The following is a 241,872-nucleotide window of genomic DNA, read 5'->3' as shown; positions in this document are numbered from 1 at the left end:
GGGAGTCCAGAACAAGGGAGCATAACCTTAAAATTAGAGCCAGGCCGTCAGGGGTGATGTCAGGAAGCACTTCTTCACACAAAGGGTGGTGGAAATCTGGAACTCTCCCCAAAAATACTGTTGAGGCTGGGGGTCAATTGAAAATTTCAAAACTGAGATTGATAGATTTTTGTTAGGCAAGGGTGTTAAAGGGTCCAGAACCAAGATGGAGTTAAGATCCAGCTCAGCCATGATCTCACTGAATGGTGGAACAGGCTCGAGGTGCTGTGTGGCCCACTCCTGTTCCTAAAGGATGGACTATGGTAGATAGAAACAAACTGTGATTAAGGGGCTGAAAACAAGTGGACATTGAAATGAGATTAAATGTAAGAAATTTAGGACAGCGAGCAGGAGAATTTTTTTTTTTTTTTTACAGAGAATGTGAGGCTGTGAAATGGACGACCAGAATTAGTGATTGAAGCAGAGATGAAGTCAACTTTTAAGAATAGAATGGATAGGTGGTGGGAGGAAAGGGGAACAAAGGGATATGGGAACAGAGCGAGCACGTGGGATTAGGACGATTGTTCCTGTGGAGGTTAAACACCAACATGTTGCATCGAATGTCCTGCTTCCATGGCCCTGAATTTGCGGTCGGAGGCTTCCACCAGGGAAATGCCTCCGATCCGCCAAGAAGATTCGCACCTACCTGGGGGCCTCGGGATCCACGGCGACTCACGCTCCTGGGCCTCTCAGGGTACACGCGAGTAGAGGCCCATGTACCCCAGGGGCGCAGGCGGTTCGCAAGCGCCCCTGGGATCACGTGGCCTGGCCCAACGAATGAAAGAAAGGGGGAATCCCCATTCATGCTTATGGAGGTTCCGTATGTAGGATGTAGAAAAATCTTGCAATAGAGGTGTAATCAGAAATAAATGGACGTTGAGTAAAGAAGGAGATATTAGGAGGGGTTGGTCGAAGAGATAGACTTTAAGGCGGGTCTTGGTGGTGGACAGGCGGAGGGGCGGAGGAAATTCCAGTGAGGGGCTTGGCTGGCTGAAGGCACGGCTGCCAATAGTGGAGCGAAGGGTGCACAAAAGGCCAGTGTCGAAGGAATGGGGAGTTGGGGGGAGTTTGTGGGGGGGGGTGTGGGGGGGGGAGTTTGTGGGGGGGGGGAGTTTGTGGGGGGGGGGAGTTTGTGGGGGGGGGAGTTTGTGGAGGGGGGTGGGTGTGGGGGGGGAGTTTGTGGGGTGGGGGGGGGTGGGTGGGTGTTGGGGGGAGTGGGGGTGGGGGTGGGGGGGTGTGGGGTGGGGGGGGGCCTTGTTTTTAGGGCTGGAGCCACCACACTGCACTGTCAGCCTAGGTTATGTCCTCATATTAAGGTGTCTCAGGGGAAAAAGTGCTAACAACACATGCGGCACGGTGGCATAGTGGTTAGCACTGTTGCCTCACAGCGCCAGGGACCCGGGTTCGAATCCGGCCTCGGGTGACTGTCTGTGTGGAGTTTGCACATTCTCCCCGTGTTTGCGTGGGTTTCCTCCCGGGTGCTCTGGTTTCCTCCCACAGTCCAAAGATGTGCGGGTTAGGATGATTGGTTATGATAAATTGACCCTTAGTGTTAGGGGGATTAAATACGTGGGGTTACGGGGATAGGGTGGGATATGTGTCGGTGTAGGGGTTACGGGGATCGGGTGGGATATGTGTCGGTGCAGGCTCGATGGGCCGAAATGGCCTCTATCTGCACTGTGGGGACTCTGTGATTGTGTGAACAACCCATTAACGTTCCAAGGTGCTTCACAGGAGCGATTATCAAACAAAATTTCACACCGAGCCACCTAAGGAGATATCGGGGCAGGTGACCAAAAGCTTGGTCAAAGAAGTTTTAAGGAGGTTCTTAAAGGAGACGGACGACTGTTAATCTCCAACAACACTTTTGAAAATCTTTTTTGAGTTTAAAATATCTGCTGCAATAGTAGAGCACCTACAAAGCAAAATGCTGTGCCAACATACACTTCAGGAAACAATTGTACACCATGGGTAAAAACACCCAGCGGGGTGGTACTGAGCCATACAACAACAACAACTTGCATTTTGTATAGCACCTTTAACATAGTAAAACGTCCCAAGGTGCTCCACAGGAGCGTTAGCAAACAAAAATTTGCCAACGAGCCACATAAGGGATATTAGGACAGGAAAGAGATAGGTTTTAAGGAACATCTTGGAGGAGGGAGAGAGTTAGAGAGGCGGAGAGGTTTATGGGAGGGATTTCCAGAGCTTGCAGACCAGGAAGATCCTTTCACCAGTCCCTTCGCCAATTTGTCAGGGCAGCAATGGGCACACTATGATTGGCTTCAGTGACCCGAACCAGGGAGTGAAAAAAATCATCAAGGGTTCCTGCTCCTGATCACTACCCAGTAAAGCTGGATGGAAAGTGTGTATGTGTGGATGGATATCAGGTCAATATAGGATTGGGCTCACTGGGACATCTTCCTGTGTAGCAACACCCACCTTCTGGGCTCACACTCCAAGGATGATCACTTGGATGAGGTATTGGAGGGCCACTGGCACTAAAGGAGCTGTACTCCCACATAAGGCACCACCTTCAGGAGAAGAGGGGTAATGCGAGAAAATGAAAATATATATATATTATTCTGTGGCAATGCTGGCACTTTAATGGCTAAAGGGATGGACTGTAAAACTTGCTTCTACGCTCAAGCCTCCCAATTTTCCTCCACACTTAATGGAACAATGCATGGCTTCTACTTGCCAGCTTCACACACTTACCACCTTTTTTTTTTATTCTCAGGATGTGGGCAAGGCCAGCATTTATTGCCCATCCCTAATTGCCCTTGAGAAGATGGTGGTGAGCCGCCTCCTTGAGTACAACTGAGGGGCTTAGTAGGAAGGAGTCACAGATCAGGTAAGGATGGCAGATTTCCTCCCCTCCAGGACATTAGTGAACCAGACAATCTGGTAGTTTCATGGTCACCATTACTTTTTTTTAAATTCCAGATTTATTTAATTATAATTGAATTTAAATTAGTGGGATTTGAACTCATATCTCTGGATCATGAGTCCAGTAACATAACCACTATGCTACTGTACCCCCTGCAAGATTGTGTTGTGCAGCACACTGGTGTTCCAATGTGCTGAGTCACTGCCTTGCAAGAGAAGGAGACAGAAATCCACTAAACTGATGTGCGTGCTCTTGATCTGGACATCTCGTCTTAATACTGTGAACATCTAGTCGGATTTGATACAAGTCGTTAAAAAAAATGAGTTTCTCTGTCCATTCAGCCAGACAACTGAGCCTGGGGTGGAACCTGTGACTGGAGCAATGTTTTAGCTACACCAGTACTGGGGTATTTGCCAGACATTGCAGCATTTAATCATAGTGTTTAAAACTGGGTGATTATAATGCAAGGTTCTGTACATTGTGTGAATAAAGAAAACAGACCAGAGGGAACATTTGGCAAAGCAATTCCCTGAGAAGCCGTGACCTTACTGAGAAAACAAGGAGTGATCGATATGCAATTAGACTAGAGAAACTCGGGTGTAGGTGGGTTAATAAAGGGGGATGAGTTCTGTACATAAACAGAGAACACAGGGGAGTTAAAGACTCGGGGAAGGATTTTAAAAAAAAAAAGCTATTTCACAACTTCAAGATGTTACAAAGTACTTAACAGCCAATGAAGTACTTTTGAAGCATAATCACTATTGTAATAAGAACATAATTAGGAGCAGGAGTAGGCCATTCGGCCCCTCGAGCCTGCTCCGCCATTCAAAGAGATCATGGCTGATCCGATTTTGTCCTCAACTCCACTTTCCTGCCCGCTCCCCATAACCCTTGACTCCCCTGTTGCTCAAAAATCTCTATCTCAGCCTTGAATATATTCAATGACTCAGCTTCCACAGCTCTCCGGGGTAGAGAATTCCAAAGATTCACGACCCTCTGAGAGAAGAAATTCCTCCTCATCTCCGTCTTAAATGGGTGACCCCTTGTTCTGAGACTATGCCCCTTCGTTCTAGATTCCCTGACGAGGGGAAACATTCAGCATCTACCCTGTCAAACCGCCTTAGAATCTTATATGTTTCAATAAGATCCCCTCTCATTCTTCTAAATTTCAATGAGGATAGGCCGCACCTGCTCAACCTTTCCTCATAAGACAACCCTTCCATCCCAGGAATCAACCTCGTGAACCTTCTCTGAACTGCCTCCAGTGCAAGTATATCCCTCCTTAAATAAGGAGACCTGTAGTGTATGTGCCTTTAAGTCAGAACTACTTTTTACAGCTCCTGTATACTGTAGTACCGGCAGTGACCACACCGGTATATAAGCTGTGCGCATGCCTCTGTACCCCCAGTCTAGAGATTACCCTCCTCCAGTAAAGACCTGTTATTTGTTAATGTACAGCATCCATGTGATTATTTATCCACTGAACCACGGATCTAACAGTGGCGACGAGTGTCAATTCGAATCTACCTGCAACATAAAAAATAAAAAAAATAGTCGAGGCCAGGAACACGGGCGTCGACCACGAGCAACCGCCCAGCAGTCAGGCAGAGATCCAACTTCGCTGGGGAGGCTGTGGAGAGCCGGGCTTGGTTCCCCAGCCACAACGAGCAGTAAGAGACCGACGACAGGTCCAGAGCAGACCCTTCCCGAGCAGCGGCGGCTGGAGCCGACTGACGGCAGAGAGAGAGCTGAGCAGCGTCGACGGGGTAAGAAAGAGGGTGAAGAGAGCAGGGCGCAGCCGTGGGGTTGATCACCGAGCGGCATCGAGGAAAAATACTGCAAACCGGAGAGAGAGAGGGTAAGAAACAGCCGGGTTCTAGATGGAGCGGCGTCGACAAATATCAAGAGAAGAACGCGCAGAGCACAGCCAGGGATCACGGGCTGATCAGGGTCCGCGGGGCGAAGCAAGGGGAGACGCCATTGAGCCGCGGAGAAGCAGGGAGAGCGCGGGAGACGCCATTGAGCCGCAGAGAAGCAGGGAGAGCGCGGGAGGCGCCATTGAGCCGCGGAGAAGAAGGAAGAGCGCGGGAGACGCCATTTTGAGAAGCCGCAGCGGAGAAGAAGGGCGAGCACGGGAAGGAAGGAAAGCGCGGGAGACGCCATTTTGTGCCAGCGGAGAAGGGGATGCGCGGGAGGCGCCATTGGTGATAGTTAACGCACAACCAAGGATGCTGAAGAGTGGCAGTATCTCTACGTTCGACAATGAAGTCGAAGATTGGGCGACATATGTGGAACGTATTGAGGTGTACTGCAGGGCAAATGAAGTGCCAGATGCTAATAAAGCACTGGTTCTGTTAAATTCCATGGGTGCAAAAACTTATGGGTTACTGCGAAATCTAATAACCCCAGAGAAGCCGGTAAACAAGAATTTTGAAAGCATAGTAGAAATCCTACAGGACCACTTAAACCCCACACTGCTGCTGATAGCAGAACGATTTAAGTTCCATAAAAGGAACCAACACAAAGACGAAAGCAATGCTGAGTACCTAACGGAGCTGCGCAAGCTATCGAAATACTGCCAGTTTGGAGCGGGACTAGCAGACATGTTAAGGGACAATTTTGTGTGTGGGCTACAAAGTGAAGGAACCCAGAAACAGCTTCTATCAGAAAAGGACCTTACGCTGGACAAAGCTTTCAGTATGGCAGCATCACACGAAGCAGCCGCAAGGGGCGCTGCAGAGATACAACGGAGACCGCAAGAATATGGCACCAACGAAATGACCTATGGAACAGGGAAGTGCTATCGCTGCGGCAGAACAACACATGACCAGAAAGATTGTTGGTTCAAGGACCAAGTGTGCAGACAGTGTGGGAAAGCAGGACACATAGCAAGAGTCTGCAGGTCTGGGAAGAAAACCAACAGTAGGAAATCTCCACAGCAGAAGTACAAAAAGGTACACCAGGTGATGGACAGTGGTTCAGACGAACAGAAAAGTGACACAGACTCTGGAAGCAAGGAGCTGGGTTGTCTGAAACTACATAATGTAACCGAAATGGAGGATCACCAGACTATCTGGGTTACACTCAAGATAGACGGAGTCCAAGTGGAAATGGAATTGGACACAGGGTCAGCTCTAACAGTCATAAATCAAAGAGACTACAAGCGGCTATTTTCACACATACCCTTGAAAGCTACAGAGATTGTCTTGAAGACGTATACGGGGCAAAAAGTCTACCCCAAAGGAAAAATAAGGGTGAAAGTGACATATAAAGGCCAGGAAATACCTAAAATGGATAAATATGTATTGCCAAATGGAGGACCACCACTGCTAGGACGTGAATGGATCCGGAAGATACAATTAGATTGGCATTCTATACAGGCACTGAAGGTTGAGGCCAAAAAGGATGACGACATCACACCTGGACGACTGTCAAAAATGCTAACTGATGCAAAAGAAGTGTTCCAGGAGGGACTAGGAACACTAAAAGGAATAACAGCAACAATTAAAATAGAGGAAAATGCAAGCCCAAAGTTTCTGAAGGCCAGACCAGTGCCTTATGCGATCAGACCAGCTGTTGAAGCAGAGCTGGAAGGGTTGGAACGTTCAGGAGTACTGTCCAAAGTGGACTGGAGCGAGTGGGCTACACCCATCGTTCCTGTAATGAAGAGGTCGTTGAGTAATACGCCTGGGGAACCAAAGAAGGTCCGCATCTGTGGGGATTTTAAGGTGGCAGTGAACCCAGTCCTTCACACGGTGCAATATCCGCTTCCACGAATTGAAGATATTTTCGCCTCGCTATCTGGTGGTAAACGCTTCACCAAAATTGATCTAGCCCAGGCGTACTAGCAAATGGAGGTAGAAGAAGCTTCAAAACATTACCTTACGATCAACACTCATAAAGGTCTCTATCAATACAACCGGCTGGTGTTTGGAGTAGCCTCGGCTCCGGCTATCTGGCAAAGGGCGATGGATCAGGTCCTGCAAGGGATTCCAGGGACCCAGTGTTATTTGGACGACATCTTGGTCACGGGCGAAAATGACGGTGATCACCTCGCTAACTTGGAGAAGGTGCTCACCAGATTAAAGGAGTATGGGCTATGAGCTAATCACCACAAATGCGAGTTTTTCCAGAAACAGATCTCGTATTGCGGCCACGTCATCGATGAAGAGGGGTTACATAAGTCCCCTGACAAGATTGAGGCAGTAGTCAAGGCTCCAGCACCGGAAAATGTGTCACAACTGAGGTCGTTCCTCGGGCTGGTAAACTATTACCACAAGTTCTTACCAAATTTGTCTACGGTATTACACCCACTGAACACCCTACTGCAAACAGGGGTACCATGGAAGTGGGATGACGAACGTAGACGAGCTTTCCAGAAGTGTAAAGAATTGATCACATCAAAAGAGATGTTGGCCCATTTCAACCCAGCACTACCAATTCGTTTGGCATGTGATGCATCACCCTACGGCATTGGAGTGGTGCTGTCGCACAAATTCCCAGACGGGTTGGAGAGGCCAGTAGCCTTTGCGTCTCGGTCACTAACCGCAGCCGAGCGCAACTACGCCCAGATTGACAGGGAAGCCCTCAGCCTAGTATGGGGAGTAAAAAAATTCAACCACTATCTGCATGGGCAGAAGTTCACCTTGCTGACTGACCACCAACCACTTGTCTCCATATTTAATCCTAAGAAGGGCGTGCCAGTAATGACTGCACAGCGGTTACAAAGATGGTCCCTGTTTCTAGGGGCGAATCAATATGAAATAGAATATAAAGGCACGAAACAGCATGGGAATGCTGATGGGCTATCGCGCCTGCCACTGCCTACTGTGGAGGAAGCACCAGCAGTGGACCCTATCGAGATATTTTATTCGTCGATAATCGAACGATTGCCAGTAACAAACGCGGATATAGAGAAGGAGACCTGCAATGATCCGACGCTGTCACGTGTATATGAATTGATGGTGAGGGGATGGCAAACACATGGCGACTCACTGTTGCCAGCATTCTCATCCAGAAGAGAACAGCTGTCAGTATGCCAGGGGACAGTGATGTGTGGATCCAGAGTGGTGATTCCACCCAAGTTAAGGGAGAGAGTGCTAAATGAGCTACATGAAGGTCATCTGGGGGGAGTGAAAATGAAAAGCCTTGCTAGGGCTTATGTGTGGTGGCCAGGAATCGATCAACAAATCGAAGACCTAACTAAGAGCTGCTTAGGATGCCAGAAGGTCCAAAATGCACCACCACATGCCCCTCTACACCCATGGGGGTGGCCCTCCTCTCCATGGCAACGGGTGCACATTGATTTTGCTGGTCCATTCATGGACTCAATGTTCTTAATAGCAGTGGATGCTCATTCAAAGTGGCCTGAGGTGATAAAGATGTCTTCAACCACTACAGAGAAAACGATTGCAGTCCTACGGACCATATTTGCCAGAAACGGTTTGCCAGAGCAGATCTGCTCTGATAATGGACCACAGTTTGTGTCCGACGAGTTCCAAAAATTCATGAAAAGAAATGGGGTAAGGTATTACACATCCACCCCGTATCACCCAGCCACCAATGGATTGGCTGAGAGGTTCGTACAAACCTTTAAGAAGGCGATAAAGGCCATGTGCGACGAGGAAATTCCACTACAGCATAAGATGGACAATGTCTTATTAGCCTACCGAAACGCGACACATGCAGTTACCAACCAGACCCCGGCCATGATGTTCTTTAACCGAAGGTTGAGATCTCGTCTGGACTTGCTCAGACCAAATGTGCGAAGAAATGTTGAGGACAAACAATTCCAGCACATCAATGAGAAGCCGACAAGGAGCTTCAATGTAGGGCAACCAGTCTTGGCCCGTGACTATCGAACAGAGAAGTGGCAACCCGGAACGATATGTACAAGGCAGGGGCCATTAATGTACACAGTGGATGTCGGGGAGAACATTGTGAGACGCCACGTCGATCAGATCTTAGCGTCACAGGAACGCGTCAACCCCATGTCTCGAGTACCTGGGGATGAACCCGACATAACGGTAGCATCTACCTCAGACCCAGTAGCAGTGGAACCCGATGAACTACCCGATGAAAAGGGGTCAGAATCGCCTCTGCACCAAGAACAAGAACCTCTGGAAAGGCGCTATCCCGAAAGGGTCAGGAAGCCGCCCCAAAGACTGAATCTATAAATGGACTTTTGTTATTTAATGTACATGTAAAAATGTAATTGTTATTTGAATATTAAGGAGGTATTATTAATCTAAAAGGGGAGGAATTGTAGTGTATGTGCCTTTAAGTCAGAACTACTTTTTACAGCTCCTGTATACTGTAGTACCAGCAGTGACCACACCGGTATATAAGCTGTGCGCATGCCTCTGTACCCCAGTCTAGAGATTACCCTCCTCCAGTAAAGACCTGTTATTTGTTAATGTACAGCATCCGTGTGATTATTTATCCACTGAACCACGGATCTAACAAGACCAAAACTGTACGCAGTACTCTAGGTGTGGTCTCACCAGCGCCCTATACAGTTGTAGCAGGACTTCCCTACTTTTATACTCTATCCCCCTTGAAATAAAGGCCAACATTCCATTTGCCTTCCTAATTACTTGCTGTACCTGCATGTTAACTTTTTGTGTTTCATGTACGAGGACACCCAAATCCCTCTGTACCGCCGCATTCTGTAATCTTTCTCCATTTAAATCATATTTTTCTTTTCTATTCTTCCTACCAAAGTGGATAACTTCACATTTTCCCACATTATACTCCATTTGTCAAATTCTTGCCCACTCGCTTAACCTATCTATATCCCTTTGCAGACTCTGTGTGTCCTCCTCACAACTTGCTCTCCCACCTATCTTTGTATCATCTGCAAATTTGGCTACAAAATACTCGCTTCCTTCATCCAAGTCATTAATAAAGATTGAAAATAGTTGAGGCCCCAGCACTGATCCCTGTGGCACCTCACCAGTTACAGATTGCCATCCTGAAAATGACCCATTTATCCTGACTCTCTGTTTTCTGTTGGTTAGCCAATCCTCTATCCAACCTAATATATTACCCCCAACACCATGAGCGCTTATCTTATGCAGTAACCTTTTATGTGGCACCTTGTCGAATGTAATGTAGGAAACTCGGCAGTCAATCTGCCCACAGCAAGGTCCCACAAACAACTATGTGATCATGACCAGGTAATCTGTTTAGTGATGTTGGCTGAAGGATAAATATTGGGAGAACTCCCCTGCGCTTCTTTGAAAGAGTGCCATTGGATCTTTTATACCCACCTGAGAGGGCAGACGAGGCCTCAGTTTAATTTCTTATCCAAAAGACAGCACCTCCAACAGTGCAGCCTTCCCTCAGTACTGCACTGAAGTGTCAGCCTAGATTTTGTGCTCAAGTCCCTGGAGTGGGAGGCTGAGCTGAAGAAGGAGATATTAGAAGGTCAAAGAGATAGGTTTTAAGTAGGCGGACAGGCAGAGTGGTGTAGGAAATTCCTTGAAGTGGGACTTGAACCCATAACCTTCTGATTCAAGAGGCGCGAGTGCTACGAACTGAGCCACAACTGACACCTAAAACGAGGGAAATAAGACCTCCAATATATTATTCTCTATTTACGTTGTTTGATCACTGGACACCTGTTTGGCCCAAGAGTCCAATGACCTGGGATCGATGAAGGAGGCCCAGAATTTCTTTGTGCAGCCGGGGCTTGTGCAAGCGCCGCAGAGCGTTTCCTTTGCACAGACCAAAGAGGAAGCCACAACCTTTTTAGAAGAATTCTTTCAACCTTTGCAGGTAGCACGGAAACTGCCTACATCTCACAATGTGGATAGGCCTCCAAGGTCTCTTGTAGCGAGACTCCACCCTCCTTCTGCTGTGATTCACCAGCCGAGGCCAGAGTGCCTGCCACTTCCCCCTTCCCCGAAATGTAAATCAACCCCAAGGCGAGAAACATCAGCTGGGGTCAGCGGCACGTCTCCGCGATGAGCGCAAGTCCTGGCCTGCCAGAGGTGCGTCCCAAAATCCGCAAAAAATCTAGGCTTGAACATATTCAGGCTGTTAGACTGAGAAGGGAATCACAATCAAGATGGAGCCTGTATTTACCATATGGGCACACGCCCACACATTCCAGCAAGGTTCGCTGAATAGCGATCAGGATCAGGCACCCAAGCTGATTCCTTTTCCCTCTCCAGTCCAGGGTCACTGACACCAATTGTCGGGCTTCACTGATACATCAGCTGGCAGCAGCTAATTCAGCAAAGGCTGCAAATTGAACCTATCATTATTCAAAAAAATTGTTTGTGTTTCAGAAGTACCCTACGTTTCTCTGCTTCCTACTGTCTGGGTCACACGAACTGTTTTCAGGTTTCTGCTGGTGCTGCTTTGAACCAGCTATTACAACAAAGTGCAAGAGTGAATCATCGAATCCTACAACACAGAAGGAGGCCATTCGGCCCATCGTGCCTGTGCCGGCTCTTTGAAAGAGCTCTCCAATTAGTCCCACTCCCTCCCCGCTCTTTCCCCATGGCCCTGCAAATTTTTCCTTTTCAAGTATTTATCCAATTCCCTTTTGAAAGTTACTACTGAATCTGTTTCCACCGCCCTGTCAGGCAGCGCATTCCAGATCGCAACAACTCATTATGTAAAACCAATAAAATCCTCCTTATCGCCGGTTCATTCGCCTTTTAAAGCTTTACCTTTCTTTAATTTGTTTTCTCAAATGGAACACTGAAGTTATCTCGCTGCATAAAAAAAAAAATCCCCTCATCACCCCTCTGGTTCTTTTCCCAATGATCTTAAATCTTTCTCCTTTGTTCATCGACCCTCCTGCCACTGTAAGCAGTTTCTCCCTACCTACTTTATCAAAACCCTTCATGAATTTGAACATCTCTGTTAAATCTCCCCTGGACCTCCTCTGCTTCCAAGAGATCAAGCCCAGTTTCTCTAGTCTCTCCACATAACTGAAGTCCCTCCACCCTTATGCCATTCTAGTAAATCTCCTCTGCACCCTCTCCATGCCTGATGGTTTACTGTCCAGCAGATTTCCCATCCTCTGCGGGGAAATGTTTATCTTCTGCCCAAGACCCTCCACAGCCACCTGGCTGGGATTATAAACTCAGAAGTGTGAGAATCAAATTTACGTTGCATTACTCTTATGCTGTGCGCAAATGTGCTGTGTCTCTGTTATGTCCTAGACCTATAAGTGATTCATTCTATGATTCCAGTTTAACACTTTTCAACAGTATCAGCTGTGGCTCAGTAGGTAGCACTCTTGCCTCGGAGTCAGAAGGTTGTGGGTTCATGTCCCCACTCCAGGGACTTGAGCACAAAAATCTAGGCTGACACTCCAGTGCAGTGCTGAGGGAGTGCTACACTGTTGGAGGTGCCGTCTTTTGGATGAGATGTTAAATCGAGGCCCCGCCTGCTCTCTCAGGTGGATATAAAAGATCCCATGGCACTATTTTGACGAAGAGCAGGGGAGTTATTCCCGGTGTTCTGGCTATTATTTATCCCTCAATCAACATCACTAAAACAGATTATCTAGTCATTATCACATTGCTGTTTGTTGGAGCTTGCTGTGCGCAAATTGGCTGCTACATTACAACAGTGACTACACTTCAAAAGCGGGAAGGGGATTAGTGCCAATTAACTGCTTGTTAACAGGTAGTTAACAGGCAGTTTTTAGCCTAATCCCTATTTTTATTCCTGAAGTGTGGGATTCCCGAGGGCTCCAAACCACGCCAAGTTAGCGAGGCGGGCCGTTGGGCTAAAGGACTTGGAGGGTTCGAGATGTCCAGTGTTCAGGTGAGTGATGGGTGCATGAGTGAAGAGGTAAGTGTGTTTGGTGTGTGTAAAGTGTTTAAAGAAGTTTTACTTACCTTTACAGCCTTCCTTCCTTCAGGTCTCGGGAGTCCCTCATCTCACCGGCACAGAAAGCAGAATGGCCGCAAGCTGTCAAAAGTTGCAGCATTCAGCTTTCTGTTCTGGAGAGATCTCTAAATCAGCCTGAGAGGAAGGAATTAACTTAGTGTACAGATTGTCAGTGTTTGACAGCTTCAAAGAGCTGTCAAACGCTGATATTTCATCTGTCAAAAGTTCTTGACAGATGAAATGTCAGTCTGTGACATCACCTGTTGCCGGGTGGCCCTTAATTGGCCTGCTGAGCCCGCTGGGGGTGGGGTCTCAACAAGGTCAATCAAGTGAAAATCGCGTGGGTTGGCCACAACTCGATGGAGGCGGGACTACAACCCTGAAAGTTGTAGTCCCGCCTCCTACACGCCTCCACAATCAAAGTCCAGCCCTATGCCTCTATCTATAAAGCCCAGTATCCCGTTAGCTTTTTTAACTCCTTTCTCAACTTGCCCTGCCACCTTCAATGATTTGCGACCTTCCTAATTTGTCTAACACAGTGGGGGTAACTTTCAACCTTGGTGGGGATGGAAAATTGACAGTAGCGGATTGTCCAATATAGAAAAATCTTACGGGGGTGTAATGGGTCAATCCAATCGTGCCAGTTTTTTGCCCCCCACCACACTGCAGTTCATATTTACTCCCAGTGTCAATTTACATATAACTACTTGCAATTATATAGCACCTTTCATGAACTTAGGACATCACAAAGTGCTTTACAGCTAATTAAGTCATTTTGAAGTGTAGTCACTGTTGTAATGTAGGAAATGCGGCAGCCAAATTTGCGCACGGCAAGCTCCCACAAACAACAGCGTGATATAGAAACATAGAAGATAGGAGCAGGAGTAGGCCATTCGGCCCCTCGAGCCTGCTCCGCCATTCAATGCGATCATTGCTGATCATCCAAATTCAGTACCTTGTCCCTGCCTTCTCCCCATATCCCTTGATCCCTTTAGCCTTAAGAAATATATCCAACTCCTTCTGGAATATATTTAATGAATTGGCCTCTACTGCCTTCTGTGGTAGAGAATTCCACAGGTTCACCACTCTCTGGGTGAAGAAACTCCTCCTCATCTCTGTCCTAAATGGCTTACCCCTTATCCTTAGACTGTGACCCCTGGTTCTGGACTCCCCGACCATCGGGAACATCGGTGACAATGACCAGATAATCTGTGTTTTAGTGATGTTGATTGAGGGATAAATATTGGCCAGGACACCAGGGAGAATTCCCCTGGCTCTTCTTCAAAATAGTGGCTATGGGACCTTTTACATCCACCTGAGAGGGCAGACGGGGCCTTGGTTTATCATCTCATATGAAAGACGTTAGTGCAGCACTCCCTCAGTGTCAGCCTGGAGTAAGACTATGAACCCACAACCTTCTGACTTGAAGGCAAGAATGCCACCCACTGAGCCACCGCTGACATAACACAGTTACCCACTGAGCTATCACAGCAGAGATGTTCAGATACCCCTTTCATAGTTTGTCCGAAGTGCAGCAGATAATATTTCAATCTCTCGGTACCAGATTGTCTTTCCCTGATAGATTAATGTGCTTGTAGGAGGGTTAGAAAAGGGAAACAAAGCTGAATTAAAAAAATATATTCAATTTATACGTTAAACTAACATTGATGTTTGTTTATGTTTTCTTTGTGAATAACACATCCTTTAGGAGAGGATGGGGGGGAGGATTATGGGATTATTAGTCCTTTATCCGTCACACGAGACTCTTAGGCTGCGAATTTAATGGAGGAGGCGGGTTGGTGGCGGGAGAGCTGATTTCCTGGTTCCGGTTCCGCTCCCGGCTGCAGCCGCTCTGTAAACGTGATTTTCCCTTGATTGGCCTTGTTAAGCCCGCCCTGCAGGCTTTCTGACTAATTAACAGGAAGCGGGTCTGAGGACTTCATTTGATGACGCATCATTAGCCGGTTTCCTTAAAGGGACCACGTTCACAGTTGTTCTGTCAGTGTTTGACAGCATTGAGGTACTGCAAACACTGACAAGCACTGCACAAAGGTGAATGCTTGTACCCAGGCTCACCAATGACTCCCTCCATATGCTTACGAAGAGAGTCACAGCACGCAGGGAGGTTCTCTTCCCTGCCAAGGGTGGAAGAGACCTCCCCAGGGCACCAACTTACCTTGCACCTCCACCCAACGCTCTCCAACTACTTTATCACTTCCCCATCTCACTAGCCACCCCTCACACTCACCCTCATCCTACTGCAAACATACCAACTAACAACACACAAGGGTAGGCACCTGAGAGGTTTAGCCAATATCCATGTGAAGTTTCTGGTAATGTGTTGTCATACAGTGAAATCTCTTTTTCCAAAAGTGCCCCTTATTGGACAGATCTGAGTGCACCTTGAGAAGTGTCTTACTGAGTTCCAGTGATTGTTCAGTTATAACTTCCTCCCCTCCCCCTCCCCCTCCCCTCCCCTCCCCTCCCCTCCCCTCCCCCCCCCCCACCCACTATAGTGATGAGTGTGTGTGCATGGAATGGCTTGGACATTAAAGGGATGCTTCATGGTGTTGGTGTGGGATGGTGTCAACCTGGCGCATCATGTGGCAGCCAGGGTTTACAGCGTCAAGTGAAGAAAATCTGGCCATGGTGATGCCATCACTGGCCATCCGGGCAGCAATGTTGTCAGGGGTTGATGCCCTGTGTCCTGTGCAGCATCAGGTGATGGCGGCGAAGGTTGGTGATGTTGTTGGTGTGCCTGGTGATGTTGGTGTTGGGGCTGATCGTGGAAGAATTCAGAGGACCAAGATCTGATTTTTTCAAGGGCACCGGTGTTGCTGGAATAGATGGCAGCTGCAGGTGAGATGACAGAAGCGATCTGTCACTGGTGAGAGAGGTTCTCCTAATGAGGTGGCACTGGACATACAGTTCACAGAATCACAGAATCACAGAAACCCCACAGTGCAGATAGAGGCCATTTCGGCCCATCGAGCCTGCACCGACACATATCCCACCCGATCCCCGTAACCCCTACACCAACACATATCCCACCCTATCCCCGTAACCCCACGTATTTAATCCCCCTAACATTAAGGGTCAATTTATCATAGCCAATCAACCTAACCCGCACATCTTTGGACTGTGGGAGGAAACCGGAGCACCCGGAGAAAACCCACGCAAACACGGGGAGAATGTGCAAACTCCACACAGACAGTCACCCGAGGCCGGATTCGAACCCGGGTCCCTGGCGCTGTGAGGCAACAGTGCTAACCACTATGCCACTGTGCTGCCCCACGGTGGCATAGTGGTTAGCACTGTTGCCTCAAGTTGGATTTAAAAACTTGTAAGCTAAAGAAATCTGTATATGTATTAAAAATGCAATAAGCAACAGTTTCTGTGCTCTGAAACTCACCATCTACAACATGGCATCCTTGACAACATTTCTGCCGCTGTCAGGTTTACAGAAACATCAGGGCAGACTCAAAACACGAACAGCAGGTAACCCGTGGGGGAGAACGTAAAATTAGAAGCCTCAAAATAGTCTTAAATTGGCTCTTAATTAGCCATTTAACAATCTGAATTTTATCCCCCGCTGCTTGGTGTCGGGTCAGTTCTCCGCTGACAACCCGACACCTGGGAGACTCGCGTGGAGGCGGGTTGACAGCGGGTTTCCTGCCCGGTCTATCTTTGCTATTTTGACAGCGGACCCACCTTCAAACCCTCCCCCTCAGCGCTATTAAATTCATGGCCTTAGTAACTGCTGGGTGTAAACATGAACATAAGGTCATCCCTAAATGAGAATGCTTGTCAGCTCAGAGTCATCAGAAACTAATGAAAGGCAGGGATTAGGAAGTACAGAACTCTGCAAGCTCTCCCACTCCATAATCTGTTGGATGATGACCGGCTGCTGTCCCAGTGACCGGACTTTCTTCCATTTCTGTGACAATTTCAACTTTTCATCATTTTAGAACTTCATCATTAACTCACAAACTGATCATAAATGTGGTGGCTTTATTCGATGTTGGCAGTAAGCAACATGGAGCTGCGCTTAAATCACTGGGCATTCTGGGGGCTAGAGGAGCGAAGGTAGTACATGGGAGAACGTCAATGGGGCAGAAGTACAAAGTAATATACAGGCTGGGGTGTGTCACACACAGGGGAACAGATGGGCTGGGTGGGGTATGTCACAAGGATCAGTGCTGGGACCACTGTTGCGGAGTCAGGGGACAAGTAGCAGAATGGATTGCTGGCTGGCTTCAAGACAGAAAGCAGAGAGTAGGAGTAAAGGGTAGTTATTCACAGTGGCAGAAGGTGGGTAGTGGTGTTCCACAAGGATCAGTGCTGGGTCCACTGTTGTTCACAATTTATATTAACGATTTAGACTTTGGAATCAAAAACACAATTTCTAAATTTGCGGATGAGACAAATTTTGGGGGTAGTCAATACTGAGGAGGACGGCAACAAATTACAGGAGGACATTAATAAACTTGCAGAATGGGCATATAATTGGCAAATAAGTGTGAGGTATTACATTTTAGTAGGAAGAATAGGGAGGTCACTTATTACTTGGAGGGTTTGATTCTGGGTGGGGTAGAGGAGCAAAGGAATCTCGGAGTACAAATACACAAATCACTAAAAGTAGCGACACAGGTTAACAAGGCCATAAACAAGCAAACCAAGCACTCGGGTTTATTTCTAGAGGGATAGAGTTGAAAAGTAGTGAAGTTGTTAAACCTGTATCGAAGCTTGGTTAGACCACACTTGGAGTACTGCGTACAATTCTGGTCGCCATATTATAAAAAGGATATAGAGGCACTGGAGAGGGTGCAGAGAAGATTTACATGGATGATTCCAGAAATGCGAGGGTATAACTATCAGGAAAGGATGAACAGGCTGGGTCTCTTTTCTCTTGAAAAAAGAAGGCTGAGGGGTGACCTTATGGAGGTCTTTAAAATTATGAAAGGTTTTGATAGAGTGGATACAGAGAGAGTGGTGAGAATATGGGACTTGCTAAAATGGAGTGGTTGAGGCGAATAGTATAGATGCATTTAAGGGGAGGCTAGACAAGCACATGAGGGAGAAGGGAATAGAGGGGTATGCTGATAGAGTTAGATGAGGAAAGACGGGAGGAGGCTCGAGTGGAGCATAAACGCCGGCATGGACTGGTTTGGGCCGAATGGCCTGTTTGTGTGCTGTATATCCTATGTAATACATGGGCTAGGTGGGGTGTGTCACAGGGTGACAGACAAACTGGAGTTCAGGTTACATTAAGATATGTTAATGCTTGAAACCTAATAATATGCAAATGTGTGTACATGTGTCAGCCATGGCTCAGTGGGTCGCACCCTTGCCTCGGAGTCAGAAGGTTGTGGGTTCAAGTCCCCCTCCACAGACTTGAGCACAAAAATCTCAGCTGACACTCCTGTGCAGCGCTGAGGGAGTGCTGCACTGTCGGAGGTGCCGTCTTTCAGATGAGACATTAAACCGAGGCCCTGTCTGGTCTCTCAGGTGGACATAAAAGATCCCATGGCACTATTTCAAAGAAGAGCAGGGGAGTTATCCCCAGTGTCCAGGCCATTATTTATCCTTCAATCAACATCATCAAAACAGATTATCTGGTCATTATCACATTGCTCAAATTGGCTGCTGTGTTTCCTACATTACAACAGTGACGACACTTCAAAAAAGCGCTTCATTGACTGTAAAGCACATTGGGACATCTGGTGGTCATGAAAGGCGCTATAGAAATGCAAGTTTTTTGCTTTTTATATAAATTTTTACAGGGTTTGTGGGGAAGGGTGCTTTATTTCACTTTCAAGGAGATTTTTCATAGGAAAAAAGTGTGTATCAAGTGAAATATGTTTTATATAGTTTCGTTATTAGTGAGGAATCACAGATAAGTAACTGTCCCTCTCGAAATACGTTGATTTAAGCGCCAAAGTAGTTCTGTTACTTTGCTATGCTGCAACATTATGAGTAGCTGGAGAGTCCAATTCACAAGCGACTGACATGAATCTTGTCATTCATGTACTTATGAAGTAATACTGGGCGGCCTGCTGGTGGCGCTGTCCAGGGAGAGTATAAATACTCGGGCATGGGCCCAGCTTGCTCAGGACATTCTTTAACAGGAACTAGTGAAGGACACAACTAGATCTCCATGTTGTAAAACAGTTGATTAAAGCCTTGTTTAATACTCAGACCAAGTGCCTCGTAGTTTTCTTACATCAGACTGTCCTTATCGCAGATAGTGCGGGCGTCAATCACAGGACCAGATGATGAAGCCCGGGCAGCATTAGTTCTTTACTCCCTTCTCCCTCCTCTCTATCAGCCATTCTCTCTTCAGCCTCTTTGGCTCCCTGATGCAGCACATCCCCCCAATGTGGACTGTCATCAGCCACATCTTCCCAGCTTGTGGTATTGATGTTAAAACATTTCAAGTCCCTCCCTGCAAACGTCTGTAAGCCTGGTTGGACCAGCAGCCTTGAAGCATCTGCAAGTTCTCCATGCAGAAGATCCCTTGATCTTCCATCCAATATAGATGATCAAGCCACCAAACTCTATTTGAGAATAGTTATTAGACTTGGTAACTTAAGCTTCCTCAAGTCTTCTCTCTTCTTAGGCGGTCCCTCGGAACCGAGGATGACTTGCTTCCACATTAAAAATGAGTTCGCAGGTGACTGATGACTCCAATGCGGGACCTACAGTCTCTGTCACAGGTAGGGCAGACAGTGGTTGAAGGGGCGGGTGGGTGGGGTGCATGGGTTGACGTGCGCTCCTTGCGCTTGGCTTCCGCTTGCTCCCGGCGAAGAGACTCGAGGTGTTTGGTGCCTTCCCGGATGCTTCTCCTCCACTTTGTGCGGTCTTGGGCCAGGGATTCCCAGGTGTCGGTGGGGATGTTAAACTTTTTCATGGAGGCTTTGAGGGTGTCCTTGAAGCATTTCCTCTGCCCACCTGGGGCTCTCTTGCCATGCCAGAGCTCCGAGTAGAGCGCTAGTTTTGGGAGTCTCATATCGGGCATGCGGACAATGTGACCCGTCCATCAGAGCTGATCGAGCGTGGTCAAAGCTTCGATGCTGGGGATGTTGGCCTGAGCAAGAACACTGACGCTGGTGCACCTATCCTGCCAATGGATTTGCAGGATCTTGCAGAGGCAGCGTCGGTGGTACCTCTCCAGTGCTTTGAGGTGCCTGCTGTACATGGTCCATGTCTCTGAGGCATACAGCAGGGCGGGTATCACTGCTGCTCTGTAAACCATGAGCTTAGTGCCGGGTTTGAGGTCCTGGTCTTCAAACATTCTCTTCCTTAGGTGACCGAAGGCTGCACTGGCACACTGAAGGCGGTGTTGGACTTCGTCATTGACGTCTGCCCTTGTTGACAGTAGGCTCCCGAGGTATGGAAAGTGGTCCACGCTGTCCAAGGCCTTGCCGTGGATTTTGATAATCGGGGGGCAGTATTTTGTGGCGGGGGAAGGTTAGTAGAGGACCTTTGTCTTACGGATGTTTAGTGTAAGGCCCATGCTCTCGTACGCTTCAGTGAAGGTGTTGACGATGGTTAGGAGTTCGACCTCCAAGTGGGCGCAGACGCAAGCGTTGTCTGCATACTGTAATTCGATGACAGAGGATGGGACGACCTAGGATCTGGACTGGAGGCAACAGAGGTTGAACAGTTTCCCTTTTGTTCTGTAAATGAGCTCCACTCCAGCGGGGTGCTTACTGAGGGTGAGATGGTGCTTTGCAGCAAGGAAGATCGAGAAGAGCGTTGGTGTGATGACACAGCCTTGCTTGACCCTGGTTCGTACGTGAATTGGGTCTGTGGTGGAACCGTTGGTCAGGATCACGGCTTGCATGTCGTTGTGAAGCAGGCGGAGGATCGTGACAAAATTTTGAGGGCAGCCGAATTTGAGGAGGACACTCCATAATCCCTCACGGTTGACAGTGTCGAAGGCCTTTGTGAGATCAAAGAAGGCCATGTACAGCGGTTGGTGCTGTTCCCTGCATTTCTCTTGTAATTGATGTGCGGTGAAGATCATGTCCATTGTGCCCCTTAGTGGGCGGAATCCGCATTGCGACTCTGGGAGGAGCTCTTCGGCCACTGGGAGAAGGCGATTGAGGAGGATTCTTGCGATGACTTTCCCTGTGGCAGACAGCAGGGGAACTCCTCTGTAATTACCGCAATCGGACTTGTCACCTTTCTTGAAGATGGTCACAATTACGGCGTCTCTGAGATCCCCTGGCATGCTCTCCTCCTTCCAGATAAGAGAAATGAGTTCATGAATTCGCGCCAGTAGTGCTTCTCCGCCATGCTTTAATGCCTCGGCGGGGATTCCATCTGCTCCTGAGGCCTTGTTGTTCTTCAGTTGTCGGATGGCCTTTTCAACCTCATGCCGGGCTGGGGTTGTGCTGAGATGGTGGTAGGTAGCATACTGCGGGATGGAGTTGAAGACACTCGCGTCGAAGACAGAGTCGTGGTTAAGGAGATCTTCGAAGTGCTCCTTCCAGCGGGCACTGACTGCTTCCCTGTGCTTGATGAGTACCTCTCCATTCTTGGCCCGCAGTGGGGAAGGGCCTTGGGTGCTTGGGCCGTAGATGGTCTTGACTGCACTAAAGAATCCACGCACGTCATTGTTGTCGGCTAGCTGCTGGATCTCCTGCGCTTTCTCCACCCACCATCTGTTCTTTAGGTCGCGAGGTTGTTGTTGGACCTCGGCCTTCAGGCTTCTGTAGAGCTGCTTTCTTGCTCTCGAGCTTTGTTGCTGTTTCCAGATCAGGAATGCCTTGCGCTTGCGGCTTATTAGCTCCTGGATCACCTGGTCATTCTCGTCGAACCAGTCTTAGTGTTTCCTGGTCGAGTGAACAAGCGTCTCTTCACAGGTGCTGATTATGGAGGCCTTGAGTGCAGACCAGGCGCTGTGGGCACTCTGTGCCTCTGCATCACTGGGAGTCAACAGGTTTGTTGTGAGACGCATGCTGAATAGGACTTTCTTAGCGGGGTCTTTGAGTGCTCCAGCGTTAATTTTCCTGCGGCATTGTTTCTGTTGCCGCCGTTGTTTTGGGGCTACATTGATGGAAAGACAGCGGGCAGGATTTTGATTCTGGAGGCGTGTAGGAGGCGGGACTACAACTTTTGGGGTTGTAGTCCCGCCTCCATCGAGTTGTGGCCAACCCACGTGATTTTCACTTGATTGACCTTGTTGAGCCCACCCAGCGGGCTCAGCAGGCCAATTAAGGGCCACCCGGCAACAGGTGACGTCACAGATTGACATTTCATCTGTCAAGAACTTTTGACAGATGAAATATCAGCGTTTGACAGCTCTTTGAAGCTGTCAAACACGGACAATCTGTACACTAAGTTAATTCCTTCCTCTCAGTATGATTTAGAGATCTCTCCAGAACAGAAAGCTGAATGCTGCAACTTTTGACAGCTCGCGGCCATTCTGCTTTCTGTGCCGGTGAGATGAGGGACTCCCGAGACCTGAAGGAAGGAAGGCTGTAAAGTTAAGTAAAACTTCTTTAAACTCTTTACACACACCAAACACACTTACCTCTTCACTCATGCACCCATAACTCACCTGAACACCGGACATCTCGAACCCTCCAAGTCCTTCAGCCCGACGGCCCGCCTCGCTAACTTGGCGTGGTTTGGAGCTGTCGGGAATCCCACACTTCAGGAATAAAAATAGGGATTAGGCTAAAAACTACCTGTTAACAGGCAGTTAATTGGCACTAATCCCCTTCCCGCCTCGGGGAGGCGGCTCCCAGCACAGGTCGGGTAACCGCCTCCTTTGAAACTGGCATGGAGGTGGGTTGGGGGCGGGATGGGTTCGTGCCCCCCCCGATTTTGAGATTTTAACCCCCCACACGCCTCCAATCCCGCCTCCACGGCCCAATGAAAATCCTGCCCAGTGTGTGTGGAAAGAGTCTTCTCCCGTGCCTGCTGTAGGTGGCCATGTAGAAGTGTGCTCAGAACACACGGTTGGTAGACCCATACCTTGGTGCTCAATGTGAATTTCCTATTATTCCACACACACTCAGTCAATTGGCCGAGTGTGGTAGCCGCCTCCCGAATGCGAGAGTTTAGCTCGTCACCTGGAGAGACGTTATCTGATATGGTTGATCCTAGGCAGCAGGCTTGCCGACAACTTCTACCGCTGTGTTAGCTATTGAAACTTCTGGTGCGGTTGGCGCACCTTGTGCCATGATCACTGTCTTCTTTAGACTCACCGTGAGTCCAGATTCATCACCAGCTAGCAGAAAGCTACTGCAGAGCTGCTCAGGTTTCACTTCACTGTGTAAGATGAGCACTGCATTGTCAGCGAAAAGAAGTTCTCAACATGTTTGATGTTACTTTTTTGCTCTTGGCCGTGCAATATTAAAGAGTTTTCCATCTGATCCTGTATGGAGTAATGCACCCTCAAGACAAGCATAACGAAGCATAAATAGTGTACTTGAAAGAGCAGTGTGTTATAGTGAGGGTAATAATGTGAGTTCCCTATTAGTGAAGCACTCATAAACAGTGTGTGTTATGTTGGATCCAGCCTAGATTTCCCAATTCCACTTTTGAAAATCTCTGAAACCTGTCTAAAACCCACACGTGGGCAATTACTTTCACACAGGCAATGGCAGGACGCTGCTTGGCACTGCACAGAGCATGTCCAGTCTAAATAAGAAACAGTTTGCTCGGAATAGTAAATGTAAGAAGCTATTCAGTGCACTCAATGCTGCAGGAGGAGCTCATGAATTATTGAGTTGTGAAAGAGTAGGATTAGTTTTCCCTCTGATGTAATCATTTAACGACAGTGCACTCTGATAATGGCACAATTCATTTCAGGTTTTTTTCTTATCCTCTCCCAGGTTTTATTTTGAATTCTCATCGGTTTAAGTAATGGCCTTTCATGTGGAAACTAAGTGCACCACATTCTAGGGCCTTTCATAATTTACTTGGGATGTCACATCTTCAATAAAGGCCAGGCAGGATCTTCCTGACGCTGTGTTGGCTGCTCTTTGTCCTTCAAGTGATCCTCAAGCTTACACTAGGGAAAAATCCATTATTTTATCTAATCATAGAATGACACAGCACAGAAGGAGGCCATTCGGCCCATCGTGCCCGTGCCAGCTCTTTGAAAGAGCTATCCAATTAGTCCCACACCCCCTGCTCTTTCCCCATAGCCCTGCACATTTTTCCCCTTCAAGTATTTATCCAATTCCCTTTTGAAAGTTACTATTGAATCTGCTTCCACCGCCCTTTCAGGCAGCGCATTCCAGATCATAACAACTCGCTGCGTGAAAAACATTTCTCCTCGTCTTCCCTCTGGTTCTTTTGCCAATTATCTTAAATCTGTGTCCTCTGGTTACCGACCCTTCTGCCATTGGAAACAATTTCTCCTATTGACTTTATCAAAACCCTTCATGATTTTGAACACCTCTATCAAATCTCCCCTTAACCTTCTCCTCTCTAAGGAGAACAACCCCAGTCGGATCTATCTGTTTAGACATCAATTGTCGGCAGTAATTTTCTAACCTCCCAGTCCCTGGAAATATTTGTTAAGATATTAAGATGACTTCAAATCAATTAGAAAGGCAGTTGGAATGGGGGAGGTATAGTGAGAGAACGCTAGCTGAGTACAGTTGTTAGGCAGTGTCGATAGTCTCATGATTGCTGTTTGTGCAAAGCATTCATAAATCTTTCCAGTGCTTTAAAAAAAAAGGTGTGGCCTCCACTTAAAACCTTCCTTGGAGACACTGTAGAGATTAGGGATTCTGCATTGGGAACTAAGACACAAACTTTGGAGCCTCTGTCTATTTTCTGTTTGAATGCTTTAAGCTGTCAGCTTAAGGAGGATTGGAGTTGCTCATCTTTAAGTTCTTAGACATCTGATCAACATAACAAACATTTCATTTACTGTAGCATCGCATGTGAACTTTGTCAAACGGAAACTGTTGTACTATGGAATCGTCACAAAAGTCAGCTTTAGTGGAGCCTAGCCTGCTGGTATGGTATTAAAAGCTCCAAGGGCAGATCATTGGCAACAGTGAGATTAGGAAAATAAAACCGTCGATAGATTGCAAACTCATTTAAATGAAGCTAACTTAAAATAATTAGGCACACATACACCCTTCTGCCCCCACACCCAGGACTGACTGAACTAAACCCACTGAACAGAAAGACACAGTCTCAGTTTAATACAGCAAATTTAAGATCATACAAACTCCTTTCAAATACTGGCCCCCTTGTGTCCTAGTGAGCAAAATCCTAGGGTGATGCCAGAATTTTCAATTAAAAATGGTGTATTCTGGTCAATTTTAGAACATTATTAAACTTCACAGCTTTTTTTTTACTTAACCAGATTTTTAATTTCAAAAAACACTTTTAAATGAGGTTGATCTCTACAGAACTTTGAATCAGACATTCAGGATTATAATGGGACATAACACACCATTGACAAATGTGACCGTTTAAGTTTCATATATCGACTACTTAACTTGCTGTGAGCACATTCATATAAACACTGCTTGTGCCAACAAACACTCAGTTTAATTGTAACATTTATTTTAGGTGTCAGCCGTGACTCACCTCTGAGTCAGAAGGCTGTGAGTTTAAGTCTCACTCCAGAGAGTTGAGTCCATAATCTAGGCTGGGCGGGCTCAACAAGGTCAATCAAGTCAAAATCGTGTAGAGGGGCTACAACTCGATGGAGGCGGGACTACAACCCCGAAAGTTGTAGTCCCGCCTCCTCAATGAAAATCCAGCCCACTGTCTTTCAGATAAGGCCTCTCAGATGAGTGTAAAAGATCCCTTGGCACTTTTTGAAGAAGAACAGGGGAGCTCTCCCGATGCAAGCCTCCCATACACCTGAAATGGGGTCTTCTCCTGGCCAATATTTATCCCTTAACCAACATCACTAAAAAAAAGATTATCTGGTCATTATCACATTGCTGTACGTGGGACCTTCCCGGGTGCAAATTAGCTGCCGCGTTTCTCTATATTACAATAGTGACTACACTTCAAAAAAGTACATTGGCTGTGAACTGTTTTGGGATGTCCTGAAGTCCTGAAATGCGCCGCATAAATGAAAGTTTTTATTTTCTCCTTTATAAGTTTACACTATTACTCAATGCCAGAACAATGCCAAATTAACTTATGGCTGTTCTGATGCAGTGCTGCCAACCTCCCAAACCTCTGACCTCTACCACCTAGAAGGACAAGGGCAGCAGGCGCATGGGAACACCACCACCTCCAAGTTCCCCTCCAAGTTGCACACCATCCTGACTTGGAAATATATCGGCCGTCCCTTCATCGTGGTTGGGTCAAAATCCTGGAACTCCCTCCCTAACAGCACTGTGGGAGTACCTTCACCACACAGACTGCAGCAGTTCAAGAAGGCGGCTCACCACCACCTTCTCAAGGGTAATTAGGGATGGGCAATAAATGCTGGCCTTGCCAGCGACGCCCACATCCTATGAATGAATAAAAAAAAAGGTCAGATGTTGCCTGTGCATTGCCCAGCTTTTTTTGAATAACATTTCTAGTGAAGCATTTTAGAGCATTTGGTACCAGGGATGTTTGGTGTTGAGCTGTGTTTTGGTGCACTAATGATTGGGAAGGACAGTGATGTGCCTCAATTATTCCGAGACTCGAAGTTAGCAGAACAAAAGTAAGGCTTTTATTAACTCAGAACATAACACGTAAAATAGAGAGATGTCTTCCTTCAGGAGGCTGATGCCCGACTGAACTTAGATTACAAAGGAGCCAGGTATGGGCGGAGCCCTGCACACAACCAGTTCCAGCACATTCCAATACATAATACATGAGGACTGGGGGAAGGGAAAAGACACAGAAAGCAGGCAGTTACAAGACACAGAAAACAGGCAGTGATGAATGGAATATATTTCATCACATTCACCCCTTCTATAGATTTAGTCTGTTCGGGGGTTTGATAGTCCTCTGCGACCGACGTGGCTGTTGTGGTGCCGCGGGTGTCGGCTGGGTGTCCCCGGTAGCCTCCTGGGTCTCTGCCGGGGGTGCCGCCGGGGTTGTTGAAGGGGTAGTTGGTGGGGGTGCCGTTGGTCGATGTTCTTCCGGGGGTGATGAAAGAATAGTGGGTGGGTAAGGGTTGCTGTGATCGTCGTCGCTGCTATTGCCGTGGTTGTTGTCGATGCCGGCTGGGGCGACGTCTTTTATGGACACGGTGTCCTCCCTTCCGTCGGCAATATGCGTATTGGGGGTTGGCGTGGAGTAGGTGTACTGGCTCCACGAGAGGGTCCGTCTTGTGGCCCCTCACATGCCTTCGCACGAGTACCGGACCTGGGGTGGAGAGCCATGACGGCATGGATACGCCTGAGGTGGATTTCCGAGGAAAGACAAACATTCGTTCATGAGGCGTGGCATTAGTGGCCGTACACAATAGCGACCGTATCGAATGGAGCACATCCGAGAGGACTTCCTGCCAGCGGGAGATAGGGAGGCCCTTGGTCCTTAGAGCTAGAGTGACTGCTTTCCACACTGTCCCGTTCTCTCGCTCCACCTGGCCGTTACCCCGGGGGTTGTAGCTGGTGGTACGGCTCGTGGCGATCCCCTTGGACAGCATGTACTGGCGTAGCTCTTCACTCATGAAGGACGCCCCCCTATCCGTGTGGATATAGCTCGGCATACCGAACAGGCAGAACAGGCTGTTGAGGCATTTAATGACCGTGGCGCTGGTCATGTCTGGGCAGGGGAAGGCGAATGGGAAACGGGAGTATTCGTCCACAATGTTCAGGAAGTAAACATTGCGGTCGACAGACGGGAGGGGGCCCTTGAAATCTAAGCTGAGCCGCTCGAAGGGCCGTGTAGCTTTGATTAAGTGGGCTCTATCTGGGCGGTAGAACCGAGGCTTGCACTCAGCGCAAGTGCGGCAGTTCCTGGTCAGAGACCGAACTTCCTCAATCGAGTAGGGTAAGTTACGGGACTTTATGAAGTGGAACAGCCGCGTGACCCCTGGGTGGCAGAGGTCGTTGTGGAGGGTCTGTAGCCGATCCTCGGTGGCGCTGGCACACATCCCTCGTGAGAGGGCGTCAGGGGATTCGTTAAGGGCCCCTGGCCGGTAAATGATGTCGTACTCGAAAGTGGAGAGCTCGATCCGCCACCTAAGAATCTTATCATTTTTAATCTTCCCCCTCTGTTTATTGTTGAACATAAACGCTACCGACCGCTGGTCGGTAAGTAGGGTGAAGCGTTTGCCGGCTAGGTAGTGGCGCCAGTGGCGCACTGCCTCCACGATGGCTTGGGCCTCCTTTTCCACGGAGGAGTGTCTGATCTCGGGGCCTTGGAGGGTCCTCGAGAAGAAAGCTACGGGCCGCCCCGCCTGGTTGAGGGTGGCCGCCAAGGCGAAGTCGGACGCATCACTTTCCACTTGAAATGGAGTGTTCTCGTCCACTGCCTGTAGCGTGGCCCGCTCAATATCCTGCTTAATGCTTTTGAAGGCGGCGTGGGCCTCAGCAGAGAGCGGAAAAGAGGATGCTTTCAAGAGGGGGCGGGCTTTGTCGGAGTAGTTGGGGACCCATTGGGAATAGTAAGAAAATAACCCCAGGCACCTTTTCAGGGCTTTGGGAGTGTTGGGCAGGGGCAGCTCCCGTAGGGGGCGCAATCGGTCGGGGTCTGGTCCGATTTCCCCATTCTCCACCACGCTGCCCAGTATGCAGAGGCGCGTGGTGTTGAAAACGCACTTGTCCTCGTTATAGGTGAGGTTGAGTTTTTGTGCGGTTTTCAGGAACCTCTCGAGGTTCGAGTCGTGATCCTGCTGGTTGTGACCGCAGATGGTGACGTTGTCGAGGTAGGGGAAGGTTGCCTGCAAGTGGTGGTCATCGACCATGCGATCCATCTCCCTCTGAAAGACCGAGACCCCGTTCGTCACCCCAAAGGGGACTCTGAGGAATTGGTAGAGGCGTCCGTTCGCCTCGAAGGCGGTGTACGGGCGGTCCTCTGGTCTGATAGGGAGCTGGTGGTACGCTGACTTGAGGTCGATGGTGGAGAACACCCGGTATTGGGCGATTTGGTTCACCATTTCTGATATGCGGGGTAGCGGGTAGGCGTCTAGTAGGGTGTACCTGTTGATCGTTTGACTATAGTCGATCACCATCCGTTTCTTCTCGCTACCCCTTACCACTACCACTTGGGCGCGCCACGGGCTGTTGCTGTGTTCAATAATGCGCTCTTTCAGGAGCCTGTCTACCTCGGTCGCGATAAACCGCCTGTCCTCCCAGCTGTACCTCCTGCTTTTGGTCGCTATTGGCCGGCAGTTAGGGGTAAGGTTCGCGAATAGCGAAGGCGGCTTTACCTTCAGGGTAGCCAGACCGCACACTGTGAGGGGCGGCTGGGACCCACCGTACTTGAGCGTGATGCTTTGGTGGTTGCACTGGAAATCCAAACCCAAGATCACGCTCGCACATAGATTCTTCATGATTAATACTTTAAAATTATCATACACAGTTCCGTTAACGCACAATTGTACCGTGCAGTAACCCAGAATGGTCGATGTCTGGGTTTTATCGGCCATAGAGATGGTACCCTGAGCAGGGACCACCTTTAGGGAGAGTTGTTGTGCCAGTTCAGGGTGGATAAAACTCTCCGTGCTTCCACTGTCAATTAAGCATTTAACCCGGCACCCGTTTACCTCGATGTCCACCATTGATTTGGATAGCGGATGCGGCCTGGTCTGGTCCACTGTGACCGATGCCACTGTAGGGCCCTGATCAAGACAAGATGGCGTCCACGCTGTCTGCTCATAAGATGGCGGACCCCACGAGGTCGGGCAAGATGGCGTCCAAGATGGCCGCTCCCATGGCGCACACGCGGCGGTGGCGGGTTTTCCGGCGGTTGGTTTTCCGGCGGGGTTCCCTCTGCACACCTTCCCGAAGTGCCCCTTCTTACCGCACTTAAAGCAGGTGGTGCCGTTCGCCGGGCACAGGTTTCTGGTGTGCTTTGGCTGCCCGCAGAAGTAGCAGTTGGGTCCTTGACGCGTCGCGGCTGTCGTAGGGCTTCTGGGGGGAGAGCTGGGCCCCGCCGGTGTCGGGCTGCCGGGCGGGGAAGATGCCTTCCAAGATGGCGGCGCCCTCGGCGCACACGTGGCGGCGTGGGCGGCGCGGGCTGAAGAGTAGGCGTCCGAGTTTCTCTGGGCCATCTCCAGGGACCGCGCGGTGTCCGCAGCCTGTTTCAGGTCCAACTCCGTTTTTTCCAGCAGTCTTTGCCGGATGTGAGTGGAGCTGAGGCCTGTGATAAAGGCATCGCGAACAAACTCGTCGGTGTACACTGCGGCTTTTACATCTCGGCACTTACAGTCCTTGCCAAGCTTTTTCAGGATGCTTAGGAACTCCTCCACCGATTCCCCAGGTCGCTGTGCGCGAGTAGCGAGTAGATGCCTAGCATACACCTCATTCGTAGGCTGCTGGTAATGCGCCTTTAAGGTGTTGCAGGCGGCCAGGTACGTATCGGCGTCTTGGATGAGGGGGTAAACCCGGTGGCTTACCCAATTCCGTAGCATTCCGAGTCTCATCTTCGCAGTGTCCGTAGCGTCTTTGACGGCTGCGGAATTGTCCAGGAAGAATTCCATACAGTCAAACCAGTGTCCGAAGCGTGCTGATGCGTCCGGAGCATGTTGATCCAAATCCAAACGTTCGGGTTTCAGGAGTTGATCCATAGTGTTGAAAATTGAGTTAATAAAATTGATGTGCCTCAACTATTCCGAGACTCGAAGTTAGCAGAACAAAAGTAAGGCTTTTATTAACTCAGAACATAACACGTAAAATAGAGAGATGTCTTCCTTCAGGAGGCTGATGCCCGACTGAACTTAGATTACAAAGGAGCCAGGTATGGGCGGAGCCCTGCACACAACCAGTTCCAGCACATTCCAATACATAATACATGAGGACTGGGGGAAGGGAAAAGACACAGAAAGCAGGCAGTTACAAGACACAGAAAACAGGCAGTGATGAATGGAATATATTTCATCACAGACAGTGTGGCTCACACATCATTTCTCCTCCCGCCCTACTCAATACTAAGCTGACTACAAGAATGCAACTGCCAACCAGGCTCTGTGGAGTCTGGCGCTGGCAGTGCTAGCTGTGCCAGGCCTGGCACCAGCTCCAAGCACCATTACACCTCCGACTGCAGGAAGGGGGCAACAGGTAATGCAAGATTGTAGCAAGATTCCTTGGTGCAACCGATTAGCTGTTGTAATCCAAACTCCCAACACACAGCCTTCACCCAATTTACACTGGGTCTTTTAATTTCAAATGTTTAATTTGCTTAATTAACAAAGTTATTATGAATGATGGGTCATGAAAAGCTGAGATCAACTTTAAAGCAGTCAGGTTGGAATAGCCCCACCATAAAGCTGCAATGGTTGAAACAGGTTGTCAGTAGGAATTATGGCCATCTGAGTTTCCTTCTTTAACAGGAAACAATCTGACAGCTTGTTGACTGGGATTTCACAACTCACTCTCCCCCTTGCTCCCTGCCCGTCCCCCTTAGGACCTTAGTCTATTCCTCCCTTTCCATCCCTACCTTTAAGTTCCTCTCTGCTCCCCATTCCTTCTCTCCACTCTTATTCTTCTTCTTTTCCCTTTTTTCCCCATCCCTCCTTCATCACATTCCCTTCTCTCCCTCGCTCTCTCTGACTGTCTTCCCCCCATTCCCACGTCCTTGGTCTCATGGGTCACTTATGTAACTGCAAACACTGGGGAAATGAGAGAGAGATTTATGATTAAAAAGAGTGCGATGGATTGGAACTCCAGTTAAGAATGTAAGCACTAGGAGCAGGAGTCGGCCATTTGGCCCCTTGAGCCTGCTCCGCCATTCAATAAGATCATGGCTGATCTTCAACCTCAACTCCACTTTCCCATCCTATCCCCATTTGAATATATGAACCTGTGGTTGTTTTTCAGTGTGAGTTAATTAAATTATGTGACATTTTTGAATTAAATGAGCGAAGTTTAACAGTTCTTTCTGCTCTCTCTGTTTTCCATCACTGTTTCATTTTCCCCATGGCACCTCCCCAGCATTTCTCTCTCCATATGGCCTTTGCCCCGGATTATCTCCCCATTTCAGCAGCAAAATATTCCCCCTCCCTCCCTCTCAAATGTCAACAAAACATTGGCATGGAAGTAGCCTGCAGATCCTCCCTCAAAGTCTGGGATCTGCTCGCGCCCTCACCCCAGCTCCCCTCTAGCCAGAGCCTTTTGTTTGTTTTGGCAGTGGAATGTTGTTAACACAGGGGAAAACATTGCAACAAAAAAAAAATCCCAGGACAGCTGGTCCCAGTGAGATTTGCCAAGTTGTGAAGCCCCGATCTCTGAGCACAGCCCCTGGCCTGGAAAGATGCTGAGGTTCCTCTAGTTTGGTGAACGAGATTTAACGTGAAGCTGTGAGCATGTGCCCCACGGGCAGGCCAGGCTGACGGCGTTGCCCCGCACGCCGGCCCATTCATTTATTAATTAATCCTTAATCAATACTGCAACTTCTATTTATTTCCGATTGTAAGTGATCTGTGCCCGTGGTTCCAGTCAGTTATACCTAACCATTTAAACAGGGTGTAACCATGAAAATCTCAAATCGATGATGTCCACCCGAAAAATTACAGAGAGGTGCAAGAACTATAGAGTAGTGAGAATGGGGGACTTCAACTATCCTAATATAGGCTGGGACAGTAATAATGTAAAGGGCAGAGAGGAGGAAGAATTTCTGAAGTGTGTTCAGGAGAACTTTCTTGCTCAGTATGTTTCCGGCCCAACGAGGAAGGAGGCATTGCTGGATCTGGTTCTGGGGAATGAGGTGGGTCAAGTGGAGCAAGTGTCAGTAGGGGAACATTTAGGGAACAGTGATCGCAGTATCAGAAGGTTTAGATTAGCTATGGAAAAGGACAGGGAGCAATCTAGAGTAAAAATACTTAATTGGAGGAAGGCCAATTTCAGTGGGTTGAGCATGGATCTGGCGCGGGTGAATTGGAATCAAAGATTGGCAGACAAAACTGTAATCAAACAATGGGCTGCCTTTAAAGAGGAGATGGTTTGGGTACAGTCGAGGTATATTGCCACGATAGGGAAAGGTAGGGCAACGAAAGCCACAGCTCCCTGGATGACGAAAGAGATAGAGAGTAAGATGAAGCAGAAAAAGGGGGCATGTGACAGATGTCAGGTTGCGAATACAAGTGAGAACCAGGCTGAATATAGAAAGTTCAGAGGGGAAGTGAAAGAAGAAATAAGAGGGGCAAAGAGAGTGTGAGAATAGATTGGCAGCTAACATAAAAGGGAATACAAATGTCTTCTATAGGCATATAAATATTAAATGGGTAGTAAGAGGAGGGGCTGATTAGGGACCAAAATGGAGACCTATGCATGGAGCCAGAGGGCATGGCTGAGATACTAAATGAGTACTTTGCATCTGACTTTACCAAGGAAGAAGAGGATGTAGTTGAGATACTGGATGGGATAAAAATTGATAAAGAGTAGGTACTAGAAAGGCTGGCTGTACTTAAAGTAGCTAAGTCACCAGGAACGGATGAGATGCATCCTAGGATGCTGAGGGAAGTAAAGGTGGAAATTGTGGAATTACTGGCCATAATCTTCCAATCCTCCTTGGAATCGAGGGTGGTGCCAGAGGACTGGAGAATTGCGAATGTTACATCCTTGTTCAAAAAAGGGTGTAAAGATAAACCCAACTACAGGCCAATTAGTTTAACCTCGGTAGTGGGGAAGCTTTTAGAAACGATAATCCGGAACAAAATTAACAGTCACTTGGACAAATGTGGATTAATTAAGGGAAGCCAGCACGGATTTGTTAAAGGCAAATCGTATTTAACCAACTTGATTGAGTTTTTTGATGAGGTAACAGAGAGGGGTGAAATTAGGGAACACTTCTACACACAAGGTGGTAGAAGTTTGGAACTCTCTTCTGCAAACAGCAATTGATGCCAAATCAATTGTTAATTTTAAATCTGAGATTGATAGATTTTTGTTATCCAAAGGTATTAAGGGATATGGAGTTAGGTCACAGATCAGCCATGATCTCATTGAATGGCGGAACGGGCTCAAGGTGCTGATTGGCCTCCTCCTGTTCCTATGTTCCTCATTTTATCAATAAACCTCCAATGCAGCACCTTATCAAATAACATTTCAAAATGAATATAAACATCCACTGTATTTCCTTTAATAATACACTCTGTTATTTCCTCAAAGAACTATTAAATTTGTCAGACATACCTTGCTTTTTACAAATCCATGCTGGCTGTCCATAATTAACCCGCATCTTTCTCAATGAGCATTAATTTTGTACCATATTATGACTTATCCACTACCCATGTTAGGCATATGTTCTGATGAAGGGCCCCAGACCTGAAATGTTAACTCTGTTTCTCTCTCCACGGATGCTGCCTGGCCTGCTGAGTATTTCCAGCATTTTCTGTTGTTGTTACCCATGTTAGGCTGATTGGTCCAAAGTTACTTGGTTTATCCCTTAGTCCCCTGAAGACAACAAATAGCAGCAAGGATATTCATTTTAGCATTCTGAGACAACAGTGTCTTCCATTTCCACCTCACGCATGCCTTGCTTCTGAACACTGCTCAAACCCACGTGATAGCAGGCTCAATGAGATCGGTGAAGCCTCTGTCAATCGACCCGTGCGTCTGTCCATAAAGGAGAACATGGAGCCCAAGGCCTCTGTGGCGGCACTCTGAGCATTCATGAGCCATGACTTTGCACGGGGGGGGGGGGGTGGGGGCGCCCTGCTGCAGCTGCTCCCTGGAGTTACCACATGCGCTACGGCAGACTGCAGTGCATCGCATCATCAAACCTGACTGGTCCACACTAGCTGTCATCTGCTGAAGGTTAATTGGTGTGGTATCCAACGGCTGCAGCAATCTTTCACGTTCGCAAAGCATCATTCTGATAAAACAAGTCGGAATCCCTGTCCTTATCAGCTGAGGTGGGACAGCAGCTTGCCCTCCAACAGCAGGCCTCAGTACCACCTTCTCCTGCTCACTGATGCTTTACATAGAATTACACAGAAATTACAATACGGAAACAGTCCATTCGACCTGCCAAGTCCACGTTGGTGTTTATGCTCCACATGGGCAATTCCTTCCTTTACCAATACTACCAATAACAGATAACTGGTCATCCAATCAGCTGAAAAAAGACTGAAGGGTGACCTAAAAGAGGTTTTTAAGATTATGAATGGGGTTTGGTAGAGTAGACATAGAGATGTTTCCACCTGTGGGGAGTCCGAAACTAGGGGCCATAAATATAAGATAGTTACTAATAAATCCAGTCAGGAATTCAGGAGAAACTTCTTTACCTAACGAGTGGTTAAAATGTGGAACTTGCTAACCACATGGAGTAGTTGAGGTGAATAGCCTTTAAGGGGAAGCTGGATGAGCATCTGAAGGAGAAAGGAATAGAAGGATATGCTGATAGGGTTAGATGAAGAGGGGTGGGAGGAGACTTGTATGGACCATAAACTCCAGCATAAACCAGATGGGCCGAATGGCCTGCTTCTGTGCTGTAAATTTTATGTAATTCTTATTTTTGTTTGTGGGATCTGGCTGTGCGAAAATTGTTCATAATGTTCGTCAGCACAAGTCACAGTATGCACTGTACTTGAAGTGCTTTGAGATGTTTCCTATAAATGTAGACTATGCAGATACAAATCTATCTTCTTTAAAAGAGAACCACATACAGAATGACCTACTAAAATTGAGAGACTTGTTTGATCTGGAAAGATGCCAACCGCAAGTATATAATTGGTGCCAAAACCGCTTCATACATAACGTGCATATCAGTAATAATGTTGTAATATGAAATGTAGCAATTGGTGCCAGAACCGCTTTATATATACCGTGCATATCAGTAATGTAGCATGCAATTGAAAAAAAGCACAGCCATTGAGAAACTGCGGAGCTAAAAACTGACTCAGCGCTTCATATGCTCAAGTGTGGCAGCAGGCACACAGGGCGCAAGCGCACGGAGGCGTTCGCTTCCGGGTTTGCAGACGCGGAGCGCGAGAGGGGGGACCGGGGCCCGGGAGCGCACGTCAATCAACCAGTCCCCGGGAGCGCACGTCAATCAACCAGTCCCCGGTGCCGCGGACGTCAACATACAATACATGCTCGGCATTTTTTACACCGCCTGCTTCTTCACAGCCATCGGAGCGGGTGGCCATCATGCAAAGGGTAAAGAGATCCAGGCGGAGGAGATGGCTTGGTACAGGTCAGTTTGCATTGCATTGCATTTGGGTGGGGGGCTTTAAAAAGGGAACTCGGCTTCCACCCTCTTTGCAGTTTGCACTCTTTGAAAGTTATGCTTCGACGTGGTCAAAATAAAAAGCAAATGCTTCTGCAGTTTTTGACGCGTCTTCCCCAAGTTTCCATACGAATTACAGGGCTGACGTGCACTGACTACCATACTACACGTATCCATCCAATGCCTGACCTGCGGGTTGTTTCTCTCTGGAAAAACTTAACAATGCAGTTAAGTTAAGCATTGGTCTGCTTGGGTAAGCAAAGCACTCTTGGGTTGTAACTCTTGACATTTCTGCTGGTAAATACACAACAGAGGAGTGTGGAATTCAGTAGTTTCACTGTTGAAAGGATTGGTGTGAAAGCGATGTTATCCCCAAGCAAATGTAAGAAATCACACAACACCATCCCCAAGCAAAGTTGCAGGAAGAGGGTGAGCTAGCTTCCTGGTATTGCAAGTGGAGATTCTTGCTGCAGTGTAGTTACAAATATACCAGCCATCATCTGGCATCTTGGCCAAGTGCTTTATGTTCTTCATTATATGGGTGCTTCCTGTATGCAAATTGGCTGCCGTGTTTCCTACATTACAACAGTGACTACACTTCAAAAGTACTTTGTGCAAGCGGAGGAGATGTAACACCTGCCCTTATACCTCCCCCTTCCCACTGTCCAGGGCCCCAAACACCTCTTCCAGGTGAAACAGCGATTTACTTGTACTTCTTGCAATCTAGTATACTGTATTCGCTGCTCACAATGTGGTCTCCTCTACATTGGGGAGACCAAACGCAGATTGGGTGACCGCTTTGCGGAACACCTCCGTTCAGTCCGTAAGGGTGACCCCAAGCTTCCGGTCGCCTGTCATTTTAATTCACTGCCCCATTCCCACTCGGACCTCACCGTAAGCTCGAAGAACAGCACCTCATCTTCCGATTAGGCACTTTACAGCCCTCCGGACTCGATCTCGAGTTCAACAATTTCAGATCATAACCTCGGCCCCTATTACATTTTTACTTATATTTTTATCCACACCTTTTTGGCCTTTTTCCCCCCCCCCCCCCTCTTTTTTTCTCTCTCCCACCCCCCCCTTTTTTTTCTCTCTCCCACATGGCAGCTGTCTCCCATTCTGCCAGCGCATTTCACACCTAATCTAGAGCTGTCTTTTGTCTCAACTAGTCCTATCACCATCTCGTCTCGTTTTGAATACCTCTTAATGTCTCTTCTCTTTTGTTCTCTCCCAGCCCGGCCTTTTAATCTGTTTCATTTCCTGTGCACTTCCAGTCTTGACAAAGGGTTTTGACCCGAAACGTTGACTCTATTTTCTCTCCACGGATGTTGCCTGGCCCGCTGAGTTTTTCCAGCATTTTCTGTTGTTATTTCAAAAAGTACTTCATTGGCTGTAAAGCGCTTTGAGATGTCCGTAGGTCATGGAAGGGGCTATTTAAATGGAAGTTTTTTTCTTTTCTTTCATATGTGAACCTCGAGTGTGTTAGTTGGCCATTAAACTCGTAAAACCATAGGAACAGGAGTAGGCCATTCAGCCCCTTGAGCCTGTTCCACCATTCAGTGAGATCATGGCTGATCTGTATCTTAACACCATCCACCTGCCATGGCTCCATACCCTTTTATAACCTTGTCTAGCAAAAGAATCTATCGATCGCAGATTTAAAATGATAAAGAGCTATGCATCTACTTTTTTGGGGGGAGAGTTCCACCCTTTGTGTGAATGTGTGTTTCCTAACTTCTCTCCTGAATGGCCTGGCTCTGATTTTAAGGTTATGTCCCCTTGTCTGAGACTCCCCTCACCAGCAGAAAAAGTTTCTCTCTCCCCTATTCCTTTCAAAATTGTAAACACCTAAAACAAATCACCCCTTAACCTTCTATATTCCAGGGAATACAAGCCTAGTTTATGTAATCTCTCATAATCTAACCTTGGAGCCTTGGTAACATTCTTGTGAATCTGAGCTGCACTCCTTCCAAGGCCAATATATCCTTTCTAAGGAGCGGTGCCCAGAACTATACACAGTACTCCAGATGTGGTCTAATCAGGCCTTTGTATAGCTGTTGCATAACACTTCCTCCCCTTTATATTCTAGCCCTCTAATTATAAAGGCTAAAGTTCCATTAGCCTTATTGATTATTTTATTATAGAATCTTACAGCACAGAAGGAGGCCAGTCGGCCCATTGTGCCTATGTTGGCTCTTTGAAAGAGCTATTCAATTAGTCAGCTGTGGCTCAGTGGGCAGCACACTCTCGCCTCGGAGTCAGCGACTTGAGCACAAAATCTAGGTTGACACTCCAGTGCAGTACCGAGGGAGCGCTCCACTTTCGGTAGTGCCACTTTTCGAATGAGACGTTAAACCGAAGCCCCCGTCTACTCTCGGGTGAACTTAAAAGATGGAATATTCGAAGAATGGGGAGTCCTCCCCGGTGTCCAGCCCAATGTTTATCCCTCAACCAACATCACTAACAAAAAACAGATTATCTGGTCATTATCACATTGCTGTTTGTGGGGCCTTACTCTGTGCAAAATTGGCTGCCGCGTTTCCTATATTCCAACAGTGACTACACTTCAAAATACCTCATTGGCTATAAAGCGCTTTGGGACGTCCTGAGGTTATGAAAGGCGCTGTATAAATGCAAGTGGAAGCTACATCATTAAATAAATTTAAAACACAAATAGACAGTTTCTTAGAAGTAAAGGGAATTAGGGGTTACGGGGAGCGGGCAGGAAATTGGACATGAGTCTAGGTTCAGATCGGTCATGGCCCTGTGGGTAACGGAGCGGGCCCAGGGGCCGTGTAGCCTGGTTCTGCTCCTACTACTTCTGTTCTAATTATGTGTTAGATTTCAGGAGGTGGTTCTATTCCTGTTCCTGGCTGGGGTGGAGATCACCTTTTACAGATGGTAAGTACTGTAGAAAATATAGGGACAGTGATCTCCTGGACGAGTTTCGATCGCCTAGATGGGTCGGAGAGGAATTTCCCAGATTTTTTTCTCCCAAATTGGCCATTGGGTTTTTTATCTGGTTTTTCGCCTCTCCCAGGAGATCACATGTGCAGCGGTAAAAGTTAGAGAGGATCAGGGGTGACAGGTTACATCCCTTCAGCCTCCTTAGGAAATATAGGCGCTGCTGGGCCTTCTTCACCAGAGAGGAGGTATTGAGGGAACCAGGAGAGGTCTTCCGTGATGTGGACTCCGAGGAACCTAAAGCTGTCCACCCTTTCCACCACAGCCCCATGGATGTGGATGGGGGTGTGACTTCCGCCTTTAGACTTCCTGAAGTCCACAATGATTTCCTTGGTTTTCTTGATGTTAAGGGCCAGGTTGTTATTGGCGCACCACTTCACGAGATGCTGGACCTCCTCCCTGTAGGCTGACTCATCGTTGTTGGTGATCTGGCCTACCACTGTGGTATCATCCGCAAACTTGATGATGGTGTTGGAACCATGAACAGCCACACAGTCGTGGGTGAAGAGGGAGTAGAGGAGGGGGCTCAGCACACAACCTTGTGGGGCCCCTGTGTTCAGAGTCAGGGGGGGGGGAGGTGTGGTTACCTAATTTGACAGACTGGGGTCTGTTTGTTAGGAAGTCTAGGGTCCAGTTGCAGAGGGAAGTGTTCAGGCCAAGAGTGTGGAGTTTGGTGGCCAGCTTGTTGGGGACGATAGTGTTGAATGCTGAGCTGTAGTCTATGAACAGCATTCTGATGTAGGTCTCTTTACCATCTAAGTGATTCAGTGCAGAGTGTAGAGCAGTTGTGATTGCATCCTCCGTTGATCTGTTTGCACGATAGGCAAACTGGTGTTGGTCAAGAGAGGCGGGAACACTGGCTTTGATGTGGGCTAAGACCAGTCTCTCGAAACACTTCATTATGATGGGTGTGAGTGTGACAGGTCGATAGTCATTCAGACACGTCACAGCCGTTTGCTTTGGCACAGGAATAATGGTAGCGGTCTTGAAGCATGTAGGGACTACTGCCTGGGCCAATGACAGATTGAAGATGGCGGTGAAGACATCAGCCAGCTGATCAGCACATTCCTTGAGTACCCGTCCAGGGATGCTATCCGGTCCAGCAGCCTTTCGTGTGTTCACTCCGCGTAGAACACCCCTTACGTCGGAGGTCGACAGAGTGAGCACCTGGTCTTCCGGGGGTGGCAAGGCTTTGGTAGCCGGCTCCCTGTTGTCCCTGTCAAAGCGAGCGTAGAAGTTGTTAAGCTCCTCCGGAAGGGAGGCATCGCTAACCGGGGGGCTGGTGTTTTTACTCTTGTAGTCAGTGATGGACTGGATGCCTTGCCACATGCGCCGGGGGTCCGAGTTGTTGTGGAAATGATCCTCAATCCGCAGTGTCTGTTTCCTTTTGGCAGTCCTGATACCCTTTTTTAGGTTGGTCCTAGCTGCACTGTAAGCCGCCGCGTCGCCAGATTTAAATGCTGCGTCGCGTGCTTTCAACAGCGAGCGGACCTCCCCGTTCATCCAGGGTTTCTGGTTGGGGTATGTCCTGATATTTTTATGGGTTGTGACGACCTCGACCCAACTGTTGATGTAGAATAGCACTGTGGATGCGTATTCCTCGATGTCATTATGGGAAAACATGCTCCAATCAGTGCGTTTGAAGCAATCCTGAAGCTCCGAGACTGCCCCCTCTGGCCATACTTTCACTGATCTCACTGATGTTTTCACTCTTTTGATGAGCGGTTTGTATGCCGGGGCTAGAAACAGGGAGAGGTGGTCAGACTTCCCAAGGTGGGGGCAGGGAATGGCCTTATAAGCATCTACAATGCTCGTGTAGACTTGATCCAGTGTGTTCTCCCCTCTTGTGGGGCAGGAAACATTACATAGAAACATAGAAGATAGGAACAGGAGTAGGCCATTCGGCCCTTCGAGCCTGCTCCGCCATTCAATGAGATCATGGCTGATCATCCAAACCCTAGCACCCGGTCCCTACACCGACAGCCATCCCACCCAAGCCCTATCCCCGTAACCCCACGTATTTAATCCCCCCTAACACTAAGGGCCAATTTTTATCATGGCCAATCAATCTAACCCGCACATCTTTGGACTGTAGGAGGAAACCGGAGCACCCGGAGAAAACCCACGCAAACACGGGGAGAATGTGCAAACTCCACACAGACAGTCACCTGAAGCCGGATTTGAACCCGGGTCCCTGGCGCTGTGAGGCAACAGTGCTAACCACTATGCCACCGTGGAATTTCGGGAGTACAGATTTTAGGTTTATGTGATTGAAGTCGCCCGCGACGATAAAAGCTACGTCTGGGTGCGCAGTTTGTTGCTCGCTGATGGCCCTGTAGAGGTCTTTCAGTGCTAGTTTGGCATTAGCGTGTGGTGGGATGTAGACCGCAGTGATGATAACAGCCGTGAATTCCCGAGGCAGGTAGAAGGGTCTGCACCTTACCATGAGGAATTCCAAATCAGCCGAACAGGATCTATTGATTATGACCGTGTTAGTGCACCAGGCATTGTTAGTGTAAATGCACAAACCGCCTCCCTTGCTCTTACCGGAGTCTGCAGTTCTGTCGGCGCGGAAGACCGTGCGTCCTTCTAGTTGGATGGTGGTGTCAGGGATGCCGTTGTTCAACCAGGTCTCTCTGAAGATCATGGCGCAGCATTCCTTTGTCCTTTTCTGTGAGTAGAGATCAAGTTTGATCTCATCCATTTTATTTTCCAGTGACCTGACGTTGGCCAGGAAAATACTTGGGAGGGAGGGTTTGTGTGGGGCCCTCTTCAGCCTATTTTGGATTCCGGCCCTCTTGCCCCGCTTCTGCTTGCGTTCTCTACGCGGTCTGCGCCGACATCCGGCTGGGGGAGAACGCCACGCTGGTCCCGGGGGTCGGGCGATGTCGGGAGGCAGATCGACGGCGCCGAGTGTGAGCCGCATGCAGTCGGCCCTGATATCGAGGAGCGTCTGCCGGCTGTACAGTAGGTTTGCCCTCAATTCCTGTATTAGCAGAGTCCAGAAGAGACTCAGAAAGAGTGATAGTAGATTTGAGGTTAGGATCAGATCAGCCATGATCTTATTGAATGGCGGAGCAGGCTCGAGGGGCCGATTGGCCTACTCCTGCTCCTATTTCTTATGTTCTTAAGTCTTTCTTTTAGTCACATTCTGGCTCTTTCCCCATAGCTCTGCAAATTTTTCCTTTACAAGCATATATCGAATTCCCTTTTGAAAGTTATTATTGAATTTTTTTATACCACTTTTTAGACAGGGCATTCCAGATCACAACAACTATTAAGGACATTACAATTAAGTCTGATTCTGATCTCACCCAATATCGATATACATGAATTTGCTAGCACAACTCACTTGATGGTGATCAGGAGTGGCAACCTAGGCTGATTTGTTATTTTCTTTACGCTCTCATCCCTCCCCTCCCCTCCCATCATTCACCCAGGGATGCTGATTCAATGGCAAGACTCGCTGGCTGAATTTGAACCTGGGATCTTTCCATTCACTAGGGGGCTTCAAGGGGATATAGACAGGCTAAGTGAGTGGGCAAGAACATGGCAAATGAAATATAATGTGGAGAAATGTGAAGTTATCCACTTTGGTAGAAAAAATAGAAAAGCAGAGTATTTTTTAAATGGTGAGAGATTGGGACATGTTGGTGTTCAGAGGGACCTAGGTGTCCTTGTAGACGAATCACTGAAAGTTAACATGCAGGTGCAGTAAGCAATTAGGAAAGCAAATGGTATGTTGGCTTTTATTAGAAGAGGATTTGAGTATAAGAGTAAAGACGTCTTGCTGCAATTATATCGGGCCCTGGTGAGGCCACACCTGGAGTATTGTGTATAGTTTTGGTCCCCTTATCGAAGGAAAGATATACTTACCATAGAGGGAGTGCAACGAAGGTTCACCAGACTGATTCCTGGGATGGGGGATTGTCCTAATGAGGAGAGATTGAGTAGACTAGGCCTATATTCTCTGGAGTTTAGAAGAATGAGAGGTGATCTCATTGAAACATACAAAATTCTTACAGGACTTGACAGGGTAGAAGCTGGGAAGATGTTTCCCCTGGCTGGGGAGTCTAGAACAAGGGGTCACAGTCTCAGAATAAGGGCTCGGCCATTTAGGACTGATGAGAAATTTCTTCACTCAGAGGGTGGTGAATCTTTGGAATTCTCTACCCCAGAGGGCTGTGGAGGCTCTGGTTGAGTACATTCAAGACAGAGATCAGTAGATTTTTGGATATTAAGGAAATCAAGGGATATGGGGATAGTGCAGGAAAGTGGAGATGAGGTAGAAGATCAGCCATGATCTTATTGAATGGCGGATCAGGTTCGAAGGGCCAAATGGCCTCCTCCTGGTTCCTATTTCTTATGTTCTTATGCACTATGCCTCAGTGCTGCGCCATGCAGTGCATTTATCCACTGAATCATTTAGAATAAATTAACCATTGTCAAGAGCCATAGTTACTTCATCTCGGGACCCCCCCAGGAACTTGGTGTTACTCAGCTGCATTGCGCTAAGAGGATTACACCAAAACGGTCTGGTTCAGCGACTCTGGTATTTGGTCGGTCACAAGTCCAGGCAAGGGCATTCCACAAACAAACAATTGCGCTCCAACAGCCCACAAGTGTAACTTGTCTCCGTTAGTAGCTGTTCACCTGAGTTGTGGATTCAAACCCCACTACAGACTTGAGCACATATTTAAGACTGATGCTCCAGTGCAGTATTGCAGGAGTGCTGTATTGTAAGTGATGCCATCAAGAGATGAGTCATAGAAACATATGTAATACCCACTGGAAATGTTATGTACGCTAAGTATGGTTATCAATCTTTAACTTAGACACTGTATTATCATTGTTATAAATCCCTGGGTTAAAGTTGCCCATGTGAAGGTACGGCAAGAACTTTTAAGGACACAATGTGACTAAGAGCAGACTTTCCATAATTCTGCACCAGTACAGGTAGACTACCCTTTATCCGGACTTCAGAAAACCGAAACCCTCTAAAAACCGAAGGTTTTTTCGGTCAGCGTAAGTCGTGCGCACGACATGACCAGAGTGGCGCACGACTTACAGGCCTAGCCGGATAAGGGATAGTGTAGCATTTTTCCGCACTTCTGAAAACTGAAATCGCTCAGCGTAAGTGTACCAGCCTTTATCCGCACATCCGAAACCAGAAAACCTCTGAAAGCCGAAAGTGGAGCAAAGCATGACTTCTGAAAACCGAAATGCGCACGACCACGACCCCCGCCGACCCCCACCCCCGACACCCCGGCCGAACCCGACCCCCCCGCCGTACCCCACCCCCGCCGAACCCCACCCAATTTCGGATAAGAGATAGTGTACCATCCTTTATCCGCACATCCGAAACCAGAAAACCTCTGAAAGCCGAAAGTGGTGCAAAGCATGACCCGACGCTGCCGATGCTTGACCCACGCAGGTGTTATGCTGCTCTCTTAGATATTTGCTGCTCTCTTAGATATTTGCTGCTCTCTTAGATATTTGCTGCTCTCTTAGATATTTGCAGCTCTCTTAGATATTTGCTGGCTTTTAACAATTTGTGAAAATGCTAAAAAGAGCTGCAGATACCCCAATGGGTAACAGTGAGAAGCAGAGAAGGAAGCATCGCTCATTATCGATATCGCAGAAAGTGGAGTTATTGCAGAAGCTTGATCGTGGTGTGTCTGTGCGACATCTTACTGAAGAATATGGTGTGGGAAGTACCACCGTATATGACTTAAAGAAACAGAAAGACAAGTTGTTGAAATTTTACACTGACAGTGATGACCATAAACTAATGAAAATTAGGAAAACATTGCATAGGGCAAAAAATGAAGATCTTGACCGTGTGCTGATTGAGTGGATTCAACAACGCAGAGGTGAACGTGTGCCACTGACTGGTTTGATGGTCATGAAGCAAGCTAGAATATACCATGAAGAACTGAACATTGAAGTTGAGTGTGAATATTCAGAAGGTTGGCTGCATAAATTTAAGAAGCGTCATGGTATAAGATATCTGAAAATCTGTGGTGAAAAAGCTTCTGCTGATCATGAAGCAGCTGAAAATTACATAGATGAGTTTGCAAAAATAATATCGGATGAAAACCTCGGTCCTGAACAAATTTACAATGCTGATGAAACAGCTCTGTTCTGGCGCTACGTTCCTAGAAAAACATTAGCAACGGCTGATGAGAGTGCACCAGCAGGTTTTAAGGATGCTAAGGACAGGTTGACTGTTCTTGGGTGTGCCAATGCTGCAGGCACACACAAGTTAAAGTTGGTAGTGATTGGAAAAAGCCAACATCCGAGATGTTTGAAAGGTGTATGCAATTTACCTGTGCATTATTATGCGAGCAGGAAAGCATGGGTAACCAGAGGAATATTTTCTCACTGGTTCAATAACCACTTCGTACCAGCGACACGAGCTCATTGCAGGCAAGTTGGACTGGAAGAAAACTGCAAAATTTTATTGTTCCTGGACAACTGCTCCGCACATCCCCCTCCTGAACTTCTTGTGAAAAGTTATGTTTTCGGCATTAACTTTCCCCCTAATGTGACATCTTTAATACAGCCTTGTGACCAAGGAATTTTACGCTTCATGAAGAGCAAGTATAAAGACGTTTTTTTGAACTCTATGCTTGATGCAATCAACAGAGGCGAAGGAATCCAAAGCTTCCTGAAAGAATTCAATGTTAAGGATGCCATTTATGCAGTTGCTAATGCTTGGAACGATGTTGACAAACCAACATTAACAAATGCTTGGCACAGACTTTGGCCTTCAACGATGTTTCATGAAGATGGACCTGCAGATGACGAGTTTGAAGGATTTCCTGTCAGTCAGGAGAAAATGATGATATCAAACCTCCTCACTTACGCCAAAGGTTTATCATCCGAAAGTGTAAATACGTTAGAGGAAGCTGACATCGAAGAAGTGCTGAACATTGACAATGATGCACCTGTTGTGAATTCATTGAGTGATGGGGAAATTGCTGAAATGGTGTTAAATAAAGACAAGCATGAGGACAGTAGTGATGATGATGATGACATTGTGAACACAGGTGAAAAAATCCCCATAGACGATATGGTGACAACGTGTGATCAGTTAATTGCTGGCCTTGAAAAACGTGCATTTATCAGTGAGCAAGAGATTATGCAAGTTTACTCAATTAAAGAGAGACTGCTTAGACAGAAACCAATGTTAATGAGACAGATGACACTGGAAGAAGTCTTTAAAAAGGCCGTCTGTCGTAGTCATGCTTCATCACTTGAGAATCCTGTTCCTGGCCCATCTTCAGATGTCCAACTCCAACCTGATGACAATGATGACAACACTGATGTACCATCTTCTCCAAGATCCTCAAGCCAGATGTAATGTACCTTTATTGCATGTTTATGTACAGGTATTTAGCTTAGTTTGTACCTGTACATGTTTGAAGTTTTACTGAATGTTTTCCTTACAAATAAACTGTACTACAGTATTTATCCCTGTAACTACAGTATTTATAGTCGTTATTTTCGGATAAGGGATAGTGTATCCTTTATCCGCACTCCCGAAAACCGAATTACCTCTGAAAACCGAAGTGTTTTCGCGCACCTTCCGAAATCCGAAATTTTCCTAAAACCGAAACACGGCTGGTCCCGAGGTTTTCGGATAAAGGATAGTCTACCTGTATCAACTGTTGCAGACAGTGAGGCTGCGCAGTCTCCAGGCAGAAACCCCAGGAGGAAGGGGTGGAGTCGGGGTTTTCGAGCAGGGAAAAGGAGCGACTGGAAGAGAAGAGGGCAGGAGCTCTGAAAAGAGGGCTCAGGAGGCAAATGGCTGCCGCATCCCATCCCGGGCTTCCAAACTCGGCCGCCGCCCTTCGTATTAGTAGCTCTGCATCCAGAACTCAAAGTGGGATTCAGTGATCGTGAAGAGAATTCAACGAAGGGGTTCGGAGTCGTAAGTCTTGCAGACATTATACATACCATGAGCTCCAACTTAAGCGCGCCAACGAAAGAGTGCACTCGAATTTGGACACAGGGACAGATTCTCCTTTGAATCCATGTAAATGGAGAATGTATGTTTATTATGTCTAGATTCATTCTAATGTATGCAAATGTCTAATTTAGTTCATTGATCCGTAATCTTATACTGTCTGACGTTAAAACTATAAAGTAAGATAATTAGAATTAAGCCATTGTAGTAGTGATCTCCTTACTGGACTATAGAATACTGTCTACAACAGAGACCACATCTCACATATATCTAGAGAACCGTGAAGGGGTTACACATAGAAGATAGGAACAGGATTAGGCCATTTGGCCCCTCGAGCCTGCTCCGCCATTTAATGAGATCATGGCTGATCATCCAAATTCAGTACCCTGTCCCTGCCTTCTCCCCATATCCCTTGATCCCTTTAGCCTTAAGAAATATATCCAACTCCTTCTTGAATATATTTAATGAATTGGCCTCAACTGCCTTCTATGGTAGAGAATTCCACAGGTTCACCACGCTCTGGGTGAAGAAATTCCTCCTCATCTCAGTCCTAAATGGCTTACCCCTTATCCTTAGACTGTGACCCCTGGTTCTGGACTCCCCCGCCATCGGAAACATCCTTCCTGCATCTAGTCTGTCTAGTCCTGTTAGAATTTTATAAGTTTCAATGAGATCCCCTCTCATTCTTCTAAACTCTAGCGAATATAAGCCTAATCAACCCAATCTCTCTTCATACGTCATTCCTGCCATCCCAGGTATTAGTCTGGTGAATCGTCGCTCCATGGCAAGAACATCCATCCTCAGATAAGGCGACCAAAACTGCATTAAAACCAAGGTTCAAGTGGGTATAATACATCTGATGGCACCATTCAAAGTAGGGCAAGAGGTTCTCCATGTCCAGGCCGATGGTCCTCCACTAACCAACGCCCCCCCAAAAACAGAAAAAGTTAGGATAGTTGCCTGAAGGTGTCAAAAAGGTTAGAATCATAGAATGGTTATAGCACGGAAGAAGGCCATTCGGCCCGTCGAGCCCGTGCCGGCTCTCTGCAAGAGCACCTCAGCTAGTCCCGCTCCCCCGCCCTTTCCCCGTAGCCCTGCAAATGTTTTTCTTTCAGGTATTTATCTGCCTCCCTTTTTGAAAGCTGTGATTGAATCCGCCTCCACTACCCTTTCAGGCAGTGCATTCCAGATCCTAACCACTCGCTGCCTAATAAAGTTTTTTCTTATGCCGCCTTTGATTCTTTAGTCAATCACCTTTAAATCTGTGTCCTCTGGTTCTCGACCCCTCTGCTAATGGGAACAGTTTCTCTCTATCTACTCTGTCCAGACCCCTCATGAATTTGAACACCTCTGTCAAATCTCCTCTCAATCTCCTCTGCTCTAAGGAGAACAACTCCAGTCTATCCACGTAACTGAAGTCCCTCATCCCTGGAATCATTCCCGTAAATCTTTTTTGCACCCTCTCTAAGGCCTTCACATCATTCCTAAAGTGTGGGGCCCAGAATTGGACACAATACTCCAGTTGAGGCCGAACCAGTGTTTTATACAGGTTCATCATAATTTCCACACTTTTGTGCTCTATACCTCTATTCATGAAGCCCAGGATCCCGTAAGCTTTTTTAACCGCTTTCTCAACCTGCCCTGCCACCTTCAACGATTTGTGCACACGTACCCCCAGGTCCCTCTGTTCATGCACCCCCTTTAGGATTGTACCCTTTATAGTTTACATTTCCTCTTCTCATTCTTTCTTTCTACCAAACTGTATCACATCGCATTTTTCTGCAATAAATTTGTTTTAAGGAGACTTTTGTAGACAAGAGGAGAGGTAATAAGGTGAAAGGGTTTAGCACTGCAGCGTGTGGGACCAAGGTTGTCACTGAAGGTAGAGCAGAGGGGAATACAAATGAGTTTTGGTCCAGCTGGAGGTCGTTGGGAGGGGTTACTCATTATAACTATCTGGGGTTTCTCTTCATTTTGTAAGATCATCTTCCAACATTCGATGGAATCTGGAACAGTACCCATGGATTGGAGGGTAGCTAATGTTACCCCACTATTCAAAAAAGGTGGTGGAGAGAAAACGGGGAATTACAGACCGGTAAGCCTGACATCGGTAGTGGGGAAAATGCTAGAGTCCATTATAAAAGATGTAATAGCAGAGCACTTGGAAAACAGTGACAGGATCAGACAAAGTCAACATGGATTTACAAAAGGTAAATCGTGCTCGACTAATCTACTGAAATTTTTTGAGGATGTGACTGGTAAAATAGATAAGGGAGAACCAGTGGATGTGGTGTATTTGGACTTTCAGAAGGCTTTCGATAAGGTCCCGCATAAGAGATTAGCGTGCAAAGTTAAGGCACATGGGACTGGAGGCAAGGTATTGACTTGGATAGAGAACTGGTTGGCAGATGGAAAGCAAAGAGTTGGAATAAACGGGTCTTTTTCCGAGTGGCAGGCAGTGACTAGTGGGGTACTGCAGGGATCGGTCCTTGGACCCCAGCTATTCACAATATATATTAATGATCTAGACAAGGGAACTAGATGTAATATCTCCAAATTTGCAGACAACACAAAGCTGGGTGGGCGTGTGCTGTGAGGAGGATGCCAAGAAACTCCAGGATGATTTGGACAGGTTGGGTGATTGGGCAAAAGCATGGCAGATGCAATATAACGTGGATAAATGTGAGGTTATCCACTTTGGTGGCAAAAAAAGGAAGGCAGATTATTATCTGAATGGCAATAGATTGGGAGAAGGGGAAGTGCAATGAGACCTGGGTGTCCTTGTGCACCAGTCGCTGAAGGTAAGCATGCAGGTGCAGCAGGCGGTTAAGAAGGCAAATGGTATGTTGGCCTTCGTAGCAAGAGGGTTCGAGTACAGGAACAAGGATGTCTTGCTACAGTTATACAGGGCCTTGGTGAGACCACACCTTGAGTATTGTGTGCAGTTTTGGTCGCCATATCTGAGGAAGGATGTTCTTGCCATGGAAGGAGTTCAGCGATGATTCACCAGGCTGATACCTGGGATGGCAGGAATGACATATGAGGAGAGATTGGGTCGATTGGGCTTGTACTCGCTGGAGTTTAGAAGAATGAGAGGGGATCTCATTGAAACTTATAAAATTCTGACAGGACTAGACAGACTAGATGCAGGAAGGATGTTCCCGATGGTCGGGGAGTCCAGAACCAGGGGCCACAGTCTAAGGATAAGGGGTAGGCCATTTAGGACAGAAATGAGGAGGAATTTCTTCACCCAGAGAGTGGTGAACCTGTGGAATTCTCTACCACAGAAGGCAGTAGAGGCCAATTCATTAAATATATTCAAGAAGGATTTGGATACATTTCTTAAGGCTAAAGGGATCAAGGGGTATGGGGAGAAAGCAGGGACCGGGTACTGAACTTGGATGATCAGCCATGATCGCATTGAATGGCGGAGCAGGCTCGAGGGGCCGAATGGCCTACTCCTGCTCCTATCTTCTATGTTTCTATAAAAAAGAGTTTCCTGTAGTGACCAATGATTACTTGCTGTGTTACTGTTTAGAATTTCTATTTACAGTATTCAGTAGGGGCAAGATAATGATAATTGGAACAAATTTTGTCTTTACAGTATGTGACATTTGATCAAGTGAAATTGGATGAGGAACTCAGACCTTGGTAATGTGACTTCCCCTCCCCGCCATAAGAACGTGTATATTTTCACGGTCCCTTTGGGTTTTGTGGTTCTTTAGGGTTTGACTGGAGAATTAGTACAGACTGACTATCAAAAAGTCTCCGACAAATGGATGTGATTTTTTTCTCCTCCCTCCCCCCCCCCCCTCACAGAGAGCGAGTTAAGGAAATGTTTTATCATGCCTACAACAACTACTTGGAGAACGCATTCCCGTATGACGAGCTACGACCATTGACTTGTGATGGTCAAGATACGTGGGGAAGGTAGGTTGTAGCTGACTTTCGAGCTTTCTTCATTTTCCAGCAAAAACAGGGGCTGCAATTTTCCCATCAATAAACGGGTGGGTTTGGAGCGTGGGGGCGGTTAAGTTGTTAAAAATGTGAATCCTGACCTGATCCCCGCCTCCAACCCGCCCACTTCCGGGTTTGCCAGAGGCAGGACAGGGTGGGTCGGTTTGGGGGGGGGGGGGGGGGTGTGGCGGGCAGCCAACCCGCTGCCAGGGGGCACTACCTCAATTTAAATGTAATGAGGCTGGAAGCCTCTTATTTTCCCCTCCCATTTTGCGTTTTACTGCCTGTGGACGGGTTTCTCACAATTCGTGAATTCCCGGCAGTGAAACAGAGACGGGGTCTGCTGCACCCAGGAGGCAAGTGGCTTTATACCTACCTCCGGGATCCAGGGCCCCCGACCATACCCAACCCCGTGATTGGAGACCCCCCTCACAAGGCTTTCAATCGCCTTCCCAGGCCGCCTCCCTCCCTGCCCCCAACGATGAGGATGAGGCCGGCTACAATCCTCCGCCCCGCCCCCGATCCCTGGCCAATTGCCCCCCCCCCCCCACCCCCACCGCGATCTCCGGTTTCCCTACACCCCCGCGATCCCCCATCGCCCGCTGATCTTTTCGTCTCCCCCCGATTGCAGACCCCCCCTCCCGCCGATTCCGACCCGCCTCCCGTGATCCCTCCTCTGGACCAGCCCCCTCGCTTCTGAGGCCTACCTGCCCGCAGCCAGCCAGCCTCTCAAGCTGGTAACCGAGGTCTCGCATTCAAATTGGGCCCTGCCGGTAAAATCGGCCTGGCCTGCGGGAAACCCGACATCCTGGGTATATTGCCCACTGAAATTTCATCTGTCAAGACGTTTTGACAGATGAAATATCAGCGTTTCACAGCTGTTTGAAGCTGTCAAACACTGACAGTCTTACTTCTAACCTGAGTCCTTCTCCACAGACTCAGTTAGAAATCTCTCCTGCACAGAAAGCTGAAGGCTGTCACTTTTGACAGTTCGCAGCCATTCTGCTTTCTGTGCCGGTGAGATGAGGGACTCTCGAACCTAAAGGAAGGAAGGCTGAAAAGGTAAGAAAAGGTAATTTACACTTCTTTAATCACTTTAGACACACCAAACACACTTACCTTTGCACTCATGCACACATCACTCACCTGAACACCGACATCTCGACCCCTCCAAGCCCTTCAACCCGACGGCCCGACTCCTCTAACTTGGCATGGTTTGGAGCCGTCGGGAATCCCACAGATCAAGCTTAAAAATAGGGATTAGGCTAAAAACTGCCTGTTAACTACCTGTTAACAGGCAGTTAATTGGCACTAATCTCTTCCCGCCTCGGGGAGGCGGGTCCCAGTGCGTGGCTTTGAAATTGGCATGGAGGCGGGATGGGGTCGAGACCCCCGATTTCGGGAATTTAACCTCCTGCACGCCTCCAATCCCGACTCCATGGCACACTGATAATCGAGCCCAAGGTGTCCAGAAAAGATAGGGAAGGAAAAGAGGGAGGTGGGGTGGTAGTACTGATTAGGGAAGACATTGTAGTGTTGGAAAGAGAGGATGTCCTTGAGGGGGCAAGGACTGAATCTATTTGGTTAGAGTTGAGAAGCAAAAAGGGTATGATCACGCTATTCTATAGGTGTGGTAAACCACTGTTTGTATTCCTGTTTGTCCTGTTTGTATTCCACTGTGTACATGCCTGGACATGCCTCGGCTGACTCCTCCCACAGGTCCTAGTATAAAGGTGACTGCTCCCCAGCCCTTGTATCCTGGACCGGTCGACCACTCGAGGCAGACCTCCATTCTGTTGTTAATAAAAGCCTTTGGTTACTCTTCTAACTCTCAGTCTTTTATGAGTAATTGATAGCGCATCAATTTTATTAACAACATTTTTATAATGGAGAAGATCCTCACACCAGCATGCCTAGACTTAGATCATCGGGAGGCGGACTCATCCACCAAGTTTACTCACTGGCTTAAGTGTTTCGAAAAATTCCTGACCGCCTCCGAAGCAATCAAATCGGACGAGGACAAACTGGATGTCCTGACCTCCAAAGTGAACCACCGAGTGTACTCGGTCATCCAAGACGCGACCTCGTACGCAGATGCTATCAAGCTCCTCAAGGACCAGTACACGCGCCCAGTGAACGAAGTGTACGCCAGGCACCTCCTGGGGAGTCGTAAACAACAACCTGGGGAATCGACCGTGGAATACCTTCAGGCACTGTCTGTGCTTGGCCGGGCCTGTGGTTGTAAGGATGTAAAGGCCGCCGTGTACACAGAGGAACTTATCCGGGACGCTTTTGTAGCGGGCCACAGATCCAATTACACACGACAGCGACTGTTGGAGCAGAGCAACCTCGACCTCAACAAGGCCTCTGAACTCGCACTATCGTTGGATGCAGCCTACCAGGGCATGGATGCCTACTCCTCTGCACCGTGGACGCCGCGGGGAATGACAGCCTGGGACACGGTAGGACCGCCTCATAGCGCCGTGCCACCCCAGCCACACCCCAGCAATGGCCCAACTACCGCAGCAGTGTCCCAAGGCCAGACAGCAGTGCCCCAAGGCCAGAAATGCTACTTCTGTGGCCAGGCAAAACACCCCAGAGCGCGCTGCCCGGCGAAAAACGCGATCTGCTCGGGCTGCGGGAAGAAGGGACACTACGCTAGCGTCTGCAGGGCCAAAGCCACCCCGAACCCCAGCAGCGCCGCGTGTGGGCCATGCGGGCCGCCATTTTGGACCTCCCCGGCCGTGTGCGAATCACCGGTACAGCAGCCATTTTGGACGCCTCCAGCCACATGGGGATCATGGACGCCGCCATCTTGGACGACAGCCGGGACGCAGCAGGCCCCCGACACCGCCTCATCTGATACCCGCAGCGACACACCGACCCCTACGCTGGCATCCGTTACACTGGACCAAGCGAGACCGCACCAACTGGCCAGTTCCACAATGGACATTAAGGTAAATGGTCACGATGCAATCTGCCTTTTTGACTCTGGGAGCACGGAGAGCTTCATCCACCCCGACACGGTGCGGCGTTGCTCTCTCCCAGTCCTGCCTGCGCAACAGCGGATTTCTATGGCCTCCGAGTCCCAGTCGGCGGACATCAGCGGCTACTGCGTGGTGACACTCGTAGTAGACGGGACCGTGTACGATCATTTTAAACTTCTGGTCCTGCCTGACCTCTGCGCTGCCGTCCTGCTGGGGTTAGATTTTCAGTGCCACCTTAAAAGTGTTACGATGGCGTACGGTGGACCCCTACCCCCACTCACAGTCCGCAGCCAGCAGCTTCCAAATTGCCCGCCGCGCACCAGGTGCAACCTCTCCACACTCAGTCACCCCCCCACCACTGTTTGCTAACCTCACCCCCGACTGTAAGCCCATCGCCACAAAGAGCAGGCGATACAGTGCCGGGGACAGGGTTTTCATTAAAACCGAAGTGGAGCGGCTCCTGAAAGAAGGGATTATTGAGGGCAGCACCAGCCCCTGGCGAGCCCAGGTTGTGGTCGTTAAGACCAGCGAGAAGCAGCGCCTGGTCATCGACTACAGCCAGACAATAAATCGCTACACCCTGCTGGACGCCTACCCACTCCCCCGTATAGCTGATATGGTCAACCAGATCGCGCAGTACCGCGTCTTCTCGACCATTGACCTGAAATCAGCGTACCACCAGCTCCCCATCCGCCCTGAGGACCGCCAGTACACTGCCTTTGAGGCAAACGGCCGCCTCTATCACTTCCTTAGGGTTCCCTTTGGCGTCACCAACGGGGTCTCCATCTTCCAAAGGGAGATGGACCGGATGGTAGATCAAAATGCGTTGCAGGCCACTTTCCCATATCTGGACAATGTGACCATCTGCGGCCGTGACTTGCAGGACCATGACGCAAACCTCGAAAAATTCCTCCGCACCGCCCAACTCCTAAACCTGACATATAACAAGGAGAAGTGCATATTCCGCACAAACCGCCTCGCCATCCTTGGCTGTGTTGTGGAACACGGAGTCATCGGCCCCGACCCCGACCGGATGCGTCCCCTTATGGAACTTCCACTGCCCCACTGCCTCAAGGCCCTGAAGAGGTGCCTAGGGTTTTTCTCCTATTACGCCCAGTGGGTCCCCTACTATGCGGACAAGGCCCGTCCGCTGATCAAGTCCACCTCTTTTCCCTTGACGGCAGAGGCCCGCTTAGCCTTCCACCGTATCAAGGAGGACATTGCCAAAGCCACCATGCACGCAGTGGACGAATCCATCCCCTTCCAGGTGGAAAGCGACGCGTCCGACTTTGCCCTGGCCGCTACCCTCAATCAGGCGGGGAGACCCGTGGCCTTCTTTTCACGAACCCTCCAAGGCCCGGAGACCAGACACTCCGCTGTTGAGAAGGAGGCCCAGGTGATTGTGGAGGCTGTGCGTCATTGGAGGCACTACCTGGACGGAAAACGATTTACCCTGCTCACTGACCAGCGTTCAGTTGCTTTTATGTTTAACAACAAGCAGAGGGGCAAAATCAAAAATGACAAGATCTTGAGGTGGAGAATCGAACTTTCCACCTACAACTACGAGATCTTGTACCGGCCCGGGAAGCTAAATGAACCCCCGGATGCGCTATCGCGTGGCACCTGCGCCAGCGCGCAGATCGATAGACTACGGGTCCTCCACAATGACCTCTGCCACCCGGGGGTCACCAGGTTCTTCCACCTCATCAAGGCCCGCAACCTGCCTTACTCTATTGAGGAGGTCAGGACCATGACCAGGAACTGCCAAGTCTGCGCTGAGTGCAAACCACACTTTTATAGACCAGACAGGGCCCACCTGATAAAAGCCACTCGCCCCTTCGAGCGCCTGAGCGTTGATTTTAAAGGGCCTCTCCCCTCCTCCGACCGCAATGTGTACTTCCTCAATATTATTGATGAGTACTCCCGTTTCCCGTTCGCCTTCCCCTGCCCAGACATGACCAGTGCCACGGTCATTAAATGTCTGAACAACCTCTTCACCCTGTTCGGCTTCCCCAGCTATATCCATAGCGACCGGGGCTCATCGTTTATGAGCGACGAACTCCGTCAGTACCTGCTAACTAGGGGTATTGCCACAAGCAGGACCACCAGTTACAACCCCCGGGGGAACGGACAGGTGGAAAGAGAAAATGCGACAGTTTGGAAGGCCGTCCTGCTAGCCTTAAAGTCTAGGGGCCTTCCAACCTCCCGCTGGCAGGATGTGCTCCCCGATGCGCTCCACTCTATTCGGTCACTGCTCTGCACTGCCACTAACGCCACCCCTCATGAGAAAATGTTTGTCTTCCCAAGGAAGTCCACATCAGGGACGTCGCTACCGCCATGGCTGACGTCCCCAGGGCCGGTCCTACTGAGAAGACACGTGAGGACCCGTAAAACGGACCCCCTGGTCGAGAGGGTCGACCTCCTCCACGCCAACCCCCAGTATGCTTACATCGCATACCCGGACGGGCGGGAGGACACAGTCTCCATAAGAGACCTTGCACCCTCGGGGACCACAGTAACCCACTACCCACTACCACCCCCCCCCCCACGATCCGATATCCAGCCCCAGCAGACGGCAGGCCTGGGCCCCGCGACCCGCTCGACATCTACGAGGACGACACGCCTGTGCCACAGCCTACGCTGGACTCGACGCCGGAAGCTTCACTACCCCTGCCGTCGCCACGCCGATCACAGCGGCAGACAAGACCTCCGGAGAGACTCCAATACACTAACTTTTAATACACTTCACCCCGCCGGACTCAATTTTAAACAAGGGGTGAATGTGGTAAACCACTGTTTGTATTCCTGTTTGTCCTGTTTGTATTCCACTGTGTACATGCCTGGACATGCCTCGGCTGACTCCTCCCACAGGTCCTAGTATAAAGGTGACTGCTCCCCAGCCCTTGTATCCTGGACCGGTCGACCACTCGAGGCAGACCTCCATTCTGTTGTTAATAAAAGCCTTTGGTTACTCTTCTAACTCTCGGTCTTTTATGAGTAATTGATAGCGCATCAGAAATTGGCATGGAGGCGGGATGGGGTCGAGACCCCCGATTTCGGGAATTTAACCTCCTGCACGCCTCCAATCCCGACTCCATGGCACACTGATAATCGAGCCCAAGGTGTCCAGAAAAGATAGGGAAGGAAAAGAGGGAGGTGGGGTGGTAGTACTGATTCGGGAAGACATTGTAGTGTTGGAAAGAGAGGATGTCCTTGAGGGGGCAAGGACTGAATCTATTTGGTTAGAGTTGAGAAGCAAAAAGGGTATGATCACGCTATTCTATAGGCCTCCAAATAGTGAGAGAGAGAGAGGAGCAAATCTGCAGGGAAATCACAGAGATGTGCAAGAACTATAGAGTGGTGATATTGGACTTTAATTACCCAAATATTGATTGGAATAATGTTTGAGTAAAGGGAAAGGAGGGGGAGGATTTTCTGAAATCTGTTCAGGAGAACTTCCTTGACCAGTATGTTCTCGTTCCAACTAAGAAGGAGGCATTGCTGGATCTGGTGCTGGGGAATGAGGTGGGCCAAGTGTCTGTGGGAGAACACTTGGGTACGAGTGATCATCGTATCATAAAGTTTAGATTAGTAATGGAGAAGAGCAAGGAACAATCTAAAAGTAGAATTTCTAAATTGGAAGAGGGCTAACTTCAATGGGATGAGAGAGGATCTAGCCAGGATAAACTGGAACCAAAGATTGACAGGAAAAACTGTAACGGAACATTGGGTGACCTTTAAGAAGGAGTTTCAGGTACAGGCTAGGTACATTCCAACAAGAGGGAAAGGTAGGGGAACCAAAGCCAGGGCTCCTTGGATGACAAAGGAGATAGAGAATATGATGAAACAAAAAAAGAGGGTATATGATGCATGTCAGGTGAATTGTTCAAGTGAGAACCAGGCCAATTACACTAAGTTGAGGGAAGTGAACAGGAAAATAAGACTGGCAAAGAGAGAATATGAGAATAGAATGGCAGTTAACATAAAAGCGAACCCAAAAATCTTCTACCGGCATGTAAATAGTAAGCGGGTAGTAAGAGGCATGGTGGGGCCTATTAGGGACAAAGAAGGTGATATAAATCAAATCAAATCAACTTTTATTGTCATTGTTAGTGCACAAGTGCAGTACAACGAAATGTAGGCTTGTGGCTCCTGAGAGTGTACATTTAGATTAAGACATTTAAACATTCAACATACATTTGGCTTGTAATACATTAACATAACCATAATAAAGTGCATTGGCAGATGTGCAGGCTTTAGAGTTTATTTGTGGAGTTCAGTAGGATGACAGCCCTGGGAAAGAAGCTGTTCCTAAATCTGGTCGTACGGGTGCGAATGCATCTGTAGCGTCTCCCAGATGGCAGGAGGGCGAACAGACTGTGGCTGGGGTGGGTAGGGTCTTTGATGATGGACCGTGACCTCCGTAAACAGCGTTTCTGGTATATGTGCTCTATGGTCGGTAGCCGGGTGCCGGTAATGCGTTGGGCAGTTTTGACTACCCGCTGCAGGGCTTTCCGGTCATAGTAGCTACAGCTGCCATACCATACTGTGATACAGTTCGTCAGGATGCTCTCTATTGTGCAGCGGTAAAAGTTAGAGAGGATCAGGGGTGACAGGTTACATCCCTTCAGCCTCCTTAGGAAATATCGGCGCTGCTGGGCCTTCTTCACCAGAGAGGAGGTATTGAGGGACCAGGAGAGGTCTTCCGTGATGTGGACTCCGAGGAACTTAAAGCTGTCCACCCTTTCCACCACAGCCCCATTGATGTGGATGGGGGTGTGACTTCCGCCTTTAGACTTACTGAAGTCCACAATGATTTCTTTGGTTTTCTTGATGTTCAGGGCCAGGTTGTTATCGGCGCACCACTTCACGAGATGCTGGACCTCCTCCCTGTAGGCTGACTCATCGTTATTGGTGATCTGGCCTACTACCGTGGTATCATCCGCAAACTTGATGATGGTGTTGGAACCGTGAACAGCCACACAGTCGTGGGTGAAGAGGGAGTAGAGGAGAGGGAGTATATGCTTAGAGGCACTGAGCAAGGCTAGAATACTTAATGAGTACTGGAAAGGCTAGATATGCTTAGAGTGGATAAGTCGCCTGGTCCGGATGGTTTGCATCCCAGGTTGCTAAGGGAATTGGGGGAGGAGATGGCTTGCCATAATCTTCCAATCGTAGTTAGATACACGGAGGTGCCAGAGGATTGGAAAGTGGCAAATGTGACCCCCTTGTTCAAGCAAAGATGTACGGACAATCCTAGTAACTACAGGCCGGTCAGTTTAACATCAATAGTGGGTAAAGCTTTAGAAACAATAATTAGGGAAAAAATTAACAGGCACTTGGAGAGGTTTAAGTTAATTAAGGAGAGTCAGCATGGATTTGTAAAAGACAGATCGTGTTTGACTAATCTAATTGAATGTTTTGATGAGGTAACAGAGAAGGTTGATGAAGGGAATGCAGTGGATGTTGTCTACATGGACTTTCAGAAAACGTTTGACAAAGTACCACATAAAAGGCTGGTTAACAAAATTGAGGCTCATGGAATAGGAGGGTCAGTGTCAGCTTGGGTAAGAAATTGGCTTAACGACAGAAAACAGCGAGCTGTGGTAAATGGTTGTTTTTCAGACTGGAGGATGGTAGACAGTGGTGTTCCCCAAGGGTCAGTGTTAGGACCACTGCTTTTTTTGATATATATAAATGACTTGGATATTGGAATACAGAGTAAAATTTCAAAATTTGCCGATGATACCAAACTTGGGGGTGTGGCAAACAGTGAGGAGGATACCAATCGACTGCAACAGGACATAGAAAGGCTAGCCGAATGGGCAGACAAGTGGCAGATGGAATTTAATACAGAGAAGTGTGAGGTGATGCATTTTGGCAGAAGGGATAGGGAGAGACAGTATAGACTTAACGTTCTAAAGAGTGTGCAGGGACAGAGGGACCTGGGGGTTCATGTGCATAGACCTTTGAAGGTGGCAAGACATATTGAGAGAGGATGGAATATCACGGCGCTATTGCGCCGCAATGCTGCAGGCATTCCTCCCCTTATTAAAGGGGAGGGGCCTTACGCAGCGCAACCCGGGGCCCAGATGGGCCACCAGGGATCGGAGTGCCGGCAAAAGAGCGCAGCACTTGAGATGTGTTGGCCTCACGGAGCGCAGCCGGCACTCCGCGGGGGGTGGGGGGGGGCTGCTGAGAAGGCCAGGGACGGCAATGGGGGCAGGTGCTGGCAGGTGGCCAGCAACAAAAATGGCCGCCTGGCACCTTGCCTTTAATTAGCGCTGCCCCGGCCGCAGGTAGGCCCCCCTGACCCCGTCGGACATAGCATCCAGCGGTAAGTCAGGGGGCGCTACCGAAGATCGCGGCCGGGGTGCCGCGCATGGTGATGATGTCATCACCGGCGGCGCAGCGCCGTGGGGCACTAATGATTACTGCTGCCGCTAACCTCCCGCTGAATTTCATGGGAGGCGTTGGCGGCGCTGCACCCAGGCGCTAGTTGCTTTGCGCCCCGTTAGCGCCCTCTTAAGGCGCTAACTGGAGGCGCAAAGCAGCCGAATTTTTCCCCCTTGGGATCTTGGGCTTCATAAATAGAGGCATTGAGTACAAAAGCAGGGAAGTTATGCTGAACCTTTATAAAGCGCTGGTTAGACCACAACTAGAGTACTGTGTCCAGTTCTGGGCACCACACTCTAGGAAGAATGTGAAGGTCCTTGAGAGGGTGCAGAGGAGATTTACCGGAATGGTTCCAGGGATGAGGGATTTTAGCTACAAGGTTAGTTTGGAGAAGCTGGGGTTGTTCTCCTTGGAGTAAAGGAGGTTGAGGGTGTAAAGTCCGCGCCTCAATAATACACGGACTTCGGGAGAACAGTTTAACAGGTACTTTACTGAACAGGAGGGCAACGTCAGACTGAAATACAGAAGCCTGCTAGGGCCTTTTATACAGGGGTGGTCACCGCCAGTACTGCAGTCTAAAACCAGTTCTTCCCTTAAAGGTACATACACAACAATTCCTCCCCTTTTAGATAAACAGTACATAACATTCATTTAACAACTAAATAATAACTAATTACAACTTTCTGGATATTATATACATCAACTGAAATAATCATTTATAAGTTCAGTCTTTGAGGAGGCTTCCTGATCCTGACTGGATAGTGCCTTTCTCGAGTATCCTGTTCTTGCGGCGAAGCTGATTCTGGTTCATGGTCACTGGTTGGTTCGTCGGCTTCCAATACCACTGCTTCTGAGGTAGACGCAATCTGTACTTCAGGTTGATTACCAGGTGCACCTTCTCGTGGCACGGTTTTGGCTTGTTCCTGTGACTCTAGAATCTGGTCAGCATGGCGTCTCACGATGCTCTCTCCAATGTCCACTGTGTACATATCGTTCCTGGCTGCCATTTTTCTGTTCGGTAGTCGCGGGCCAAGACTGGTTGCCCTATCTTGAAGCTCCTGGTTGGCTTCTCATTTATGTGCTGGAATTGCTTATCCTCAACATCTCGTCTTATGTTTGGTTTGAGCAAATCCAGGCGACATCTTAGCCTTCGGTTGAAGAACAGTACGGCTGGAGCTTGGTTGGTTACTGCATGTGTCACATTCCGGTAAGCAAACAAGAAACTATGCACCTTGTGTTGTAGTGGTATGTCGTCATTATACATTGCCTTTATGGCCTTTTTAAAGGTCTGAACAAACCTCTCAGCCAATCCATTTGTGGCTGGATGATATGGGGCAGATGTGTAATGTTTCACCCCATTATTCTTCAGGAACCTCCGGAAATCCTCAGACACAAACTGTGGCCCATTGTCGGAGCAAATCTGTTCTGGCAACCCATTCCTGGCGAAGATGGTCCTTAGGACTGCAATAGTTTTCTCCGTGGTGGTGGAGGACATTTTAATGACCTCTGGCCATTTCGAATGGGCGTCCACAGCGATTAGAAACATTGAGTCCATAAATGGACCAGCAAAATCAATGTGTACCCGTTGCCATGGAGATGAGGGCCACTCCCATGGATGTAGCGGGGCCTGTGGTGGAGCGTATTGGACCTTCTGGCATCCTGTGCATCTCTTGGTCATATCCTCGATTTCTTTATCGATTCCCGGCCACCACATTTGCCTTGCAGTACACTTCAATTCTTTCCACATACGTGGTCCAGTCTTCTACCTCGTTGTCGAAAGCAGTGATACTGCCACTTTTCGGCATCTTGGGTGATTTAAAATGGCGCCTCCCACGCTTTTTCTCCTTCCCCAATGGAATAAAATGGCGCCTCCCGCGCTTTTCCTTCTTCCCCAACGGGATAAAATGGCGCCTCCTGCGCTTTTCCTTCTTCCCCTTTCTGCCGCGCTGCTCCTAGCGTTCTACAGGGTAATGGCGGCGACCCGCGGCTTCGGCGCGTCTCGCTTTCCTTCCCCCCCCCCCCCCCGTTTATTTCCTCTCTGCTGCCCGGTTCTTGAGCACCGACCGCGCCCTGTGCGCTCCACCCTCTCATTTTCTTTTCCCGGTGACGCTGTGCGGCCCGTTTTGTAGAGCCGCTCGATCGAGCTTGAGCCCGCCGCAGTCCGGAAGGGTCAGCGCACTACCTGCTACCAGCACGATTTGCTGGAACACCTTAACTGGGGAGCCAAGCACAGCTCTCCACAGTCTCTCCCGCAATTCTCCGAACACCGATGAATTCTTTGGGCGGTTGCCCGCAGTCGACGCCCGTTGCTCAGACTACGACCTCCAAGAAACCTCCTCTCGGCGAGATCCCCGTGAGATGATGCCACACTGCAGGTGAGTTCGAACTTACTCGTCGCCACTGTAAAGTCCGTGCCTCAATAATACACGAACTTCGGGAGAACAGTTTAACAGGTACTTTACTGAACAGGAGGGCAACGTCAGACTGAAATACAGAAGCCTGCTAGGGCCTTTTATACAGGGGTGGTCACCGCCGGTACTGCAGTCTAAAACCAGTTCTTCCCTTAAAGGTACATACACAACAGAGGGGAGATTTGATAGAGGTGTACAAGATTATGACGGTTTTGGATAAGGTAGCCAGAGAAGGACTGTTCCCATTAGCTGATGGTACAAGGACTAGGGGTCACAGATTTAAGGTTTTGGGCAAGAGATACAGGGGGGAATGTGAGGAAGAACTTTTTTACGCAGCGAGTGGTGAGGACCTGGAACTTGCTGCTGACGAGGGTGGTAGAAGCGGACACACTCAATGATTTCAAGAGGAGACTGGATAGGCACTTGAGGGAAATAAACCTGCAGGGCTACGGGGATAGAGCGGGGGAATGGGACTGACTGGGTTGCTCTACAGGGAGCCGGCACGGACTCGATGGGCCGAATGGCCTCCTCCTATGCCGTTATGACTCTATGACAAACAGCAATGCGATAATGACCATATAATCTGTTTCAGTGATGTTGATTGATGGATAAATATTGGCCAGGACACACAGATCACTAAGCCTCGGATTAATTCTATTAAATATTTGCGAATACGAAAATTCATGGGGAAATAACAATTAAATAATGAAGCTTTGTGGCAAGACTCCCAGATGGCTCAGTTAGTTTAGGAAATGTGTAGCAATTGGAAGGTCCCCGGTTTCATCTCTGTTCTGTGGTGTTGGCTGATCCCAGCTGGGAGCTCAGTAAGCACGCCTCAGGATCTTTGGAGTAGGAAGGAGGGAATCCGCCAGGGTTCCCCCTTCCGATTGCTATCCTGGTTTTTCGATGATTATATTAAAGGCAGAGTGTCCGCAGATATCGCACTTCAAATCTTTGTTTTCAAATCCCTCGCCCCTCCCTATCTCTGTAATCTCCTCCAGCCTCACAACCCCTCCCCCCCACCCCCCCCCCCCCCCCCCAAAGATCTCTGCACTCCTCTAATTCAGGCCTCTTGAGCATCCCCGATTTTAATCGCTCCACCATTGGCGGCCGTGCCTTCAGCTGCCTGGGCCCTAAGCTCTGGGATTCCCTCCCTAAACCTCTCCGCCTCTCTCTCTCCTTTGAGACGCACCTTAAAACCTACCTCTTTGACCAAGCTTTTGGTTACCTGCCCTAATTTCGCCTTATGTGGCTCGGTGTCAAACTTTGTTTTATAACGCTCCTGTGAAGCGCTTGGGGACGTTTTACTAAGCTATATAAATACAAGTTCTTCTTGTTGTTGTTGTTATTCAGACCACCCACTTTTTTACAGATGCAAAACCAATCTTCAAATGCTGGCAAGGTCTGAGCTACAGAATGAAACTGATGCACACATTCCAATTTTGTAATGTGTCCTGACAGCAATTAAACTCTTGTGACATCAGGCTGTGTTTACTTCCAGCAATCTGAAACAAGATTTTCGTGGGCTATGTGGAACAATCTTTGTTCCAGTCCTACTCGGGTCCCCTCCCTCACCTCTTTTTCCGATACATTGATGACTGTATCGGTGCCGTTTCCTGCTCTCGCCCCGAACTTGACAATTTCATTCACTTTGCCTCCAATTTCCACCCTTCCCTCACCTTCACATGGTCCATCTCTGACTCTTCCCTTCCCTTCCTCGACTTCTCCGTCTCCATCTCTGGGGATAGGTTATCGACCAATATTTACTACAAGCCCACTGACTCCCACAGCTACCTGGACTACACTTCCTCCCACCCCGCTTCCTGTAAGGACTCTCTTCCATTCTCCCAGTTTCTCCGCCTCCGCCGTATCTGCTCCGACGATGCCACCTTCCACACCAGTGCTTCAGACATGTCTTCCTTTTTCCGCAACCGAGGATTCCCCTCTACCATGGTTGACACTGCCCTCGACCGTGTCAGTTCTATCTCCCGCACCTCTGCCCTCACCCCTGCCCCTCCCTCCCGGAACCACGATAGGGTTCCCCTTGTCCTCACCTTTCACCCCACCAGCCTCCACATTCAACGGATCATCCTCCGGCATTTCCGCTACCTCCAAAGTGATCCCACCACCAAACGTATCTTCCCCTCCCCTCCCCTTTCAGCATTCCGCAGGGACCGCTCTCTCCGAGACACCCTAGTCCACTCCTCTATCACCCCAAACAGCCCTTCCCCTTCGCCTGGCACCTTCCCGTGCAAGCGGAGGAGATGTAACACCTGCCCCTATACCTCCCCCCTCCCCACTGTCCAGGGCCCCAAACACCCCTTCCAGGTGAAACAGCGATTTACTTGTACTTCTCGCAATCTAGTATACTGTATTCGCTGCTCACGATGCGGTCTCCTCTACATTGGGGAGACCAAACGCAGATTGGGTGACCGCTTTGCGGAACACCTCCGTTCAGTCCGTAAGGGTGACCCCGAGCTTCCGGTCGCCTGTCATTTCAATTCACCGCTCCATTCCCACTCGGACCTCACCGTCCTTGGCCTCTTGTACTGTTCCACGGAAGCTCAACGTAAACTCGAGGAACAGCACCTCATCTTCCGATTAGGCAGTCTGCAGCCTTCCGGTCTCAATATCGAGTTCAACAATTTCAGATCATAACCTCGGCCCCTATTTCATTTTCACTTATATTTTTCCACTCCTTTCCTTTCCCCCCCCCCCCTTTCCTTTTGTTTCTCTCTCACACCTGGCAGCTATCTTTTGCCCTGCCAGTACACTTTACACCTAATCACAGCCTATTACCATCTCGTCTAGCTTCTAATCTCTTTTACTTCTTTTGGTTCTTTTATTCTTTTGTCCGATCGCAGCCCTGCCTTCGATCTAGTTCCTTTTCTCTCCAGTTTTGAAGAAGGGTCAAACCCGAAACGTCAACTCAAATTTCTCTCCACGGATGTTGCCTGACTTGCTGAGTTTTTCCAGCATTTTCTGTTGTTAATCTGAAACAAGACACTGGGAGTAGAGTAAATACATTGGCTGAGTGTGTTCTGTGGTGTAGCTATATAAAATTCTAACAGGACTAGACAGACTAGATGCAGGAAGGATGTTCCCGATGGCGGGGGAGTCCAGAACCAGGGGTCACAGTCTAAGGATAAGGGGTAAGCCATTTAGGACAGAGATGAGGAGGAATTTCTTCACCCAGAGAGTGGTGAACCTGTGGAATTCTCTACCACAGAAGGCAGTTGAGGCCAATTCATCATTAAATATATTCAAGAAGGAGTTAGATATATTTCTTAAGGCTAAAGGGATCATGGGATATGGGGAGAAGGCAGGGACAGGGTACTGAATTTGGATGATCAGCCATGATCTCATTGAATGGCGGAGCAGGCTCGAGGGGCCGAATGGCCTACTCCTGCTCCTATCTTCTATGTTTCTATGCCAACTAAAAATGAGCAAAAGTTGACCAGCAGCTTCAAAGCAGAGCTGACACACGAAAAATAAGGAATTACACTGAGAGTGCAGTGGGACATGGGCTTGTACCTTAAGCTGTAGGTGTACTCGACATTACTTCACTTGTACTGCAGTAAGTACATGAAAACCTGACGGGGTACAAGCGTTTAAGTTACAAGATTTATTTTATAGGGGGTCTGCGAGATGCCTTCTTCAGAATTATTTTTAATACCTTCTTTGCATTTTCTAGTATTTTGAACGAGCATGTTGCAGTTTTTAATCTTGCTAAGGGACATCGGATCGGTTTTATTAAAAGCTACCGTCTGCCATTTGAAAATTAGTTATTATGTTTAAAAAAAACTCTCCGTATCAGACCAACATATTATTGGGAGATTTAAAAAAATTGGGTGCAATACAGATTTTTTGAACCAATCCAGGGAGAATTGTCGGCTGCAGATTTAGAATTGTGAACCGTTTTTCCAAATATTGTTCTCTTTCCCCCCCCCCCCCCCCCCCCACCCCCAACAGCTGACGGTACATTTCCTGGGGAGTTTGTGGGAATCCTTTCTGGAAAATTTAATTTCTTTTAACATTAAAACTGATACAGTGTGGTTAACTTTTAAACAGTTTTACATTTCATAATTTTCAAATAAGAAAAATAAGTGATACAGTATTTGGATTTTCAACAGACTAACTATCAGCAGTTACCTCAAGTGTTGCTCTCCCCCTTCAACCTGCCCAGTACACAAGGGCACTCTACCCCCTAGTTCACAGAGACACTTTACCCCTTCCTACCTTCCCAGTCCTCCTTCCTTCTCCCCTGCCCATGGTGGAACTCTTCCACTTTTCCCCAACCCCTTCCCAATCCTTGCTGGAACTCTTTCTCCCACCCCCGCCTCTCCATCGCTATTACTTCACTTGTACTGTACGCAGCCAGGTTCAATTGCTTTGGCTAACAGCAGCAACTACAACAGGGCTCGGGTCGAATCATAGAAATTTATGGCACAGAAGGCCCATCGTGTCTGTGCCGGCCGAAAAAGAGACCCTGACATAAGAAAACTACTAGGCACTTGGTCTAAGCGTTAAACAAAGCTTTAATCAACTGTTTTACAACATGGAGGTCTAGTTGTGTCCTTCACTAGTTCCTGTTAAGAATGTCCTGCGCAAGCTGGGCCCATGTCCGAATATTTATACTCTCCCTGGACAGCGCCACCCGCAGGCCACTCAGTATTATTTCATATAAGTCTTTCTTTCATGAATGACTGATTCATGTCGCACCCTAATCCCACTTTCCAGCTCTTGGTCTGTAGCCCTGTAGGTTACGGCACCTCAAGCGCATATCCAAGTACTTTTTAAATGTGATGAGCATTTCTGCCTCTACCACCCTTTCAGGCAGTGAGTTCCAGACCCCCACCACCCTCTGGGTGAAAAAAGTTCTTCTCAACGCTCCTCTAATCCTTCTACAAGTTATTTTAGGTTATTGACCTCTCTGCTAAGGGAAATAGGTCCTTCCTATCCACTCTATCTAGGCCCCTCATAATTTTATACACCTCAATTAAATCTCCCCTCAGCCTCCTCTGTTCCAAAGTAAACAGCCCCAGCCGACCCAATCTTCCTCATAACTAAAATTCTTCAGTCCTGGCAACATCCTAGGAGAGTATTATGGGACCGCCTTCACCACACAGACTGCATGGTTCAAGAAGGCCCATCACCACCTACTCGAGGGCAACTATGGATGGCCAATAAATGCCAGCCTTCCCAGTGATGCCCACACCCCAAGAATGAATTGAGAAGGAAAGAGAGGGGAGAACCCATGAGTGGAACCGAGGGGGGAAGGGGCTTGATTTTAATTTGCAGACTGGAGCCAGCCCCCCCGCCCCCCAAAAGGCTGGCTGTTTGCATCAAAGGCAGGTTGTGGCGTGTATCTTAACGCACTAGGCCATCCAGCCTGCAAAAGCCCCAGGTTGAATTTTTTCACCTGTGCTGGGTGAGCTGATCTCGGCTGGAGCTTGGAAGCTCCGAGGTGAAGAATGGCCAGGTACCAGAGGGCTGCTGGGAACCCAAGCAACAGAATTCTGTCAATGGTTCGATGCTTTTGGGGGGGAGGGGGGGGAGTGAGTAATAATTCTCAGGAGAGTAATTGCGAATAAACTTTTTTGTTACTGTCGCTGATTGAATCAGGGATACAGTCGAGTTGCTGTGCCAAGCATTCCATACTGTGCAAGAAGCTAATTTTATTTTCTGCATTTCACAGCTTTTCTCTGACCCTGATCGATGCATTAGACACGCTCTTGGTAAGTATGCACTCATTTTGATTGGATTGATTGGACTGTCTGGCCCCATACAGGCTCAGTCCAAGCTCATTTTTCTTTTGAAATGATTTCTTTCCCACCAATTCTTTTTCTACCAGTTCTTCCTTTCTTCTGCTGAAAATGTTGACTAGTTCTAGAAGTGTGGCCGTATGGCCACCGTTCACCTTCTGGCAGCTTGTCCGAGTACTTGGCTACAAGCTATACGGCCACGTGGGGCATCATCGTCGAGCCCAAACAGGAGGGTCACTGCACGACAATCAGAAGTGGGAACCCTGCCTGTTTTTTGCCTATCTAGCCCCAACGCACTGAGGTGTCTTGTAGCATCTCTATCGTTGCCCTGGTGGAGATCACAATATATATTAATGATCTAGACAAGGGAACTAGATGTAATATCTCCAAATTTGCAGATGACACAAAGCTGGGTGGGCGTGTGTGCTGTGAGGAGGATGCCGAGAAACTCCAGGATGATTTGGACAGGTTGGGTGATTGGGCAGAAGCATGGCAGATGCAATATAACGTGGATAAATGTGAGGGTATCCACTTTGGTGGCAAAAACAGGAAGGCAGATTATTATCTGAACGGCAATAGATTGGGAGAAGGGGAAGTGCAACGAGACCTGGGTGTCCTTGTGCACCAGTCGCTGAAGGTAAGCATGCAGGTGCAGCAGGCGGTTAAGAAGGCAAATGGTATGTTGGCCTTCGTAGTGAGAGGGTTTGAGTACAGGAACAAGGATGTCTTGCTGCAATTGTACAGGGCCTTGGTGAGACCACACCTTGAGTATTGTGTGCAGTTTTGGTCGCCTTATCTGAGGAAGGATGTTCTTGCCATGGAGGGAGTGCAGCGAAGATTCACCAGGCTGATACCTGGGATGGCAGGAATGACGTATGAGGAGAGATTGGGTCGATTGGGCTTGTACTCGCTGGAGTTTAGAAGAATGAGAGGGGATCTCATTGAAACTTATAAAATTCTGACAGGACTGGACAGACTAGATGCAGGAAGGATGTTCCCGATGGTCGGGGAGTCCAGAACCAGGGGTCACAGTCTAAGGATAAGGGGTAAGCCATTTAGGACAGAGATGAGGAGGAATTTCTTCACCCAGAGAGTGGTGAACCTGTGGAATTCTCTACCACAGAAGGCAGTAGAGGCCAATTCATTAAATATATTCAAGAAGGAGTTAGAGATATTTCTTAAGGCTAAAGGGATCAAGGGGTATGGGGAGAAGGCAGGGACAGGGTACTGAGTTTGGATGATCAGCCATGATCGCATTGAATGGCGGAGCGGGCTCGAGGGGCCGAATGGCCTACTCCTGCTCCTATCTTCTATGTCTATGTTTTGAAGTGGTTGACTCTCTATGGCTCCACAGTGCTAGTCACTCTCCAGTACCCCGCCCAAGTGGCCATTGTTAATGCGTGTGGCTTTGTGCGTGCTTCCGGGGGGCGGGTGGCGGGTGCACGAATGTGCAGGTTCTCATGATGTTCCAATCTCTCTGGTTTCAGGTGCTGGGTAATGTGACCGAGTTTCAGAGAGTTGTTCATATACTTCAGGATGGAGTGGACTTCGACATAGATGTCAACGCATCCGTGTTCGAGACCAACATTCGAGGTGAGTCTGCAGCACGCCCTTTAAAGCTTTTACTAACTAAAGAAAGAACTGGCACTTGTACAGCGCCTTTCATGACCTCCCAAAGTGCTTTACAGCCAATGAAGTACTTTTTGAAGTGTAGTCGCTGTTGTAATGTAGGAAATGCGGCAGCCAACAAGGTCCCACAAACAGCAATGAGATAATGACCAGATCATCTGTTTTTATTAGTGATGTTGGTTGAGGGATAAATGTTGGCCAGGACCCCCGGGAGAATTCACCTGCTCTTCTTCAAATAGTACTATGGGATCTTTTACGTCCACCTGAGAGAGCACACGGGGCCTTGGTTTAACGCCTCCTCTGACAGTGCAGCACTCCCTCAGTACGGCACTGGATTATGTGCTCCAGTCTTTGGAGTGGAACTTGAACAACAACAACAACTTGTATTTATACAGCGTCCTTAATGCAGTAAAATGCGCTGCACAGGAGTGTTTTAAGACAACAAATTTGACACCGATCCACATAAGGATGAATTAGGGCAGGTGATCAGAAGCTTGGTCAAAGTGAGAGGTTTTGAGTAGAGAGAGGTAGCGAGGCGGAGAGGTTTAGGCAGGGAATTCCAGAGCTTAGGGCCCAGGCAACAGAAGGCACGGCCACCAAAGATTGAGCGATTCTAATCGGGGATGCTCAAGATGGCAGAATTAGAGGAGCGCAGATATCTCGGGGGTTGTGATGCTGAAGGAGATTACAGAGATAGGGAGGGGCGAGGCCATGGAGGGATTTGAAAACAAGGATGAGAATTTTGAAATCTAAACCCTCAACCTTCTGACTCCGAGGCGAGAGTGCTGAAGCTTGTGGCTCCTTCTTTCCTTCCAGCCACCTGCTCATATTTTCCCAATCCTATCTCTGTCCCGTCTTAATTTACATGTTTCTGCTTCAGATGAAGGTGGCCCTTTGGCCCATTTAAAAAAATCTCGTCCATCCAGCTGTCTTTTCACGACAGCATCTAGCCATATTTAATCACATCTAGTGCACAGTCACCCACCCTGGCAACCCTCAGTGTAAAGAACAGCTATCTGACATCTGCCTTGAATTTGCCCATCACCACCCTGAACATCTTGGCTTCTTGTCTTGTATCTGAAAGTAAAGTTTTTGAGCTTATTTTTGTATTATGTTGTACGTATGTTACTGCCCTCTCCTCTGTTGTGATATCCAAGACTGGTGTCTCTTGGGAACTATAAGGTTACACTGCCGACGTGTTATTAATTATAACCGCAGCAGTGAAAGAGTCACCATTTGGAAAAATTATTGGCACAAGTGAGCGAGCATAATCAGCTGCTCCATCTTTACAGCTGTCGTTCTATGTCCATATTTGGGGGAATGGTAGCATGGTGGTTGTGTTACTGGACTAATGCATCTGGAGACATGAGTTCAAATCCCCCCCCCCCCCCACAGCAACTGTGGGAATTAAATTCAGTTAATTAAATACATCTGGAATAAAAAGCTAGTACAGGAAACTTTGTGCTATCTGGAGGTGAGCTATCCGGCAATTTGGAGCCACCGGCAAAAATCAGCAGCCGTTTTTTATTCTTTTTGTTTGTTTTTTTTGCTTTGTTTGAACAGTCAAGCTGTGCAAGGTCTGTAGCTATAGCAACACCTTCAGCTACAGAGCTTGCAGGCCACACCCGAGTGTTTAGAAGCTGTTGCTAAGCAACAGTGTTTGTTGTCAAATACGGAGATAAGAATCTCCGTATCTCTCAACAGTAACTCTGGAGAGTACGGCAGTTTTGAGGCAACGGCAGCAGCTCGGTCCCGTGGGTGCCGGATAGCACAAAGTTTCCTGTATCAGTAATGGTGACCATGAAACTACCAGATTGTTGTAAAAACCCATCTGGTACAATATGGTCCTTTTTTAATGAAGGAAATCTGCCATCCTTACCCGGTCTGGCCTATATGTGACTCCAGACCCACAGTAATGTGGTTGACTGTTAACTGCCGCTCTGAAATAGCCTAGCCAGCCACTCGGTTGTTTTCAACGCGGCGGCTCACCACCACCTTCTCGAGGGCAATTGACAATGGGCAATAAATGCTGGCCTTGCCGGCAACACCCACATCCCGTGAATGAATTTTTTTTAATGAATTTAAAGTCTCTCTCGACTTTTTTTCCCCTTTCCCATTTTCATGTGTCTCCCACTCCATCCACTGCATTGCTGGTCAGAGGGTAAGTCAGCAGTCTGTTTCCATGTATGCTGCCTGTTCTACCGTGTGACAACAACAACAACAACTTGTCTTTATATAGCGCCTTTAACGTAGTAAAATGTCCCAAGGCGCTTCACAAGAGTATTATAGAACAAAAAATTTGACACCGGGCCACAAAAGGGGAAATTAGGGCAAGTGACCAAAAGCTTGATCAAAGAGGTAGGTTTTAAGGAGCGTCTAGAAGGAAAGCGGTAGCGAGGCGAAGAGGTTTAGGCAGGGAGTTCCAGAGCTTGGGGCCTAGGCAACAGAAGGCATGGCCACCAATGGTTGAGCGATTATAATCAGGGATGCTCAAGAGGGCAGAATTAGAAGAGCGCAGATATTTCGGGGTGGGGGGTTGTGGGGCTGAAGGAGATTACAGAGACAGGGAAGGGCGAGGCCATGGAGGGATTTGAAAACAAGCATGAGAATTTGGAAATCGAGGCGTTGCTTAACCGGGAGCCAATGTAGGTCAGCGAGCACAGGGGTGATGGGCGAACGTGACTTGGTGCAAGTTAGGACACGGGCAGGCGAGTTTTGGATGACCTCAAGTTTACGTAGGGTAGAATGTGGGAGGCCAGCCAGGAGTGCGTTGGAATGGTCAAGTCTAGAGGTAACAAAGGCATGGATGAGGGTTTCAGTAGCGGATAAGCTGAGGCAAGGGCGGAGACGGGCGATGTTACGGAGGTGGAAATAGGTGGTTTTAGTTTATGCTGGGGATATGTGGTCGGAAGCTCATTTCAGGGTCAAATACGACACCAAGGTTGCGAACAGTGTGGTTCAGCCTCAGACAGATGTTAGGGAGAGGGATGGAGTCAGTGGCTAGGGAACGGAGTTTGTGGCGGGGACTGAAAACAATGGCTTCGGTCTTCCCAATATTTAATTGGAGAAAATTTCTGCTCCTCCAGAACTGGACGTCAGACAAGCAGTCTGACAATTTAGAGACCGTGGAGGGGTCGAGAGAACTGGTAGTGAGGTAGAGCTGGGTGACGTCAGCGTACAGGTGGAAACTGACGCTGTGTTTCGGACTAGCTACCAGCGGGTGCAAGTGAGTTGCACTGAGTGACACCACCTGACTTTGTCACTCTTTGGGAAAGCACGTAGCCTTGGACTTTCTCCTGAAAGCACGTGCAAGGTTGGGAATTCACCATATAGTGAATAGCAGGCTTAGAGATACGCTCTTGTGTTCCACCAGACTGTGTGACAGTATTGCACTGCGCAGTGTTAAAAGTCCCCGCTGACAGCAGAACAGGCTCTCCCTGGCTGTAATAGCAACAGAGTCCACACCAAAACTCGTCCAGTGGCTTAAAGGGTAAATGTACCAGCGTATGGCACTGAGCCACACTGCTGCTTTGCTTTGGATTGAAAAATATTTCTTTCTTTTACACAGCCTGCCTGTTTGAAAGGGACTTGAATAAAGTTTGCTCGTGGGCGGGTTGTCTTATGAGGAAAGGTTGGACAGGCTAGCCTTGTATCCGCTGGAGTTTAGAAGAGTAAGAGGTGACTTGATTGAAACATATAAGATCCTGAGGGGTCTGGACAGGGTGGATGTGGAGAGGATGTTTCCTCTTGTGGGAGAATCTAGAACTAGGGGTCACTGTTTAAAAATAAGGGGTCGCCCATTTAAGACAGAGATGAGGAGAAATCTTTTCTCACAGAGGGTCGTGAGTCTTTGGAACTCTCTTCCTCAGAGGGCGGTGGAAGCAACGTCTTTGAATATTTTTAAGGCAGAGGTAGATAGATTCTTGATAAGCAAGGGGTTGTAATCTCTGGATTACTCCCGGTGCCACGTGCTAGTGAGTATAGGAATAGGAAGATAGAACAGATGAATGCGTGGCTAAAGGGATGGTGCAGGAGGGAGGGCTTTAGTTTCCTGGATCACTGGGTCTGCTTCTGGGAAAGGTGGGACTTGTACAAGTCGGACGGTTTACACCTGAACCAGAGGGGGACCAATATCCTTGCGGGGAGGTTTGCTAGCACTGTTGGGGGGGGTTTAAACTAACTTGGCAGGGGGATGGGATACAGAGTGGAGCTATAGTAGGGGGTGATTTACAGCCAAATACGGAGGAAAAAACAAGTCGGCTGGGAAGGCAGAGCAAATATGTGAAGGCGGAAGGCAATATGGGAAGGCTGGAAGGCATTTATTTTAATGCAAGGAGTCTTGCAAATAAGGTGGATGAACTGAAGTTGTTGTTGAACACATGGGAGTACGATATTGTTGCTATCACGGAGACATGGTTGAGGGAGGGTCAGGACTGGCAGCTCAATATTCCGGGGTATAGAATCTTCAGGCGAGACAGAGGGGGGTGTAAAAGGGGAGGGGGTGTTGCAATATTAATTAAGGAGTCAATTACTGCTGTAAGGAGGGATGATATATTAGCGGGTTCCTCTAATGAGGCCATATGGGTAGAACTTAAAAACAAAAAGGGGGCAAGCGCTTTGCTGGGAGTGTACTATAGGCCCCCAAATAGTCAGGGGGAGATAGAGGAACAGATATTTAGGCAAATCTCAGAGAAGTGCAAAAATAATAGGGTAATAATAGTGGGAGATTTCAACTTCCCCAATATTAATTGGGATAGTCAGAGTGTGAAAGGCTTAGAGGGTGCAGAATTCTTAAAGTGCATCCAGGAGAGCTTTTTGAGCCAACATGTAGAAAGTCCTACAAGAGAGGGGGCGGTACTGGACCTAATTCTAGGGAATGTAGCCGGGCAAGTGGTGGAAGTGTCAGTAGGAGAGCATTTTGGCGACAGTGACCATAATTCGGTGAGATTTAAGGTGGTCATGGAAAAAGACAAAGACGGCCCGGAAATAAGGGTTCTAAATTGGGGGAAGGCCGATTTTAATATGATAAGGCAGGATCTGGCAAAAGTGGACTGGGAGCAGATACTTATAGGAAAATCCACATCAAAGCAGTGGGAGACTTTCAGAAGGGAAATAGAGAGAGTGCAACGCCAACATGTTCCCGTAAAGGTCAAGGGTGGGACCAACAAGCAAAGGGAACCTTGGATGACAAGGGATATACAAAAATGCATTAGGAAAAAAAGGGGGGCTTTTGGCAGTTACAAAAGACTTAAGACAGAGGAAGCCCTAGAGGAGTATAAAAAGTGCAGGGGCATACTTAAAAAAGAAATTAGGAGAGCGAGGAGGGGCCATGAAATAACACTGGCGAGAAAAATAAAGGAAAATCCTAAGATGTTTTATAAGTATATTAAGGGCAAGAGGATAACCAGGGAAAGGGTAGGGCCCATTAGGGACCAAAGTGGCAATCTGTGTGTAGAGCCAGATGATGTAGGCGGGGTTTTAAATGAATTTTTTGCATCTGTGTTCACTGGAGAAAGACGATGTAGACATAGAAATCGGGCAAGGGGACTGTGATATACTTGAACATATTAGCATCGAGAGGGAGGAGGTGCTAGCGGTTTTAGCAGGCCAAAAAGTGGATAAATCCCCAGGCCCGGACGAGATGTATCCCAGGCTGCTGTGTGAGGCAAAGGAGGAGATTGCAGGGGCTCTGACACAAATTTTCAGAACCTCTCTGGCCACAGGGGATGTACCAGAGGACTGGAGAACAGCTAACGTAGTACCATTATTCAAGAAGGGTAGCAGGGATAAACCAGGAAATTACAGGCCAGTGAGCCTAATATCTGTGGTAGGGAAATTATTGGAAAAGATTCTGAGGGACAAAATTAGTCTCCACTTGGAGAGGCAAGGATTAATCGGGGATAGTCAGCATGGCTTTGTCAAGGGTAAATCATGTCTGACCAATCTGATTGAATTTTTCGAGGGGGTGACTAGGTGTGTGGATGAAGGAAATGCTGTGGATGTGGTATACATGGACTTCAGTAAGGCTTTTGACAAAGTCCCGCATAGGAGACTGGTCAAGAAGGTAAGAGCCCATGGGATCCAGGGTGCCTTGGCACGTTGGATCCTAAACTGGTTGAGTGGCAGGAGGCAGAGGGTGATGGTCGAAGGTTGCTTTTGTGACTGGAAGCCTGTGTCCAGTGGGGTACCTCAGGGATCGGTGCTGGGTCCCTTGCTGTTTGTGATCTACATAAATGATTTGGAGGAGAATGTAAAAGGTATGATCAGTAAGTTTGCAGATGACACGAAAATTGGTGGGGTGGTAAATTGCGAGGAGGAAAGCCTCAGGCTACAGGACGATATAAACGGGTTGGTCAGATGGGCGGAAAAGTGGCAAATGGAATTTAACCCTGAAAAGTGCGAGGTGATGCATTTTGGACGGACAAATAAGGCAAGGGAATACACAATGAGTGGTAGGACCCTAGGAAGTACAGAGGGTCAGAGGGACCTTGGTGTACATGTACATAGATCCCTGAAGGCAGCGGAACAGGTAGATAAGGTGGTTAAAAAGGCATACGGGATACTTGCCTTCATTAGCCGAGGCATAGAGTATAAGAGCAGGGAGGTTATGATGGAGCTGTACAAAACGCTGGTAAGGCCACAGCTGGAGTACTGTGTGCAGTTCTGGTCACCTCACTATAGGAAGGATGTGATTGCATTGGAGAGGGTGCAGAGGAGATTTACCAGGATGTTACCTGGGCTGGAGCGCCTCAGCTATGAAGAAAGACTGAACAGGCTGGGGTTGTTTTCCTTGGAGCAAAGAAGGCTGAGGGGGGACCTGATTGAGGTGTACAAAATGATGAGGGGCATAGATAGGGTAGATAAAGAGGAACTTTTCCCCTTAGTAGGGGGGTCAATAACAAGGGGGCATAGATTTCAAGGTAAGGGGCAGGAGGTTTAGAGGGGATTTGAGGAGGAACTTTTTCACCCAGAGGGTGGTTGGAGTCTGGAACTCACTGCCTGAAAGGGTGGTAGAGGCAGGAACCCTCACAACATTCAAGAAGCATTTGGATGAGCACTTGAAATGCCATTGCACACAAGGCTATGGACCAAATGCTGGAAAATGGGATTAGATTGGACGGGGCTTGATGGACGGCGCAGACACGATGGGCCAAAGGGCCTCTTTCTGTGCTGTATAATTCTATGACTCCATGACTCTAAGGGGGTGAAAGGCTATCGGGGGAAGGCGGGAATGTGGAGTAATCAGATCAGCCATGATCTTATTGAATGGCGGAGCAGGCTCGAGGGGCCGAGTGGCCTACTCCTGCTCCTAATTCGTATGTTCGTGTATATGTTCGTATGTACTGTTGAGTGTATGTTTTATCTGCAAGTTTTAATCCTTTTTTGTGTGTTTGCTCCTTTCCACAGTGGTGGGAGGCTTATTGTCTGCTCACTTGCTCTCTAAACAGGGTGGAATCAAAGTGGAGCCAGGATGGCCCTGCTCTGGACCTTTGCTCAGATTGGCGGAAGAAGCTGCTCGCAGACTGCTGCCAGGTGAGAACCCTAAGTGCTACATCTTCAAGGGCTCCTCGGAGGCTACGCGCGGCATAGGATTACATAGGATATACGGCACAGAAACAGGCCATTCGGCCCAACCAGTCCATGCCGGCGTTTATGCTCCACTCGAGCCTCCTCCCGTCTTTCCTCATCTAACTCTATCAGCATACCCCTCTATTCCCTTCTCCCTCATATGCTTGTCTAGCCTCCCCTTAAATGTATCTATACTATTCGCTTCAACCACTCCCTGTGGCAGCGAGTTCCACATTCTCACCACTCTCCTGGGTAAAGAAGTATCTTCTGAATTGCCTATTGGATTTTCTTGGTGACTATCTTATATTGATGACCTCCAGTTTTGCTCTTCCCCACAAGTGGAAACATTCTCTCTGTATCCACTCTATCAAAAACCTTTCATAATTTTAAAGACCTCTATTGGGAGAAAAGAGACCCAGCCTGTTCATCCATTCCTGATATGTATACCCTCGTATTTCTGGTATCATCCTTGTAAATCTTCTCTGCACCCTCTCCAGTGCCTCTATATCTTTTTTTATAATATGGCGACCAGATTTGTGCACAGTGCTACATCTCCACGGACTCATTAGACATCCTTTGTCTTGCTTTTCTCCCTGTGATTGTTGCCGTCATTGTAAAACATAATTACATTTGCAAAATATTGCTCACCGATCCAAGCACGCGCTACACTTCACCAATTTCACAATGATTGAGCTATAAGGGCCTTCCTCCCCTCGTCAACTTCGAAAGAAGAATGGAAATGATGGGAGTCAGATCCAGAACACCACAACTCGGCAAGGGACTGAAAGTAAAGACTTTTAAATTAAGTTTTGGATTTTACTTCTGCTTTTGCAGGTGCTGAATGTTGCTGGGTACAGATCCCCCCCAGGCACGGCGGCCCTCTTGTACCTTTCCCAGTGCGAGTCTCGATAGTGAGCGTTGGCGGGAATTTTTCCTTATTATGGGGGTGGGGATCCAAACCCGAGCTCTATCCTGTCACCGATCACCTGCTCGCAGATTTAACTGAAGCTTTTTCCCGAAGACAGCAGTTGGAAATCTTAAATTCTGTTCGAGTTGCAATTTGTCGGCTCAAGTATCCTATTCGTAGGACAGCACTCGGGTGCAAATGTGGGGGGGGGGGAAAGAATACATGCAGCATGTCAGCCGCTTCGAGACTACCAAGCGGAGGTACAGCAGCTCTTGTAACTTCAGCGGGCTCGGCAGTAATAAAAGAAAGACTTGCATTTATATAGCGCCTTTCACGACCACTGGATGTCTCAAAGTGCTTTACAGCCAATGAAGTACTTTTTGGAGTGTCGTCACTGTTGTGATGTGGGAAACAAATAAAGGTGAATTACAAGCTGGCGGGCTCTTTGAAGCATCTTGTCGTTAACGGGGTATTTCACTTTGAGCTAAGCTACTCGAGCTCTGGTGTGTTAAGCGTTCAAAGCTTGTAAGCCCATCATTTTTCCATCCACCAAAAAAAAAAGTTAAATCATTAAAGATGATTGGGAGAAAAATCCCTCCGATTTGTTGTCGGGGTGTGGGCGACGCTGGCAAGGTCGTATTTATTGCCCATTCTGCATTTATATAGCACCTTTCATGATCTCGGGACGTCCCAAAGCACTTTACAGCCAATGAAGTACTTTTTGAAGGGTAGTCACTGCTGTAATGTAGGAAACGCAGCAGTCAATTTGCGCACAGCAAGCTCCCACAAACAGCAATGTGATAATGACCAGATAATCTGTTTTTAGTGATGTTGATGGAGGGATAAATATTGGCCGGGACTCCCCTGCCCGGTGATCAGCCGTCTTGGACCGCTGCCATCCTTGTGTTGATGATGCTCCCACAATGATGTTGGGTAGGGAATTCCAGGATATTGACCTGGCAATGATGAAGGAACGTTGTGTGATTTGGAGGGGAACATGGTGTTCCCGCGACATTGCTGCGCTTGTCTTTCTCGATGCTGGCAGTTGCAGGGGAGGGAGATGCTGTCAAAATAATGTTGGTGAGTCACGACTGTGCATTCTATATATAGTACACTAGCTGGGGAGCCCCGCGTTGCGAGGGCAATTTTGGGGCGCTTGGTCTCCCTGCCCCTGTGTGTCCCCCCTCTCCCTGTCATGTCCTCTCCCTGTCCTATCCCTCCCTCCCCTCCCTCCCCTCCCCTCCCTCCCCTCTCTCCCTCCCCTCTCTCCCTCCCCTCCTCTCCCTCCCCTCCCCTCTCTCCCTCCCCCCACCCCCTCCCCTCGCCCACCCCCTCCCCTCCCCTCCTCCCCCCCACCCCCCTCCCCTCCCCTCCTCCCCCCCACCCCCTCCCCTCCCCTCCTCCCCCCACCCCCTCCCCACCACTCCCCTCTGTCCCTCTCTCCGGCCCCTCCCCCTGCCTAGCGCCTGAGGTCCGGTGCCGTTGCGATAGCGGCCGTGCGGGGCCTAGCGCTTAAGGCGCGGTCGGGTTCTGAGGCCGGGACGGACCGGAGCTGAGGTCCCCCGCGTATCGCGCGGCTGATGGACGGCCGCTGCGGTCAGTGCGGGCGGCGCATGCGCGGTCAGTGCGGGCGGCGCGAGGCGGCCCGCGGGGAGCAGGCAAGGGCGGCTTGGCGGCCGTTAGCGAGCGGGAAACTTCGGGCGGCCCGCCCACGCTCCGTCCGCGACACCGTGAAACCTGAGAGGGGGAAGTAGAGAGAGACAGAGAGGGAAGAGGAGAAGGAGAGAGAGGGAAGAGGAGAGAGGGAAGAGGAGAAGGAGAGAGGTGGAAGAGGAGAAGGAGAGAGGGAAGAAAGAGAGAGAGAGAAATTTTTTGAGCTTCAGGCCCCGAGTCCCCCCTGCGCGAGGGTGAGGAGGAGGGGGGGGGGGTTGCTAAACACAATATAAAACTCAAATAAATTGTTAATTAATTCCCTAACACACAATTCAAATATTTACTTTACTTCCCTAACACACTGAAAGTGTGGGGAAAAAATGGGGAAAAATCAAGATGGCGGCCACTCACCTCAGTTCAGAAGGATAAGGCCCGCCCACACACGCACCGATTGGTCGACCGGTCAGGTCACCGAAGCGTAGGATTGGTCAATCGTCGAGTCACTCGACACTCAACTGTAGGAAGGAACCCGCCGTCCGATTGGTCGACCTCGACGTCACACGGTCGCTAATGAGATGCTAATGAGCGGAAGGCTGAACGTTTTTCGGATACCGCGGGCGCGGTTTTTGTCCGGCTGAAACGTAAATACGCCTATGACCGGTCCGGAATCGCAAGCTTTCTTCTGAGGCGACGCGCGCGTCGGTACGCTCTGTAACTTTCAAACGTATAGAGAACGGACAGACAGACAGACAGACATCGGGACAGACAGAAGAGCTCTTTTATATATATATATATATATATATAGATAGATAATACTGCAGCCACAGTGCGCCAGTGGTGGAGTGAGTAGGTATTGAATCTGGTGGGAGGGGTGCCAGTCAAGCAAAGTACTCTATACTGGAAAGTTTCAAAATTCTTGAATGTTGTAGCTGCACCCATCCAACCAAATAGTGCACATTCCAAAACACTCCTGACTTGAGCCTTGTACAGGAAACTCTCGATTTACCGGCACCTAAATAACCGGAAATCTCTGTTAACCGGCAAAATTTAGGAGTAGGTTCAGGTAAGTTTTACTTCATATTAGTGGCCGTTCCTGGATCTGTGGCTGTGTAACCAGGGTTCCTGCACCTATTGCTAAGCGACAGGGACGCTTGGAACTTGTGGCCGGGGTTCCTGCACCTGTTGCTAAGCAACAGGGAAGCCTGGATCTGTAGCCGTGTACGGGGCTCTCGTACCTTTTACTATACCTCCCTGTAATCCAGACTTTCTGATAAACTGGCACCACGCCGGTCCCGTCGGTGCCGGATAAAAAAGAGTTTCCTGTAGTTGGTGGAGAAGCTTTGAGGGATCAAGAGGTGAGCCACTAATTGCAGAGTAGCCAGCCTCTAGCCTTCCCTCTTAGACACGGTGGAGATGCGGCTGGTCCAATTAAGCTTCTGGTCTGTGGTGACCTCCAAAATGTTGAGAGCTTGGCATTAGCGGTTCTGTTGAACGTCAAGGAGAGATGGCTGGGCTTTCTGTTCTTGATGGTTATTACCCGGCACTTAACTGATATGAATGTTACCTGCCACTTGTCAGCCCAACCTTGTTGTCCAAGTCCTGCTGTAGGCTGACATGGGCTGCTTCATCATCAGAGGAGTTGTGAATGGAGCTGAACACTGTAGAAACATCAGTGAACACCCCACATCCGCCCTGATGACCCACATCCGCCCTGATGAAGCTGCTGAAGATGGTTGGGCTGAGGGTGTTTCCTCGCAGAACTCCACCCCCCGCAACGACGTCCTGACACTGTGATAATTGGCCTCCGACACCTACAACTGTCTTCATTTGTGTCGGGTATGAGCCCGACCACTGGTGGGCTTTCCCACTGACCTTTGCTTTGCTAGAGCTTCTTGGTGCCACACTTGGTCTAATGCTGCCTTGAAATCGAGGGCGGTTACTCTTGCTTCTTCTCTGGGTTTCAGCTCTTGTGTCCATGTTTGGATCAAGGCTGTGATGAGGGTCTGGAACCAAACAGTTCTGGTGGAACCTGAACTGAGCACAGGTGAGCAGATTAGGTGTCACATGATGACACTATTGATGACTTCTTTCACTTTACTGATGAATAGGAGAAGACTGATAAGGCGGTAATTGATTGGATTAAAGTTATCCTGTTCTTACAAATAGGAGACATCTAGGCAATCTCTTGCGCCATTGTTGCAAAAGTTGTTGCATTCGGCTGCAGCTTCCAAGCCCATGACCTCTACCACCTAGAAGGACAAGGTCAGCAGGTGCATGGGAACACCACCACCTCCAAGTTCCCCTCCAAGTCGCACACCATCTCGACCTGGACACATATCGCCGTTCCTTCATTTTCACTGGATCAAAATCCTGCAACTCCCTCGCTAACAACATGCTTGGGAGCACCTTCACCACACGGACTGCAGCGGTTCAAGAAGGCGGCTCACCCCCACCTTCTCAAGAGTAACTAGGGATGGGCAATAAATGCCGGCCTTGCCAGCGACACCCACATCCTGAGAATTATTTTTTCTTTAAATCTTCCAAATTGTTTGTCCCGCCTCTTAAGTTCCATCCATACCGTGGCTCATTTGCCAGCTGTGTCAGTGCGCAGGCTGGGGGGGGGGGGGTACGCCATGCCAATATTTGGCCAGATTTGCCCTTGAACCAATCGTTGGGAGCTGTGGTGAAAGTTGTACAGACCGACTCGCCTGATAGCTTTTCTTTTCCTGCCCTCCTTTCTTAGCAGTAAATGCCTCACCTCCCGAGACCGTCCGGAGGATATTTGGGAACCTGTAGTGTAGGAAAAGAAACCGAAAGGGAAAATCATCATTAGCTAATTATCGGCGAGGAGACCATTCAGCCCATCTTAATTCATCCATCCAGGAATACCCTACATCGCTCCCATTGCAGCATCCAATTGTTTCCTGGTTTTCACCTTTTGGAGTCTATTCCACGTGTTGATTGCTCTTTGTGTGAAGAAAAGCATCCTGATATCCATCTTAAATTTATCTTTTATTAGAATAGTTTGAGCCTGTGATCCCCTGTCCTACTCTTGGAAATTAATTTAGAGCAATATTCCAGATTTACCTTTCCCATTTCCTTTATATGATGTCCTCTCCGATGGCTCCTGCTCAGGCTGAAAAGCCCTAGTTCCTCCAGTCTTTCAAGAACAGTAACTTGCATTTGTGCTGAAATGAATCAGTCATTCATGAAAGAAAGACTTATGAAATAATACTGAGCGGCCTACGGGTGGCGCTGTCCAGGGAGAGTATAAATACTCGGGCACGGGCCCAGCTTGCGCAGGACATTCTTAACAGGAACTAGTGAAGGACACAACTAGACCTCCATGTTGGAAAACAGTTGATTAAAGCTTTGTTTAACGCTTAGACCAAGTAGTTTTCTTATGTCATGTACAGCGCCTTTAATGTAGTAAAACGTCCCAGGGTGCTTCACAGGAGCATGATCAGACAAGATTTGACTCTGTGCTACATAAGGAGATATTGGGACAGGAAAGCTTGGTCAGAGGGGTAGGTTTTAAGGAGCATCTTTAAAGGAGGAGAGAGCGGTAGAGAAGTGGAGGGGTTTAGGGAGGGAATTCCAGAGCTCGGGGCCTCGGCAGCTGTAGGCACGGCCACAGTGGTGGAGCGAGGACTCGTAACTCGGACTCCAGTGGCTGTGTCCCAGTTGCGAGTATAGCATTATAGTTTGGGGTTTAATTTGTTAATACGGATGCACTGAATGCCAGTGCTCACGGTGGGGGTGAATGATTTCATTTTTTTTAAACGTATATTTATTTTACTTGAAGCTTTCCAGACGCCAACAGGGATGCCTTATGGGACAGTGAACCTCATGAGCGGAGTTAATCCCAGTGAGACCCCAGTCACGTGCACCGCCGGTATCGGCACCTTCATTCTGGAATTTTCCACGCTGAGCCGCCTGACGGGTGACCCTGTGTTCGAGGGGGTGGCGAGGAAAGCGCTGGACGCGCTATGGAGCAGCCGATCGGACATCGGGCTTGTGAGTATTTCTCGTCGTAAGGTCGTCCGCCACCCCGTGCTTCTCCTTGTCTCTGAGCAGCAGCGTGTAGCTGTGTGGAGTTTTCCTTTCTCTCATCGGGGCAGATGCTTTTTTGCTTGACTTCAGCGCCACACCTCTGTGGAGACCTGATACTTCACGTTGGTCCCCAGGTTACCGAAGCCAGCTCCAGCGGCTGGTCTGAATGGTTAGATCTGCAGCCTACAGCCCTCCGAGATCTCTGTGCTCCTCCAATTCTGGCCTCTTGCGCATTCCCCGATTTTTTTTAAAAATCACTCCACCATTGGCGCCCGTGCCTTCAGCTGCCGAGGCCCTGAATTCTGGAATTCCCTCCTTAAAAAAACCTCTCCGCCTCTCTAACTGTCTTTCCTCCTTTAAGACGCTCCTTAAAACCTAGTTCTTTGACCAAGCCTTTGGCCATTTGCACTAATATCACCTTATGTGGCTCGGTGTCAAATTTTGTTAAGGCTTCTGTGTAGCACCTTGGGAGGTTTTACTAGGTTAAAGGCGCTACATAAATGCAAGTTGTTGTTGTTTTCTCTCTAGCTGCAGCCTCCAAAATGAAGGTTCGTTCCCCTGGTACCGTGGTCAGTCGATGCTGAGCTAAGAGATCGTTGGTTGAATGCACAGGAGGACAGCCCAGAGATCCGGTTCGGAGGCAGCAGTCATTCAGCCCCTAATAACAATACATGTGCATTCCCACAGAGCATCACGTGTATCACACACAACTACTTTGTCCCTGTTTGCCCCAACTCCCATCACCCCTGTGCTCGCTGACCTATATTGGCACCCAGTTAAGCAACACCTCGATTTCAAAATTCTCATCCTTGTTTTCGAATCACTCCGTAGCCTCGCCCCTCCCTATCTCTGTAATCTCCTCCAGTCCCCCCCCCCCCCCACCCCCGAGATATCTGTGCTCCTCTAATTCTGCCCTCTTGAGCATCCCTGATTATAATTGCTCAACCATTGGTGGCTGTGCCTTCTGTTGCCGAGGCCCTAAGCTCTGGAATTCCCTCCCTAAACCTCTACACCTCTCTCCACCTTTAAGACGCTCCTTAAAACCTACCTCTTTGACCACGCTTTTGGTCACCCGTCCCAAGATCTCCTTATGTGGCTAGGTGTCACATTTTTTGTCTTATAATACTCCAGAAACTTAACTGGACCAGCCACATAAATACTGTGACCACAAGAGCAGGTCAGAGGCTGGGTATTCTGCGGCGAGTGTCTCACCTCCTGACTCCCCAAAGCCTTTCCACCATCTACAAGGCACAAGTCAGGAGTGTGATGGAATACTCTCCACTTGCCTGGATGAGTGCAGCTCCAACAACACTCAAGAAGCTCGACACCATCCAGGACAAAGCAGCCCGCTTGATTGGCACCCCATCCACCACCTTAAACATTCACTCCCTCCACCACCGGCGCACCGTGGCTGCAGTGTGTACCATCGACAAGCTGCACTGCAGCAACTCGCCAAGGCTTCTTCAGCAGCACCTCCCAAACCTGCGACCTCTTCCACCTAGAAGGACAAGGGCAGCAGGCACATGGGAACACCACCACCTCCAAGTCTCACACACCATCCTGACTTAGAAGTATATTGCAGATCCTTCATCGTCGCTGGGTCAAAATCCTGGAACTCCTTCCCTAACAGCACTGTGGGAGCACCTTCACCACACGGACTGTAGCGGTTCAAGAAGGCGGCTCACCACCACCTTCTCAAGGGCAACTAGGGATGGGCAATAAATGCTGGCCTTGCCAGCGACGCCCACATCCCATAAACAAATTTTTTTTTTAAACTCCTGTGACGCGCCTTGGAACATTTTACTATGTTAAATGCGCTATATAAATAGAAGTTGTTGTTGTTCCACTGCACACTGCTAATTTTAAATATTTAACGATGTAGCTTTTCAGTAATGACCAGTTTCTAACCTTATTTTTAATGTGGCCGGGTTGGTGGTTCCCAATTGATATGAATTGCCACAGAAATTGCCAGTCGTTGAACTTTGGTCTGTAGAGAGCTCGGCTATCAACTTCAAAGATGGACATATCATTAACGAGATTTGGCTGCTTGTAATTACATAAGAACACAAGAAATAGGAGCATGAGTCAGCCAAACGGCCCCTCGAGCCTGCCCCGCCATTCAATAAGATCATGGCTGATCTTCGACCTCAACTCCACTTTTCCGCCCCATCCCCAGATCCCTTGATTCACCTCGAATCCAAAAATCTATCGATCTCCGCCTTGAATATATCTTATAATTGGTCCTACCTGAGTTAATTTTTTTAATGGTTAATTAGTGATCCATTGCTGCTCTTTCAACATGCCTTTACTGTCACTTGCCCCTGTAGTCAATGTCATCTACGAAAACATTCAGCCCTTGAGCTTTGGAATTCCACCCTAAACCTCTCCGCGCCTCTCTCCTCCTTTAAGACGCTCCTTAAAACCTACCTCTTTGGTCACCTGCCCTAATATCTCCTTATGTGGCTCGGTGTCAAACTTTGTCTGATAATCGCTCCTGTGAAGCGCCTTGGGACGTTTTACTCAGTTAAAGGTGCTATATAAATGCAAGTTGTTGTTGACTGGTTGCTTTCCACAAGCTGGCTTTCCTGTGGCCCTGAAGGAACAGATCTGGAGTTATTTGTAAAGGGAATTTCTTGTTTTGGTCGCTTGGCTTAACAGGGATGTGGAGCGGTGGAGGAGCTAGCTCCTAAAACATCAGAACCCTGCAAGAAAAGCAGTCGCAGAATCCTCGATGGCAAGAGGAGGTCCAGTGGATTGCCTCTGTACACAATGAACAACACAACTTCCCTTTCAAAACAAAAGAATGATTCTTCTCTGGGAGTGGGTAAAATGAGAGACTTGCATTTATATAGCGACCTTAGGACGCTCAAAGCGCTTTACAGCCAATTAAGTAATTTTTGGAGTGTAGTCACTGTTGTAATGTAGGAAACACGGCAGCCAATTTGCGCACAGTAAGATTTCACAAACAGCAATGTGATAATAGCCAGACAATCTCTTTGATGTTGGTTGAGGGATAAATATTGGCCAGGACACCGGGGAATAACTCCCCTGCTCTTCTCGAAATAGTGCCATGGGATCTTTTACATCCACCTGAGAGAGAGCAGACGGGGCCTCGGTTTAACGTCTCATCTGAAAGACGGCACCTCCAACATGCAGCACTCCCTCTGTACTGCACTGGAGTGTCAGCCTAGATTTCTGTGCTCAAGACGCTGGAAGTGGGACTTGAACCCACAACCTTCTGACTCGGAGGTGGGGGTGCTACCCACTGAGCCACGGCTGACACTGCAGGTTATGGGGAGGGCATAACGATCACATCACCCAACCAAAACCCACTCCATTTGTTTCAGTGACTATAAAATCAGGGTCTGTTTTAACTGGATCTTTTCTCCCTTTTTTGTTCCCCCACTCCCCCATCTCTTTCCCATAGGTTGGAAACCATATCGATGTGGTAACATCAAAGTGGGTGGCGCAGGATGCTGGGATAGGGGCAGGGGTCGACTCCTATTTTGAGTACCTGGTGAAAGGCGCCATCCTATTGCAGGATGAGGGGCTGATGTCTTCTTTCCTTGGTAAGAATTGTGCTCTAATTAAACCTCTTTCTGTGTCGCGATTGCGACTATAGCTTTTGATGTTTGGTATGAAATATTTGGCGGGGTGGGAGTACTGGTAAAACGTACAGCTCGTGTTATACCTGTCCTGTGGCGAGGCAGAGTAAGAGGGAACTTTACTCTAACCTATACTTGTACCCTACCTGGCAGTGCTTGATCAGACAGTGGGTATTGCTTTACTCTATTTAATTTGACCTGGTCTCTTAGATTATTGAGCCACACTCTATTTAGACATATCCTTTAGCAAAAGCAGGGAGGAGGGGATCTTGGATCAGAATGACAGCTTGAATTAGTTTTGTTAAGAAGATGGACTATGATTTGAAGGGTCCCAGACCTGAAACGTTAACTTTGTTTCTCTCTCCACTGGTGCTGCCTGGCCTGCTGAGTATTTACAGCATTTTCTGTTGTTATTTATGATTTGAAGTATTTAGTTCTGTGGATTGAAACAATTGGCCCGGAATTTCCTGGTTTGCATTTATGCAGAAATTATGCTTAAATTTACGCTGGTTTTCTGCCCAGTGGGAAATTTGCACCAAGATTTCCTGCTGATCTCATTTGCACCGGTGTAAAAACAAGTGCAAATGCACGACCACCAATAGGAGTAATCGTGAGGGGGATGCTGTTTTCCTGCCATTGCGCCTCACTCTCCAAGCCTGCTGCCTCTGCTGCTGCTCTTCCATAAAGTGTTACGAAAGTTTCAGCAAACTCCAGAAGTCTCACTCACGCCAATGTTGGGTGACTTTGGGCCAAGCTGTACCTAAATTTGTGGGTGTGGATCTACGCGAGCACATTCTTTGCGGGAAATCCAGGAAATTTACGTGAGTTGGGCTTGGGGGCGGAGCTATGTAAATGAGCGGCAGAGGAATTTGGCGCAACTGTCTCCGAAACTATGTAAATGATCGAGTTAATTCATGCGTGTCAATGTTTCACTGTCAATCGACGAAACGCGGATTTCCTTGGGGGGTGGGGGGGGAGTGGCCGGTTGCTGCTCTTGCACCGTAGTTAGGACCAACATTCCCTTTAAGCTGTGTGGCCAAGCAGCTGTCTCAAGGTCTCGCACAGCCGATGAGCTGGCTCTACAATGCAAACAACCACGCATGCGCGGAACTTTGAACGGGCCACGCAGCCCGTTAAAGGGGCCCCGCGGCCCCCCCAAAAAATTAGGGTTGCGACGTAACTTTTCAGGAAATTCAGGATCCAGTGTTCTCCTGTGAAGTGTGTAAATGATTTCCCTATGAGTAACACGCATGCAAGTTTAATACCCTTTGACATTATCCTCTGGTTAACTTGTGAAGTTAAAGAGGTTAGCAACCTGGGTGAAAATAGCTCCCGTTCTGTGTGAACCAGTGGGCTACCAGAAGAAATTAAATCCCTTGGCAAAGTGGGCGCTCGTACAAAGTGTACTTTGGAAATCATCTTTGTATTAATAATCGGAACATTTGGACAGCGCTTGCTCTCACACTGATGGGACACAGAACATTCTGGTCCAGCCTCCAAATTGCCCACACAAACACTAACCGAGAATGACCCTTAGTCATCGTAGCAGATACCAGCTGTCACAGAAATCTCTGGAAAATGAATCAAGTTTTTAAGAATTTATTCCTGTTTAAAATGAATCTCAATTTAGTTCCTTACTGTAATTTATTTCTTTTTTTTCCTCATAGACTATGAAAAAGTTATTAAGAATTACACAAAATTTGATGACTGGTACGTCTGGGTTCAGATGTACAAAGGCACCGTCTCCATGCCTGTCTTCCAGTCTCTGGAAGCTTTCTGGCCGGGACTGCAGGTCAGAATTGCTGGACTGTTGTGCTGATCTCGGACCTCTTTTTTTTGTGTGGTGTTTCCTTCTTTTGAATTTTAAGTTGGGCTAAAATCTCACTCCAGACCGGTTCTACCGGTTAAGGCTTAAGTTGTAGCTGCTTGACTCGGATGATGGACCTGTTGATATTGCAGTGTTCCTTTTTGAGGAGAAACTTGATGAGAGATTGCTCCCACTCTCCCGGTCCAATTTGTCAGTCTGCAGTCTCGCGGGAACAAGGTTATGTGGAGAGATTAGGGAAGCTGGGATTGTTCTCTTTTGAGCAGCGATGGTAAAGGGGAGATTTAATAGAGTTGTTCAATAATATTTGGGGTGTTGATAGAGTAGATAAGGATCACTGCCTAGAGATCTTGATGGAAAATGTGGGATAGGGATTGGGCTCAGCTCTGATAAAAGACTTCCATTTCTATAGCGCCTTTCAAGATCTCGGGACATCCCAAAGCGCTTTAGAAACAGAAACATAGAAGATAGGAGCAGGAGTAGGCCATTTGGCTCTTCGAGCCTGCTCCGCCATTCAATGAGTTCATAGCTGATCATCCAAATTCAGTACCCTGTCCCTGCCTTCTCCCCATATCCCTTGATCCCTTTAGCCTTAAGAAATATATCCAACTCTTTCTTGAATATATTTAATGAACTGGCCTCCACCGCCCTCTGTGGCAGAGAATTCCACAGGTTCACCACTCTCTGGGTGAAGAAATTCCTCCTCATTTCAGTCCTAAATGGCTTACCCCTTATCCTTAGACTGTGACCCCTGGTTCTGGACTCCCCGACCATCAGAAACATCCTTCCTGCATCTAGTCTGTCCAGGCCTGACAGAATTTTATAGGTTTCGATGAGATCCCCTCTCAATCTTCTAAACTCCAGTGAGTATAAGCCCAATCTCTCCTCATACGTCATTCCTGCCATCCCAGGTATCAGCCTGGTGAATCTTCGCTGCACTCCTTCCATGGCAAGAACATCCTTCCTCAGGTAAGGCGACCAAAACTGCACACAATACTCAAGGTGTGGTCTCACCAAGGCCCTGTACAACTGTAGCAAGACATCCTTGTTCCTGTACTCGAACCCTCTTGCTACGAAGGCCAACATACCATTTGCCTTCTTAACCGCCTGCTGCACCTGCATGCTTACCTTCAGCGACAAGAACACCCAGGTCTCGTTGCACTTCCCCTTCTCCCAATCTATTGCCATTCAAATAATAATCTGCCTTCCTGTTTTTGCCACCAAAGTGGATAACCTCACATTTATCCACATTATAGTGCATTTGCCATGTTTCTGCCCAATCACCCAACCTGTCCAAATCGTACTGGAGTTTCATGACATCCTCCTCACAGCTTACCCTTCCACCCAGCTTGTGTTACAGCCAATGAGGTACTTTTGAAGTGTAGTCACTGTTGTAATGTAGGAAACGCAGCAGCCATTTTGCACACAGCAAGCTCCCACAAACAGCAATGTGATAATGACCAGATAATCCATTTTTTTAGTGATGTTGATTGAGGGATAAATATTGGCCGGGACACCGGGGAATAACTCCCCTGTTCTTCTTCAAAATAGTGCCATGGGATCAGACCTGAGGGAGCAGACGGGGCCTCAGTTTAATGTCTCGTCCGAGAGACGGCGCCTCCGACAGTGCAGCACTCCCTCAGTGACGGCCTAGATTTTCGTGCTCAGGCCTCTGGAGTGCGACACGAACCCCACAACCTTCGGACTGGGAGGCGAGGGTGCTATCCCCTGAGCCATGGCTGGCGCTTCCACAACCGATTAGCCTGCTGGAATTCACTGGGTTTTTTTTGTGAGGTTATCGCTTTCCTGTATTTTCTTCCCGTGCGTGCAGCAGTCCGGGAAGAATCACGTTCTTCCCATCTCCCCCGCCTTTTGCGGAGTTGTCTTCTCTCTGCTTAGTACTTCCTCATTACGATGCAGCTGAGATCAGCAACTCTGTGCGCAGTGGGATAGAAGCAGTGCAGCCCCCATAGCTGCGGCTTGGGTTGTTGGTTCTGTAACACACGGTGCTGTACAAGCACATACTTTTACTTTTGGTTTTTATAAATTAAGCCCCCGATTAGTCAACCACTCCATTGTCACTGTAGCATGCGACTACCAGGATGGTAGAAGGCAAACAAATTAGATGGGCTGTGGTCTTTTTTCGCCTAGCAATCCCTATCTTCCTATTCGTTTGTCAAAGGGGTTTGTTTATAAGTATACAAATGGTGACACGATGCTGTAACACGATGAACAAACAACTAAGGAGCATCTTGCTTCTAAAATGTGCTGCTTATTGTGTGTTCTCGGCACTGTCACTTCATTTTATAATGGTACAGACAGTTTCAAAAAGGGCGTTACGCTGCTCAAAATTGCACTGGGTTGCCTATTGTCGTATATTCTTGGCTTTTGTCTAAATTACCAGGGAGTGACAATGTAAGCAGGCTCAAGAGGCTTCGGGCTGGATTTCGCCAGCCAAGACGAGTTGGGGGCGGGACAGCTGCCTTCCGGGTTCTAGTCCCGCCCCCAGCGACGTCTGACGAACGCACGCTATTTTCCCTTGATTGGCCTTGTTCAGCCCCGCCCTACCGGCCAATTAAGGGAAAGCCGGTGATAGATGACGTCACGTATGACGCTTCAACTGTCGAAAATTATTTGACAGATGAATTGTCAGCGTTTTGACAGCTTTGAGAAGCTGTCAAACACTGACAATCTCTGGTCTTAAGGTGAGCCCTTGCACATAGGCTCACCAAGACCTCTCTCCTCAGCAGAAAGCAGATGGCTGCTGCATCTGAGAATGCAGCAGCCATTCTGTCATCTCTGCCGTTGAGATGAGGCACCTCCGGATCCCCAACAGTTGAACCCTGCAGGAAGAAGCAATGGTAAGGAAACTTTTTCTAACACTTTACACTCACCTTTCATACTTATCTCTCCACACTTGCACTCATCACTCAACTCTACATCTTACATTTCGACCCCTCTCACCCCCGCAGATCCACTGCTCGCCTCGCTGACCCTGGCGAGGTTCGCAGCTGTCGGGAAGCCCACAGCAGAAGGCTCAAAATGGGGAAAAGCCTCAGAACTGCCTGTTAGCTATAACAGGCAGTTAATTGGCTCTAATCCCCTTCCCGCCTCGAGGAGACGGGTCCCTGCGCGACTCGGGGACCCGCCTCCTGGGAAGATGGCACGGAGGCAGGTTGGGAGTGGGGTCGGTACCCGCTCCCAGTTTCTGCCATTTTCCCGGCAGTCACGCCTCCTCAGGGCTGGGAAAATTCCCCCAAGGAGCACAATTAGATCATAGAATCTTACAGCACAGAAAGAAGCCATTCGGCCCGTCTCCCCTGTGCCGGCTCTTTGAAAGAGCTGTCTAATTAGTCCCACTCTCCCTGCTCTTTCCCTGTAGCCCAGCAATTTTTTTTTTCCGTTTCAAGTATTTATCCATTTCCCTTTTGAAAGTTATTATTGAATCTGCTTCCACCGCCCTTTCTGGCAGTGCATTCCAGATCACAACAACTCGCTGTGTTATAAAAAAAAATAAAAAAAACAGTCCTCACCTTCCCCCTGTTCCTTTTGCCAATTACTTTAAATCTGTGTCCCCTGGTCACCGACCCTCCTGCCAATGGAAACAGTTTCCCCTTATTTACTGTGTGAAAACCCTTCATAATTTCGAACACCTCTATTAAATCTCCCCATAGCTTTCCCTGCCTAGGGATTCCCTCCCTAAGCCACGCCACCTCTCTCCGCTCCTTTAAGATGCTCCTTATGAAACAAAATTTGACACCGAGGCCACATGAGATATTCGGGCAGCTGACCAAAAGCTTGGTCAAAGAGGTAGGTTTTAAGGAGAGTCTTAAAAGAGGAAAGAGAGACGGAGAGGTTTAAGGAGGGAATTCCAGAGCTTAGGACCCAGGCAGCTGAAGGCACGGCCGCCAGTGGTGGAGCGATGAAAATCAAGGATGCTCAAGAGGGCAGAATTGGAGGCGCGCAGATATCTCGGAAGCGTTGTGGGGCTGGAGGAGTTTACAGGAGATAGGGAGGGGCGAGGCCATGGAGGGATTTGAAAACAAGGATGAGAATTTTAAAATCTAGGTGTTGCTTAACCGGGAGTCAATGCAGGTCAGCGAGGACGGGGTGATGGTGATGCTCTTTATGATGTACATTTCAGCTATAAAGAAATTACGACAGTTTAAAAACTCTTAAATCTTCAGCAGATTTTTTGCATTTGAAGCCGGGGCTGATGTGTTTTTTTTCTACCGTAGAGCCTGATTGGGGACATAAATAACGCGATGAAAACATTCCACAACTACTACCAGGTTTGGAAGCAGTACGGGGGCCTGCCTGAGTTTTACAGCATCCCTCAGGGTTCAACGGTGGACAAGCGGGAAGGCTATCCGCTTCGACCAGGTGAAGAAAGTTTAAATTCCATTACAGGAAACTTTGTGATATCCGGCACCGACGGGACCGAGCTGTTGCTGTCCCATCAAAACTGCTGGACAAACCAGCGCTAATGTTGAAACATACGGAGATTTTGAGCTCCGTATCTGGCAACAAACCCAACAGCTTCTAAACAGTCGGCCGTACCTTGCAAGCGTCTCTGTAGCTTAGCAACAGCTTCAGCGAGACCTTGCAGAGCCTGACTGGTTGAAAAAAAAAGCAACGAAAAGAAAAAAAACCTAACGAAACGGCTCCTGATTTTTGCCGGTGGATCGAGCATTCTGGACAGTTAACCTCCGGATAAACCAAAGTTTCCTGTAATTCCGTTTAAATAGCACCCTTTCACATTAGCCGTGGCTCAGTGGGTAGCACCCTCGCCTCTGAGTCAGAAGGTTGTGGGTTCAAGTCCCACTCCAGGGACTTGAGTACAAAAAGCTAGGCTGACACTCCCAGTGCAGTGCTGAGAGAGTGCTGCACTGTCGGAGGAGCCATCTTTCAGATGAGACGTTAAACCGAGGCCCCGTCTGCTCTCTCAGGTGGACGTAAAAGATCCCACGGCACTATTTCGAAGAAGAGCAGGGGAGTTATTCCCCGGTGTCCTGGCCAATATTTATCCTTTAATCAGTATATCTGGTCATTATCACATTTCTGTTTGTGGGAGCTTGCTGTGCGCAAATTGGCTGCCGTGTTTGCTACATTCCAATAGTGACTACACTTCAAAAAGTACTTCATTGGCTGTAAAACGATTTGAGAAGATCGGTGGTTGTGAAAGGTGCTATATAAATGCAAGTCTTTCTTTCTTTCTTTTCTCGGGATGTCCGAAGGCACTGCACAGCCAAGTGTAACCACTGCTTTTTATGTCGGCAAATGCAGCAACCATTGTGGTCCCACCAACAGCAAACTAGATAGATGACCAGTCAATGTTAAATACCAGCTACACAGGTCCTGGGACAGCCCTTGCTGATGTTCCCTTTCCGTAATTTTATTGCAGATGGGGCATTTGGGCGGCACGGTGGCATAGTGGTTAGCACTATTGCCTCACAGCGCCAGGGACCCGGGTTCGAATCCGGCCTCGGGTGACTGTCTGTGTGGAGTTTGCACATTCTCCCCGTGTTTGCGTGGGTTTCCTCCGGGTGCTCCGGTTTCCTCCCACAGTCCAAAGATGTGCGGGTTAGGTTGATTGGCTATGATAAATTGACCCTTAGTGTTAGGGGGATTAAATACGTGGGGTTACGGGGATAGGGTGGGACATGTCTTGGTGTAGGGGTTACGGGGATCGGGTGGGATATGTGTCGGTGCAGGCTTGATGGGCCGAAATGGCCTCTATCTGCACTGGGGTTTCTGTGATTCTGTGATTTAATTAAAAAAAAAACATATTTTGCCAAATCCCCCCCGCTCTTGAAGTCGTTAATTCCACAGGCGCAGGTCATCCTCCGATACCTTGACTGAGTGGCCATTATTTATGTGTGAGCCTTGACAGTTGAGCTGTTTCACTACAGGGGGCATTGCAGCTAAACCCTATCCTGTACTTCTACCAGGAGTCTCTAGATAGCAGTGTAGAACTCTGGCTGACTTCCCCTCTGAAACAAAAGCATACACAGGCCAATTACTGCAAGCTGATGGCTGCCCCAGCTAATTCGGCACAGACTCCGAGAGGTCTTTCTGGCTTGTATGACACTGGCTGAACTCCCTGGGCCATCAAGGGAGCTGTTTAAGAGTCTTTAACACTCTGAATGAACCCCACTTCGTTCCAGTCAGTGCACAACTAATAAAATGTATTTCGGCTATTTTTTTATCTTTTTTTTGCCAACGGGCTACTTGACTGTGGGGGGGCACCACAGCCAAGCCTGATTGTACTCTTCCCAATGTCTCCAGGCATGCAGCTTCCAGCAAAGGTCATTCCCTGGATCAGGAGCTATTGTTCTTGGGGATCTGAGGCCCATTGTTGCACTTCTGCTGCTGCTGTGGCCGAAATCGGCTAACTCGGGCCATGGGGCGGGAACTCTGCATTTAAGTTTTGATGAGGTTTCGAGATTTTAAGTAAGTATTAAAAATGTAAAACTAACTTCCATCGCCAAACATTGGGGACGAGAACCTCAATACACCTCTTGTAATGTGCTGTTTTAAAATGTCCTGGTCCTTCGCCCCCACTTCCCCCCCCCCCCCCCGACACACACACACACACACACACACACACACACACACACTTCCTTCTCTCTGACTGTGTTGGACAGTGATCTGTTCCTAGGCCTCTTTCAGTGTAGCTTTCCAGCCTATTACTGGGGGTATCCCATTGGCGGGCAAAATAAAGGAAAATCCCAAGGTGTTTTATAAGTATATTAAGGGCAAGAGGATAACCAGGGAAAGAGTAGGGCCCATTAGGGACCAAAGTGGCAATCTGTGTGTAGAGCCGGAAGATGTAGGTGAGGTTTTAAATGAATATTTCGCATCTGTGTTCACTATAGAGAAGGATGATGTAGGCATAGAAATCAGGCAGGGGGATTGTGATATACTTGAAGAAATTAGTATTGAGAGGGAGGAGGTACTAGCGGTTTTAGCGGGCTTAAAAGTGGATAAATCCCCAGGCCCAGATGAGATGTATCCTAGGCTGCTGTGTGAGGCAAGGAAGGAGATTGCAAGGGCTCTGACACAAATTTTCAGATCCTCTCTGGCCACAGGGGAGGTGCCAGAGGACTGGAGGACAGCTAACGTCGTACCATTATTCAAGAAGGGTAGTAGGGATAAACCAGGGAATTACAGGCCAGTGAGCCTAACATCAATGGTAGGAAAATTATTGGAAAAACTTCTGAGGGACAGAATTAGTCTCCACTTGGAGAGGCAAGGATTAATCAAGGATAGTCAGCATGGCTTTGTCTAACCAATTTGATTGAATTTTTCGAGGGGGTGACTAGGTGTGTGGATGAGGGTGGATGAGGGTAGTGCAGTTGATGTAGTCTACATGAACTTCAGTAAGGCTTTTGACAAAGTCCCGCATGGGAGACTGGTCAAGAAGGCCAGAGCCCATGGGATCCAGGGCAATTTGGCACATTGGATCCAAAATTTGCTTAGTGGCAGGAGGCAGAGGGTGATGGTCGAAGGTTGTTTTTGTGACTGGAAGCCTGTGTCCAGTGGTGTACCACAGGGATTGGTGCTGGGTCCTTTGCTGTTTGTAGTGTACATTAATGATTTAGATATGAATGTAGGAGGTATGATCAGTAAGTTCGCAGATGACATGAAAATTGGTGGAGTGGTAAATAGCGAGGAGGGAAGCCTCGGGCTACAAGACGATATAGATGGGTTGGTCAGATGGGCAGAACCGTGGCAAACGGAATTTAACCCTGAAAAGTGTGAGGTGATGCATTTTGGGAGGACTAACAAGGCAAGGGAATACACAATGAATGGTAGGACAGAGGATCAGAGGGACCTTGGCGTGCATGTACATAGATCCCTGAAGGCAGCAGGTAGATAAGGTGGTTAAGAAGGCATATGGGATACTTGCCTTCATTAGCCGAGGCATAGAATATAAGAGCAGGGAGGTTATGATGGAGCTGTACAAAACGCTAGTTAGGCCACAGCTGGAATACTGTGTGCAGTTCTGGTCGCCACACTATAGGAAGGATGTGATTTCATTGGAGAGGGTGCAGAGGAGATTCACCAGGATGTTACCTGGGCTGGAGCGCTTCAGCTATGAAGAGAGACTGCACAGGCTGGGGTTGTTTTCCTTAGAGCAGAGAAGGCTGAGGGGGGACCTGATTGAGGTGTACAGAATTATGAGGGGCATAGATAGGGTAGATAGAAAGGAACTTCTCCCCTTAGTAGAGGGGTCAATAACCAGGGGGCATAGTTTCAAGGTAAGGGGCAGGAGGTTTAGAGGGGATTTGAGGAAAAACTTTTTCACCCAGAGGGTGGTTGGAATCTGGAACTCACTGCCTGAAAGGGTGGTAGAGGCAGGAACACTCACAACATTCAATAAGCATTTAGATGAGCACTTGAAACGCCATAGCATACAAGGCTACGGACCAAGTGCTGGAAAATGGGATTAGAATAGATAGGGCTTGATGGCTGGCGCAGACACGATGGGCCGAAAGGCCTCTTTCTGTGCTGTATAACTCTATGGGCTGGATTTTGATACTGGAGGCGTGTAGGAGGCGGGACTACAACTTTTGGGGTTGTAGTCCCGCCTCCATCGAGTTGTGGCCAACCCACGCGATTTTCACTTGATTGACCTTGTTGAGCCCGCCCAGTGGGCTCAGCAGGCCAATTAAGGGCCACCCGGCAACATGTGACATCACAGATTGACATTTCATCTGTCAAGAGCTTTTGACAGATGAAATATCAGCGTTTGACAGCTCTTTGAAGCTGCCAAACACTGACAATCTGTACTCCAAGTTAATTCCTTCCTCTCAGGCTGATTTAGAGATCTCTCCAGAACAGAAAGCTGAATGCTGCAACTTTTGACAGCTCGCGGCCATTCTGCTTTCTGTGCCGGTGAGATGAGGGACTCCCGAGACCTGAAGGAAGGAAGCCTGTAAAGGTAAGTAAAACTTCTTTAAGCACTTTACACACACCAAACACACTTACCTCATGCACCCATCACTCACCTGAACGTCGGACATCTCGAACCCTCCAAGCCCGACGGTCCGCCTCGCTAACTTGGCGTGGTTTGGAGCCGTCGGGAATCCCACACTTCAGGAATAAAAATAGGGATTAGGCTAAAAGCTGCCCGTTAACTACCTGTTAACAGGCAGTTAATTGGCACTAATCCCCTTCCCACCTCGGGGAGGCGGGTCCCAGCACAGGTCGGGTATCCGCCTCCTTTGAAACTGGCATGGGGGCGAGATTGGTTCGTGCCCCCCAATTTCGAGATTTTAACCCCCCACACGCCTCCAATCCCGCTTCCACAGCCCAATGAAAATCCTGCCCTATGACTCTGTCGGACTACAGTAGCGATGAAGCCCCGCTCCCTCTTTCACTTTGTGTCCACCCTGAGCCCCACAGCCAAAATCAAGAGTGCCTGTGGGGAAAATAACAGCTTCAAAGCCATCGTTCCATCTTAGCACTCAATGTGCAGATTATGCACCACTGCCATCCTTGAAATTTGTTGTGATGGGGATTTTGCCTTCTAGAAGTACGTACAGTACTAAGATTTTTTTTAAAACACGCAAGTGTATTACAGGATAACCTTGCCCTGATGCTAGACAAGGCAGACACAGACAGGCCCTTGTAGAAATGCTGGCATTCTCATTGTTTCACTCTACAGGAAACTCTCGTTTAAACGGCACCTAAATATCCGGAATTCTCTATTAACCGGCAAAATGCATACTCCGAAAACAACACCTCAATAACCGGAAATGTTGCCGAGTCCGAGTCTCCCGCAGTGGCCGAGTTAGTCAGTGGGGGTAGTTCTCCAAACTGCCACTACTCGGCTTCTTGGCGCTGTCGGAAGTCCGAACACCTCAATAACAGGAGTCTGACTGTTTGTTTGTTAAAAATAGCCTCGGTAGATAACCCTCTCCGTCATCTGGAATTTTTAATCAACCGGCACCATCCCGGTCCCGTCGGTGCCGGATACCAAAGAGTTTCCTGTATATACATCATGAAAGAAATAAAAAGGAAGACTTGCATTTATAAAACACTTTTCACAACCACCAGACATCCCAAAGAGCTTTACAGTACTTTTTGAAGTGTAGTCACTGTTGTAATGTGGGAGCCAATTTGTGCACAGCAAGCTCCCACAACCAGCAATGATGATGACCAAATAATCTGTTTTTGTTATGTTGATTGAGGGATAAATATTGGCCAGGACACCGGGGATAACTCCCCTGCGCTTCTTCAAAGTAGTGCCGTGGGATCTTTTACGTCCACCCGAGAGAGCAGACAGAGCCTCGGTTTAACATCTCACCCGAAAGACAGCACCTCCGACAGTGCAGCACTCCCTCAGCACTGCACTGGAGTGTCAGCCTAGAATTTTGGGCTTAAGTCTCTGGAGTGGAACTTTAACCCACAACCTTCTGACTCCGAGACGAGAGTGCTGCCCACTGAGCCACGGCTGACACTTGGGGGATGTAACCGTTCTTCGGCGGTAGCGCAGAAGTGGGCGTTAATGGCCGCCCGATTTACACCCCGTCTGATTTTGAAAATCGAGCAAGAAAGGAATGAAAAACCAATTCTCCCCTCGCCCCTATGTACTTCATCGCCACTGGTGTGATGCCAAATTTAGTCAGTTTATTCTGAACTCCACTGACCCCAGCACACTCGCTAGTCTGCGATTGGGGCCGTTTCAAACTCTTGCCTCAGTGACAGCCGAGGTACACTGCACCCTAAGGTGTCCCGCAGTCTCTGAAACTCAACGGGGACATCGCCCAAACTTCGCAGAGATGTTAAGGCTAAAGGGATCAAGGGATATGAGGAGAAAGCAGGGACAGGGTACTGAGTTTGGATGATCAGCCATGATCTCATTAAATGGTGGAGCGGACTCGAGGGGCCGAATGGCCTACTCCTGCTCCTATCTTCTATGTTTCTATGTTAAAAATGCCCTCCGTGTAAACGTGCAGTCAACTGGTAGCTTTTGGGGGGGTCTCCTTGCTTCCACCAGCTGTCTTTGCTCCAGCGCAATTGATGCGATGTCCAAAGAGACTGGATTTTGCCAGCCTGAGCTCACGCTGTTAAAGAGGATGGTTTGTTGTTACAGAGCTTATAGAGAGTGCTATGTATCTGTATCGAGCAACTGGAGACCCAACTCTGCTGGAGCTGGGCAGGGATGTCATCGAGGCCATTGAGAAGATCAGCCGCGTGGATTGTGGCTTTGCTACAGTAAGTACCGAACCTATTAAAGCTCCGCAGCGCTTCCCGTAAATCGCGCTTCCTCATCACTGAGTTTCTACTATTGTACTCCACTGTTAAGCAACGCACCAATTTTAAAATTCTCATCCTTGTTTTCAAATGCCTCCATGACCTCGCCCCTCCCTATCTCTGCAATCTCCTTCAGCCGCCCCTCCCCCCCCCAGCCCGAGATATCTGCGCTTCTCTAATTCTGCCCTCTTGAGAATCCCTGATTATAATCGCACAACCATTGGCGGCCGTGCCTTCAGCTGCCTAGGGTCCTAAACTCTGGAATTCCCTCCCTAAACCGCTCCGCGCCTCTACCTCCCTTTCCTCCTTTAAGACGCTCCTTAAAACCTCCCTCTTTGACCAAGCTTTTGGTCACCTGTCCTAATTTCTCCTTACGTGGCTCGCTGTCAAATTTTGTTCGGTGAAGCACCTTGGGACATTTTACTACGTTAAAGGCGCTATATAAATACAAGTTGTTGTTGTTGCTACGTTTCAATTCTGATTCAAGATAATTGTGGGGTGGGAGCAGAGAAAGGAAAAAAAACTTACTGTCCATCTTGGGTGGGGCACAGAAGAAGGAATGATGTAGACAGTCCAGGGAGAGGCCTGTAAGCTGCCCTGCCCCTTCCACCACTCTCGAGAAATTGAGGAGGTAATTGCATATCCTAACTGTGCACGTACTGCTGGGGGGGAAGGTCGCTGAAGAGAGAAACTGCTTCGTGTACGGACACTTCCATCCCTGTTTTTTTTACACAAAGGAATTGGCCATTTTGCCCAATTCCTGTTTGTGCAATGCTGAGGGAAGGGTGATGGTTGGCACTACATGGCCAGAAACAAAGTCTAATCTCCACGAGACTTAACAATCTCTGAAAAGCGTGGCATCCTGAAAGGTTTTCGGGAGTGGGGAGGGTCGTAGTGTGATTTATAGGCGGGGGTGGGGGTGCAGTAGATGTTTCTAAACCTAAGTGTTTGGGTCTAGCAAAGTCTTGTCAAGTGTCTTGATTTTTACGATATAATTAAAGGGAGTCAAAGACATCTGGGGGAAGCTCATCATAATGCGCCAATGTTTTCTGACTCCCTGGAAATGGGACATTGGATTCTGAATGGAGTTCTGCTCTGAATCCAACAATGGGCAGGAGTGAATTTTTTTTTTTTGAGTATTTCACACAATTAAGGGTAACAATTAACAAGTCACCAAAAGACACTTCACAAGTTTTAGTTAGTTTAACAGTTCTGCCTAAGGCAGGTGCTTAGAAAATAGCAAAAAAATAAACAATATAATGTCCTTGGGAGAGAAATTCTTTCTGATGATAATTCAACAGAGTCTGTGCGCTTTTGGATTCACATGAAAAAGACTTGCATTTCTGTAGCGCCTTTCAGGGCCTCAGGATGTCCTAAAGCACTTTACAGGCAATGAAGTACTTTTTGAAATAAAAACAGAAAATGCTGGAACTACTCAGCAGGCCAGGCAGCATCTGTGGAGAGAAAAACAGAGTTAACGTTTCAGGTCGATGACCCTTCGTCAGAACTGGAAAAAAGCAGGAAATGGAACAGGTTTTTAAGCAAGTGCAGGGACAGGGAAAGGGGCGAGGGGAGGAAAGAACAAAAGGGAAGGTCTGTGATAGGATGGAAGGCAGGAGAGGTTAAGAGACATTAAGAGATGGTGCAAGGCAAAAGGAGATGGTAATGGGACAGGTTAAGAAACAAAAGATGGCTCGAGATGAAGTGTAAATGGCAGAATGATCGACAGCTGCCATGTGGGAGAGAGAAAAAAAATAAATAGAAAAAACAGCATAAGGGCAGAGGTTATGGTCTGAAATTGTTGAACTTTATGTTGAGTCCAGAAGGCTGTAAAGTGCCTAATCGAAAGATGAGGTGCTGTTCCTCGAGCTTACGTTGAGCTTCATTGGAACAGTGCAAGAGGCCGAGGACAGAGAGATCAGAGTGGGAGTGGAGCGGAGAATTAAAGTGACAGGCGACTGGAAGCTCGGGATCACCCATACGGACTGAACGGAGGTGTTCCGCAAATCTGCGTTTGGTCTCCCCAGTGTAGAGGAGACCACATCGTGAGCAGCGAATACAGTATACTAGATTGCGAGAAGTACAAGTAAATCGCTGTTTCACCTGGAAGGGGTGTTTGGGGCCCTGGACAGTGGGAAGTGGGGAGGTATAAGGGCATGTGTTGCATCTCCTGCGCTTGCACGGGAAGGTGCCGGGCAAAGGGGAAGGGGTGTTGGGGGTGATAGAGGAGTGGACCAGGGTGTCGCGGAGGGAGCAGTCCCTTCGGAATGCTGAAAGGGGAGGTGAGGGGAAGATGTGTTTGGTGGTGGGATCACGCTGGAGGTGGCGGAAATGGCGGAGGATGATCCGTTGAATGTGGAGGCTGGTGGGGTGAAAGGTGAGGACAAGGGGAACCCTATTGTGGTTCCGGGAGGGAGGGGAAGGGGTGAGAGCAGAAGTGCGAGAGATAGAACGGACACGGTCAAGGGCCATGTCAACCACAGTAGAGGGGAATCCTCGGTTGAGGAAAAAGGAAGACATATCGGAAGCACTGGTATGGAAGGTGGCATCGTCAGAGCAGATGCGGCGGAGATGGAGAAACTGGGAGAATGGAATAGAGACCTTACAGGAAGCGGGGTGGGAGGAAGTGTAGTCCAGGTAGCTGTGGGAGTTTGTGGGCTTGTAATGAATGTTTGTCAATAGGTACTTTTTGAAGTACAGTCACTGTTGTAATGTAGGAAACGTGGCAGCCAATTTGCGCACAGCAAGATCCCACAAACAGCAATGTGATAATGACCAGACTGGGAAGCTAGTTTCTGTAGACAGGCTGGGATTAATTTTTCTATGGAGGCTCACATAGAGTAAATGCTCAGGACCACACCCACTATCCCGAAGGTAGAGGCTTGGATCCTCATTTTAGTGAGCCTGCACTCTCAATGGCTCCGGAAACCTGGACGTGTTTACACTATTGATCGCAGCTGATGGAGGGAGACCTATAATGTATGTAGTTGGTTGCATTCCTGTTGTGAAAAGGGGCTTTCTGTATAGAAGCTATGGGATCACCTTTTCCAGGTGCTTTAGGATCAGCTTTTTGAAGACTGGCCTGAGGGAACTCAGTCAGACTTTACTCCCTCCCTTTATGGAAATACCTACCCTGCATCTGCACACCTTGCTTCTTTCCGCGCCCCCCGCCCCCAGTAAAGTCAGATCAGAAACTCATGGTCTGGAGCGATTCAGAGGTCCAACAAACCCACATCTACTCACAAAAAATCTAGGCTGACACTCCAGTGCAGTGCTGAGAGAGTGCTGCACTGTCGGAGGTACCGTCTTTCAGATGAGACATTAAACCGAGGTCCCCGTCTGCCCTCGCAGGTGGACATAAATGATCCCATGGCACTATTTCGAAGACGAGCAGGGCCAATACTTATCCCTCAATCAACATCACTAAAACAGATTATCTGGCCATTATCACATTGCTGTTACAATAGCAAAATACTGCGGATGCTGGAAATCCAAAATAACAACAGAAAATGCTGGGAAAACTCAGCAGGCCAGGCAACATCCGTGGAGAGAGAAATAGAGTCGACGTTTCAGGTTGAAACCCTTTGTGGGAGCTTGCTGTGTGCGAATTGGCTGCTGCGTTTCCTACATTCCAACAGTGACTCCACTTCGAAAAGTACTTCATTGCCTGTAACCCGCTTTGGGACGTCCTGAGGCTGTGAAAGGTGCAGTATAAATGCAAGTCTGTCTGTCTTCAAAAACCCACATCTGTGGCACAGTATGTTTATGGTCAATCTGATGTGCCATGGCTGGAGTTTTTTTTTCTTCCCCTTCCTCTTGTTTCTTTATCACCTTTCTCCTCCTGGACATGATGGCGTTGATTGATGCTGGGCGCACAGTTCCACATGGCTGGCGGTACCTCACCCAAGCAATCACTTGTTGTGCGTGAAACAAGACGGTGAGTGGTGGCGGCCTACGGCATTATGAACAGGTCACAGCCAAGCCTTGAACTTCCACTCACTTAATGTACAGACATACGTGTGCTTTCCGTCAGGAGTTACTGGTTAGCATTCCAGAGCTGCAAACGCGGCTGATTTTATCCCCCCCCCCCCCCCCCCCCCCCAGTTGCATTTCTATAGCGCCTTTCACGAGCACTGGACGTCCCAAATCGCTTTACAGCCAATGAAGTATTTGTGAAGTGGAGTCACTGTTGTAAATGTAGGAAACGCGGCAGCCAATTTGCACACAGCAAGCTCCCACAAACAGCGATGTGATAATGACCAGATAATCTGTTTTAGTGATGCTGATTGAGGGATAAATATTGACCCCAGGACACCGGGGAGAACTCCCCAGCTCTTCTTCGAAATAGTGCCGTGGGATCTTTTATGTCCACCTGAGAGAGCAGACGGGGCCTCGGTTTAATGTCCCATTCAGAAGACGGCACCTCCGACAGTGCAGCACTCCCTCAGCACTGCACTGGAGTGTCCGCCTAGATTTTTGTGCTCAAGTCTCTGGAGTGGTGAGGCCAGTTTCAGCATCCCTACTGCAGCTTCGGCAGAGATTGGCAAACTATAAATGGCATTCAAAGAAAAGAACTTGCATTTATATAGCACCTTATGTGTCAGCCAGTGGCTCAGTGGGTAGCACTCTCACCTCTGAGTCAGAAGTTTGTGGGCACAAACATCTAGACTGAAACTCCAGTGCCGTGCTGAGGGAGCGCTGCACTGTCTGAGGTGCCGTCTTCTGAATGGGACTTTAAACCGAGGCCCCATCTGCTCTCTCAGGTGGACGTAAAAGATCCCACGGCACTATTTCGAAAAAGAGCCAGGGGAGTTCTCCCCGGTGTCCTGGGGCCAATATTTATCCCTCAATCAGCATCACTAAAACAAATTATCTGGTCATTATCGCATCGCTGTTTGTGGGAGCTTGTTGTGCGCAAATTGGCTGCCGCGTTTCCTGCATTATAACAGTGACTACACTTCAAAAATACTTAATTGGCTGTAAAGCGCTTTGGGATGTCCGGTGCTCGTGAAAGGCGCTATAGAAATGCAAGTCTTTTTCTTTTCTTTCTTTCATAACCTCAGGACGTTGCAAAGTGCTTTACGACTCTTGTAATGTAGGAAACATACTGCATATCCTCATAATCAGCCACGGTTCCTGCTCCTCATTTCTACCCGGTCACTCCTGCCGGAAAGCACACGTACGTCTTTGCATTGGGTGAGTGCAAGATCAGGCTTGGCTATGTTGTGTCCATAATTCCACAGGCCACCACTACATATGTGCACAACGTGGCTATTTCTGCTCTACATGCCCAGTTTTTTTTTTTCTATTCATTCACAGTGTAAGAAATAGCTGTTAGATTCAAAGATGGGTTTTTAATTCTTAGAGCAGAGACTGACAACATGCAGCTGGGAACAGATAGCAGAAATGCCAGCAAGGTCAAATATCAAGCATCAAAAGACAAGTAGAAGTGATAAGGGAATCGTAAAATGCAAAACAACTCAGGGTGGGGGATAATAGACAAAAATGGAGCCGAAAAGTCATAAAATGTCCTTAAAGAAGCATAACAAAACATTCATCGTAAAGATAAGAGGGAGGCCTTGTCAGACATGCAGAAAGGGACGGCGAGGGTTGCCTTCCCGCTTCACAATTGGACAATAGGATGGGGATCAAATGATTGACACCAGGTGATTACCAGCCCACCGAAATAACTATAAATATAGACGACCGAGAGGGGAAATCAGGCAGTCAGGGGCAAAGGCTTCCCCGAGGTGGCTACGGCCTAACACCTTGGTCAAGTTTAGCCTCTGAGGTGGCTGACGGCCTCACACCTCCAACAGCTTGAGAGGTGACCCAACGGAAGTGACCGCTGCAGCAGACTGCAGGAATCCACCCAATCCGAGACCACTACTGCCTCCCCGTCCGTCCGGTCGTGGCATTCCGATTCGGGAGTCGTAGATCGCTCCTACTGTCACGGGTTGTATGTCTATTATACTCGGCTTAGACCATATGTAATACCTGATTATGCTTTCAAACTGCAGCTCTTTAATAAAAGCCTTACAACTTCTAAAACCCTTTTGTGTAATCTGCGTGTGGCCTGTGATCCAGATCTTACAACAGGATGTGGGTGTCACTGGAAGGCCAGCATTTATTGCCCATCCCTAATTGCCCTTGAGAAGGTGGTAGTGAGTTGCCTTTTTGAATGGCTTGTTAGGCCATTTCAAAGGGGCAGTGAGAGTTAACCACATTGCTGTGGGTCTGGAGTCACATATAGGCCAGACCGGGTAAGGATGGCAGATTTCCTTCCCTAAAGGACATTAGTGAACCAGATGGGTTTTTACAACAATCCGGTAGTATCATGATCACCATTACTGATGCTAGCTTTTGGATTCCAGATTTATTTAATCGAATTTAAATTCCACAGATCCAGATCACGCTTCTGGATTACTAGTCCAGTAACAATACCACTATGCTACTGTACCCCACCAGCCTGTATATTCACCCACTGATCATTGTGGTGGGGCTGTAAGTTTGCAATGTTATTGAATTCTTTTGATTCTAATCCAGTGTTTGAGCACTTTGTGCCTGCGCTTTATATAGACTCAATGATCGGCTCTGTCTTTTTGCCTTAAAGGTCCGGGACCTGCGGGACCACAAACTAGACAATCGCATGGAGTCTTTCTTCCTCGCTGAAACGGTGAAATATCTCTACCTGCTCTTTGACCCCGGCAACTTTCTCCACAATGACGGGTCCACCTTCCTCACGGTCACCACGCCTTACGGCGAATGTGTGCTGGGCGCCGGCGGCTACCTGTTCAACACCGAGGCGCACCCCATCGACCCCGCAGCCTTGCACTGCTGCAGCCTGCACAAGGAGGAACGGTGGGAAGTCGAGGGACTGATGCAAGGCTTCCGCACCTCGCAGCACGCGAGGACGACGGGACTGCACGCGGCTAGTGCTTCGGAGCCATACCGTCAAGACAGCGGGAACATGCGGACAGACCAAGATAGGAAGAAAACAAATAAGAGGACAAATAAAAAAGGAGTTCCAATACTAAGCTGCCCCAGTCAGCATTTTAGCTCAAAACTCGCTGTATTGGGTCAAGTGTTCACAGACTATTCCTAATGTACACAATGACCTTATGATCTAAAGGGACTTTATTTATAAAATTAAGTGGAATAAAGTTTGGCTGTTTTGTTTGTAATTGACCTTCTAAGGATTTTCTTTTTTTTCCGGAGGGCAGGAAAAGCAGAGTGTTACACCAATATCCCAGTATCATCTCGAGGCACAAAACACTTGGCGAGGTGATCTAGCTCCATATATCTGTTAACAGAAAGAATGGGAAGCATTTATATAGCGCCTTTCACGTCCCCAGGACTGCCCCAAAGCGCTTTACAACCAATGGAGTACTTTTGACGTGTAGTCACTACTGTTATTATGTTGCCAATCACAGCAGCCAATTTTGTGCACAGCAAGGTCCCACGCACAGCAAATGACATGAATGACCAGTCAACCTATTTTTGGGGGTGGGGGAGGAATGTTGACCAGGACACTGCAGAACTACTTATTCTTCGAATAGTGTCGTGAGATCTTTTGCATCTACCCAAATAGGCAATGAGGGGCCTCAGTTTAATAGCTCATCTGAAAGACGACACCTCTAACAATACAACTCTCCCTCCGTACAGAATCGTCAACTAGTTAAGAAGTCCAGTAGTCCCTACTTCTTTCTTTAGCCGTGCATATCTATACCACAAATGTATCTGGATATCTCGAGATGTATTTATTGATGCAGCTTAGGCACAAAACTACAAGTAAAGAGAAACGGAGGAAACATGTTTGGGGAAGCCAGCATCCAGTCATGTCATCATAGAATCTTACAGCACAGAAGGAGGCCATTCGGCCCATCATGCCTGTACCGGCTCTTTGAAAGGTTAATCTAATCCCCTGCTCTTTCCCCATAGCCCTGGTTTTTTTTACTTTTTAAGTATTTATCCAATTCCCTTTTGAAAGTTATTATAGAATAGGCGGGGGGAGTCCAGAACCAGGGGTCACAGTCTAAGGATAAGGGGTAAGCCATTTAGGACAGAGATGAGGAATTTCTTCACCCAGAGAGTGGTGAACCTGTGGAATTCTCTACCACAGAAGGCAGTTGAGGCCAATTCATTAAATATATTCAAGACGGAGTTTGATATATTTCTTAAGGCTAAAGGGATCAAGGGATATGGGGAGAAAGCAGGGACCGGGTACTGAATTTGGATGATCAGTCATGATCTCATTGAATGGCGGAGCAGGCTCGAGGGGCCATATGTTTCTATGAATCTGCTTCCACTACCCATTCAGGCAGCGCATTCCAGATAAGGCGCTGTGTTAAAAAAAAAAATTAAAAAAATTCTCATTTCCTCCGTGGTTCTTTTTGACATGAGCTCTGTGAGAATTATTTCCCCTGAGGAGAGTAAAAAGATCACAGAAACACAAAGGGTTTCTTAATTTAAATAATGACATTACATTTCAACAGAGGGTTCAAACCAGATGATAAATTGAAGGCTTCCTGGAGAATAAAAGAAAATTGTCAGGAAGTGATCACACTACAATCTAATCAAAGTGACAGCCCAGGAGGAAAAATCAAGTGACTTGTGATGTTATCTGCTCCCAGAGATTAGATCATTGCATATCTCAGTGCAATTTAAAGGCGAGTGCTGTTTTCTGGGGGAAGACCGCCCACTGTCTCCATAAAATCAAATCAATCAACTTTTATTGTCATTGTTAGTGCACAAGTGCAGTACAACGAAATGTAGGCTTGCGGCTCCCGAGAGTGTACATTTCTATTTGTTACTCCATGAACAAACTAACCGCTAATCTTATAAAATAGCCTCACTTTTCATCACAGGACATAGAACATATCAGAGGTCTGGAGTGAATCTAATCATTTTTTTGAGAAACACAAAGAATCCATAGTGAGTTTGAAAAGAGTAAGAGTGAAAATGAGGTAAATCAAGAACTAATGTCCCCCCATCTTCTTTCTCATCTACAGGCTTCCTATCAACGACATCATTTGTAAACAATGGGGTTCCACCTCGGGTTGCCAATTCCGGTTGGATGTATTCCTGGAGGTTACATCACACGATAACAACAACAACTTGTATTTATATAGCGCCTTTAACGTAGTAAAACGTCCCAAGGCGCTTCACAGGAGCGTAATCAAACAAAACTTGACACAGGAGAAATTAGGGCAGATGACCAAAACCTTGGTCAAAGAGGTAGGTTTTAAGGAGCATCTTAAAGGAGGAGAGAGGTGGAGAGATTTAGGGAGAGAATTACAGAGCTTAGGGCCCAGGCAGCTGAAGGCACGGCCGCCAATAGCTGAGTGATTAAAATCGGGGATGCTCAAGAGGGCAGAATTAGAGGAGCGCAGATATCTAGGGGGGGCGGTGGGTGGGTTGTGGGGCTGGAGGAGGTTACAGAGATAGGGAGGGGGGGCGAGGCCATGGAGGGATTTGAAAACAAGGATGAGAATTTTAAGATCGAGGCGTTGCTTAACTGGGAGCCAATGTAGGTCAGCGAGCACAGGGGTGATGGGCGAACAGGACTTGGTGAACCTCCCGTCTCCAACGGCCCCGCCCAGTCAAACTTTTTTTTCCCCCCATCGCCAATATTTTATAACTAATATAAACAAGTGTTCAAAGAAAATGGGTTAAAAAAAACACCATTTATTTTAATAGCCTTGTAATTTCTCTCCCGGGTGTTGCTCGCAGTTCTGTCCAAGAGTTTAATCTTTATTTCCTGGGGACTCCAGGATGATGCTGATGGCATTCCACTCTATCTTTCGACCTCTCGACTGCCTATTTGCTGCTTGTTGTAAATTCAGTCTAGGACAAGTCATCATTTCCTCTAGCTCACTATCGGGAAGACTGAAGTCATAGTCTTCAGCCTCTGCTACACATTACACATCCTTCCCACGGACTCCACCGCCACCCCCTCCCCGCACCCCTCCCCAGGCAGTGTCTCCCAATGAGACAGATTGTTTGCAGTCTTGCCGTCCTGTTCAACCGTGAACATATTTTCAGACCCCATATCTTCTTCACCATAAAGAATGCTTACTTCCACCTCTGTAACATCGCCCACCTCCACCCTTACCTCAGCCTCTTCACTGAGACTCTTGTACCTGCCTTCATCCTCTCCGGAATCAATTACTTCAACACTCCTTGCTGACTTCCCATCCGACACACTCCATAAACTTCACTTGTCCAAAACACCGCAACGTGAATCCTGTCCTGCACAAAATCCCACTTACTCATTACCACCGCCCTCGCTGATCTATATGGGCTCCCTGTCTCCAATGCATTAAATTTTAAATCTTTGTCTTTAAATCGTTTCATGACCTCATCCCAGCTCATCTCTGAAATCTCTTTCAGTCCTATATCCCCACGCCCAACACTCAGTCTCTCTGAGTCCAGCCTTTTTTCCCCATCTCCAGTCATTTATAACTAATAAATAAAAGCTCTCAAAGAAAATGAATAAAAAACAATTTTAGTTTAATGTTCCCTATGATTTTTCTCCCGGAGTTGCTCGCAGCAGTGGCCAGCAGAGAAATCTTCAATTCCTGGAGACTGAAAGGTTGGCAATCCTAATGACCATAGTGTCAGCTGTGACGCAGTGGGTAGCACTCTCTAGGTGGGTGTTATAACCGGGTGGTTAAGGTCCAAATAAGGGATATAAGTGAGACTTCAGGAACTCAAAACTTTGCTTTTAATTTACACAGAACCAGGAGAGAACAGAGCTCTCACAACTATAGGCATGCACATCAATTCAACTGCACGAGCAATCTAAGATGGTGGATCCTATGATGTCATTCTACCCATAATGCAATTTTACCTTAAGACTAGTAATTATAATCCCCTTAGCATTTGTCTCCCTCTGGTGGACAACTTAAGCATTACATCCGAGATTACTATAGTGGGAGGGGTTAGGAGTGAGCAGGTGTTACTGGTTGCCTGATTGCTGCAAGGAGTTGGCGTGAGCTTATAAAAAGTTGGTGGTGGGTTTTTTTCAGGTTTATGGGTCTTTTTGGCCAATAAACAGCAGCCAGGGTTCCCAAGATGAATTTAATCAGGGGAGAAACTGTGGTTGGAAGGGAAAGAAAAAGGCCCAAAGATTTGGGCTGGGACCCCAGGAGGTTTGGAAAAGAAAACGTGGTGGTTCAGTGCGAGATTAAGGAGATACGAGCTTGGGATATTATCCATGAGGACTGTGGCGAGGGAAGCTGCTTTGCCTGCCGACCAATGCCGAATGTTGGTGTCAAGGTGACGGTCAGTGGCCGAGAGGAGGTGGAAAGACTTTTACTCAGTTTGAAGGTTGCCGATAAGTTCTGGAGGTAGCTCTGCTACATTCGGAAGATGCAGCAAGACCTGGACAACATTCAGACTTGGGCTGACAAGTGGCAAGTAACATTCGCACCACACAAGTGCCAGGCAATGACCATCTCCAACAAGCGAGACTCTAACCATCTCCCCTTGACATTCAATGGCATTACCATCACTGAATCCCCCACTATCAACATCCTGGGGGTTACCATTGATCAGAAACTGAACTGGACCAGCCATATAAATACTGTGGCTACAAGAGCAGGCCAGAGGCTGGGAATTCTGCGGCGAGTGTCTCACCTCCTGACTCCCCAAAGCCTTTCCACCATCTACAAGGCACAAGTCAGGAGTGTGATGGAATACTCTCCACTTGCCTGGATGAGTGCAGCTCCAACAACACTCAAGAAGCTCGACACCATTCAGGATAAAGCAGCCCGCTTGATTGGTACTCCATCCACCACCTTCAACATTCACTCCCTCCACCACCGGCGCACTGTGGCTGCAGTGTGTACCATCTACAAGATGCACTGCAGCAACTCGCCAAAGCTCCTTCAACAGCACCTTCCAAACCCGCGACCTCTACCACTTAGAAGGACAAGGGCAGCAGACGCATGGGAACATCACCACCTACAAGTTCCCCTCCAAGCCACACACCATCCTGACTTGGACCTGTATCGCCGTTCCTTCACTGTCGCTGGGCCAAAATCCTGGAACTCCCTAACAGCATTGTAGGTGTACCTACACCATATGGACTGCAGCGGTTCAAGAAGGCGGCTCACCACCATCTTCTCAAGGGCAATTAGGGATGGGCACTAAATGCAGGCCTAGCCAGCGACGCCCACATCCCATCAATGAATTAAAAAAAAGGTGGTGGTCTCATTCTTAAACTTGCCAGTTTATATTGAGGACGATGTGCTAATCAAAAAGTTGGAGTTGTGGGACATTAAAATGTGCTCAGCAATAAAGAGGAGATACTATCCAGGAACACGGGTAGCAGATGGAACCCGTTACGTAAAGGTGCGGTTCCCAGAGGGGGTGAAGTCATTACCGTGTAGCATGAAATTCGGGACAATGGAAGGAGTGCAGTACTTCCGAGTACGGCACGATAACCAAGTGAAGGTTTGTTATTATTGTCTTGGACACGACCATCTTGTAAGAAACTGTCCGGACTTGTACTGTTATAATTGTGGCGAGTCTGGACACATCGCTCGGAGCTGCAAGGCGGAGAGCTGTGGGGTGTGTCACAAAGGCCCCACCCGCTGTGAGTGTGAGGCAGAAGGAAGCTCTATGAGTGATGAGGAGATGGGAGAAGGAGCAAGAGGTGTGAGTGGAACGGCTGGAGGAGCAGAGCAGTCGGAGGACACAGCTGGTAAATTGAAGGAGAAAAGAGTGCAGGAAGAGGCAGAAAATTGCGGAGCAAAGAACAGGATGAAGATGGTGGAAAATGCACCAAGTACAGTGGAAAAGAACAAAGACAGCAGAGGGCAGCACGGGTCGAGGGCAGACTCGAGCCATAATATGGTTCAGCTCTCCTTAGGAGGCGGGAGCAGGGTGCATGGTAAATGTAAGTACTCCAAAGAAAGACGGGGAGTCGGACATCTTGGTGAGCAGGAGGGGGCAAGACAAGGAGAGGGTGCAAGAGGCAGGAGCCTTAAAGGGGCAGCAGGACGGGAGCGGCGAGACAAAGATGCCAGAAGGGAGCAATATAGGTGCGCCATTGTCCAGGGAGCAAGGGTCAGCAGTGGAGATGAGGTCGAAGGGAGCAGCACTGTTGGAGAAACCGCGATACCAGGAAGATTCTCTATGGGAGATGATGTATCTGACGGGGAGCAGGATTATGTATCTGACAGGGAGCCGGCACAGAAGGTTACAGAAGAGTTTGAGAGTGAGGAATTAGAGGGGGGCAGAGACATGGAAGTGGGGGGTGGGGTGGCATCATGTGGAAAGGGAAAGGTTAGTGAGGGGCAGAAGGAGGGAGAAGGGGCAGCTCCTAGGCCCAAACTTAATGCAAGGAAGAGGCTGAAACAGCAGGGAAGGTTCAAACAGGAGGTGAAAAAGAGTTGGAGGCTGCAGGAAAAAGCAACAGCTGGCCGAAAAGTTGGGAAGGAGCATGAGAGGAGGGAAGGACCAGTGATTAAATGATGGGGAGATTATCAGGCATATTTCCCTTCTTTGAAGCCATGATTATATTGGTCTCGATTAATGTGAACGGGCTGAGGGGTGAGAAGAAATTGCAGCAGTTGTTGCAGGGTTTTAAAGGCACGGACTTGTTGTGTCTGCAAGAAACCTTTTGGGATGAGGATATCCTAGAAAGAGTTCGGAAGGTTTGGAAGGGAGAGGTGTTTGCAAGTTGTGCAAACAATAACCGTAAAGGGGTGGATGTTTTGGTTTAGTCCGTCCATAGAAGAGAATGTTGCCTTGGTGGACAAGGACACTGAAGAGAGATTTTTACGGCTAAGGGTAAAAATGGAGGAACTTAATTGCGATCTCTTTAATATCTATGCACTGAACGACCATTGCAAGCGTCGCGAGTTTTTTCGGGGGTTATTCACTGAAGTGGCAGAGGTGGAAAATCCTTGTATAGTGGGGGATTTTAATGTATTTTTATCTCAGATGGACATTTCAGCACAGATGACCTTTAAGGATGATAACTCCAGAGGGATGATTGTAAAAATGATGGCAAATTTAAATTTGAGAGACTTATGGAGGGACCAGAACCCCATAAAAAGGGAGTTCTCCAGAACAGGTTGGGTGGGTGATGTTTTAAAACAGAGCCGAATAGATTTTGTGTTAATGAGGGAAGGGTTAATTTCTGAGGTGATGGAGATTTATTATAAAAAAGTATTTTTTAGTGACCACTCGGCTTTGGTTCTTAGAATTAGGAACAGCAGAGTTAAGATCGGTTCAGGGGTGTGAATTTTAAACAATCAATACCTGAAAGAAATTGCTTATAAAGAAGGGATTTAAAATATAATAAAGAATGCTCAGAAGGAACCTTTGTTCTTGAAAGAAAGAAAAGTTTGGTGGGACAATTTCAAATATGAGGTAAAAGTTTTTTCGGTACGTTATGGGAAAGAGAGAGCGGCAGCTAACCGGCATCGAGTAGAGAATATAAACAAAAGGTTTACGGATGTCTGTAAAGCAGTTGACGGAGGGGATAAGGGAGCTGAGACTAAGTTCCGGGTGTTAAAGGAAGAGTGGGAATTATTGCAAGCTGAAAAATGCAAGGGGACCATTCTCCATGCAAAGGCTAGAGATGCATTGGAGGGCGAAAGATGCACTAGCTATTTTCTAGAGCAAGAGAAGTTGTGACAGAGATTATCATTAATTGGAGAGTTGAAGGTTGGGGAGAAGATCATGAAAGTAGGAAGATTTTAGAGGCGGCTAGCAGCTTTTATCAAAAGTTATATACAAAAGAAGACATTTCCAATTTGGTGATGGAGAAGATTAGTGCTTTTATTGAAGAGGGTTTAAAGGAGGATGAGAGAAGCATGTGTGACAAAGAAGTAGGATTAGTGGAAGTAAAAGTAGCAATAAGTGAAATGAAGGGGGGGGAAAGCCCAAGGTCCAATGGACTAAGTGCAGAATTTTATAAAGAATTTTTTGAGATTTTAAGTCCATTGCTCTTAGGAGTTTTTAAGGAAATTAAAATTGAGGGAAGCCTGGCCCCATCTATGAGGAGAGATGTCATAAGCTTAGCTTATATAAAAATAAAGGGGATAGAAGGGATCTGAAGAATTGGAGGCCCATCACATTATTAAATGTGGATTATAAGATCTTGGCGAGGGTTATGGCAAATTGTATGAAGGAGGTGTTACCGCAGATAGTTTTGCCCTCTCAGTCCTATGGAGTCATAGGCCGGGACATCGCAGACTCTGTGGTCTCAATCCAAGATGCGATAGAGCTCATGGAAGAGAGTGGGAGGGAGGCTTATGTATTAAAGATAGATCAAGAGAAAGTCTTTGATAGGGTCTCTCATGAGTTTTTATTGAAGGTTTTGGAAGCATTTGGTTTCGGGGAAAATTTCATTGAGTGGATAAGGATTTTTATTCAAACATATTTCGCTGTTTTAAATGTAATGATTTTTTATCCAAGTATTTTCCGATACAGAGATCAGTGAGACAGGGTTGTCCCTTGTCCCCATTGTTGTACACATTGGTAGCAGAACCATTAGGTTACATGATGCGAAAGAAATAAGGTGTAGTTGGGATTGTGGTCCCCAGTTCCGGGCCGGTGTCGGTGATACACCAATATGCAGATGACACAACCTTAACATTGAGAAATGGGGAGTCAGTGAGGAAAGCTATGGAGGTAGTGGAGGAATATTGTAGAGCTTCGGGAGCCAGAGTGAATTATAGTAAGTCCCAATGCCTGGTTGCAGGAAGGGGTAGAGGGGAATGGTTGGAGGAAAGTCCCTTTAAGTTGGTGGAGGTTTTGGAAGTTCTGGGGGTGCATATGGGGTGCAAGAAAGACAGGGATGAAGTGGATCGATTAAATTGGGAACCGAAGGTTATGAAAATTAAAAAGATTTTGGGAAGATGGGAAAGAAGGTGGTTGAAAGTGCAAGGAAGAGCGACAGTGGTGTCCGCTCTCCTGCTATCTAAGCTATGGTACTTATTGACGGTGGAGGATATTCCTGAGTGGGCAGAAAAGTCCATCCGAGAGGCTTGTGTGAGGTTTTTATGGGAAGGGAAACCAGCCTTGGTGGCTTACAATACTATAATTGGATGGAGAAATCAGGGAGGACTCAATTTCCCAGATATTGATTTGAAGAAAAAATCCTTTAGAATCAAATGGGTGAAGAGATTTCTTCAGAAGTCAAATACAAGTTTTTGGAAGAGTTGTTTTGAGCATTTTTTTAAACGAAGTGGGATAGGAGGGCAGGGGATATTGTATATGGTATACAATAATATGTTTTTTAAATCGATTAAACTTCTCCCTAGGTTTTATAAGGGGGTTGTAGAGACTTGGGCCCAATTTTTTAAAAGTGTGCATTTATGCCCAAGGGTGCTGAGGAATTTTTAGAACAGCCCTTATTTTTGAACAGGTGGGTCAACATCGAAGTAGAGTTATTATTTAATCAAGCTTTTTTAAAAGCTGGTATTATATGTGTGAAAGACGTATTATATGAGGTAATTCCAGGTTGGTTGCTGGAAGCAATAGTGAGGGACATGGTGTGGGAGGAGGATCAGGAGGTAGAGGAAAAAGCAATAGGGATCATGTATGAGAAGATTGTGAGGGCACTGCCACAGGATTGGATGGAAGAAATAAATGCGGAAATCTCCAAAGGAAGTAAAATGCGTCCCGCTTTTCCAAGCTTTCTGCTGGAGAAAGGGGGAGAGTTGGTCCAATTTGACAAACTGTAATACTCGAGATTTCTATGAGGTATTTAGAGAATGGAGATTCAAGACACCTGTTGGTCAGGAGTTTTGGCAGAGTATATACCCACAGCTGGACTTCAACAGGATTTGGAAGGGAGTGTGGGCAAATTTTAAATGTCCAGAGTGGATTGAACTGGATTTCAAATTGGCTCATAACCGGATTTTTACCGTGACGGTCTTGTGTAAGATTGGAGGAGTGGAGGGGGCAATTTGCCCAGTGTGTGGGACACGGGATGAGACTCTGTCCCATTTACTGGTGTTATGTCCACAGTTAGAGGATTTTAAGTACTATGTTCGACAGTTGTGTGAAGTTTTTTTGCTGGGTGGGGACCGAAGAGCAAGAATGGGAATCCCGTGGGACTCAATTTTGAGATGGGGATTGCAGGAGAGTCTGCCCGAGTCTAGCGGAGCGGCAATTAATTTAATGTTCAGTTTGGCTAGATTTGTGATTGTGCAAAGAAGGAATGCTCTGTTTTTTAAGGGGAGGAGAATCAGTCTAAAAGAGTATTTTAAATATAAGCTAAAAGATCATTATAAGGCTGTGTGGATGTTTTATTCAGAAAGGAATTTAAAGATAGTATTTTACAATCAATTTTTAAAGTACAATCGATTAATATATGTTACAGGAGACAAATTAAACTTTAGGTTTTGATGTTAAAATGTGGTGGCGGAATGGCTGTGCAGAGCAGCGGAATTGATTTGTATGATACAATGAAATGATCATGATGTTGTAAATGTTCTTAATGTTCAATAAAGTATTAAAAAAAAGTGGGTAGCACCCTCGCCTCTGAGTCTAAAAGCTTGTGGGTTCAAGTCCCACTCCAGAGACTTGAGCACAAAAATCTAGGCTGACACTCCAGTGCAGTGCTGAGGGAGTGCTGCAATGCTTGAGGTGCTGTCTTTCAGATGAGACGTTAAACCGAGGCCCCCCCGTCTGTTCTCTCAGGTGGACATAAAAGATCCCATGGCACTATTTTCGAAGAAGAGCAGGGAGTTCTCCCTGGTGTCCTGGGGCCAATATTTATCCCTCAATCAACATAACAAAAACTGATTATCTGGTCATTATCACATTGCTGGTTGTGGGGGCTTGCTGTGCGCAAGTTGGCTGCCGCATTTCCCACATTACAACAGTGACTACACTTCAAAAGTACTTCATTGGCTGTAAAGCGCTTTGAGACGTCTAGTGGTCATGTAAGGTGCGATAGAAATGCAAGTCTTTCTTTAGTGGCACTGATAAAATAAGACAGAGTTTGGAAGTGAGGGAAAGATCACCTTTCAAATCACAAGATTTTTCTCGAAACCTATCCTGGAGTGTGTGAGAGGTGCAAGGAGATTGTGACAGATAGGAACACTGCTGGGGGATCTAAAGTGGCTTTAAAAAGGTAGAATACTGTAATTATAAAAGAAATAATATGTAGGAACTTGGGGGACTCTGAATTAGAACACAGTCCTTTTCTCCGTAGCACCCCATTCTTTCCTAGTATCCTGTCTCCCAAACTTCTAGCAACTGAAGTCTGGATCTGTGTGCTCACTTATTTCCCCACAAATTTAAAGTAATTGTTAGAAGGAGTTGAGGAGAATTTCTTTCACCCAGAGGGCGGTGGGGGGTCTGGAACTCACTGCCTGAAAGGGTGGTAGAGGCAGAAACCCTCAACGCATTAAAAAAGTACAGGTTGAACCCCGGTAATCCGACACCCGATGGTCCGGCACCTTCAGTGGTCCGGCACGAATTGAAACCGGCGGTCTTATGTTAACGAACTCGATTTTGGGTATACAAGGCATCATTCCCACGTTTGCAGCTTACGCAAAACTCAGAAACGTAGTAAGCAGTGAAGAGGATAACTTCAGGATGAATTTCAGGACGGAAAAGCCAGACGGGTGAAAGGGACAGACACATAGAAAGGCAGACGGGGTGTTATTTACCGAACCTTCAGTGGTTCGGAATTTTCAATGGTCCAGCACCGGCCTGGTCCCGAGGGTGCCGGATTACCGGGGTCCAACCTGTACTTGGTTATGCACTTGAAGTGCCGTAACCTACGGGGCTACGGACCAAGAGCTGGAAAGTGGGATTAGGCTGGATAGCTCTTTTTCGGCCGGCACAGACACGATGGGCCGAATGGCCTCCTTCTGTGCTGTAAGTTTCTTCTTCTACGATTAACATCAGCTGGACTCTTGAAAGAATTCAGCTAAATATTTTCTGACGAAGGGTCATCGACCTGAAACGTTGACTCTGTTTCTCTCTCCACGGATGCTGCCTGACCTGCTGAGTTTTTCCAGCATTTTCTGTGTTTATTTCAGATTTCCAGCATCCGCAGGATTTTGCTTCTGTTTGAGCTAAATATTTTGTTTGGTTTTATTTTTAAAATTTAGCAATACTATTCTAAATTTATAGGATTTAATAAATGCATTTAATCTATTTAATATATTGTGGGAGTCAAACTGGTTGCTGATATGCAAATAATTGGAGCTAATCTTTAAAATAAAACTAGTGCCCCGTGTGAGGCTCGAACTCACGACCTTCAGATTATGAGACTGACGCGCTGCCTACTGCGCTAACGAGGCTCTGCAGAGAAATGCAACAGAGCGGCTTCAGGCTCTGGGACTGGGCTGCTGCATGCAGAGCTGTTGAGTGCAGGGCTGCAGCATGACCAGGGTTTCAGTGGCGCTGGAGCCAGTCCTGGGCAGCGGCTGGAGTTGCTCTGTCCCCGCCGGGGGAGCGGGTTACCAGCGGCAGGGGGGTTGACGACCGACAGCCCGGGCAACCGCGGGGTCCTAGTGTCCGCCTCGTTAGAACCAGATACTGGAAAAATCAGGGACTGATCCAGCCTCTATCGAGGGGGAGGGGGGCAAGGAAAGAAAGGGGATCAGCAAGAGAGGCAATGGAGAGGGGGCAATGGATAGGGTTCAGGGAGAGGGGTCATAAAGAGGGGGTATGGGAGAGGGCAATAAAGAGGGGGGAGGTTCAGAGAGGTGGGCAATGGATAGGGGGTCAGGGAGGAGCAATAAAGAGGGGATCAGGGAGGGGCCAATAAAGAATCATAGAATCATAGAAATTTACAGCACAGAAGGAGGCCATTCGGCCCATCTTGTCCGTGCTGGCCGACAAAGAGCTCTCCAGCCTAATCCCACTTCCCAGCTCTTGGTCCGTAGCCCTGTAGGTTACGGCACTTCAAGCGCATATCCAAATACTTTTTTAATGTGATGAGGGTTTCTGCCTCTACCACCCTTTCAGGCAGTGAGTTCCAGACCCCCACCACCCTCTGGGTGAAACATTTTCCCCTCAAATCCTCTCTAAACCTCCTACCAATTACTTTAAATCTATGCCAACTGGTTATCAACCTCTCTGCTAAGAGAAATAGGTCCTTCCTATCTACGCTATCTAGGCCCCCTCATAATGTTATACACCTCCATTAGTTCTCCCCTCAGCCTCCTCTGTTCCAAAGAAAACAACCCCAGTGTATCCAATCTTTCCTCATAGCTAAAGTTCCCCAGCCCAGGCAACATCCTCATAAATCTCCTCTGCACTCTCTCTAGTGCAATCACATCCTTCCTGTGTGGTGACCAGAACTGCACGCAGTATTCTAATTGCAGCCTAACTAATATTTTATACAAAAAGAAAATACTGCAGATGCTGGAAATCTGAAATAAAAACAGAAAATGCTGGAGATACTCAGCAGGTCAGGCAGCATCTGTGAAGAGAGAAACAGAGTTAACGTTTCAGGTCGATAACCTCCCTGCTCTTATATTCTATGCCTCGGCTAATAAGTATCTCGGATGCCTTCTTAACCACCTTATCTACCTGTCCTGCTACCTTCAGGGATCTGTGGACATGCACTCCAAGGTCCCTCTGCTCCTCTGAACTTCAGTGTCCTGCCATTTACCTCACACTTCTCCAGATTGAATTCCATTTGCCACTGCTCTGCCCACCTGACCAGTCCATTGATATCTTCCTGCAGTCTACAGCGTTCTTCTTCATTATCAACCACACGGCCAATTTTTGTATCATCTGCAAACTTCTTAATCATACGTCCTAAATTCAAGTCCAAATCATTGATATATACCACAAAAAGCAAAGGACCCAGTACTGAGCCCTGCAGAACACCACTGGAAACAGCCTTCCAATCACAAAAACACGCTTCGACTATTACCCTTTGTTTCCTGCCTCTGAGACAATTTCGGATCCAACTTGCCACTTTGCCTTAGAACCATGGGCTTTTACTTTCGTGACCAGTCTGCCACGCGGGACTTTATCAAAAGCCTTGCTAAAATCCATATAGACTACATCAAACACACTACCCTCATCAATCTTCCTTGTTACCTCCTCAAAAAATTCAATCAAGTTAGTCAGACACGACTTTCCCTTAACAAATCCATGCTGACTGTCCCTGATTAATCCGTGTCTTTCTAAATGAAGATTTATCCTGTCCCTCAGAAATTTTTCCATTAATTTTCCCACCACCGACGTTCGGCTGACTGGCCTGTAATTACTCGGTCTATCCCTTTATCCCTTTTTAAACAATCTTCTTCTTCTTAGGCAGTCCCTCGGAACCGAGGATGACTTGCTTCCACATTAAAAATGAGTTCGCAGGTGACTGATGAGTCCAATGCGGGACCTACAGTCTCTGTCACAGGTGGGGCAGACGGTGGTTGAAGGGGCGGGTGGGTGGGGTGCTTGGGTTAATGTGTGCTCCTTGCGCTGCCTGCGCTTGGCTTTCGCTTGCTCCCGGCGAAGAGACTCGAGGTGTTCAGCGCCTTCCCGGATGCTTCTCCTCCACTTTGTGCGGTCTTGGGCCAGGGATTCCCAGGTGTCGGGTCTATCCCTTTATCCCTTTTTAAACAATGGGACCATGTTAGCAGTCCTCCAGTCCTCCGGCACCACACCTGTAGCCAGAGAGGTTTGGAAAATGATGGTCAGAGCCTCTGCTATTTCCTCTCTTACTTCTCTTAACAGTCTGGGATACATTTCATCCGGGCCTGGGGATTTATCCACTTTCAAAGATGCTAAACTCCTTAATACTTCCTCTTTCACTATGTTTATTTCATTTAATATTTCATACTCCTCCTCCGTAATTGCAATGTCTGCATCGTCCCTCTCTTTTGTGAAAACTGACGCAAAATATTCATTAAGAACCATACCCATGTCTTCTGTCTCCACACACAGGTCCCTAATAGGCCCTACTCTTACTTTAGTTATTCTTGCTCTTAATGTATTTATAAAACATCTTTGGATTTTCCTTGATTTTACTTGCCAATATTTTCTCATGCCCTCTCGTTGCTTTCCTAATTTACTTTTTAATTTCACCCCTGCACTTTCTAAACTCCTCTAGGGTTTCTGCAGTATTGAGCCCTCAGTATCTGTCATAAGCTTCCCTTTTTTTCTTTATCCTTCCCTGTATGCCCCTTGACATCCAGGGAGCTCTAGATTTGTTGCTGCAGCGCATCTTGTAGATGGTACACACTGCAGCCACGGTGCGCCGGTGGTGGAGGGAGTGAATGTTTAAGGTGGTGGATGGGGTGCCCATCAAGCGGGCTGCTTTGTCCTGGATGGTGTCAAGCTTCTTGAGTGTTGTTGGAGCTGCACTCATCCAGGCAAGTGGAGAGTATTCCATCACACTCCTGACTTGTGCCTTGTAGATGGTGGAAAGGCTTTGGGGAGTCAGGAGGTGAGACACTCGCCGCAGAATACTCAGCCTCTGACCTGCTCTGGTAGCCACAGTATTTATGTGGCTGGTCCAGTTAAGTTTCTGGTCAATGGTGACCCTTAGGATGTTGATGCTGGGGGATTCGGCGATGGTAATGCCGTTGAATGTCAAGGGGGAGGTGGTTAAACTCTCTCGTTGGAGGTGTTCATTGCCTGGCACTTGTGTGGCTCGAATGCAGTGGTACTCACGTATATCATTAGACCCGAATCAATTTCTGAAACGCAGCTGCCTGTTGAGGTGGGCTGCAATATTTAACAAATCAGACTGCGTGAATATCAGCACATCACTGGGAAATATTTGCCTTGATGCTCAAACACATGTGGCCGCGCGATGGTATCTGCCACCCAAATTCTCAAGTATGGACCTACAGGACGTCTAAAGTGCTTTACAGCCAATGAAGTACTTAAAAAAAAAAAAAATCACTGTTGTAATCATAATGACACAGAAGGAGGCCATTCGGCCTATCGAGTCCGTGCCGGCTCTCTGTAGAGCAATCCAGTCAGTCCCATTCCCCCGCTCTATCCCTGTAGCCCTGTAGACAGACTAGATGCAGGAAGGATGTTCCCGATGGCGGGGGAGTCCAGAACCAGGGGTCACAGTCTAAGGATAAGGGGTAAGCCATTTAGGGCTGAGATGAAGAGGAATTTCTTCACCCAGAGAGCGGTGAACCTGTGGAATTCTCTACCACAGAGGGCAGTGGAGGACAATTCATTAAATATATTCAAGAAGGAGTTAGATATATTTCTTAAGGCTAAAGGGATCAAGGGATATGGGGAAAAAGCAGGGACAGGGTACTGAGTTTGGATGATCAGCCATGATCTCATTGAATGGCGGAGCAGGCTCGAGGGGCCGAATGGCCTACTCCTGCTCCTATCTTCTATGTTTCTATGTTAGTCCCACCCTTTTTCTTTAAGGGAACATACTTGCTCTGAACCCTCACTTTCTCCTCCTTGAATGCCTCCCACTGCTCTGTCACTGATTTACCTTCAAATTTCTGTCTCCAGTCCACTTTGGCTAAATCACATCTCAGCTTAGTAAAATTAGCTTTTTACCAATTGAGAACTTTTATTCCTGGTCTATCCTTGCCCTTTTCCATAACTACGCTAACTCTAACTGAATTATGATCACTACCACCAATATGCTCTCCCATTGATACCCTTTCCACTTACCCAGCTTCATTCCCTAAAACTAGGTCTAGAGCCGCCCCTCTCTTCTGGGAGCAATGGGGGTCAGGGAGAGGAGCAATGGATAGGGGGTCAGGGAGGAGCAATAAAGAATATAATAGCAAAATACTGTGGATGCTGGAAATCTGAAATAACAACAGAAAATGCTGTAAATACTCAGCAGGCCAGGCAGCATCCGTGGAGAGAGAAACAGAGTTAACAGAGCAATAAAGAGGTGTTTCAGAGAGGGGTGATGGAGAGGGGGAGTCAGGGAGGGGCAATGGAGAGGGGTTCAGGAAGAGGGGCAATAGAGAGGGGGTCAGGGAGGCAGCAAAAATCGGGGGTTCAGAGAGGGGTGATGGAGAGGGGGAGTCAGGGAGGGGCAATGGAGAGGGGTTCAGGAAGAGGGGCAATAGAGAGGGGGTCAGGGAGGCAGCAAAAATAGGAGGCTCAGAGAGGGGCGATGGAGAGGGGGTCAGGGAGGAGCAATAGAGAGGGGGAGTCAAGGAGGAGGTAATGGAGAAGGATCAGGAATGGGGCAATGGAGACGGGGTTCATGGAGGGGCAGTAAGGAGGGGGCAATGGAGAGGGGGAGTCAAGGAGAGGGGCTCAGGGAGAGGAGCAATGGAGAGGGGCAATGACTAGTTAGTGACCATGGGGTGGTACCAAGGCAATCATACACCGCACTAGTGCCTCTACTTTTTGTATTGCTGCACTAAACATTCACTTTATTGACGATATTCTCGATCTCAGGTCAACTTTAAATGCAATGGAATGGAGAAACACAGGATTTGGGGCCTTGGTGCCATGGGTAAATGTTGCAATGGTCAGCAAAAGTAAAAGAATAAATTGTAAAATTTAACTGAGAAATTAGCCCCTACAGTTAAGCAATCACTGATCACGGAACAGGAGATTTAAACCCAAAGAGTCAGAGATTGTCCCAGCAGGGTATTGCAGAAACTTTTTGGTCTCTTCTCAGCTAATCTTGTAAATTCAGCTCCCTATAAAACTAGTGCCCCGTGTGAGGATCGAACTCACGACCTTCAGATTATGAGACTGACGCGCTGCCTACTGCGCTAACGAGGCTCTACCTGGAGCAGCAGCAGAGCGGCTTCAGGCTCTAGCACTCGGCTGCTGAGTGCGGGCTTCAGTGGTGTTACAGACAGACATCGGCACCCGGGCAACCGCGGGGTCCTAGTGTCCGCTGCATTATAGGCGCATACCGGAAAGTCATTAAATGATCCACTGATCAGGGAGAGGGCCAGGGAGAGGGCCAGGGAGAGCTGCATTGGAGAGGGCCAGGGAGAGGGGCAATGGAAGGGGTCAGGGAGAGGGCCAGGGAGAGGGGCAATGGAGAGGGGCCAGGGAGAGGGGCAATGGAGAGGGCCAGGGAGAGGGGCAATGGAGAGGGCCAGGGAGAGGGGCAATGGAGAGGGCTAGGGAGAGGGGCAATGGAGAGGGTCAGGGAGAGGGGCATTGGAGAGGGTCAGGGAGAGGGGAAATGGAGAGGCCCAGGGAGAGGGGCAATGGAGAGGGTCAGGAAGGGGTCAGGGAGAGGGTCAGGGAGAGGGGCAATGGAGAGGGTCAGGGAGAGGGGCAATGGAGAGGGGCATTGGAGAGGGCCAGGGAGAGGGGCAATGGAGAGGGTCAGGGAGAGGGGCAATGGAGAGGGGCCAGGGAGAGGGGTATTGGAGAGGGGTAATAGAGAGGGCCAGGGAGAGGGGCAATGGAGAGGGCCAGGGAGAGGGGCAATGGAAGGGGTAATGGAGAGGGCCAATGGAAGGGGCCAGGGAGAGGGCCGGCAATGGAAGGGGTCAGGGAGAGGGGCAATGGAGAGGGGCAATGGAGAGGGCCAGGGAGAGGGGCAATGGAGAGGGTCAGGGAGAGGGGCAATGGAGAGGGGCCAGGGAGAGGGGTATTGGAGAGGGGTGATGGAGAGGACCAGGGAGAGGGGCAATGGAAGGGGTCAGGGAGAGGGGCAATGGAGAGGGTCAGGGAGAGGGGCAATGGAAGGGGTCAGATAGAGGGTCGGGGAGAGGGCCAGGGAGAGGGGCAATGGAGAGGGTCAGGGAGAGGGCCAGGGAGAGGGTCAGGGAGAGGGACAATGGAAGGGGTAATGGAGAGGGCCAGGGAGAGGGGCAATGGAGAGGGTCAGGGAGAGGGGCAATGGAAGGGGTCAGGGAGAGGGGCAATGGAAGGGGCCAGGGAGAGGGCCAGGGAGAGGGTCAGGGAGAGGGGCATTGGAAGGGGTCAGGGAGAGATGCAATAATATGTAAGGGAATAGGGATGGCGTAATGGAAGGGAGACAGCGAGAAGGGGGGGGGGGCGGTGCAATTGTCAGTTAGTGACCATGGGGTAGTACCAAGGCAATCATACACCGCACTATTGCCTCTACTTTGTGTATCTCGGCACTAAACTAATTCACTTTATTGACGCTATTTTCCATCTCAGGCGGAATGGAAAAACACGAGATTAGGATCTTGGTGTCATCGGTAAATATTGCGCAATGATCCGCAGAGTGAAAATAATAAAAAGGGAAATTGTAAAACATCACAGAACGATCAGAACCTTTGCCCCTGCATGTTAAGTAATCACTGAGCGCCGGACAGAAGATTAAACCTGAAGGCACAAAGAGTCAGGGATTGCCCCAGAAATGTTTTGCAGCACCTGCTGTTGTAAATTCAGCTTCTTGTAAAACTAGTGCCCCGTGTGAGGATCGAACTCACGACCTTCAGATTATGAGACTGACGCGCTACCTACTGCGCTAACGAGGCTCTGGAATTTATTACCACCGGGACACTAGAGCAGCTGAAAGGGAACAAAGTAGTAGTTTATTATGAAATGAATTTTTCCTTCCTTTTTAGATAAAAAAAAATGTGAACAAAACTGAATGGGTTTAAAGAATTGTTACTTTCAACATAACTTTTATTTTAATTCTTACTTTTATTTTCTCTCCTATTTCCCCTTGGTCTTTGTCCAAACCTGTCCCACACAACAACAGCAACCTGGATTTACAACAACAACAACAATGACGTAGTAAAATGTCCCAAGGCGTTTCACAGGAAGACAATCAGACAAAAATTGACACCGAGCTGAAGAAAGGGATATTAGTTAATATTAGTAGATATTAGTGGCTAAAAGTTTGGTCAAAGAGGTAGGTTTTAAGGGGGGTCATAAACAATGTTTGTGACCCCCCTTAAATTATGTTGAAACATCATCAAAAAATTCTAACAGGACTAGACAGACTAGATGCAGGAAGGATGTTCCCGATGGCGGGGGAGTCCAGAACCAGGAGTCACAGTCTAAGGATAAGGGGTAAGCCATTTAGGACAGAGATGAGGAGGAATTTCTTCACCCAGAGAGTGGTGAACCTGTGGAATTCTCTACCACAGAGGGTGGTGGAGGCCAGTTCATTAAATATATTCAAGAAAGAGTTGGATATATTTCTTCAGGCTAAAGGGATCAAGGGATATGGGGAGAAAGCAGGGACAGGGTACTGAATTTGGATGATCAGCCATGATCTCATTGAATGGCGGAGTAGGCTCGAGGGGCCGAATGGCCTACTCCTGCTCCTATCTTCTATGTTTCTATGTTTAATGTTCCCTTTAACCTGCGTGGCCGTGCAGCGGTCTGGAGGTCCCCCGCAGGTCATTCAGCGGCTTTTAAATGGAAAAAAACGTGAATGGGCACCCAAAAAAAAAATTAGAGGGAACATTGGTTATAAAGGCGGAGAGGTTCAGGGAGTGGAAGTCCCATGCACCCAGGAGCGGAGTGGTTCCCCCCAAAGGGGCACGTTATTCTCACAGAAAAAGGGGGCGCCGATAATACAGCATTATGGAATCATTCATCAGGGTACTCATCTCCCAACACTGTCAATTCAAAATTCCTGTCCTCATGTGTAAATCCTTCTGTGGCCTTATCCCACCCGGTATTTCATAGTATTTACATTATCAAAACAGGCCATTTGGCCGAACAGGTCTATGCTGGTGTTCGAGCCTCCTCCCACCTTATTTCATCTCACCCTATCAACATATCCTTTTATTCCTTTCTCCCTCATGTACTTATGTAGCTTCCCTTTAAGGCTCCTTCAGCAGGACTTTCTAAACCTGCGACCTCTACCACCCAGAAGGACAAGGGCAGCAGGCGCATGGGAACACCACCGCCTCCAAGTTCCCCTCCAAGTCACACACCATCCTGACTTGGAAGTATATCGCCGATCCTTCAGCGTTGCTGGGTAAAAATCCTGGAACTCCCTCCCTAACAGGACTGTGGGAGTACCTTCACCACACAGACTGCAGTGCTTCAAGAAGGCGGCTCACCACCAACTTCTAGCTCTTGGTCCGTAGCCTTGTACCTAGCTGGAAAGTGTATGTGCATAGGTGGGACAAGATTTTGCTCTCTTTCCCCCCATCACCACCAAGATTTAATTCCCTCCCCATCACCACCAGAGATTGTGTTGATTGGACTTATACTCACTGGAGTTTAGAAGATTGAGAGGGGATCTCATCGAAACCTATAAAATTCTGTCAGGCCTGGACAGACTAGATGCAGGAAGGATGTTTATGATGGCTGGGGAGTCCAGAACCAGGGGTCATAGTCTAAGGATAAGGGGTAAGCCATTTAGGACTGAAATGAGGAGGAATTTCTTCACCCAGAGAGTGGTGAACCTGTGGAATTCTCTGCCACAGAGGGCGGTGGAGGCCAGTTCATTAAATATATTCAAGACAGTGTTGGATATATTTCTTACGGCTAAAGGGATATGGGGAGAAGGCAGGGACAGGGTACGGAATTTGAATGATCAGCCATGATCTCATTGAGTGGCGGAGCAGGCTCGAAGGGCCGAATGGCCTACTCCTGCTCCTATCTTCTATGTTTCTATGTTTCTATGTTTCTCAAGGGCAACTAGGGATGGGCAATAAATGCTGGGCCTTGCCAGCGACGTCCACATCCCATAAAAGAATTTTAAAAATCCATGCTATTCACCACAACGATTCCATGTGGTAGCGAGTTCCACATTCTCACCACTCTCTCGTTCAAGAAGTTTCTCCTAAATTCCTTATTGGATTTATTGGTGACTATGTTATATATATATATCTATATGGACCCTCATTTTGGACTCCCCACAAGTAGAAACATCTTTTCTACACAAGAATCTCCAGTTCTATAAACCCTCCTGAATGCTCCATTCCTCTGACTTTGGCCTTCTGTGCATCGCCACTTCCCTTCACCTCACCATTGGTGGCTGCCTCTGCCCTATTCTCTGGAACTCCCTCCTGAAATCTCTCCATCTTTCCACCACTCTCTCCAAGTTTAAAAAACCTTCTCAAAACCCATCTCTTTAAGCAGGTTTCCAGGCATCCCTGCTAGTCTTTCCCTTAGGAACATAGGAACAGGAGTAGCCCATTTAGCCCCTCGAGCTTAGAAACATAGAAACATAGAAGATAGGAGCAGGAGTAGGCCATTCGGCCCCTCGAGCCTGCGCCGCCATTCAATGAGATCATGGCTGATCATCCAAACTCAGTACCCTGTCCCTGCCTTCTCCCCATATCCCTTGATCCCTTTAGCCTTAAGAAATATATCTAACTCCTTCTTGAATATATTTAATAAATTGGCCTCAACTGCCTTCTGTGGTAGAGAATTCAACAGGTTCACCACTCTCTGGGTGAAGAAATTCCTCCTCATCTCTGTCCTAAATGGCTTACCCCTTATCCTTAGACTGTGACCCCTGGTTCTGGACTCCCCCGCCATCGGGAACATCCTTCCTGCATCTAGTCTGTCTAGTCCTGTTAGAATTTTATAAGTTTCAATGAGATCCCCTCTCATTCTTCTAAACTCCAGCGAGTACAAGCCCAACCGACCCAATCTCTCCTCATACATCATTCCTGCCATCCCAGGTATCAGTCTGGTGAATCTTCGCTGCACTCCCTCCATGGCAAGAACATCCTTCCTCAGATAAGGCGACCAAAACTGCACACAATACTCAAGGTGCGGTCTCACCAAGGCCCTGTACAACTGCAGCAAGACATCCTTGTTCCTGTACTCAAACCCTCTCGCTACGAAGGCCAACATACCATTTGCCTTCTTATCCGCCTGCTGCACCTGCATGCTTACCTTCAGCGACTGGTGCACAAGGACACCCAGGTCTCGGAGCACTTCCCCTTCTCCCAATCTATTGCCATTCAGATAATATTCTGCCTTCCTGTTTTTGCCACCAAAGTGGATAACCTCGCATTTATCCACATTATACTGCATCTGCCATGCATCTGCCCAATCACCCAACCTGTCCAAATCATACTGGAGTTTCTCGGCATCCTCCTCACAGTACACACGCCCACCCAGCTTTGTGTCGTCTGCAAACTTGTTCTGCTATTTAATGAGATCACGGCTGATCTGCGACTTAACTTTGTATACCCTTCCTGGCTCGGTGTCCATTTCCTTATGTTTATTTACAAAGCCCCTTGGCACATTGTGTTAAATGCACTATATAAATGCAAGTTGTTATTGTTGTTGCTTCCTTATGTCGCCCACACCAAAGGCTGGCCAAGAGGGTGACCTACCTACTCCATAGCCTGGTGTTCATCCAGTGGTGAAGAGGTGCACCAGAGCAGCACATCCAACCCTCCTTCTGGTTTATCCAGTAAGCAAATGATCTGTCCTCCCATTAGAAACTCAATCTGTGTAATGTGAATGCAATGAGAATTTGGTATCTACTACAGTACTTTGTGACCCAGTGCAAATGCTTCAACACTATCCTGTGGGCCTCTGCCATTTACTGTATTCAAGCACATGTATTCATTAATGTAGCTTCCAAACCATTGCCCCCACTTTGAGGGTTGATGTATTAGAGGAGGTCACTCTTTTAGCATAACATTACAGTCACTGCACTTCAAACATAATTAATTCTATGAAGCACGTTGAAGCATTTTGATGTGATATGGTGCTATAGAAACATTATTTCACAGAATCACAGAATCACAGAAACCCCACAGTGCAGATAGAGGCCATTTCGGCCCATCGAGCCTGCACCGACACATATCCCACCCGATCCCCGTAACCCCTACACCAACACATATCCCACCCTATCCCCGTAACCCCACGTATTTAATCCCCCTAACACTAAGGGTCAATTTATCATAGCCAATCAACCTAACCCGCACATCTTTGGACTGTGGGAGGAAACCGGAGCACCCGGAGGAAACCCACGCAAACACGGGGAGAATGTGCAAACTCCACACAGACAGTTACCCGAGGCCAGATTCGAACCCGGGTCCCTGGCACTGTGAGGCAACAGTGTTACCACTATGCCAATATTTGATTAGTATTTAATTGTCAGAAGAATTTTTGCACTGTAGCAGATATTGCAACCAGTTTGTTGTTTGCAATTTCATTTTTCATTAGCAGTTTTATGCTTCTCTGTCTCACCTTTCACCTTTTTCCTCGGGTAACATGCCAAGTCGTCCCGGTGATGCTCTCTAACTAGCTGCTCCATTCCCAGTGATGCTCTCTAAGTAGCTACTCTGTTCCCAGCAATGCTCTCTAACTAGCCATTCCATTACCTTCCTCCTTTTGGTGAAGTAACTTCTTTCCACTTGGAGCCTCCTGATGATCATTTTCGCCACTTGTGCAAGTAGCGAAGACACCAAGTGAGACACTTTCAAGTCCGTCACTGCCTGAAAGAATATTTTTTTTTAAATCAAAGGCTCCACCTGAAGTGAAACCTGGCACGAATTATATTGTACAGATGCAGACACACATCATGTCCCCGTGGAAAGGTTGAATAGTCACGGAGAGTCTGGCTTTGCCAAGTTTGCACCAGATGATGATGCCAAATTCATCTAAGCATAACTCGCCGTTGTGAACCTGGAAAAATGCCGTGCTGACCTACTGTCAAATCCAGTGTATGAGTTACATATTAGTTTCATCTGCGCTAGTTATAATCCAGATTTTACAGTAAAGAACCAAATACTAATAAAACTTGCATCCAAAAATAAGGCATGGATGAAACTACTCGCCACTGGCTAGTTCTCATTCTCAGGTGGGTCAAACAAGAGTTATAATTGATAATGAGAATGGTGGAACTAGCTGTGCTGGGGAGGGGGTGTGGGGGTTGGGGAGGGGGGTGGTGAGTGGAAGTAGGGTAGTAAAATTACATAGAATTACATAGAAATTGCAGCACAGAAACAGGCCATTCGGTCCAACTGGTCCATGCCTGTGTTTATGCTACAAAGGAGCCTCCTCCCACTCCTCTTCATCTCAACCCTATCAGAATATCCTTCGACTCCTTTCTCCCTCATGTGTTTATCTAGCTGTCCATTAAGTGCCTCACAGCTCCAGGGACCCGGGTTCAAATCCGGCCTCGGGTGACTGTCTGTGTGGAGTTTGCACATTCTCCCCGTGTTTGCGTGGGTTTCCTCCGGGTGCTCCGGTTTCCTCCCACAGTCCAAAGATGTGCGGGATAGGTTGATTGGCCATGATAAAAATTGGCCCTTAGTGTTAGGGGGGATTAAAACGTGGGGTTACGGGGTTACGGGGATAGGGCTTGGGTGGGATGGCTGTCGGTGTAGGGACCGGATGCTAGGGTTTGGATGATCAGCCATGATCTCGTTGAATGGCGGAGCAGGCTCAAAGGGCCGAATGGCCTACTCCTGCTCCTATCTTCTATGTTTCTATCTCTGTTATTCGCTTCAACCACTCCACGTGGTAACGAGTTCCACATTCTCACCACTCTCTGGGTAAAGAAGTTTCTCCTGAATTCCGGATTGGATTTATTAGTGACTATCTTATATTTATAGCCCCACCCACCCCCAACAAGTGGAAACATCTTTTTTACGTCTACCCCATCAGTGGTGGCATTTATTAGTATCATAATCCAGTGTCGATGACCATTTCACAGGGGATCTGAGGCAGAATCCAAATACTGTGAGTCACCAGTAAAAAGAAAGGTTTAAACTTAAAATTATTAATAACATAAGGTGGAGGGTCAAAAAAAATATTCAATATGTCCGTTACGGATAAGCTGACAGTTCAATATTTAATGCCCTTTTTATAATTGCGATCGTTCATAGTACAAACAGTTCCTAATATACTTTCTGTCGAGCAAGAACTGTAAAGATTAAAATTGATACATAAGGAAAAATGGTAACAACCCCTTTTGTCGTTAATGAAATATGACCGAAGTGACTTCGAAAGATATTAAGATTATTGTTCGAATACAGTTGAACGGCTGAACTTTAACCGTTTATCTTTCTTACAAAAAAAGACAATGTTTGATTTAGCACTTTCCCTTTATGCTGGTTTTGAAATTATCGTCGGCGAACATGTCAGTTGCTTCCCCCGCGCCCTCCCCCTTAAGTGCCTTTTGCGTTGACGTCAAGGTGTTCACGTGATCGGGTTTGTGACACCGCCCTGTGTTTGGACACATCAGGAACAGCACCGTCCGCTTCAGCTGATCATTCTCGGGTTCTCCTGGCTAGAAAATGCCTTCTGACAAGTCGTTCAAACAGAGGAGAAGCTTCGGTAAGTGGGCGAGCTGCAAGGCAGAGGGGGGGGGAGAGAGAGAGAGAGAGGCGAGGGATTGGGAGGTGGAAAAGAGCATAAAGGATCGAGGAGGAACAGAAGGGGGGAGAAATGTAGCACTTCGGAAGAAGTCTTGGCTGGTGTTTTTGTTTGTTTGTGTCTCCTTTCCTTTCTCTGCGGGGCTGTGTGCTGCGTTTCTTTCCCTGCCTCTGTCTTATTTTCCTTTTGACCTTCTCTCAGCTGACTGGGGTGGGGTGGTCGTGGGGATGATACCAGTGTGGATTCATTTAACAGCTGTTAAAAGGACAGCTCAGAGCCAGAAGTGGGGGGAGGGAGGGTGGAAGAGAAGAGAGAGAGAGATCAATTGCAGGCAACAAGGAAGAATTCTCTAAAGTGCCTAACAAAGGGAACGCTCTCTGCCTGAGATCGCTGGTAGCCTGAGGACAATGCATTACAAAAGCAAACCTCAACATTTTGTCCTCTTTTCAACTCACCATTTCTATTGAAACGAATCTCGATAATTTTTTTTTCATCCTTTTTCTCAATCCTGAAACAAACCCAGTAATATTGTGCATCACTGATCTGCAGTCTCTGTAATTGTGGCTCGAACTAACCTCGTCACAATTCTCGGGAAAGGGCTTTCTAAAGGATCGGGATTTGTTGTTGCTGCTGTATTCACACTTTGGAAGCCATTTTACAGCAAAATCGCCCTTTTTAAAAAAACTGTTTTACTAACAAAGAGAATTCGTCTTTCCCCCCCCCCCCCCCCGGCACCACCTCTACAGATCTTTTTGTTTTCTTTTAACTACCAATGCGAAATTTAGTTAGAAAATAGGTCACATTTCTCCCCTCTTTTTTGTGTAATCTGGTCTCAATTACAATGTTAAAAATAGATGTTTTAAAAAAAACCTAAAATTATAATTTGCCAGAGTACTGCAATAAACACTGGGGAGGACATCAGCTCGTGTGTGTGTGTGTGTGTGTGTGTGTGTATATATATTGTGCTATTTTTACACTTTGGACAGACATTCTTGTGTATTTACTTTTAATTCTAAAGGCAACTTGTACCCTGTTTGGTGAAAATAATGGCAGAGGTTATCTCCCATTCATCTTCAATTATATGTTTGGTATTAATTTATAAAGCAAAATACTTACTGACAAGATGGAATTTTCAACCATCCATTTAACTGCTGAGCTATTAATTAAAAAAAATATATATATATTTTCAAAAACTGATATTAAGCCAGTTTTAAGTTAAAGGGGCGTGACAAATGACGTAATGCGTAATAGATTGATGTGTGTTGTTATTAGTTAGGTGTGTAGAAGCACGTAGGGGTCTGGCCTTGAATTGCCTCAGAGACTGAAATTTCAACGTGTTTTCACCTTTTTGGAGATGGTGCTTGCGTTCAAGAGAAAATAGTTTGGGCTTTCCCACATTAATATATCAGACAAAGATGGTGTGTTTTTTTTTAAAGCCATCGTTATTTTATATCGGTTCCTGAATTGAGGCCTAGTTTGAGGAGGGTTTTCTCTAGGGGAGTTGGACCCTGGTTTTTGTTTCTTAAATATGAGCTCAAATTTCAAGTATTGGTCCCTAATCTCCAGTTTTAGGTGAAATAAAAATCAATTTAATGAAAACATCTAATTTTATTATGAAATTAGATGACCTATATTGTGATTTTTCAATACTATACCTTATTTCCTCCCTCCTTCCACAGTAGGAGTGGAAACACATTCCTCGCTCATTAAAACCTTAAAGCTCCATAATATTGTAATCCTGTCTGTAATGTTTGATGCCAATGATCCAATAACTCAACTCCAAGGAGACATTTGCCCTTTGTTGCCTAGATTGTTTAATTGCCAGATGTTACCAAATTTGACCAAATCCAGTGTTGTAATACTGAAAGATTGGGAAAGTGGTACCAAGGACGGGAATAAAAACACACAATGCTGGAAATACTTAGCAGGTCAGGCAGCATCTGTGGAGAGAGAAACAAGAGTTAACGTTTCAGGTCGATGACCTTTAATAGGACAGGACCCCATTGATTACCTTAGGAGTTGTAATTATCTTCCGCCAAGACTGAATGTGTTGTTTGACTTTCGTTGTTCACCACATTCTGTTGCTGTCCCTGCCTTCAGCCCTTCTGGAAGCAGATATGGAGGGTACAGGGACCATGAAGGACCTTTCTTACCATGGCGCCCACCCCCACCCATCTTGCTCCCAAGTGCATCCTACTGATAGGGTGCAGCACAGCACTCGGCCACACGACCTGGACAAAGCAACTGGAACACGGCCAGTGTGAGCGAGTGATGCAGGAGCACGTAACTGGGGTTGTGGACCCCCTTTCTGCAGACCCACCCTACTTCTCAGCTCACTGGAGTTACCCTACCGCCTTCCCCCCCCCCCCCCCCCCCCCCCAGGCTGAACTGACCCCAGATGATTGGTTTGACCAAGGGAGACCCCTGACTCTGCCAGTGCCATGAGAGGCTGTAACACTGCCCACGGCTTACCCACATGCAGTGCCCAGAAACCTTACTGGACCACCCGCTTCATCTGCATCAAGGAAAAGGCCCTGATCCTGTCAACTTGTAACACCTGGTGCTAAAGAACTGTACTTGGCTCTAAGGCAGTGACTCTATGTAATCTGCGAGTGTCATGTACTGTATCCTGTAATGACCCATGAAAGTGAGTAAGATACACTTAATTTAATTCTATGTAATTGAATTAAAGAAATTGGCTATCCCAGTGACAGCTGGGTCAGAATAATATGTCTTGCTTTTTATTCGTGGTACAGCTGATCGAGTTAAAGAAGTTCAACAGATCAGAGACCAGCATCCTAACAAGATACCAGTAAGTTGCCTTCCATTGCTATGCTATGATTAGAGCTCTGAACTGTAAACTTTCTTTTGGGGGAGATGGGATGGGTGTCAAAACAAATTTAAATTTTTTTTTTTTTTTAAGTTTCACTTTGTTGGAACCTAGCTGAAGGGGAAACATTTGCAGGGCTATGGGGAAAGAGGACTAATTGGACAGTTCTTTCAAAGGGCTAGTACAGGCACGATGGGCCGAATGGCTCCCTTCTGTGTTGTGCCATTCTATGATCCTACGTGAATCATTCCGAGGCCAGCCCTCCCTATTGGCTGGCTAAAATATGAGTCGAGGAATATTTGCGAAGAGAGATGAATATTCCTTAATTGTTTCTTTGTTGCTAATTTTAGTTACTGTACACCAATCTAGAGGGAAGGATTTCAATGGTTCTTAAATGGCGTGTTTTGTGAAGGATAAACAATTGCACCTTGTGTAGGTGTCGATTGCCCTTACAGTTTCAGTGTTTGCGCCGCCGAGGAGAGCCGATCAGTTGTGGGTAATCGGCCCAAAGCTGCGCTCTGCAGACTTCCTGCTATAACAGGTGGGGACTCCAGCCCGACTGTCAATAAAGCAGAGACGGGATTACATCATTGCTTTTTACCGCATTGCGTTTTGGGAACAGTTAAGCTAATAAACCTCCCGCACCGCCCTCCTGGTCACCCAGAACACCCCCCGCCTCACCTCACCCAACCCGGCAGGTGCTGGGAGAAAGACTCCTCACTGGGTGACAAGCGGAAGCTTTTAATATTATACAGCCCGTCTAATGTGTTGAGAGCTAGTCTTAAAGGGGCAGCGTCTCCTGGTAGTCAGACTGGATATTTCAGTGTTGAAATAAATCGAGTTGGAAATTAATGTGTGTTCTTGGGTGTATTTTTTTTTGTTTTGTGGTAAACTATAAGTGTTAACATTTTGAGAATTGGCGATGGGGAGGAGGGGGAATTGGAATTTAAACATTTTATATATTTTTTAAAAAAAGGTTCTGTTTATAATTGGTAATGTAGTTCCGGGACTGGGTTGGTTGGTTGGTGGGGAGAAATCAGCTTCTGTATCATAGAATCATAGAAATTTATGACACAGAAGGAGGCCATTCAGCCCATTGTGTCTGCGCCGGTCGAAAAAGAGTTATCCAGCCTAATCCCACTTTCCAGCTCTTGGTCCGTAGCCTTGTACCTAGCTGGAAAGTGTATGTGCATAGCTGGGACAAGATTTTGCTCTCTCTTCCCCCCCCCCCCCCCCCCCATCACCACCAAGATTTAATTTCCCCCCCCCATCACCACCAGAGATTGTGTCAATTGAGCTTATACTCACTGGAGTTTAGAAGATTGAGAGGGGATCTCATCGAAACCTATAAAATTCTGTCAGGCGTGGACAGACTAGATGCAGGAAGGATGTTTCTGATGGCCGGGGAGTCCAGAACCAGGGATCATAGTCTAAGGATAAGGGGTAAGCCATTTAGGACTGAAATGAGGAGGAATTTCTTCACCCAGAGAGTGGTGAACCTGTGGAATTCTCTGCCACAGAGGGCGGTGGAGGCCAGTTCATTAAATATATTCAAGACAGAGTTGGATATATTTCTTAAGGCTAAAGGGATCAAGGGATATGGGGAGAAGGCAGGGACAGGGTACTGAATTTGGATGATCAGCCATGATCTCATTGAATGGCAGAGCAGGCTCGAAGGGCCGAATGGCCTACTCCTGCTCCTATCTTCTATGTTTCTATGTTTACAGGGTCACAGGTGAGGAATGGCTACTTGTGTGATGTGCTGGACAACTGCCAGTGTTCATAGAACTGTACCCCTGGACGAGTCAGTATTGTTAGTGGGGCTACCCATTAATGACATGAACTGTACCCCTGGACGAGTCAGTATCGTTAGTGGGGCTACCCATTCATGACATGGCCAACGTCAGAAGTTGATCGGAGATTTTGTGGGTGCCATGATCGAATTGAATGGCGGAACAGGCTCGAGGGGCTGAGTGGCCTCCTCCTGTTCCTGTGCTCCTGACGGTACATTGGTGTTACTTGCAGTATTCACGCTAATATTTCGTGCCATTTTCAATGATGAGAAAGCCTTGGCACTGTGGTCTACAGTTAAGTGTTTACCTGTTGAGCACGTCTGGCCTTGATGTTGAAGTGGGAGAACAGAGGCTTGCGTAACTCCGGAGACTAGGGCAGACATGCACAGTTCCAGCCCGTTGTAATAACACGTAGAACCACAGAATCCATGTTTACAGTGCAGCGAGAAAGGCTTGACCAGCTGGTCTTTGTTCAGCCACATTGCATTTCAGCCCTTGAGCAGTTTTTGCATTATATATGTTTAAGTCATCGGCTTTCAAAGCGGAGAGGATGACAGTTTGCACAGTTGCAGCATGTGCACCGTTTGTCTTGCCCAAGTAAGTAATTGGGGAATTGAAGGCCCCAGGCTCCAGCAGCAACATACAGTAACTTGGCCATAAAGAAGTTTCTGCTTCCCAGCAGTAGCAAAATACCAGTGTCTGCACCGGGTGGAGAATTTATTCCTGGTCAGCCAGTGACTCAGTTGATAGCAAAAATCTAGGCTGCAGTACTGTCGGAGGTGGCGTCTTTAGGATGAAACATTAAACCGAGGCCCCATCTGCTCTCGGGTGGATGTAAAAGATCCCATGGCACTATTTTGAAGAAGAGCAGGGGAGTTATCCCCGGTGTCCTGGGCCAATATTTTATCCCTCAATCAACATAACAAAAACAGATGATCTGGTCATTATCACATTGCTGTGTGCGGGAGCTTGCTGTGCGCAAATTGGCTGCCGCGTTTCCTACATTACAACAGTGACTCCACTTCAAAAAAAGTACTTCATTGGCTGTAAAGCACTTTGGGATGTCCGGTGGTTGTGAAAGGCGCTACAGTATATAAATGCAAGTCTGTCTTTTCTGTCCCGTGGTTAGTTGTGCAAAACTCTTCAGAACGATTCCAACATCTTTATTTGCATAGTCACTGTAGCATTAGGCTGGGAGCAAGCGGAAGCCAAGCGCAGGCAGCGCACGTCAACCCAAGCACCCCACCCACCGTCTGCCCCACCTGTGACAGAGACTGTAGGTCCCACATTGGACTCATCAGTCACCTGCGAACTCACTTTTAATGTGGAAGCAAGTCATCCTCGGTTCCGAGGGACTGCCGAAGAAGAAGCGGTCAAAAGTACTATTTCTATTCCTGTTGCTTTAAGCTCTGGCTTAATTTTTGCTTGTGAGCCTACAAAGCAAGATGCGATGATATATGCAGCCACTGTCTGTCTCCTCGGGACTATAATTTGAATATCCTGAGAGCATTTGCCTAGGTTCACTAAGCTGCCTGGCCACATTGGGCCTATATCTGTCTTATCTCAGCATCTCCTTGGAGAAGCTCAGCCCGTGAAACACTGGGTCTCCAATTCTGACCAAACCCAGGCTTACACCCAAGTCCGATGTCCTTCTCCGATCAGACTTTATCTGGAGTCGAAAACAGCGGTTACATCAGAATATTAGTCCCTCTCCTTCCTTGACCTGCCCTGCCACCAACAAATGTGTTTTGTCAACATTTTGATGACTGAAGACATTAAAGTCATAACATGGAGTAATTTAAGACCATTCACTCTTGGGTGGCAACTCCTGCAGTGTCTGCCTACTCCCAATAGCGCTACAGGTAGACTATCCTTTATCCGAAAACCTCGGGACCAGCCGTGTTTCGGTTTTCGGAGAATTTCGGAAGGTGGGTTGGCGGGGGTCCGCGGGGGGGTCATGCGCACGACCCCCCGCGGACCCCCGACCCCCACCGACCCCCGCCGGCCCCGACCCCCCCCCCCCCTGCGGACCCCCGCCGGCCCCGACCCCCCCCCCGCGGACCCCCACGGACCCCCGCCGGCCCCGACCCCCACCGACCCCCGCCAACTTACGGTCGGGGTCGGCGGGGGGGGGTCGTGCGCACGACTTACGCTGACGCTCAGCGTAAGTCGGCGGGGGTCGGGGCCGGCGGGGGTCCACGGGTGTGTCGGCGGGGGTCGGGTCCGCGGGGGGGTCGGCCGGGGGTCGGGGCCGGCGGGGGTCCGCGGGGGGTCGTGCGCACGACTTACGCTGAACGAAAAAACCTTCGGTTTTTAGAGGGTTTCGGTTTTCGGAAGTTCGGATAAAGGGTAGTCTACCTGTATAAGAATATTTCACAGCAGGATTGCCACTTGGGTGCTCACGGAGCCCCGTGGGCCATATGTGTATATAACGTTTAAACCCTTTGATTTGCATATGTCTGAAGTCTCAAGTCATCGATACTAACCAAGATTTAGGATTATCTACCAATAAAATAAGCCCCTTCCAAACTGCCAAGCCCACAATAATTTAACAAGGCAAGCTAGCGAAGTATAAACACAAATAGGACAGAGCTTTGTGGCCTAATCGGCAAGGCCCAGGAGTCCCATGTGGTCCAAGGAACGTAGTTTGAACATTGCGGCTCTACGAACCGCAGTTACAAATTGTATTGGGGACATCTGGCAGTCAGAAATAGTGGGACCCTCCATTACCTGCACTTCAGTATCCTGCCTTCCCGATTATCTGCCAGGAGTGTCGTGGAACTAAAAGCCCTGAGAAGCTGCCTCATTGCCCAGTCCATTATCACCAATTATCCCCCTGTCTGACACAAATCAACCTCACAATCTAAAAAAGAATAAATTAAACACATTTGTTTTGTGCTTGTTTACACTCCCATGCCCAGGGCATTACTATGCCCATATATGTAAGATCAAAATTCAGCCATTGCCAATTATCCTCCAATTTCCAGCATCTACTGGGGCAAGTTCCCTCTACTGCGGTGGATAGTGGAGGTTCCACTGTAGTTTCTGCGCACTTTTTATATAACAAAATCTAATTAAAGGGCCAGTCCTGTGCATGGATGCTTTGCTACAGTATTAAACTTCCCTGCCCCCCTTATTTAAAAAAAAAAAAGACTCCTATTGTGTATATCGATCTCTTCACCGTGACTCTCTTCCGTTGACAGGTGATCATTGAAAGGTACAAGGGGGAGAAGCAGCTGCCAGTGCTGGACAAGACCAAATTCTTAGTTCCAGACCATGTCAACATGAGCGAACTTGTTAAGATTATTCGGTAAGTGTTATCTTCCAAGCAAAGGAGAGGGGAAGCAACACCACCCGTCGGGTGTGGAGACGCAGAATGTTAAATGGGACCCTGGTTTAAAATGTCATTTAAAAAAAATATATAAACAGAAGGGTGGGGGGGGGGGAGGGGGGAGGGGGTGGGAAAGAGACATTTTCACCGTGGGCCAATATCTCCTTGCTGATTTTTCTTTTTAAACCTTTAATGGAATGTCTTTGTCATTTTAAGCCGGGGAACTGATGTGCAGAACCTCTTTTTTAAAAGAATGAAGGGAGAAAAAACATAAATAAGTAAAAATTCAGTTATCACCAATGTTCCCTTTAAAAAATTTTCCCGTGCGCGGTCCCTTTAACTGGGTGCGCGGCTTATTCAAATTTTTTGCGCGTGCTCTTTTTCTTCCCTGTAAAAAGCCGGTGAGTGGCCTGCGCGGGACCTCCAGACCGTTGAGCAGTATAGCGGGAACATTAGTCATGACCATGCAGCAGCCAGCACACAATCAAAAGTAGACGCTCTTCAGTAAAAATGAGAAGGACCAGCCTCCCTTATATGGCTGTGGGTAAATGTATTGTGTACTGAGCCATATAGGCCAGCGCGACCTCTGTCATGAAGTCTTTCACCTCCCACCTTGGTGCCACCACAGTTATCTCTACTGTCCCCAGGTTTTACACTGCCGAGTGCGGATGGGTTAATGCACTCTGTTTAGCTGCATCAACACTCCAGGCGGAACAAACTAAAAGAGCTGAATGGCCTATGTTCCTCACAAAGGAATAGTCCACTAGATAAGATACAAGAGGGCCTCTGCCCATGGAATCATTCCCCTACGTGAGTCATCGCCTTCAGGAGAGCAGTAAGGAAGGGCTTTCATTTGAAAAGGGCTTGGGTGGGTTGCAATTATGGTATACAGCTCATTATCTAAACTCTAGATCCTTTCAGAAGCAAGGAATGCTCTTGGTTTCATGTTTCTGCGGTTTGTTCTCCAGTCTCTCAAGGATAACAACCAGATTATGTTTCTGCGTTTTTTTTTAAAGCTGCTATTCCGCATTTCCTCTTTGGACTTTGACTTTGGAAGCAGTTTTAAAATTTGGCTCTGCGAGTGGACCCCTCGGATCACTTGTGTTTTGTTAAATTTTAAAAATCTGGGACCAGCCTGTTGCTCCATAGGATGCTTTGGGTGGAGGGTACCTGCGATCATCTACACCATGAGTTACCAACTGTGCTTGTGTGGGGAACTGTCAAGCAGAAGACAGAGGCTGAGGGAGGGGAAGCGAGGGAGGTAAAGGAGAAAATGGGGCAAATTAGCGGACACGAGGTCAGTATGTAAACTAACACTCAGTTCCTAGAATGCCACCTTGTCCTTAAGTGATCATGGTCCAGGCTAATTCTGACAGGATCCTACATGTAAAATCCTTAAAGGGCTTGACCAGGTAGAAGCTGGGAAGCTATTTCCCATGGCTGAGGAATCTAGAACCAGGGGTCACAGCCTCAGAATAAGGGGTTGACCATTTAGGGCTGAGATGAGGAGAAATGTCTTCACTCAGAGGGTGGTGAATCTGTGGATTTCTCTACCCCAGAGGGCTGTGGAGGCTCAGTCGTTGAGTATATTCAAGACTGAGATCGATAGATTTTTGGGCACTAAGGGATATGGGGATAGTGCGGGAAGGTGGAGTTGAGGTAGAAGATCAGCGATAATCTTATTGAATGGTGGAACAGGCTCGAAGGGCCGAATGGTCTGCTCCTGTATCTTGTGTTCTCATGGGCACATTAAGATCCTGCTCTCAAACTCTAGTGTGATAATCCCTTTACACATCTGTACACATTTATTCTCAGTTCCTTGGAGCAGTGCAATTGTTTTTTTTTTAAATAGTCTTGCTTTGCTCAAACACAGTAAGAGCTGAATCGGAAGGGAAGGGAGGTTTTGGAAGCAGCCCTGATGTCCATCTGGGGTTAGGCTTGGGAAAGCAGTTCCCTAAAGAGTCTCTGGATTTCCTCGTATTTGTTGATTTGGAGCCTTGTTCGAATTATAAGCCAAGTTCAGTGGAGACTTTTTTGTTTTGTAAACACTTCGAGCCAGTGCTCCAGCTGAGGTCAGGCAGTCACTCTGTCAACATCGGTCTTTATAAAAAAAAAAGTCATTCAGTAGAGAATCATTTGTGCTGTTTGCATTGAGCACCAGTGTTTTTTTTTGCATTGTTAATATGTAAACTTGGCCTCGATTAAGATCTGAAACAATAAAAGGCCGACCTTCTTTGAGTTTTCCATTTCAATTGAATCACTTTGACTTTAAACGTAGTCCAAATTTTATAGGGGTTGTGATTAGGAATGAATATCACACTGAATTACAAGCTCAGACTAGTAAACGTTGGTATTCAGAATGATTTGGTTGTCCTTGTACATGAATCACAGAACGCTAGCATGCAGGTTCAGCAAGCAATTGGGAAGGCAAATGGTATGTTAGCCTTTATGCAAGGGGGTTGGAGTGTAAGAGTAAGGAAGTCTTACTGCAATTATATAGGACCCTGGTGAGACCACACCTGGAGTACTGTGCACAATTTTGGTCTCCTTACCTAAGGAAGGATATACTTGCCTTGGAGGCGGTGCAACGAAGGTTCACTAGATTGATTCCTGGGATGAGAGGGCTGTCCTATGATGAGAGATTGTGTAGAATGGGCCTATACTCTCGAGTTCAGAAGAATGAGAGGTGATCTCATTGAAATGTATAAAATTCTTAAAGGGCTTGATAGGGTCGATGCTGAGAGGCGGTTTCCCCTGGCTGGAGAGTCCAGAACTAGGGGGTCACAGTCTCAGGATAAGGGGGCGGCCATTTAAAACCAAGATGAGGAGAAATTTCTTCACTCAGAAGGTTGTGAATCTTTGCAATTCTCTGCCCCAGAGGGCTGTGGATGCTGAGTCGTTGAGTATATTCAAGACTAAGATCGATAGCTTCTTGGGCACTAAGGGAATCAACAGATATGGGGATAGGGCGGGAAAGTGGAGTTAATGTAGAAGTTCAGCCATGATCTTATTGAATGGCGGAGCAGGCTCGAGGGGCCGAATGGCCGACTCCTGCTCCTAGTTCTTATGTTAAGGCTAATGCACTTTGGATTTTCCAGATCTCTTGTTGCCATGTACATTTATCCTTCTCTCCCCTTAACAACTCATCAGTCCTGTTGCTGATACTCAATCAACACTTATTGTCAGAGTTTGGGAGTTTTTCTTAAGACAATATATTTAAAAAAAAAAAAAAAAAAAAAAAAATTCTAGCTAACTTTTTCTCAGCCATTTCTTTACTTCCCTTTCCTTATGAAGATGCCGACTGCTTGCTGGAGTGCAGTTTTAAAGTCATTGCTTGCCCTTTGGTCCTTCATCCATTATTTAAGCATGAGTCTTAATGGTGGGTGCTGGTGGGCAATTCTGCCATGAGGGGCATCACATACGTGCCTGAACTGGTGCATTTTGGTAGGAAGAATAAGGAGGCCACATACTGCTTGGAAAATAAGAGACTAAGGCCTAAAAATTTGGTTGCTAACGGGAGACGCAAAGCATCTAGCGCCTGGGCGCGGCGCCGTCAACGCCTCCTGCGAAATTCAGTGGGAGGTTAGCGGCGACGGTAACCGTTAGGATGATGCCAGAATGGAGAGGTTATAATCTATCAGCAATGATTGAACAGGCTGGGGCTCCTTTGTCTAGAAAAGGGAAGGCTGAGGGGTGACCTGATGGGGGTATTTTTAAGATTATAAAAGGGTTTGATCGGGTAGACGTAGAGAAGCTGTTTCCACTCGTGGGGGAGACCAGAACTAGGGGTCATCAATATAAGATAGTCACTAATAAATCCAATAGGGAATTCAGGAGAAACTTCTTTACCAGAGAGTGATGAGAATGTGGAACTTGCTACCATAGGGAGTAGTTGAGGCGACTAGCGTAGATACATTTAAGGGGAAGCTGGATAAACACGAGGGAGAAAATAACTTTAATTTTAATTCACCGCCCCATTCCCACTCAGACCTCACTGTACTCGGGCTCTTGCATTGTTCCACGGAAGCTCAACGTAAACTCGAGGAACAGCACCTCATCTTCCGATTAGGCACTTTACAGCCTTCCGGACTCCACATCGAGTTCAACAATTTCAGATCATAACCTCGGCCCCCATTACATTTTTGCTTATATTTTATCCACATCTTTGTTTTGGCCCTTTCCCCCACCCCTCCCTTTTTTTTCTCTCCCACATGGCAGCTGTCTCTCATTCTGCCAGAACACTTCACACCTAATCTAGAGCCGTCTTTTGTCTCCACTAGTCCGATCACCATCTCGTCTGGTTTTGAATACCTCTTAATGTCTCTTCACTTCTTTTGTTCTCTCCCAGCCCTGCCTTCGATCTATTTCATTTCCTTTCCAGTTTTGAAAAAGGGTTCGACCCGAAACGTCGACTCTATTTTCTCTCTACGGATGTTGCCTGGCCTGCTGAGTTTTTCCAGCATTTTCTGTTATTAGGGAGAAAATAATAGGTGGTTATGCTGATAGTGAGATGAAGAGTGGGAGGTTAGAGAGGAGGCTCGTGTGGAACATAAACCCTGGCGTGGACCAGTTGGGCCGAATGGCCTGTTTCTGAGCTGTACATTCTGTGTAATTATAATTCTCTGATCTTGTTCCCACACGTACTTCCATTCAGGATCATCAAGGCAGTAATCAAGAGCGGGAACCCTACCAGAGTTTGTTTACTTTCCCAAGCCTAACGGCAGTGCCGAGGGCAGTTGTAGCCCCCTCACGGGACGCCTAACTTAAGATTTAAATTGGCACAGGCCAGTCGTGGTTTCTGTGACTCGGTCTCTCACTGGGGTCCGTTTGCCGAGCCTCCAGAGGAGTCTCGACAGGAAGAAGTTCGACACGGAATAGCCTCCGGCAGAGGCTGCCTTCAACTAATCATAGTAGAAGGACAAACCAAGATAGCAAGACACAGCGTGCAGTTATCTCGCTTCACAAGATTCAGAATTATGGAAGAACTGAGTAAGCTGCTGCCCCCTTTAATTGTTTGCTGGCCTCTTTCCTCGTCGCGCATTATTAAAATGGGAAACTCTGTCTTGAAACAAAAATAATGCCACCTCTCATTAAAAGAGTTGAGTCTTCACATGAATCGCCATCTGTGCATTGGCTGCTAATGTAATATTAATCCAAGGCCTGTTTTCCGGCCTCTCTCGTTACAGGAAGTGCTGGCATTATCCATACTTCATAGAAGAGGTGTACAGTTTAACCCTTAAACATGCCACCACTATCCATTTACGTTAAAGCACTATATGAAGGGAGCTTGTTTCAACGGGCCTGCTTATAATTTAGTTGGCAAATAATATGGAGAGGTTATTGAGGTCAAAAAAGCACGAGAACTGAGCTAATGACCCAAGTTTCACGATTGAATTATTCTGTCTCTTTGTTGAATCTATTTGTTTATGACCATAGAGTCCACAACAAGGGGGCATAAAATTAGAGCCAGGCTGAACATTTCAAAACTGATATTGAGTAAGGGTATCAAGAGATATGGAACCAAGGCGGATAGATGGGGATGGGGTTGAGGTACCGATCTGCCACGATCTAATTGAATAGCGGAACAGGTTCGAGGGGCTGAATGGTCTTCCCTGTTCCTGTATCCCTAGAGGAGCAATGCATTAGCTCCACTGATGTTAGCTCAGTTTCCATCATACAGCCACACCCCATGATTCCTTTCTAGACAGTTGCGCAGCACTTAACTGGTTAAAAATATAAAGAACGGAACTGAGTCTTGGACCCCTGTTTTAAAACATATCATTGCAATTTTTTTCAATGCCAATCGTTTCAAATGACATGGAGCTACTTGGAAATTGTCAGAGTGCGTCCGTTATTTAACATTGCCAAAAGTATGTGTGCCAGTAGTGAGCAGCTACTTTGCAGAGCTATAGTTTCACATTTTGTAGGCTGCGAATTGTAACAAACTGAAGTCAAGTCTTTAGGGGGGAAAAAATGACTAAAAAGCATGATTCTAGCCCTCCCCCTCCTCTCAGAAATTGGAGGACAAAATCTAGGCTGACTCTCCAGTGCAGTGCTGAGGGAGTGCTGCACTGTCTGAGGTGCCGTTTTCCAATGAGACGTTAAACCGAGGCCACGTCTGCGCTCTCAGGTGGGCGTTGTAAAGATCCCACGGCACTATACAGAGGAAGAGTACGGGTGTTATCCCCGGTGTCCTGGCCAATGTTTATTCTTCAACCAACAAAACAACAGCAGATTATAGAAACATAGAAGATAGGAGCAGGAGTAGGCCATTCAGCCCTTCAAGCCTGCTCCGCCATTCAATGAGATCATGGCTGCTCATCCAAATTCAGTACCCTGTCCCTCCTTTCTCCCCATATCCCTTGACCCCTTTAGCCTTAAGAACTATATCTAACTCCTTCTTGAATATATTTAATGATTTGGCCTCAACTGCCTTTTGTGGTAGAGAATTCCACAGGTTCACCACTCTCTGGGTGAAGAAATTCCACCTCATCTCTGTCCTAAATGGCTTACCCCTTATCCTTAGACTGTGACCCCTGGTTCTGGAATTGCCCGCCATTGGGAACATCCTTCCTGCATCTAGTCTGTCCAGTCCTGTTAGAATTTTATAAGATTCAATGAGATCCCTTCTCATTCTTCTAAACTCCAGCGAGTATAAGCCCAATCGACCCAATCTCTCCTCATACGTCATTCCTACCATCCCAGGTATCAGTCTGGTGAATCTTTGCTGCACTCCCTCCATGGCAAGAACATGCTTCCTCAGATAAGGCAACCAAAACTGCACACAATACTCAAGGTGTGGTCTCACCAAAGCCCTGTACAACTGCAGCAAGACATTCCTGCCCCTCTACTGGAATCCTGTCGCTATTTGCCGCCTTAACCACCTGCTGCACCTGCATGCTTACCTTCAGCGACTGGTGCACAAGGACACCCAGGTCTCGTTGCACTTTCCCTATTCCCAATCTATTGCCGTTCAGATAATAATCTGCCTTCCTGTTTTTGCCACCAAAGTGGATAACCTCGCATTTATCCACGTTATATTGCATCTGCCATGCATTTGCGCACTCACCCAACCTGTCCAAATCATCCTGGAGTTTCTCTGCATCCCCCCCCTCACGGCACACACGCCCACCTAGCTTTGTGTCGTCTGCAAACTTGGAGATATTACATCTAGTTCGCTCGTCTAGATCATTTATATATATTGTGAATAGCTGGGGTCCTAGGACCGATCCCTGTGGTACCCCACTAGTCACTGCCTGCCACTTGGAAAAAGAGCCATTTATTCCAACTCTTTGCTTCCTGTCTGCCAACCAGTTCTCTATCCAAGTTAGTACCTTGCCCCCAATCCCATGTGCCTTAATTTTACACGCCAATCTCTTATGCGGGGCCTTATCGAAAGCCTTCTGAAAGTCCAAATACACCACATCCGCTGGTTCTCCCTTATCTATTCTACCAGTTACATCCTCAAATAATTCCAGTAGATTTGTCGAGCACGATTTACCTTTTGTAAACCCATGTTGACTTTGTCCAATCCTGTCACTGTTTTCCAAGTGCTCTGCTATTACATCTTTTATAATGGACTCTAGCATTTTCCCCACTACTGATGTCAGGCTTACCGGTCTATAATTCCCTGTTTATCTCTACCACCTTTTTTGAATAGTGGGGTAATATTAGCTACCCTCCAATCCATGGGAACTGTTCCAGAGTCTATCGAGTTCTGGAAGATGACCAGCAATGCATCTACTATTTCTAGGGCCACTTCCTTAAGTACCCTAGAATGTAGATTATCAGGCCCTGGGGATTTATCGGCCTTCAATCCCATCAATTTCCCTAACACCATTTCCCTACAAATGCTGATTTCTTTCCCTCTCATTAGACCCTATATATATTAATGATTTAGACGAGGGAACTAGATGTAATATCTCCAAGCTTGCAGACGACACAAAGCTGGGTGGGTGTGTGTGCTGTGAGGAGGATGCCGAGAAACTCCAGTATGATTTGCACAGGTTGGGTGATTGGGCAGAAGCATGGCAGATGCAGTATAATGTGGATAAATGCGAGGTTATCCACTTTGGTGGCAAAAACAGGAAGGCAGATTATTATCTGAACGGCAATAGATTGGGAGAAGGGGATGTGCAACGAGACCTGGGTGTCCTTGTGCACCAGTCGCTGAAGATAAGCATGCAGGTGCAGCAGGCGGTTAAGAAGGCAAATGGTATGTTGGTCTTCATAGCGAGAGGGTTCGAGTACAAGAACAAGGATGTCTTGCTGCAGTTGTACAGGGCCTTGGTGAGACCACACCTTGAGTATTGTGTGCGGTTTTGGTCGCCTTATCTGAGGAAGGATGTTCTTGCCATGGAGGGAGTGCAGCGAAGATTCACCAGACTGATACCTGGGATGGCAGGAATGACGTATGAGGAGAGATTGGGTCGATTGGGCTTGTACTCGCTGGAGTTTAGAAGAATGAGAGGGGATCTCATTGAAACTTATAAAATTCTAACAGGACTGGACAGACTGGATGCAGGAAGGATGTTCCTGATGGCTGGGGAGTCCAGAACCATAGGTCACAGTCTAAGGATAAGGAGTAAGCCATTTAGGACTGAGATGAGGAGGAATTTCTTCACCCAGAGAGTGGTGAACCTGTGGAATTCTCTACCACAGAAGGCAGTGGAGGCCAATTCATTAAATATATTCAAGAAGGAGTTGGATATATTTCTTAAGGCTAAAGGGATCAAGGGATATGGGGAGAAGGCAGGGACAGGGTACTGAAATTAGATGATCAGCCATGATCTCATTGAATGGCGGAGCAGACTCGAGTGGCTGAATGGCCTACTCCTGCTCCTATCTTCTATCTATGTTTCTATGTGAATAGCTGGGGTCCTAAGCACTGATCCCTGCAGTACCCCACTAGTCACTGCCTGCTACTTGGAAAAAGACCTGTTTATTCCAACTCTTTGCTTCCTGTCTGCCAACCAGTTCTCTATCCAAGTCAGTACCTTACCCCCAATCCCATGTGCTTTAACTTTGCATGCAAATCTCTTACGCGGGACCTTGTCAAAAGCCTTCTGAAAGTCCAAATACACCACATCCACTGGTTCTCCCTTATCTATTCTACCAGTTACATCCTCAAATAATTCCAGTAGATTTGTCAAACATGATTTACCTTTTGTAAATCCATGTTGACTTTGTCCGATCCTGTCACTGTTTTCCAAGTGCTCTGCTATTACATCTTTTATAATGGACTCTAGCATTTTCCCCACTACCGATGTCAGGCTTACCGGTCTATAATTCCCCGTTTTCTCTCTACCACCCTTTTTGAACAGTGGGGTTACATTAGCTACCCTCCAATCCATGGGAACTGTTCCAGAGTCTATAGAATTTTGGAAGATGACCAGCAATGCATCTATTATTTCTAGGCCACTTCCTTAAGTACCCTGGGATGTAGATTATCAGGCCCTGGGGATTTATCGGCCTTCAATTCTGTCAAGTTCCCTAATACGATTTCCCTACAAATACTGATTTCATTCAGTTCCCCCCTCTCATTAGACCTTATTTTCCCTGACTGTCTGGGAGGTTATTTGTGTCCTTCTTTGTGAAGACAGAACCAAAGTATATATTTAATTGGTCTGCCATTTCTTTGTTCCCCATTATAAATTCCCCTGATTCTGACTGCAAGGGACCTATGCTTGACTTCACTAATCTTTTTCTCTTCACATATCTATAGAAGCTTTTACAGTCAGTTTTTATGTTCCCTGTAACCTTACTCTCATACTCTATTTTCCCCCTCTTAATTAATCCCTTTGTCCTCCTTTGCTGAATCCTACACTGCTCCCAATCCTTAGTTTTGCTGCTTTTTCTGGCCAATTTATATATCTGCTCCTTGGATCTTATGCTATCCCTAATTTCACTTGTTAGCCACGGTTGAGCCACCTTTCCTGTTCTATTTTTATGCCAGAGAGGGATGAATAAATTCTGTAGTCCATCCATGTGATCTTTAAATGTTTGCCATTCACCGTCAACCCTTTAAATAACGTTCCCCAATCCATCCTAGCTAACTCGCGCCTCATACCATCGTAGTTTCCTTTATTTAAATTCAGGACCCTAGTCTCTGAGTCAACTACTTCACTCTTCATCTTAATGAAGAATTCTATCATATTATGATTGCTCTTCCCCAAGGGACCTCTCACAACAAGATTCCTAATTAATCCTTTCTCATTACATAATACCCAGTCTAAGATGGCCTGATCTCTAGTTGGTTCCTTGACATATTGATCCAGGAAACCATCCCGTATACACTCTAGGAATTCCTCCTCCACAGTATTGTTACTAATTTGGTTAGCCCAATCTATATGTAGATTAAAGTCGCCCATGATAACTGCTGTGCCCTTATTGCACGCATCTCTAATTTCCTGATTAATGCCATCCCCAGCCTCACCACTACTGTTTGGGGGTCTGTATACAACTCCCACTAATGTTTTCTGCCCCTTGGTATTTCGCATCTCTACCCATACAGATTCCACATCATCCAAGCTAATATCCTTCCTTACTATTGTGTTAATCTCTTTAACCAGCAATGATACCCACCTCCTTTTTCTTTTTGCCTGTCCTTCCTGAATATTGAATACCTCAGGATGTTGAGTTCCCAGCCTTGGTCACCCTGGAGCCATGTCTCCGTAATCCCAATTATATCATATCCGTTTACATCTATCTGCGCAGCTAATTCATCCACCTTATTACGAATGCTCCTCGCTTTAATCCAAAGATTCACAATCCTCCCGAGTGAAGAAATTCCTCCTCATCCTAGCAGGTATACAGCAGCAGCCTGGGGCGAGTTCTTGTCCAATTGTAATTATACTTTCTTCCCTTGTTGAACAGATGCGCCGCACTTCTGCTTTTGGCCACCCCATGAGTACGCAGGTCGACTGGTAGTTTTCCATGTGAGGAATCCGGATTCCTATCACTCTTTGGCACAAGGGGTCAGCCGGGGCAATAGTAGAGTTGCTACAAGTGCCAGCAATGCCACTTAGAACAACGACTTGCATTTATATAGTGCCTTGAACATGGTAAAACGTCCTAAGGCTTCACAGGAGCGTTCTCGGACAAAAATTGACATTGAGCCAAAGAAGGAAACATTAGGACTGGCGACCAAAAGCTTGGAAGAGGTAGATTTTAAGGAGGGTCTTAAAGGAGGCGGGGATTCCAGAGCTTAGGGCTGAGTCAGCTGAAGGCACAGCTGCCAGTGGTGGAGCGAAGGAAGTCGGGGGGACATACAAGAGGCCAGATTTGGAGGAACGCAGAGTTCTCACAGGGTTGTAGGGCCGGAGGAGGCTGCGGTGATGGAAAGGGACATGGAGGTATTTGAACATTAATTTTAAATTTGAGGTCTTAGTGGACTGCAAGCCAATGTAGGTCAGCGAGCACATGGGTTTGGAAAGGGAAAAATAAGGCAGTGTTCCCACTACGGATTGCTGTATGCTGACCCTTGCCGGAAGGCACAAACAGGGGCCTGTTGAGGTAAGAGATCAGCCTCGGCCATACGCCTGCCACAACTTAACGATCAGCCAACGAGCCAGTGTTGCGGCCTGCACTTTTACCAGAAAGTGACTGCTGGCCGAGGATCTGTGTCCGAGCAAGAGAGTCAAGGCCTTGAGAAGAGGTGGAAGGGTCTGTTAGTCAGGCCATGCCCAGAACGCTCTAATTGGTGAGGTAGTGTTAGTGGATTTGTTGATACTGGCCAGTCACGATGGGAAATGTGCGACTCAGCCTTGGGTGGTTTCAGTGTCCAGCTGCCACCTAATGTTACCATCAACAGCCTTGATAACATTTCAGCCTCACTGAATATTGCTGGGAAAAGATATACGACTTTCAATGCAATCTGGTGGCTCAGACACGTCACAAACCACAAGAGCAATAGTAATCTGACCCTGAAGGTTATATTACGAACTTGCAGCACATGATTGAAGCCAGCTGTTATTTATAAAATCTGAGTAGCTCTCCCCTGGCATTGCTCATGGATCGCCCAGGAGTGTGCTGCCTGTTGTTTACCACAGTCCTGCGACAACCTAAGAGGGACCAGTTTGCCCGTCAATGTAAAGTAGCAGATTTACTGAAGCAATGAGTGACTCGATGTAAAAATTCTACATAAAGGAGGAATTCTAGCTCCTGTTGAAATGTGTGTGTGTGTGTGTCGTTTTATGGGAATAATAGTTCCAGAGGAGATGGATGAAAACCACAGTACCTAGAGTGCATTGCAACAGCCCACATTATACACCACCCAGCTACAACTAGGACCTTCAGTGGGTAGCACCCTCGCCTCAGAGTCAGAAGGCCCTGGGTTCGTCTCCCACTCCAGAGACTTGAGCACAAACCTAGGCTGGCACTGCTGAGGGAGCGCTGCACTGTCGGATGGTGCCATCTTTTGGATGAGACGTTAAACCGAGGCCCCGTCTTCTCTCTCGGGTGGGCGTAAAAGATCCCATGGCACTATTTTGGAGAAGAGCAGGGGAGTTCTCCCCAGTGTCCTGGCCAATATTTATCACTCCACCAACATCACTGAAACGGATTATCTGGTCATTATCAAATTGCTGTTTGTGGGAGCTTGCTGTGCGCAAATTGGCTGCCGCGTTTCCCACATTACAACAGTGACTGCACTTCAAAAAGTGCCTCATTGGCTGTAAAACGCTTTGTGGACGTCCTGAGGTCGTGAAAGGTGCTATATAAATGCAAGTCTGTCTTATCTTTCTGAGAGAGATGCATCGTGGGAGGTGTAGTTTTCACACTCTTTCCTGTGACTACAGTACCCAGAATCCACTGTGCTAACTCGTGCCACATGACAACCAGGCAGAATATTTACCAAGGTACAAGCAGTGGGGAAAATGAATTGGCAAAAATTAAATATTTCTCTTTTTTTTTAATGTTTTGCACAGTTGAAATGGAAGTTCTGAGCCAAAGGTGGTGTTTGCAATGGGAATTTTCCTTTTGTGTTGCTGAGGTGGACTGCTTTCTGTGCCAGGCTTGGAGGGAGATGCTAATAAGACGCTATGATGCTCAGATGTTGTGGCTGGAGTTGATCCAAATAAGCACATGTTGAAAGTGCTAGTCATTAGATACTTGTTGTTGACGGGAGCTACCTTCCTGGTGCAAGGAGCTTCACCAAGAACTGTAAACCCTTTGAGAAAGAGGGGCAGGAAAAAAAATGTGTAAATCAATGAGAAAACTTGGAAAAGTTTTGGGGAGGTAGGGAAGAATAAAGAAATAAATAAATATAACTTCCATTTTAAGTTAATACTGCAAATCCATTAGAATCAGGGAATGATAACAGCACAGAAGGAGACCATTCAGCCCATCGTGCCTCTGCTGGCTCTTTGGTAGAGCTATCCGATTAATCCCTTCAAGTATTTATCCAGTTCACTTTTGAAAGTTACTATTAAATCTGCTTCCACCACCCTTTCAGGCAGCGCGTTCCAGATCACAACTCGCTGCGTTTATATATTTTAAAAAAATTTCTGAAGGGGCACGCGAGCACTGAAATCTATTTTCTCGGAGGGTCTGGAGGTACGTTCCCCTCACCCTGCGCACTGCCAAAAAAAATTAGGTTTTTGCTAACTCGTGTTCTTGCATTTTTGTGAGCAGATTTTGTAGATAATACAAGTTGAGCGTCCAAAATCCGGAGATCCGGACTCGGACGATTGGTGGCAGGGTCGTCCGGAATCCGTAAAATGTTCAGGAATCCGGACACCCTGAGGGAGGCTTACCAAAAACCGGAAATATCGCAACCTGGGCCGAGGCATTTCCGGACTCTGCGCGTGTTTCTGATGTCCGAAGTCCGGAAATATCGCAACCTGGGCTCGGGCGTTTCCGACTTCGGATATCAGAAACACGTTCCGAAGTCCGGAAAAACCCGAAAACCGGCTCGGCCTCGGTCCCGAGTTTGCCGGATTCGGGACGCTCAACCTGTATAGGTGCTTTTTTAATAAAAATGAAAAAAGCAAATGGAAGACTGGGTTTAATAAAACTATGGAATACAAAAGGCGAGATGCGATGGTCGATTTGTATATCGGAGTGACTGCTGTCAACAACCGGAAGCCGCGCAGAAGCGGATAAATCTGTGGTGGTTTAAGTATGAATGTATAATAATATAGTCATATCACATGCCTGGAGCTATGGGTTGGTTTAACAACGTATAATAACAGCGCGGGTTGGTTTAAGTATTAATGCATGATATTTTCGCGGGGGGGAGGGTTGCGGAGATTTATTTGTACGGTGCGCAAGCTCCGTGTGAAGGGAAAATAGAAGAATTTTTTTTTTTTTTTAAAAAGAACATTAAAAAAAATGGATGTTTTGCAGTGGCACAGATTTTCTTTCCCTGACACGGCTCTGTTCGACGGTAACGATCTCTTTTCACCCCCCCCCCCCCCCCACCTTCCCCTCTCCGGAAGTGTTTTCTTTGTAATGGCGACAATATTTTCTTTTCAGTTAGCGAACGACCGGATAAACCGCAAAACTGCGCGCAACTACTTCAACTTGGTTGGCCGCAGTCACGTCCTTTTTTATATAACCTTAGTATGAAGTACTAAACACGAGTTGTGGGCTCCACACTGTATAGGAGGGACGTTGAGGCAATAGAGAGGGTACGGCACAGATCCACTCGGATGCCGCCTGGTATGAGGAAATACAAATTAGGAAAAGACTTGGGGTCTGTCTTCCTTTTTAAATTGGATAAGTACCTGAAGGGAAAAAAATTAGCAGGGCTACGGGGAAAGGGCGGGGGAGCGGGACTAGCTGAAGTGCTCCTGCAGAGAGCTGGCACGGGCTGAATGGCCTCCTTCTGTGCTGTAACCATTCTATGAAAACGGAGGAGACTGCGGGATGATTTGAGAGAGAAGGTTAAAATTATGAAGGAATGGGATGGGGGTGGGGTGGGGCGGGGGATAGCGGTGGTTGGGGAAGTCTAGAACAAGGGGATTAGGACAGAACAGCAGGGGAAACCTTTTTTGCGCAGAGGGTTGTGAGGCTGTGGGATGCACTACTGGAGTTAGTGACTGGAGCAGCGAACTTTAATGTCAACCTTTAAAGATTGGTTAGATAGGTTTGAAAGAAAGGAGGAATAAAGTGATATGGGAGCAGGACTACTGCTCGTGTGGATTATCAACATTAACACAGACTGGTTAGGCCGAACAGCCTGTTTCCGTGTTATAATTTCTACATGATTCTGTGTAAATATTTTTAGCCAAAAGATGCAGTGATTAATTACCACAAGCATCTTCATTCGTGTCTATCCAATATTCTATTCCAATCTTTCATTACAATGACCAGTTTACTTTACTGCTGAATGTAACGGTTACTGTACGAGGAGGGATTCAATAGCTTAATTTTTTTATTAAAAAATTCACGTTTTAGATCTTTTGTATTTCAGAACTATCCTCTATTAATTCTCCAAAACCAAATTGTATAGGGAAAATGATTTTGTTGAAAATTTTTCCTGTCAATTCATATTTTTAAAAAAAGCCTTTGTATTAAGTTGCTACAAAGTATAGTGATCATTACTAATATGCTTTTTAAAAATTAGAAGCAGTTTTTATGACAAATATTTAATTTTCTCCCTCACAAAGATGTGCAAGAAAAAAACCTTCTGTACTTGATATTTTGGGCATCGTGCAGGTTGATCTCCCCTCAGATAGCTACTTAGTCACTCGCCTGCATTTAACTTTCTTTTATTAGAAGGTTGTGGGTTCACAGTCCCACTCCAGGGACTTGAGCCCATAATCTAGGCTGACGCTCCCGTTCAGCGCTGAGGGAGTGCTGCACTGTCGGAGGCGCCGTCTTTCGGATGAGACGTTAAACCGAGGCCCCGTCTGCTCTCTCGGGTGGACGTAAAAGATCCCATGGCACTATTTTGAAGAAGAGCAGGGGAGTTCTCCCCGGTATCCTGGCCATTTTTATCCCTCAACCAACATAACAAAAAACGATTATCTGGTCATTATCACATTGCTGTTTGTGGGAGCTTGCTATGCGCAAATTGGCTGCCGCGTTTCCTACATTCCAACAGTGACTCTATTTCAACAAGTACTTCATTGGCTGTGAAGCGGCTTTGGGACATCCGGTGGGCGCGACGGGTGCTGTATAAATGCAAGTCTTTCTATATTAACTGAGAAACCTACGCTTTAATAATGTTAATGAACGTGACTATAAGGTTAGAGCTGCTTTCCTGTTCATAAGGGAGAACGAAATGCTACCATTTTCCAAACTGTTCTGTACAGTAACAGTTAAATCCATCAGTAAAATAAGCCAAGGATTGTAACCAGAGAATGGGATATAGTGTCAGAGAGACATGCATGAAGATATTTGTGATCATTAATAGCTGAACATTTCGGCTAAAAATAATGGCTTGAACTGCTACACACATCAAATATTAAAACATAGAAAGATAGGAGCAGGAGTAGGCCATTGGGCCCCTCGAGCCTGCTCCGCCATTCAATGAGATCATGGCTGATCATCCAAATTCAGTACCCTGTCCCTGCTTTCTCCACATATCCCTTGATCCCTTTAGCCTTAAGAAATATATCTAACTCCTTCTTGAATATATTTAATGAATTGGCCTCTACTGCCTTCTGTGGTAGAGAATTACACAGGTTCTCCACACTCTGGGTGAAGAAATTCCTCCTCATCTCTGTCCTAAATGGCTTACCCCGTATCTTTAGACTGTGACCCCTGGTTCTGGACTCCCCCGCCATCGGGAACATCCTTCCTGCATCTAGTCTGTCTAGTCCTGTTAGAGTTTTGTAAGTTTCAATGAGATCCCCCCTCATTCTTCTAAACTCCAGCGAGTATAAGCCCAATCGACCCAATCTCTCCTCATACGTCACTCCTGCCATCCCAGGTATCAGCCTGGTGAATCTTCGCTGCACTCCCTCCATGACAAGAACATCCTTCCTCAGATAAGGCGACCAAAACTGCACACACTACTCAAGGTGTGGTCTCACCAAGGCCCTGTACAACTGCAGCAAGACATCCTTGTTCCTGTTCTCAAACCCCCTCGCTACGAAGGCCAACATACTATTTGCCGCCTTAACCGCCTGCTGCACCTGCATGCTTACCTTCATCGACTGGTGCACAAGGACACCCAGGTCTCGTTGCACTTCCCCTTCTCCCAATCTATTGCCATTCAGATAATAATCTGCCTTCCTGTTTTTGCCACCAAAGTGGATAACCTCGCATTTATCCACGTTATATTGCATCTGCCATGCTTCTGCCCAATCACCCAACCTGTCCAAATCATACTGGAGTTTCTCGGTATCCTCCTCACAGCACACACGCCCACCCAGCTTTGTGTCGTCTGCAAACTTGGAGATATTACATCTAGTTCCCTCGTTATATCATTAATATATATTGTGAATAGCTGGGGTCCAAGGACCGATCCCTGCGGTACCCCACTAGTCACTACCTGCTACTCGGAAAAAGACCCGTTTATTCCAACTCTTTGCTTTCTGTCTGCCAACCTGTTCTCTATCCAAGTCAACACCTTGCCCCCCAATCCCATGTGCCTTAACTTTACACGTGAATCTCTTATGCGGGACCTTATCGAAAGCCTTTTGAAAGTCCAAATACACCACATCCACTGGTTCTCCCTTATCTATTTTATCAGTTACATCCTCAAAAAAATTCCAGTAGATTAGTCAAGCATGATTTACCTTTTGTAAATCCATGTTGACTTTGTCCGATCCTGTCCCTGTTTTCCAAGTGCTCTGCTATTACATCTTTTATAATGGACTCTAGCATTTTCCCCACTACCGATTGTCGGGCTTACCGGTCTGTAATTCCCCGTTTTCTCTCTCCCACCTTTTTTGAATAGAGGGGTTACATTAGCTACCCTCCAATCCATGGGTACTGTTCCAGATTCTATCGAATGTTGGAAGATGACCAGCAATGCATCTACTATTTCTAGGGCCACTTCCTTAAGTACCCTAGGATGTAGATTATCAGGCCCTGGTGATTTATCGGCCTTAAATCCCATCAATTTCCCTAACACCATTTCCCTACAAATACTGATTTCTTTCAGTTCCTCCCTTTCATCAGACTCTGTTTCCTGACATCTCTGGGAGGTTATTTGTGAAGACGGAACCAAAATATGTAATTAATTGGTAGGCCATTTCTTTGTTCCCCATTATAAATTCCCCTGATTCTGACTGTAAGGGACCTACGCTTGACTTCACCAATCTTTTTCTCTTCACATATCTATAAAAGCTTTTACAGTCAGTTTTTATGTTCCCTGCAAGCTTACTCTCATACTCAGTTTTCCCCTTAATTAATCCCTTTGTCCTCTTTTGTTGAATCCTAAACTGCTCCCAATCCTCAGTTAATCCATGCGGCCTTTGAATGTTTGCCATTGCATATCCACCGTCAACCCTTTGAGTGACATTCCCCAATCCAGCCTACCCAACTCGCGCCTCATACCATCGTAGTTTTCTTTATTTAAATTCAGGACCCTAGTCTCTGAATCAACTACTTCACTCCATCTTAATGAAGAATTCTCCATCTTAATGAAGAATTCTATCATATTATGATTGCTCCGACCCAAGGGGCCTCGTACAACAAGATTGCTAATTAATCCTTTCTCATTACATAAGACCCAGTCTAAGATGGACTGATTTCTAGTTGGTTCCTCGACATATTGGTCCAGGAAACCATCCTGTATACACTCCAGGAATTCCTCCTCTATTGTTACTAATTTGGTTAGTCCAATCTATATGTAGATTAAAGTCACCCATGATAACTGCTGTGCCCTTATTGCACGCTTCTCTAAGTTCCCTTTTAATGCCATCCCCAACCTCCGCATTACTGTTTGGAAGTCTATATACCACTCTCTCTAACGTTTTCTGACCCTTGGTATTTCTCAGTTCTACCCATACAGATTCCACATCATCAGACCTAATATCCTTCCTTACAATTGTGTTAATCCCCTCTTTTTAACCAGCAATGCTACCCCACCTCCTTTTCGCCTATCTTTCCTGAATATTGAATACCCCTGGATGTTGAGTTCCCAGCCTTGGCCACCCTGGAGCCATGTTTCCGTAATCCCAATCAAATCATATTCGTTTACCTCTATTTGCGCAGCTAATTCATCACCGTTTTTATGAATGCTCCTCGCATTAAGACACAAAGCCTTCAGGGTTTTTTTTTAACGCTCTTAGACCTTTTAGAATGATTATTTACTGTGGCATGTTTGATTTAAACCGTTGATTTCTCTGACTGCCACTTTTGTTTTTATCCTTCCTATCTTTTGCTTTTATCCTTGTTTCCCTTTTCTCTGTCTCCCTGCTCAGGTTCCCAACCCCCTGCCATTTTAGTTTAAACCCTCCCCCAGAGCACTAGCAAACACCCCCCCCCCCCCCCCCCAGGACATCAGTCCCAGCCCTGCCCAAGTGCAAACCGTCTGGTTTGTACTGGTCCCACCTCCCCCAGAACCGGTTCCAATGTACCAGGAATTTGAATCCCTCCCCCTTGCACCATTCATCTAGCCACGTATTCATCTGAAATATTCTTCTATTTCTACTCTGACTAGCACGTGGCACTGGTAGCAATCCTGAGATTACTACCTTTTGAGGTCCTATTTTTAAATTTACCTCCTAACTCCCTGTATTCAGCTTTTAGGACCTCATCCCATTTTTTACCTATATCGTTGGTACCTATATGCACCACGACAACTGGCTGTTCACCCTCCCCTTCCAAAATGTTCTGCAGCCGCTCTGAGACATCCTTGACCTTTGCACCAGGGAGGCAACACACCATCCTGGAGTCTCGTTTGCGGCTGCAGAAACGCCTATCTATTCCCCTTACAATAGAATCCCCTATTACTATAGCTCTACCCTTCTCTTTCCTCCCGTTCTGTGCAGCAGAACCACCCTTGGTGCCAGGAAGTTGGCTGCTGCTGCTTTCCCCTGATAAGCCATCCCCCTCAACAGTATTCAAAGTGGTATATCTGTTTGAGGGGGATGTCCACAGGGGACTCCTGCCTGCGCCTACTACTCTGCCTGTTGGTCACCCATTCCCTTTCTGCCTGTGCAACCTTTACCTGCGGTGTGACCAACTGATTAAACGTGATATCCACAATGTCCTCCGCATCAAGAATGGTCCAGTATGTATCCAATCGTAGCTCCAGCGCCGCAATGTGGTCTGCCAGTAGCTGCAGCTGGACACACTTCCTGCACACATGGTCGTCAGGGACGCGGGAAGTATCCCTGAGTTCCCAGATAGCTCAGAAGGAGCATACCACGGGGCCGAGCTCTCCTGCCATGACTTACCCTTTAATTAATTCAAATTAAATTAAATTAAATCAATTCCACCAATTACACTACAGTTAAATTATATACTTAAGGGCCCCGGTTTACCAACAGTCCCCGCTACACCACAGAGAGCTTATAGAAACTATAAACCACAGAGTTTAAGTTTAAAAGTGAGAAATACTCACCAACCAATCACTTACCTGCTTTCTGGTGACGTCACACTTCGATTACTTTTTACTTCTCTCCCTCCCTCTGAGCTTGGAGCTCTGAGATTGGTAAGCCTACCTGAGCCTCACCGCTGCTTTTAACACCGCCGCTGCCGCCTCGCTCCTTGCAGGTCCGCCGCCGCGTTTAAAAAAAAAAAAAAAAAAAAAAAAATATCTGCTCTGATGCCAGAAAATGCACCAAATAAATTGTTAAGAAACAACAGAAAATGCTGGAAATACTCAGCAGGCCAGGCAGCATCCGTGGAGAGAGAAACAGGGTTAACGTTTCAGATGAAAGGTCCCAGACCTGAAACGTTAACCCTGTTTCTCTCTCCACGGATGCTGCCTGGCCTGCTGAGTATTTCCAGCATTTTCTGTTGTTTCAGATTTCCAGCATCTGCAGTATTTTGCTATTATAAAGTGTTAAGAAGTCTGTGCCCTGCAATGATGTGGCTTGTCTGTTGGGCCAAGGGCAACACATTAACATTGCAGAAGCAAAATCCTAAGACAAAACCAAAATGCCACAATTATTTGTTTAAAATCAACGGTAGATGATCTGGCATGACTGCCTACTCAGCAGAAATGCTGGTGCAGACTGGCAGAGCTCGAGATAGATAGAGAGAGAGAGAGGCTCTGCTATCTTCCTAAGGCAGTGTTAACGAGAAGAAACGGCACCATATCTGGACCTAAAAAGGATAGAACAGGGTACTTTCCAAATGTTGAAAAGCTAAAAACAATGGAGGTCCAAAGAGACTTGGGGATTCAGGTACATAGATCATTAAAATGTCAGAGGTGCAGAAAATAATCAAAAGAGCTAATGGAATGCTGGCCTTTATATCTAGAGGACTAGAATACAAGAGGGTAGAAGTTATGCTGCAGCTATACAAAGCCCTGGTTAGACCACACCTGGAGCACTCTGAGCAGTTCTGGGCACCACACCTTAGGAAGGATATATTGGTCTTGGAGGGAGTGCAGCGTAGGTTTACCAGAATGATACCCGGACTCCAAGGGTTAAATTACAAGGAGAGATTACACAAATTAGGATTGTACAGGTAGACTATCCTTTATCCGAAAACCTCGGGACCAGCCGAGTTTCGGATAAAGGAGAATTTCGGATTTCGGAAGGTGGGTCGGCGGGGGGTCGTGCACACGACTTACGCTGACGCTCAGCGTCAGTGGGTCGGGGCCGGCGGGGTACGCGGGGGGGTCGGCGGTTGTCGGGGCCGGGGGGGTCGGCGGTTGTCGGGGCTGGCGGGGTCGGCGGTTGTCGGGGCCGGCGGGGTCCGCGGGGGGGGGTCGGCGGGGGGTCGTGCGCACGACTTACCCTTTATCCGAACTTCCGCAACCGGAACCCTCTAAAAACCGAAGGTTTTTTCGTTCAGCGTAAGTCGTAAGCATGACTTACGCTGAACGAAAAAACCTTCGGTTTTTAGAGGGTTTCGGTTTTCGGAAGTCCGGATAAAGGGTAGTCTACCTGTATTTCCTAGAATTTAGAAGGTTAAGGGTTGATCTGATGGAAGTTTTCAGGATATTAAGGGGAACAGATAGGGTAGATAGAGAGAAACTATTTCCGCTGGTTGGGGATTCTAGGACTGGGGGCATAGTCTAAAAATTAAGGGATATGGGCCAAAGGGATATGGAGTTAGATCACACATCAGCCATGACCTCATTGAATGGTGGAACAGGTTCGAGGGGCTGAATGGCCTACTCCTGTTCCTATATGGTATCCAATGAAGTAGAGCGGCAAGGAAATCTGGACTATTTCCGCTCACTTTGTTTTTTGCTCAGTTCTGTTTGTAAGCGCGCTCACTTTTTTTTGAGTCAGCAGGTTTGGGATCCTGTGTCAAAACCAAGGCCCTGAACTCAGATTGTGGGGTACTAAGATATCAAAGTTTAACATGTTCATCCAAAATTCTTCTCTCTAATATTGTGTACATTATAGCTTTGTACAGCAGTCACAAATATTTGTTATTTTCTGCTTACTTGAGTAGTTTGGCTTGACCGCTACTGTGAAATCTACAGTGTGTCACTGCTAAGGTTCTTGTATTCTTTATAGAATTAAGCTTGGCAGTTAAAGCCTAAGTTGCAGTCTAGTGAAGTGTTATTCCGCTGCCTTTTGCAGTCTGAGGACCAACATGAGATTTAATAAAACCAATAAGATGAAATAAAGTGACCGTCTTCTGTCATCAGATGCTAAACTGAGGCCCCGTCTGCTCTCTCAGGTGGACGTAAAAGATCCCATGACACTATTCCGAAGAAGAGCAGAGGGAGTTGTCCCCGGTGTGCTGGCCAATATTTATCCCTCAACCAACATCACTAAAAACAGATTATCCGGTCATTATCACATTGTGGGATCTTGCTGTGCGCAAATTGTCTGCTGCGTTTCCCACATCACAACAGTGACTGCACTTTGAAAGTAATTCATTGGCTGTAAAGGGCTTTGGGATGTCCTGAAGTTGCGAAAGGCGCCGTATAAATGCAAGCTCTTTTTTTCAGTTTGGCCCCTGGGCACGCCACGCGTATATCTAAGTATCTCTGGCGCAGTTACCTCCTTCTGGGCTGTACCATTCTATGATTCTAGAGTAAAAAAAGTGCTACCTTCCCCAACTCAAAGGTGGATCTTCAGGCAAGCATGTTAAGCTTATGCTGGCATCCCATGGTGTAATTTAAGGGCTCAGGGCTTGAGCACACAAATTAGACTTGACACTTCACTGTTGCATTGCCAAAGGTCATGGTTTTCCAATGAGGCATGGGAATCTTTAACATGTGTCCCAGACCACCATCTATCATGTTATGGTGATCCAGGTGGCTATCAAAGGCTCCATGACACTATTTAAGAAAGAGGAAGGAGTTCTCCCAGTGCCGTGGCCAACAATATCTCCCTCAATAACCAACTGGTAAAAAACAGTTGCTTATTCCTCTCGTAGCTTTTTTTGGTGGGATTTTGCATTGTACAAAAAAGGTGGTGTTTGCCAACATAATAGTTACTTTATTTTGCAAAGTAATTCGTCCAGTGTCAAGAACTCTGACATTTCTGAACTCCACATTCAGGAAAGATAGGCAAAAAGGAAAAGGAGGTGGGGTAGCATTGCTGGGTAAAGAAGGGATTAACACAATTGTAAGGAAAGATATTGGCTCTGATGATGTGGAATCTGTATGGGTAGAACTGAGAAATACCAAGGGGCAGAAAACGTTAGTGGGAGTGGTGTATAGACCCCCAAACAGTAATGCAGAGGCTGGGGATGGCATTAAAAGGGAAATTAGAGAAGCGTGCAATAAGGGCACAGCAGTCATCCTGGGTGACTTTAATCTACATATAGATTGGGCTAACCAAATTAGTAACAATACTGTGGAGAAGGAATTCCTGGAGTGTATACGGTATGGTTTCCTGGACCAATATGTCGAGGAACCAACTAGGGATCAGGCCATCTTAGACTGGGTATTATGCAATGAGAAAGGATTAATTAGCAATCTTGTTGTGCGAGGCCCCTTGGGTCGGAGCGATCATAATATGATAGAATTCTTCATTAAGATGAAGAGTGAAGTAGTTGACTCGGAGACTAAGGTCCTCAATTTAAATAAAGGGAACTATGATGGTATGAGACGCAAGTTGGGTAGGATTGATTGGGTAATGTCACTCAAAGGGTTGACGGTGGATAGGCAATGGAAAACATTCAAAGACCGCATGGATGAACTACAGAATTTGTTCATCCCTGTCTGGCATAAAAATAAAACAAAAAAGGTGACTCAACTGTGGCTAACAAGGGAAATTAGGGATAACATAAGATCCAAAGAGAGGACATATAAATTGGCCAAAAAAAGCAGCAAACCTGAGGATTGGGAGCAGTTTAGGATTCAGCAAAGGAGGACCAAGGGATTAATTAAGAAAGGGAAAATAGAATATGAAAGTAAGCTGGCAGGGAACATAAAAACTGACTGTAAAAGCTTTTATAGATATGTGAAGAGAAAAAGATTGGTGAAGTCAAGCATAGGTCCCTTACAGTCAGAATCAGGGGAATTTATAATGGGGAACAACGAAATGGCAGACCAATTATAAATACATACTTTGTTTCTGCCTTCACAAAGGAGGACACAAATAACCTCCCAGAGATGTCGGGGAACATAGGGACTAATGAGAGGGAGGAACTGAAAGAAATCAGTATTTGTAGGGAAATGGTGTTGGGGAAGTTGACTGGATTGAAGGCTGATAAATCCCCAGGGCCTGATAATCTACATCCTAGGGTACTTAAGGAAGTGGCCCTGGAGATAGTAGATGCATTGCTGGTCATCTTCCAGAACTCGATAGACTCTGGAACAGTACCCATGGATTGGAGGGTAGCTAATGTTACCCCACTATTCAAAAAAGGTGGTAGAGAAAAGTGGGGAATTATAGACTGGTAAGCCTGACATCGGTGGTGGGGAAAATGCTAGAGTCCATTATAAAAGATGTAATAGCAGAGCACTTGGAAAGCAGTGACAGGATCGGACAAAGTCAACATGGATTTACAAAAGGTAAATTGTGCTTGACTAATCTACTGGAATTTTTTGAGGATGTAACTGGTAAAATAGATAAGGGAGAACCAGTGGATGTGGTGTATTTGGACTTTCAGAAGGCTTTCGATAAGGTCCCGCATAAGAGATTAGCGTGCAAAATTAAGGCACATGGGATTGGGGGCAAGGTATTGACTTGGATAGAGAACTGGTTGGCAGATAGAAAGCAAAGAATTGGAATAAACGGGTCGTTTTCCGAGTGGCAGGCAGTGACTAGTAGGGTACCGCAGGGATCGGTCCTAGGACCCCAGTTGTTCATGATATATATTAATGATCTGGACGAGGGAATTGGATGTAATATCTCCAAATTTGCAGACAACACAAAGCTGGGTGGGAGGGTGTGCTGTGAGGAGGATGTCGTGAAACTCCAGTACGATTTGGACAGGTTGGGTGATTGGGCAGAAACATGGCAAATGCACTATAATGTGGATAAATGTGAGGTTATCCACTTTGGTGGCAAAAACAGGAAGGCAGATTATTATTTGAATGGCAATAGATTGGGAGAAGGGGAAGTGCAAAGAGACCTGGGTGTTCTTGTGCACCAGTCGCTGAAGGTAAGCATGCAGGTGCAGCAGGCGGTTAAGAAGGCAAATGGTATGTTGGCCTTTGTAGCGAGAGGATTCGAGTACAGGAACAAGGATGTCTTGCTGCAGTTGTGCAGGACCTTGGTGAGACCGCACCTTGAGTATTGTGTGCAGTTTTGGTCGCCTTATCTGAGGAAGGATGTTCTTGCCATGGAAGGAGTGCAGCGAAGATTCACCAGGCTGATACCTGGGATGGCAGGAATGACGTATGAGGAGAGATTGGGTCGATTGGGCTTATACTCACTGGAGTTTAGAAGATTGAGAGGGGATCTCATCGAAACCTATAAAATTCTGTCAGGCCTGGACAGACTAGATGCAGGAAGGATGTTTCTGATGGCCGGGGAGTCCAGAACCAGGGGTCATAGTCTAAGGATAAGGGGTAAGCCATTTAGGACTGAAATGAGGAGGAATTTCTTCACCGAGAGTGGTGAACCTGTGTAATTCTCTGCCACAGAGGGCGGTGGAGGCCAGTTCATTAAATATATTCAAGAAGGAGTTGGATATATTTCTTAAGGCTAAAGGGATCAAGGGATATGCGGAGAAGGCAGGGACAGGGTACTGAATTTGGATGATCAGCCATGATCTCATTGAATGGCGGAGCAGGCTCGAGGGGCCGAATGGCCTACTCCTGCTCCTATCTTCTATTTTTCTTCTATTTATTTTTTTCTGACCGATGTAATGAAGTGCTAAATAAATATAAATATTTTAATTTTGCTCTCTTGCTTATTAGTTCCCCACTGCGTACCTTTCATTCCTTATCAGCGAGGTAACTGGTGTTGAGCAGGAGAGGCCCAGCTTCATTGAGGGCTGATGAATAGCAATGGTTTCCACTGGGCCCTAGTAACCTTAAGAGAAGTTATGCTAAACCTGTATAGAACCTTGGTGAGACACAGTGAATGTTTTCACTTGTGGGGAAGAGTCAAGCTAGAGGCCATCAATATAAGATAGTCACCAAAAAATCAATTCGGGAGTTCAGAAGGAGCTTCTTTACCCGGAGAGTGTGGTGAGAATGTGAAACTCGCTACCACAGGGAGTGGTTGAGGCGAATTGTATAGATGCATTTAAGGGGAGGCTAGACAAACATATGAGGGAGAAGGGAACAGAGGGTTATGCTGATAGATTTTAGATGAGGAAAGACGGGAGGAGGCTCGAGTGGAGCATAAACGACGGCATGGACTGGTTGGGCCGAATGGCCTGTTTCTGTGCTGCATATCCTATGTAACCTTCTGTCATTTTAAATCCACTTTCCCCAATATTATTTTTCACACAAACAAAAGAAAATCTCGAACAGAAATGGCGAGATTATATTACACACTCTTGCAGAAATAAATATCTAACAGTAATCAACATCTGCTGCTTTTGGCTTAACCAACAATAAAAGATCCTGAATATCAGTTTCTGGTCTTTCTAGTGTGACTACCAGTGAACACAGCAACCATTTATATATACCTTAAACTGAGGCGCCGCCTGCCCCCACGGGTGGACGTAAAAGATCCCATCGCACTATTTCGATGAAGAGCAGGGGAGTTCTCGCCGGTCAATGCTTATCCCTCAATCAACATCACAGATTATCTGGTCATTATCACATTGCTGTTTGTGGGAGCTTGCTGTGCACAAATTGGCTGCCGCATTTCCTACATTACAACAGTGACTACACTTTAAAAACATTTAATTGGCTGTAAAACGCTTTGGGACGTCCTGAGATTGTGAAAAGCGCTGTATATGTTTTTCTTTTTTTATATATATATATATATATATATATATATAATATATATTATATAAAATAATTTACTACTAAAAATATAACAGGTACAGTAGCATAGTGGTTATGTTACGGGACTAGTAATCCAGAGGCCTGGACTAATGATCCAGAGACACGAGTTCAAATCCCACCATGGCAGCGGGGGAATTTAAATTCAGTTAATTAAATAAATCTGGAATAAAAAAGCTAGTATCAGTAATGGTGACCATGAAACTACGAGATTGTCATAAAAATCCATCTGGTTCACTAATGCCCTTTAGGGAAGGAAATCTGCCGCCCTTACCCAGTCTGGCCGATATGTGACTCCAGACCCACAGCAATGTGGTTGACTGCCCTCTGAAATGGCCCAGCAAGCCACTCATTTGTATAACACCGCTTTCTCAAGGGCAATTAGGGATGGGCAATAAATGCTGGCCTTGCCAGCGGCGCCCACATCCCGTGAATGAATTTTTTAAAAATCATGAATATTTTCCCGTTAAAATTCATAATGTTAGCATTAATTTTAATGCTGAGGAATTGAACACTTTTCTATTTCAGCATCCAGCACTTACAAGTGAATGTTAGCACAGCGAGGTGCAGAGTAATGCCGTCGCTGTAATGGGCTTGAGCCCCAAGCTCCCAACGAGCGCCCCGACTGCAACAGTGTGGACTTTCCATTTCCCGCACCAGCCATCTTCGTGAGCGTTGAGTCAAATTGGCAACTCTGTGTCAAACTAAGGGCCGTTTTTATGCTGTGGGTCCACAGGTTGAGGCGGGCCGATTGCACTTCACGTAGACCTAGGGTTGCCAACCCTCCAGGATTGCCCTGGAGTCTCCAGGAATTGAAGATTAATCTCCGGGACACACTGCTCCGAGCAACACCGGGGGAGAAAAATACGAGGGGCATTTAAAATTTAAAAAAAAAAAAAAAAAATTCATTTTCTTCAAACCTGTTCCTTTTCATTAGTTTAAAAAAAAACTGCAGATGAGGTGGGGGGTGGTGGTGGAAAGGCTGTTTGACATGGGTGGAGTGGGAGGTCATGTGCTGAAACCGCCAGGAATATGGCTAAGCAGAGTTGGCAACCATACCCTGCGTAGGCACTTTATATTGAACAGTGAGGAAAATCTTTAATTCCATCAGTCTGGTTGGATTCGAATCCAGGTCCCTGAAGTAAAAGAAGTTGCTTATTTACTGTGTCAGTGTCTCCCCCCCACCCCCAGCCCCCCCCCCGGCTCCAACCGAATTTGCCAGGGTTACCAGCCAAAGAGAAGGCTGAAGGGTGACCTAATAGAGGTCTTTCAAATTCTGAAAGGCTTTGATAGAGTAGACAGAGAGAGAATGTTTCCACTTGTGGGGAGGAACATAACCAGAGGCCATCAATATAAGATAGTCACCAAGAAATCCAATAGGGAACTCGGAAGAAACTTCTTTACCCAGAGAGCGGTGAGAATGTGGAACTCGCTACCACAGGGAGTGGTTGAAGCGAATAGTATAGATGCATTTAAGGGGAGGCTGGACAAGCATATGAGGGAGAAGGGAATAGAGGGTTATGCTGATAAATTTAGATGAGGAAAGACTGGAGGAGGCTTGAGTGGAGCATAAATGCTGGCATGGACTGGTTGGGCCGAATGGCCTGATTCTGTGCTGTATATCCTATGTAATTTTTTTAAAACGTGTCCCCGAGATTAATAGCTGCCTCTCCTTCTACAGGCGCAGACTTCAGTTGAACCCAAACCAAGCCTTCTTCCTGCTGGTCAACCAACGGAGCATGGTCAGCGTCTCGACCTCCATCTCGGAGATCTACGAGCAGGAGAAGGATGAAGATGGCTTCCTCTACATGGTTTACGCCTCTCAAGAAACCTTTGGGTGCTGAAGGCGGCGGCGGCGGCGGCGGCAGCAGCAGCACTGCAGTGAAGATCCCTGCACTTCATTAACTGGTCAAGGCAGAGAGAAGAGAGAATTTCACTGTTTTTAAAAAACAAAACAAAAAAAAACCAAAACACCAGGATTCCTATCCTGCATTCTGTCACTCGCACGTTACTACGAACGCATAGTGTACCGGGGTCATGTAAAACATTGAACAATAGCCTTCTCTCACTTGTATCTATATGATTGGCAATTGTTTATTTGCTAGTTATTGGTCTTTTTTTTCCCCTCGTGTTTTTTTTAATTAAAAAAAATGTGATTAATGCATGGTCCACCTGCCGAAACAATGAGGAGTTTCAAGGCCTTACGATGGCTGATATTGAGTTATGCAGATGGCCTTGTTTGGAGAGGGTGAGATATATATTATAATATATAAATATATATAAAGTACCAATGACTTTAAAATTGATTTTAAGTGCATATCGAATATTGGTGCTACAAGGCGTAGGTGGGGAGGGGGAGGGGCGGGGAGGGAAGTGGATGGGGGAAAAAAGCAACTTTGGACTGTGCATAATGCTCTTTCCTGGTTTTCATGATCGGCTATTTTACGTAGAATTTGCTTTCAATGCACTTTATAAACAGCACGGGTGTTTAGGAAAACCCAAGTACTGTCACATTGTAGCATATACAGAAGTAGATTTTTAATTAATGTAGGTGGTCAGTTCCTGTTTTTTGTGATACTATTATAATTCTTTATATTATTTGTGTGTTGCTTTCCGATTGCGTTGGATATTATTTTGTTTTTAGTCGTGCGTTATGTGTAGTTACGGCGCCTGTTAATGTGTGATAAAAAGGGAATGGCATTCACGGAAATTCTCACAATTGTTGATTTTTTTTAATGTCTTTTTGAACAAAAACAACATAATTTACAACAAAAAAGAGAGTCCAATACAGAAATTATGATTTAAACAGGCCCATGTCTCCTTAATCCATTTTTGTATTTTGAACATTCGGTTTGTCTTGAACTAACTGTTCTGGATTTGTGAAGTGTGGAAACCCAGGCCAGCCTGTTGAGAGCAGGGCTCCCTTGATGGTTCATCTGGGTAAGGGAGTGCGTAGCTGAACCCCATCATCCAGTAAGGTCCCAAGTCCCATCTCCAGTCACTGCCCAGTTAGAGGAGGCAGAAACGTTAAACAAATATTTTGTATCTGTCTTTACAGTAGAAGACACAAAAAGCACAAAAATGGTGGGGAACCAAGGGTCTAATGAAGGTGAGGAACTTAATGTAATTAATATAAGTAGTGAAAAAGTACTAGAGAAACTAATGGGACTAAAAGCCGACAAATCCCCTGGACCTGACGGCCTACATCCTAGGGTTCCAAAAGAGGTGGCTGAAGAGATAGTGGATGCGTTGGTTTTGATCTTCCAAAATTCCCTAGATTCTGAAATGGTCCCAGTGGATTGGAAGGTTGCAAATGTAACCCCGCTATTCAAGAAAGGAGGGAGAGAGAAAACCGGGAACTACAGGCCAGTTAGCCTGACATCAGTTGTCGGGAAAATGCTGGAATCCATTGTTAAGGAAGTGGTATCAAGTCACTTTGCCTAATCATATGATTTTCTGAGTCAACATGGTTTTATGAAAGGGAAATCGTGTTTGACAAATGTATTAGAGTTTTTTGAGGATGTAACTAGCAGGGTAGATAAAGGGGAACCAGTGGATGTAGTATACAGGAAACTCTCATTTAAACGGCACCTAAATATCTGGAATTTTCTTAACCGGCAAAATTCATACTCAGAAAACAACACCTCAATAACGGGAAATGTTGCCGAGTCTGAGTCTCCCGCGGTGGCCGAGTTGGTCAGTGGGGGTAGTTCTCCAAACTGCCGCTACTCTGCTTCTTGGCGCTGTCGGAAGTCTGAACACCTCAATAACAGGAGTCTGACTCTCCCGCGCTGCCGGTAGTCCCTTCCGATCCGTCATTTTAGTGTGTGTCTCCCACGCTGCCGGTAGTCTCTTTCGATCTGCCATTTTTCTGTGTCTCTCTCCATCTTTATCGTGAATTATCTCCCCCATCTTGTATTATGGAATTCCCAAAAGTTGGTCCAAGCAAAAGGAAGAGAGTGGCGTTAACATTAAAATAGAAAATCGAGATATGCCAACGGTAGATAACCCTCTCCGCCATCTGGAATTTTTAATCAACCGGCACCATCCCGGTGCCAGATACCAAAGAGTTTCCTGTATTTGGATTTCCAAAAGGCATTCGATAAAGTGCCACATAAAAGATTATTACATAAGATTAGGGCTCATGGGGTTGGGGGTAATATAGTAGTATGGATAGAGGATTGGTTAATGGACAGAAAACAGAGAGTAGGAATAAACAAATCTTTTTCAGGTTGGCAGGCTGTAACGAGTGGGGTGCCGCAAGGATCAGTGTTGGGGCCTCCGCTATTTACAATCTATATTAATGACCTAGATGAAGGGACAGGGTGTAATCTATCCAAGTTTGCTGATGATACAAAGCTAGGTGGGACAGTGAGCTGTGAGGAGAACACAGAGTCTGCAAAGGAATATAGATAGACTAAGTGAGTGGGCAGTAAGGTGGCAGATGGAGTATAATGTAGGGAAATGTGAGGTTATTCACTTTGGTAGGAAGAATAGAAAAGCAGAATTTTTTAAATGGTGAGAAACTTTCAAATGTTGGTGTTCAGAGAGATTTGGGTGTCCTCGTGCAAGAAACACAGAAAGCTAGCATGCAGGTACAGCAAGCAATAAGGAAGGCAAATGGCATGTTGGCCTTTATTGCAAGGGGGTTGGAGTATAAGAGTAAGGAAGTCTTGCTACAATTATACAGGGCCTTGGTGAGACCACACCTGGAGTACTGTGCACAGTTTTGGTCTCCTTATTTAAGGAAGGATATACTTGCCTTGGAGGCGGTGCAACGATGGTTCACTAGATTGATTCCTGGGATGAGAGGGCCGTCCTATGATGAGAGATTGTGTAGAATGGGCCGATACTCTCTGGAATTTAGAAGAATGAGAGGTGATCTCATTGAAACATACAAGATTCTGAAGGGGATTGACAGGGTAGATGCTGAGAGCTTGTTTCTCCTGGCTGGAGTGTTTAGAACTAGGGGGCTCAGGTTAAGGGGTCGGCCATTTAAGACCGAGATGAGGAGGAATTTCTTCACTCAGAGGGTTGTGAATCTTTGGAATTCTCTGCCCCAGAGGGCAGTGGATGCTGAATCTTTGAGTATATTCAAGGCTGAGATAGATTTTTGGACTCTAGGTAAATCAAGGGAGATCGGGTGGGAAAGTGGAGTTGAGGTCGATGATCAGCCATGATCTTATTGAATGGCGGAGCAGGCTCGAGGGGCCGTATGGCCGACTCTTGCTCTTACTTCTTATGTTCTGATGATCTCTGGCAGGGGGTTGGTTACAGTTGGTCAAGGAGGAGGAAGATCAGCTAGGGTTCCATTCTACTGATTACTATCAGCCGACCCCTGCTGAACTAGTTCAGGGGAGGGTGAATTGTGCTCAACTCAATATGCCCTGTGTACTCAAAAGATCCTCTCAACATTTACTATTGAGCTTCCATCATGAAGAATGGATCTTCAGTTAAGATACTTGAGGGCAGTTGATGTCCCTACAACTGGATGGATCTTCAGGAGAGGAGGAGCAGATTAACAAAACGATTATAATTAAAAATTTTAGGAACAATAAAAGTCCACTTGATACAAAAGCATCTCTTGCACATACAATAATCAACCCACCTACCAGCTTTCTCCGTGGGAGCGATCCAGTACTCCTGGGGCATCACTCTATCTCTGCAAATCAGGCTGTGTGATCTCTGTGAGCACCTCACCCCTCTTGATAGAATGATTCCGCAATCCAGCCTAACAGTCTCGAATCCCTTCTCGATCCAGAAATGGATCGAATTGGCTTTTCAGTGTATTTACTGCATCCATTTCAATGTCCTTTCCTGGTAATTTATTGCCAGTGTCTCACGCTTGTGGTGAAATCATTCCAGCAGACTTTGCTTCTTGCTTCCAAACGACCTAATTATTAACTTCACCACAGTGGAAACATTTGCCAGTTTGTTTCATGATCTTGAAAACCCTCGATTAGGATGTCTCAGAATTTCTGTTCCAAAAGAAACAAGCCCAAATTCCTTAACCTTTCCAAATATTTTAAATTCCTGATTCCTGGAATTACCTTTGTTGCTCACCTGTGTAAACTTTCCAGGTTGAAACCCGGCTCCGTAAATGGGAACAGAAGCAATGCTACCCTCACAGTGTCAGCAGTGGCGCGGTGGGTAGCACACTCGCCGCTCATGTCAGAAGGCTGTGGGTTCAAGTCCCACTCCAAAGACTTGACCGCATAAAGCTAGGTCTGCCACTCCAGCGCAGTGCTGAGTGAGGGCTGCACTGTCGGAGGTGTCGTTAAACCGAGGCCCCGTCTGCTCTCTCAGGCGGACGTAAAAGATCCCATGGCCACTATTTTGAAGAAAAGCAGGGGGAACATAAGAAATAGGAGCAGGAGTAGGCCAATCGGCCCTCGAGCCTGCTCCGCCATTCAATAAGATCATGGCTGATCTGATCCTAACCGCCAATCTACTATCACAGAACCATCTCCTGAATCTAACAGAATTAGACACACGAAATAGGAGCAGGATCAGGCTACACAGCCCCTGGGCCCGCTCCGCTACCCACAGGGCCATGACCGATCCGAACCTAGACTCATGTCCAAATTCCTGCCCGCTCCCCGTAACCCTTAATTTCTAGGAAACTGCCTATTTCTGTTTTAAATTTATGTAATGATGTAGCTTCTACAGCTTTTTGGGGCAGCATATTCCATGGACCTACCACCCTCTGAGTGAAGTAGTTCCTCCTCATTTCAGTTTTGAGTTATCCCCGGTGTCCTGGCCAATATTTAGCAGAGCTCTAGAATCTTGCAACAGCTTAGGGTCAGCAACACTTCTAACCCAAAGGCCAACAGCTCGCCAGTGCCTCTCTGCGCTGCGCACAAGACTTACATTTATATAGCACCTTTCACGACCACTGGACGTCTCAAAGCGCTTTACAGCCAATGAAGTACTTTTTGATAATGGAGTCACTGTTATAATGTAGAAAACTCAGCAGCACAGCAAGGTCCCACAAACAGCACTGTGATAATGACCAGATAATCTGTTTTTTGTTATGTTGATTGAGGAATAAATATTGGCCAGGACACCAGGGAAAATTCCCTGTTCTTCTTTGAAATAGTGCTATGAGGATCTTTTACATCCACCTGAGAACAGACGGGGCCTCAGTGCAACGTCACATCTGAAAGATGGCACCTCCAAGAGTGCAGCCCTCCCTCAGCACTGCAGTGTCAGCCTAGATTTTTGTGCTCAAGTCTCTGGAGTGAGATTTGATCCCACAACCTTCCGACTTAGAGGCAAGAGTGCTACCAACTGAGCCACCGCTGACACATAATAGCTGAAACTATTGGCCCAATGGACTCCTTTAGGAGATTCCTGTTACATGGACCTTCAGCTCCTGCACAATGTAGGGTGTCCCTTCACAAGGCTATACTTTCCCAATTGCTCTGTTCACAATCAAGTCCGTGATCCAGGCCACTTCAGAGGTGGCTGCTTTCTCTGCGTCATTCCAATTTTAGAGTATGTGCTGCCAAAGTGAGCACAACGGAGGTCGCTTCATTAGGTGCGGTAATCCAAATTCAGAGTGGCTAGTCCTAGACACATTGTCAATTCACCCCCAAATCTATAAATGACCCTGAGATGAAGAAAGTGGCTTGAGCCTTTTTCCTCTCCAAACCCCAAGTCAGTGCAAGTCATTGCATAGCTAGTGCATCTTTGGAGGGTTACTTCTGCAAGCAATCCATGTTTCTACCCAATTCCTCACCTAATCCAGAGCTGGAAGAATGCTTCTTCATCAGCGTGCTACTTGGTGTCCTTAAGCCCGAGCAACTGAGCTTGTCCACTCTTGCGATGAGGATAGCTTTTCGAGGGAGAAGGCAGTTACAAGGAGCCTTCTTGTAATATTTCACTGCAACGTATCAATGACATTTGAGACACATCTCAATACAACAGCAAACTTATCTGAGAGATTGAAAGTACACTGCATGTTTAAAGACATTTAATAGAACTTGGATTTTCAATGCACTGATCCCAACCTAGACTGCTGTTCATGCTGGGGGGGGGGGGGGGGGGGGAAATATGGCCAGATGGAGATTAAATTACATATACACATTTTTCTGAAACTTGGAGCGAGAGGGGGAAGGTCACTGGATGTGAACAAAGTTCTTTAAAGGTCAGCATTCCCAGGTGACTTACCGTCATAAATGGAAGATTATCTTATTTGAATGTAGAAACTGATGAATGGAACATTTGCCAACTTTTTGAACCCAGTATTAGTATTACATACACCCAGATCTAGTGTAGGCTAGAGCGACGTTCACTTAAAACCTAACCTCGCAAGAGTATGGTGTACTGCATTTCTATTATCCTTATTGCCAGAGTACATGAGACAATTGAGCCAATTAGCACGAGATTAATAAAGAGAGAAAATGCTGGGAATACTCAGTAGGTCAGGCAGCATTTGTGGAGAGAGAAACAGAGTTAAACTTTTAGGTTGATGACCTTTCGTCAGAACTGGAAGAAGTTAAGAGATTTAACAGTTTATAAGCAAGTAGACAGCCAGGGTGGGAAAAAGAGAGGGGAGGAAAGAACAAAATGGAAGGTTTGCAATAGGGTGGAAAGCAGGAATGATTAAATGACAAAAGGGATGATGGTGCAATGCGAAAGAGAGTGGTAATAAGACAAGTAAAGAAACAAAAAGATGGGTCTAGAGGAGCTGGGTTGTTGAAATCAATGTTCAATCCAGAAGGTTGTAAAGTAGCTAATCGAAAGAGGAGACGTTGTTCCTCGAGCTTCATTGGAACAGTGTAGGAGGCCAAGGACAGAGAAGTCAGAGTGGGAGTGGGACAAAGAATTAAAATAACAAGCGACCGGAAGCTCAGGGTCACGCTCGGGGACTGATCGGAGGTGTTCAGCAAAGTCATCACCCAATCTGCGTTTGGTCTCTTCAATGTAGAGGAAAAAGAAAAAAGACTTGCATTTATATAGCGCCTTTCACGACCACCGGACGTCCCAAAGCGCTTTACAGCCAATGAAGTACTTTTTTTTGAAGTGTAGTTACTGTTGTAATGTAGGAAACGCGGCAGCCAATTTGCACACAGCAAGCTCCCACAAACAGCAATGTGATAATGACCAGGTAATTTTTTTTTAGTGATGTTGATTGAGGAATAAATATTGGCCCAGGACACCGGGGAGAACTCCCCTGCTCTTCTTTGACATAGTGCTGTGGGATCTTTTACGTCCACCTCAGAGGGCAGACGGGGCCTCAGTTTAATGTCTCATCCGAAAGACGGCACCTCCAACAGAGTGGTACTCCCTCATAACAACAGAAAATGCTGGAAAAACTCAGCAGGCCAGGCAACATCCGTGGAGAGAAATTAGAGTCAATGCTTCGGGTCAAAACCCTTTATCAAGACTAAAGAGGCACAGGGAATGAAATAGATTAAAAGGCCAGGCTGGGAAGAGAACAAAAGAAGAAGAGACATTAAGAGGTATTCAAAACGAGACGGTGATAGGACTAGTGGAGACAAAAGGAACACCTCCGTTCAGTCCGTAAGGGTGACCCCGAGCTTCCGGTCACCTGTCATTTTAATTCACTGCCCCATTCCCACTCGGACCTCACCGTCCTTGGCCTCTTGTATTGTTCCACGGAAGCTCAACGTAAACTTGAGGAACAGCACCTCATCTTCCGATTAGGCACTTTATAGCCTTCCGGACTCAATATTGAGTTCAACAATTTCAGATCATAACCTCGGCCCCTATTACATTTTACTTACTTTTTTATCCACACCTTTGTTTTGGCCTTCCCCCCCCCCCTTTCCTTTTTCCCCCCTCTCTCCCACATGGCAGCTGTCTGCCATTCTGCCAGCACATTTCACACCTAATCTAGAGCCGTCTTTTGTCTCCACTAGTCCTATCACCATCTCGTCTCTTTTTGAATACCTCTTAATGTCTCTTCTTCTTTTGTTCTCTCCCAGCCTGGCCTCTTAATCTATTTCATTTCCTGTGCCTCTTCAATCTTGATAAAGGGTTTTGACCCGAAACGTTGACTCTAATTTCTCTCCACGGATGTTGCCTGGCCTGCTGAGTTTTTCCAGCATTTTCTGTTGTTATTTTGGATTTCCAGCATCCGCGGTATTTTGCTATCGTACTCCCTCAGTATTGCACTGGAGTGTCAGCGTAGATTTTTTGTGCTCAAGTCCCTGGAGTGGGAATTAAAGCCACAACCTTCTGACTCAGAGGTGAGGGTGCTGCCCACTGAGCCACAGCTGACACAGGAGACCGCATCATGAGCAGCAAACACAGTACACTGTAATTGAAAGTGCAAGTAAATCGCTGTTTCACCTGGAAGGAATGTTTGGGGCCCTGGACAGTGAGAAGGTGAAAAAGCAGGTGTTGTATCTGCTGCATTTGCACGGGAAGGGGAGCGGGTGTTGGGGGTGATAGAAGAGTGGACCAGGGTGTTGTGGAAGGATCGATCTCTTCAGAATGGTGAAAGGGGAGGAGGGGAAGGGAAGGGAATAGGTGTTTGGTAGTGGCATCACGCTGGAGAGGGCCGAAGTGGCGGAGGATGATCCATTGAAAATGGAGGCTGGTGGGGTGGAAGGTGAGGACGGGGGGGGGGGGGGCCCTATTGTGTCTCTGGGATGGAAGGGGAAGATGTGGGGGCAGAAGTGCGGGAAATGGGATGGATACAGTCGAGGGCCCTGTCAACCACAGTGGAGTGGAATCCTTGGTTGAGGGAAAAAGACATCGGAAGCACTGGTAATGGAAAGCGGCAATGGCAGAACAGATGCAGCGGAGACGGAGAAACTGGAAGAACAGGAGAGAGTCCTCACAGGAAATGGGGTGGGAAGATGTGCAATCAAGATAGTTGTGGAAGTCAGTGGGCTTATATAGTAATTGGTTGACAGCCTATCCCCAGAAATGGAGATAGAGAAGTCGAGGAAGGGAAGAGTCATAGATGGACCAGGGAGGAGTGGAAATTTGAAGCAAGTTTGATGAAATTTTCCGCTTCAGGGTGAGAGCAGGAAGCAGCACCGATACAGTCCTCAATGTACTGGAAAAAGAGGTGATGGAGAGAACCCGCGTAAGACTGGAACAAGGAATGTTCCACATATTCCACGGAAAGGCAGGCATAACTAGGGCCCATATGGGTTCCCATAGCGATACCTTTATTTGGAGGAAGTGAGTGGAGTCAAAGTTTGATTAAGGCCAGTTTTGAGCCGTGGACTCAGAAAGCTGCCTAAATTCATTCCATGTAGGACCATTGCAACTGGCGGGAGGCTTTGGTCCCAAAAAGTTTAGGCTGGAGTTGAAAACGCACATAAACAGAAGCCAAAATCCAACAGCCCAGTAAGCAACTCACAGAGATCTCGTTAACACAGCTTTATTTATACAACGGACAGATTATTTATTACCTGTGTAACTTCCAGTTGCGTTACCAAAAAGTAACAATATGCTCTAGTGCATTCAAACCTTTTCAACTGCTATACCCCTTTAAGAATGCCTGTTAAATCTCATCACCGGAATATTGCAGCCACTCCAGGAGCTTGCGTCACTAATGCATTGTTTAGGGAAGGGAGGAATTAGAATCACAGAATCACAGAAACCCCACAGTGCAGATAGAGGCCATTTCGGCCCATCGAGCCTGCACCGACACATATCCCACCCGATCCCCGTAACCCCTACACCAACACATATCCCACCCGATCCCCGTAACCCCACATATTTAATCCCCCTAACACTAAGGGTCAATTTTTTTTATCATAGCCAATCAACCTAACCCGCACATCTTTGGACTGTGGGAGGAAACCGGAGCACCCGGAGGAAACCCACGCAAACATGGGGAGAATGTGCAAACTCCACACAGTCACCCGAGGCCGGATTCGAACCCGGGTCGCTGGCGCTGTGAGGCAACAGTGCTAACCACTATGCCACCACTATGGGGGGGGGGGGGGGGGGGGGGGGGGGGGGGGGAAACACAAAAAAAATCTGATCCCTGTCTATTTTTTTGGTATAGGCCAACAAGTATCTGTCTCTCACCCATATCCCTCCCCCATCCAATAATTACAACAGCACTTTTACACCCCAACCCTGTAACTTAGTGTATTTTGGTGTAGCAGTAAGAGTGTATTTATTGAGTTTCCACTGGCAAGTGGGTCGGTAACCAGAGGACACAGATTTAAGGTTACTGGCAAAAGAGCCAGGGAGGGAGGTGAGGTGAATTTGTTTTATGCAGTGTGTTACCATGATCCGAAATGCACTGCCTGAAAGCAGATTCAATAGTAACTTTCAAAAGGGAATTGGATAAATAGTTGAAGGGAAGAATATTGCAGGGCTATTGGGGAAAGAGCAGGGGAGTTGGGGCTAACTGGAGAGCTTTCAAAGATCCCGACACAGGGACCATTGGCCGCCTTCTGTGCTGCAAGACTCCATGAATATTATTTTGTTTGTTATGTATTTTGAATTCTGAAAGTGACTCTCAGCACTCAGTTAACTCCTTTGTCGCAGGCAGCACTGGCCATACATGAGAAAGAAAGCTAGCCTGTATTTTCCTCCCTCCCCAGCATAAACTGCAACCATCAATTTGACCCAACAAATTTTTACACATCTACCATTGTACAGTGTATCACACCAAGATAAAATGTTATGAAAAAAGCATTAAAAAACCCAAATCATTTTTGCTGTCATTGAGCTCAATTTTCGGTTGTCATGAACTGCAGCAAAAGTGACTGAATTTACACATTTCAGAAAGTTATGCACAAAAGCATTTGAACATGTATATAAAGAACTTCACTTGAAATGTGACAAATAAAATGATCCGCAGACCACAAAGTAGGTGATCTTTTTAGCACAATTATTTATGACGCGCTGCTTTACCTCCTGCTCGTGTAAGGATTACCACGACTAAACCTTAAAAGTACCTGCTCGCCTTACTTAAGTGCTGGTGGCAGTATCACCAATACTGTGATCAATGTACCAAACAGTTTTCTTGATGAAAACTTTTAATTTCAAGCCGAGCAGTATTCCAGTTTTGAATGTGGGCGGAAGGAACGACTAAAGCCGTACGTTTGTAGAACAGCGGTCATTTCAGAGGGTCTAGAGGGAGCAGCAGGATCCAATACAAAAACAAATTACCCCTGAAGAACAGCCGCACAATATTAAGTCACCATTCCTTTAAGTGGAGTTCAGTCCGCCGAGTGCCCTACCTGCAACTAGAGGCCATCTTTATATATTGGTGGTAGCGCAACTGACCCCTTCTCCCCCCCTTTTTAGAAAATTGTACCTACATGTTCCCAGTCCTCATTGAAGGGCCAACAGCATAATCCCACACTCAGCACTGCCTCCAAATGTCACTCTCAAGACCCAGGACAAATCAGAGCCCTTGGACACCATCGGAAGCAAGAGTTCATTTCCTTTATGTTATAAAAATGCCCTGTCAGCAGAGGGAGTACCTTAGCTCCTGCTGCGGATAGAACACGACCAATATAAATTGCCTTGATCACCAGCGGCATATTTAAAGCCCCGTTATGTTTCCACCAACTACAAATCACTAGCAAGCTTTCGATTGTTCTTTCCAAAAAATAATTCCTCCCCCACCCCCCTCCAATTTGATCGCCCTCTCTCCTAAAGGCACTGAGCCCTGTAGTGGAAAGGCTCCCCAGGCACCATAATACAGAAACCCATTTGTTGTATGTGAGCATTGACAATTAGTGTTTTGGCAGGCTATTCAAAGGTGCCCGAGCCCAACACCCACCCACATCCCCTTTGCAGCAGGGATCACTGGACAGAGATCAGGCGCGAGAACACCCTGGCTGACTGACGCCTCTCTCTCCCACAGTTACTGAGGGCTATACTAGCATCACTAGAGAGCTCCAGGTGGGCAGAGGAAATGCTTCAAGGACACCCTCAAAGCCTCCTTGAAAAAGTGTAACATCCCCACCGACACCTGGGAATCCCTGGCCCAAGACCGCACAAAGTGGAGGGGAAGCATCCGGGAAGGCGCCGAACACCTCGAGTCTCTTCGCCGGGAACATGCAGAAGCCAAGTGCAGGTAGCGCACGTCAACCCAAGCACCCCACCCACCTGCCCCTTCAACCACCGTCTGCCCCACCTGTGACAGAGACTGTAGGTCCTGCATTGGACTCAGCAGTCACCTGCGAACTCATTTTTAATGTGGAAGCAAGTCATCCTCGGTTCCGAGGGACTGCCTAAGAAGACTATCACTGTCCACAGCCGAGAGGTTATTAAAGTGCAGACTAAGGTCTGGACCGGAGATCACCCCGAACTGTAAAGCTCACGTCAACACCAGGTAGTGCATTAATTCACTGAGCCACCTTGCCCGGGAAATCTATTATTCAACCTTGCGCGTTCTCAGTAGAAACATTATTCCTCTCTCATTTTGGTTAAGGGGTGACTAAGATTTACCACATCAGCAGTTGCCAGAGGGCCAAAATCTGCAGGTGCTTCATCTTAATGCAAATTATAACATTTACTCCCTTCCACTTCTGCTTTGTAACTTGGAGATCTTCCAAATGAAAGGGGCAGCACCATAAGTGAAGGACTGAATTAAGAAAGAAAGAAAAGCAGCTGTCAAAACCGTCTGGAAACAGACTAACCGGACTTGCATCAGTTGTGGTAGTGGCTATGCTCCACAAGGAAGCACTTGAGTAGCATCGCTGAAGCGTGAATGCTTGCTTTTTGGTTCAATGCTTTACAGAAAGGGTCTCCAAAGTGAAGGCTATGCAGAAATAAAACCGAACCACATGGAACACACTTGAAAAAGAGTGAGAAATAATTTACACTCTCAGTACTTGCTGTTGGGAGTTACCATCTTCGTTAAACAACATAAGTTGCAGTAAATTACAAAAGAAAAATGCCGCAGTGCTTACACAGAGCTATACTGTGGACTGGGTGATGCAATGGGCTGCAGCACTGCTTTCACCTCGAAGCCCAATTATAATCTGTGGAAACTAGCTGCTGAGTACCAGTCAATTTGTTTGCCACAGACCCTCCCATATCTCTGTAACCTCCCCAGCTCTATATCCCTGAGAACTCTGCGTTGCTCCAACTCTGTCCTCGTCGGCCCCTCACTTTCTTCGCCCCACCACTGGCGGCCGTGCCTTCAGCCGTCTAGGCCCCAAGCTCTGGAAAACCCTCCCCAAACCCCTTCGCCTCTCTCCTTCAAGACGCTGCTTAAAATCTACCCCTTTGACCAAGCGTTTGGCCATCTGTCCTAATGTCTCCTCCTTTGGTTCGGTGTCAATGGTGAATGTGCCAAATGTCAGGAATTTACTTTTATATGGATGTAGCAAAATATGTGGTTCTAGTGTACAGCCTCTCAGTATTACATTCCTTGGAAATATAATTCAGCTCTCCCTATTATATGCCTCGGGTGAACAGACTCTCCTTATAACATGGGTGGAGGAAGTGAGATATAGAACACATTACACTCTTTATAAACAGTCCACAATAAAGTATACAATACAGTCCCATACTAATTGAACTTAATTTTTTGAGAGCGAGTGCAATGCCTGCCACTCGTTACATTGCCCTCATGACCAAAGCATTTTGTTCATTAGAAGGTGTGCACTTATACAGTGGGAAAAACATTCCATAACACAGGATAATAGTGTAACGTGAACATTTCAGAAGCCAAAGGCTTTGATTAGCTTTATCAACAGAATCTTACAATCATTTTGGGGTGTATAGCAGAGAGTGTTATAACAGAAGTTTATAAGGAAAAGGATGTATTGTACATTCAGTTAATGATTTAGACTTGACAATATTTTTAGCCCATTTATCTCACACACTTCAAACCCCCCACCCATTTTTAAATTTCAGGCAGCAAGATCAACTCCACTTCTCAGAAGTGTGGTCAAGTCTCCAGAGTAAGGTGAACAGCAGACACGCGCCAATCAGAAAGGACAGCCTTTAGTCCGACACTTTTGGCAGGTACGGTTGAGCCTCCCGTGGTAGCAGAGTTGGGAGTCACTGGAATACACCTCATACTAGAACACAGCTGGGAAGAGAAACCCATCTGGAGTTAACCAGCATTCCGCAGGAGCCCTCGCCTTTAGTCACCCACCACCCAGCCAAGGGCTGCAGAGGGAAGAGAGAAACAGGAGCATGTATAAACATGAACACTGTGCCACGAGCATCTGAATTCCCAGGCTAGTACAACTCCAGTGCAATATTATGACTCGTACCATCCAGAAACCAGAAAAAGATTAGGGACTAACTTTCAAAAAAATAACTTACGGAGTTCTAAAACTTTTCAAGTTGACAGTACTTTGAACTTAAACTCTTGTCCTCCTGGTGCTTCGAGCTCCATAAAAACAAACACATTTAAGTGATTGAATCCTGCAATCCATAGCTGTACCACAATAAGAGATACTGTATATCAGTTAAAGATGTCCTTAGCAACAGTACCTCCCAACAAAATAAAACAGGAGCGTGTTGGGATTTTAATGTTAATACATGGCAGTAATTGGTCCCCTTATTTAAGAACGACGTGGGCTGCTTTTCCATCCTGGGATTTCAAATGAAGTCCCTCGACGAGATGATACTCTCTCCGAATGTAGGCATAGAAGTAATCAGAAATCAACAGGATCTGTGGAGGAATATTAGACATTACCAGTTATCACACCAATGTTAAATAAGGATGACTCAAACTATCTTGCTAACAAACTAAAATAGGTGATGTAGCATGCACATATGGACTAGCTAAGGGCTCCTGCAATAAATTATAGAATCATAGAAAGTTACAGCACGGAAGGAGGCCATTTCGGCCCATCGTGTCAGCGCCGGCCAACAAAGAGCTCTCCAGCCTAATCCCACTTCCCAGCTCTTGGTCCGTAGCCCTGCAGGTTACAGCATCCCAAGTACTTTTTAAATGTGGTTAGGGTTCCTGCCTCTACCACCCTTTCAGGCAGTGAGTTCCAGACCCCCACAACCCTCTGGGTGAAGAAATTTCCCCTCAAATCCCCTCTAAATCTTCTACCAATTATTTTAAATCTGTGCCCCTGGTTTTTGACCCCTCTGCTAAGGGAAACAGGTCCTTTCTATCCACTTTATCTGTGCCTCTCATAATTTTATACACCTCAATAAGGTCTCCCCTCAGCCTCCTCTGTTCCAAGGAAAACAGACCCAACCTATCCAGTCTTTCCTCATAGCTAAGATTCTCTACACCCGGCAACATCCTTGTAAATCTCCTCTCTACCCTCTCTAGTGCAATCACATCTTTCCTGTAATGTGGTGACCAGAACTGCACGCAGTACTCTAGCTGAGGCCTAACTAGTGTTTTATACAGTTGAAGCATAACCTCCCTGCTCTTGTATTCTATGTCACGGCTAATAAAGGTAAGCATTCCGTATGCCTTCTTAACCACCTTATCTACTTGATTATTGCCCTGATGGCTACACAAGTGATTCAGAACGTGCCTTACTAACCAAAGCCTGTGACCGTTATTACCCGTTGATTATTAAAATAAATTAGATGGCCTGGGCTGCTGCTCATGTCAGGTTAGGGTTTAATAAGGTCAGGAGCATTATACCACGTAATGCACGATATTCTAAAGTGCCGCTGTATCTAACAAGGTGCAATTGCTGTGCCCTCCTCAGATCAATTAGTGGATGCAGGAGTTCTCCCCGGTGTTCTGGCCAATATTTATCCCTTACCCAACATCACAAACATTATCTCGTCATTATCGCATTGCTGTTTGTGGTATCATGCTGTGCGCAAATTTCCTATATTACAACAGTGACTACACTTCAAAAGTACTTCATTGGCTGTAAAGCGCTTTGAGGCGCCCCGAGGTGGTGAAAGGCACTATATAAATGTAAGTTCTTTCTTTTTATTATATTTTGTGGCCTTAAAGAGATGCAGCCTCACTTTAACAGCAGAATATTACATTCCGTCTAACATGGCCCTAATAAGGTAGCGAGTCATCTGACTTATCCAGCTACACCATGGGAGCTCCACTAATATAGTGAGGTACCATTTTAGGTGCACCTGCAGGCCTCAAATCTTTCCTCCTGAGGGATGGGGAGGGAGGGAAAGATTACTTAGCCACTGTTAAGCAGAGTAAATTCATGACCGTGCCTGTATAGGGATGCACAAGCACAGACCCTTGGTTTAAGGAGTAAATTCTTTTAAAGGGGAATTATATTCCACTGAAATACCCCATTGTGTCAAGTGCTAAAAGAAGGTACACTTAGTGTACTTTTTTTGAGGTTGTAACTAGCAGAATAGATAAAGGGGGAACCAATGGATGTGGTGTATTTGGATTTTCAGAAGGCATTCGATAAGGTGCCACACAAGAGGTTATTAAACAAAATTAGGGCTCATGGGATTGGGGGGTAATATACTAGCATGGATTGAGGATTGGTTAACGGACAGAAAACAGAGAGTAGGAATAAACAGGTCATTTTCGGGTTGGCAGGCAGTAACTAGTGGGGTACCTCAAGGATCAGTGCTTGGGCCTCAGCTATTCACAATCTACATCAATGATTTGGATGAGGGGACCAAATGTAATATATCCAAGTTTTCTGATGATACAAAGCTGGGTGGGAATGTAAGTTGTCAGGAGGATGCAAAGAGGCTGCAAGGGGATGTAAACAGGCTAAGTGAGTGGGCAAGAACATGGTAAATGGAATATAATGTGGAGAAATGTGAAGTTATCCACTTTGGTAGGAAAATAGAAAAGCAGAGTTTTTTTTTAAAATGGTGCGAGATTGGGAAATGTTGGTGTTCGGAGGGACCTGGGTGCCCTTGTACACGAATCACTGAAAGTTAACATGCAGGTACAGCAAGCAATTAGGAAAGCAAATGGTATGTTGGCCTTTATTACAAGAGGATTTGAGTATAAGAGTAAAGACGTCTTACTGCAATTATATAGGGCCCTGGTGAGACCACACCTGGAGTATTGTGTACAGTTTTGGTCTCCTTACCTATTGAAGGATATACTTGCCATAGAGGGAGTGCAACGAAGGTCCACCAGACTGATTCCTGGGATGGGGGGATTGTCCTATGAGGAGAGATTGAGTAGACTAGGCCTATATTCTCTAGAGTTTAGAAGAATGAGAGGTGATCTCATTGAAACATACTAAATTCTTACAGGGCTTGACAGGGTAGATGCAGGGAGGATGTTTCCCCTGGCTGGGGAGTCTAGAACCAGGGGTCACAGTCTCAGAATAAGGGGTCGGCCATTTAGGACTGAGATAAGGAAAAGTTTCTTCACTCAGAGGGTGGTGAATCTTTGGAATTCTCTACCCCAGAGGGCTGTGGAGGCTCAGTCGTTGAGTATATTCAAGACAGAGATCGATAGATTTTTGAATATTAAGGAAATCAAGGGATATGGGGAAAGTGGAGTTGAGGTAGAAGATCAGCCATGATCTTATTGAATGGCGGAGCAGGGTCGAGGGGCCGAATGGCCTACTCCTGCTCCTATTTCTTATGTTCTTAGCGGCTTTGCATAGTCACTTCTTGCCCCATTTTATACTTTAGCATTGCTGCTTAGAGGCAACCTAATGGACATTGTGTGTGTACAACTTCCCCTCCTTTGATCTCATGAAATTCTATCTAGTGGCACCACTAATGGGGAACTGTACCCACAAACGACGGCCTCCATTTACCCAGGCAGGACTTCTGCTCTAACAGTAGTCCACATAGGTACAGGCACTCTGACAGGTTAACTAGTACACAAACCTGTCCAACATTGAAAGCCAAGGTAATGGCATAGTAGAAGTTGGAATTCGCACTTCCAGCATAAATCCAAAGATGCCACAGAACGGGGAACAGCACCGATGAAGAGATCAACATGCAGGTCACCACAAAGATGTTCCGAAGGACTGAAAAATACAAACACAAATTAAGTTGGCCACTTTAATCCGGCACATTTTCCGAGACAATGCCTTTGGCGCCAGGACGACCTTCAGCTAGCCACTGCCAGGAGAGACATATTCTCGTTTGGATTTTTCCTTTGCCAACAGTGCGGGAAGCAAATGAGAACTTGCTGGGCTTTCATTGGACTTCAGTTGAGTTCAAGAACTTAGCAGATGTCCTAACTCTGTAGCACAAGCCTGTTGGAGCACTAAGAGAGCAGTATGCCACATTTATTGATCAGCAAAACTACCTGCTTTTTCCCTGGTGGCTTAGTGGATAAGATTCCGTCTTGATGCAGTAGCTCGCCAGAGGGTCCCAGGTTCAAGGAGTGATGAGCATGCAAGTGGCTTGGTTCAGGAAGAGAAGACAGCAAAACTATTATTGCTCCTCACGGCAGATCCTGAAGTTACAGGAAACTCTCAATTTACCAGCACCTAAATAACCGGAAATCTCTGTTAAGCGGCAAAATTCAGGAGTAGGTTCAGGTAAGTTCTACTTCATATTAGTGGCAGTTCCTGGATCTGTGGCTGTGTAACTGGGGTTCGTGCACTTGTGGGACGCTTGGTCTGCGGCCGGAGTTCCTGCACATGTTGCTAAGCAACAGGGAAACCTGGATTTGTTGCTGTGTACGGAGTTCTCGTACCTTTTAAACTATACCTCTCTGTAATCCGGACTTTTTGATAAACCGGCACCACGCTGGTCCCGTTGGTGCCAGATAATAAAGAGTTTCCTGTATATTGTGGGGGCAATAGCTCTACAAAGTAGTTGAAAAACGAGGAAGAGAAAATGAAAAGGGCAATTCAAGTGTCCACCAGCAGAGGGCGTTAGAAAGGAAAATCAATGATCATTGGTTCTGCAGTGACATATTATTCCCAGCAGTCTGCTGCTGGGAAGTAGCACCAATTCCAAACATCTTCAGTCCTATGTGACTATTATATTTTATTACCATTTCCTCATATTATATCACATTAGTTGAACAGCAGTAAGGAAAATTCAAAAATAAAAACAGAAAATGCAGGCAGCATCTGTGGAGCGAGAAACAGAGTTAACGTTTCAGGTCGATGACCTTTCGTCAGAATGGGAAAAGGTTAGAGATGTAACAGGTTTTTAAGCAAGTGCAGAGGCAGGGAAAGGGGGGGGGGGGGCGGGGGGAGAGTGAAGAACAAACGGGAGGTCTGTGATGGGGCGGCAGGCAGGAGAGATGGTGCAAGGCGAAAGGAGATGGCAATGGGACAAGTAAAGACACAAAGGATGGGTCTAGAGGCAGTGTAAATGGGAATATCAGGAAAATTCAAAAATGGTTTTAATAAAAAGACTATTACAAGACCAAATATTCAGCATTGAGTTTCTAACTAACGATCTCAAATTCCTAAACCATTTAGGATTGAACTACAGGAAACTTTCTGGTATCCAGCACGGACGGGACTGACCTGGTGCCGGTCCATCAACAATGCCGGATAACCGAACGCTATAGTTAAAAGATACGGAGCTTCTGAGCTCCGTCTAAAGCAACAAACCCTGTTGCTTAGCTTCAAAACAATCGGCACAAGTTGCAAGCGTCTCTGTAGCTTAGCAACAGCTTCAGCTACACGCTTGCACAGCCACAAATGAGTAAAAAAGTAACTAAAAGTAAAAAAAAGTTATCTGAACCGACTCCTGAATTTTGCCGGTGGATAGAGCGTTCCGGTTATTTAGTGGCCGGTTAAATCGAAAGTTTCCTGTATTGCATTCACTGTACAGGTACTTGAAAAAGAAGAATATAACAGAATACAGGGGGAAAAGGCAGAGCGATGCGACTGAAGTAGATACAAAAAGTTAAGGAATTAGCACCAGCATTAGCCTGATGGGCCAAATGGCCACCTTCTGTGTTGTCATTTCTACATTGCCCAAGATCCTGTACAGATTGCAATACCTGGTGATCATAGGCAGAATCTGAAAATAAATAAAATTGCGCTGTAGGCCAGCGATGGCTCAGTGTGTACATGCACTGCCCAATGTGGTACTGAGCCAGGCAAGTGCAGGAAGATCCCAGTCCTGACCCCTGATATCAGCCAGGGCACCAGTATGGGTATTTTTGTTCATTCTTGGGATGTGGGCGTCGCTGACAGGGCCGACAATTATTGCCCATCCCTAGTTGCCCTGAGAAGGCGGTGGTGGGCCAACTGAGTGACTTGCAAGGCCACTTTCAGAGAGGCAGTTAAGAGGCAGCCACATTGGTGTGGGACTGGAGTCACATATAGGCCAGACCGGGTAAGGACAGCAGGTTTCCTTCTTTAAAGGATGTTAGCAAACCAATGTGACAATATGACAAGCTGACAGCATCATGGTCACTTTTATTAATATCAGCTCTTACTAAAAACTGTATTGAAATTCTCAAACTGCTATGATGGGATTTAAATCCCATTCTGTGGATTATTAATTCCAGAGTCCAATAACGTAACCACTACAATACCGCAACCCCTTTCAGTTGACAGTGCTTGGAGTGCCCAAGGATGAGGGATGGCAAAAATTACTCATTGCCATGAGTAACCTCTGCTGGAAGGTGCAAGTGACGGGAGAGGAGGCTCAGACTCCATGGTGATGCTTGCCAAGGCTGTCAATTCACCATTAACACTCGTGCAGAAAAAGTGGTTACATGGGTGAGCTATTGCAGGGCTGCTAGCACGGAGGTAACTATTCCCCAGCAGGGGCAGAAGAGAACATTAAAGAAAAATATAAAATCCTATTGTTAGTGCCAGATACGCTCCATCAATGTTGTACTTACATCTGTAAAGGTGATTCCACATAGGCAGGAAGGCCATATACAGCGCTACATCCCCTACGGTAGGGTAAGACTTGAAAATTGCAATGATTGCAATCTGAATGAACATGAAAAACATGGGATGATCTCTGCAAAAGGAATAAAAAGAGTAGCATCATAGCAATCGCGACCAAGTTATTAAAAAAAAAAATGCAGATAGGTCAATAAGTAACCAAGTTTACAACTCGCACACTGAACATTAACTGCTCAATAGCTAACAGCATGCTTCAAACATCTGGCAGCTAACTGATCTATTAACAACATTAAATGCTGGAAACTGAAGAACCCTTAATTTACAACAAGGTTTTACTAGGCTGTTCTCTGCTTTTCATATTAAGTGATCCTTTCATCAATAGAACAAATAATATGTGGAACATGGAGGTTTAGAACCAGGTCATCAGCAGAACCATTATGTGCAATACATAACATAAGAATATAAGAGATAACAGCAGGAGTGGGTCATACGGCCCCTCGAGCCTGCTCCACCATTCAATAAGATCATGGCCAACCTTTGACCTCAACTCCACTTTCCCGCCCGATCCCCATATCCCTTGATTCCCCTAGAGTCCAAAAATCTACCCATCTCGGCCTTGAATATACTCAAAGACTCAGCATCCACAGCCCTCTGGGGCAGAGAATTCCAAAGATTCACAACTCTGAGTAAAGAAATTCCTCCTCATCAAAGTCTTAAATGGCCAACCCCTTATGCTGAAACTATGCCCCCTAGTTCTAGACTCTCCAGCCAGGGGGAAAACAGCCTGTCAATCCCCCTTAGAATCTTAAATGTTTCAATGAGATCACCTCTCATTCTTCTAAATTCCAGAGAGTGGCCCAATCTACTCAATCTCTACAAGAGGTGTCAGTTTAGAATTTTAAGTATCAGTACTGTTATAAACCTCATCATCATAAAGAAACTACTCATGAAATAACACTGGACGGCCAGCTGGTGGCGCCGCCCAAGGAGTATAAATACTCGGGCGTGGGCCCAGCTTACCAGGGACATTTTGTAAGACAGGAACTAGTGAAGTACAACTAGACCTCCATGTTCTGAAACAAGTTGATTAAAGTCTTGCTTTACACTCGAACCAAGTGCGTAGTGAGTTTTATTACGTCAAGTACTATTTTCTTTTTAAAGAGAACGCTTTATATTGTACTCTCCCTGGGCCCGATCACCTGGCTAAGAGGATTGCCTGCTGACCCAAGATGAAGAACACTTCAAATACTTCCACAATTTTGCTTGCCAGTATTATTAACTCACCCAAAACTATGCACAACAGGTGTGAACTGGACGCGAGCCATTTGTTTTTTTTTTACATTTAATGCAACTCATTTTTAGGGTCTCCCTGTACCACACACACAACTCAGCTCAGACAGAAGGCAAACAACTAGCACCCAAACCCCTGCCAATGCTGCCCTGTAATCTTTCACTCATGCTAAAGACTCTCTGTTCTCATGTGCACTCACGGCACTGACCAGTGGAGTTATATGCGAGCGCGGCAGGGTTGCCTCAGCCTCCTACTTGTCCTCACTTCCCGTCTCTGGGTAAGTGCTTCCAAAGGACAGTCAGCTTTACTGGGCCAGGAACTCATCAATATGGGAATTTGTAGAGGATTTAAGCACATAATCTGGATTGACACTCCACTGCAGCATTGAAGGGGTGCTGAATATCAGAAGTCCCCTCATCTGAATGACGTGCCGGAGACACTCTCACATGGTAGAACACAAGGGCACAGCAACAAGCTTTTGCACCTGCATTTTCCAAACTGCACTTTAAAATGTTCAGGAGCAAATATACTCAAAGTAAACAGTTTGGACATCTTCTATCCAGGTTAGTGTGAAATCAACAGGTAAAAAACACAGGACTTACTGTGGTAAACCACTGTTTGTATTCCACTGTGTACATGCCTGGACATGCCTCGGCTGACTCCTCCCACAAGTCCTAGTATAAAGGTGGCTGCTCCCCAGCCCTTTGTATTTCTGGACCGGTCGACCACTCGAGGCAGACCTCCATTCTTTTGTTAATAAAAGCCTTTAGTTACTCTTCTAACTCTCAGTCTTTTATGAGTAATTAATAGCGCATCAATTTTATTAACAAAATTTTTATAATGGAAAAGATCCTCACACCAGCATGCCTGGACTTAAATCATCGGGAGGCGGACTCATCCACCAAGTTTACTCACTGGCTTAAGTGTTTCGAAAAATTCCTGACCGCCTCCGAAGCAATCAAATCGGAAGAGGACAAACTGGATGTCCTGACCTCCAAAGTGAACCACCGAGTGTACTCGGTCATCCAAGACGCGACCTCATACGCGGATGCTATCAAGCTCCTCAAGGACCAGTACACGCGCCCAGTGAACAAAGTGTACGCCAGGCACCTTCTGGGGAGTCGTAAACAACCTGGGGAATCGACCGTGGAATATCTTCAGGCACTGTCCGTGCTTGGCCGGGCCTGTGGGTGTAAGGATGTAAAGGCCGCCGTGTACACAGAGGAACTTATCCGGGACGCTTTTGTAGCGGGCCACAGATCCAATTACACCCGACAGCGACTGTTGGAGCAGAGTGACCTCAACCTCAACAAGGCCTCTGAACTCGCACTATCATTGGATGCAGCCTACCAGGGCATGGATGCCTACTCCTCTGCACCGTGGACGCCGCGGGGAACGACAGCCTGGGACACGGTAGGACCGCCTCATAGCGCCGTGCCACCCCAGCCACACCCCAGCAATGGCCCAACTACCGCAGCAGTGTCCCAAGGCCAGACAGCAGTGCCCCAAGGCCAGAAATGCTACTTCTGTGGCCAGGCAAAACACCCCAGAGCGCGCTGCCCGGCGAAAAACGCGATCTGCTCGGGCTGCGGGAAGAAGGGACACTACGCTAGCGTCTGCAGGGCCAAAGCCACCCCGAACCCCAGCAGCGCCGTGTGTGGGCCGCCATCTTGGGCCTCCTCGGCCATGTGCGAATCACCGGTACAGCAGCCATTTTGGACGCCTCCAGCCACATGGGGATCATGGACGCCGCCATCTTGGACGACAGCCGGGACGCAGCAGGCCCCCGACACCGCCTCATCTGATACCCGCAGCGACACACCGACCCCTACGCTGGCATCCGTTACACTGGACCAAGCGAGACCGCACCAACTGGCCAGTTCCACAATGGACATTAAGGTAAATGGTCACGATACAATCTGCCTTTTTGACTCTGGGAGCACGGAGAGCTTCATCCACCCTGACACGGTGCAGCGTTGCTCTCTCCCAGTCCTGCCTGCGCACCAGCGGATTTCTATGGCCTCCGAGTCCCAGTCAGCGGACATTGGCGGCTACTGCGTGGTGACACTCATAGTAGACGGGACTGTGTACGATAATTTTAAACTTCTGGTCCTGCCCGACCTCTGCGCTGCCGTTCTACTGGGGTTAGATTTTCAGTGCCACCTTAAAAGTGTTACGATGGCGTACGGTGGACCCCTCCCCCCACTCACAGTCCGCAGCCAGCAGCTTCCAAATTGCCCGCCGCGCACCAGGTGCAACCTCTCCACACTCCGAGTCACCCCCCCCCCACTGTTTGCTAACCTCACCCCCGACTGTAAGCCCATCGCCACAAAGAGCAGACGATACAGTGCCGGGGACAGGGTTTTCATTAAAACCGAAGTGGAGCGGCTCCTGAAGGAAGGGATTATTGAGGGCAGCACCAGCCCCTGGCGAGCCCAGGTTGTGGTCGTTAAGACCGGCGGGAAGCAGCGCCTGGTCATCGACTACAGCCAGACAATAAATCGCTACACCCTGCTGGACGCCTACCCACTCCCCCGCATAGCTGATATGGTCAATCAGATCGCGCAGTGCCGCGTCTTCTCGACCATTGACCTGAAATCAGCGTACCACCAGCTCCCTATCTGCCCTGAGGACCGCCAGTACACTGCCTTTGAGGCAAACGGCCGCCTCTATCACTTCCTTAGGGTTCCCTTTGGCGTCACCAACGGGGTCTCCGTCTTCCAAAGGGAGATGGACCGGATGGTAGATCAAAATGCGTTGCAGGCCACTTTCCCATACCTGGACAATGTGACCATCTGCGGCCGTGACTTGCAGGACCATGACGCAAACCTCGAAAAATTCCTCCGCACCGCCCAACTCCTGAACCTGACATATAACAAGGAGAAGTGCATATTCCGCACAGACCGCCTCGCCATCCTTGGCTGTGTTGTGGAACACGGAGTCATCGGTCCCGACCCCGACCGGATGCGTCCCCTTATGGAACTCCCACTGCCCCACTGCCTCAAGGCCCTGAAGAGGTGCCTAGGGTTTTTCTCCTATTACGCCCAGTGGGTCCCCTACTATGCGGACAAGGCCCGTCCGCTGATCAAGTCCACCTCTTTTCCCTTGACGGCAGAGGCCCGCTTAGCCTTCCACTGTATCAAGGAGGACATCGCCAAAGCCACCATGCACGCAGTGGACGAATCCATCCCCTTCCAGGTGGAAAGCGACGCGTCCGACTTTGCCCTGGCCGCTACCCTCAATCAGGCGGGGAGACCCGTGGCCTTCTTTTCACGAACCCTCCAGGGCCCGGAGACCAGACACTCCGCTGTTGAGAAGGAGGCCCAGGCTATTGTGGAGGCTGTGCGTCATTGGAGGCACTACCTGGCCGGAAAACGATTTACCCTGCTCACTGACCAGCGTTCAGTCGCTTTCATGTTTAACAACAAGCAGAGGGGCAAAATCAAAAATGACAAGATCTTGAGGTGGAGAATCGAACTTTCCACCTACAATTACGAGATCTTGTACCGGCCCGGGAAGCTCAACGAACCCCCGGATGCTCTATCGCGTGGCACCTGCGCCAGCGCGCAGATCGATAGACTGCGGGCCCTCCACAATGACCTCTGCCACCCGGGGGTCACCAGGTTCTTCCACTTCGTCAAGGCCCGCAACCTACCTTACTCCATTGAGGAGGTCAGGACCATGACCAGGAACTGCCAAGTCTGCGCTGAGTGCAAACCGCACTTTTATAAACCAGACAGGGCCCACCTGATAAAAGCCACTCGCCCCTTCGAGCGCCTGAGCGTCGATTTTAAAGGGCCTCTCCCCTCCTCCGACCGCAACGTGTACTTCCTCAATATTATTGATGAGTACTCCCGTTTCCCGTTCGCCATCCCCTGCCCGGACACGACCAGTGCCACGGTCATTAAATGCCTAAATGACCTCTTCACCCTGTTCGGTTTCCCCAGCTATATCCATAGCGACCGGGGCTCATCGTTTATGAGCGACGAACTCCGTCAGTACCTGCTAACTAGGGGTATTGCCACAAGCAGGACCACTAGTTACAACCCCCGGGGGAACGGACAGGTGGAAAGAGAAAATGCGACAGTTTGGAAGGCCGCCCTGCTAGCCTTAAAGTCTAGGGGCCTTCCAACCTCCCGCTGGCAGGATGTGCTACCCGATGCGCTCCACTCTATTCGGTCACTGCTCTGCACTGCCACTAATGCCACCCCTCATGAGAAAATGTTTGTCTTCCCAAGGAAGTCCACATCGGGGACATCGCTACCGCCATGGCTGACGTCCCCAGGGCCGGTCCTACTGAGAAGACACGTGAGGACCCATAAAACGGACCCCCTGGTCGAGAGGGTCGACCTCCTCCACGCCAACCCCCAGTACGCTTACATTGCGTACCCGGACGGGCGGGAGGACACAGTCTCCATAAGAGACCTTGCACCCTCGGGGGCTGCAGTAACCCACTACCCACTACCACCACCCCCCCACGATCCGATAACGAGGGAAATTAGGGACAGCATAAAATCAAAAAAAAGGGCATATCAACTGGCAAAAAAAAGCACCAGACCGGAAGATTGGGGGCAGTACAGGATACAGCAAAAGAGGACAAAGGGATTAATCAGGAAGGGGAAAATAGAATACGAAAGTAAACTTGCAGCAAACATAAAGACAGACTGCAAAAGCTTTTATCGGTATATCAGGAGGAAAAGACTGGTAAAATCCCAAGTCGGTCCCTTGCAGTCCGATTCGGGAGAATATATAATGGAGAATAAGGAAATGGCAGACCAATTAAACTCATACTTTGGTTCTGTATTCACAAAGGAGGACACAAATAACCTCCCAGGAATATCGGCAAACATAGGGACTAATGAGAGGGAGGAGCTGACAGAAATTAGTATCTCTAGGGATATGGTGTTGGGTAAGTTGAGGGGACTGAAGGCCGACAAATCCCCGGGGCCTGATAAACTACATCCTAGGGTACTTAAGGAGGTGGCCCTGGAGATAGCAGATGCTCTAAGGATCATCTTCCGGAACTCCATTGACTCGGGAACAGTACCCGTGGATTGGAGGGTAGCTAATGTTACCCCAATATTTAAAAAGGGGGGTAGAGAGAAAGCAGGGAATTATAGACCAGTAAGCCTTACATCGGTTGTGGGCAAAATGCTAGAGTCCATTATTAAGGATAAAATAGCGGAGCACTTGACAAATGGGGAAAGGATCGGACAGAGTCAACATGGATTTACAAAGGGTAAATCGTGTTTGACTAATCTGCTGGAATTTTTTGAGGAGGTAACTGGTAGAATAGATGGGGGAGAGCCAGTGGATGTGGTGTACCTTGACTTCCAGAAAGCCTTCGATAAGGTTCCACACAAAAGATTATCATGCAAAATTAAGGCTCATGGGATTGGGGGCAAAGTATCAACGTGGATAGAGAACTGGCTGGCGGATAGAAAACAGAGAGTTGGAATAAACGGCTCGTTTTCGGAGTGGCAGGCAGTGACCAGCGGGGTGCCGCAAGGATCTGTCCTGGGACCCCAGCTGTTCACAATATATATAAATGATCTGGATCAGGGAATTGGATGCAATATTTCCAAATTCGCTGACGACACTAAACTAGGAGGAGGGGTGGGCTCTGATGAGGATGTCAGGAGGCTACAGTGTGATTTGGACAGGTTGGGGGAATGGGCGGATACGTGGCAGATGCACTATAATGTGGATAAATGCGAGGTTATCCACTTTGGGGGTAAAAACAGGAGGGTAGATTATTATCTAAATGGCAATAGATTGGGAGATGGGGAAGTGCAGAGGGACCTGGGTGTTCTTGTGCACCAGTCACTGAAGGAGAGCATGCAGGTGCAACAGGCGATTAAGAAGGCAAATGGTATGTTGGCCTTCATATCAAGGGGGTTCGAGTATAGGAATAGGGATACCTTACTACAGCTGTACAAGGTGCTGGTGAGACCGCATCTGGAGTATTGTGTACAGTTTTGGTCGCCCCATCTGCGGAAGGATGTTCTTGCCATGGAAAGAGTGCAACGGCGATTCACCAGGCTGATACCTGGAATGGCGGGAATGACCTACGAAGAGAGATTAAATAGTTTGGGCTTGTACTCACTGGAGTTTAGAAGATTGAGAGGGGATCTCATCGAAACATATAAAATTATGGCAGGCCTGGACAGGCTGAATTCAGAGAGAATGTTTCCAATGGCCGGGGAGCACAGAACCAGGGGCCACAGTCTAAAAATAGCGGGCAAATCATTTAAAACAGAGATGAGGAAGAATTTCTTCACTCAAAGAGTGGTGAGCCTGTGGAATTCCCTGCCACAGAGGGCTGTGAAGGCTAATTCAATAAATATTTTCAAGAGAGAATTGGATATATTTCTGAAGGCTAAGGGGATTAAGGGTTACGGAGAAAAGGAGGGGACGGGGTACTGAACTGGTAAGATCAGCTATGATCTCAGACGAAGATCAGCCATGATCTCATTGAATGGCGGAGCAGGCTCGAAGGGCCGAATGGCCTACTCCTGTTCCTATCTCTATGTATCTATGTATATCCAGCCCCAGCAGACGGCAGGCCTGGGTCCCGCGACCCGCTCAACATCTACGAGGACGACACGCCAGCGCCACAGCCTACGCGGGACTTGATGCCGGAGGCTTCACTACCCCTGCCGTCGCCACGCCGATCACAGCGGCAGACAAGACCTCCGGAGAGACTCCAATACACTAACTTTTAATACACTTCACCCCGCCGGACTCAATTTTAAACAAGGGGTGAATGTGGTAAACCACTGTTTGTATACTGTTTGCATTCCATTGTGTACATGCCTGGACATGCCTCGGCTGACTCCTCCCACAAGTCCTAGTATAAAGGTGGCTGCTCCCCAGCCCTTTGTATTTCTGGACCGGTCGACCACTCGAGGCAGACCTCCATTCTTTTGTTAATAAAAGCCTTTAGTTACTCTTCTAACTCTCAGTCTTTTATGAGTAATTAATAGCGCATCACTTACACTCTTGAATCTTAAATTAGGCTCTGTCAATCACTCAGCAGGGTTGACTAGTGAGTAGCTAAGGCACACAGACCAGGAAGGTCCTAGGTTCGTAGCACTCTTGCCTGAGTCAGAATGGTTGTGGGTCCAAGTCCCACTCCAGAGATTTGTGCACAAAAATCTAGGCTGACACTCCAGTGCGGTACTGAGGGAGTGCTGCGCTGTCGGAGGTGCCGTCTTTTGGATGAGACGTTAAAACGAGGTCCCGTCTGCCCTCTCAGGTGGATGTAAAAAGATCCCGTGGCACTATCTCGAAGTGGTGCAGGGGAGTTAGCCCCGGTGTCCTGGCAAATATTTATACCTCAATCAACATCACTAAAAACAGATTATCTGATCATTAGCTCATTGCTGTTTGTGGGAGCTTGCTGTGTGCAAATTGGCTGCCGCGTTTCCTACATTACAACAGTGACTGCACTTCAAAAAGTACTTCAATGGCTGTAAAGCGCTGTGGGATGGCCTGAGGTCATGAAAGGCGCTATATAAATGCAAGTCTTTCTTTCTAGGTTCGACCCTGGTCTGTGGCGTGTTAGTTGATCTTAGCTGAGGCAGTGGTATACAATTAACCTCAGTGTGGTGGTGAGGGGGGGGGGGGGCGGTCCTGTTTGCCTGCACCTGATACCATGTAGCAACCTAATGGAAAGCCTGTGGGGCTATCGGGCAAGGAGAGGACTGGGCTCAGCTGTAATTCTCCCACAGCCGAATAATTCGACAACAGTCATGGTCTTAGACCAACGTGAATAATGGCAGCTTGGGTGAGGTATCAGAGGGATGTTGACAACCGTGGAACAATATGCCAGCAACTTGTCTGGGGAGGAGAGAAAGTGAGTGAGGGGAAAAAAATTAAATAAGACATACATAAAAATAAAAATTCGGGTCGGGGGCTTCCCGCGGGTGCAAGCCCCCGACCTGCACTTACCTAGCGTGCCGGCCATTGAGCTGTGGGCCCGCGTGGGATTCTGATCCTGGGCCTGCTCCAATTGCCGGCGCGCAGTGCCTGTGTATCCCAGGGGCGCAGTTAGTTCGATGCATCCCCTGGGATCACATGGGCCATGGAGAGCCAATGGTAGCAGGGAATGCTTCATTCATAAGTTTGACAGGAAGAACTGTCAAACCTATAAATACTATAAGCCCCAAAACATCACTAAAATGTCAAATAATTTTTTTTTAAATCACATTTTTAAAATAACTATAAATTACATGAAATAACTATTTTAAACAATTTACATTTTTGAAAACATTAATTACATTTTCTAACGGGGCTAAAAATAAATTTACCTTTCTTTAAAGTATTTAAAAATAATAAACCTGTGGAAAAAATGTTTTAATTTTAATTAATTCACCACTTACCTTGTTAAAAGCAGGCCTTGCACCTGCTTTTTAAAAGTGTAACTGCTGGAGACTTACCCTCCCGGAGAAAGCTGCAAAAAAAACTTGTTCGATGCGCACGCGCTGCCTCTCTGGCGCACGTGTTCGACCTCTGAACCCCTTCTTTCAGGGGAACGGAAGTGCCGGTTTCCCGCGCATGCGCAGTGCATGCAGGAAACCAGCACTTTCATTGGGCTTACGGGCGAGTACCCCGTGCGTACTCACCCGTGGAGACCCGAATTTCTGGGCCATTGTAAAAGCGGATTAAAAAAAACTGCTCACCTTAATTTCACGGACAATGGAAGAGTGTAGAAGAACACGTTGATTTGAAACACGCACACAAAAAACAGGCGAAAGTGCTCAAACATCTCAGCAAAGAAGTACCAGAAAAGACCGATGTTTGGCGTAAGATCTGGAACAGAAAGACTAGAAGAAAACAAAGGATTTAGCCAAAAAAAAAGTGAGTTACACAAAATCTATACTGTGCAGTAGACATTTAGGAGTCTTTCAACATTCGCTTAACGGGAATAGATTATAGGAAGGCATACCTCTTCAGCCTAATGCCACACACATGATCCATCAAGATCATTTCTTCTTACCTAATTATCTAGGCCTCATGCACACCGTCTCTCCAATTTGCATGCAGCTGAGTTTTTAATATGGTTATCAATGAAACTGCTTAACTGAGTCTACGATTACATACAATAGCAAAATACCGCGGATGCTGGAAATCTGAAATAACAGAAAATGCTGGAAATACTCAGCAGGTCAGGCAGCATCCGTGGAGAGAGAAACAGAGTTAGCGTTTCAGGTCTGGGACCCTTCATCAGAACTGGAAAAAGCTGAGAGACAAAACGGAAATCATGTCGGTTACATCTCCAGCTTTTTCCAGTTCTGACGAAGGGTCCCAGACCTGAAACGTTGACTCTCTTTCTCTCTCCACGGATGCTGCCTGGCCTGCTGAGTATTTCCGGCATTTTCTGTTGTTATCTACGATTACATATCTAATTGAGTTGAAGATCATAATCTAGACCAGCATTTCAGTGCAGTACTAAGGGAGTGCTGTATTGACAGAGGGGCTGTCCTTCAGATGAGGCAAGGTCGGTCTGCTTGTTCAAGTGGAACATGAAAGATCGCGTGGCCCGATTCGAGGAGGCGCAGGGAGTTCTCTCCTTGTCCTGGTCAACATTTCTCCCTCAGCCAACACCATCAAAAACAGATTATTTAGTCATTTATTCACATGCTGCTTGTGGATACTTGTCCTGTACAAATTGGCTGCTTTGTTTACCAACCTAATTCATTGGTTGTGATGTGCGTTGGGACATCCTGAGAATGTGTTGAAGCACCATATGAATGAAAGTTCTTTCCTTGCTTGAAGTATGAGAATATATAAGAAAGAGCCACCTCACTCCATTGTAATGAGTACTTTGAGGACAGGAGTGCTTTCAGTAATGGAAAGAAGATTAAGGACTTAATGATTATTCCAAGAATACCATATATTAAAAAAAATTAGGCACATTTTCTTCAAAACCAACCTTTTTGATAGATTTCTCTTTCTCCTACTATTCTTGTAGGTTAATGCACTGCATGTAGGTTAATGCAGTAGAGTCACCCTATTACTGATTGTGTCCTCGGAGTAGAAAGGGGATCGTTAACCATAATTACTGCTGCTGAGTGCTATGCAGTAGCCTAGGGGTTGAGGTGAGGGAGGTGGTGAGACAGGAGAGCAAGGCAGAGAGAGAGAGGCCGAGAGCGCGAGCGAGCGAGGCCGAGAGAGAGAGAGAGAGCGAGGCCGAGAGAGAGAGAGAGCGCGAGCGAGGCCGAGAGAGGCCGAGAGCGCCCGAGAGAGAGAGCGAGCGAGCAAGGCCGAGAGAGAGAGAGAGCGCGAGCGAGGCCGAGAGAGAGAGAGAGAGAGAGAGAGCGAGAGAGAGAGAGAGCGAGGCCGAGAGAGAGAGAGAGAGAGCGAGGCCGAGAGAGAGAGCGAGCGAGCGAGGCCGAGAGAGAGAGCGAGAGAGAGAGCGAGGCCGAGAGAGAGAGAGAGAGCGAGCGAGCGAGGCCGAGAGAGAGAGAGAGAGAGAGAGAGAGCGAGCGAGGCCGAGAGAGAGAGAGAGAGCGAGCGAGGCCGAGAGAGAGAGAGAGAGAGCGAGCGAGGCCGAGAGAGAGAGAGAGCGAGCGAGGCCGAGAGAGAGAGAGAGAGCGAGCGAGGCCGAGAGAGAGAGAGAGAGCGAGCGAGGCCGAGAGAGAGAGAGAGAGAGCGCGAGCGAGGCCGAGAGAGAGCAAGCGAGGCCGAGAGAGAGAGAGAGAGAGAGCGAGGCCGAGAGAGAGAGAGAGAGAGAGCGAGGCCGAGAGAGAGAGAGAGCGAGCGAGGCCGAGAGAGAGAGAGAGAGAGCGCGAGCGAGGCCGAGAGAGAGAGAGAGAGCGCGAGCGAGGCCGAGAGAGAGAGAGAGAGCGAGCGAGCCCGAGAGAGAGAGAGAGAGAGAGAGCGAGCGAGGCCGAGAGAGAGAGAGCGAGCGAGGCCGAGAGAGAGAGAGAGAGCGAGAGAGAGCGAGCGAGGCCGAGAGAGAGAGAGAGAGAGCGAGCGAGGCCGAGAGAGAGAGAGAGCGAGCGAGGCCGAGAGAGAGAGCGAGCGAGGCCAAGAGAGAGAGAGAGCGAGCGAGGCCAAGAGAGAGAGAGAGAGAGAGCGCGAGCGAGGCCGAGAGAGAGAGCGAGCGAGCGAGGCCGAGAGAGAGAGAGAGCGAGCGAGCGAGGCCGAGAGAGAGAGAGCGAGCGAGGCCGAGAGAGAGAGAGAGCGAGCGAGGCCGGCCGAGAGAGAGAGAGAGAGAGCGCGAGCGAGGCCGAGAGAGAGAGAGAGAGAGAGAGAGCGAGAGCGAGTGAGGCCGAGAGAGAGAGAGAGAGCGAGCGAGGCCGAGAGAGAGAGAGAGAGAGAGAGCGAGCGAGGCCGAGAGAGAGAGCGAGCGAGGCCGAGAGAGAGAGAGAGCGAGCGAGGCCGAGAGAGAGAGAGCGAGCGAGGCCGAGAGAGAGAGAGAGAGCGAGCGAGGCCGAGAGAGAGAGAGAGAGAGAGAGAGCGAGCGAGGCCGAGAGAGAGAGAGCAAGCGAGGCCGAGAGAGAGAGAGAGCGAGCGAGGCCGAGAGAGAGAGAGAGAGAGCGAGCGAGGCCGAGAGAGAGAGAGAGAGAGCGAGCGAGGCCGAGAGAGAGAGAGAGCGAGGCCGAGAGAGAGAGAGCGAGGCCGAGAGAGAGAGAGCGAGGCCGAGAGAGAGAGAGAGCGAGCGAGGCCGAGAGAGAGAGAGAGCGAGCGAGGCCGAGAGAGAGAGAGAGAGCGAGCGAGGCCGAGAGAGAGAGAGAGAGAGCGAGCGAGGCCGAGAGAGAGAGAGAGCGAGGCCGAGAGAGAGAGAGCGAGGCCGAGAGAGAGAGCGAGAGAGAGAGAGCGAGCGAGGCCGAGAGAGCGAGCGAGGCCGAGAGAGAGAGCGAGAGAGAGAGAGCGAGCGAGGCCGAGAGAGAGAGAGAGAGAGAGCGAGCGAGGCCGAGAGAGAGAGAGAGCGAGCGAGGCCGAGAGAGAGAGCGAGCGAGCGAGGCCGAGAGAGCGAGCGAGGCCGAGAGAGAGAGCGAGCGAGGCCGAGAGAGAGAGAGAGAGAGAGAGAGAGCGAGCGAGGCCGAGAGAGAGAGAGAGAGAGAGAGCGAGGCCGAGAGAGAGAGAGAGCGAGCGAGGCCGAGAGAGAGAGAGCGAGCGAGGCCGAGAGAGAGCGAGCGAGGCCGAGAGAGAGAGAGCGCGAGGCCGAGAGAGAGAGCGAGCGAGCGAGGCCGAGAGAGAGAGAGAGAGAGCGAGCGAGGCCGAGAGAGAGAGAGAGAGCGAGCGAGCGAGGCCGAGAGAGAGAGAGAGCGAGCGAGCGAGGCCGAGAGAGCGAGAGAGAGCGAGCGAGGCCGAGAGAGAGAGAGAGAGAGAGCGAGCGAGGCCGAGAGAGAGAGAGAGCGAGCGAGGCCGAGAGAGAGAGAGAGCGAGCGAGGCCGAGAGAGAGAGAGAGAGAGCGAGCGAGCGAGGCCGAGAGAGAGAGAGAGAGAGCGAGCGAGCGAGGCCGAGAGAGAGAGAGAGAGAGAGAGAGCGAGCGAGGCCGAGAGAGAGAGAGCGAGCGAGGCCGAGAGAGAGAGAGAGAGCGAGCGAGGCCGAGAGAGAGAGAGAGAGCGAGCGAGGCCGAGAGAGAGAGAGAGAGCGAGCGAGGCCGAGAGAGAGAGAGAGAGAGCGAGCGAGGCCGAGAGAGAGAGAGAGAGAGAGAGCGAGCGAGGCCGAGAGAGAGAGAGAGCGCGAGCGAGGCCGAGAGAGAGAGAGAGAGCGAGCGAGCGAGCGAGGCCGAGAGCGAGCGAGCGAGGCAGAGAGCGAGCGAGCGAGGCAGAGAGCGAGCGAGGCAGAGAGCGAGCGAGCGAGGCAGAGAGCGAGCGAGCGAGGCAGAGAGCGAGCGAGCGAGGCAGAGAGCGAGCGAGCGAGGCAGAGAGAGAGAGCGAGCGAGGCAGAGAGAGAGCGAGCGAGGCAGAGAGAGAGCGAGCGAGGCAGAGAGAGAGCGAGCGAGGCAGAGAGAGAGCGAGCGAGGCAGAGAGCGAGCGAGCGAGGCAAAGAGTGTGAGTGAGGCAGAGAGTGAGTGAGTGAGGCAGAGAGTGAGTGAGTGAGGCAGAGAGTGAGTGAGTGAGGCAGTGAGTGAGTGAGGCAGTGAGTGAGTGATGCAGAGTGAGTGATGCAGAGTGAGTGAGTACATCTCAGGTGAGGATATGGTTTGGCTGCGATGGTGCCCTTGATGGAATCGCCTGTATTGTCCAGACTCAACTATGCGGAATAGCCATGTGGGTGAGGCCAACAGACATTAAAAGGGCGGGTTTTTTTGGTTTGGGGGGCGGGGGGGGGGGGGGCGCGGTGTGGGGGAAGAGATTAGAAAAGTTCCACTTCATTCCAATTATCTTTGCAGAGATTAGACAACTGTAAAGGGTGTATAGAGACCGGCAAACAGTTTTTGGATCTTAAAAGCATTAATCTGAAACAAAATGTCATTCTGTTCCGTTTCCCTTTCACCTTTCGACAGCAGCTGTCACAGCACGACACCCTCCTCTTTAAAAAGGCCCTAAACTTGGACAGCAAGTCATTATTTTAAAACTCAGCTGACATTTGTTTCGATGTTTTTGAATAACTTTTTTGAATTAAAAACTCACATGAAGCCGTAGGTAGAGGGAACGAAACTCCACGAATTCAGCAAGAAAAAGGACAAGCTCAAGCTGACCAGCAGGCAACCCAAAAACATGACGGCATACTTGAGCAAATACACCCAGAAAGTAACACTGTGCAGGTTCACCAAGACATGGTCTTTCTGTGGCAAGATTGGAAAAAAAAACATGAATAAATATATATATAATATATACTTTGATGCATTTCAAACCGTTCCTTATTTTCTCTAAACTGTTAATTAGGAAATATGTTGCTGCCCTTTGAAGTAAGAGATTAAAATTGAGCGTAACAGGGCACGTTTAGTAGAACGCAATTGCGGCCACAGAATGTTTAAAGATGAAATGTACTAATTATTCGTATGTTTAATTGCAGAAATGACCATACCAGTTTAGAGAGATGAAACTTACAAAAAGAGACACTGACATAACCCTTTTCTGGAAAAACGAAACTTAGTAGTGGCCAGGAGAGGAATGACGCGTTTCCCAGAAATCACATGACCTGGATGACTTATTTCCAAGAAATCAGAGGGTCTAAATGCCCCTTCAGTGAAAAGTGAAACTTATGTTATAGGTTATTTTGTATGAGTTAGACACACCTAGTTAGTGATTAATGTATAGACTTTTAAATCGATTGGATCTCTGAAGTCGGAGGTCTTGCAAAATGTGTATAACTGTGTGAATCTTAAGAGGTTCGGTGGAGTGGTAGCCTTGTGTGGGGACACAAGAGCAATATCTCCCCAGGCCTGAATAAACCGTTTTGACTTCAATTATTGGGTCTGTCTTTCTTACAACAAGCCGGTGACGTCGACCATGTATATCACTTGGTCCGCACTTTGGGGGCTTACATCACCTTCAAGGTGATGGACATTTGGACAAAGCAGTTTCCTACTACTGAGCATCTGCTGGACCCCTAGCTCAGGTACAGCAGTTAGACAGAGTAAAGCTCCCTTTAAACATGCTTTAACCTCACCCTCAGAACAGTATCACCCACTGCTTCAGCTAACAATATAACAGTGTGACAGTTACAGCCCCCACAGCAGCCACCAGCATGGAGGTTGGGAATAGATGTGATTTCCCCAACTCCAAGCCCCCTAACATTTTGGAAACTCACTCAATTGCCCAACATACTGGAGCACCAAGGCAGTGTCACTGGGCTACCTAGGGGCATGTATTTTCAATGCAAAGCACTTGCTCCTCTTTTATTTCCAGAAAAACCTGCATTTAAAAGGTCTCGAACTCTGCAGTCAAGACATCCATTTCAATGCAGACGAAGCTTCAGTGGTGTCACCCACTGGGGCATTTGCTTAAAGATATAAAAGTCCCTGTTAATGAAACCATCATCGACTGTATTCAGCATCAACTGTATTCAAGTCTCCTATGGAATCTTTAATTTGTCCACTAAAGTTCATTGCCTTCCCATATTGTGCTTCAGCCATGAAGGTAAAATGGGCTGGGTTGTGAACTCCCACCCCTCCCAACTACCAAAGCAAATACTCCACTTTCAGCCTACTCATCAGAGAAGTCTTAGTTTGTCAGCCAGCACCACTCCCACTCTGACCTCGGCCTCCTACACTGTTCCAACGAAGCTCAATGTAAGCGCAAGGAACAGCACCTCATCTTTCGATTAGGCATTTTCCAGTCTTCCGGACTCACCGAGTTCAACAATTTCAGATCGTGCCCTCATGTTTTCGGACGGCAGCTGTTGCTGATGATTCTGATATTCCCCTTTACACCTCCTCTAGGCCCGTCTTTTGTTTCTATACTTGTCGCATTACCATCTCCTTTCACCAGCATCCCTTTTGTCATTTAATCTCTCCTGCCTTCCACCCCATCACAGACCTACCCCTTTTGTTTTTTCCTCCCCTCTGTACTTGCTTAAAACCTGTTACATCTCTAACTTTTTCCAGTTCTGACAAAAAAAGGTAATCGACCTGAAACGTTAACACTGTTTCTCTCTCCACAGATGCTGCCTGACCTGCTGAGTATTTCCAGCATTTTCTGTTTTTATTCCAAGCACTAGCTTTATGGTCACTGCAACAAAAAAAAATTCACTTGCTTCTGGTCTTCAGTAAATTAACACCACCATCTAGTGCTTTACTTGTTCTTACTTCCCAACTACAGCAAGATGTAGCGCCTTCCCGGAAGAGAAGTGGAGAGCTCCACAGGCACTGGCAGCTCTCTGGTACTTGCGCAAGTGACCATTCTTCATGGTTGAGCCTGGAGCGTGTTTGAGCTGGGGCAGGCCATTTGACCGATGGGGTGGAAGACCCAGTTAGGTCCGATCCTGTCCTTGGCTAACTCAGCACAGTTGAGACATTAAACTTGTGATGTCCTGACCTGCATGGCGCAGAACCACAGTACAATTACCCACTACGGTGTAGGGGGGTGGGGGGTGGTTTTAGTAAAGGATTTCATAGAATCAGAATAGTACAGCACAGAAGGAGGCCCTTTGGCCCATCAAGTCTGTGCTGGCTCTATCGAAGAGTCCAGTTAGTCCCACTCTCACCCCACCCCCGCTTTTCCCCCCATGTCCCTGCAATTCTGTCAGAATTGAATTCCCCCTCTAATAACATACAGCCGTAATTAAAAAATAATCACCTGTGCTAGGTACAGTAATGCTGGGGCAAACAATGCGACAGGATACAAGGATTGGTATGCAGCCAAGGCCAAGAATATTGCACTAATAAAGGCACTTCCTGAAAACAGGCAAACAGACATGTCAATTCAAATCAAGGGACATTAAACACACCAGACAATCCTTATAAAGCCGCCTTAAGGAACAATACATAACGTGCAGAGAGAAAAGACAAGCCAGCGTTTGGATGTAATCTTTCAAAGGGCTCTGAGCGAAAGGTTTCACCTGAAACGTTATCAACACAAGCTGCTAGCTGATCTGCTACGCAGTTGCAGGATTTTCTGTTTCAGATTAACTATTTTTCTTTTCATTAATGAAGCGTGTTTCAGTAATGGAACTTTTTACATCAAAGTACAGTATTGCGTTATCTTCAAATATTTTTCTCATGCCAATTTTTCCACCTCCCCTTCTGAAGATGCTTATTTCTTCCTAAGCTACGGGTCCCATGGGTACTGGCTGTCCTCCGGGAGCTCACCCAGCTGGCCATTCTTCATTTGAGAGCCTAAACAGCAAGTGCTGACCGGCTATTCTACTGCAGAGGGCATCACAGTCGAGCCCGATCCTGCCTCATCTGGGGCCCATGCACAAATACACCCAGCAGATGTTACTAGAGTGGAAGCCCTGGTTGATTTTACCCTCCCAAACACAAGGGCACGAAGACTAATTATTGCACCAGCAGAGATGAGGTAACTCAGCAGGGCCGAGGAATTGAACTGGGGACCCTCTGCACCGTGTAGCTTAGTGCTAACCCTTGGTAGCGCCTTTACCCACCATCCCTGTCATGAATCTTATCATGAAGTAACACTGGGCGGCCAGCTGGTGATGTTGTCCAAGGAGTATAAATACTCGGGCGTGGGCCCAACTTGCTCAGGATGTTTCTGTAAACAGGAACTAGTGATGTAACTAGAACTCATGGTTGTGAAACAGTTGATTAAAGCCTTGTTTTATACTCAAACCAAGCACTCAGTAGTCTTCTTACATCAATCCCCTCAGGAGTGGCTCTCCTCCTATATTTCATGAGTAAGCTGAGACAAGTCTTTCTCTGCAGCAACTTAAAACACAGAATCAAATATGACTTCTTCCTTCGTCTTTGAAACGTCCTTTCACAGATTAAAGCAAAATATCGCAAGTGTTTGTTCGAATTTCCCTCTGCTGCTGTTGCTGCACCTCGCTGGGATACGAGGCGGCATTTGAGAGCAGCGCCAGCCCCAAATCTCTGATTTTTTTTGTGTGCCCGCACAGAACGACAGACAAACCTCATTCAACAATTTTCGTGTGCCAGGTCAGTCACTGAGGACAGGCTGACGCGTAGCACGGAGGTAACATACTACCTGCTTGGCGACAAAGAAATAAGCAAGCCTCACCTTTCACAGTGGCCAAAACAAAAATTGCAATAATTGCATTGTTGATGGCACAAGTAGATTTTGCCACGCAGGTGAGCACGGTGAATGGATTCAGGAGATAGCTGGAACAGAACAGAAAGCTCTCTTTAAGCATCTCATTTTGCAACGACTGCGAGGGACCGAGCCCACCACATCTATCTATCGGTGATGTGCAGAGAGCAAGACAGCAGACGTGTTGAATCGGACTTTTATACGAATGAATCAAAGATGTTACAACTTTAATTTCTTAAGCCTTATTGACTAAGCAATGACCATCAGTTGTTAGTTCTTCTCTTGACATTGTAAGAATTCGCAATAATTTTACAGTTCTGAAGATTAATTATTTTTGATTAAAGAATCCCTGGGCGATGTGCCTTTAAATTTTTCAGGGATCAAAAAAATGGCCGTCGGACCGCATGGCCGAAGACAAAGAAAAAAGGACTTGGAAAGAGCAGCTTGTGTCTGTGAGAAAAGGACAATGGAGCAGTCAAAACTGCCAATCAAAGGGGAGTTCCCCCCCCCCACCCCCCGCAGAGACAATCGATGTGTTTACAGAAACTGCTACTTTGTGTACACAAGGGAGTAACCACTTGAGACTGCAGTTTCAGTTGACCACAGAACAATGACTTTCTGTTTACAATACCTTCAAGGCCATTTACTCAAGCAATCAAGGAAATAGCTTTATCACAGACAATGAAGACACATTCAAACCACTGCAGCTTTATTCGATAGCCATCACAGACAATGGACACATTTAAACTGCAACTTTATTCAAACCCACCCTTGACAATGGGGCAGTTTGGATCCCTTTTGTTTTAGCCCAGAAACATCCGGAGCTGGGCGGGCCCCAAAAGGGGGTATAAAAGATAGCTTCCCAGAAGCTCTCTCTCTCTCTGGCCTTGCCTCCGTGTGCCTCTACAGCGTGGGAGTCTGCCTGTGGAAGCGAAACACCAGTAGTTTACTTTTAAAACACTGGGGTGTTTTTCACTTCGGGGCAGTGAAGATCTAAGTTCGCAGGGCATGGAGCTGGCATTACAGTAGTGAGCATATATTTTTCTGGCCTTCCGCAAGGCAACTTAGGATAGGCATAGGGGTGGGAGTAAAGTGGGAATTTCGTTAGAATTGTGATTTTAGTCGATTTCCCTCGTTGTGTCCGTTTTTCCTCCCCTATTTAAGTAAAACAGTGTTGCACCTAGCAGAGAAGTGCTACAGTGAACACTGGGTTCGGTATTTTAAAACTGTATTAAAAGGGAGTAGCTGTTTTAAAGTACTGTATTTAAAACTGTATTAAAAGGGGTGTTGCACCAAGCAAAGGAGTGCTGTGATGAACGCTGTTAGCTGTTTTAAAGTAACTATTAAAGTGCTGTGGTTTTAAGTAAAAGCCACTAAGCTAAGGTGCTGTAGTGAGTAAAGGGTCTTTTAAGTAAAAAGTACTGGATTTAAAATAAAAGCAGTGTTGCACTGAGCAGGGAGCCCTCTAGTGGACACTGAGTGTACTGCGTGTATTAATCAAAGAAGAGTTGCACTGAGTAGGGAGCCCTCTAGTGGACACTAAGTGTACTGCGTTTAAGCAAAAGTGTTGTACCAGGCATAAGAGCCATATCGATTATTTTAAGTTGTTTCTTTTGTTTTCAATAAATACTGCTCTGTTTTGCACCCAAACCACGAGTCATGTTGTTTTCTGTCTACATCGCCACCGAATAAGTCCAGGGGTCAGAACTCAGGAATAGGAGAGCGCTTCGAAACCGCAAGGGGATCCCTGGAGCAGCTCAGAGGCTTCTGACTGGCCAGAGACAAATAACCCCAGCCCCGCTAGCGTGTGCTAATTCCTTACAACATGAAGCTGATCTAAAATCAGTCCAAAAGAAAGACTTGCATTCATGTAGCGCCTTTCACGACCTCGGGACGTCCCAAAGCACTTTACAGCCAATTAAGCACTTTTGAAGTGTAGTCACTGTTGTAATGTAGGAAATGCGGCAGCCAAGAAAGAACCATTTGCTGAAATACTCTTAAAAACGATTCTTTGGGACGTAGGGAGCGAAGGCTCATCTACAACAGCAGTTTAAAACCCCAAAATAGCCAAAATCAACGAGAGTTTAAGAAAAAGGTAAATGAAACCACAAAAACGTAACAGGCTCCTTAGCTGTTCAGCTGTGATTTTTAATTGAATATATGATACTTCAGCCATATCAGGTGCAAGTGTGACAGATGCTTGGCATGTGTGCAATCCTTCAAATGTGTGACGGACGCACTGAAGAATTATTTGTATAGACTATGTGCCTTGATGCCACGCTGAGCTAGATTAGTAATAGGTTACGTTAAATGGGTTAACCCCTTTGTTAAAAGAGCACTTATAACAGACTCATGATTAATATTGCATTGTAACATTTCTATCTTAGAGCTATATTGTAGCTCACTATCATGAACGCCACCAAGTTAGCTATCAACTGTGCTAAGCAAACTGCTGCAGTTCTATTACATTTGTACGCTTTACCGAAGAAAGACTTGTATTTCACTATCCAATTTGACCTACTTTCAACTAGAATTTAAAAAAACAACCAGATGGTTTGGGAAAAAAATCTCTTCTAGACCCACTAATCTGACTAACAACGTTTTTGATCTGGCATTCTTTGGATGGGTTTATTTTTTGGACGTGTGGGTGAGGGGTTATGTACAGAAAGACAGTCAAGCCTTGCATAGCTGGGTTAACCCACTGGTTACTGAAAGGTCTGTTCCAAACTGCTTGCATCAATTCAACACGATACAGGTACACTATCCCTTATCCGAAAGCCTTGGGACCAGCTGAGTTTCAGTATTTGGAATTTTTCGGATTTCAGAAGGTATTATTATAAGACTGGAAAATTTGTATTTAATATAAATTTTAAAAGTTCAGGCTACCTCTTGCGACTGTTCCGTGTCTCATTCCCCTTCCTGCTTCTCTGGAAAGCCGGATATCGGCTGACTCCTACTAAGCTGGCCCGCAAATCAGGTCGGGGGTCGGGTGGGGGGTGGGGGGGGGGAGAAAAGAATATCGGACGGGCCGCGGTTCAGGTCGGGGGGGGGGGGGGTCGTCGGGGGTCGGGGAGAGAAAAGAATATCGGACGGGCCGCGGTTCGGGTCGGGGAGAAAAGAATATCGGACGGGTCGGGGGGGGGGGGGGAGAAAAGAATATCGGACGGGCCGCGGTTCGGGTCGGGGGGGGGGGGGGACAAAAGAATGTCGGACGGGCCGCTGCAGCTATCGGACGGGCCGCTGTATTGTTGGGTTCACTCTCCCGGTACCTCCTTCACACTGCCCGGCTCGGCCTGCAATCTCCTACCCAGGAGGGAACTCTGTGACCCTCTGCCCTGCTCAGCGTAAGTCGTGCGCCACTCTGGTCATGTCGTGCGCACGACTTACGCTGAACGAAAAAACTTTCTGTTTTTAGAGGTTTTCGGAAGTTCGGATAAAGGATAGTCTACCTGTACCAACAAATGACTGGGGGAACTTTGTCCCGAGCAATTTCCTCCAGAAGATACCGAAACATGTCAAGATAGGGTCCCACAGGCTCCAGCCATCCTTCGCACAAATGGCCATTCTGCATGTGCGAGGTGAAGCAGTGAAGCCATTCAACCATATGGAGCATCACAGGCAAGCCAAATCCTGTCCTTGCTCAACACATGTATTTTCCTGCAGGGGTTAATGGTTAGTGATTGGGTGCAACGACTTCTCAGTCTGAGAGACTTAGTTCCACACTTGTACTTAAAAAAAAACACACACACAGACCCCTCCTCCCCTCCAGTTTTCAGTCTTTCCAATGTGGAAAATCTCTATTTCCCCACCAACAACCAGATTCACTTTCCTTTCTCTCTCTCAATTGGTAGAACTCTCGCCAGAAGGTTGTGGGTTCAAGTCCCACTCCAGAGCCCACAGCACAAAACTCTAGGCGGACTCTCCAGGGCAGTACTGAGGGAGGGCTGCACTGTCAGAGGCAATGTTCCTTTAATTTGCAGTCTGAGTACGCAGTCCCTTTAAATTTGGTGTGCGGCCGTGCACGCACAGTATCTTCAGGCAGCAACTGCTGGCGAGCAGCCTGCACGGGGCCTCCAGATTGGTGCGCGGCTGCACACCTTATGGGGAAACATTGGTTGGAGGTGCTGTCTTTCAGATGAGACGTTAAAGTGAGGCCCCGTCTGCTCTCTCAGGTGGACGTAAAAGATCCCATGGCGCTATTTCGAAGAAGAGCAGGGGAGTTCTCCCCGGTGTCCTGGGCAATATTTATCCCTCAATCAACATCACTTTAAAAAAAAAAGCAGATTACCTAGTCATTATCAGAGTGCTGTTTGTGGGAGCTCGCTGTGTGCAAACTGGCTGCTGTGTTTCCTACACTACAACAGCGACTACACTTCAAAAATACTTCACTGGCTGTGTAGCACTTTGGGATGTCCTGAGGTCATGAAAGGCGCTATTTAAATGCAAGTATTTCTCCAACACCACCCCACCCCGTGCCTTTGTTCAGCTTCAGTGCTGCCAAAGGTCATGACTCACCATCTGTTGCCAAGTAGGGTGCCAATGAAGCCGGGTTAGAGTCTACCCCAATCTGTATCATGCCGTACAAACACACTGTGCCACATGGCCATCCTAGTGACCACACCCGAGCACAGATATCACAATACTGATAATGACAATGTGCTTTCTTACTTACAACAGTGCTACCTTAAGAGGAATATGATACATTTCTTTAGGAGTCCTGACCAGCGTGATGATATCGGGAGCATATTTCTGGAATTCAAAAGCAAGCCGCTGTTTTCTAAACTGAGAGAAAAAAAATTAAATTGAAAAAAGTGCAATGGCAAGTTTGTGATTCAATTTTACACATTTAATTTAGAATGCCTTTAAATTCTATCCTCTCCCGAGCAGTGGGGCTTAAATCTTCTCGCTCGCCTTCTGAATTGTGGGACTGTCAAATATTAAGACATTATGCTCTGTAACCGTAGCACCTCCAACACATCACAGAACAAATGGGTTTCTGCTTCTCCTCTCTCTCCCCAATTTCTCCGCCTCTTCTCCTGAAAGTACCGACTCATGCTGCAGCAGAGTTCCACAGAAGTCCACCGCCCTCTGGTACCTTGCCAAAGTGGCTATTCTTCACAGGTGCACGCCTTGGTTGTGTGCACTGCCAAGCTATTTGACCATATAGGGCATCACAGCTGAGCCCAATCATATTCTCATTCAATATGCACATCCACATGCACTTCCCAGCAGTGGCCACTAGACAGCGATCGGGAACTGGTCGATCTCTTCTCCCTCGCCCACAATGGGGCACTTGTAGTACCCAGGGCACCATCCCGGTTGAAATCAGCACAGACCTGGGATCTTACAGGTCCAGATAGTGTCATGCTGCATATTGCATTCATGCAGTAAACCATTGGGGGCTTGGTTTTTGTAACATTGATTTTAACAGATATGTAAACGGTTTTCAAATCCCTCTGACAAAAATAGGATCTGGTTACCCAAGTACAGGAAACTCTTTGGTATCCGGCACCAACGGGACCGGCGTGTTGCCGGTTGATCAAAAATTCCGGATGACGGAGAGGGTTATCTACCGAGGCTATTTTTAACAAAGAAAAATTAAAAAAATCAAGAAATGTGCAGTATACAGTAATTGGGTACTCACCTACAGAATGTTGTGTTAAATGGATGGTGGAAGATGCTTGATTAAGTACAGTACTGCCAGTTGAGGGTAATGCAATGCAATGACTACCAGCAGCGTGGGAGACACACAGTACCCCTGTAAAATGGCGGATCGGAAGAGACTACCGGCAGCGCGGGAGAGTCAGACTCCTGTTATTGAGGTGTTCCGATTTCCGACAGCGCCAGGAAGCCGAGTAGTGGCAGTTTGGAGAACTACCCCCACTGACTAACTCGGCCACCGCGGGAGACTCGGACTCTGCAACATTACCGGTTCTTGAGGTGTTGTTTTCGGAGTGAGAGTTTTGCCGGTTAATAGAGAATTCCGGATATTTAGGTGCCGTTTAAACGAGAGTTTCCTGTACTATCAATTCAAAAAATAAACTCATGCAACCCAGTACTCATTCTCACCCCCCCACTGACTACGGGGCAAGCAGCTCCTATTTATCATTAATTTACCAGAAAACACTCCTGCTTGGATCAGCATTTCTATAAACGGAAGCGAGAAACTGCTAATTTGCAATCTCGGTATCATAATCTATTAATAACGCATTCACCAAAAAAAGAGAAAAATGTACAAAAAATGATTTAGATTTCTAAAAAAAAGTTTAGCTGGTTTTTCCAAAGCTTTTGAGCATAAAAAATGGATAATAATGAACGACTTTGCGCTCAGATTAGGAATCTATGCTGCAATGTGAATAGGTTCTGCAGGGAAATATATGCAATGGCTGTGAATGGGAAGGATTTGAGTCTCTAAAGAGGCCCATCGATAAGCAATACAAATAATATTAGTGTCAAGATGAGGGGCTTGCACAGTTCTGTGCATATTAATTACAATATTCTTACCACAACTTTGTTGTAATCCTCAGCAACAAAATACAGTGCAACTGCAGTTATAACATCCACTGCCTGTGGAAACAAAATGCACCTGGTGTCAAAAATCCACGCAGAAGTATTTAAAAGGGACGTAAACAGGCAACATCCAAGAACATTACTTACCATAAAGACAAACTCTGCGTAATCAATAAGGAAATGAAAGAGGTAGATAATAAGCGGTGTCTGTAAAATAAAACAATTAACAAAAATACAAGTTAATATATGTTACCAAACAGACAGACAGCTGCAATAAAGACACCAGCATTTATAGGAATATTTCAGCAGAAACGTTGGGCCCCATTTTCCTAGTGTTCTTACATTAGGGCAACAGAATGAAATACCGGACTTGGATAAGGAGGATGACTTCAGGGCAGGTCCTGCTCGAATAAGCATTCCTACTGCAGTTGAAATGATATAAAAGGGAGCTCACATTTACTAGAGTATCACATCTCACAGCCCACGTGACTCGAAAGGTGCTTTTACACTGGCGCCTGTTTAGTTTGGATTGTGGGAGACGTGAGCAGCCCAGCACTTGCTCCCCACGCTTATACTTCTAAATCTGTCTTTCTCATCCCAGTATTAGGCTCATAGAAACGTGATAAAGGCCAGCAGGATGAGAGAGGAGGATTTTGTAGCGTACTGGTGCACAGATGGTGATCTTTTGAGAGCTAAACATCAGTGTAAAGGCACCGTAAGCAATTGAATGCATTTCTGGAATTGGTCAGAGAATGCTCTGCCTCAAAAGAGTGAGCTCCCACGATAAACTTTGAGACATGTGGTTCCTCAGATGCCAGTTTCCCTCTGACACCTCATCCAAGTGGCCATTAGTGTCAGCATTTACTGACCGCAGGGATCAATGCTATAGCCTCAATCAACATCTGCAAACTCACTCTTTCCAGCAGGGAAAGAAAGACTTGCATTTCTATAGCGCCTTTCACGACCATCTGACGTCCCAAAACACTTTACAGCCAATGAAGTACTTTTTGAAGTGTAGTCACTGCTGGAATGTGGGAAACGCAGCAGCCAATTTGCGCACAGCAAGCTCCCACAAACAGCAATGTGATAATGACCAGATAATCGGTTTCTTTTTAAGACGTTGATTGAGGGATAAATATTGGTCAGGATACCGGGGATCTTTTATGTCTTTAAAGCGCTTTGCGATGTCCTGTGGTCGTGAAAGGGGCTATAAAAATGCAAGTCTTTCTTTCAGTACCTGTGCAGCAGAGTCAGGTTCACTTGTCATATAAGCCAGTGCTCAAAAATAAACCCACAAGAGCACTATAAAGGACCATTGGTGGCTCAGTGGGTAGCACTCTTGCCCGAGTCAGATGGTTGTGGCTTCAAGCCCCATTCCAGAGACTTGAGCACATAATCTAGGCAGTACTGAGGGAGTGCTGCACTGTTGGTGGTGCTGTCTTTTGGATGAGACATTAAACCGAGGCCCCGTCTGCCCGCTCAGGTGGATGTGAAAGATCCCGCAGCACTATTTCGAAGAGGAGCAGGGGCGTTCTCCCCGGTGTCCTGGCCAACATTTATTTCTCAACCAACACCTGAGAGAGATGGTCTGGTCATTTACTTCTTTGCTGATTGTGGAATCTAGCTGTGCACAAATAGGGTGCCGTGCTTCCTACATTACAACAGAGACTACACTTAAAAAGTATTAATTTGACTGCTGGGTGCAGAGGAGATTTACCAGAAAGGTACCAGAGATGAGGTAATCCAGTTACGTAGAGAGACTGGAGAAGTTGGGATTGCTCTCCTTAGAGCAAAGAAGGGAGGTTTAATAGAGGTGTTCAAAATTGTGAGGGGTTTTGATTGAGTAAAGATCATCGACCCGAAATGTTAACTCTGTTTCTCTCTCCAGACGCTACCTGACCTGCTGAGTAATACCAGCATTTTCTGTTTTTATTTCTTAAAATGTACTTCATTGGTTGTAAAGTGCTTTGGGACATCCTGAGGTCGTGAAAGGTGCTATTTAAATGCAAATGTTTTCTTTCTTTGGTCTTCAGTAAAATACACTGTGCCACTGATACATAGAAACATAGAGATAGGAACAGGAGTAGGCCATTCGGCCCTTCGAGCCTGCTCCGCCATTCAATGAGATCATGGCTGATCTTCGTCTGAGATCATAGCTGATCTTACCAGTTCAGTACCCCGTCCCCGCCTTTTCTCCGTAACCCTTAATCCCCTTAGCCTTCAGAAATATATCCAATTCTCTCTTGAAAATATTTATTGAATTAGCCTTCACAGCCCTCTGTGGCAGGGAATTCCACAGGCTCACCACTCTTTGAGTGAAGAAATTCTTCCTCATCTCTGTTTTAAATGATTTGCCCGCTATTTTTAGACTGTGGCCCCTGGTTCTGTGCTCCCCGGCCATTGGAAACATTCTCTCTGAATTCAGCCTGTCCAGGCCTGCCATAATTTTATATGTTTCGATGAGATCCCCTCTCAATCTTCTAAACTCCAGTGAGTACAAGCCCAAACTATTTAATCTCTCTTCGTAGGTCATTCCCGCCATTCCAGGTATCAGCCTGGTGAATCGCCGTTGCACTCTTTCCATGGCAAGAACATCCTTCCGCAGATGGGGCGACCAAAACTGTACACAATACTCCAGATGTGGTCTCACCAGCACCTTGTACAGCTGTAGTAAGGTATCCCTATTCCTATACTCGAACCCCCTTGATATGAAGGCCAACATACCATTTGCCTTCTTAATCGCCTGTTGCACCTGCATGCTCTCCTTCAGTGACTGGTGCACAAGAACACCCAGGTCCCTCTGCACTTCCCCATCTCCCAATCTATTGCCATTTAGATAATAATCTACCCTCCTGTTTTTACCCCCAAAGTGGATAACCTCGCATTTATCCACATTATAGTGCATCTGCCACGTATCCGCCCATTCCCCCAACCTGTCCAAATCGCACTGTAGCCTCCTGACATCCTCATCAGAGCCCACCCCTCCTCCTAGTTTAGTGTCGTCAGCGAATTTGGAAATATTGCATCCAATTCCCTGATCCAGATCATTTATATATGAACACTGACTTTCCAATACATTATGTACGCACATCAGTTCTGCCAAATTTGCAGGAAGCCTGCACAGAAACTATCCTGTGAACAGGAATAAGCACAGCGCAATGTGCACACTGGGGCATCAGAAGGCATTCACTAGTCCACTGCAGAGTCACACTCCCACTGTTCCACTCCCAGTTACTGGTTTAGCAGATTCACGTTGAGCCCTATGTCCTACCCTTACCCAAAGGGCGACCGGCAACATACAGCTGACATTGTCGTACTTACTTCATGGAACACATTTCCAGAATATGGGGACACTCCTAGATCCAGCAAAGAAAGTCCTTCCACAACTGAAACAGAAGGAAACAAACATTACTTAACCCAGCCACAAAAATAGAGAGCCGGAGATGGAAACGTTTGATCTTCAGCAGTTTTGAAGAGACGCCCCCAGATAAGCTCACTAAAAGTTTCTAATAGTCTGGGGCAATGTTTCCTCTAAAATTTTTTTGTACACTGTACCTTTAAGTTTGCTGCACGCGCGGTGTCTTAGAGGGAACAGCTTGTGAGCGGCCTGCGCGGTATATTCCCGATTGCTGCGCGGCTGCATATGCGCGCAACCTAGAGGGAACATTGGCCCGGGGGCCCTTTCCTCCGTTCCTAAATTTTCAGACTCCTTCCATCAATGTGCATTACTTCTGGATCAAGAACATTTATTTGCATGCAGAGAAGTCGCAACAGAGCAAAAAAAGCAGCAGTAACTGAGTTGAGTTTCAACTGACTGCTGTCCATTCAATGCAAACGCACAATTGCAGCTTCTTGAATGGGAACTTCGCACATTTTCTGTTTTTTAAAAAATTTAACTTGAGAAAGGATGTCAAGGCCTTGGAGAGGGCACAGAGGAGATTTACCAGAATGGTACCAGGGATGAGGGAATTCAGTTACGTAGAGAGCCTAGAGAAGCTGGGATTGTTCAGAGCAGAGATGGTGAAGGGGAGTTTTAATAGGGCTGTTCAAAATGATGAGGGGGTCGTCATTGAGTAAATAGGGAGAAACAGTTACCACTGGCAGGAGGGTCAGTAAACAGGGGACACAGATTTTAAATAATTTGCAAAAGAACCAGAGGGGAGATGAGGAGAATTTTTTTCACTCAGTGTATTATGATAACCTGGAACGCACTGCCCGAGGTGGCGGTGGAAGCAGATTCAATAGTAACTTTCAAAAGAGAATTATTCGATATATAGACGTAAAGCGGGAACATTTGCACAGCTATGCGGGAAGAGCGGGGACGTGTGACTAAAGGTCGCTCTTTCACAGAGCAGACACAGACACGATGGGCCAAATGGCCTTGCTGTCCTGTATGATTCTGTAAGTTATTGCCTGAATGAAATGATTGGTTTGTAATGAATCCCAACTATCCATTAATTTCCACAGAATTACAAAAATTAAGTTCCAGCAGAGATGTGCTCCTGCAATCCGGGCAAGGCTGTCATTTTCAAAGCAGGTTTTCAAAGGGTGGACAGCTTTAAGTTCCTCGGAGTCCACATCACGGAAGACCTCTCCTGGTCCCTCAATACCTCCTCTCTGGTGAAGAAGGCCCAGCAGCGCCTATATTTCCTAAGGAGGCTGAAGGGATGTAATCTGTCACCCCTGATCCTCTCTAACTTTTACCGCTGCACAATAGAGAGCATCCTGACAAACTGTATCACAGTATGGTATGGCAGCTGTAGCTACTATGACCGGAAAGCCCTGCAGCGGGTAGTCAAAACTGCCCAACGCATTACCGGCACCCGGCTACCGACCATAGAGCACATATACCAGAAACGCTGTTTACGGAGGTCACGGTCCATCATCAAAGATCCTACCCACCCCAGCCACAGTCTGTTCGCCCTCTTGCCATCTGGGAGACGCTACAGATGCATTCGCACCCGTACGACCAGATTTAGGAACAGCTTCTTTCCCAGGGCTGTCATCCTACTGAACTCCACAAATAAACTCTAAAGCCTGCACATCTGCCAATGCACTTTATTATGGTTATGTTTATGTTAATGTATTACAAGCCAAATGTATGTTGAATGTTTAAATGTCTTAATCTAAATGTACACTCTCGGGAGCCGCAAACCTACATTTCGTTGTACTGCACTTGTGCACTAACAATGACAATAAAAGTTGATTATTATTAGGTGGGTTGAACAGACCACAGCTGAGCAGTCCTGCCTGAAGGCTCACTACAGAGTTCATCACTCCAACTTACCTGGGTTAAGATTTCTTTAGCGCATTGCAATTTTCTCCCTTCCTCTCCTGGAAGTCTCAACTTTTGCTGAGGTACGATTCCTCGGCACTGGCAGCCTTCGTGCACCCATTTTCCATTTTCATGGGTGAGCCTACACTGCGAGAGCTGGCAAACTATTCGACTCTAGAGGGCGTCGCAACCAACCCCTCTCCCGTTTTCACCCAGATTCCATCCAAGTAGCAAGTCACTGGTTAGCAACCAGGAGCTGCAACCGTGGAACAACAACAGAAAATGCTGGAAACACTCAGCAGGTCAGGCAGCATCGTGGAGAGAGAAACAGAGTTAACGTTTCAGGTCGATGACCCTTCGTCAGCACTGGAAAAAGGTTGGAGAAGTAACAGATTTTTAAGCAAGTGTAGGGGCAGGGAAAGGGAGGAGAGGAGGAAAGAACAAAGGGAAGGTCTGTGATAGGATGGAAGGCAGGAGAGATTAGAAGACAAAAGGGATGATGGTGCGAGGCAAAAGGAGATGGTAATGGGACAAGTTAAGAAACAAAAGATGGCTCTAGATAAAGTGTAAATGGCAATGGCAGAATCATCAACAGCTGCCATGTGAGAGAAAGAGAGAAAACATAGGGGCCGAGGTTATGGTCTGAAATTGTTCAACTCGATGTTGAGTCCAGAAGGCTGTAAAGTGCCTAATTGAAAGATGAGGTGCTGTTCCTCGAGCTTACGTTGAGCTTCATTGGAACAATGTAAGAGGCCGAGGACAGAGAGGTCAGAGTAGGAGTGGAGCGGAGAATTAAAGTGACAGGCGACCGGAAGCTCAGGGTCATGCTTACAGACTGAAACAGAAAATGCTGGGAACACCCAGCAGGCCAGGCAGCATCGTGGAGAGAGAAACAGAGTTAACCGTGGAACCGTGGCTGGCTTTAACCCTCATCAGCCGACAGTGGCTGAGCTCAATTTTAGCACAAAGAATATAGGCTTCAGATGGATAAAGGTGTAATGTTATAAATTGTGATTCGAAGCACCTCTTTAATAGTCACAGCGTTCATCCTTTGAGTTTCCTTCCAATGGTCCGGAGTCGTATAGACTAGGAAGGTCCCAAGTTCAATCCCTGGCCTGCAATGGCTCATGGAAACATAGAAGATAGGAGCAGGAGTAGGCCATTCGGCCCCTCGAGCCTGTCCGCCATTTAATGAGATCATGGCTGATCATCCAAACTCAGTACCCTGTCCCTGCTTTCTCCCCATATCCCTTGATCCCTTTAGCCTTAAGAAATATATCTAACTCCTTCTTGAATATATTTAATGAATTGGCCTCTACTGCCTTCTGTTGTAGAGAATTCCACAGGTTCACCACTCTCTGGGTGAAGAAATTCCTCCTCATCTCTGTTCTAAATGGCTTACCCCTTATCCTTAGACTGTGACCACTGGTTCTGGACTCCCCGGCCATCAGGAACATCCTTCCTGCATTAAGTCTGTCTAGTCCTGTTAGAATTTTATAAGTTTCAATGAGATCCCCTTTCATTCTTCTAAACTCCAGCGAGTACAAGCCCAATCGACCCAATCTCTCCTCATACGTCATTCCTGCCATCCCAGGTATCAGTCTGGTGAATCTTCGCTGCACTTCCTCCATGGCAAGTACACCCTTCCTCAGATAAGGTTACCAAAACTGCACACAATATTCTCAAGGTGTGGTCTCACCAAGGCCCTGTACAACTGCAGCAAGGCATCCTTGCTCCTGTACTCAAACCCTCTCGCTCAATTTATATCTGCCAGGGGCACTAGAATCGCTTTATCACTGAGTTAGCAAGTGAAAACAAAATAGGCTCAAGGCCCCATTCCTGATCGCAACGCAGCTAATCCTGCTGGAAGTGCATCAGCGGGGATGCTGTGTGAAGGCACGATCGCGCGCAGCTGCAATGTAGTTTACAAACATTCAAGAGAGAATGAAAATGTCAACTAAAGAAATCCCATGAACTAGCAACTACTTTTTGCTTGTACACAGAAATCCCTGAAGAGACAGTGTTTAACTCAAAATAGTTCCACTTCACCATCCATGCTCTAACTGCGTGGTAAGTAGACGCTTAGCAACCAGTTACCGTCAATAAACGGGGGTGGGGAAAGACTTCACCAAACCAGTCAGAGATCACAGCCAACAATAGCAACTTGTATTTATATAGCGCCTTTAACGTAGTAAAAGGTCTCGAGGCGCTTCACGGGAGTGATATCAAACTAAATTTGACACCGAGCCACATAAGGAGAGATTAGGGCAGATGACCAAAAGCTTGGTGAGAGAGATAGGTTTTAAGGTGCATCTTAAAGGAGGAGAGGTAGAGAGGCGATGAGGTTTAAGAAGGGAATTCCAGAGCTTAGGGCCTTGGCGGCTGAAGGCACGGCCACCAATGGTTGAGCGATTATAATCAGGGATGCTCAAGAGAATTAGAGGAGCACAGATATCTTGGGGGGGATTTGTGGGGCTGGAGGGGATTACAGAGAAAGGGAGGGGTGGGGGGTGGGGCTGGAGGGGATTACAGAGAAAGGGAGGGGCGAGGCCATGGAGGGATTGGAAAACAAGGATGAGAATTTTAAAATCGAGGCGTTGCTGAACCAGGAGCCAATGTAGGTCAGCGAGCACAGGGGTGATGGGCGAGAGGGATTTGGTGCGAGTTAGGACACGGGCAGCCGAGTTTTGGATGACCTCAAGTTTACAGAAGGTAGAATGTAGGAGGTTGGCCAGGAGTGCGTTGGAATAGTCAAGCCACAACACATCCAAGTTTCTTGAAGTCTTCTAAATCAATACTCCCCAAATAGTCTACACCTACAAGTCAGCCTTCAGCTTCACTAATTTGTTTCACCTTTTCTTCCCCCAGATAACATTTCTGTTGTGGTACTTAATACAATGGGTACTAAATATCGAAAAGGGAGACCCCACATCGTAATGCACGTACAACTTTAGTACTCATTCTGATCAGGTGTAATGTTCATCTACATAGAAACATAGAAGATAGGAGCAGGAGTAGGCCATTCGGCCCTTCGAGCCTGCTCCGCCATTCAACGAGATCATGGCTGATCATCCAAACCCTAGCACCCGGTCCCTACACCGACAGCCATCCCACCCAAACCCTATCCCCGTAACCCCACGTATTTAATCCCCCCTAACACTAAGGGCCAATTTTTATCATGGCCAATCAACCTAACCCGCACATCTTTGGACTGCTAATAACTCAATTTCCTATATCTGTCATTTCTGGGAAGCTTTAGAGCTCAGGAGTATTTTGTTGTAATCAATGAAAGAATTGTATTGCATCAGTGCAAATAACTAGGTAAATACCACGCATCCTTAAAAAAATTGTCACCTTTATCTCAACCTTTCCAGATGACATCAAATTAGATGAAAGATGAGGAAATCTAATTGTTTAGGGAGATGTGCAGACAATTGGCAGGTGCAGTTCAATGCGGATAGATGTTCAGTCAGGCACTGAGTGACGAGGACCACACAGAGGAATTACAACTTAATGGGAAAATATCGACCAAGATGGACCAGGAAATGATTTAAGGGTCCTGATACACTCATTACCTTTACCAAAGGCTGGGAATGAAGTAATTTTCCATGACTTTTCCTTTAGTTTTCAGGCAATGGACTTTTCGGTGCCTCTGACTGTCTCTGTATCATGTCGTTGTTAAACTCTAACATGTAAAACCATTAATGTTGCTTGTGTTAATTTATCCATCTTATAATCAATCTTTGACCTGGCAGACAAATTGCCCCTGGTACCAATAAGCACAAGGCTGACATATTGGTACACAAGCATCATCAGCAACTTGTATTTATATAGCGCCTTTAACATAGTAAAACATCCCAAGGCGCTGCGCAGGAGTGTCTTAAAACAAAATTTGACACCAAACCACATAAGCAGAAATTAGGGCAGGCTTGGTCAAAGAGGTCAGTTTTAAGGAGCGTCTTAAGGGAGGAGAGGTCGAGAGGCGGAGAGGTTTAGGCAGGGAATTCCAGAGCTTAGGGCCAAGGCAACAGAAGGCACGGCCACCAATGGTTGAGCGATTATAATCAGGGATGCTCAAGAGGGCAGAATTAGAGGAGCGCAGATATCTCGGGGGGGGGGGGGGGGGTTGTGGGGCTGGAGGAGATTACAGAGATAGATAGGGAGGGGCAAAGCCATGGAGGGATTCGAAAACAAGGACGGAGGTGGAAATAGGCGGTCTTAGTTATGGCACGGATATGTGCCGAAACAAGACACCAATATAACCAATACAGCTGCCAGAAACCATAAAAGTAAAGCTGGTACATAAATACTTAGTAACACCAGTATTAAATATGTGATTAAAACCAAGATTAACAGATTCATTTTTTTAATTATGAGGTTAATCACTTTTAAAAAAATCGCTTGACAGCCCTACTAATGACTTAATTCAATAGCTCAAACTGCTTCCACCATGACCAACAACCATAAATACTTCACCTGAGTTTTAAACAGCTCAAAAATGCCCTTCCAGAAACAAGTTTGGAAGAGCAGGAGCTGTAATTGTGCTATTGGGTGCTTTGTCAGTGTTTGAAAGTGGACACTGTCAGCTTGGGATAGTTGGTAGCAAAATCTGTGGGCTCAAGCCACACACAATATAGACATTGTGCACATAATCCAGGCCGGCAGTCTAGTACAGTACAGCGCTCATGAAGCACTGCATTGACAAGAGTTATCCTTCATATGAAATGGTAAATGATTTGCTTGTTCCAGTGGTTCTGATGGCATTAAAGGTGGAGTCCTGACCAACACGCCTCCCTCAACTAACACAACAAAAACAAATGTAAGAAGTCACACAACACCAGGTTATAGTCCAACAGTTTTATTTGAAATCACAAGCTTTCGGAGCGCTGCTCCTTCATCAGGTTTGAGTGAATTTCACACTCCCAGTTACACATTACTGAAACCCTAGCAACAACATTGGAATATATACATACACACACACTTGTATATGTAGACACACACCAGCAGACTTAGACACAGACACACAGGCAGACATAGATACCTCCCCCCCTCCCGTCGCGCGCGCCACCCCGACACGCATGGCCCCCCGACACGCGTGCGCACACACACAACTATATATATATGATATACACACACACACACACACATTTATATATATCACAGCCCCAGGACATCGCTGCAGGAGTTCCTCAGGGTAGTTTCCCAGGTCCAACCATCTTCAGCTGCTTCATCAATGACCTTCCCTCCAACATAAGGTCAGAAATGGGTATATTTATTGACGATTGCAGTGTTCAATGCCATTCGCAACTCCTCAGATAATGAAGTAGTCCATGCCCGCATGCAGCAAGACCTGGATGACATTCAGGCTTGGGCTGATAAGTGGCGGGTAATTTTCGCACCACATGATGACTATCTCCAAGCGAGCGTCTAACCACCACCCCGTGACATTCAACGGCATTACCATCGCCGAATTCCCCCACCATCAACATCCTGGGGGGGGGGGGGGGGGGGTCACCACTGACCAGAAACTTAACTGGACCAGCCACATAAATACTGTGGAAACAAGAGCATGTCAGAGGCTGGGTATTCTACGGCAAGTGACTCACCTCCTGACTCCCCAAAGCCTTTCCACCATCTACACAAGTCAGAAGTGTGATGGAATACTCTCCACTTGCCTGGATAAGTGCAGCTCCAACAACACTCAAGAAGCTTGACACCATCCAAGACAAAGCAGCCCACTTGACTGGCACCCCATCCACCACCTTAAACATTCACTCCCTCCACCACCGGCGCACCGTGGCTGCAGTGTGTACCATCTACAAGATGCACTGCAGCAACTCGCCAAGGCTTCTTTGGCAGCACCTCCCAAACCCGCGACCTCTACCACCTAGAAGGACAAGGGCAGCAGGCGAATACCCCCACCTCCAAGTCACACACACCATCCTGACTTAGAAGTATATCGCCATTCCTTCATCGTCGCTGGGTCAAAATCCTGGAACTCCCTCCCTAACAGCACTGTGGGAGTACCTTCACCACACGGGCTGCAGCGGTTCAAGGCGGCGGCTCACCACCACCTTCTCAAGGACCAACTAGGGATGGGCAATAAATGCTGGCCTTGCCAGCGACGCCCAGATCCCATGAACGAATAAAAAAAGACATACACACAGACATATACACACAGACACAGACATATACATAGACAGACATATACACAGACAGAGACATAAACTAACTAGTTGGGGGGAGGTTCCTAGAGAGCAAATAATAAAAATGACAACAGAGAAGGTCATAGACTTAGGTAGCAGTGGGGAAATTAAAAACCAGAGCGTGTCAGGGAGGGGCAGAAGGTATGGAGTTAAAGGTAAAGTAATAAAAAGGGCAAAAGCAGGAACTAAGTGTCACAAAACATCTTTGAAAGTTCTCTATCTGAATGCACGTAGCATTCGTAACAAAATAGATGAGTTAATGGCACAAATAACTACATATGGGTATGATCTTGTGGCCATTACAGAAACATGGCTGCAGGATGACAATGCCTGGGAATTAAACATACCAGGTTATTTAACGATCAGGAAGGACAGGCAGGAAGGAAGGGGAGGTGGGGTGGCTATGTTAACAAAGGAAGGAATCACTGTAATACAGAGAAATGATATTGGGTCAAAAGATCAGGATAATGAAACAGTTTGGGTGGAGATAAGGAATAATAAGGGGAAAAAAACACTAGTGGGCGTAGTCTATAGGCCTCCGAACTGTGGCAACTCTGTTGGACGGAGTATCAATCAGGAAATAGTTGAGGCTTGTAATAAGGGAACATCTATAATTATGGGGGATTTTAACTATCATATTAATTGGACAAATCAAATTGGGCAGGGCTGCCTTGAGGATGAGTTCATTGAGTGTATTAGGGATGGGTTTCTTGAGCAGTATGTAACTGAACCGACCAGGGGGCAGGCAACCTTAGATCTGGTCCTGTGTAACGAGACAGGATTAATTAAAAATGTCCTAGTAAAGGATCCCCTTGGAATAAGTGACCATAACATGGTTGAATTCCATATTCAATTAGAGGGTGAGAAGGTTGGATCTCAAACAAGCGTGCTAAGCTTGAATAAAGGAGACTATGAAGGTACGAGAGCGGAATTGAGTAGAGTGGATTGGGAAAATAGATTAAAGGGTAAGACGATACATGATCAGTGGTGTACATTTAAGGAGTTATTTTACAACTTCCAAAAAATATATATTCCACTGAGAAGAAAAGGGTGTAAAAGAAAAGACAGCCATCTGTGGCTAAGTAAAGAAATTAAGGATAGTATTCGACTAAAAACAAGGGCAATAAGGTAGCCAAATCTAGTGGGAGGATAGAGGATTGGGAAAACTTTAAAAGACAGCAAAAAATAACAAAAAGATTGATTAAGAAAGGGAAGATACATTATGAAAGTAAATTAGCAAAAAATATAAAAGCAGATAGTAAGAGTTTTTATAGTTATAAAGAAAGAAAAAGGGTGGCTAAAGTAAATGTTGGTCCCTTAGAGGATGAGACCGGGAAATTAATGGTGGGAAATATGGAGATGGCAAAAACACTGAATGAATATTTTACATCAGTCTTTACAGTAGAAGACACTAAGAATATCCCAACACTGGACAAACAGGGGGCTAAAGGGGGGGAGGAGCTAAACACGGTCAAAATCACTAAGGAAGTGGTACTCGGTAAAATAATGGGACTCAAGGCGGATAAATCACCTGGACCTGATGGCTTACATCCTAGGGTCTTGAGGGAAGTGGCGGTAGGGATTGTGGATGCATTGGTAATAATTTTCCAAAACTCCCTGGACTCGGCAATGGTCCCAACAAACTGGAAAACTGCTAATGTAACACCCTTATTTAAAAAGGGCAGTAGACAGAAGGCTGGAAACTATAGGCCGGTTAGCCTAACATCTGTAGTAGGTAAAATTTTGGAGTCCATTATTAAGGAGACAGTAACAGGACATTTGGATAATCATAATTTAATAGGACAAAGTCAGCATGGTTTTATGAAGGGGAAGTCATGTTTGACAAATTTGCTGGAGTTCTTTGAGGAAGTAACGTATAGGGTGGATAAAGGGGAACCAGTGGACGTAGTGTATTTAGACTTCCAAAAAGCATTTGACAAGGTGCCACACAAAAGATTATTGCTTAAGATAAAAAAATCACGGGATTGGGGGTAATATTCTGGCATGGATAGAGGATTGGCTATCTAACAGAAGGCAGAGAGTTGGGATAAATGGTTCATTCTCAGACTGGCAATCAGTAACTAGTGGTGTTCCGCAGGGGTCAGTGCTGGGTCCCCAACTCTTTACAATCTATATTAACGATTTGGAGGAGGGGACCGAGTGTAACATATCAAAGTTTGCAGATGATACTAAGATGGGGGGGAAAGTAGTGAGTGAGGAGGACATAAAAAACCTTCAAGGGGACATAGACAGGCTAAGTAAGTGGGCAGAGATTTGGCAGATGGAATACAATATTGGAAAGTGTGAGGTTATGCAGTTTGGCAGGAAAAATCGTAGAGCAAGTTATTATCTTAATGGCAAGAAACTGGAAAGTACTGAAGTACAAAGGGATCTGGGGGTCCTGGTGCACGAAACTCAAAAGGTTAGTACGCAGGTGCAGCAAGTGATTAAGAAGGCCAATGGAATGTTGGCTCTCATTGCTAGGGGGATAGAATATAAAAATAGGGAGGTATTGCTTCAGTTGTACAAGGTATTGGTGAGACCGCACCTGGAATACTGCGTACAGTTTTGGTGTCCATACTTAAGAAAGGACACACTTGCTCTCGAGTCAGTACAAAGAAGGTTCACTCGGTTAATCCCGGGGATGAGGGGATGGACATATGAGGAGAGGTTGAGTAGATTGGGACTCTACTCATTGGAGTTCAGAAGAATGAGAGGCGATCTTATTGAAACATATAAGATTGTGAAGGGGTTGGATCGGGTGGATGCGGGGAAGATGTTCCCGATGATGGGTGAAACTAGAACTAGGGGGCATAGTCTTAGAATAAGGGGCTGCTCTTTCAAAACTGAGATGAGGAGGAACTACTTCACTCAGAGGGTGGTAGGTCCATGGAATATGCTGCCCCAAAAAACTGTAGAAGCTACATCATTACATAAATTTAAAACAGAAATAGACAGTTTCCTAGAAATAAAGGGAATTAAGGGTTACGGGGAGCGGGCAGGAATTTGGACACGAGTCTAGGTTCGGATCGGTCATGGCCCTGTGGGTAGCGGAGCGGGCCCAGGGGCCGTGTAGCCTGATCCTGCTCCTATTTCGTGTGTCTAATTCTGTTAGATTCAGGAGATGGTTCTGTGATAGTGGATTGGCGGTTAGGATCAGATCAGCTATGATCTTATTGAATGGCGGAGCAGGCTCGAGGGGCCGATTGGCCTACTCCTGCTCCTATTTCTTATGTTCTTACACACAGACACAGACATACAGACACAGACATATACACAGAGATATATATACAGACATATATACACAGACATATACACACACAATACATACACACATACACAAATATATATATAAAACATTAAATACATAATAATGATTTGAGAGTTGCTGCTGATGATTGTTGCAGGTTGATTGGAACCCCAGTGTGAAGTGACACTCAGCCCCTGAGCCCAGGACTGGTCTCCATCCACACTGACAGAGGGAGAGGGCTGCAGAGGGCGGGCTGCGGTCAATCAGCCGAGTGAAAGGCGCAAATACCTCGCTTCCAGGAGTTCAGCGGCGACACCACCTCCACCCGCTCCGAAATGAACTCGGCCAGCGACGAGCGGAAAAGCAGAGCGCGGACGGTCACCGCCACAACCAGCACCAACACCAGGGAGGCGGCCATTGTCCCAACCACCAGCCCGGTGGGGGAGGGGGAGGAGGCGGAAGCGGAAGGGACGCGGGCGCGCGGTGCACCTCGGCCAGTGTAGTCCCGCCCGGCGCGGCGCCGCCGACCTGGCCTACAACGACCGCGATGCACCGCGCGTGCCGCCCCGCCCCTCCGCCGATAGCGGCAGCTACGGTGTCCGCAGAAGGGGTTTCCTCAATTCAGTGCGCAAAAAACGCGAAACTCTCAAATTTGCAATGTTTTTACAGGACTGTTTGAGGAGAGATATTTTAATAGTTCACGGAAAACAATTGTGTCCCGAGTGATTAACAAAGCAGTTTGTCCTTGCAGTAAATTCTTCTTCTTCTTCTTAGGCAGTCCCTCGGAACCGAGGATGACTTGCTTCCACACTAAAAATGAGTTCTCAGGTGACTGATGAGTCCAATGCGGGACCTACAGTCTCTGTCACAGGTGGGGCAGACGGTGGGTGGGGTGCTTGGGTTGACGTGCGCTCCTTGCGCTTGGCTTCCGCTTGCTCCCGGCAAAGAGACTCGAGGTGTTCGGCACCTTCCCGGATGCTTCTCCTCCACTTTGTGCGGTCTTGGGCCCAGGGATTCCCAGGTGTCGGTGGGAATGTTGCACTTTTTCAAGGAGGCTTTGAGGGTGTCCTTGAAGCGTTTCCTCTGCCCACCTGGGGCTCGCTTGCCATGTTGGAGCTCCGTGTAGAGCGCTTGTTTTGGGAGTCTCGTATCGGGCATGCGGACAATGTGACCCGTCCATTGGAGCTGATCGAGCATGGTCAAAGCTTCGATGCTGGGGTTGTTGGCCTGAGCGAGAACACTGACGTTGGTGCACCTATCCTGCCAATGGATTTGCAGGATCTTGCGGAGGCAGCGTTGGTGGTACCTCGCCAGTGCTTTGAGGTGCCTGCTGTACATGGTCCATGTCTGTGAGGCATACAGCAGGGCAGGTATCACTGCTGCTCTGTAGACCATGAGCTTAGTGCCGGGTTTGAGGTCCTGGTCTTCAAACACTCTCTTCCTCAGGCGACCGAAGGCTGCACTGGCACACTGAAGGCGGTGTTGGATTTCATCATCGACGTCTGCCCTTGTTGACAGTAGGCTCCCGAGGTATGGAAAGTGGTCCACGTTGTCCAAGGCCTTGTCATGGATTTTGATAATCGGGGGACAGTACTGTGTGGCGGGGGCAGGCTGGCAGAGGACCTTTGTCTTACGGATGTTTAGTGTAAGGCCTATGCTCTCGTACGCTTCGGTGAAGGTGTTGACGATGGTTTGGATTTCGACCTCTGAGTGAGCGCAGACACAAGCGTCGTCTGCATACTGTAATTATTAAACCACAGCTGAATTACAGGATAAATAATTGTAATACTAGCTTATAAAAGCCAATTGAGGATTTTAAAGGGGAAAGGTTTTTGGGCAGAGAATGCCAAGTGCTTGGTTTTGGAGTGACCAAGTGTCATTTTTGTCTTTGTGGTGTTACATTCAAACAATGCCATGGTGTGGGGTTAATGACAACGACATTTTTGCAACATCAGTGACATGTCTACATCACTTCTAGTCTCACAACAACTTGGATTTGTATAGCACTCCTCACCTGCTCTAAAACATCTCTTCATTAAGCAGGAAATGGGCACGGTGGCCATTAAGCATAGGAAAGAGGTAAAAGAATAAAGACTTATCATGGAATCATAGAATGGTTACAGCACGGAAGGAGGCCATTTGGCCCGTCGAGCCCGTGCCGGCTCTCTGCAAGAGCACTTCAGCTAGTCCCACTCCCCCGCCCTTTCCCCGTAGCCCTGCAAATTTTTTCCCCTCAGGTACTTATCCAACTCCCTTTTGAAAACCGTGATTGAGTCTGCCTCCCCCACCCTCTCAGGCAGTGCATTCCAGATCCGAACCACTCGCTGCGTAAAAAAGTTTCTTCTTTCGTCGCCTTTGGTTTTGCCACTCACCTTAAATCTGTGTCCTCTGGTTCTTCCGTCAATGGGAACAGTTTCTCTCTCTCTACTCTGTCCAGACCCCTCATGATTTTGAACACCTCTATCAAATCACCTCTCAACCTTCTCTGCTCTAAGGAGATCAACCCCAGCTTCTCCAGTCTATCCATGTAACTGAAGTCACTCATTCCTGGAATCATTCTTGTAAATCTTTTCTGCACCCTCTCTAAGGCCTCCCGATCCTTCCTAAGGTGTGGTGCCCAGAATTGAACACAATGCTCCAGTTAGGGCCAAACCAGTGTTTTACACAGGTTCATCATAATTTCCACACTTTTGTGCTCTATACCTCTATTTATGACTTGAATGGAGAACTGAAGATACGGGGGTAGATTTTGCCGAACCTGTCGGGAAGAAGGCGGGACTTCCCCTTTCGGGCTTTTGACCCGCCTACTTCGACGTCCGGCCAATCCGCGCGATTTTCACTTGATTGACCTTGTTGAGCCCGCCCAGCAGGCTCAGCAGGCCAATTAAGGGCCACCTGGCAACAGGTGATGTCACAGACTGAAATTTCATCTGTCAAGAGTCCTTGACAGATGAAATATCAGTGTTTGACAGCTGTTTGAAGCTGTAAAACACTGACAGTCTGAGTTCTGACATGAGTCATTCTGCACAGACTCAGTTAGAACTCACACCGGCACTCAAACCTGAAGGCTGTCACTTTTGACAGATCGCAGCCGTTCAGCTTTAAGTTCCGGCCGAGTGATGGGCTCCCGACGGCTACAGGAAGAAAGGCTGTTAAGGTAAGTACAGGTAAGTAAAAGTTCTTTACACACTTTAGACACACCAAACACACTTACCTTTGCACTCATGCACCCATCACTCACCTGAGCGCCGACATCGCGACCCCTCCAACTCCTTCAACCCGACGGCCCGCCTGCTCTAACCTGGCGTGGTTTGGAGCCGTCGGGAAACCCACACGAAACCCCTCAAAATAGGGCTAGGCTAAAAACTGCCTGTTAACTACCTGTTAACAGGCAGTTAATTGGCACTAATCCCTTCCCGCCTGGTTTTGGCGGGTCCCAGTGCGGGGCGGGTACCCGCCGCCCCTGAAACTTACGTGGGGCGGGGTTTTGGGCGGGATGGTGCCAGGACCCCCAAATTCGGGATTTCCCCCCCCACACGCCTGAAACCCCGCCTGACGGCTCCCTGAAAATCTAGCCCATGGTGTCTACAACAGCAACTTGCATACATATAGCACCTTTAAATTAATAAAACGTCCCAAGGCGCTTCACAGGGATGTTATAAAACAAATTTTGACACCGAGCCACATAAGGAGATATTAGGGCAGATGAGAGATAGGTTTTAAGGAGCGTCTCAAAGAAGCAGAGAGAGGTGGAGAGGTTTAGGGAGGGAATCTCAGAGTTTAGGGCCTAGGTAGCTGAAGACACGGCCACCAATGGTGGAGCAGTTGAAATCGGGGCTGCTCAAGAGGCCAGAATTAGAGGAGTGAAGATAGCTCAGGGGGTTGTGGGGCTGGAAGGGATTACAGAGATAGGGAAGCGGCGAGGCTATGGAGGGATTTGAAAACAAGGATGAGAATTTTAAAATCGAGGTGTTGCTTAACCGGGAGCCAATGTAGGTCAGCGAGCACAAAGGGTGATGGGTGAACGGGACTTGGTGCGAGTTAGGACACAGGCAGCAAAGTTTTGGATGACCTCAAGTTTACGTAGGGTAGAATGTGGGAGGCCGGCCAAGAGTGCGCTGGAATAGTCAAGTCTAGAGGTAACAAAGGCATGGATGAGGGTTTCAGCAGCGGATGAGCTGAGGTGGGGCGGAGACGGGCGATGTTCCGGAGGTGGAAATAGGCAGCCTTAGTGATGGCGCGAATATGTGGTCGGAAGCTTATCTGGGGGTCAAATATGACACCAAGGTTGCGAACAGTCTGGTTCAGCCTCAGACAGTTGCCAGGGAGAGGAAGGAGTCGCTAGCAGCAACAACTTGCCATCATACAGCGCCTTTAAAGTAGTAAAACTTCCCAAGGCGCTTACCAAACAAAATCTGACACAAAATTTGACACAGTACCACCTAAGGATATGTTAGGGCAGGTGACCAAAAAGTTGGTCAAAAAGATGGGTTTTATGGAGTGTCAAAGGAGGAGAGAGTATTTCCGAGCTGCCCTGGTAAATTCCAGCCAGCGCACCACCTAAGTCCAATGGAACCCATTACGGGCCTTTCTAATACTCCAGAATGCTGAGGGAAAATGTAATTGATCTCAGAGGGAATCCAATTATCTTGCAGGGATAACTGGCTAGCTACTTTGGGGGCTGAAGAGTTGTACAACTCTTTTCCTGTTGGACCCTTCCCAGGCCCCCTCTGCTGTGTCGAAGCAGACATGGTGCCGCTCTGATATTCCGAGATTCCATCGGAGCTGGCACCACTGATGCACCCTTGCAGTGCAGGCACAATGCGTCCACCCCGAACATGTTAATAAATCCGTTCCCACAATTTGGGATGGGGCCCGGTCAGCAGCCCTTGGAGTTGGCAGACTTAGAGCCCTGCCCGGCCCCACTTCCACTGGCAGAGCAAGACGATCTGAATTTGGGCCCCTGTATTTTCAGTGCCCGCAGTGATCCCTGCAACCTGAAGGTGGCCTCAACACCTCACTCTGAAGACTTTCAGTCAGACTTCTGTGTGGTATTTGAAAGCTAACTCGCACCTTGCTTGCTAATCCTAATTATCGCAATTACAATTGTCCAGTATTAAGAGAATAGATTATCTCTTGCACTTTACACTTCCAGAAACTCCACAGAATTTCCGACATTACAACAGTGACTGCACTTCATTGGCCGTAAAGCGCTTTGGGATGTCCTGAGGTTGTGGAAGGCGCTACAGGAATGCAAGTCTTTCTTTTTTATTTCGGGATTTGTTTATTTGCATCATTTTAATTTGGTTTACTTTGCTGAGCAGCCAAATTGCATCAGCCCAGAAAGAAAGATTTGAATTTATATAGCGCCTTTCACGACCTCAGGACATCCCGAAGCGCTTTACAGCCAATGAAATACTTTTGACGTGTCGTCACTGTTGTAATGTAGGAAACACAGCAGCCAATTTGTGCACAGCAAGCTCCCACAAACAGCAATGTGATAACGACCAGATAATGGGGCAGTAATTCCTCCCCAAACGCATGAGTACGGAAGGGGTACTCACGCGTCTGGCCGGAGGAAATGCCGGTTTTCAACATGCACAGCGCATGCGCTGAAAACCGGCATTTCCTCTCCTCTAACCCAAGAGGTGAAGAGGCTAGCGCGTGCGCTGTAGGGGGCAGTGCGTGCGTCTTGGATTTCCTCTGTTTTGGAGGATTTGCGCATGTCTAAAGGCCTCCGGTCTTTACGCTTGTAAAAAGCACACGTAAGTATTTATTTTTACAGGTAAGTGGTGTTTTAGTGTAATTTAGAATTTTTTTTCCCACAGGTTTATTATTTTAAAGAAGCTACAATAAGGTAAGTTTAGTTTTAGACCCTTTTTATTAAAAATTTATTTTTTTCAAAAAAAAAAATTATTGTTTAAATTCTTTTTTTTAACTTATTTATACTTAATTTAATGATTGGGATGTTTTTTAAATTTTTATTTAAAGTTTAAATAGTGTTTTGGGCCCCCGTAGTTTTCATGAGTTTGACAGTTCTTACTCTCAAACTCATGAATGAACCTTCCCCTCCCCTGATTGGTTGTACAGTGCTCACCTGATCCCAGCCGGCACATCGCACTAACTACGCCGCTGGGTCAGGTAAGCACAGTGCGCCGACAGCTGAACCGGGCCTGTCACAGGAAATGCAAGCAGGCCCGGGCTTCAGATGTCAGTGTGCAGGGTGAGTGCAGATCGGGGGCTTGCACGCGCCATTTTGCCGACACCAAGTTCTGGGCCAATCTGTTTTAGTGATGTTGATTGAGGGATAAATATTGGCCCAGGACACCGGGGAATAACTCCCCTGCTCTTCTTCAAAATAGTATCACGGGATCTTTTACATCCAGCTTAGAGAGCTAACATGGCCTCAGTTTACCATCTCATCTGAAAGACAGCAGCCTAGAAATTCGGTGGGCTACGCCACCAGTTAGCACCTAAAGAGGGCACTCAGTGGCTTTAGCACCACTGGCCACGCCTCCCGCGATATTTAGCGGGGCACTAATGGCGGCGTTAGCCTGTAGCGCTGTGCCGCCACCGATGATGTCATCGGTGTGCGCAGCGCCCCGCTACCGCCCCGATCGCGATATTTGGTCGCGCCCGCCTCTGTAACGCCGGTCGCAAATCGCGCCCGGTTCACGGGGCCTACCTGTGGCGGTAGTGGCGCAAATTAAGGTGGAGGTGCGGGGCGGCCATTTTTTCCGGTGGCCGCCTGCCAGCACCTCCGTCCCCGGCCTCCTGATCCCCCCACCCCGGGCAGTGCCGGCTGTGTCCCGAGAGCCCGGCACTTCTCCTCGGTGCCAGGCTCTTTTGTCGGCACTCGCGATCGGTCATCACGCTGGTGCAGGCCCCTCCCCCTTAAGAAGGGGAGGAAGGCCTGCAATACCGCAGCGCGCCGCGCCGCAGCGTGTGGCGCTGCGGCACGTTGCGCTGCGACATTCAGTTTGAGCGCCCCAAGAGGGACGCGGGGCGCCTCGAGCAGCGCCCCGTGTCCCTCTTGGGGCGCTCAAACTGAATTTCCGGCGGGCGCAACGGCTCCGATCGCAGCGGTAATTCCAGCGCCCAGGCAAGCTCAGCACCCTGTTTGGGGCACCACCGCATTTCTAGGCCGCTCCGACAGTGCAGCACTCCCTCAGTATTGCACTGGAGTGTCAGCCTAGATTTTTGAGTTCACGTCTCTGGAGTGGGACTTGAACCCACAACCTCCTGACTCAGAGGCGAGAGAGCGCTACCCACCGAGCCACGGCTGACAATGATGGCTGTCCTTGTTAAATGAATTAAAAATGTTAATGAATTGCAGAAGTCTTGATTTATTTATTTAAGTGTTGCCCTGCCTCGCTAAAGCCAATGTGTTGACCCCTTCTTGCCGATCAATATGTTAAGCTCCCTTTTACAAGCGTTTTTTCTTGTCTGTCTTTGTGTGAACATTGCCAAGTAACCAATTTGATGATGTTTCAGAGCCCTTTCCACCTCATCCGTGCTAGGGGCTCAAGCACTTCTGTCAAACACTGTGACAAATGCTTTAGTTTAAGTGTGAAAACCGCCCCACGGGGTGCTAATGCTCACGCTTTGCGATGACTGTAACTCAGGCACAAACCCGCTGGCCACAAACTGTGGCAGGAACTCCTGTCTCTGTGGCTAATGGAAATGGCACCTCGAAAGAAAAGTGTTCTTCCTCTTGCTGAGAAGCTTAATGCAGTTTCAACTATTGTTGCTATTTTCTTTACCCGTTTCCAATTCTTAAGGAACAGCACCTCATCTTTCGATTCGGCACTTTACAGCCTTCTGGACTCAACATCGAGTTCAACAATTTCAGACCATAACCTCGGCCCTACTTTTTTTTTCTCTCACCTGGCAGCTGTTGATGATTCTGCCTCATCTAGACTCATCTTTTGTTTCTTAACTTGTCCCATTACCATCTCCTTTTGCCTTGCACCATCATCCCTTTTGTCTCTTAATCCTCTCCTGCCTTCCATCCTATCACAGACCTCCCCCTTTCCCTGCCCCCACACTTGCTTAAAAACCTGTTCCATCTCTAACTTTTTCCAGTTCTGACGAAGGGTCATCGACCTGAAGCGTTAACTCTGTTTCTCTCTCCACAGATGCTGCCTGACCTGCTGAGTATTTCCAGCATTTTTGTTTCCAATTCTTAAGCATGGCAGGCTGTAGGCCTGCTTATAACTCCTGTTTATAGCTTCACATGATCCCACTTCAAGGCCGCCTATTTATTGCTCCGTGTGGTCCCAAACCTGAGAGCCCTGACTCTAAAACCACTCCCCCCGCCCTTCCGCCATGCACAATGGGAATGGGAAATGCGAGGGGGCTAAGATCGCTTCAGCGTAATAGTCACTGCATCCACACTCAGCCCGCGCCACTTACTATACCGGCACACTACGCGCAGTGTCTTTAGGGCCCTGGCCCAGGTAGGCTGAATTAAAATGCAGAACTCGGGGGGGGGGGGGGGGGTGATGATGTCACTCAGATCCGGACGCCATTTTAACACATTTTCGGTGAGATCGGCGCCTGGTGCCAGTTTGTCAACAACTACGGGAGCCGAGAAGCAGCAGGCCCAGAAGAGGGCCGAAAAGGTAAGCGTGAATTTTTTTGTTTTTTTTTAAAGATTTTCCTTGAGGGCCAAGGAGAAGGAGTGCTCCTGCCTTTTTCAGGGGATCCACAAAGAAACCTAAGGCCTACCCTAAACCAGGCTTTGCCGGGAACCGTTCCCACGGTTTCCCGCCGGCGGCCTTCTGTCATGCTGGTCTGGCTCCCGCCTGCTGGTCATTGATGCTGGGTTCCAGGAGGGAACCGGTCCTAACTTATTGAAATGGGGCTCAGGAGTTAAAAATGGCCTGGGTCACACGTCGGCAAGCCAGGGGGAGCCTGGCTCTCGCCCCGCTGGCCCCTGCACTCGCCCCTCGCCCCAGTTAAAATCGGGGCTGAGGTCTCAGCCTTCAGGTGCCTTGCGGATAGCTCCATATTGAAGTGGCCTCTTTATAGCTACCTCTTTATATAGCTAAATGTTGGCTCTAGTGGACTAGGCTGCAATGTGGATTTTAATACATCACAATGTTAATTCCATCCGTTTGAATCTTGCACTTAATTAGAAAGCTCAAAAATGTTTCAACACAAAGTGCATCTTAAAACCAAGAATGTGCTCTGATACACGTACAAGGTGTACCGGAGCATGAATGTCAGCCACTTGTCACTAATGCAACAGAAAACAACAGAATTTAGCCTGGCTATCCCTTTCTGTGTGTGCAGCACCAGTATCGATATATCATCACCCATTTCTTAGCCTAAAAGTGGGATAGTGTATATTTATTAAACATTCTTCTAATTGCCGTGATTCTCTCCATTCTGTTTCTCATTCGGGATCATTGTCTCTATCTCTCTCTCTCTCACTCTGTATCTGTCTCTGTTAATTGTTTGCTTTCTATCTCTCTCACTTAGCCAGTTTGTCTTTCTCTCTTTACTTTGCTATCTCTCACTTTGCATCTCTGGTTTTGTCACACATTTTCTCTCTCCCCTTTCT

The 241,872-nt window shown here is 47.3% G+C and overlaps 3 protein-coding genes, 1 long non-coding RNA gene and 2 other non-coding genes across 9 annotated transcripts; 2 read left to right on the top strand and 4 right to left on the bottom strand.

The window, feature by feature from the left end:
* The first annotated feature begins 2,790 nt into the window (after window positions 1-2,790).
* On the top strand, window positions 2,791-108,197 carry edem2 (ER degradation enhancer, mannosidase alpha-like 2). Of its 4 annotated transcripts, none has more exons than XM_086005760.1 (11): window positions 2,791-2,893; window positions 50,811-50,921; window positions 68,441-68,480; window positions 69,995-70,100; window positions 77,544-77,669; window positions 84,071-84,282; window positions 87,746-87,887; window positions 89,591-89,715; window positions 93,987-94,131; window positions 100,853-100,974; window positions 107,627-108,197. In XM_086005760.1, exons 2-11 carry the CDS (start codon window positions 50,827-50,829, stop codon window positions 108,116-108,118), a joined length of 1,605 nt encoding a protein of 534 aa, XP_085861886.1. In that variant the 5' UTR covers window positions 2,791-2,893; window positions 50,811-50,826; the 3' UTR covers window positions 108,119-108,197. The 4 variants fall into 4 exon arrangements, with proteins under 4 accessions (XP_085861886.1, XP_085861883.1, XP_085861887.1 ...); XM_086005761.1 differs by lacking the exon at window positions 2,791-2,893 and adding an exon at window positions 35,756-36,022; XM_086005758.1 differs by lacking the exon at window positions 2,791-2,893 and adding an exon at window positions 50,599-50,642.
* Window positions 108,198-125,612: 17,415 nt separating this feature from the next.
* trnam-cau (transfer RNA methionine (anticodon CAU)) lies at window positions 125,613-125,685 on the bottom strand. Its single transcript has one exon. It is a non-coding gene; the product is annotated as a tRNA-Met (tRNA).
* Window positions 125,686-127,300: 1,615 nt separating this feature from the next.
* trnam-cau (transfer RNA methionine (anticodon CAU)) lies at window positions 127,301-127,373 on the bottom strand. The gene has a single exon. It is a non-coding gene; the product is annotated as a tRNA-Met (tRNA).
* A 6,605-nt stretch (window positions 127,374-133,978) lies between these two features.
* LOC147108850 (microtubule-associated protein 1 light chain 3 alpha) lies at window positions 133,979-172,206 on the top strand. Its single transcript, XM_086005756.1, has 4 exons — window positions 133,979-134,115; window positions 136,911-136,966; window positions 141,981-142,087; window positions 171,184-172,206. The coding sequence occupies exons 1-4, from the start codon at window positions 134,076-134,078 to the stop codon at window positions 171,344-171,346; spliced, it is 366 nt and encodes a 121-aa protein (XP_085861882.1). The 5' UTR covers window positions 133,979-134,075; the 3' UTR covers window positions 171,347-172,206.
* A 6-nt stretch (window positions 172,207-172,212) lies between these two features.
* On the bottom strand, window positions 172,213-176,308 carry LOC147108849 (uncharacterized). Its single transcript, XR_015080677.1, has 2 exons — window positions 175,115-176,308; window positions 172,213-174,358 (listed from the first exon to the last, which is right to left on the bottom strand). It is a non-coding gene; the product is annotated as an uncharacterized LOC147108849 (long non-coding RNA).
* Window positions 176,309-184,918: 8,610 nt separating this feature from the next.
* Window positions 184,919-232,770, bottom strand: pigu (phosphatidylinositol glycan anchor biosynthesis, class U). Its single transcript, XM_086005755.1, has 12 exons — window positions 232,593-232,770; window positions 220,895-220,959; window positions 217,721-217,780; window positions 217,568-217,630; window positions 215,736-215,845; window positions 211,034-211,134; window positions 209,633-209,730; window positions 207,023-207,177; window positions 202,115-202,258; window positions 192,130-192,254; window positions 189,189-189,331; window positions 184,919-186,093 (listed from the first exon to the last, which is right to left on the bottom strand). The coding sequence occupies exons 1-12, from the start codon at window positions 232,720-232,722 to the stop codon at window positions 185,980-185,982; spliced, it is 1,308 nt and encodes a 435-aa protein (XP_085861881.1). The 5' UTR covers window positions 232,723-232,770; the 3' UTR covers window positions 184,919-185,979.
* Between the last annotated feature and the right edge of the window lie 9,102 nt (window positions 232,771-241,872).

Source organism: Somniosus microcephalus, chromosome 13 (assembly GCF_052327205.1).
Source record: "Somniosus microcephalus isolate GS21.2 chromosome 13, FLI_Smic_1.0, whole genome shotgun sequence".
NCBI classification, from domain to species: domain Eukaryota; kingdom Metazoa; phylum Chordata; class Chondrichthyes; order Squaliformes; family Somniosidae; genus Somniosus; species Somniosus microcephalus.
The sequence above is the reverse complement of the archived record's forward strand: the minus strand, read 5'-3'. Positions and strand labels throughout refer to the sequence as shown.

Excerpts from the sequence above, each read along its gene's own strand:
- edem2 (XM_086005761.1), top strand. The coding sequence starts at position 35,919 with ATGCTCGGCATTTTTTACACCGCCTGCTTCTTCACAGCCATCGGAGCG. Across the intron at positions 50,922-68,440 it reads GGTCAAGATACGTGGGGAAG|CTTTTCTCTGACCCTGATCG; the intron begins GTAGGTTGTAGC and ends TGCATTTCACAG. Across the intron at positions 89,716-93,986 it reads CTTTCTGGCCGGGACTGCAG|AGCCTGATTGGGGACATAAA; the intron begins GTCAGAATTGCT and ends TTTCTACCGTAG.
- LOC147108850 (XM_086005756.1), top strand. The coding sequence starts at position 134,076 with ATGCCTTCTGACAAGTCGTTCAAACAGAGGAGAAGCTTCG. Across the intron at positions 134,116-136,910 it reads CAAACAGAGGAGAAGCTTCG|CTGATCGAGTTAAAGAAGTT; the intron begins GTAAGTGGGCGA and ends TTCGTGGTACAG. Across the intron at positions 142,088-171,183 it reads GAACTTGTTAAGATTATTCG|GCGCAGACTTCAGTTGAACC; the intron begins GTAAGTGTTATC and ends CTCCTTCTACAG.
- pigu (XM_086005755.1), bottom strand. The coding sequence starts at position 232,722 with ATGGCCGCCTCCCTGGTGTTGGTGCTGGTTGTGGCGGTGACCGTCCGC. Across the intron at positions 217,631-217,720 it reads ACGCAGAGTTTGTCTTTATG|GCAGTGGATGTTATAACTGC; the intron begins GTAAGTAATGTT and ends TTGTTTCCACAG. Across the intron at positions 202,259-207,022 it reads CCCTCTACCTACGGCTTCAT|TCTTTCTGTTCCAGATCTTA; the intron begins GTGAGTTTTTAA and ends GTTTTCTTCTAG.